We start from the raw sequence: 288,358 nt of genomic DNA, 5'->3' as shown, positions 1-288,358 counted from the left end.
TGGTTTTTTTTATCTTCTTAAAAATTAATGATGCTGCAAATATTTCATCATTAATTTGAATAAATAGAACTTTTCTAATGAATATAAAGTGACGTATAATATTATGACACCACAATTAATTTAAATTGTATTGATAACTGTAGTGATTTTAAGTAGCTTGTTGTTAAAACATCTCTAAAACTAATTAAAAATACAGGAAAATTCCCTTTTTGTGATTTTATGAGTACTCTGAAAGACTGAAAGTAATTTCTAGAAGAGTACTTGTATTAACTGTATGACTTCCAAGAATATATAAAGTACAATAATATTTGGCTAACATTACATTAATTAACAGTAAACAAAATTATGAAATTCTGGAAATAAAATACTACTGGGAATGACAATGAGGGATCTGCAAGGAATTATGAACAAAGACACAGAAAATGCTGAGGATGTATTTTTCTCTCTCAAATCCACTGTGTGGGAGGAGGAAAGCAGAGAGGGACTTTCTAAACTGTGGAATTTATATGGGGGAGTTTGTTTTAAGTTCTCTTTAACCTCAGATTTTTGCAGGAGATACTTCCTAAAGCCATTCAGAAACATATTTTTAATGAGCTGTAGGCAGTGTTAATGAACATGGTTTTATGAGGAAAAAAAAATTCAAAACACACAAGCTATGTAGAGCAAGGCAAATGGCCTTCATATTCTAACTTACAATATAACTATAAATACCTCAAATTTCTCAAGGCTTGAAAAGTTCTGTGGAGAATTTTTTTACCTGCATGTAAATGATCAGCACAATTATTTCCTTAAATATAGTTCAAGCCTCTGGTTACAATCTGTGTGCTGAAAAAGTAGGAAGGTAAACTATGATCAGATTTTTAAATATGCTGATAAAGAAAGGATGAAAATTCATCTTTAAAGGGAGTTAACTGAAAAGACCAGCCAACTTTCATCTGTGAAGTGAATCATGGCACAAGGAATAAATGTCTGTTGGATCAAAATAGTACAAAACTTAATGGTAACAGTAGTATAAGAGTAAAAGAAAATAGGACTTCCATATCGCAATTGAATGGCCAGAAATAAAAGGCAAACTAGCCATTTCTGAAACAGCCTGGCCTGCATTCTTGTGCACGGATTATAACAAATAGTGTAATATTCTGACAGTGTTTGTACTCTCACTCTCCATGGGCAGGAAGCATTTGAGTAAGCAAACAAATTTCATCTGTTCTCCATCAGCTATTGACCCACAGATGATGTTTTCATTTTAAATATTTTTTAATATGTGTGTAATTTCTACTCCTGTTTTTTATCTAGGTTAATCTATTTTGCATTATGAGGAAACTTATCCTCTGCTCAGAATGCTGGAGAAAATCTAGATGCATGTTTGAATCAGTTGAACAGTTGGCACTAAAGCTTATGACACAAGCAGTTCATTAAAAAATATTGTGACGTCTGCCTTGGGGCCAGTTACCTTCGGAAGGTCTGCAGTGAATAACATAGCACCCAAGGTTTGAAAAAGTTCCATGGAGGGACTCATGTGTCTTGCAAGAGAAATTAGATTTTCCAAGTATAACAACAGCTCTGTCATAAAAACTACTTTCCTAGATAATTTTAGTTATTTCCCGTGAATATATTAGAAACTATGGTGAAAGAGAGAAGATTCTAAAATAGATAGCTAAAATGTTAATGAAAATGCTGTGGTTTTTGTAACAAGTTCATAACAAGGCAACAAAAGTCGTGTTTCCCATTTACACCATGATGTGAAAACAAAATGTTACCATATTATTTTTCTCTGCTACTTCAGATTACGTGTATATGATGTAACAGATTAGGTCTTTATTGCTAAGAAAACCAGCCCTTATTTAGTAATATGCTCGAGACTCCAGTTTAATTTTCTGTCTGGCTCCCCAGGAATTGGTGTGATGAAAGATAAGTATGGAAAGAAAATCTGAAAGACTGCTTTTGATGGAAAGAAAATATTTAACCTACATGCCATAAAATCAAGTTCTACTTTATTCAAAGCTGGAATATGTTTGCATACTTGATCAGCTTCATCTCTCTTTATATAGTTTTTCATATACTAGAAACAACCCACATATTAACATGTCTAATTTCATCTATTTTAAGAAAATAAGAAACAACAAAAGAACAGAACATAACATTAAGGACGTTTGTCAAGAAATACAGACATTATCAGTTAAAACTACATTATTAATACAAAAGAAGACACAGAAGACAAGAATACACCATGTAAGAACCCCAATAACTAACAAATTGCTTTAATCTCTTAAGTATAGCTTTCTCAGGCTTTATAGTATGTACAGATATTTCTCAAATCTGGGCCTTTCAAACTCTTAAACACATGCGAAATGAGTAACCTTAAATGTCTGCAGATGCCAGCTGGCTTTGTTTTGCAGATCTAGTTGTGACAGCAATGGATATTTTCTTAGTGATTTTGCTCTTCATGCGCTTAAGGTAACAATTGTTTGGGTACAGAACTTCAGCTGTAAATTATCGTTGTTTCCATTTAAGGCAGTAGAGCTAAGACAATTTAATTTATCTGAGAATTCCCAAAAGGCCATAAGGAGCTGTTACAGCAAATCTGGAGACTGAATTAAATCCCTACAGTGTGTAATGAATAGATTTAATCAACTCAAAATATAAATCTCAAGGCATATCAGTTACAAACAGTTTCATATTGACAAAGAAAAAATGAATAGTCAAGCACTGTAGGAACAAAATGAACACAACATACTCCAATAGACAGTAAAATGTAGAATTATTCATTGCTGTCTTGTCAAATATCCAATTGGCTTTGTAAAATGTCTAATTAGCAGTGGCTCTGGAAGGGAGAGGATTTTTCCTTTGGTTTTCAGTATCAAATGTCAGCTATTTCATTCTAAATTTTCTCATTTCACTTTTCAAATGTGAAAAATTTCTATCAGAATTAATATATAGGTCACAATTATGAAGCTGTTAAATCAGTCACCTGGAATACATCAGTCAGATGGAGCACTTAGAAAAAGATTAAACTTTTATTTTTTATATTCTCTCTAGGATATATTTTAGAAGAAATTCTGTGTGTTGGTAAAACCACTCCATCCAAGGGAAATATTGAAGCTATGTTTCTCTCAGAGTGTAGTTTTGATCTCTGGAAATTGATTCTTTTAAATAAAGCATAATTGAGACCATGTCAATCTTCAAAAATAGAGGGAAAGGTAAGTGGTCAATTTTTTCTTCACAGTGAAGGCAAATATTAAATTTGCCTGAGCCTAGGACAGCATCATTCTGCACCTACTTAAAAAATATGTATTTACTATTTTATAAAAATATCACCTGAAAAAAGATATTTTTAGTTTGGCATTAAGACCAGAAGTATCACTGCCATATTCTAAGTGAGGTTTCAGGACCCCAGATGTTTTATTTATCCATCAATAAACACTGATTAGGCTACAGATTCAAAAATGGGAAATGCGCATGTGGTTGACCTGTGACATAAATCACCTACCATATTGCCTTGTCAGCAATGGCAATTACTTGTCATTCTAGTGAGAAATCTAGTGAGAAATCTTCTCTGTAGTACAGACTACAGAGAAGGGAGGTGAATGACAGAGAATTAGACCAAGCACAGTGCCAATTATTAGACGAAGCACAGTGCCCTGCAAAATGGAGTAAGCAGTCCACACTGGAATATCCATTTCAATCAGCAAACTCACGGATTGTTTCCACCATACTTATTCCCACAGGAGATAAAGTCTTCCTTGTCATGACTTGCTTCTTTTCTTCCCAAGTTTAAAAATTTCCAGTTTTTGTGGAACAAATACTTGTATTTTCTGAAACCAAGTGCATTTTTAACTGTATGTCCACAAAACCTTATGGTAACTTTCTAATAACTATATAAATAGTTCTGGGCATAGGGAGTGATGCTGACAGAAACAAAGCTCTAGAAGTCATGATCACACACTTATATGTTCAGATGCAAAGTTCCCTTTTCAAGAGATTTGAACAGTCAAGTAGCTTTTTTGTATTCTTGGGTTTCTGTTTGTTTGGCTTTTTTTCAGTAGAAGGCAAATTACTTGGAATGTTATTGACAGATATATAATAGATGTTTAAACACGTCTAGGAATTGACTCTGTTTTATGAAGCTGTGTACTAAGTTGTGAATAGCAAGATGGAAGAGAAGAGTGCAAGGAGTCCTCCTCTGAGGAAGAAGGAGTGGCAGAGGCAATGTGTGATGAATTGACCACAACCCACATTCCCTCCCCCCTATGCTGGATGGAGAGGAGGTAGAGAAAATGGGGAGCAAAGTTAACCCAGGAAGAAGGGAGGGGTGGGGAAAGGTGTTTTTTAAATTTTGACTTTATTTCTCATTATTCTACTCTGATTTGATTGGTAGTAAATTAAATTAATTTTCCCCAAGTTGAGTCTGTTTTGCCTGTGACAGTAATTGTTGGGTGATCCCCTGTCCTTATGTCAACCCAAAAGCCTTTCAATATATTTTCTCTCACCTGCCTGGTTGAAAGAGTTAAGCGTTAGAGTGGTTTTGGTGAACAACTGGCTTCCAGCCAGGGTCAAGCCACCACAGTTAATTACATATTTAATTGGTGGACTTAACCCAATTTCTACTTTTTAATGCAAAAATAAATTCACTGGGAAGGCACCGTGGAAAAGACATTCTAAGGTGGCAGACTGTGTTGTGGGGAGCTCCAGTGATAAAACAAATCACCACTGCAGCCCCCACTGATGATGATTTCTTCAGAAAATGGCCATTAGTCTCAAAAAGTGCCATGTTGATGAGAAAGAGGACCAAAAACCCACCTCTTGGAAATCTTGTGTCTTTTGTATTTTAGGTATATTCCTAACCCACAAATAAATTTCTTAATTCTGATAGTACAGCCATGTTTTCCTGCTGCTAACGCTTATGCATCCCACAGAACATATGTAACATCTTTTCCTCTTTTTTGCATGTTCCACTTAATTTAGATTAAATACAAACAAATTGGTTGCAATCCCATAGTTTCTGTTTGTTTGTTGGCTGGTTGTTCTGTTTTGTTTTTGAAGAACATCCAGGATTCTAGCAATCCCATTCTGGGCAAGAACTATGGAACTATATTGCCCTCAGCTGAGTGTGCCGGTTTAAGTTCATGAGATCAGACTTGGGGTAACTCAGCCATGCCTACCTCAGTCACCCTTCAAACTGACTCATCGTTCAATCATCTAGAGCTATTTTGGTAAACAAATTACCACTACTAAACATAGATTGTTAAACTTAGTTGATTTGAATGACAAGCTCCAATCCTTATTTCTAGAGTACTTCTGAGCACTTGCTGAAGAAATTTTAAGTCTCCCCTCTTTAGAGGAGGATATCAGAGGTTCACTTCTATAGATTTTATATTTCTGTTCTTTGTGTCTTCCCTTTTGCTCTGACTGCAGAAGCAATTAAAAAGTTAGATTGTGCATTTCTTCCTGAATAAGAAGAACCATGCAGCTATATCAGCCATGAGAGGCATTTGTTCTTTTTCTGTTGTTTATTGCAACCATAGAAAACATGTATGTTAACTTCAGTTATATAGCCACTTTGCTGTTCATGGAATAGTTCTGGTTGATTGTTTTGTTGCAGTTTTCCAGAGCAGCCAGTATGGTTGCAGGCTTAGAGTGTGTTTGGCCTGACATAGAAGCAATAGCAATCAGGAGCACTCAGGTAACAGGAGCATGTTTACCAGATAAAACACTCTGAATCTTAGTGCATTCCAAATAACACTGTGATATTTGACTTGAGGTATCTGAAGATGTATTAGAGAGGATATCCTTTTCTTTCAAACAAGAACAACTTCAAAGTTCCACTCAGAAAAAAATGAAACAACAAAAACCCCAAAACAAGCACACAAACAAACAAACAAACACAAAAACAAAAACAAAACAAAACAAAAAAAAAACAAAAACAAACAAACAAAAAAAAACAAAACAAAAAAAAAAAAAAAAAAACACAAAAACAAACCAGGGAACTTAACTTTCCTGTCTTATACTGCAGTACCTTACTCATTAACACAAACAGGCTAAAGACAAATTAGCTAGTTGGATTAACTAAATGTCAATAAACAAGAAACTCAAAGAAAGCATGATTTTTGGCTATGAAAGAGATCACATACATGCATTGACCTTTTGGTACCCTGAAGACATCAACCTTGTCTATGACTTGAGAGTTAAAAAAAGCACAGACAATTGATGTGGTGACATATAATGGACTTCTCAACCATAAAACCTGAGTCTGACCACATTAAGATCTAATATATTAATCCACAGCAGTCAGTTATCAGTCACAAATCCACTGTAATTGTTCAGACAATATGAAAGAGATTTATACGTCCATAGTCTTAAGGCCTAGATTGTACTCAGTTGCGACAGACAATTCATTAAAAAAAGCATTTCATATTCCTATCAATCTGTCATTTTTTTCAGGTTATTGCAGTAAGAAGAGGATAACCCAAATGAATAAAAGCTCATGTAAGGAGATTTTTCTTATTCGTAGAGTTCATCAACCTGATGAATTTGTGCTTCAGAGAGTCATTAAGATGGAGCATTAAGAGAGGGAGTATAAAAACATTTTTGTGGCTTCATCTTATAATAAGACCTAATCTGACCCCACCTTTGCAGCCATAGAGACACCACTGGTTTTTCACATAAATTTCAACCAAAATTAGGATGATGGTCATTCTGTTGGAGTCTGGAACCTGTTGCACTATTCTACAGTCTCAAACCTCAAACTGCCTAAAAAAGCTAAGTGTTAACTTCTGTTTAACACCATATCTCCAGCAAGGTCATTGATTCTTCATGGTTCTAACATCAAAGCAAACAGTGAAAAGCTTGTGTTTTCTTTATGAATGGTAAGGTCATGAAAACTTAATAAAAACTTCTGAGGAGGAATTCTTTCCGAGCATCGCATTTTAGCCTTTTTGAAATAGTGTCTCTTTATACAAAGCAATGTTCTTTTTTTCTTATTACAGGAAACCAAAAGCTGTAACTACTAAGCTGTGGTCCAATGACAACATCTCATCTATTATTTTCAGAAATGTACGTTAAAAGACAAGTAATAAATAGAAAGAATTGAGAACATTGAGTGTTCTGAGCTTTGAAAGGATTCAGTGACTCTTTCTCTGGCAGTAATACAGGATGCTTGTTTTTTCTTGTAGTCTTTGAAGCTTTCAGGTTTTAAACAGGCTAAAATTAAGTTAGAAGACACCCTGAATCTTGTCTAAAATACTTAATCTTTCACTCACATTTTACCAGCCAGAATAATATCACCAGGTTAAAAAGATCTTTAGTCACAGATAGTAATGAAAACCAAGTCTATTTCACTTTCCAAGGCCAGTATGATTTTTCTTAAATTCATTTTTCCCTTTTCCTAATGTTTTAATATATGTTGAAATTTATAAATGTTTTATATTACTACAAATACATCCACAAATATTACTTGTATACCTCCTCCTTTACTAAGCAGGGAGTCAAGTATTTTTGGGGAGGTTTTAAATTTGTTTTGAGATTTTGAGGTTTTCACGGGAAATCTGTGATATACATGATCATCAGAACATGCTAAAGATTCCTCATCAGCATTTTACTGTCACAGAAAATTTTCAGGTGAAAATAAAAGAAGGAAATAACGAGGAAGTGGCAATCACTGTAGATCATACAGATATCATTTGCAACAGAAGTCTAGGGCAAGGAACTGGGAAGCAGGAAAATGTGATGTTTCACTGGTGAAATCAATTTATGTGATCTAAGCAGAAAGGACCAAACAAGAAAGACAGAAAGTCAGTTGAAAATAAATCATTTCATTGCATGCCCAGCCAGTGCTCAAACTGGTAAGGAGTTAAGAAGAAGCTTAGACGATAGGAACATAAAAAGATAAGAACTGCCTAGTGAAGAAACTTAAGGATATCTTCTAGCCTTCCTTCTGACCTTTCTCCTGTGATAGTTCATTGTGTAGGTTACAGTTTGAAAACAAGATGTTCCCTCTCCTGGCAACAGGAGCAAGCATAGTGTTTGACTTTAATTATTACTGTCATCTGAAACTGGTTTCTGGCTAAATGATGCAATGCACTGCACTTTTCTCAGTAGTATTGCAGAAGGCAGAACTGGAAGAAAGTGGGGAAAGCAAAAGTAGGAAAAGAATAATGAAGAGAGGTGTAGAAAGGAGAAAAATGTAGTTCTGCTGCTTCGAGAGATGAAACTGGAGAAAAACATTAGAAGAGAAGGAAAAGACTTTCCTAAAATATGCAATGCACATTTCCATATAATGAGAATATTCACTTGCTTAGGACATCATGGCTTACTACTGAAAAGTGATTCAAAAAGCATAAATTCTTATATAGTTTATTACCTTACAAAAGCTTCCAGTGAGCAATAATCATAAGGCTAGAGTGAAAACTGCAATAATACTTTCGTCAACAGAGGGAACATCAATGTAAGAGAAAGACAAGCCTAAGCGATGTATCACTAGCGGTAATATCTGGAGAGAAAAGTAATCTGCAAGAAAAAAATGTCAGGAAAGAAATAAAAATTATTGCCATAATGTGAAAGAAAGAGGTAAACACAAGTCATTGTCTGTCTGTCTGGAGTATGAGTGATAGAAATAGAAAAGACCCAGTGTATTTGGCCCAAGTGTCATGGCCCTATCATATATATTAGATATTTTAGTTCTTTTCCTTTAGTTTTTCAACAACAATTTTAGGAAGTATCTTTAGAGGCAAACAGACTTACTAGTATTAGGTAAGAAGATTTCCTTTATATGGAAATTCTTTATATATCTATATATATATAAACTATATATATCTATAAACTATATATATATACTTATAGGATATTTTCTGACTCTTTATTTTCCTTCATTATGTTTACTTAGTCCCTCTTTCTACCAGTCAGCCTCATTGTGATCCATCAGTATTACTAGTAAAATTATTTAGGTATCTTCATACATAAGCCCCTTCTTACCTTGATTCTTCAGCTGCAGGCAAAGTCAGCACAAGGAAGGTTATTAGATGTCTGGTATGAACTATTCCCATCTTATCTCAGATTTTCTGAACAGGTGTGGGCCTGACAGGTCTAGAAAGGGCATCTCAGATTTCATTATGCTATGGGCTGTCTTGGTGCCATTTTGGGAAGTAGAGCAGTCACAGGAAGTCTTCAGGACACTATTTTTCTCAAGGGTTTTCTTGCAAAGTAGTGAATTGTGAGGGTCTGCCTCACAATCTGTGTCTCTGGTACTTAAATTTCTCAGTGTTAGGTAAGAAGAAGGATACCCAATCGTGCGGCATGCATTTTCAGGCTCGATCCTATAAATACAGGACCCAAATAAAAATAAAGGTGTCATCCTACCTGTGATGTCTGCTCTCCCATTTTCAACCTGAGGCAGCTGAAAAGCTGTCATTATGTAGCACCATGCTCACCATAAATTTAAAAAAAGAGTGATGGGTGCTGCAGGTAATATATCAATAAGAGTACAGATCTCACTGTGCTTCTAAACCTCACTAAAAAACTAGGTAAAGGATCTGACACCAAATCTTCACAGAACCTCAAGCCATCCCAGCAAGCTGACATGGCTCTACTTTATCACAGCCTATCCTATGTGTTGTAAGGTGCTGCTCCCCACATAATTCCTGCTTCATCTGTGTACTTCTCTTGCTCCAGTCAAGCACAAGACAGTTACAGGTTGTGAGAAATTCATGTCTCAGAAGTGGAAAATTTAGATGACTCTCAAGTACACTCAGATATCAAAAGCAGACATTAAAGGACATGATCAGAAAAATTAGTGAATTTGCACTGGGCCATGGAAACTTATAATCACATTTAATATAGGGGATCTATGTTATGACAGCATATCAGCTTTGTCCACATCTCTTTTTTTCTTTTCCTAAGCTAGATGTTAGAAGGAGACAAAGCACAAAGAAACAGATACTACTGTAGAAACACCAAAAAAATGGTATTTATGTCTGAAATACAGACAGTTTTTCGTCAAATCTCTGTTTTCATGCTCTTTGCATTCATCAGCTTTCTTTACCTTTAGTGTCCTGAAAGCATAATTTTCTAAAGGATTTGTTTCTCTTTAAAGGTCAGACAAGTGGGTGGCCATCAGACAAAGAACATTTGCAGAATAAGCTTTCACATTAATACACTCAAACAACCTGTACATGTGCAGTCAGTTCATTTTCACATGCGAGGTCAAAGTAAAACAAGACTTCATGAGAAGAGAGAAAGATTTTATATAATTTACATTTAAATATTGCCATTAAAAGCAAAAATTGAGAACAAGATGGTTTTGAATGACCACTCTCGAATCTGTCAGTAAATTTAGAAAGTGTAAGAAAGAGGGCCAGGGGACTACATATGCCATGATTGATTTCACACAATACTAGCAGAGATGAGCATTAGAGGGGACAGAGCTAGCAACAGACTGATCTGCAGGAGAAGTGGCAGTTACCAAGTTGTGGAGTTACCAAGTTATAAACAAGAAACAAGCTAGTCAGCTAGGAACATAGGGCTGCAAGCCTTGAGAGAAAACTTTTGACTAAAGGAAGAACTAAGGAGAGAGAAAGATGATACATGTGAGTGTAAAGTTTTATATCTGAACATATGAACTGTTCATACACACTTTTACTTAGTAGCTTTTTGTCTTAATCAAAATGGTCCTTAAAAGACTGGACCAAGAGGTTTAGAAAAACATATAAAAACAGTAGTAGCAACAAGAATAACAGAACTTCCACTATCTCTTGGAAATATGTGCATAGGGATTTCTCTTGCACCTCTCTAATAAACTAGTCTAGAAAAACAAAGCAGTAAGCTTTTTTACATGAAGATGATTACTAGCTTTGAAAACAAACAGAAATAAAGCTGATAGCAAACTACTGTGCATTCTTAAGAGGATGCATAATAAAAAGGAGAAAGACATGAAAAAAAATTATTAAAAAAATGTGAGTTTTGCTCTGCTTCAGGGAAATTTTTTCCTATATCACAATAACAACCTCATTCACGGAAAGAACATTGCTTCCAATACGCTTTATTAGAGCATATTCTCATTTCATGCAAAATGAATAATGTGAAATAAAAACAGGAGTATTCCCATTGGTTGTTGAACCCAATTACATTTTTTTTTTTTACCTTTTGAAAACATCAAGACCGTTAGTCTGCAAAACTGCACCTCCTCCCAAAACTTGGGGGGGTCCTATACCCATAGTGCGGAGTTCTGTGTAAATTAAATCCTTTCTGGCACCATCAAAAATATTTTATGCTTTGTACATTTCCAGTCCTGCTGAAAAACAGTAAGTCTGGACTTCGAGCCAAATCTGAACTTTTTTTTTTTTTACAGCTGGATACCCTTGTAACTAACCACTCAGGAGTGATACTACTGTGATCAGTGCCAGACTCATACAACATGAAGATAGATGCGGTTTTTATTTCCTTCACTTTTTGCTAATCTGACGTGCATTCCACTCTCCTGATGGAGGCCCTTTCAAATGGTAATTTCTTTAAAGGCAAAGAAAAATCAATTCAAATTAAGGCAGGAGCGTGAGATCAAAATTTCTCATCATTTATTGCAAGCAGTAAGTCATTAAGAAGTTAATAACCCCAAATGTCATGGTATTTTGGTGATCACCACTGTAGCATTAAATTTAAAAATGTGATTATATAATCTGTGCTCATAAATTAAATATTCATGTTCTGTCTCCTCCTACTCAGCCTAACTCTGAAATCAGCTGAGATGGCTCCAGCACCAGCTGCCTGCCTCTGTGTCTTCCTGGGCATTGGAACAGACCTTATTGATGAGGTAGGTTTAATCCAGAGCTACAGAAAATCTTCAAACTTCCTTTATACCCAGATTACCAATTGCACAGATACAGGACACAAAGTCTGTCACGTAAGCCAACTGTCCTATTATTTCATGAGCATTTCAACTATGCTAAAACAGATAAAGTGAGGGGAGAAATGGATACCAAGTGGCAACATCAAATGAAACACAGTGCTAAATGTAAATTTTAAATTAATCCCCACAGAAATTAAATTTAGAGGACATGAAGTCCACAGATTTTAAATAACCATTCTGTGATATACAAGTAAATGTTGTGTTCACTGGCCAGAGGTCAGGAAGGGTCTGCAAGGGCAGCTGTCAACCATAAACACCAAGTGCCTCTAAACTAGCATAGAAAGGAAATAGCAAAAGGCCGGCAAGGACTGGCCCTCTAATCTTTCTGGGTTTTCTGGTGGTTTTTTGAGGTAGAAGAAGTAGCATTAGCCAAGGTGAAAAAGGCAAGCCATACAACATATAAGCAGTTTCAACAACGTGATGTTTCTGTTAAAAGTCCCATGTGGCCTGCACCTGGTGATTTCTCCAAAACAAATCAAGCAGTATATTTATGTAGGTTTCTTTTCCATATAGTAAAAAAAAAAACCAAAACATCTTTTGCTTTAGAAAAAATTCTGGAGAAAGAATTAATGTACAGTGGTGTTCAGTAAAGAAAGAAAGGCTTCTCCACTTATCAAAGGTATAAATATGATGATAAAGAGCAAGCTCAGCTATTGTGGTGGGTTGAGAATGGATGGACACCAAGTGCCCACCAAAGCCACCTTCTTCAACTGGCCAGTGGAAAGAAAATATCAGGAAAAGCTTCTGGGTTGAGATAAGGACTGGCCAATTACCATCTCAGGAAAACCAGACTCAACTTGTGGAAATTAGTTCCATTTATTACCAATCAAACCAGATTAGGATAATGAGAAATAAAACCAAAGCTTAAAACACCTTCGTCTGCCTTGTTTTCTCTACCTCCTCCCATCCATGGGCAGGGGGATAGGGAATTGGAATTGTGGTCAGTTCATCATACATTGCCTCTGCCACTCCTTCTTCCTCAGATGAGGACTCCTCACACTCTTTTGCTCCAGTGTGGGTTCCTTTCACAGGAGACAGCCCTCCAAAAAGTTCTCAACCTAAGTCCTTCCCACAGGTTGCAGTTCTACTGAACTGCTCCTGTGTGGGTCCCTTTCATGGAATGCAGCCCTTCAGGAACAGACTGCTCCATCATGCATCTCTGCAGAGTCACAAGGCCTGCCAGCAAACCTGTTCCAGTGAGGGCTCCTCTTTACAAGGGGCGTAGGTCCTGCCAGGAGCCTGCTCCAGCACAGACTTCCCATGGGATCACAGCCTCCTTCAGGCAACCCCCTGCTCCAGTGTGGGGTCCTCCCTGGGCTGCAGGTGGATGTCCACTCCAGCATGGGCCTCCATGGGCTGCAGAGGCACAGCCTGCCTCATCAAGGTCTGCACCACAGACTGCAGGGGAATCTCTGCTCTGGAGCCTGGAGCACCTTCTTGCCTCGTTTGGCATTGACCTGGGTGTGTGCAGGGCTGTTTCTCTCACATCTTCTCACCCTTCTCTCTGGCTGAAGTAGTTACACAGGCTTTTTTTATCCCCTTCTTCAGAGGCATTACGACCATCATTGATGGACTTGGCCTTGGTCAGCTGCTGGTCTGTCTTGGAGCCGGCTGGTGTTGGCCCTGTTAGATGTGGGAGAAGCTTCTGGCAGCTCCTCACAGAAACCACCCCTGTAACACCCCCGTTACAAAAACCTTGCCACACAAACCCCATATATCTTTATACATAAAATACTAACTATAATGTACTCTGGTCACTTCATTTCATTTATATAAACCTATATAAGAAAGAAGCCGTACCCCAAAAAACTTAGTTGCATAATTCACAAATAAAATAATTTTCGATAATTTTGTTGTTATTACTACTAATAATGATGTAGGGTTTTTTTATTAATGGATAGATGTAGCACAGGAGAATGATTCATCCATTAGAAGTCTTCACATCATGCCTTCACAGGTCAAGCTCCAGTATTTAAACCTCCGTAATTGTTGTGCTTTAACTCCAGATGATAACTCAGCATCATGCAGCTACTCTATCACTCTCCTCCTTCTCCCCCTCCCAGGGGAGGGAGGAGAATTGGAAGAATGTAAACACCACAGGTTGAGATAAGAACAGCTTCATAGCTAAAATGTAATGCTGCTACTACTACTGCTACTAATGGAAATAAAATGGAGAGATATATAAATTGAAAACAAAATAAAACCCCAAAAACCACAACAATAAACACAAGTGATGCCCAATGCAATTACTCACCACCCACTGACCAATACCGAGCCTGACCCAAGCAGCAGTCAGTCCCTTCTGGGTGACTCCCCCCAGTTTATATACTGAGCATGACATGCTGTGGTACGGAATATCCGTTTGGTTAGTTTGGGTCAGATGTCTGTCTAGTCTCTGCTTCCTCCCCTCTTCCTGTGCCTCTCCTCACTGGCAGAGCATGAGAAACTGAAATGTTCTTTATCAGGGTAAGTGCCACTTAGCAACAACTAAAACATTGGTGCGTTATCAGCTTTATTCTCAGACTAAAGCCAAAACGCATCCCTTTCTCTTCCTTTTCCCTTTCTCCTTGCCCTTCCCCTTCCCTTTCCTTATCCTTTTCCCTTTCCCATTTCTGTTAACTGTTCTATTTGCCTCCCTCTCTCCTCACAGACCCATAACAACGGAATATTCTTAATGCCATACAAGGACTGTATTTCATGTTTTCTGTCATTCCTTTGGTAGAGCTCGTTTCAGTTTCTCATCAATAACTGAGCAAAGAACCATCAAAAATCCCTAATTTTAGGTAATGTCCAGGTTGACTATATACACACATTCTATTCAAACCATTTTACTTCTCCCATATGCTGCTGCAGCTTTTCTCTAAAGGAGAGTTAACACTCTGAAAATCAATCTTCCCATTTTATGCTGTGGTCAACCTCAGAAAGAGCAGTTATTCTAAATATTTAATTCACAAACATTCTCTATAACCAGCAATAACAATATTCAACTGAGGTTTGGAGCCTGCATATATCTGTGTGTGCTCACACACATATATATACCCATACTATACACCTCACTTCCGCAGGTGATAGCCACATGATACACTTCAAGAAAAATACTTCTGATAACCCCTTCTCTATAGTATGATTCCATGCTCTGAACTTTCACATGAGTCTATAATGTTGGAAGCCACCAATATTTAAAAAATAGTTTCGTATTTTGTCCTAAAATCACTACATATAAATAGAACAAGGCAAGTACGTTTTTTTAGTAAAATGCTTCATGGCTTGTTTTGTTTTTTTTTTTTTTCCCTCAGAAATACAGAATCACTATTAATTTGTAGTGTTACTAAGAATGATTAATATATTATCAAACTTATTGGCATGCTGTTTCATATTTTTGAAGGTAGAAAAAAAATAAATATTTTCAGAAAATTTGATAGGGACATGGATCCACTAAGCATCTCATAATACGCAACCCTCAAGCATGTAGAATTGGTGGGACATAGGCAGAGTTCATTGGCTGGTCTGAAGGGAAGTTATTCATTAAAGTATAGCTTTCTAGGTAGTTCAGAAGCTTTCAAGGCTGTGTTTGCTACCGGCTATTGATTTAAAATCTCTGAAGCTTTAAGGTAAGATTTATTCTGTTGAGAAATTAAGAAATTTCTAATGTGAAGAAAGATAATACATTTCATAGTCTCTTCAAAATGACTGTAGGTATTTGGAGTCACTCAAAATTTTGCACATTAGGATAATATTTTGGGGGAAGATTAGTAAATATCATGCAAGAGAAACGCTCAAGGCATGCATGGGCTGCAGATCAAGCAATTGTGCTGATTATCACCTGGATGTAAAAAATAGGCATAAGTAATGGGATATCACAGTCATGCAACTATGTAGTAATTGAGAGATATTCAAGAAACTGGGAAGGCTAGTTTATTTTACTATAGAAACATTTCCCTAAAGAGACATATGGTCCAAACACTGCATCTTGGCTTCCTTTAACCCATATGCATTTACACTAACTGAAGATCTGATTCATCAAATTTTATTTCCTGTGGATTCTGGATTTTGGTTTTAATTTAATTGTTCAACCATTGCAATAAAATAAATGATTTATAGGAAGCCTGTAGACTGTGTAGTTTAAATTTTATTTCCTCTAAATAGCGGAAATCTCATATAATGAATTCTCGCTTACCTTCGATAACAGCTAAAATCCATTCACTTCATTGAAACTAGTCATGTGCAGGACATTAAGCATGTGTATATGATTTTTGCAGAATGGATCTAATTTTATTCTCATTAAGCTATAGGAGTAGGGTTTAGGGGTTGTTTTTTTTTTTGGAGAAAAGTAGGGGAAATTGGGGTAAATTTTTAAAACATACTTGTGTATTTTATTTCATCCTAGTAAGCCAGAACAAGCAAGACCTAAGAATGATGACTTTTCCTTTCAAGATTATACAGTTATCTCTCTAGAAGTAGAAAATACAGTAAAAAATTATGAAATGTGTTCTATTACTCAATATATTATACTAAGGATAGTATTTTTAAAATATTCCAGGATGCATATATACTTTGCAGTACAGAATCTTCCACCTTGTTTGGGGTGCGCATTTTCTTGCTTTTTTATGCTGAAATAGTAAGACACATTTTTGAATTACCTGACAGCCTTAAAACGCGAAAATAATAAAAGTGAAATAATGAAATAAATACTCTTTTTCTTTAGGTTGGGTTTTTTTTTTGTTTTTGTTTTTGTTTTTTTTTTTGTTTTTTTTTTTCTACCATGGAGTTCAGACCTAACTCCATATCACAAACCCTGAAGTGCTCCAGGCATGCTCATAAACAAGGGGTTTGGCTGGGCAGATACAGCGAGAAGCCGAGTATTTTGCTATTGAATATATTGGAGCTGGCTTCCATTATCTGTGCCTGGGAGATTTAATTTTCCATATTATTTCACTTATTTGCTTTCCGTATTTCCAAAAACCTAGCAGGGTGTACATAGGGCAGCTCATTTAACGGCGTTCATTAAACATTGTTGAGATTTTGAGCAATATTGCACATGAATGTGCTGTTGCACATGAAACTATTCAAAATGCGGCAGCCAAGAAGTGCTCTCTGTGGAGTCGTAAGCTAGGTGATGAAGTGAAGATATGAGATTCAGCTAGCCTGGAAGGAGCCTCGGCTGGGAAAGTGAAAAGTTTTTAAAACAAGGGGCATTGGGTTGGAAAAAAAAAAAAAAAAAGAAAAAAAGAAAAAAATTAAGAAAAAATCAGTTTTCAAGTTACCAGAAGAAATAACACATAATTGCTAACATCTTCATATGTATCAACGCTAAATAAGGAAACATCTTATTCTGTTCAAAGTACTCAAAATGAAACTTATTGCTCAGTGTGGTGCCTAAGGAAGGATGAGGCTCTCTCTGACTCCTCCCCATACTGTAGAGCAGCTGGGAAGCACCTTCATTGCCTTGGTGTACATGTCCTAAAAATTATTTCAGCAAGGTAGCTCTACGCTGTTTAATTTAAACTGATCAGGGCCCACACTTCAAGACCGCAGCTAGAGTAAGAGTTGATGTTGCAGACAAAGGTTCTTCCTACCACTCATGGGAAAACACAGGGATGCACTAAATTCCCTGCTTATGTTGATTCAAGCTTTTACTTGTCCTGATGCTAGAAGAGAGGCATCTCAAGAAAGTTCTCAAGCTGTAATGTTCCACAGAAACAACTGAAAGATTCATTGAGTCGATGGAAAAGAAGGTAGAAGCATGTGCAGACTAATGCACGTAGCTATCCAACTTATAAAGCAGTTGTATTTTTTAATTTCGAAGTATTTGAACAGTGCTGGTAGCTAGGATTAGGACTCAGGGCTACCTTAAATGGCTTGTATCAACCATTGCACTGTGAAGCCTGTTAACACTGCTCAAGACCAAAGGACCTGCACTATTTTAACATATAGTGTGTTAATATTTTAATACATACCATGTTATAGTATGTCTTGCACTCAGTAAACAGGATAGGTGCCCATGGGTGCCTCAACCAGAAGTCCTCTTGAAATAACAAAAAGGAAACCACAAAATATATCTAAATTAGATGTGAATTTTCAGATGCACTGCTGAGCTGTAGCAGGAGTGCTGGTGTGGGCAAAAAGCAGAAACAAGAAAAAAAAAGAAGAAAGAATATTCTGTGACTTGGTCCAGATTTTTTGCAGTGTTTTAGGTGTGAATATTGCTTAGAAAAGACTTAATCTGTCTTGGAAATTACAAACTTTTCAAGTATTTTCTTGACTCTTCACCCATTGAAACAAAATGTATTCCAGAACCAGCTTTAAAGTACAGAAATGCTACATTTGCTGCAACAAAAATATACAGTAGCACAGAAAAGAGGAGAGAGGATTTTTTCCCGTTACTGATTTGTGCATCACACAAAGATACAAATAGATTTAAATTCTGTGTAAAATACCTGTAAAATGTATGTATTTTACAGTTCACATTTGCTATTAAATGGAGGTAGTTAAAATGTCCTTTTATCTGAAATGATATCAGATTGCGTACGAAAATCCAGTCTAGAGGTCAGATAATGCTGAATGATGATCAGTCTTCCCCTTCAACCTCAGTACCAAAAGGTAGCTAGCTTTGATCTTCCATTATTTACTCAAACTGACAAGGCTTTTTTAGCTCCTTGAAGACAGAGCAGATTTCAGTTAAATTCATGTCAGGGGCCAAAGCTGAGCCTTAATCCCAGCTGGGGATTGAACTCCCAACCTTCCAGTGCAAGGATACATTTGACTCCAGGTCACTTGCTCGAGCACTGTGTCATGTGCATGCTGTTATTCCAGCAGACTAGATTTACCTGCTCATCTAGTTTAACTATGCTTCTGATTCAATCCCATAGGCTATAAGGTCCAAACCACTCGCAGCTGTCTTCACTTTTACAAGACCTTGCTCAACAGTATATTGATGTTCTATTTTTTTAGAAAGTGTTTTTTCATAAAAGTTGCCTTTTATTTGACAATGCCCATCATCAGCTGCTCTTCATAAAAGTACCACACTCCATTTGGTTTTAATAATTTAAAAAACAGAGTCCATTTAATTCCCCATTCTTCTTCTGAACTTGTTTCCTCTATAGACTACCTTAAAATTTAGTTATACCAACTCCCACCTTGCTCAAGTCTCGATTCTCCTTGTACAATTCACAGTCCAGTTGCCATTTCTAATACCAGGTCTTTCTGCATCCCAAATATCTCATACTATGCTGGTTTTGCCTCCTCTTCCCCTAACAGCATAGCTCTTGGACTATACAGACTTGCAGTTGTGCCTGGGCACGGAGAGCTAAACTTTGGACTTTGAGAGGTCAGAACACAGGTTTGAGCACTTAAAACAGCTTAGACCCTGGTTAGTCCCTCATGAATTCACAAAAACCATTTGGCACACCCTGATACTGCTCTGAGTATTTTTTGACCTAGTGCCAGTTATTCATGTTTGTTTTACCCTTTTATTTTCTTACTATTTGCATCTAAGGTATGACAAGTGAGACAATTTGCTCAGGACATCCTCTTCTGAAAGAACCAGAGAGTCCTTCATTTCACTACACTGCAGCATCTATTAACATACATATACTTACAGTTTCTGCTTCCCCATTTTATCCCCAAAGCCCCTAACATAGAATCATAGAATATCTCAAGTTGGAAAGGACCCATAAGGATCATCTATTTTAAGTCCCTGCTTAAACAGGGTTTAAATTAAACAGAATTTAAATGCAAATCCAATCATAATTTGCAGAGCTGATAGAAGTTATCCTCATGATTCTCAGTTTAAGTCAGATTCAGAAGAAATAGTTCCAGAAAGACATTGTTTCTTTCTTTACCCCTTGCTCCACTTAGGTATTATCTCCAGTTCTATCCTCCTCCTTTACTGAAATTTGACCCCTTTTGGCCTTATTCCTCAATATTCATGTTTCAAGGAAACTTCTTGAAATCCTGCTGTGTTGCTAAACAATGCCAAGGTCAGTGAATGAAATCTCAGATTTACCAGAATGCACAAGAAGAAAATTTGGCCCATCAGGATACTGCAACAAGATCAGCAGGAGTTCACCCTGTCTCAGGAAGGGATATGGAACTCAGTCCATCAGCCATGTGCATAGCTGAAAAACACACACACAAAAAAAGAGAGAGGGTGTGTATAATTTAAACCATTAGGATTTGGATTTATAAATCATATCTGTATGTTGCATTTCACAGATCAACTTCAAATGGTTATCACTTAGTGATTAATATTTTTCTATAGAAAACTGTTGAAAAGCTTTAATTTAGATGCTTATAACTTGCAGGCTACATTTTGCTATCTAACTACTTATTTAATTCCTGTAATGTAAATTAAGGTTTTACATGATGACGGGACACACTAAAACTTTAACTTTTTCTTCAACAAGTTATGTTTGTGAGAAAGAATAAATAGGATAAATCCTTTGATCAGTGTTCTTATGCTCTGAAACTGCATTAAGTTACAGCGTGAGCTCTTGTTTTCATGTGGGAGATATCAATATGAAAAAAAAATTGCGCTGATCTTTTTTATTAAAGGAAACTATTCATCCAAGCACTGTGTTGCACAGTGTCTGAGGGCTGCAAAGAGCAACATTCTTCCCCGTTCAGCTGCAACTCATAAGCAATGAGAAAAACCTCCAAAGATACACAAAAGCTGTTGGTCAGACTGAGTAGGATCATTATACCAGCTCTTACTTGGTTCAACTGGCAAAACAGAATACTGGCCAAGTCCCACAGATGCCAAGAACTGAGAAAGAAGGCTTTTGATGCACAGTCTACTCTTATGATTTTAATTTGTATTTATTTAGGAAACGTATTACAGACAGCTATGTAGAACACTTTCACAATACTGTATTTCATTAGAGCTATGTTCTGAAGCTGATGCAATCTGGGCATGAGCTAAAAAGAGCATGAAAAAAATAATTTAATCAGTAGAGCAAAAGGCAAAATGTGCTTATTCAGTGGTTACTTAAAAGTACAAACAAACCATATTTTGTTTGGAAGCAGTGTGCAAATTTCACTTATTAAAAGATTTTTTTTTTTTTGGTCTTTTTAATCTTTTTTAAAAAAGTGGAATGGAATACACTTATAGTTTCATCCATATAGAAACATACAAATTCATATTTACAAAAGGTGATTCACAGCATGTTGCAGGAAACACATTGCATATTTTCCCACACTTGGAATAGATATTTTCAAATTTTAGTATCAAAATAGGTGAGCGCTATTTAAGATATTTAAATGTAGCTGTCTCCACAAAAATGAGACAGCAAGATTTTGTTTGCACATTTTGTGGGAATGGCACAAAGTACTCATTGGCACATGATGGAAAGCTTACTCTGCATTTCAAACTCCAAATGGTAGCTATATGTAACTCTCTACCAGTACCATTTTTTCTGCATCATTCTGAAGCACTCTGGGGCATCCTATAGTGCTTTGAGAAAATAACAAACCCATCACAGAAAGGCAGAACTCTATACTTCAGAATTTCAGGCAAAAATAAATGGTATCTGATAAACATCCCAATGGAAAGTTATGTGAATATGCTGTTTTCCCCTGAAAGGACAGTGCTGATGATACTCATTGAACCACCTGAGCTAGTCCTTTCAGGACTTCTTTGCAATGGATGGAGAGCAAAAAACAAGTTTCAGGACCATGACCCTCTAAAATAACTAACAAAAACCCTCAAAGCTTCAAGAAAACACTTGAGGTCAGTTGAGACCTTGTCCCTGCTGAAGGTTTCTTCAATGACTCATTCAAATTAGACTTAGCTTTAGGTGATATAAATGCCACGTTATGTGGTCCAAAACATCAGGTGCAAGGTCAGTGATTAAGAATTATGGTTTTCAAATGTGCTTATTCTTCTGCAGAAATTTTCTGAGAAGGATAAAACAAACTTTCACAGAATCAGAATTGATCACAAAGATGTAGATTATCTGGGTCTTCAGTCACTGTGAAAAACTGGCCTTTACAATAACATCTCACTCTGAGTTTCTGAGAGTCTAAAGTAACTTTTTCTTTGAGGCCTATTTTTATTCCAATTATTCTTAGTCCGGGATATTTTCAGATAGTTTTCAACTTTCCCACTCATCTGAAACTCTCACTGGCAGTTTTTGAAGCAGTGCTGTGAACAGAGAGCATGAAGCTGTTACAAATTTTTATTTGCTATTTTGATCACAAGTAAGAAAATCACACACAGAGGTATTTGTATTATCTGATGATTCAGCAATTATGTCTTCCTGCTGGAAGGACAGCAGTGGCAGAAATATTTCTTGGTGATCTCTCCTAAAGTGAGCAACTGCAACTGCATTGCCCATGAGATCTTCACCCCTTTTCCTAAAAAGATAAATTAAGCAATAGTTTCTTTGTATGCTGGCTATGCAAAACTGTAAGGGAGCTTTCTTCCTTCTTGGAAGGCTGGAGAGATGGAGACATTAGTGGTTATGGTTACCTCATTAAATTTCACAGGCAGGGACATATTAAAATGCCTAAGTAGCAAAAGACCTACTTGTACAGAAGAATCTGAAGACCACAACCTTGGTCAGAGTCCAAGTTCACTTAAAATACTGTCCTTGAAAAACAATATAAGTCATAGTCCAGTCAGGGCAGATGTCTTAAGGGAAGTGGTTTACCATAACAGCTTGATAGCAGTGTCACATCAATGTCACATTAGAAAATGTCATTGTGAGATGTCACAAATTGGTTTGTCTAAGGGTGATTCAAACATCACAGTTAGAACAAGAAAGATGTTAATAAGACTGCTGTCCCATATGGGAATGCTTTTACCCGTATCCTAAGCTTGATTCAAAGTCCATTGGAATCAGACACAATATCAGTTATCACAGATGTATCCCTTAGGATTAGAGACCAGGACCCATAGATCAGTGTATATGGGAAAAGTCCCCCCTCTCAATTACCTGTATATCAGACCTTGAAGGGCCAGCTGCCATGGCCAGAATCACTGAGCCCACCTCATCCGGAGTCTTCACGTGAAAGATGCTCCACTACCACTACCGTGGGAACCTTCCTCTGGATCGCATAATTTCTGTTGATCAAAAACCCTCTCTTGAGGAAATTCAATCTTTCCTTTTCCTAGGATTTAAGAAGCAAATTGGAAAAATCCTTTCAAAAGTTGTCTGCATTTCTGAGAGTTCTGCTCCATTCAATTAGGTTACTCAAAATCAAGACTGTAGGTATAAACAGAACATTTAAATCCCTCACTAAAACATGCAAAAATATTTAAACTATAATTTTTAACTTATAAACGAGCAGAAACTTCAAAACTACATCCATCATATTCCAGGCACAAAGCTACATCAGAAAATGGCTGCAAATGCCAATGTGCATTCCCTCAAAACATCTCAAGACGCTACGCCATTTCATTGGCACTTCTGACAGTTAACTCTACCCCCAAAGCTTTTTCATTCAGTTCTTAATCTTCTGAGAATTTTTACCACTTAGCTATAAATACCTGGTAATTGAGCTAACTGTGAAAATGCTAATACAACATCAACATTGGGATGCAGTTAAAATGAGAAAGACCCTGGATGGTGCAGTGCCACTTGTGTGCATGAATTCTGCCCCTGAGGAACTATATGGCAGCACATAACTGTGGATGATATTAAAGGACCCAGAATAGAAATCTCACTTGAGAAAAATGGAAAGTTCATGTAACAATAAAAATAGGTAAATAAAGTGAACAGTGACTATTATTAGTAGAGAGAAATTCCTTCTTCTCACTGAAAGTAATTTTTCAACTATTAGAGTTAGGAGGAAACAATAGCAAAACTATGTTGTTTGCTATCAAAATTCAAAGAATTCTCAGGGTTTGGTATATATTGATCCATCTAACAATCTTTTTTTCAGGGGCATACATATGCATGCAATAATGATTTTGCAGGGTAAAGACTAGTACTGATTTATCACCAGAGGTCAGAGAGCAGTGGCGTTAATGGAAACTTTTACAAGAATGAGGGTCACAAGCTTTGGTGTTGTGCCAAGAGCAGGAGTCTCTTCTCTTCCTCAACAGACTTGCAGCTTTTTATGATAACATTGCATTGAACCCAGCAGGCCAGATTGTTACCTGTTGTGTGCCTTTGATCTTCCTTCCAGACAAGTTAGCAGATACATGTTGGAAGGCAGCTAGAGCACCAGGTTCTGTCCCTCATGTAACCACTGAACATAGAAATAATACAGGATTTATGAACAGCCTCATCTCTCTTGGCTGTGCTGTGGCTCTCTTTGTTAGCTGTGTGGAGGGTGAGCTTCAGTCCTTAGCATCACCTAAATTTACCCTGTAAAGTTCACACTACCTGACCTTGAGACTGAGCCAGTACCATCTTCTTAGAGAGTTTCCTTGCCTGGAAAATTAATGATCCAGTGAGAAATGTGGGAAATTGAGAAGTTTAGGCTTAAGCAAGGATCTATAAAGCTCTGGGACAACATGGCCATGAATTGCTTTTGCAATTTGAAGGCAAAAGATCAGATGGGAGAATCTACGTTAATCTTCTCTTCAACTCTTATAACTGGTAATAAACACAGAAGACTGTCTTCAGGCACCAGCAAAGGTCTCAGTGGTTTTTCAAATTACTTTCTCAGAGACAGTAAATTCTGCAGCTTATCCAAGTTTCCTTGCTTCCCGGAAGTGACTAGTAAGATCAGACAGCTCAGTTTCTGGTAATCAACTTCAGAAATTTCAGCTAGACCTAGAAATTCTGTGTAGTAAGCATTGAGTACAAGAATAATATCTTTAGTCATCATTATAAGACAACCTGTGAAAAAAGGAATCAGTAAGAGAATTAAGATTATCTCTATTCTAGCACAACTAATATTACAGTATTTTCAGAAACTGTTACTATTACAAATATTACAAGCACTCTGTGCTCCCTGGTGGAGGTCCTCCTGCAGCAGGTGGCTGAGCTGCGGGATGCTGTTAATAGGCTGCAAGATGTCAGAGAGGCTGAGAGTAAGCAGGACTGCCTCCTCCAGGCCCAAACTGTGAAGGGGCCTCAAGCATCCCCTGAAGCTCATGGAGGAGTGGAGGAGGCTGTCAACCCAGGAAGCTGGGAAATAGTAACAACAAAAAACAACAAAAAAAAGAGGAAGAGGACAATTAAAAACAAGGGGCTTCCTCCTAAAGCTGTTGTCCCCACCCAGAACTGCTTTGCTGTCCTCCAGGAGGCTAAGAAGGAAGGGCACTTGCACCAGAAACAACCGTCTGGTGCACCGGTAAAGAAGATCACTACTGGTGCTGCCAGGAAAAAGAGACGGGTCATAGTGGTAGGGGACTCAACTTTGCAAGGGACAGAAGCACTCAGCTGTCGGCCTGACGCGGTCTCGAGGGAGGTGTGTTGCCTACCTGGGGCACGGATCAGGGATGTTGCAGAGAGGCTGCCTGCTCTAGTGAGTCCCACGGACTATTATCCACTTCTGGTGATCCATGTGGGTGCTAGTGATGTTGATAGCAGTAGGCTGGAGAACATAAAGAAGGACTACAGAGCCCTGGGAAAGGTGGTTAGGGGCTCTGGAGCTCAGATTGTCTTTTCATCAATTCTCCAGGATACAGGGGAGGACCTTAAAAGAACTAGGAGGATTGGCCAGGTTAATAAATGGTTAAAAGGGTGGTGTCATAGTCAGGTGTTTGGGTGTCTTGAACACGGGACCCAAGTGACAGTGGGGTTGAGTGCACCCTCAGCAAGTTTCCTGATGACACCAAGCTGTGTGGTTTGGTTGATACGCCGGAGGGAAGGGATGCCATCCAGAGGGACCTTGACACGCTTGTGAGGTGGGCTGATGCCAACCTCATGAAGTTTAACCATGCCAAGTGCAAGGTCCTACACCTGGGTGGGAGCAATCCCAGGCACAGCTACAGGCTGGGCAGAGAAGAGATTCAGAGCAGCCCTGCAGAGAAGGACTTGGGGGTATTGGTCGATGAGAAAATGAACATGAGCCGGCTTCAGTGTGTGCTCGCAGCCCAGAAAGCCAACCGTATCCTGGGCTGCATCAAGAGCAGTGTGACCAGCAGGTCGAAGGAGGTGATCCTGCCTCTCTACTCTGCTCTTGTGAGACCTCACTTTGAGCATTGTGTGCAGTTCTGGTGTCTTCAACATAAAAAGGACATGGAACTGTTGGAACAAGTCCAGAGGAGGGCCACGAGGATGATCAGGGGACTGGAGCACCTCCCGCATGAAGATGGGCTGAGAAAGTTGGGGCTGTTCAGCCTGGAGAAGAGAAGGCTGCGTGGAGACCTCATAGCAGCCTTCCAGTATCTGAAGGGGGCCTGCAAGATGCTGAGAATGGACTCTTCATCAGGGACTGTAGTGACAGAACAAGGGGTAACGGGTTCAAACTTAAGCAGGGGAAGTTTAGATTGGATCTAAGGAAGAAATTCTTTACTGAGAGGGTGGTGAGGCACTGAAAATGCCCAGGGAGGTTGTGAATGCTGAATCCTTTGTGGTGTTCAAGGCCAGGTTGGATGAGGCCTTGGGTGACATGATTTAGTGTGAGATGTCCCTGCCCATGGCAGGGGGGTTGGAACTAGATGATCTTAAGGTCCTTTCCAACCCTAACTATTCTATGATTTTAAATTAAATTTTATAATAAAAAGTATCTAGATAATGACAAATACTTGGTTCTGGTGTTTACAGCACTTGAAATAAAAGTACACAAAAATAAGTCTGCAGTTTAGAGGGGCAAATTAGAAGACGCAATAAAAATTAGAAAAATATGGTACTGTGGTCACTATGTATAATGGCATACTGATTTGATACACTCTTTTTTTTTAAATGGCATCTTACTTGCACTCTTTATTTAAAATACAGTGCCTTATTATTTTCTGCTCCTATCTCAAGTCCTTGACATGTATATGTCATAGAGTTTCCCTTCATTTGAGGGGAGCTTTTCTTGCAGAAAAATGTGGAGCAGTTCAACATTATATTTTAAAGAAATACCTTATATATAAATTGAATTAAATTTCTCAGTGTTTGATTATCCTCAGGAGAAAAATATGGCCTTTTTTTTTCTGCTTTGAAATGATCACAGGACCCTTACATGTTTGCAATAGGTTAATTTGTGTAACACCCACAGAAGCTATCATTGATATTTTTTCTGTTCGAAGTGATGGTGCCCATGAAGCTACCTTACATTAGAGCTCTTGTCTGAAAGAAAAAAATTAAAATCCATTAAATTCTTCTTAGGATTTACTTAATATAAATAGACACCTGAAAAAAAAGCACATATTATAAGTTATCAAATTGCTCCATTAATTTTATGACCCACACCATCAAAGTCAGGGGATAATTTCTTGCTGGCATAGAGTAGCCCAGACTTTTAACCATGATTCTTCTACTTCTTCATAACACTGAGTTTTGTAAGAGCATATTTATTGGACATCCAAATATGATGTTCTAACAGGTGAAAAGAACAAGGCACATCCTTTCATTAAAAACCATATTTTTGGGATTGCATGTAATGAAGAAGTTATCCTGTTAGTTGCAACATATTAAAAACCATGTTGTGCTCTTCAAAGCAGTACACCAATGTAAACCCACTCTCATCAGTAAATTTTAATTAAATTAAACATTTAATAATGTTCAAATTAAGTGTTATATGACACATGCTCTTCAGACATTGAAGTTCTGAAAAACTCCTTTAGATAAGTCTAAAGAAAATTACTATGCCATCATATTTGTCAAAAGAGAATAAGTCACAGCTGAAAAGATGGCAAGCAGAGAGTGTCAAAGCATTAAAAAATAATAAAAATTCAGAGTGAAGGAACAGAAAGAAAATAATATCTTCTATTTTTACAAAGTTAATTTGAAATGTGAACACATCTGAAATATGCACAAAATATTATTCACATTTTCTGAGGTTGCAAAAATATTTGTTTAACATTTTTTCTCTGTTTGCTTTTACTTTTCCCTAAGAATGTTTGTTGAAAAAAATAATACCATCAGAGATATTTGTGTGAATATGTATTTAGGCACACTGTTTGAATAGATAACTCCTTAAAATCACAAAAATAAAGCCAAACAAGTTTCTGAAATTATCAGCTCTCTTTCTCTTCTCCAGGTTAGAACAATATGAATGCACATCATTCATCTTGCGGCAATCACACTGCTGACAACCTGGGAGTCACTTTATGATTTCAGAATTCACATAATCACACACTGACCAGTGTGTCACTGACACTGTCACAAAGACTCTCCAAGGCCATCCTCATTAAAGACACCTCACTTCACTAACATTCAAGAATAAGCTTCAAGAAAGGCTGAGAATATAAAATATTGACACTAATTTTTGTAGTGAAGAGTTTTCAAATAGCCCATGGGTTAAAAGGCATTTGCAAAAAACATTTGGATTAATGCATTTGTAATTATTTAAGTCTGTTCTCAGTGTGAGAAAATACAGCTCAGTAAATGCATTGCTCTTGTATTCATAGTTCACTATAAGGCTGGCAAGATTCATGCTTTCATCTTTCTAAAAAATATGCAAGTCTTAGATCTCATTTTCATGAAAAGGAAGCTGGCTGTTGCCTCAAATCTGGTTTTGTTAGATATATTTTCTTAATGGAATTGTATGATATAAAAATTTTGTATTCATAAAGAATCAGAGAGTTTTATCTCTTCAGGATGTCTTGATGAAAAAAAAGCTAAGACACAGAAATAACATTCAAAAACGGACAAATGCAGGTCATTTTTTTAAAGATGAATGACAGAAAAAGGTAAGTATATCTTCCTCCTATATGTTAAAGCAACACTATACTAAACCACAAAATACCACAGTATTCACACTATTAATAGCATTATCACATATTGGGAAATATGTACCATCCCTATCCCAATGACCTTAAAAATCAATAGCAGCTTCCAAATGTGCTATGAAACTGTCATTATATATTATCTCAAAATCAGTTAAAAAAAGAGTTTCCTGGGGGAAAAAAAAAACAAAACACACCAACCAACCAAACAAAACCCAACAAAAAACTCCCCAAAAAACAACAACCCAAAGCAAACCCAAAACATGTTCAAGATAAAAGAACCAGCGGCAATTAACAAGTAATTGCGTATCACACCTATCATGACAAAACTTTGGTTAAATTTTGGCACTTGCTTCTTTTGCAAGCTTTAGGCTCTAGCTGCATCTTGTTAAATTGGTGTGTTTTAATAAGAATTATAATCCTCAGATTCATCAACAGAAATAACGATGACAAGTGTTTCAACTGATGTCCTGATGTTACTTTAATGTTGAAAAAAATATTTTGTTTAGGTTCAAATCTAATTTTCTGTTGTTGAAAAAAATAATAGAAATTGAAGTTAAACTACTCATAGATTTCTTCATTAAAATGTACTGAAATGAGGCTATTATCATGGAATTTAAATACATGGAAAGACAACCATGGAAATTTGTCCTAAAATATATGCTTCTACATTGCAGTTGAAATCTGGATGCAAATTTTTACTGGATGGTTACTAAACATAAATGACATCAATAAAAAAGTAGATATGAAGTTTAACAAGTTCCAATTCAGAAAAACCTCCGAAAAATATGAAGTTTTGTAGTAAAATTAGAAATGATGGACACAAAAATATAATTTCTTTGGGAATCATGAACACAGTCTTTCTCATGCACTTATGACAGTTCTACTTCAAAAATATACTGTCATTCTTCAATGAGGTCAACATTTGATAAGAAAAACTCAGTTTATATAGCCTACTTGGGTGTCCAAAAGTCATATTTTCAGGTTGTTATTAAAGGTCATTATGTAAACTGAGCTTTTAATAAATGAGCATCAAATTTATGCACTGATTCATAGAAGGTGACAGTGGAGTTCTTTATGCATCTTTTCAGGGATACCCGCTATTCTGCTTTGAGTAAATAGGAAGTATAAGTGTGCCAGAAAGTGTCCGAGAAAAAGCTTGGCCATAACCATAATAAAGAACGAGCACATAAGCACGGAGTACATATAGCAATACATACCTTCTCTGAATAGGTTAGTATACACATAACACATCTTTTTTATCTTTTCACTAAAAGATAAAAAAAGATGGGCTTTTAAACTGCCATTGTTTTTCACATTTATCTTGGAACTCGTGCAAATAAACCAAGATTACACAACACATACCTGAAGGAATGAATTTATAGAGATCTTCTTTAAGATTCACAGTTACTGTGCTGCTGATGGACTGGGCATTGACGCTAACAATTCCCTCTAACATGGTGCAATTGTGTTCAAAGTTTTATTGTTACCTTCCGTGTGCTTTTTTACTTTTTTTTTTGCATCACACTTCACATTTAAGTGACCTATTGATTTCATTTGTATCCTTGTCACTGAATATTCCTGTCTGTTCTACGAAGGTTCAATTTATTTATTTTTTTTTCAGCATGTCTTTGACTGAAAAATAACCCAAATGGCAGATTAAGAAGTACTTTTATTGTAGACACACGTGCCAAAACACTCTAATTGACTTCAATGTGCATTGCTTCCTCAATTTCCTGACAACCTGGAAGTCCTGGCAGTGCTGTAGGTGCAAAATGAGAATAGCAGAGCTAATAAAAAGAGCAATTATAATTTTTGTAGCTGGCCACTATTAAGGTCACAGTTCCAAGGACATCAGCAGTGGAGAACTATCTATAGATTCATCTGCAGTCTTCATTTCTCAGTTTTACTTAAGCTTCATAAGAAAATACAATACAAATAAGGCTTAACAAGTAATACCAGTAATCCAAATGGGTCTGGAAAAATAGTAAGTGCAAGCAACATAATAATCTTACAGAAGAGAAAAAAAAGAGTTTTTGTGAAGTTGAACCACTTGCCCTGACAGTTTGGTTTGATGATAAATATTCTTTAGTATTACTGCTTGATTGGACTTTTGGACCTTGTTTGGTTTGGTTTTTTTTTCCCTGCCTCAACATATAATCTAAAATAAAGATTTAAATTTACAGACCTCTTGGAGTTGTCATGGTTGCCTACAGATATGGTTTATATACTGGCACCAACTGACTTTTTGTTTAGATTTCTGTGCTGAATTTCTTCCTTCTATTCAGTATTTTAGTATACGTAGAAAAAGATAACTTTCCAAGACAAAAAAAAAAATGTGATACTGCAGAGGAAATTATTTGGAAACTTTGCAATTATTTTCTTGGTTATTCTTGTCCTATTATTTTAGGTCTTTTAACCACTGCAGTTAAACTGTATAAGCTTCTAAGCAGCTTTTTGTTTATTTTGAGAAAATAATATGCCTAGGTTCTCAGACAGACCCCAATACTAGTAGCCATCTCACAGTTGACTTCCAAGTCCAGAAATTCCACATGAGATTGCCTTTCCTTTGGGATACCTTGGACAGAAATTATTTCTTACAAATCTGCTGGACTACAATGTCCTGTAAATTTCTTGACTCCAAACTTATTTTACTCTTTATTTGTTCTGCCAAATTGGATACCATGCTATTATTCTGGGAAGTGGCTTGCCAAGTGATCTTGTCTTCAGTGGGACGAAATCAGTGTTCTGTCTGCATTTGATGCTCCCTGGCATTCCTATCCAGAGCATTCATAGGTTATGTTTCTGCCACTCATCTTGAAATGTGTTACACTAGTGCCTGTGATATTGATCTTGCCTCCTGCCTTCAGCAGAAGCAGAGCACTGAACTGGCAGCACTGCTGCCAGTAGAAGTTATGCTGCAGCACCTGAAGGAATTAATCACCTGAATCCTCAGTCAAGTCAATTAGATACTTATCCAGCAAGTTAATCATATTAAACAAAAATTAATATAAGATTCATCATATGTTTAAATTTTGATCCTTAACTGAGGTAAATGTCTTACCTGTAATTGGGCTTTAAAACCTATTTTATGTGTCACTCAGCATTTTTAAATACTTACATTTTTAAATACTGACATTCTCGAGAATTAAATCAGCATTTACCTAAACTGAGTAAAAATGAGACAGAATTATGCAATTCTGATACACTTTTATCTTCTCAAATTACCCTACCAGGTGGTTACTATAGCAAAGTGAAGATATTCTCCAACTAGTTCATCTGAAATTTCAAATTAGGGAGCAGTCAACTGGTGCTCAAACTTAAGTGAAAAATCCACTTCATCAGGATGATTTTTTCTTCTCTGAGCAATGTTCTGCTATGAAAGCTGCAGCTCAGAATCAAGGAGACACAGTGGCATCTGCATGCCTCTTTAACCCCAGGCCTTCCCGCAAGCCTCCAAGATTCAAGAAGTGCCAAGATGATGTGAGAAACAAAGAGACCCAAGACAGTCAGATTCTTCTCAATTATGTAGCATGCAGGTTTCCTGCCCTGTTCCTGATACTGCAGTATGTGTTTTTTCACATATCTGGAATGAGACAAAGTGAACTGTTGCACATATACTCCAGAGGAGTGTGGAGAAATTTTGTGCTTGAGGGTTTTGCATTTGAAATCTTGCTGCAACTCTTGCTGTGCCTGGTCGTTGCTCTTTCCGTATAGGCAGGCTATGAACTTTGAATGCTAGCTGCACAGCAGAGGGTTCCCCCATCCCACAGCTTAGCAAAACCCTACAGGGATGTGAATTGCACACACTGTGACAATTTTCTTCCATTCCCAGTTTTCCGGTAGCTTGTACTCTGCCTTTTCCAGTCTTTGCATGTGAGATGGATGAGAATTGCCTTGCTGGCCTAATAAAATGCCCTCACACTCCCCCTGCACTGTACTGGGCTGCTACCTGAGCACAGTACAGTACCTAGGGGCACAGTAGGATGGCTAGAGCACTATAGACATTTGATGTGATACCTCCTCTTGAAGCAGTTGCTCTGGACAGGAAGAACTTCTGCTCTGGCCTTTTGACACACCTTCCCAACTAGATCCCTGCCTGTTGTTGGGACATTTACTGAGCAACATACCCAGCAGTTCCTAAAGTGAGCATCTGCTGCACTTTTTCAAAGCTTGTTTCTCTCATGCTCCCTCAATCTGCAATTCAAACATTTATGGTTTTTTCTGTCTTGTCTTTGATCCTGCAGTAGCAAATGTTTATTTCCTTCTAACACGCATGGTTGAATTAGGTGTCAAGAAGAGAGGGAAAAAAAAGATGCATAGGAGTTTTCATTTCCCTTGCAAATCACACCAAGAGAAATCTCTATATTAAAGTTTTGGGGGATTTTGTGACACAATTTGAGAGATGATCTGGAACTGCAAAGTATTCTATGTGCTTTTGAACTTAAAAAGTTAATCTGACTTGGGTTTTTTGCTTCAACATTAGATGAGTTTCTCCCATAGTAATGCTTCTAGGAAGTAAATTTGAAGTTCCCCTAATAGCTTCTGAAGATTTGTAATGTTGTACTGGCTTCAAGCATTTGCACAAATATGCCACAGATTGCATCAAATGAGTTGCTAATCACTGTACCCAAAACACCTTTTCAGTGCACTTCCTCCAAGAGAATTTTAGACTCCAAAAGGAGATCTGACTTAAATATTTCATAAACACAGCTGTAAATGAACACATTTTTACCTTGTGTGAGTGTGCCAAAGAATACCAACATTAAACTTTGCATTTAAGTGATAAATATAATGGAATAGAACCTATGTTAATTATGCCCCAGCTAAAATGTTAATTATGCCTCAGCTTGGCATAGGATAGAATAGTTTTAGAAATACTATAATGCTCTCTTCTATCTTTCTTGACATTTCAAGGAGGTCCTTGAGAAGTTTGTGCAAGACATTGCAATATATAGCAAGAATGCTGATATAATGTCTTCTATCATTTTTGAGGTCAAGACCATCTCTTATTATATGCTTGCATATTGCTTCATACAAACAAGCCCTGATTTGAATTATGGTTGCTAGGCACTACTCTAATTACTCATAATGGAATCAGGTAAAACCTATGCTTTATGGAGTTTCTGTAGGTTTAGTTAATGGTATATGTTAAATATTTATATAGCTCCTTTCCATATCCACATAGGTAACAGGACCATAAATGAATACCATATGACTCACCAAGTCTTTTCAGTAATTACTGTAATATAATACTGCAAATGCTGTCTGTGTTTCCAGGTGAATCTTTGTGCTGAAATACATATGTCACTTGTAAAAACGTAGTATTTGAAGGCTTGGGTGTCTCTGATGGGGAACAGCAATCCTTTCTACTGAACTGATTGCATATATATTTAATAGCTTTTAATAGGAACAGGGATCTTCAGTCTTTAGCCCCCAAAAGTATTTAAGGACTTAGTGGAAATTAATCAAAAGTATTTTAGCTCCTAGCCACATGTGAGAATTGTTTCACATATGGGTGAATTGCGAGTATTCAAGTTATTCCTGAGGATAGACATTTAAAACATTCTAAAAAACAAATGAACAAACATGCTATTATTGTCTCCTTCACATAAAACGCAGCTTTGGAGAAACATTTATAGAACCATAGAACCATAGAATAGTTAGAGTTGGAAAGGACCTTAAGATCATCTAGTTCCAACCCCCTTACCTGGGCAGAGACACCTCACCCTAGACCATGTCACTCAAGGTTCTGTCCAACCTTGCATGAACACTGCCAGGGATGGAGCATTCACAACTTCTTTGGGCAACCTGTTCCAGTGCCTTGCCACCCTCACAGTAAAGAACTTCTTCCTTATATCTAACCAGATATATAAAATTTGGGTTTAGGTCCTGTTTCAACCTACGGATATTCAGATCTCCCACCTCACAGTTCTCTGCATTTTTTTCTGAATTAGACATTGTATTAATCAAAACCAACTAACCAACTGAACAACACCACACTGAAAAAAAAGACAACAACAAACCCTTCCCAAACTTGACAGCAGGAACTGGACTCAAGAACTCTTGTACATGAGCTGAACACTATTTGAGAGAAAAATTTGTCCAATGAGGATGATAAAATACTAGCAGAGTTGCCCATAGAGGTGGTAGATGCACCATTCCTGGAGACATTCAAGGCTGGGCTTGAAGTGGTTCTGAGCAACCTGATTTAGTTGAAGATGTACCTGTTCATTACAGGGATTAGATGACCTTTGAAGATCCTTTCCAAACCAAACTATTCTATGATTCTGTGATTCTATACAAAGTCATTGATGCTAGATGCCCCAAATCTGTTAAGAGTGCTGTAATTGGTTGGGGCGTCATATCTCTTCTTGCATGCTGATCCTCTAATGGCAGCTCATTAGCTTTGTTAAAGTGTTAATATTAGTTATGCAATAACATATATTCCCCTCTATTTTGTAATTTGCCAAGAAGAATTCTTACTTCTGTGAGCATTCAGTTGCAGGGCATAATGTCACAGATACTGATGATGTTTTTTCAAGTAGCCAGACTGACTTTAAGTTGCAGGTTTCATTTTAAGTCTAGCAAGATTTAGGTGAATGCCAGGATGAATGGGTTTGGGGCCAGGCAGCTCTGTTAACGTGCATAGAGTTGAGTTGCAGATTCAGAGGCAATTCAGTTTGACAATTCAGCTTGGCAATTCAGGCAGAAGGCTTCCCTCATCAGGGACTTACTTACTCAGAAAGTTTCTTTAGATAATGCTTTTTAATAAAAACACCTAACACTGTTTTGAATTTGATCATAAGTCTCTAAGATATTATTACCAGAGTTATTGTATCAGACTCAGAGGTGCTTTCTGAGTGAAAAAAGAAAATTCTTTTATTTCTCCTCTGGAATGCACATATGATTGCCTCTGTTCAGTCTGCAGTCTTCATGCTAGCACAGCATTTTTTTCTTTCCCATTTACTCCCATATGTTTTGTTAATTAACTTTTTTTCAGAACTTATGAAAAATGTTTTCCGTATTTGCTGAGTCTTTTACTAGCAATGTTCTCTCTTCCTTTGCCAAAGTATACATATCTTAACAGGTCTGAAATAACCAATTCTTCATGTTAGCATGTGGTGACATATCTGATATGGTTAGTACATAATGCAAAAAGCAATAAAAAGTCATAGTTCGAAAGCTGACAGAGATAAATAGATTGTTTCACTAGAAGTCTTCAGCCTTGAGATAAACCATAATCTACTTAAGACACCAAGACTTCAAAAGTTAACTTTGTATCTCATTTACATGAACATTTGTATTTCATACTTTGGTGGAGTTTTTGTGTATGACATTGCTAGAAAGTATCTTTAAAGTCAGATGTAACATAAATATGGTTAAAAGTCTCATTAAAGAGGTACTAAGCCACTTGATCTTTCAGTGTGAACAACTTTGATGTTCTGGATTTTGAAGCCGGTCGGACTTTTAGATGCATAATTTGAATGGAAGCATATACTAATCTACATGTGTTTAGCACTGACACTTTACATGCAAGGTTGATAAAGTATTATGCCACTTTTGGTCATCTGATGTAAACAGTCCTATACAGAGAGCATTCTGACATATCACTGAACACCTCTTTTCACAAAAGTCATCTATTTTTTGCAATGAATCTACTGCCATCAAAGAACCACGAACAGAAACAGTCCCTACTTTCTTTTTTTTTTCTACTGCGGCTTTGTACTTCTTTCATATGTCTTTTTGTCATTTATACCTGCGTGAAATAAATACCAAATGACACTGAATACAAGTGGAAACCTTTCACATTTATTCTGAAGTGGCTACAAAAGGTACAGACTGAGATTAAGCTTCTGTTTATCTTGCTTTATAAATTAAAATGAGGTATAACTTTTTGAATTGAGAGAGAAAAGGACATTAAAATAGACTTCAAAAGAAGGAAGACGTGAAGAAAAGTTATCTCTCAATTGGAATTTCCGCTATTGCAATAGAGCTTTCTTTTAATGAATCACATCGTTAGCATATGTTGCTCAGAATAACCCTGCTGATAGCAATGGAGCTGTAATATTTACACCAGTTTAGGATGTTACCCAGTATTTAAGTGTAGTATCTGCTTGCAATTAGCCATGAATTACTTTATATAAACAAAAGCAAAGACATACCATTTTAGTTTCCTCCATAAAGCTCTTTCTGCTTGCCTATTAACAGATGCCACATATTTCCTCTGCCAAAATTGATGTTATCTTACCAACAAAGCAGTGAATCACACATTTAAATTTTCTTGTAAAAACACTACTTTAATTAACTCCTGGCCACTCCCAGAGACAAAATACTGCACAAGACGGATCTCAAGCCCTACATTTCTAAATATTCTAAATACATCTATTTATTTTTCATAATTCACATGCTTACTGAGGACTGTTGGCAATTAATTTTTTGTGCAGCACAAAACTACCACTTCTCCAATATAGCTACTATTCAGCTAAAAGTCTTTTTACTCTCTTCTAGCTTTCAATGGACACCAGAATAAAACTTAAAGAACACAGTTCCATGGAAAGAGATCAAACATTCAATACATGCAAGAGGGGAATAAAAAAGAATATACATAGTTCTATTCACTTCCAAGATCAAGTAACAAACACCTGGTTATGACAGGGAAGAAGAATGTCTCCTATGATTTCTTCCTTCACAGCAGAAAAATGCTGAGGCCTGTCTCAGGCTCACTGACACCAGCCAATCTGGCTATTAGCACAACTGTTAAAGTGAAATCATAAGTCTCTTGTGTTTCCTTCTTTTCCAACCATAAAAAGGTGAGGCTTGGCTCAAACTTATATCAAACATTACATTTAAATATTGTAGTTTACTTTCTCTTCAGGGAAATCACCCACCAGGGTCACCAGGCTAATCATAGTTCACTTTAAATCATTGGAAACAGGGAGAAATTAGGAGTGAGAGAGGAAAAACAGGCCGATATATTGTTACTGACATTTCCCAGCTTTATAACTTATTTTCCTCTGAGAGCTCTGTGTGCTTCTTAGAAGCTTGGGAAAGATGATTAGCTGTACCCTGAGCTCTCATCTCCAAATAACTCTGAGCCAGAGACTTTCTGAAGATGTTTCACAAATTCTTTTTTCCTTTTTCCCTGTAGATCATTTATTCTGCCTTCCTTTTCTTTCATTTATTCCAATATGTCTAAGTCATAAAAGCCTCCCTTCCTACCTTTTAGAAGTGGGAGCATAACAACTGAGGGAAACCTTACCAATTACCACTCTGGCTACTAGAGAGATCTTGCTTCTTTCTTACCAGCTGGCAGTAGTAGGAATATACCCAAAGAAATTACATCTGACTTGCACTTTGAATGAGATACTGCAAGATACAAAACTAAGCTAAATGAAATTAAAGCATTGATAACTGAGACATCATTCCCTTCCAGCATCAGCTATTTGTTCTGAATTGCTAAGTGGCCTGGATAAGAATAAGCTTTCTAAATACACACTTGGTATTTCCATCATAACCATTGCAATTGCAGTTTTGACTTGTAGAAATGCAAATGTCTCTTAAGTTCAAACTTTTACAGTCCTGCACAGAATTATCTACTGAATGCTATACCATAGTCCTTGTTCCAGGTCTCACTCATTCAATATCATTCTGCTGCTGGGAGAACTAACCAACAGCTACTTCTCCTTAGTAAGGTACAACTACACAGCCTGTCTTGAGGCTATGAATCAACATCTCATTGTCAAAAAAGACACAAGAGCAGTCCACAAACCAAAGCAGAAGATTATGCTGTTATTTTGAATCATGAGCTTCCCAATAACTGCAGTTAGATCTAAATACACAATTCATTAAACACACATTCTTTAGACTAAAGTGCCCTTTGATGTTTAACTGCAAGGGATTTTTATGAATGAGTTGCGACATAAAGCATAAGGATAAGCTACAAAAATGAAAAATGGCATAAATTTAACAAAGAAAAGAATGTAGGAAATCTGAACCCACTGCAAATCTGGATTCACTTTTTCTGTCACTATGCCTTGTTTGCAGGATCAAGCTAAGATAAAAACAAAGTCAAAGGAACAAATCATGTAAAGTGAGAGCTTTTTCCGAAGAGAGAATCTCTACAGAATCAATCTGTACACAAGTTTAAATTCTTGAAGTCAGACAGCAACAAACTTCATACAATCAGCTTACTCTAGCAGAATTCTAAGATGCTACCTACTATCCTGCCTTAGGGTTAGCTTTCCGTTACATTTCTAGCCTTCTGGCAACTAACCACTTTCCAGACAATGTCTGTGCATTCAGGGTTTGTTCTGGATAGGTAACTCAAATGTTTCAAGTTTTGTGAGAGATTTTAGGTTGCTGGAGAGGGACTCTTTATCAGGGACTATAGTGACAGGACAAGGGGTAAAGGGTTTAAACTTCAACGGGGAAGTTTAAGTTAGATATAAGGAAGAAATTCTTTATTGCAAGAGTGGTGAGGCATTGGAACAGGTTGCCCAAAGAAGTGGTAAATGTTCCATCCCTGGCAGTGTTCAAGGCCAGGTTGGACAGAGCTTTGGGTGATGTAGTCTAGTGTGAGATGTCCCTAGCTGTGGTAGGAAAGTTGGAAATAGATATCTTGAGGTCCTTTCCAAACCTAACCGTTCTATGATTTTATGATTCTACGTACACACACATGCACACACATGCAAAATCTCAGTATATAATATCCCTTATATAAATCTTTCATACCCAGCTTTTTGTCAAGCCTCAACCTTTCAGTAGTGCTTATGATCTTTTCAAAAGTTAGCATTTTATTCAGAGTTACAGCTAAATCTCATTAGAGTGATTATGTCTGCTGAAAGCAAAATACACAGTCAGGAATAAGAGAACCAGTATAAAGCATATCTTTCCATATTGCATCCTTTACCATGATAGTTTTAGGTAAGATTTACATATACTATCAGTTCTTTTGTTTTGTTTTGTTTTGTTGCAATTTACCCTTATGCTTTCTGTATGAACTTTGACATATACGAGATCAAATAATATTGATCTTTAGCCTGTATCATCGAAAAAAAACCCAACTTTCTTCTAATACTGTTCTAAGCAAAATGTTAGCAGCACTTGGTTACTGAAGAATAACTTGCCAATCATGTACATTTGGGTTTAGCATCATACATCATATTTATCCATAAGGTAATCTTTGAAAACACTTATTATTATTTATTATTTTCCTATACTATTATCTTCATTTCTTTGAACCCAGATGGCAAAAAACTTTGTACAATCAGCTTACTCTATAAGAATTCTACCACACTATATTTTACACTGTGTTCAGATTAACTGGTTACTAATTAACAGTTATCTGTATAAATAAAAAAAAAATAAAATAGTAAAGCTTTTTTTCTTTTTTTTTTTTTTGAAAGTTTAGCTTAGCATGATTCACAGTCATGGTTTTTTCTTTTTAAATGTTATTTTGCATTTCTCAGCCTTCTGTATAGGGCTGTCCTTATACTAATACTTGTTGCCTAGCTGATCTGTGCAAATCATGAACATACGCATTCTGGAAAACTTTTGAAGATGTTTTAGTCAGCTATTGTGGCTTGCTGCTGGAATGTCTTTATTGCCTTCAGCGTTGTGAAGTTCCTGATCCATGCAGAGATACATTTTGTGCACATAATACTACTTTGTTTCCTGACCACCTTAACAACTCTGTAACTGTCATTTGGTAAGTTAGTGAAAACCAAATAATGTCCTTCTATAGATAATGCTAAGACTGCTGTAAGCATAAGGGACAAATGCAAAGGTAATATTTGCAGCATTTCTTTTAGATAGGCTACATTAACCTGAAAACACATTCATTTTTTTTTTTTTTTTATCAGTGAAGTCTCTTCTGCATAAAGTTTTTTCAAAATCATTTCCTCTTTAACAGTACTCTACAAATGCAAACTGTGTTTTTTGTGATGAACTGAGCAAAGACAACTTTGTTGAAATGAATGAAAAGACATTTCAGTGGCTCAATATTCATTCCAGATTTTTGTTTAATTCTGTCCAGGTTTTCCGAGAAAACCTCTATTCCTATTTGTCAACAAAAGTGTATCACATAGCTTCAAATGAGAAAGTAGTATTTAGCTTTTATAGGAATCCTTATCTTTTTCCCAGTTATGTAGCAGAGTCTCTGAAACCATCTTGCTAGATCTTTCTCAGTGGCTTGTAATTCACAAGCAAGGCCCGACCTAATGACCTCTTCAGAGCTGGACTTCTGACCTGAATATAGGTTGATGATCCTCCACCAAAAATCCATCAAAAGCTTTCAGAGATAGCTATGTGGTAAATAGTTTGAGCATGTTACTGTGTTACTTTTTAGCCAAGAATCAGAAAATTGACTGCATCTTTCAGAATCGGAAGACAAATCACAATATAAATTATTGTTCATAGTGCTTCTACTAGCATAATTCAGTTTCTCACTGGAAATAATCATAGAATTATAGAATCTAGAACAGTTTGGGTTTGGAGGGGCATTTAAAGGTAATTTCTCCACACACACACCCCTGCAGTGAGTAGCGACATCTTTGAATATACTAGGTTTCTCAGAGCATTGCCCAACCTGACATTGAAAGTTTCCAGGCATAGGGCATCTACCACCTCTCTGAGGAACCCGTTCCAATGTCTCACCACACTCATAAAAAATTTCATCCTTATATATAGTCTGAATGGTTTCTTGGAACCTTTCATAGTGTTCTATCTCAATACTGATAAATATAAAGCAGTTCTCTTCAGTCTTTGAGTTCTGCTGAGAAATGAGTAGGCAAAGAAAATGTACATAGATCCTTTCAGTGACCAAAAATCTGATTTCTTTTGGTATCTTTGCAAACTCTATGAACCAGGGGTGTCAGCCCCTTCTTGATAAGAAACACATCTTTTTAAGAATAGTTCCAGCAGCTCATCCAGCAACTGCAAACTGATTAATAGGTGTCCAGGTCATTTGGCTTATTAATAATGACATCTTAGAGTACTGCTGAGACAATATGTCACTTCAGCTCCAGAGAATACTTGGAATGTTATTTTCCTCATGTGAATTTCCCCATATCTTTCCCTAGCTCTGTCGTATACAGTCCCAACAATTACTTCCAATTGGTCGACCTCAGAAAGCGAGACCATTTCAGAGGAATGTCGTGCACAATTTACTGCTCTATTTCGTCTTTGCACTCATTTTTCCACACATCTGTGGTTGTTTCCCAAGTTGTCGAGGGCCAGCTGGATATACACTTGGTAAATTATATTCCTCATTCTATAAGTATTAACAATGACCAAGATCCCAAGACAAAGAAGTATTTCTTCTGCATTGGCCAAGTTCAGTTTAAAAAGGCAAGGACCCAAACTGTAAGGAATGAGATGAGCAGGTAGCAATTACAGAAACCTTTTCTTTTGAGTCCTGATTTCAGAATTATAGAGTGCAACAATAGGTGAACATCGGCAAAACAGAAAACAAGGCACAATCAAACAAACACACATACACATATCCTATGCCTAAATCCAAGACACATTACCCAGTGGGTGTCCAAGTGCAAGTCACAAAGGTAAGTGTGCACTTGTTTAGAATGCCTTTCCTTTGTGGAAAGGGATATTTGCATCACCAACCTTTAGGAAACTGATTGATGGTCTAGATCAGGAGGTCAGTCTTGTCAGTATCCGTACACAGACACTGAAAAAAGGTATACTATTCCAAATATGTTCCTCCCCTGAACCATCGTATCTGGAGGAAAGCAAGGGAAAGCCAAAGTTAAGTATGTAAAATTAAGCTGGGGGGATTCCTCACAGCAATCAAAAGGAATTTAGACTCAATATGCAAAACAAATGTTGAAATTTCTGTTTTTAGAAAAATGAGATTGGGTGAAACTGAAAAAAAAAAAAAAAAAAAAAACATAATCTTGAATAACTTTATGGTTAAATATAAGCCTCCGCTCTTCTGAAAATTTGCTGCTGTACCAGACTTCTGGTAAGAAACATAACATCAAAACCTTCAGGCCCTCAATCTGTCATGCTTACGTTTTCTGTAAATTTTGCCATTTGAAAGTAGACTAACAAGTGATAATACAAAACACAGAAAAAGGCAGAGGAGGGTTAATTAGCCACAGAAGAACAGAATTCCTAATAACTGTTTCTTAAATGTTCCCCTAGCTCTCCTTTGAGCCTCCTTAGTGAAATAACAAATGTATTTTCATAGGTGTGCAACAGCACAAATTGTAGAAATTTAAATATTGGCTAAAATGCCATGTCTTGTGCATGAGGAGACCCTTGATGAAGAAAATCTGTGGATTATGGGAAGAGAAGGGTTGAGAGTCAATAGGTGTTACCTGGAATTTTTCTGTACACTTCCCCTTTTAGATTCCTGTTTGCAGGGGGAAAGATATCAACATTTAATTTGTCTTTACACGTGTGTTAATTCCTCTGTCTGGTGCTAGCATTTTTAGAGCAGTTTTGGAAACACTGTTGTATCTAGGATACTTCACCAGCATAAAGCATAGAATCATAGAATCATAGAATCATGCATGGAGACAGCCAAAGCTCTCTGATGTAATGGATAGTAGTAAGAAAGTAAAAAGTTAAATGATTCATTATTATTCCTTGCAATAAAAGAAAAATACATCTCTAAATGAAATAACAGGTTTCAAATGGAACATAATTCAGTTATTGAATTCACTTACCCAGGATACTATGTGGCCTATATTATAAATGCTTTCAAAAAGTAAAATCCAAATATAAGCTTCATCACTGGCATCCAGATGGAGTGAGCAGAATGTCACTTCTGCTCCCAAAGTTTTTAAACTTCTGAATAGTCAGAAGCTTGGTTGTATGTTTCATTGTGCAGAATCAGCAATTTGGGGTACTGAATTAATGGAGCTTCAGTCTGAATCAGGTAGACACACTTTATCTTCTTACCTTTCATGCTGTAAAGTAAGCAAGTAGTATATTCATCACTTAGCAGAGTCACTGGGCTGAGTACTGATCTCTGGTTAACCAGGTCTGCTTTTATCCCCCAAAATGCTTAATGCCAGTATCAAGGAATGTGCAGTGCAGAAGTGCAGCTTGTCGCTGGCACTGATTACTCATACCAGTATAGTGCTATCAGCCAGCTCACAGTTCTGGACTGCCTTCAGTCTCTCCTGTTGGCAAGCTGTGAATACTTTTTACTTTGCACAGCCATTAGAAGCCTACAGATTTTTCTGTAGGCTTCTGCATTTATTTAAAGCAATTTAGATTTCCTCTGTTTTGGGGTTGTTTTTAATTTTTTTGTGATTTTGTTTCGGTTTCTGTTTTGTTTTGTTTTGTTTTTGAAACCTCACCTTGTTTCCACATTTATTGCAAAATATCTTTTCTGTAGCTGATTTAAGTTGCTGAATCCTCTTCTTTATCTCCCAGTTGTATCTTCACTGATTTCTAGGAAGTTTTTCATGCTCTGCACTGTTACACATCAGTAGGTAAGCGTATGTTGTTCTGAGTAGGACATAAAATGCTTCTGCAATATGATCTCTCCTGTCAATCCACAGCTATAGTAAAAACAATCTCTTATTTTCTAATCTAAAAATCAAGGATCACTTTCTTTGTCCACAATATAGCAAGATAGAAAAGACAGGAGAAAAAATAAATAAAAAAAGAGGAATATATTTCAAGCATTTCACTGAATAGGCCATTACCCTGAATAAGGCTTTTGTAATGCCAATGCACTGTGACTCATGTAATTCAGATGTGAAGCTAATATGCTGGTTGAAAATGTACCTGCTGCTGAGATGATTCCTAAACAAGGAGGCGAAGAACTGATTATTAGATGGGACAAGACATGAGCTGAACTACTGAAATGCACAGTAACAGACCTCAGCTTTTACAATTTGCCTTTCAAAAATGAAGCTTTTAATCAATTTAATCAGTGCAACAATATATTACCTCAGCAGCCTGCAATCTCAGCATGTAATTTTAACTATAAAGAGCATTCTACAAACATTATAAAGCCCCAAAGTGCTCTTTAAAAAAGTCTCTAAAACATAAACAAGGTTTTAATAGTCTGTGTCAGCAGGACTAGAACAAATCTGAAGAATGTAATGAAGAAGCTTTTTCTTTCTTGCTAGATAATCTGACTACATTCCTCATTCTTCTGTGGAGGCAAAGATTTACCTCGATTTGTCATCTTCTCTCCAAAATCTCACTATTTTTCATGACTCGTGGAACTACTCATGCTAACCTTCAGTAGTTCTCTCTGAGTGCTGAAATCCTCCATTCCTAATTTCAACAATGTCGTGACATATACACTAAACCACAAAGGAATATCATAAAACAGTGTTAACAGCATTAAAAGATTTCACTTTCAAACTGCACTGTTAGAATAAATTTTTCACAATATTACTGTGTATTATCAATAAGTTGAAAGAAAGTAAAATCATCATTTATATTATTTTGTTGCTTTAAAACATTTAAATGAAGGCATTAATGTATCTTTGCCTCATGCTATTTGTTTTACAGTTACTCGTGAAAATTGCATCCCTGAACCTCCCACTTGCACACAAGTCACCAGCTATTTGAAAATGAAAAAAACTAAAGGATCAGGCACATATACAAGAGGGTTTGACACAAAAAATGGCATATTTAAACACATTTTTCTGTGTTTATATATGAATGCATGCAGCAGTATTTTAATGCAATATGTTCTGCAAAATGAACTTCAGGTTCCCATCATAAATACACAATTCTCTATGTGCAGGTGACTATGTAAACTATTTTCTGTTCTTCCACCCTTCAATGCACCTGGCCTACCCCCACAGTTATCGGAAAGGATGGTTGTGGCTTTGACCTGTGGTGTCTTCCTTCTTTAGGAAGTTAAGTTAGGGAGCAGCGACTGAACACTGCACAGGGCTGAAAAAGTGTTCTGTGAATTGCCTTTCCATTCAGCTGAGTGTGCTGAAAAGCCTGATGCAAACTAGCCCCCAAAGAATACTATTTGCATCTTTGTTCTGTAAAAGGCAAAAAATATTTTTTGGTCCTCTAGGAAGGAGACAGTATGTGCAAAAGGCCAACAGCTGCACTATCACATCTGAATCTTAAAATTCTATTCAACTGGAGAAACAGATGTGAATTTGGAATAAATTTAACGACATTTCTCCCTCTGTGCACCAGTAAGAGGGACACAGGAGGCAACAGATTAAATCCCGGGATTGCCATTTATGCCTAGGTGAAGCATATATGTAAACTACCACATCCAAGAAAAGACACTTTACATCCCTGTGAACCAGCCTAATCAGTAACGGGTTTCCCCCAAAATCAGTAGTCTGAAGCTTTAATAGATATAACCCCTGTCATAGTCAGGGGTTTGGGTGTCTTGAATACGGGACCTAAATTAGTAGGCCAGGTCTACTGGAGGCTGGTGGAGCTGATCTGGCAAAGAAGAAGAAGAGAGGTTTTGGTAGGAGGCTTGCCAGACTGGTCACGGTTTCTTTAAACTAGATGTGTTGGGGAAGGGGGGCATTGTTTCATCCCATCACACCCAGTCAGTTGCCAACACCTATAATAAATGCTCGGAGTGATGCAGAGATATTCCAGCCGCTCCAGCCAATGAGCCAGCTTCATTTGGAGCTCGGCTCAGATGCCTCTATACAAACGCCTGTAGCATGGGGAACAAACAAGAGGAATGAGAGATGTGTGCACGACTACGAGAGTATGGTATAGAAGTCATCACAGAAACATGGTGGGATGGCTCCTACGACTGAAGTGTTGGAATGGAAGGTTACAGACTCTTTAGAAAAGACAGGCTTGGCAGACGGGGAGGGGGAGTTGCAATTTATGTTAGGGATAGGCTGGAAAGTATGGAACTCTGGGGACAGGTGAACAGTCGACAGAGAGTTTGTGGGTCAGGGTTAAAGGGAGAGCAGCGATGGGGGACATTATTGTGGGGATCTGTTACAGCCTGTCTGATCAAGAGGAATTGTGGATGAAGAACTCTATAGACAGATAGGAACAGACTTTCACTTGCAGGCCTTTGTTCTCATGGGAGACTTCAATCACCCCGATATCTGGTGGAGGGATGGTACGGCCCGGCACAAGCAATCCAGGAGGTTCCTCGATTGTGTGGAAGACAACTTTCTTCTGCAAGTAATAGAGGAGCCGACAAGGAGAGGTGCCATGCTTGACCTCGTGCTCACCAACAGGGAAGGGCTTGTTGGAAATATGACGCTCCAGGGCAGCCTTGGTTGCAGCGACCACGAGATGGTTGAATTCAAGATCCTCAGGACAGTGAGAAGAGCGTGCAGCAAGCTCACTGCCCTGGACTTCAAAACAACAGACTTTGGCCTCTTCAGGAACCTGCTTAGTAAGGTTCCGTGGGATACAGCCCTAGAGGGCAGGGGGGCCCAAGACTGTTGGTTGTTAGTCAAGGATCACCTGCTCCAAGCTCAGGAGTGTTGCATCCCAACTAGAAGGAAGTGCAGCAGGAGGGCCAGGAGACCTCCTTGGATGGATAAGGAGCTGCTCAGGAAAATTCAAAGGAAAAAAGAGGCTTATAGAAGGTGGAAGCAGGGACAGGCGGCCTGGGAAGAATACAGGGATGTTGTCCGGGAAGCTAGGGACCAGGTGAGGAAAGCTAAGGCCCAGTTAGAATTAAACTTGGCTAGGGATGTTAAGGATAACAGGAAGGGATTCTATAGTTACATTGCGAATAAAAGACAGACTAGGAACAACGTGGGCCCCCTCCAGAAGCTATCAGGAGAACTGGCTACCCTGTATTTGGAGAAGGCTGAGGTTCTTAATGACCTCTTTGCCTCTGTCTTCACTGGCAAAGACTCTGACTGCACCACCCAAGTCTTGGAAGGCGGACACAGAGACTGTAAGAATGAAGACCCTAGGCCCACTGTAGGAGAGGATCTGGTTCAAGACCATCTTAAGAACCTGAATATGCACAAGTCCATGGGATCTGACGAAATCCATCCATGGGTCCTGAAGGAGCTGGCGAATGAAGTTGCTAAGCCACTGTCCATTATATTCGAAAAATCATGGCAGTCAGGGGAAGTTCCCGATGACTGGAAAAAGGGAAATATAACCCCCATTTTCAAGAAGGAAAATGGATGACCCGCGGAACTACAGACCAGTCAGTCTCACCTCTGTGCCTGGCAAAATCTTGGAGCAGATTCTCTTGGAAGGCATGCTAAGGCACATGAAAAACAAGGAGGTGGTTGGTGACAGCCAGCATGGCTTCACTAAGGAGAAATCCTGCCTGACCAATTTGGTGGCCTTCTATGATGGGGCTATGAAACTGATGGATGGGGGCAGAGCACTTGACGTCATCTACCTGGATTTGTGTAAAGCCTTTGACACTGTCCCACATGACATCCTTGTCTCTAAATTGGAGAGACATCAATTTGATGGGTGGACCACTCAGTGGATAAAGAACTGGCTGGATGGCCGCACGCAAAGAGTTGTTGTCAATGGCTCGATGTTCGGCTGGAGATCGGTAACGAGTGGTGTCCCTCAGGGATCGGTGTTGGGACCGGTCTTGTTCAACATCTTTGTCGGTGACATGGACAGTGGGATTGAGTGCACCCTCAGCAAGTTTCCTGATGACACCAAGCTGTGTGGTTTGGTTGATCAGCTGGAGGGAAGGAATGCCATCCAGAGGGAAACTCAACACGCTTGTGAGGTGGGCTGATGCCAACGTTATGAAGTTTAACCATGCCAAGTGCAAGGTCCTACACCTGGGTCGGAGCAATCCCAGGCACAGCTCCAGGTTGGGCAGAGAAGAGATTCAGAGCAGCCCTGCAGAGAGGGACTTGGGGGTGTTGGTCGATGTGAAAATGAACATGAGCTGGCAGTGTGCGCTCGCAGCCCACAAAGCCAACCGTATCCTGGGCTGCATCAAAAGGAGCGTGACCAGCAGGTCGAAGGAGGTGATCCTGCCCCTCTACTCTGCTCTTGTGAGACCTCACTTGGAGTATTGTGTGCAGTTCTGGTGTCCTCAACATAAAAAGGACATGGAACAAGTCCAGAGGAGGGCCACGAGGATGATCAGGGGACTGGAGCACCTCCCGCATGAAGATGGGCTGAGAAAGTTGGGGCTGTTCAGCCTGGAGAAGAGAAGGCTACGTAGAGACCTCATAGCAGCCTTCCAGTATCTGAAAGGGGCCTGCAAGATGCTGAGAATGGACTCTTCATCAGGGACTGTAGTGACAGAACAAGGGGTAACGGGTTCAAACTTAAACAGGAGAAGTTTAGATTGGATCTAAGGAAGAAATTCTTTACTGTGAGGGTGGTGAGGCACTGGAATGGGTTGCCCAGGGAGGTTGTGAACGCTCCATCCTTGGCGGTGTTTAAGGTCAGGTTGGATGAGGCCTTGGGTGACATGGTTTAGTGTGGGGTGTCCCTGCCCATGGCAGGGGGATTGGAACTAGATGATCTCAAGGTCCTTTCCAATCCTAACTATTCTATGATTCTATATGCTCAAAAAACATGTTCATTGAGATAAAGCACATATGATCATGTAGCATATTTAATGCTTGGGCCACTTTGAAAAAGTGGTCTGTGTATGTACATGTAGCAACTGCTCTACCTGTAAACCTCATTGGGAACCTGGCACGTTTATTACTACATATTTGTTGTGCAAGTTGATAAGTTGCTCAGGAGAAATCTCTGATCTTGTGATACATTTTACAAAATTGGATTTTCTGGGGTTCAGTGAATCCCTGCAGTTTGCTGCTCATTTGCAGTCAGCTATTAAGGAGTAATCTGGGTTTCATTTTTTAGTTCTTTCTTATGGAGCTTTTATCATATGAGTACGTGTGAGAGCGTTTGTCAACATTGTTGAAAACACCCAGAGTCAATTTACTTCCATGGTACTTATAAACCTTTTTTAAATTTTATGTAACTAACAATGTAAATACAGACATGGATATATGTGTATAAAAGAGTGTGCATGTGTTGCCAACATTATTTTTGAGAACATCAGTGGAACAACTGTATTTATAGCACAGTAACTGCACCAAGTGTTGTAGCTTCACTGGCAACAGTCATCTTGCACTCATTTTGATTTCTCTTTTCATCCCAGACGTTTTAGTTATTGTCCTGGGTTCAGTAGTAGCAGTCATTTTTCTCTTTCTTAGTAGCTGGTGCAGTGCTGTGGTTTTGACTTTCAGCCTCGGAACAGCGCTGATAACACCGATGGTTTTAGTTGCTGCTCAGTAATGTTTACTCTGACCAAAGACTTTCTGAGTCTCATGCTCCTCCTTCCCGGAGGAGGGGAAGCCAGGAGGAAGCAGAGACAGGACACCTGACCCAAACTAGCCAAGGGGTATTTCATACCACAGCATGTCATGCCCAGTATGTAAATTGGGGGCAGTTACTCAGAAGGGCTAGATCACTGCTCGGTCGAGCTGGGTATCAGTCGGCTGGTGGTGAGTGGTGGTATTTTCTTCCCTTGTTATTTCCCTTATCATTATTATTATTGGTGATAGCAGCAGTGGTTTTGTGTTATACCTTAGTTACTGGACTGTTGTTACCTCAGCCCTTGGGAGTTACATTCTTTCGATTCTCCTCCCCATCCCTCCAGGAGTGGGGGCGAGAGAAGAAACGGGAGAGTGAGCAAGCGGCTGTGTGGTTCTGGGTTGCCAGCTGGGCTTAAACCATGACAGGTATCCAGTGGAGGAGTAATAATAATTACAAAGTATTCTTTTCTTTTCTGTTGAATATAGTTCACTGTTTCTGTTGGAAATTGTTACTGCATGTTTTAAAGTATATTCATAGCTAAAAGAGCCAATCTTATCATGAACAAATTTATAATTGCATGTGGATATTTCATAAATTTTAACGAGGTTAAACATACTGAATGAATCATTCACTTCAAGGAGTCTGCATGGTCTACTCTTGTTTTAGAGCTTTGCATTGTAAAGTAATAAATACACAAATAAAGTTCTGCTAATAGCCATTGTTATACAACTGAAATTGGTAATCAAACCCCACAAGATTTTTCCTATTTACATGTTGTATTAATTTGATTAACCATAAACGATGTGTTAGTCCAGTCAAAATAGACCTCATAGCATCAAAACCACATCTGGTGGGGAATTCTAATATTCTAGGGACTATAACTCTTGTAAAATAATCCTTCCACATCTATCAACAGCTAATTATTTTAAATAGCTAATCAATTCAATTACCAGCCAAATATTTCAAATCCTTGTCTTGGTAAATCTTCATTTACTGTAAAAAAGGTGCAGTTACACAATATATTCTCTCTGTTGGAGAAGTTAGCTAAAGATGTCTATTCCCCCCTCCCTATTTCAATGTTCATTCTTAACGCTAATGCTTCATGTCATTCTTAAAGCAATTGCTTATGAAGCCACACTGTAAACCAGGTCACTTAGATTGTTTTAATTTCAAAAACAAACACCAAAGAAGCATTTCTGTATTCCTGCTTATAGTGCAGAACAAGTGAGAATACAGAAGATTGTGATGGAAGACAGAAAAGTGTTCAGAAAAAACCCACATCTAGATCCTAAACTGCAAGCAGTCTAGGAATATTGAAATACACAGGGCTTATTTCCGAGGAGAATGCATACAAATAACTGTAAGGAGCCAGATGTCAACATGGTTGACATCATCAAAGGACACAGGGCCAACAGGACTGGGAGAAAATGGCTGGCACTGGCAGATCAGTTGTCTGGTAGGACTCTGTGTCTTAAATTCACACACAATTTTCCACTTTTTTATTCCAGCCACAAAATATAAACAAAAACAAACTTGGCAACAGAGAGCTGAAAACACAAGCCTCCTTGTTTAACCCAGTGTCTAATCATGAAAGTGAAAGAGTTGGGTTTGCATTTGTTTGCTCTTTTCTTTCTTCTAGTGCTTCAGAAGTGGCCAAAACAGCAAACACACCTTTGGATTAATGTTCCCTATCAGCAGTAATGGCTCCCTACTCATTAGAGGCTTTTTATACACTATCTGTCTGAGAACTAAATTCTCTTTTCTTTATATGTGGTGATAATGTACTTTTCAGGAGTAAATTTCTTTAAGTTACTTTGCTAGGGTCAGGTGTGTAGCTTTTAGATTATTTCTTGTTCAAACTTTAAGGTTTCTTCTTGGATATTTCTCAAAGTTCATGCTGTTTTTTGAAAAGCTCAAGTGGAATGAGTTCTAGAAATCAACAGTATGTCAGATTGACAGGCCTGCAATTCCCTGGATCGTCCTTCTGGACATTCTTGTAAACGGGCATCACATTTGTTAACCTACAGTCAACTAGGACCTCCCCAGTTAGCCAGGACTGGTGATAAATGATGGATAGTGGCTTGGTGAGCACTTCCGTCAGCTCCCTCAGTACATTGGGTAGATCCCATCTGGCCCCATAGACCTGTGTGTGTCTAAATATACTTCTTTACTCCTCTTTAGCAACTGTGGAGAGATTATAGACAACAAGCTTAATTGTAGAGGTAGACTACATTTTTACCTGGTCAGATGAAACCTACTGTAATACACATAGCTCCTATGCCTTTGTACATTCCTTGTTTTCTTAGTATTTCCCACTACTTTTAAACAAGTTAGAATATTTTAATTCATGACTATTAATTTTGTAAAATTTATTTGATACAAGCAAATAGAAGAAAGACAACAAAACTATTTTCATTTTCCACTTGACTGTATTCTGCATTCTGATCTCCTAGTAAACTTAAATACACCCTATGAGGGCAATTTTAGATCATTATCATATGTATCTCTAATGAACTATATGTCTCTATAGACAAATTAGATATGTATTTATATACATAAATCCTTAAAATATTAAGTTTTGAAATGCAAAAGAAAAATCCTACATATAAAAAATTGTGGTTTTTAAGAACATTCAAAATACACTACAGAATTACATTTAGCGGAAAATGAATCTGCATTAGGCTGATTTCTTGGCTTGCTTTCAAACAAAACCCAATATCTCATATAGTTGCAGGGAAGATTGTTAATCAATATTCTTTAGTCATTCAGCACATCAACATTTATATATTCTAAATCTCTTTCTAGCTTTTTTCCTGTGAGTATTCATGGGAAAACTAGTACAAAAGAATTACAAACTAAATAGAAACCTGGTAATTAATTTGCAAATGCTAGACTGAATGGACTTTAATTCTCTAGAAATGACAGCTACAGACAAATATGATGTGACTCACGTGTCAGGGGCATCGTGATACAGACAAAGACAAATCTTCAAATTAAGTTTCCTGGCAGTAATATTCTAAAAGCCTGAGACCATTAGTTTTTCCTAGGTACTTATTAATCCCTTTAAAATAGAACTAGAGGCTTTGGTTTCAATCCCCCATATACACAGCAATCAGATTTTTAGTTTTATAAATGGAAAGATAAAATTAAGAAGAAAAAAAAAACTCCTTTTCTCTTAAAACCTGGTAATTAGCATGTCTTCTGTAGCCCTGCCATTATATGCTGTCCCTCTGACTTCTTAACATTTCATGACAAAACCCACTTATTCCATCTACCATTCTGTTGTGGCGTTTGAGCAAACAGATTGCTCCTCCTTAGAGCAGAGAGATTGCCGTAAGACAGTGCTGAATACCTCAAAGTTTTTTTTAAGTGAAAGTTTTTTTTAAGTGAAACATGCACACCTCTAAAACCAAGGCCAGGCAGCAGCTGATCATGGAATTTCAGTCTGTGTGATAAGAATAATGCTCACAGTAAAAGTTTACTACCTAACCCTTACTTTTAATTCTCCTACTAATGATCTGAGTCTGTGTCAAAATGTTAAGCATTTGTTCAAAATCTCCAAAGTTTCCTAAAGCTCACCACTTTGAAAATAACTTGAAGGATTAAATTAATGGTTTTGATGCAGTGACTAAACAAGCAGCTTGTACAGTGAAGAATTCAGGTGTTCAAAGTAATCTTTTAATCATAGTAAACTCAAAATAAAATGCCTAAAAGACCATCACAACTCCTTTATATATTCTTGTAGCACATCTATTCCAGTTCAGTTTTAGCTAAAATGCCTCTATATCCTTGGTACCCGCCTATACAATATATGACACAATATTGCATCAATAATGATGGCTTTGCTATACATAGTAAATCTTAAAAATAAAGAATATCTTTTCTTTCTGACACATATTGTCAAAATTATATAGCTTTAAATTAAAAGAGTAATATAGATATTACTGAACTTTGAAATCACGCACACTAAAGAGCTTTGTTGAATAATTAGCTTGTACTTGTGAGAACAAATAGTGCATTATCCTTTAGAGTCAGTGGCATTTTTATATGAGAAAAATAATAAAACACCCTTTTTTTATCTTGTTTCTGTATCTCTCACACATGACTGAATTCTTTAATCTTGAGGCAATGATAAAGGGTATATTTGTCCATCCATATTCTTGAATTTTTAAGTTTCTCTTTCTAACACCCCTAATATTATGGCTTCTTATGTCAATTATATCAGCCTAACACATAGATTTTGTATGTACAAATAAATCTTTCTATAGACATACACATGTACACATATGCATGCACACTGATAGGTGGACTATATCTGTCTCTAAATATAAATATATATGTATACACACATGTATAAACAAAAGTATGCACACACTGGTGGATGGAATATTTTGTTTCAAGCTTCTTGATGGTCAACTGCTTGGAATTCCACCTGAGGAAGCTAAACAGCTGAAGATCAAATGTGTTTTTAAGAAAATAAAACCAACAGGTCAAATAGGCACACTTCAGCACAAAGAATGTTAAGGACAAAAACATGGATGAAGAATTGCTTGTGTTCAGTTATATGTCTGTTCATGTTAAAACTCCAAAGCTTACCAATCACTGCAGAGTGTGGATATTGGAAATTATATTTTTATATGTAGATATCGTTCTATCTACCTATTACGTACAGATAGCATATACAGATATAAGTTTCATTAGAGGGAAGTAAGACAGAACACTCTAGAAGAGGAAATTACATTCTAAACATATTCACTGAACATATTGCAGCAATTTTTAGTATTAAAGCATCAGTTATAAAATCAAAACACATTCCATCATGCTGGAGAAAGAAATGCTATTTTAACAAAATGGTCATGAAGTTTTAAGGGTTTATATATGATCTGACTGTACAGCACTTAGGTATGAAAATTTTCCTTTTATATAGGCCTTTATTTTTATACAGGTTCCTTTAACAGAGACTCTGGATCAGTTCTAGATTTGTCCTATGGACAAAAGTGAAACATGGAACTGAATATAATTCTATGGAAAAGCTGAAGTAAAGAGCCCTTGAGCCCTACTCTTTATAATGATCCACAGGTATACAGATTTTATACTTTAGAGAGAAAATATAGTAGTTGAATATGGATCTTGCATAGGATAGACCACAAAACCTAGCTTTTAATTTCTTCATTGCACCATTAAAGTTTAGCTATGCTACACTTTCTAGAAAGGAAAAAATGAGTGTCCCTGCAGTAGATACAAATTTGTTATGAAAATGGCAGAGGCATATATTAAACTTTTGAGAACTTCAAAAAGTTGAAAATGCCAAATGATTTCAAGACACATATTAATACGATTTTCATAATGTATGCTTTGCTGGGGAAAAAAAAAGAAGTTTCCAGTAATAACTAGATGATGTTTAAACATTGACCATTTCTGGATAGTTTGGGAATTTGGGAGCCTTTCCAAATTCATCATGTTACAAACTCTGCATGAACTAAATAAAAATATATGAAATAAATATTGAATAGCATGCATTTTGATTGTGTGCAACAGCAGTGTATTTTGGAGCACCTACACTCCAAAGAGAACTAGACTGATGTTATGTTTCACCAAATTAAAAACAACATGAAATACATTACCAGAAGACAGTTGCTCATATTATAACATAAATATTAAACTATTTATGACAATCACTGCATCTCTATGCTGACTTTTAGAATCAAAGAAAAAAGCTTTCTAGGTCTTGTGTGTATGTTTTCACTTGGATAAGAGGATGATTATAAAGAATGGCAAGACACAGTTAAATAATTCTAGTTTTGCCATAATAAAAATCAAACCCTGAATAAGCTTCAGAGCTGTATTAAGGCAATTTTGCTGGTTGCAACTGTGGAAATTGGCTTGACATGCTGGAAATCCAGGAAACATTTTTAGACTTTTTTTTTTCTCCACAAAATCTGGTTTGAGCACAAAATTTCTTCTACCTAAATTAAACTGTTTAAGAGGTAATTCTGTAACCCAGCCCACTTTGGACTATTCAGATAGGTGTTTACTGTAGAGCATTGAAATCACCTACTAATGGAGCCTGAAAGGCAAATTAGTGGAAGAAGAAATCTTAAAATCTATCTTTCAGATAGACGGAATTGAGATGAGTTGAAATAGGAGCTCCAGTTCAAGTCTGTCTCCCATAAAACTGATATTGAAAGCACTAGTTGGAAACACAAAATTTCCATCAGTTAATTTCAGGAACAGGTCATTGAAAAGCTACAGATTGTAATGACTTTTAACCACCTCTTCATTTAGTTGAGATCTGAACGACTAGTCCCCTATGAAATGAAAATTGCAATATATGTTAATCACTTATTTATCACAATGACTTCTCTGATTTTAAAACTAGGCTACAGCTAAAAGTGGTGTATTTCCCACTAAGCAAAAATATGTTGCATCAGTCTGGCCAATTTCTGAAAAAGAAAAATTCATGTCTGGTTGATTGCCCAACTCTCAGCTACTAATGTTTGGCAATATTCAAATAGCTACATTTAATAGAAATATTTTGATAAGTACTAAGAGGCAGTCCATGAAATTTCTCCCAAGTTCCTTATCTGGTGCACACATGTGATCATGAAGAGAGCACTGTATGGCGATAGTTCTGTAGACTTTATACATCTACATGTAATAGTGTCTGACAGAGGTATAGGTAAAGTTGTGCAGTCACTAAAAACACAGCCCAATTGCAGCAACTGTCTCTGTGAAACCTGTCCCTGTGAAAAAATCTGATCAAAGTACAGGGGTAAGTCAGCAGCAGCTGAGAAGGAGGAGCCTGAAAGAGCAAATATTTGCTTGCAGCCCAGAAAGCCAATCATATCCTGGCCTTATGAAGTGTGGTCAGCAGATTAAGAGAGGTGATTCTGCTTCTCTACTCCATTCTTGTGACACCCCACCTGAAGTGCTGCATCCAGCTCTAGAGTCCTCAGCATGGGAAAGACATGGACCTGTTAACAGAGAGTCCAGAGGAGTGACCCACTCCAAAAACGATCAGAAGGCTGGAGCACCTCTCATCTGAGGAAAGGCTGAAGGAGTTGGGATAGTTCAGCCTGGAGAACAGAAGGATCCAGAGAGACCTTACTGCAGCCTTTCAGTACTTAAAGGGGGCTTATATACACCTATCAGTAGATGCGGCACCCTATATTGGTTACATCCTACAACCTCTTATTTCTTATAGAATTATAGGTCCTGTCCATATTATTAAATTAAATGGATCTATGAAACAGCAACTTAAGTTATTTCGCTCTCAAACCATTCCCAGGATTAGGTAAGAGCTGACATGGGCTAGAAGCCATTCACAACAAGGTCTGGGGGCTACCTCCTAGTTCTGCAGGACAAGATTGTTTAATTTTCCGAATGTGGTCTGCTCCACATCAGCTCTCTTCAGCACTATGGAACAGTCCCCAACACATTTAATGTACAAGATACAGACAAATTTTTGCAACAGATACATCTTGCAGTGGGAAGATTATGAAAGATTATGATTATAAAAGGAAAACTTCTTTTTATCATGACAATGCTCAAACATCTGCACAGGTTACTCAGAGAAGCTTTGGGGGTCTTCCTCTCGGAGATCATCAAGATGTGATGCAGCTTTGAACAACCTCATGTGTATCAAGAGGGGGTAGGATTAAATGACACCCAGAAGTCCCCTCCAACATAAATTATTCTGTGATTTTGGGATTCACAAATCCACACAAGGCTATGCATACAGATAAGGATAATTTCATCCCTCAAAGCCTGTTATTTCTTAAATTGGCACCATGGATCAGATGGAAATGTTTTACATTTATTTTATGAGACTAATTTACATAATTTGAATCCCAAAGAAGACCATTACAGAAAGATGACATAAGCATCATGTTCTGTAAGGTAAACAATAAAACTTTGTGTATTCACTTAACAGACACATCCAATTAATATAAGAATCACATCTTCCGAAAGTGTGAGAAAAGACATGAGAAAAACTCAACCAAACTCATTTATTTCAGTAAACAACACTTCTGAATGCTGAAGAGGATCTGAACAGCCCTCCATAATGGCCAATTCACAACATCTTTACCACTAGAAAATAGGTCTGCATAGCCGGGATTTGGGTCATGCATAAAATTAGGTATGTACATTTAATTACTCTTTTGAATTGTGACTTAAATTAGATTAGTGTGGTGTTGTCCTCATTTTACTGAGTAGAGTTTTCAAAAGTCCTCAGTTAAATATGACCCATTTCAAAAAGCAGCTAACTCGTTTAAGAAGTATTTCCCACTAGAAGTCAAAATGGCCAATATTTTATACATTATATGTAACACAACTGTATGTGCGTGTCTCTGTATTTTCCCCTTACCAGATTCATCACAACAAATTTGTACAAAAAGATTTAATATAAATTCCCTTTGATGGTAATGATAATGATTTAGATTGTAAAGATATAAAACCAAACAGCCTTTTCAAATTCTTGCAAGATTTCAAGAAATATCATGAAAAGAAGGACAGATACTTAATATTTCCTATATTGTATGTCTTGAAATGAGTTTTACTTCATGCAGATTTTATTATTTTTTTATGGCATGACATTAATAGAACCACAGAAACATTTAACTGAAATATTTATATTTCTTATATTAAATTTATTACCACCATTTTCTAGATTCTGATAAAAAATACATCATAAATTGTCTTTAAAATGGAAAATTACAATGTAAATGGATCATTTAAAAAGTGTACAAAAGTTATTAAGGATCATATCACTTTGTGCCTACAAAAAACTTACTCACATGGATCAGCAGCAAAATAAACTACTTCAGGAACCATGTCAATGTGTATATGAACTCCTTAATCTGCAACTCTGCAAGTGAACCAAGCCTGCAAACTGAAAGCAAGCATGATGTTTTTCAGTACTGGAACTGTCAATGGCCAAGCAAAACAGTTAATTAATATTGTGGAGAATTTACCTCAGTGGTTTCCCCTCTAATATAAGGACATTTGAATGTCTTTCTATTTCACACATAGGCAATTCAAAAGCTGAATGGCTGAAGAATGATTTCCTTCCCAATTTGATCTAGGAGTGAACGATCAGATAAGGCAGAGACTTAAAGTCTGTAGTCTGGTAGGGGCTGCTCCGCTGTGCTGAGGCATTTCAGTCCAGTTCTCCCTGATGTCTCTTCTAAGACTACCTTCAGTTTTGCTTCACTCAAGCAGTCCCTTTCTGACCTATTTCATTCACCTACCACTTTCTTCATTAATTTGTATACCTTTCTTCTCCTTTCACCTTAAAGACTTAACTAATAATGTCCTACAATTTCCCTTCCTGAAATTATATATATACGTATACGTTGTCTGTCACAATACTAATCTGTCAGTCTGTTTTCTTCTGTTCTTTTGATCTTTCTTTTCTTGTTTGTTTGGACTGCAGTAAAGTTAGGGAAGGCATTATATAACACCTAATGCATTGTGTCCTGATTCCTGATTGATCACAAGCCATCGGGAATTAATAAGAAAATCTGTGGCACTCAATAAAAATTTACCAAAAGTATTGTTTTTAAGACTGAGAAATAAAATTCTCCTTTTGAAAGTTCTAGCTTTGTAATATATGCCTACAATCAACTTGCCATAGCTAGCACTAGAAAACACAGCCCTTCAGAAAAACACAGGAAAGGTTGTTTTGTCAGGAGGAAAATGCTGGTAAAAGGTGTTTTGTGGACAAATAAAAAACCACAGAAAAAAAAAAAATTACTGAATCACCAAATGAAAGTCTTCAATAAATAGTGTATTTTCTTATATATAAGACTATGTGCAAAAAAATGCATCTGCTAAATTATGTATGAAACACGTAGAGGTCCAAGTTCAAGTCTATATGTTAAACCTGTTCATTTTCTTCCCCATCCTTTGATTATATGGCTTTAGGAAAGTATTATGCTGCCAAAGAGGATTAATATGGATTTGAGACCCATGACAGTCCTATTATTTCAAGCATTTAGGAGCAGCCTTTTGTTTTTGTTCAGTTTTAGGCAAACTGACAACCTTCAACTTATCCTTCCTGCTGCAGTACACTGTGTAATGTCTATAGTCTACTTACCTGGGGCTGATGTTTGCTTTCAAAGTTACAAAGACTATGAAAGCTTATGTAAAAAATAGCTTAGTCTATCTAGCAATGTTAATCTTGGCCCCAATCCAGCAAAGCCCCTAATATTTCTTAATATTCCCACTACATTCAAGAGAAGAATTGAAAATCGAACATATACCTAAGCATGGAGTCATCTCAAGTCTTTCAACATTACCTGTTTTATAACAGTGAAAACAATAAGACCACAGAAAAACAACATTGTAAATCAAGGAGGGCATAAGAAACATTTCTGAGATTAGGTTAAAATCAAAACAACACATAAATTTCATTTTTATTCTAATTAATGTAGTTCACTAGACCCAGACTCTCAAACAAGAGCTAGTTATATATTACTGATACTGATCCCTGCTGAAAATGTTTTTCTTTCATCTGAAGAGTCAGGTGGCTCACAGTGGATAAAGCCAGGCTAAAGATCTCTCTGGATACTCTGTACTGTATTACAAAAGGGCCAGAGACTGAGATCAGTACTGGACTATAGCATCCTTACTGCCTAATTGTTAACAGCACTTCCTGGCTCTTTTTTTGGAATACTGCAGCTTGCTCTCTCTAAGACAAATTTCTTACAGAGGTGGTTAGCCCTAAACACTGTGGACCACAGCCAGCTGGCAGCACTCTGCCTTTCAGCAAAAGACCAGTCCCTGGACTCTTATTTAGCAATATAGATGGAACTTCAGCTTCCATGGTTGGGAAATAGCTCAGAAAATTAGGATCCCCTTGCAAGGTGCCTTGCTAAAGATTACATGCCCCCTTCCCTTACTTTTTCTCTTCATGATCTCTCTTCTATTGAAAAGGTTGTGAAACATTTTCAACTCTATATATGGATTTCTCAGCCTTTCTGTCTTTCTACAGCTAAGAAAGGCTATCATTCCTCTTTCTCTGGTTTGAAAAAGCTCATGCAAAACTTGCAGGAAAAAGAACTGGAAAGGACCATTTCAGGTTTTAACTAGTCCTTTTTCTATTAAAGGAGGTTATGTAACCAAAACCTGAAATCAGAAGTTTAATAGTGTCAAGTTCAGCTGTTGTTTTTATTCTTCCTGTTTTTTTTCTTGACTGTCTCCCAAAGTCCTAAATCAGGTCATGGCACCAGTTCTTTGAATGGTCTGTGTGTTTAACTTTATAGTCCCAGATTAGCCCATTATCCCATTATTATTATTCCCATTATTATCCGTTATTATCCCATTAGCAAATGGATAATGACCAACTGAAAGTCGAAATAAGTGTTCATATTCTCATAGTGATTTGAAATACTTAAAATATAAGTAAACAGTGAGAAGAAAAATAATTCCAAAATAAGTAGATCAACGTCCTCTGAATTTCCAAATGATATGCAACATAATTTCCTTCTAGGTATTTCCAATAATCATATATTAGCAATCTCAGTCTGTTAGAAATCCTCAGATATCTTCTTTTTTTTGTGCCTGACACTGAAAATAAAGCCACTGTCTCTATTTGTACTCTAAACTGTGCAGTTATGAAATTTGCAAATAGATTTTGTTGTAGTTTTGAATTGTAATCATTTTTGGCTGTGCACAAATAGAAGATATCCTCTTGGTCTGATTATAATTGGAAAGGTAGTTTAAAGATTGATTGAAAAGCTGTGAGTATACCAAGGAATACTGATATTCCAAAGAAACAAACAAACAAAACCCAACCAACCAACCAAAACCACAACAACAAAGAAAGAAAGAAACAAACAAAAAAAACACAACAAAAAAAAAAAAAAACACAAAAAAAAAACCATAAGAAAAAAACAAGCAAACAAAACCTAAACACCACTCCTCCTTAGCAAAAAAAAAAAAAAAAAAAAAAAAAACAAAACAAAGACAAAACAAACAAACAAAAAAACAAAAAAAAAAAAAACCTTGAGCTACTGCTCTCAGAAAAGCAAAAAGACAGACATGAGAGTAAGGACTTCTAGTGCATGCACTAAAAAATATAAATCACCCTGCTAGCAAAAGACTTGAACTGCAAGATGCTGTCTTAGAAAATCTGAAAATATCTCAGTAAATGGAGAAGTCAGCTAGAACCTCATTTAAACTGATTGGTTTTTAGGCAGGATAACACGTTTATGATACTTTGAAGAAGACTGAGGTAAATTCCTGCCATTCAAAATGACATAATGGCAACAGTGTCTATGAAAAATAGCGAGAGATTATTCTTGAGCAGTTGCTGGAGAGAGATACATGTAATTATGGCAGATCAAATAACACAGATTTCTCTAACACAAGGAGTGTGGGTTTATGGCTATGATACGTACGTGATGACATTAATTTTCCTTAATTCGTTGACTTGTATAAAATATAGATTATAGAATAGTTAGGGTTGGAAAGGACCTTAAGATCATCTAGTTCCAATCCCTCTGCCATGGGCAGGGACATCTCACACTAAATCATGCCACCCAAGGCCTCATCCAACCTGGCCTTGAACACCACAAAGGATTCAGCATTCACAACTTCCCTGGGCAACCCATTCCAGTGCCTCACCACCCTCACAGTAAAGAATTTCTTCCTTAGATCCAATCTAAACTTCCCCTGTTTAAGTTTGAACCCGTTACCCCTTGTTCTGTCACTACAGTCCCTGATAAAGAGTCCCTCCCCAGCATCCTTGTAGGCCCCCTTCAGATACTGGAAGGCTGCTATGAGGTCTCCACGCAGCCTTCTCTTCTCCAGGCTGAACAGCCCCAACTTTCTCAGCCTATCTTCATGCGGGAGGTGCTCCAGTCCCCTGATCATCCTCGTGGCCCTCCTCTGGACTTGTTCCAACAGTTCCATGTCCTTTTTATGTTGAGGACACCAGAACTGCACACAATACTCCAAGTGAGGTCTCAAAACTTCATAAGGCTGGAATCAGCCCACCTCACAAGCGTGTCGAGGTCCCTCTGGATGGCATTCCTTCCCTCCAGCGTATCAACCGAACCACACAGCTTGGTGTCATTGGGAAACTTGCTGAAGGCGCACTCAATCCCACTGTCCATGTCACCGACAAAGATGTTGAACAAGACTGCTCCCAACACCAGCCAGACAAGCCAGACTTTGAGCCATTGACCACAACTCTTTGTGTGCGGCCATCCAGCCAGTTCTTTATCCACCGAGTGGTCCACCCATCAAATTGATGTCTCTCCAATTTAGAGACAAGGATGTCATGTGGGACAGTGTCAAAGGCTTTGCACAAATCCAGGTAGATGACGTCAAGTGCTCTGCCCCCATCCATCAGTTTCATAGCCCCATCATAGAAGGCCACCAAATTGGTCAGGCTGGATTTCCCCTTAGTGAAGCCATGCTGGCTGTCACCAACCACCTCCTTGTTTTTCATGTGCCTTAGCATGCCTTCCAGGAGAATCTGCTCCGAGATTTTGCCAGGCACAGAGGTGAGACTGACTGGTCTGTAGTTCCGCGGGTCATCCATTTTCCCCTTCTTGAAAGTGGGGGTTGTATTACCCTGCTTCCAGTCATCGGGAACTTCCCCTGACTGCCATGATTTTTCGAATATAATGGACAGTGGCTTAGCAACTTCATTCGCCAGCTCCTTCAGGACTTCCGGCTGGATTTCATCAGGTCCCATGGACTTGTGCATATTCAGGTTCTTAAGATGGTCTTGAACCAGATCCTCTCCTACAGTGGGCCTAGGGTCTTCATTCTTACAGTCCCTGCGTCCGCCTTCCAAGACTTGGGTGGTGCAGTCAGAGTCTTTGCCAGTGAAGACAGAGGCAAAGAGGTCATTAAGAACCTCAGCCTTCTCCAAATACAGAGTAGCCAGTTCTCCTGATAGCTTCTGGAGGGGGCCCACGTTGTCCCTAGTCTGTCTTTTATTCACAATGTAACTATAGAATCCCTTCCTGTTATCCTTAACATCCCTAGCCAAGTTTAATTCTAACTGGGCCTTAGCTTTCCTCACCTGGTCCCTAGCTTCCCGGACAACATCCCTGTATTCTTCCCAGGCCGCCTGTCCCTGCTTCCACCCTATAAATAACTCGTACATTGACAGAAATATACCAGTCATAAAACATATAATATTGACTTTAAATATATCTATCTAAAATTGTTAAAGACACAATTATTTAATTCAGCTAATAGTAATGGTCTTGATAGTGAAGTGTTACCAAAATTTTGCAGCTAAAAGAATAAGAATTAAATATTCTCATTGCTGTGGATTTTGTATGCTAGGAATCTAATAAAAATAGCATTGTGTATATATACTTCAGAAATTGTTCATACCGTATCCAAATGAAAGTTTATATCTAACCAAAGCATTAATCATATCACTGAATGTGTGTTTTTCTTGCCTAAAATATGGACAAGCTACAGCACTGATTTCAGTTTCTGAGAATATCTGGCATTCGGCAAAACTTGGTAGGCTGCTAATGATCCTAGAATATTCTATGCAATGCTATGAACAGTAACCTTATCAGAAATGTTTTATTTTTTCCAAGGCACTAAATCAAAAAGACATAAACATGTCTTATCCACCCTACTGTCTCAAATTGCAAAGGCACAGCAATTTGCTTCAGTCCAGCTGATCAGATGGAAACTATAATTCCTCCTAGAAGGAAGATGATCAGAAAAGTTTAAGGTCAGATATAGTGAGAAAGCCAAACGTTCAAAAGAAAACAAAAGTTCCCAAGAAATGTAAAGAGATAAAGATGAATCAAGCTGTCTAAATTCAGCACACAAAAAGTAATCATGCATATGTTACCTCAAAGTAACAGATACTGAAATGTCTGGTATTTGGTCAAGATCAAACCAGAAAACATATGTAGTTATTACTAGTCTTGGAACTGTACCAAAGCTGCAAAGGTAAAAGTTAAACAAGGTCAAAATATTCCTTAGGTGAATGTTTCTATTCTCTATCAAGACAGATTATCGACTCCATTTCAGCTCAGCAAGACAAACTTAACCTTACAGAAAGAACACCTAGGTTTGTTCAGGAGTATCTCTCTTTAGCCAAATACAGTGTCATTGGTTTTTAAAAACAATCAAGATGACAACGATTCTGGTGATAGCAGGAAGTGAGGCTGCAGCTCAGCGAGTGGTTAGTCTCAGTCCTTCTGTAGTATTCTCTAACAGTCAAAACCACACATACGCACATGGCGTCAGGCCAGTGACATACAGCTTCTATGAATAAGAAAATGTGGCATGTCCAGAAATCCAGAGCTCTCATTGCTAGAACTTTCTCAGTTTGGAAATTTTTATTTTACTTGTGGATTTTTAAGAAATCTTTTAAAGCCATAGTGGCACCCAATCACTTTAATAAAAGTAAGATGAACAAGTTTTTCTTTTCCCCTTATATATCATAATGATTCCTGTTGGGGGCGGGGGTGAGGAAGTGGAGGAGATCAGAGCTCCCCTATCCATCTCTCTTAGCTGTCTTTTGCTTTGCTGGTTAAATGGTCAGGCCACCACAAACCACGAAAAAGCAGAGAGTGAGGGCAGAATAAGAATAGAGCACGGGAAAATGTATTACTTTTTGAAGAAAATGTTACTAACCTAGGAAAACAGGTTATGATTTCCTGAGCTCATTTTAGCAAAGCAGGTATAACATATAACTGTACTGATGCATCTAAATGGTAATGCATTTGTCATACGTATGGATTTTCAGTTACTGCATTTTCATATATTATTCTTGAAATTACTCTTGACCAGAAATACCAAAATCAGTATATGCAGCTCCCACAGACTGGAACTTCCTGTGGCTGTAAGCATTGAAGAAAAACTTTTTTTATCCCATTTCTAGAAAGTCTTTTTTTCTTTTGTACATTTGACTTCTAACCTAAAGCTTGCTGCAGAAAGACCCCATCACACCCTTTTATGAAACAAACACAAGAAAGATTTCCTTCTTAAGGTTCTGTTATACCTCATTCATCTTATCATTATTTTCAGTCTGCAAAGATACGTTAAGCTTTTTCCAAGCCCCCAAGGCAGCACAACAGCATTACAATAACATTTGCTGAAAGCTCTCAAAAAGACCTCCTACACTGCAATTCCTAGTTGACTGGCACACCCATGTGTCAGTTCATTTAAATCATGTATCTCAGCAGGTTTTACACACATACTCATTCATAATGTATAAGCTTGTTGGGTTTGGGGGCTCACTTTCTTTTGTCACAGGTTGACATATTGTTCAAATTAATCATAGGTTACTTTCCCTAATGACTGCTGCTGGGAAGTTGGGCATGTTGGAAATCCCATTGTGATTTGGGATAAAATATTAACGTCAATAACAGCTGCTTTGTGTTATAATGTTATGTGGAGTTAAATAGCAAGGTAGTTAGTTATGCGAGAAGGCTATAATGGCAACTTGCCATACTATTTGTTATATTATGGTAACTGATGAGCCTTAACTGTTATTTTATTTATATTCAAATGCAGATCTTATTTCCATATAAAGGACTACTTCTGGGTTTTTTTTCAATAAGGAACTATCTATGTGTCAATGTTTCTTACAGTGCCAATGTCCATCCATATCACCTTTACAGAACTTTACTACAGTAAATCAGACCCAGGCTGTTCTGAACTGCATTCAGATCAAGAATGTTTACACTTCATGCTAGATCACTGGACTACTCTGTGAACTAAACTAACAGTTTCCAGTGCATCAAACCTGAATTCTGTCCTTTAGCTGCAGAAACCCAACAACTTAGAGGTTCAAGCTGAAGTCACCTGGTGGTGATTGTGTTCCTTTATTTTAGTCCAGGTGACTCGTTTAGTTGGTGCTAAAGGCTATCCAATTTTAAAAGAACTTTAGAAGAGGTGATTGGAAGAAAATATAAAATTGTTGTGTCTTCAGGATATTGTTCTCATCAATAGCCTCTCTATGCTATCATTGATTTAATGGAAAATAGATCATACTGTGAATGAATTACAGAATAATTTGTTGCCTGGAAGCTAGGCTAGGAATGGTGATCAGGCATATATATAGTAACTGATTAATATTAAGAACTGTAAGGGACCAAGCTAAGGAGAAGAGAGTAAGAATTAGTACACAGACAAATGAGCTATTAAAGCCAGAGATACGATCAATCAATCAGCCAGCACACTTATTGAGTAATGCAATGGCATATTTCCAGTTGGAGAAACTGGAGAGAGTCCAAAAAAAGTCCCCCAGAATACTTAATCTACATGCATACTCATGATGAAATATCATTTGTCCAGGAAAGTGGAAAGGCTGTTTTGGGAGAAGACATAGATCAGACATGAGATAGCTGTGAACAGCTGTCTGTTACTTTGTGGAAAGCAAGCAAGAAACAGTGAGTACAGTGTCATTTCCTGGTCAGATGTTCTCCTGAAGAAGGCTAAACTGTTGTGTACTTTCTTCTGTAGAGTGGCACAGATGCTGTTTCATGCAAGCATTTTTAATATGTGACTTCTAAACAGACTTCGCCTCAGTGTGTAGATGATAATGCAAAGGATAGTGGCAAAAATATACCGATCTTTTGGGGCCCAAACTATTTTTCATCAGTTTTTTACTGTTCTGTAAAAACACTTTTATGCTGCCCCTGTTACAGTTATTGTAATTTTGTATTTTTGTCACATAAAATGTGGGAAAAATAAGTAAAACTTCAGCCTGTGGTCCCTCCTTCATAATTGTTTCACGATTTTGCCTTAAAAATTTAGCTGACTGGCTCTGGTAACCCAATCATCACCTTCTACTTCAGAAAATGAGCAGCTGATCTCAGCTGCTAACAGCTGCTATCAGGTTGTGCCACATAGCTGACCCCTGAGTCCTTCAGGTGTCTGTGGCATCTTTTTTCTAAGTTATTATTGAAGTTTTCTTTTGAACCACAGCCTTATGCCCAGCATCTACCAACCGTTCCTGCTGTTATCAAATCTGACTTCTTCCCATGTAAAAGTATTTCCATTCTTTCTTTAAATCCAGTGAGAAGGCAAACATGTACTGTTATTAAGCTGGCAATATGAATCACTTCCCATTTGGGTACTTCTCATGACTCCTCCCACTCTTTGCAGCCTGAAGAGTAAATTCTGGGTCTAGCTGTATGAGAAGATATCTCCACCAAAACTATTCGTTCTTTTGGCTGAGAGTGAATTCTGCACCAACACGTAAGTAACTTCGTGTAGGCTGGAAATCTATTGTCTATGATAGCATGATGGAGATCGTCATTTTGTTTCAGGTTATACTGTACAGCTTCACAAGAAGCAGTATGTCTGAGCAGCACAGCTTAGATTAGCTTTGCATGTGCAGTTAGCCAAATGTCACCCAGTAAATGAGACTTTTTTATGATATTTTAGAGCTAGAAATAACAGAGGCTACCACGGTATATGGGTATTCCTTGGCCATTAATCCAAACTATGCCAGTAAAAAGTATTAGAAATTACACATTGATCATAGCATTAGTTCTAGTGATGGTCCAGGATCTGCTTACCTAGAGAACTTCCGAAGGCAAGATATGGGGATCTTTTGTGTTCTGCAACCCAGACACAAGAGACTACCTCCTTCTCTCCCACTGTTTGCCGGAGATGTTATGTTGCTGAAAACCTGAATCTGATGAGTTATAATGAATGACATGTGCATAGGAACTTCATTGGCAAGCAGAGAAAGATGGAAATGACATCAGTCTGTGGCTGCTTTGGCAAAGGTAGCTGGCTGTGACAAATGAAGAGCCTTTGACACTGACCTCCTAAGTTAGTCAGGACTTGGACATTAATAAAGACTGGGAAGAGAGGTGGAGCTGCAGGTGGAAAGAATTGTACACAGATGTTTGGTGAATGTTCTGCTAGGTAAAATTTTGTTTCATTGTGGAAACTTATCCATATAGACACTTCTTATGTCTGTCTATTTTATTCTTGACCTTAACTTCCAATTTAGCAAAAAAAATAAAATAAATATAGGAAATCTATGTGGCAGACATCTGAGACATAAGCTTTTCTTGTAGACTGTGTCACTGAATAACAGAGATGAGAATGTCGGAATTTTGTATGCAGTTTTAGAGCTGAGGGATCTGCCTGATGAGGGTCTCTAACCCTGACTCTACCCCATCATGGGTAGTTCCATTCACTGGCCAGATACACTTCTCTTGCTACTAGTGGAGTCTGGTACTCACAGTTTAGCATGTCTAAGTTCCTGCTGACTAGCAGTAGACTGTGGCAAAGAATGAATAATCTGTTTGTTCAAATGCAATGTCTGGGAAGGTGACAGTAGTTTGTTACATGCCATGGCCTTGACCAGAAAATCTAAGCTGTGGCTAGACTTCTATCAGCACCTAACAGGTGCTGATAGACTCTCTAGTCTCCCTTGCTCAGAGATGACATTATTTCAGGGTGCCAGGAAAAGAAGTAAAAACAGCAGGCATACATCCAAAGTTTTTTTGTTAAAGAACTGATAACAAGTATGATGAACAAATGAGGCACAGAGTGAGGAACTGTATTGGCATAACACAGGTTCATCCTGCAGGCCTGAGGATGCCCAGATATCAAGAGAACTTTAAAAAGTCACTACTTATTCAAGATCACTGCCAGAATTAAAGGAGAGATTGTTGACTGGCTGTCCTGGGCATCTTCCATAATACATTAGGAGGAAGTTCACACAAATGGGGCTCTCCACATATCGAAATTAATCTTTGGGATGGGATGATCTATATCCACCTTGCTGTTATTTGCAACATTGAGGAAGAACACTTAGATTTTCACAGATCTCAGGCAATTTATAGAGAAGCAGTTGTGCCCTGAGAAAGAAAACTGAAAAGTATCAATCACACTGTCATTCTCAGAACAGCTGAGGACCTGACTCAGCAGAATATGTAACTAAAATCACTTATGCTGTATTTTCTGGAAGAGATTATTGTTTGGATTTTTTTCTGTGCTCATTGAAAATATCTTTTTTGTTAAAAATAATACCTTTTCTTTTTTACTTTTCATTTATTTAGCAGGGGGAAAAAAACAAAGCTCTACTTCAACACCAAATCTTATCCAGGGGGAAATCTTTCATCCTGTTTAGGAATGCAGATTACTCAAAGACACCTGCAGAAGGTGTGACTGAAACAATACAATAACACTGGGAATATTTTTTATTGTTTCATTGTACAACTGCATTTTCTTCAAAAATAGGAAGAAATAGCATAGTATTAATGTAATGTACTAAACCCCCTGAATGATACTTCTGTATATTAGATAATTAGAAAACCAGAAAGTTTCTTGATGCTTGAAATGCTGTGCAGCCCAATTCAAATTAAAATAGCTGAGACGTAAAAAAACTTTAAAACTTTCAGATTCATACTGTCAGTGGTGACAGATTTATATTAGGATTTCTGTATGTGTGTCCTAAAATGAGACTCAAATAATTGAGCAGTCTGAGCAAAACACAGAAGATGGGCAACAGAAAAGATGTTCTTTAAGACAGATTGTATATGGGGCACAGTAAAACATAAAATGAACATAAGCATCATAATAGCTATAATAAGTAGAGTCTAGCAAGCTTACTAAAAAAATCATGTTTGCAAATGTGTCCCACATGTCTAATTTTGAAATTGTGAACACGATTTTACTGCTTTGCCTTTTAACAGGATGAGTTAATACCCTAGTTTTTAATGCAACCAATGCAAATCTGTTCTAAGTGTGAATTAGCTGTCTCACCTTAGTGGCAGAACACTCAGTTGTGTCTCTGTTTTGTCCTGTTTGTCCATTCTTACTGTTTTCAAATTGTAAACCTAAAAAAATGTGATTTCCTTCTCTGCTCAGATTCAATACGAGACCGATATGTAACAGCAGATTCAGGGAAACAGGTGGCTGTTATTGCTTTGATAAAACAGACTTTAAACAGAAAATACTGATTTGTCAAAACTGAAACTTGGTACATTCACCACTGTTAACACAGTGGAGAGAGACATTCACCAGAGGAAGAGTTGAGGTGTGGCCAAAACCACTATGACACATGGTCTTTGAAATTACTCAGATCTATAAAGCATCTTGTTTTAAAACCTAACTCAAATTAGGATGATGGTGAAAAGCATGGGTGACAATCATTTCAGGCAGAAAAGGTAATAGAATTACGTTTCCCAAATCCTGGATGAGTGCTACAAACATAGATGCAGTAAAAAACCCAAACTCTTCTTTTCTATTCTTGTCAGAAATTTTTAAAACTGCTTTTTGAAAATCACCCAATATTGGTTAATTTTTGAAAGCTGTCTCAGTCTGGAGAAGGTTCATTGCTAGAAATTCAAAGCAGAAGTTACAGAAAGACATAGAGTTAAAAACCACCCAGTACTGAAGGTTTGCTATTAGATTAGTTTACGTGGCTTCTCACTCAGCATGTCAGTTCAGAATCCAGTTTTGCACTAATAGCCCTCGTATTTTATTTAGAGACAATATTTGTGCAGGATTTTATCCTCCATCAGAGCCTTTGTAGATAACGTAGAGCAGTGTAAGGGTCCTTGTTGCCTTAAAGTAATTATGACTATAAATTTGACTATAGAAGTCTTGATAACTTTCAACAGTGCATTGTATGATATAACACATAAATGTTTTATCAAAAAAACCTGAATGAAACACTATTCAGTGTTGTTTCTCTGTCAAGGCTTAGGGATTTGAAGTAAGTAATAACTTCTGTGATCAGGATTCAGTTGAAGTGAATTGAAGTGAATATTAAGTGTTCTGAAAAACATCATTCAAATTATATGATGTTTGTTCAAAAAATCTTTTGGTTTTGTGCAAGATTTTCCAGCCTGTGACACAGGCTCTATTCATCTCCAGTTGAAAATAGTTATCTCATAACCAGTACTTAAAATAAATATTTGCATGTGACCATGTAGATTAACTATTCAAAAAAAAAAAAAAAAAAACAAAAAAAACCCCAAAACCTGAAAATAGATGAAAATGCTACATCTCTGAAATTAACAGGAAAATTCTTATGCGGTTAAAAGTTTAGAAATATGTCTAATTATTAAGTTACATGTCCCGTATCACATCTGTGCTCTCTTAAACCATGAAAAATATGAATGTTAGGGAACTACACATAGCTGTTTGTGATAGACACAGATTTTTCATAATTAAATATTATATTTAGTTTCCCTCCATATATATTTTATACCTTTATATTGTACATGGTTTACACAACAGTATATAGTGTATAAGGCATACGTAATGCAACTGCATAATAAACTTCTTGTTGTATCATAACCTGTATCATTATTTCACACAAAATTTTCATGAAGAACACCGAACAATACATGAACACAGGACTGAATGTTCATGTTTCCTACATGGTAGTAGAAATTAATCTATAAGAGCTCATTCTGGTGAAAAAGTGGTATGAAAACCTTGTCCCCAGAGATTCAAGTAAGTGATGCTATTCTGTATTTGGCCTAATTTTTTTATGAACTTTCAGCAATTATTAGTGTTACAGCCCCAACAGTCATTGCTGAAAGCAGTTACCATGGCCACATGTCAGTAGATGTTAAGAAACACAAAGACATATCCATCTCCTTCCACAAGTATGTAATTTATAACTGACTAATGTAACATGGACTGACAAAAACTTTGTATTTGCTGGAGGTTATTTCTAGCAGGTTTTTATGCTGTAAACCTACAGTGGTCTTTTCAACGAGGAAGAGTCTCTAATAAGTGTGCTCCACGTTATACAATTTCCTGCATCTAGAAGAATTTATCTTTGCTCTTTCAATTTGGGAAATAACAAAGCTAAAATACAGGTGGCCAGGAAACACTGGACTAACCTTTTCCAATTATGAACTAGCTGGGTCATCGGGAATGCTTGATGGCATATATTATATTATGTGGGGCAACTGTTTGCTGGGAATACAACACTACCCATAGTCAATTTTTAAATACATATGGATTTGTACAAATCCCTGTGTATGACAAACCCATTCACATTGTACCAGAACTGTGTACTATTGAATCATGAATCCTTCAGGTATCTCTGGTCTTATACTGATCGTCTGGAGTCCCTGCATATTCTCAACAGGAACTAAAGAGTAGCATTTTATGTTTCTTCCAACAGCCGCCATGTGTTTTCAATAAGAGCAGCAGTCTGCAGGTGCAGTTATCTTTTGCAGTGCATAAATTTTAAGGAGACTGAATTCTTTTTCTCCCCTAACAAAGACCTCTGAGACTTGCCATGCAGTTGAGACCTTGCCATTGAGGTGTAACCTCTGACCTCCAGTGCAACATGCAGCAGAAGAAAGCAGACTCCCTGGTCTGTACAGAACACCTGCCCCAAACATCTGCAAGCAGCAGAGTTGGCAATTTAATAAACTGGCCAGCTCACAGCCCTGCGATTACAATAGCTCTACAAAGATTCTTAAGGAGGCCAAGACTAAAAGTGCTCAGGATACCATAATTTATAATACTAAAATACTGACGTTTTACAGACTTAGTAAGACCAAGCCTCATACTTCAGATATAACCTGTTAAAAATACCATCCTGCTTGCCTGTTGCATGCTAATGCTTTATGTGTTAGTGGTTTTATTCTCCTTTTTTGGACTTGCACCCACTTGGAATACACAGTGGAGGGAAACCCCACTGTAAAAGCTTGTAAACAAAACCTCTGTTTTCCTATTTCTCTATTTGTAACAGTAATAATTATATCTGCTTATACAATGATTTCAGATCCTTGAATAAAACCATTTTTATCTTAGAGTTTGCACAATCCAGGCCACTATAAGGATGTCATATATAAGGGAGGAGGGCTGTTCCTGAAGGGAAAACAGTATCTAATTCCACCCTTTTTGGTTGTTTCAGAAGCATAGTCTGAATGGGAAAGTTTTTCTGCTGTGGGAGCACACAAAGCTCCTTTGAAACCCTTGCGGATCACTTCTCCCTACCTGCCAGGGTCTCTTGGTGTGCATGTAATGAAATTAATTGTGCTTGTTCTCATAGCTGTACACCACCTGGGTATGCTTTGTGACAATCTAGTCAGATATGAGCCCTTCTTAATTGTATATTAAGTAAGCTTAATAAGTATGGCAATCATGCCATATTCTGAGCAGTACACCTATTGCAGTTAACAGTTGCCATTTTCTAAGGACCTGAAGTCACACTGAAATTGCGGAAATATACTGGTAAGCAAAAAAGACTACCCAGGATAAGGGCCAACATGCCCTTGTTGCAAACACAGTATAATTCTTCTTCCAGTGCAAAACTTGTAAAACAATTTTCTGCTGAGCCTTTGCCAAATACATATCTTTGTTATCTAGAGCATCCTAATTGAGTCATTAGCTCTTTCTACTCATCTTTGCTAAGCGTATCTTTCCTAATTGGTCACAACTTTTTCTTTGCTTCTTTCTACTGCAAAAAGTGCACAGCATAGTCCATCACTTTCACTGCAATAAGACTGATAAACTTCTACGGTCCCTAGATTTCTAATGAGGAGATCTTGCCTTTCCTTAACCTGGGTGTTTGGAAGTTGGGCTCCTAGATGTATTTATGTACTGCAAATTACAACAGAGCATCAGTTGAGCGCCCAGCCTTATTTCCTCAGATAAATTATTTTGTTAAATCTGTTAAACACTGTGATTTATCCGGTAGTTCTCTATAGCAACACCTGTAATGTTGATACCCTGGCCATTCCAGGCAAGAAGATCTGCTGAATATACTGAAGTTCCCTCTTTCTTTAGCTCCTAAATCTCATTCTAATTAATCTAATGCACAAGGGTGGATAGCACAGGTAGGAGACTCAAGAGACAGTTTCGTTTGAACATGTTGCACAGCCATGGTGTGAGAAAAGATCACTAGGTCTATGAATTACTTACAGGTGCTCAAGATACCCAGCTCAACATAATTTGAAAGTTAAATAAGTTTGTTCCGAGAATTGAACAACTCTTTAATAACATAGAAGGAGGACAATATGTTAAAGATAATTTTCTTTAGTTATTGAATCTTCTACAAAAGTTGCTTTCCAGCTCAGTTTTAAATGTCACTATTTTTTTCTTCCTATTGTTCTGCTGTAAGTACAATTCTAACCTAATTAGGAAACTAAGTAGTACTTAATGACAGGACAAGGGCACAAACATGAATTTATATCTGAATATCAAGAAACACTTTTCTGCTGTGAGGGTGACTCAGCACTGGAACATGTTTTTGTGGAGTCTCTATCCTTGGAGATATTCAAAACCTGACTGGACATTGCCCTAAGCAATGCTGTAGTTGATCCTGCTTGAACAGGGAAGGTGGACTAGGCAATCCCAAAAGACCAGACAAGATAACCTCATCTGTTCTGTGTAATTCTGAGTAATCCAACCTTTTTATGTTAGAATTGGATGTCAGTTCTGGGATCCATCTTACAGGTTACATGAGACAGATGGCCAAGATGGCTCAGTATTGAAAGCATCGACTCAGCAGTATTAATAGTGTAGTTTCTGTCTGTGCATAAACTATCTGGCTATATGAAGCATAGCAGGTCAGACGGAGTCATCTTCCGTGACAAGTTGCCACTTTATCCACTCTGCTTCAGGGTGGACTCTGGGGAAATGGGAAAACCAGAATCTATCATTTAGTTAGTCAAGGGCTTGTATAGGACCCAGAAAAAGTTCTTAGTTATTTAGCCTAATAATTTCAAAAATTGGATAAATGTAGGCTACCTTCTAGGACTGTAAGATCACAAGAGACATAGAACTTTCTGAGTAAACAGTGACATGATAACATAGCAAAGCTCTTCTTCCTCTCCAAGCAGTTGGGAGGCTAATTGTCTCCCTGAACATAAAACAAGGTGGAATAATTACGTTGGATGTCCAAGATAGTTCTTGCAGTACATGTAAGTTTCATATCAGCTACTTGATCCTCAGTCATCAAAAAAGTAACCCTTCTCGCATGACAACTGCTTCCTTTTGACTTTATTTTAAAAAGAGAAGTTTTTTTTAAAACTTGAACATATGTTTTTTTGTCTCCTTTAGAAAATATACAGGTTTAAAAAGTCACTTTCTGGTGAAAAAAAACTATTTTTCATTAACAATTACTGGTGTGATAAAACAAAGTTAAACCCTTTCATAGACTGAATTTCACCAATTTTACCATTCTCAGCTTGAAGTTCTTCAGTTCTTTTAAAATTATAACACATCAAGCAGACAGAAATAGTCATTGAAAACTAAAATGATAGGATTTTACTGTAAAAAAAATGAAAGACCATACTGTGAAAAGTATATGAAGTAATTAGCACGTTGAGCTGTTCTGAAAGCTGCTGGCACTGTCTGGAGATTAAGTCAGCCTTTGGCACTGCTGTTCATTATTATTTCAGTGTTGTACTTTCAAACAGGGATTTTAATAAAAGGCTATTGGATTGGTAGTATGGGGAAAAAAGGTTTACATTATGAAGCAGATTTATAATGAAAGTCCATGTTGGTGGAAAGGGCAACAAAAGGAATATACCTCTGGTAATGCAAATTGCTAGATATGCTTTATGCTGAGCTTTTACTTGAAAGTACAACTTTGAAAAACAGCTATTTCACCTGTAATATTGGGAAACAACTGAATCTTTTCATTTGCAAAAGAAAGAACAAACCTAAAATGGGTTTAAAAGGTACCTTTGAGAAATCTGGCAATTTTCTCTTAAAAGGGAGTTTCAAAAGAGTGTGTTGATTCATGGAGTTGTGTCTCAACAGGTTTCTCAGTTTTTCTCAGATTTTCTCTTTGTAGTTTGAATGAACTGTTGACTTCCTCCTCTCCTCGTTGAAAACAGAATTTTTAATTTTGTCACTTGTTAGCTTATATATATACAAAATATTTGGTAATCAGCAAGTTTCTCAAAGCATAAGGTCTGAGTTACCAGGTTTGGGTTTTATCAGAGCAATAACCATTAATATTTATGAAAAAGTTTGTGAGGACAATGTAAGTAAATCACACTCAAACCCAGCCACTTTTTGCTTCTGTTTTCTAGGAGGTTTTCTTGGTTAACATTTTATGCAGCTGTCTAAGCACAAATAAATATTGAAAAAAATAGGTATTGAAATTGCATTCAGCTTGCATAAAGCAATTTCTGACTTTAGATGGAATGCACTAATTTACAGGAGATATATTGTTGTATATTCACTTCAGATCTAGGGAGTACTAGGGAATCCCTACATTAAGGAAAATAAGCAATACTAGATCATGAGAAACTAGGGACTAAGCATTAGAAAAGTTTTAGAAATGTTTATCATTTCCTCATTCCATCTGGTCAGATTGAAGCAAAAGGTTTTTGAGTATTCATATTTTCTTCTACAAGAAGTCATACAACTTCTCATAAGCACAAATGCTGACACAACTTAGATTTCCAAAAATGCATTTCTATTTGGACATAGTTAAATGCTGTTCAGCTTCTGCTGTGATCTTCACTTTCATTGACCTATACAGGATTTAAGCAGATTTGAACATAGTGACCTGAATGAAAATGATCTCCAGAGCTTCACTTGCAGAGAAGCTTGTAAGCTCAATTTAAGACAAGGTGATACTCTTATTTCAGAATCCACAAATGAAAGCCTCCCAAGACTAAAAGCCATTCAAAATATTTTCAATAACTTCTCTGCTTTTCTTTTTATGCAGGACAGAATGCTTTGGAACACTTTTAGCAATATTTTCCTTTGAAAATATTTACTGTTATTTGAATATTGTTATCAGAGATACTACTACAAGGGAATAGGATGAGAAGAAGATAAGATAGTTCAACAAGGCAGAAATATGTGTTTTTTCTTTTATGAGCATTTAGAGAGATATTAAAATTATATGAATTATATTGTTTACATCTTTTTAGAAACCTGTTCTGCTCAAACACAAAGTCATGCTGCTCAAAGAAATATTTCTTCAGTTTATTCTTCAGATTCCAATAGAGACCATTATAATTATCAGAAATAATGATAGATCTCAATCTCATCTGATCAGATATTACAAAGGCAATGAAAACCATTTTCCTCTGGGACAAGAAGGTATCTTACAAACAAATTATTTCCAGGATACAAAATGAAAGATGAAAACAAGGGCTATGTTTTTTCTCAATTTGTTATGTTGCCCTAGGCAGTCTTGGGAATCTTGATAATTTTGTAATATTTCTAAATTACTTTGTTCTTATTCCTTTTATAAGCTGGTGGAAAGTGAAGTAATTTTGGGTAATCAGACATCTTTTATTATCTACTTTATACCATCAGCTCACAATTAAATCAAAAAAATTAACATTCCTTAGAGAATTTTACTTTTTACTAGGATGAAACCAAGTCTGAAATTTATCATTTTACCAAAAAATCCTGTTTTGTGTTAGAATTAATCCTGTCTTTTATTTGTGAACATTATATGATAGTCATTTTTAAATGCAAATAAATTTAAAGAAACACTACATACATATTTAAGCCATAAACAAAATTATTCTATTCATGATAGTATATTAACTTTTCATTAATACATTAATGTCTTATTAAGTATACATGTCGTACTTTGAAAAGAGTAAAGATCGAATAAAATTAAACGACTCTGTCAAAACCTCAATCTTTTATAGATATTTTCCAGGTGACTAGGATGCCTGACTCTTAAACAAAGCAAATATGGACCATTTGGAACTACTTGGAAATCCTTTCATCATTTGCTTAAAAGAAATGTGTCCCAAATAATTCAGCACATCATTCTCTGGAAACCATTTAACTAATTTATGAAAACAAGACCACTGTTGAGAGTGTGGCCTGCATCTACCAGACATAATGATGCTGCCTGATGTTTTGTTCATTCTGGAAACAATCTGTCACACACGTGCCAGGAATAATAGTTATTACATGTTCAGAAAGTACCAAAACACCAGAGACATATGTATCTCATTGACTAAGTGGGAGTATAAATCTAGACCAACAAGCATCATATTCTGATATCCATAAGATATTTTATTTCAGCTGCTGACTGTTTCAGATCACTTTTATATCTAATGCATCATAGCTCAAAAATACCATGAAGATTGTGACTGAGAAAAAGAGAAGCCTTTGGCAACCTGGAAAGCGAAAGCTGCAGAAAAAAGACACACAGAAGACAATTGAATAGTTTTCTGTGACAAATTTTCAGAGCAGTTGTAGATATCAAGCAAACATCAGTAACAAACATGACATTTCTACAAATGTATGTACGTACAATGTAGTATGCAGTTATTACAAAATAAAATTCACACAGCTCAATAATATCTGTTAGAAATTAAAACCAGGATGTGTGAGAAGCACAATCTACTTTCCTGGGACCACTCACAGGATTAAATATTCTACAGTTTCAGGAAACTCAACAGAATCAATTCTATAACAATTATTTTCATAAATAAGTATTGTTGGCAGAAACTTGCTTCCCTAAAACTCCCTAAACATAATTTCAGAAAACCAGCCACCTATTCCACATTCTTCTAAAGCTTTTCTATCCCATTGGTATACCTTGCTCTATACAAACAAAAAAAGAATACCAAAAGCTGTAATTGTATCTCATTAGAAAGATTTCATTAATACCTTGCAATAGTTTATATGTTGCTGTGACTACAAAGTGCCTTTTGCTCTTGAATTCATTCAGCCTATGAAGAATCTCAGCCCTTGTTGAAACTGGAAGATACTTTGCCTTCATGGGTGATGGACAGCCAAAACACACTAACATTTTTGACAATAGGCTCTTGTCTCTCATCTAGTTCACAAAGTATTTATGGGGATATATCCTCTAGTGATGGGACTGGCAGCACAGTCTTTCCTTTATCACTTTGATGGGAGAAAGGATGCCCCTTTAGTTACATAATTTACTTTAATGTATGTTATGAATAACTACCTATGGGCCAGTAGGTTAAAACAGATGTAAATCAGTATGTATGAGTCAGTTTTAATAGGTGAACTAACCAGTAAAATGTACTTTTATACTGAGGCAATAGACAGAAACCACAGCTGACCTACAATGGGCAACTGACCTGCGATGATCTACTACTGTATAGAAGCCCATGGGTTGCCCTAGCATAAAATCACTGAGGGTTCAGATTTGATCTCACAGGATGAAAGGATTAGTGCATCTGAGAAATGTCAAAGAAGACAAGATTACAAAGCATGTGATGCATAAAGAACTGAGGGTTAGCTATGCACAGGGTCTCTGCTGGGTCAGTTTGCTGGATCTGCCCCTTTTCTCTGAAGGCAAAGTAACTCACTAACAAATCTTCACTGAGAATACACTATTAACTCTGCCTGCATTATGGTTCATCTTCAAAGCATTATACATTTCATATTGAGAACTGCATCTTTAAAGTGTGATTCACACAGAAATAAATGTAGGTAAGCTAATGGAGGACCTGAATGCTGTGATAAGCAATACGGTGTCACATAGCCTGTTGAGATCAGTTGAGACGATCCTACTACCTGTTTCTGGAACCAGAAGGCACCACCAGACCCCAGGCCTCCCTTCACCCTGCCCAGTGTCCAGGATCTCCTGTCAGCTCCCCAGGGTGACTGGCTCACGACCACACTGTTGAGGGACTATCACTTCTCCCTGCTTCCTGCATCATCATTATTACCATGTGGTTTTTGCACAAAACTGGAATGAAGATTGTGCTGTAGTCCTGAGTGGTTTTACTGCATAATGAAACTGGGGAATAAGTGACATTGGCTGAGCTGATGCACGAAGGGGTACTAGGGTGATCAGGCAGGGGGAACCTAAACAGTGTGATTTAACAGACTACCCTGGTTCTATCCTTTCCACACTGCCTCTGGAGAATAGTAGCAAGAGAAACTTATCCAAACTCTGGGCTTTGTCCTGGGCCTCACTAGCTAGAATGGTCCTATCTATCTAAAACAGGAAACAAACAACAATTAAGCAATCTGGCTGGTTAGGCATCTGGTACTGGATCTCATGGATGCAACACATGTGCCTTAATTACACAAACCAACTAGGCATATCCCAATGCTTTACCTGTCATATCATCACGAGATGGCTGAGGTTGGAAGGGACCTCTGGAAGTCATCTGGTGCAAACTCACTTCTCAAGTAGAGCTATCTAGACCTGATTGCCCAGACCATGTCCAGACAGTTTTTAAATATCTCCCAAGGATGGAGACTTTACAATCTCCCTAGGCAACCTGTGCCAGTGTTTAGTCAATCTAACAGTAAAAAAGTGTTTCCTGATATTCAGAGGGAACTTCCTGTGTTTTAGTTTGTGCTCATTACATCTGGTCCCGTTACTGAGCATCACTGAAAAGAGCCTGTCTCTGTCTTCTTTATGCCCATCGTTCAGGTATTTAAATATGTTTATACCTACTGTGGCTTTTGGCTTAGGAAAGGAGAAGCAGAGGCAGTGATCTCCTCTGTGATAATTAATTCAAGACATAGCGTGGGGTTAAGGACAAAAACACTGACTTCTTGTAACTCCAGGAGTAACTTAAACTCTGCTGTTTCCTCATTTTCAAGCACTCAACTTTTCAACTTAAATATCATTTAATAAGTTTGGAAGATGTAATGGAATACACGTTTCTATAGCACAGCATAAAGTTTAAAAAGTATCTCAGTTTCTGCACTCACCTAATTTAGGTACATCAGTCCCTAAGTCACATGTTTGACTAATTAATCATTACCATTACATTAAAGAGGACTTATTTTAATATATATTATCATTTTAAAACCTTGTGTCAGCTAAATCCCCTTTTCAAAAGCACTTGTGATAACATAAGTAGCAATAACTTTGATCTAGTCTCATCTGGAAAATCACACTTTGGTATCATGTTTAAGCTACAAACTGAAAAGTAATACAGTCTTCACTCTGAAATTTACATAGTTCCTATTTTACTTCAAAAGGAAAACAGAAGTTAAAAATCAGTGGCACAAATATTTTTATTTCTATTATTTAGTTATTATTCTGCATATGTATACCCACCCTTATGATATGCATACGTACACAGAGCTATATACACAAATGCTGTTTCTAGATACAGTGAGCTCTTGTTGATAACTAAAAGTTATCAGGGAGAATCTCTGACCTGGGTCAAGCTGACGAGGCAAAACTGATAGGTCATGCAGGTCAAGACCTCTTTTGATTAACCCCACACCATGTGAATGGCATTAGGTAATTACTGTTTTAGATGTGCCAAGGAGGATTAATTGTGTGTCTATTAGCATTTAGACACTGAAGTAGTTATGAGAGAAACTTACAGTATACCTCTACAGTCTATTATCTGTAAGTTGGTAAATACTGATACTTAAAAATAATTTTAATTTCAGTTTCTAAGCAATAAATTAGCATGATGGACAATATACTATCATTAGGCAGACAAACTTCCCTTCAATCTTCAGAATGTGGGGTAAACACGCTACCATTTCATTAAAGGAGTAGCGATCGATTCTTACGTAAAAAGTGTTGAAGTCAATGAATTACAAGAATGGTAGCTGATGAGAAAGATATGGGTCATTTCAAAATCATTAACAGACAATAAATTTTAAAAAAATGCATATCGCTGATATCTGGATTATAAATTTTTTCCGTCTGGTACCATAACCACTTTTTATGGATCATCTGTCTAACTTTCCACCGTTTGTCATCATCTTGATTTTACTTAAAAGAGTGTATGTATGTTCATAATTCCAACATTTTAAAATATTTCTGAGCAATCAGACCACAAGGTGGTTTTCACTGAATTAAGGCTCAGAAGATTTGTTTTATTCCTTTCTCTACTAGTACCCATTGGCTAGGAAAAAAATCATATCTGTCCTATGTAAAAATTGGAAAACAAACAAGAGACATTAGAACTGGAAAGGTGGGAATGTTTGGAAATATGTGCTGTTTCTCAATTATCATGTTCTACTTAGGGTGACAGTCTTAGACTGTTAAATTGGCTTTTAATATGGTAAAGTATTTTCACACTTCAGGCAAAATGCAGCTGGGCACACATAGAAGTGCAGCTGCCAAGCATTCAAGGCCACAACTTTCATTTCTGACCTAGCTTGATCAGAAAATTTCACCTCTGTTAGCACCTGCAATTTAGGCCACAAGGATATTTGTGTTATCCTAGCTTCAATATTAAGTTATGAAATCCCAAAGCTACATAATCACTGCTACAAAACTCACCAGTCTATATGTTTAAATGAACAGATTGCTACAAGCAATTCACCTTTGTACTCTGCTTTCTCACTGCGTCAAGATGTTATGATCCTTGAACAGCAGTCTCTAATTTCTACAGCTGCCCTTGCTTCTGCTCAGGATCAAGGCAATCTGATCTCAGTGAGTGAGTTCCTGATGTAGGACCTGGCTGCTGGAAGCAAGACCAGCTGTGGTGTTATACATCAGTAAGAAACATGCTTCCTTCTTTGACCAAAGAAAATCCATGAAGAGCCCTGGTTATAAGCAAAAGTACTCTACTGATGGTTGTGTGCTTCAGTAACAGTGAATGACTTACAGCCTAAGGCCAGGAAAATTGCAAGTGAGAAGAGAAAGTTCAGAGCAGGTGAAAAGTTCATGTGCAAGAGAAGAATAGTGGCTGTGCGGCACCTGGAAGAAATCTGAAATCCAAAGCTCTGTAAAGCTTTGGATCAGTTCTGTCCCTTTAAGTAGCATAGGCCACCAGCCACACTAAAGGTTCACAAGATAAAATACTGCTTCTTTGAAAAAAAGAATCTAGTTCTTTATCAGTTTAGTAAAGTGACAGATGTTACATCCATGACATTAACATCACTTAACAGTTGTGTCCACAGGAAAGAGTATAGCGATGTTCGCAAGAGGGACAGACTATACTTCAACTGAATCAGGCTTTGGGCCTTGAATTTTTATAATACCACAAAATAGATTGATTCATTTTTTTCATAGCACAACAAAAATTTTGTGCTTGGCTTAGCTCTCGTTCAGTTTCTCATCTATATGCAAACATCTAGCACACAAACAAAACTAAAGCAGAACCATGAAAATCCTGACAAACACCTCCATATCCACCCCATTCTTGATTTTTCTTTTTCTTTCTTCTGTATGTCAGCAAGCCACTCTCCACGGAAATTTAGGGAGCTTATTTTAACTAAAAAGGGCACATTTCCCAGCACTTCTTCACCTGAATATACCAGTTAATCTAAACTAAATTCTTTGCATTAAAAGCTTTGAATTTGTATGAATATAGAATGAAAATGTTTATCAAAATCAGAATACAATTCTTAGTAAGAGGAGGAGCAACACAAAGGACTATTTCATAGAGCAAACTTGCACGTGGGTCTCCATCATTGCAGGGAGATATTTGAACAATAAAATTTTACTCTTTATGGGCTGAATGTCTGATTTTCCTTGGCCAGGTTTATTCCCATGCAGAATAAAATATGGAGGTTCTCTGAACAATCCTATATTTTTTTAGACGGAGGATTTGATAAAGAAAGAGACAGGCTTTATGTTCCCTGAATATCTTCAGTTCGCGCTGCACTTTACTAGCTACACTGAGGTAAAAAATAATCTCCTTCCCAAAGCATCAGGAGAGAGACAAAGTGGCTTGTAACAGTGCTTGCCAATGTTTTATTGCAAAGACTAATGCAGCAGGATTATTGACCTCTTTTGACCTTCTGACCTTGGTTAACTACATCTTTAAAATATACCATTTGCTCCATGCTTTTTTCCCCATGACGGGAGTAATTTTTTAACCTTGTGGTATTTGTTAGGCATAATTCGGTCAGAAGTAGAAAGAAAATAAATGTTCTAAACATAGCTGGTGGCAGTATGAATTCTGAGATTTATCATTATAAAAGATGTTTACAGACAGCAATTTCTTTATTTTTTTAACTTTGCTTTTTTTTAACCTTATGTTTTTTAACTTTGCCGTGTTATGAGAAAAAATATAATGTTATTTCTCTCTTGAAATCCTCATGAGTTACACACAAATTGGAATGGGAAGTATCATTAAAGTATGTGAACAGCTGCCTATATTTTTTTGTTAATCATTTAAAGTGAAAACAGTACATATGTCATCATAGGTTGTAGATCTTTAGCAACATAATCTCTTTTTTCATTTGATGTCCCAGCTTCTTCTTTAGGTGCTGGTTTCTGTGATGGAAAGAACAAACTTGATGACAGAATGAAAGGCTGAAAGCATTTAATTTTTTTATTTAAAAAGAGTCATATTTCTCTTTGCACATAATGTATGTGCTTACATTTTAATTGAGACAGAATCAGCACTTCCATGTACTTCTAAACATCAGAACTGCTTTGGGAAGACATAGCAATCTCAGTTCAAAGCTTCTCTTTTTTCTGCGAGGAGAAGAAAAAGGAAAAGCTGTCACAAGGAAATATTTCTCCCTTTTCAGTTCTTTGTACAAACACTGACTTTATCAGCATTCAATCACAGCTATTTTTGCCCCTTTTTTAAAGCCAGAGAAACAGTACTGTACTCCTTCAGTTGTGCTAGTCCTTAAAAGAATTTTTTTGTATATCATCACGGTATAATATCCCATTCATCTTGATCTTAATTTTTTGTATGTAAATGTGCTGCTTTTAGAGTCTCAGAGCTAGAATTTTACAAAAGCCAGAAGTGATAGAATATGGGCTGAGTTAGTAGAAACATCTCCATTCCAGTCCCACTGATTCACCGAGTCCTGACTTAGTGAATTATAAGGGATAGTAAGTCTGCCAGCTACTAAGTTAATTGCAAAAGATATTAAGGACATAGTCACAAAGATGTTTTGTTCTAAGAGTAGTATTGACACAAGCCTCAGCTGCAATTGTGAATTTCAAAAAATGTCAGAAACCACATATTTTCTACTTTTGTTACAGTGCTGATAAGATCAGGGGTACCAGAGTCTGTGAAGTGCAATATAGTTAGTAGTTAAAGCATTCTCATCTGTAGCAAATGATACGCATGGCACTAATGAAGCTTACTGTTCTACGAATGTGTAATAAAAATTCATCACATATTTTAGTGTGAAATAGGCAGTCTCAGGTTTTTCTGAGATTTTATGTCAATCTACTCACTTTTGGATGAAAAGTAAATGCTAGTTACTCCCAAATGGCACTTGTGAGATAAACATCTATTTAACTGGGAGAAAGAAGTGAAGCAAGGATGATAATGCCAACTTTTCAAGTTTTCCAGGCCAGAAAAAAAAAAAATAGAAAAAACCTCTTTCATATGTAAAGTAAGATAGAAGATACTGTATATTGTAGCACTGTAACAACTGATGGACCAAAACATTCTTCAAATCAAATATGCATCTATCTGATAAGAAGCAGACAATTTTGGAAAAGTACTCAGCTCTTCTTTAGACCAAGCTGTTTGTGGTATCTTGAATTAATATTAATTAAATCACTCAATATCTCTTTAATCTTGATTGCCTTTCCAAAAAAGGAAATAAATCACTGTTTTCCATCAACTATAATGTAATATAATTTGGCTAATGTTAATGAATTGTTCTATATTATGATCGATCCATTTTCTTCCAGAAGCATTCCAAAGCACTGTGTGTCCAATCCTTGGATTAATAAATAAATATGTAGGAAAAAAAGAGGTTTCACTGAAACACCAACAACCAAGGGATGCAACCTTAGTAATTACAAATTACAACGCACTAATTACTCTATGCTGATTAATGCTGATGTATTAGTGTGCTGCTGTTTGAATCCAGAGGTCATGACTTCCAGTGAAGTCCAGTGGATCTCTTTATTACCAATGCCTTTCTTTTGATAGAAATACATAGAAATAAAATTTACAGGATATTTTTTGAAGTTGTATTGTCACATGAACTTTGATGTTGAGTGTATTACATAGATTTCAAAACAAGAGATGATAACTTTGGGGGGTTTATTACTATGGATTTTTTTTTTTTTTTTTATATCCATTTTATAACCCATTGCCTTATTTTATTACTCTAAAGTTGGATACTTCCTTTTGCTACTATGAAAAACAACAGACACACTCCTCAAAAGAACACTGAAGCATCAGCAATACCCCTGTTTATTTGTTTCGAGATTAAGTGATCCTGGAGTTAAAAGACCCCTGGAGCCTTTTCAAATATCCTTATTATTCTATATCTGATGGAACCATATTTAGCAATGTGGTTCTTGTAGTGCACAGGGGACTTCATGAATGCCAGAAAGGTTTAGTTTTCACTTCAGGTATGAATTCAAATCTCCATAAAAATCTTCTACTAAACCCCTCTTCTATAAATTGTGTCTTTGTGCTCTTCATATTTGGTCATCCACCTTTAGTGTGATAAAATTTTCATTGGTCTTAGTCATAAATTTAAGATGTTTTCACTAGGTATTTAAGCAAAGAACAGGAAGAATTAAGCTAAGCCTTAACCTTTAGAATAAAATAATTTATCTTATCACTTATCTTTTTAATTTATTTTTCTAAGTAAACATGCACAAACTAGTGCAGAAATATCAACATTTTATTAGAATTCGCAAGCTCCTTCAGCACCACTCAGAGCATTAAATCCTAACCTTTGTATGGCCCTAGTTTACCACTTTGTGAATTGGAACTAAAAAACTTCATTAGGCTCTCAGCTGAAAATACAAAACCTGAGTGTCCTCAGGTGAGCGAGCCAGTCCTCCCAGTGAAAAGGACTCTTTATGAGTAACCTGGGAAACATTCAGGGAGAAAATGTGCCTTGCTCCCAGATCTTTCAAAAAAATTTCCCTTGCATGATAAAATCCCTGGATTCCACCTCAGGCTGATGCATTTTAGAGGCTGTTTCAAGGAATCAGGGGTGAACAATGATTGATCAGTGCTTTCTTGTTTTGTTTTCTTTTGTGACTCTCTTGGGTTATGGAAAACAAGTTATAACAGAAACTGGATTAAATATTCTGGAAATTATCCAGCTCATGAAGCATAATAGCTCTGAAGTATCATAATACTATTAGTGTCCAGAAATAGTTATGTTACATATTTCTTCTGACCTAGTAGTAGCAATTTTCATAAATGCTTCATTATATGAGTGTTATATTGATCCATTATGGAGTGAAAGTCACTACTCATCTTTAAGTAGTATCCTGTATAGAGGTTATAAAGTATAGTAATGTCGTGGTTTAAGCCCCGGCTGTAAATTAGAACCACGCAGTCTACTTCCCCCCCACCCCCCAGAGGGATGGGGAGGAGAATCAAAAGAATGTAACTCCCACGGGTTGAGATAAGAACAGTCCAGTAACTAAGGTATAACACAAATCACTACTGCTACCACCAATAATAATAGTGATAAGAGAAATAACAAGGGAAGAGAATATGATACCGCCCGCTGGAAAAGAGAGCCCAACAGAAAAGAGGATGTGCCCTTCCGGGTAGCTCCCAGTTACATCCCCTGGCATGACGTGCTGTGGTATGGAATACCTCCTTGGCTAGTTTGGGTCAGGTGTCCTGTCCCCGCTTCCTCCTGGCCCCTCCTCCTTCCTGGCAGAGCATGAGACTCACAAAGTCCTTGGTCAGTCTAAACATCGGTGTTATCAGCCTTGTTCCCAGGCCAAAAGTCAAAAACACAGTGCTGCAACAGCTACCAAGAAGGAGAAAAACTGACTGCTACTGTTGAACCCAGGACAGTATCCACCCCTTATTCCATACCATTCACGTCATGCTCAGATCCCACATTTTCCATATACCCTCACTCTCATCTCAGTGCACTGTTATCTTAGTGCACGGACCAATTCCTATAAAGCTACTGAGTCCATTCGGTTCATGATGTTGGGCTCCATCTCTTGTAACAGTCTTTCAGGGCAGGAGAGGCTGTGTGCAGTGTTGGATCGTTGCCTGCTGATGCTGATCATTCCTTTACTGTAGAACTCGTCCGGTTCTATCAAAGTTCATTCTCTGTTGGGATGATGGTCGGAGGGAAGTCAGGGCCAGTCGCTGGTGCCTTGCAGACTTCTAGTTGATGGCTATAGCAGGCAACAGCGTACAATTGAGTTCATTGTCTGTTTTCCCCTAAAATCAAATCCCCTTGAGGTACGCATTGGACTTCCCCATCTTCCCGCGTTACCCACCAAGTATATCCAGGTTCCTGAGCAAAAGCAATCCCACGAGTGGGTTTGCCTTTACCTGAAGCAGGAATAACCCAGACTCTCTTCCCCAGCAAATTCTTCATGTGCACCACAGGAACTTTGTCCCCCTCTACAATATGTAAAAGTTCTGACTGGGCTGGGCCAGCCCTGTTGGCAGATCCTCTGGTGTTGACCAACCAGGTGGCCTTTGGTAAGTGTGTATCCCAATGCTTGAAAGTTCCCCCACCCATTGCTCTCAGTGTAGTTTTTAACAGCCCGTTATACCGTTCGATTTTCCCAGAGGCTGGTGCATGGTAGGGGATGTGATATATCCACTCAATACCATGCTCTTTGGCCCAAGTGTCTATAAGGTTATTCCGGAAATGAATCCCATTGTCTGATTCAATTCTTTCTGGGGTGCCATGTCACCACAAATTCTGGTTCCCAAGGCCCAGGATAGTGTTCCGGGCAGTGGCATGGGGCACAGCGTATGTTTTCAGCCATCCGGTGGTTGCTTCCACCATGGTAAGCACATGGCGCTTGCCTTGGCAGGTTGGTGGGAGTGTGATATAATCAATTTGCCAGGCTTCCCCATATTTATACTTCAGCCATCGTCCTCCATACCAAAGAGGCTTTAACTGTTTGGCTTGTTTAATTGCAGCACGTTTCACACTCATGAATAACCTGGGCAATAGTGTCCATTGTTATGTCCACCCCTCGATCACGGGCCCATCTATATGTTGCATCTCTGCCCTGATGACCTGAAGTGTCATGGGCCCACCGGGCCAAAAATAATTCACCTTTATGTTGCAAATCTAAGTCCATCTGAGCCACTTCAATCTTAGCAGCTTTATCCACTTGTTGGTTGTTCTGGTGTTCCTCAGTGGCCCGACTCTTGGGTACATGGGCGTCTACATGGCGTACCTTCACCACCAGGTTCTGCACCCGGGCAGCGATATCTTGCCACAGTGCAGCAGCCCAGATGGGTTTACCTCTGCGCTGCCAGTTGCTCTGCTTTCATTGCTGCAACCACCCCCACAGGGCATTTGTCACCATCCATGAGTCAGTATAGAGATAAAGTACTGGCCACTTTTCTCGTTCAGCAATATCCAGGGCCAGCTGGATGGCTTTCACCTCGGCAAACTGACTCGATTCACCCTCTCCTTCAGCAGTTTCTGGAACTTGTCGTTGAGGACTCCATACGGCTGCCTTCCATCTCCGATGCTTTCCCACAATACGGCAGGACCCATCAGTAAACAAGGCATACTGCTTTTCACTTTCTGACAGTTTATTATATGGTGGGGCCTCTTCAGCACGCATCACCTCCTCCTCTGGTGACATTCCAAAATCTTTGCCCTCTGGCCAGTCCATGATGACTCCTAGAATGCCTGGACGACTGGGATTTCCTATTCGAGCTCGTTGTGTAATTAGTGCAGCCCATTTACTCCATGTCGCATCGGTTCCATGATGTGTAGAGGAGACCCTGCCTTTGAACATCCAGCCCAGCACGGGCAACCTGGGTGCCAGGAGGAGCTGTGCTTCAGTGCCAATCACCTCCGAAGCAGCTCGAACCCCTTCATAGGCTGCCAGTATCTCTTTCTCAGTTGGGGTATAGCTGGCCTCAGATCCTTTGTATCCCCGACTCCAAAAGCCAAGGGGTCGACCTCGAGTCTCCCCTGGAGCTTTCTGCCAGAGGCTCCAGGTAGGACCATTCTCCCCAGCTGCGGTGTACAGTACATTTTTTACATCTGGCCCAGTTCGGACTGGTCCAAGGGCTACTGCATGAACTATCTCACGTTTAATTTGCTCAAAGGCTTGTTGTTGCTCAGGGCCCCATTTAAAATCGTTCTTCTTCCGGGTCACATGATAGAGAGGGCTTACAATCGAACTGTAATTTGGGATGTGCATTCTCCAGAACCCCACAGCACCCAAGAAAGCTTGTGTTTCTTTCTTATTAGTTGATGGAGACATTGCTGTTATTTTGTTGATCACATCTGTAGGGATCTGGCGACGTCCATCTTGCCATTTTATTCCCAAAAATCGAATCTCCTGTGCAGGTCCCTTGACCTTACTCCGTTTTATGGCAAAACCAGCTTTCAGCAGGATTTGGATTATTTTCCTCCCTTTCTCAAAGACTTCTTCCGCTGTATCACCCCACACAATAATGTCATCAATGTACTGCAGGTGTTCTGGAGCTTGCCCCTGTTCCAGTGCATTCTGGATCAGTCCATGGCAAATGGTAGGGCTGTGTTTCCACCCCTGGGGCAGTAGGTTCCAAGTGTACTGGACGCCCCTCCAAGTAAAAGCAAACTGTGGCCTGCACTCTGCTGCCAAAGGAATTGAGAAGAATGCATTGGCAATATCAGTCGTGGCATACCACTTGGCTGCCTTTGACTCCAGTTCATACTGAAGTTCTAGCATGTCCAGTACGGCAGCACTCAATGGTGGTGTGACTTCATTCAGGCCACGATAGTCTACTGTTAGTCTCCACTCTCCGTTAGACTTTTGCACTGGCCATATGGGGCTATTAAAGGGTGAGCGGGTCCTGCTGATCACTCCCTGACTCTCCAGGCTACGGATCAGTTTATGGATGGGAATCAGAGAGTCTCGGTTGGTGCGATACTGCTGCCGGTGCACTGTTGTGGTTGCGATTGGCACTTGTTGTTCTTCGACCTTCAGCAACCCCACAACAGAAGGATCCTCTGAGAGACCAGACAAGGTGGACAGCTGCTCATTTTCCTCAGTCTCCAAAGCAGCAATACCAAAAGCCCATCGGTACCCTTTTGGGTCTTTGAAGTACCCTCTCCTGAGGTAATCTATGCCGAGGATGCATGGAGCCTCTGGACCAGTCACAATGGGGTGCTTTTGCCATTTCCTTCCAGTCAGGCTGATCTCAGCCTCCAGTACAGTCAACTCTTCGGATCCTCCTGTCACTCCAGAGATATAGATGGGTTCCACCCCTCGACAGCTTGACAGCATCAGGGTACACTGTGCACCGGTATCTATGAGAGCTTTATATTTCTGTGGGACTGATGTGCCAGGCCATCTGACCCACACAGTCCAGTAAATCCGATTGTCTCCTACCTCCACCTGGCTGGAGGCAGGGCCCCTCTAACAGTCATCACAACTTTGGGATTATTCTTCGTTATCACAGGAGCTGGAGTAAAATCAGCTCTTCCGCTCCATCTGGGAACCTGCTCACCAGAGACTGAAGCTGCAGCTCTCATGAGATGATTAGTCTTGACCCTTGTTCCTATTTTCAATTCATGCACCCGTTCCTCCAAAGCTGAAGTAGGTTTTCCATCCCACTTCGTCATGTCTTCTCCATGATCCCGCAGGTAAAACCATAGGGTGGCCCGTGGTGTTTGCCTTCTATATCTTCTGTCTCGAACATTGAGACTGTGAGATCAAAACCAACAACTTTGAGAGCAAACAAATCAGCATTGTGACGAGTGACTATTAATCCAAAACACTGAATGCTTATCACAAATACGATTAGATGCACTCCGGTCAGATCTGTCGTTATCTCAACCCTTTGTGCCCCACGTTGGGCGCCAAATTGAACTGTCGTGGTTTAAGCCCCGGCTGTAAATTAGAACCACGCAGTCTACTTCCCCCCCCACCCCCCAGAGGGATGGGGAGGAGAATCGAAAGAATGTAACTCCCACGGGTTGAGATAAAAACAGTCCAGTAACTAAGGTATAACACAAATCACTACTGCTGCCACCAATAATAATAGTGATAAGAGAAATAACAAGGGAAGAGAATACGATACCGCCCGCTGGAAAAGAGAGCCCGACAGAAAAGAGGATGTGCCCTTCCGGGTAGCTCCCAGTTACATCCTGGGCATGACGGGTGCTGTGGTATGGAATACCTCCTTGGCTAGTTTGGGTCAGGTGTCCTGTCCCTGCTTCCTCCTGGCCCCTCCTCCTTCCTGGCAGAGCATGAGACTCACAAAGTCCTTGGTCAGTCTAAACATCGGTGTTATCAGCCTTGTTCCCAGGCCAAAAGTCAAAAACACAGTGCTGCAACAGCTACTAAGAAGGAGAAAAACTGACTGCTACTGCTGAACCCAGGACAAGTAATAACATTTAGACATGCTTAATTAATTATTATATAGGAACATACTGAAATGCTACTACACCTAATACTATGTTTGTCATTCTAGAATGATTTTTTGCTGTTACAATACTGTTTTGTGAGCAGTGGTAGTGACATTGCTCAAAGACAGCATCTGCAGTTCTGCTAACATCTGTGTGAATTTTTGCAACCATCTGAATACAATTTTCATAATAGCAAGACTGACTTCCAGCCTCCATAGTATGACCTAGTCAGTGAGCATTCCTTTGGCATTTAGCACACACCTTTTGCTTAGCTTTTGTTCAATGTACACTTAACAATACAATTTTAACAAGAAAGGGCTGTTTCTCACTTCTACAGTTAATTTCTGTCCTGAAGGCAAGTTTCCTATTAGTTGTGAGAAACACAGCATTTATATTTAGTGACGTGTATTTTAAGTAAATTCAGTCATTATTTAGTCCACCAAAATCATTCAGTATGCATGCTTAGAATGCTTTAAGGGGGAGAGGGGTAGTTTCATGTGCCTGGAAGCTTCAGGAGTACTTCAAGGCATTTACACCAAAGCCCCATTATTTATTTTTTTTTCATTGAAGACTGTGGAGGTGAGTTTGTCAGACACAAAGCCTTGCATTCAAAGCCAGAGGCAAATGTATGTATCTCTAGGCTTGTTCTGTTTGTGTTTTCATTAATTGCAAAGAATGCACTGCTTTAGGCTTACTTTATACAGTAGATAACAGAATCACTCCATCAGCTGGAATAATTCCTTAAATCACCCACAGAATTAGATACAGACATTGAGGAACTGTGAATACTTCAAATTTCACTTTATCTATCTTTTACAAGAAGAGTCATGCCCTCACAAGTAGAAGAAAGTTTACTCTCATGCTTGGCAATACTAATGATACTAATTCTCCAAATTATTCTGAGATGGGTGAAAGAGTTATGGGAAATGGAAGGAGAATGGAATGGTGATCAAAAAATTATTTTTTTTATTTTTTTTAATTTATCACAGAAGCATGGTGGGATGGCTCCTACGACTGGAGTGTTGGAATGGAAGGTTACAGACTCTTTAGAAAAGACAGGCTTGGCAGACGGGGAGGGGGAGTTGCTATTTATGTTAGGGATAGGCTGGAGAGTATGGAACTCTGTCTGGGAACAGGTGATCAGCCAATAGAGAGTTTGTGGGTCAGGGTTAAAAGGAGAACAGTGATAAAAGACGTTACTGTGGGGATCTGTTACAGCCTGTCTGATCAAGAGGAATTGTGGATGAAGAACTCTATAGACAGATAGGAACAGACTTTCACTTGCAGGCCCTTGTTCTCATGGGAGACTTCAACCACCCTGATATCTGGTGGAGGGATGGTATGGCCCGGCACAAGCAATCCAGGAGGTTCCTCGATTGTGTGGAAGACAACTTTCTTCTGCAAGTAATAGAGGAGCCGACAAGGAGAGGTGCCATGCTTGACCTCGTGCTCACCAACAGGGAAGGGCTTGTTGGAAATGTGATGCTCCAGGGCAGCCTTGGTTGCAGCGACCACGAGATGGTCGAATTCAAGATCCTCAGGACAGTGAGAAGAGCGTGCAGCAAGCTCACTGCCCTGGACTTCAAAACAACAGACTTTGGCCTCTTCAGGAACCTGCTTAGTAAGGTTCCGTGGGATACAGCCCTAGAGGGCAGGGGGGCCCAAGACTGTTGGTTATTATTCAAGGATCACCTGCTCCAAGCTCAGGAGTGTTGCATCCCAACTAGAAGGAAGTGCAGCAGGAGGGCCAGGAGACCTCCTTGGATGGATAAGGAGCTGCTCAGGAAAGTTCAAAGGAAAAAAGAGGCTTATAGAAGGTGGAAGCAGGGACAGGCGGCCTGGGAAGAATACAGGGTTGTTGTCCGGGAAGCTAGGGACCAGGTGAGGAAAGCTAAGGCCCAGTTAGAATTGAACTTGGCTAGGGATGTTAAGGATAATAGGAAGGGATTCTATAGTTACATTGCGAATAAAAGACAGACTAGGGACAACGTGGGCCCCCTCCAGAAGCTATCAGGAGAACTGGCTACCCTGTATTTAGAGAAGGCTGAGGTTCTTGATGACTTCTTTGCTTCAGTCTCTTCACTGGCAAAGGCTCTGACCACACCATCCAAGACTTGAAAGGCAGACTCAGGGACTGTGAGAATGAAGACCTTGGGTCCACTGTAGGAGAGGATCTGGTTCAAGACCGTCTTAAGAACCTGAACATGCACAAGTCCATGGGACCTGATGAAATCCATCCACGGGTCCTGAAGGAGCTGGCGAATGAAGTTGCTAAGCCACTGTCCATCATATTTGAAAAATCATGGCAGTCAGGTGAAGCTCCCAATGACTGGAAAAAGGGAAATATAACCCCCATTTTCAAGAAGGGGAAAATGGATGACCCGCGGAACTACAGACCAGTCAGTCTCACCTCTGTGCCTGGCAAAATCTCGGAGCAGATTCTCCTGGAAGGCATGCTAAGGCACATGAAAAACAAGGAGGTGGTTGGTGACAGCCAGCATGGCTTCACTAAGGGGAAATCCTGCCTGACCAATTTGGTGGCCTTCTATGATGGGGCTATGGAACTGATGGACAGGGGCAAAGCAGTTGACATCATCTACCTGGATTTGTTCATAGCATTTGACACTGTCCCACATGACATCCTTGTCTCTAAATTGGAGAGACATCAATTTGATGGGTGGACCACTCGGTGGATAAAGAACTGGCTGGATGGCCGTGTGCAAAGAGTTGTGGTCAATGGCTCAATGTTCGGCTGGAGACCAGTAACGAGTGGTGTCCCTCAGGGATCGGTGTTGGGACCGGTCTTGTTCAACATCTTTGTCGGTGATATAGATAGTGGGATTGAGTGCGCCCTCAGCAAGTTTCCCGATGACACCAAGCTGTTCGGTTCGGTTGATACGCCGGAGGGAAGGGATGCCATCCAGAAGGACCTTGACACGCTTGTGAGGTGGGAGGATGCCAGCCTCATGAAGTTTAACCATGCCAAGTGCAAGGTCCTACACCTGGGTGGGAGCAATCCCAGGCACAGCTCCAGGTTGGGCAGAGAAGAGATTCAGAGCAGCCCTGCAGAGAAGGACTTGGGGGTGTTGGTCTATGAGAAAATGAACATGAGCAAGCAGTGTGCACTCACAACCCAGAAAGCCAACCGTATCCTGGGCTGCATCAAAAGGAGCGTGACCAGCAGGTCGAAGGAGGTGATCCTGCCCCTCTACTCTGCTCTCGTGAGACCTCACTTGGAGTATTGTGTGCCGTTCTGGTGTCCTCAACATAAAAAGGACATGGAACTGTTGGAACAAGTCCAGAGGAGGGCCACGAGGATGATCAGGGGACTGGAGCACCTCCCGCATGAAGATAGGCTGAGAAAGTTGGGGCTGTTCAGCCTGGAGAAGAGAAGGCTGCGTGGAGACCTCATAGCAGCATTCCAGTATCTGAAGGGGGCCTACAAGGATGCTGGGGAGGGATTATTCATTAGGGACTGTAGTGATAGGACAAGGGATAATGGGTTAAATCTTAAACAGGGGAAGTTTAGATTGGATCTAAGGAAGAAATTCTTTACTGTGAGGGTGGTGAGGCACTGGAATGGGTTGCCCAGGGAAGTTGTGAATCCTCCATCCTTGGCGGTGTTCAAGGACAGGCTGGACAGAGCCTTGGATGACATGGTTTGGTGTGAGGTGTCCCTGCCCATGGCAGAGGGGGGTTGGAACTAGATGATCTTAAGGTCCTTTCCAACCCTAACTATCCTATGATTCTATGATTTTTGAACATGACATACCTGCAGCGATCCCTGTTGCCCCCATTAATAGTAGCAATCAGTGTCTCTATTGGCTCCTCAGCTATGTGTGAGAAAGGACCACAGGAAGAAGGACATTTTTGTTGACGGAGTTTGTTGTCTGTACTAGTGACGAATACAAAATAGCTAAGGAAGTAATCCAGAAAAACAATAAAAAATAAACTGTTTGTAAACTGCTAGTAGAACCTGCAGGGTAAAAAATAATATTAATACCTTTAGAAGACAAAAATAATAATGGATTTAGACCAACTTATTTTCATATGCTTCTTATACACCATTCCCAGTCACAGGTAGTAAACATCCTAAACATACGCAACTGTGGTTCTGGTGAGGAGGTAGCACTTACAAACCAAGATGTAAGGAATAAGGCAACACTTGTCAAGGTCATCTTGAGTAAGAAGACCTTTGTGTTTGGGGTCCCAGAAGATTTGGGGTTCAGCTATGGAGAGTCAAGTAGCATGAAACCAACCTTCCAGAAGAAATTCTTTTAGAGCTCTAGTAGACAATGGGAAGCTCCTTATCCAACATGTAAGCAGAGTTTATGTGCAATATTTGGGGTAGCAATCCCTCCGGCTGGAATAAGATTAATATGCAGTCACCTTGACATGCCTGGAATACTAATGTGTTAATTAATATTTATATAAATACTGATGCTACAATTTGCAATTGAAGTCTGAGGCACACTGAGTCATCTGTGGTTGCAGAAGTTTTGTTCACTCAATTTTCACAGATTGGTGTGTCTGTAACAAAACAATCAATTTAAACATCCTAATAAGTTATATCCCTACTAAAGGTAGACACTCAGATACTTTCCCTTCAACTGGAATGGAAAGATCAGAGCAGAGCCAGATTATTTGGTCTTTTCTTAAGCATTGAATTATCACTGGAGTTTCTGAAACTCCAAGACCCTGTTTCACCTTAGTAAAGATTGCACTATTTCACACATAGAAGTAAAGAACTTTCAAAGGATGAAAGCTCTGCCTGTGCTTGGGGCAAAAAGGAGATTTTTTTAATTTTGTAATGAGTAAAAGCTTAGGCCTGAGTTTTTAAGCACAAAGGACCAAGCTCTCGGTATCATCGTCAACACAGAAGGTTACAAGAGGAAAGAAGATGCAACTCAGTAGGATAATGTAAACACATGCTGGGGAAGTAAGGATTCCATTTAAGAAATCAAGGAAGTTTATGTTTTGGATTAATGATAATTTTTCTGGAAATTCTTGGGAGGTCTAACTTCTCTGGGAGATTTTTCATTTCTCAGAATTGTAAAACTTCTGAATTCTGCTTCACACACACACCCAGAAAAACCTGCCAGTGCTATGCACCATGTAGTTGTGCTAGGAAGTGAAACCCTTTGTAGGAGCAGCTCATCATTTTCTCTGCGTTCCAGTGAAGCCAGTGTTGAAACACCACTAAAGTCCTGGCATCTGCTTTTTCAGTCTGTGGTTGGATAGAAAAAAAAACAAAATTTGAGAAGTTCTATCCAAAAGACAGCAGTAGAAACACAGGGATTATGACTGTCAAAATTGTGCATTTGCTTCACCCATGCGCGTATGCATACTAACAGTTTAATTTGATTATGTTTTAAGAAGGTGTGATCTTTGCTTTTCTCATTTAATAATCAAGGATTTGAAAAGCAGAGGTTTTGTACAGTAGGGATTAAATTATCTGCCTTTATGACTGTATTTCTTTCTGTGCTCTTCCATCTCAATATGTTATTTACTCCCTGCTGTTTGAAGCCCCCACCTCCTCAGCTCTGCTTTTGGTGCTGTTTTTGCTCCCATCTTTCACCATCTTTTGTTTGTAACAAATAAGACGTGTTCATAGCTACATATCTGTTGTTCTCATTTCATGATAACATCAGAATACTACTTTCCTTGCAATGTGAGACTGACGGCAGTCAGAGCTTTTTCTTGGATTTTTCTTTTTTTTTTTTTTTTTTTTGCACATCTTTTTGAATATTTGGCATTAAGTGAAAAGCAATCTTTTCCTTTCACATTACTGCTATTTTGAACAAGCAAGGTTTCAATTTCTTTCAAGATAAGGGAACAAAAAAATCTATTCTTTGGACACATCTTTGCTATTTTGCTCTATAATGACAATATTGACTCTTTTCTTCATGCTATTAGATCATCTACCCTGAGACCAGGGCAATAAATATGCTTAATTTGTCTGTCACCTAACCTTGACTTCCATTTTAAAATTACATACATTGTGTATTATGGGAGAAGACAGTCTCATATATAAAGCATATGCACCATAACCATCTCCATTTCAGATTATCTAAAACAAATGGTTTTGCTCATGCTACCTATACCCTCTCTTTTCAGAAAGTTAATCCAGAGTTGCTTCCTCTAGTTAATTCCTAACCACTGGAAGTTCACGGTTTTTGCTTTTAGTTTTGTTTGCTCAGCATTACCTTGATTTGTGTCTTGAATACGCCCCATCATCATCCCCATCAAACTGTTTGCACTGTTAACAGTGCCAGTCTGTATTTATTGCCCTTTTGCAGCCCTTTTTTCAAACTGCTGCCAAGCGTTTGCTGTTGCCATCTGCTTGCTGCATATTTACATCTCACTTTAAAACCTATGGTCATGCAGGTGGCAGATGGAGATCTCTTTTTTGGTGTGTTCATAAGTTAATTTACTATCAAAGAAAAAGGAAAAATTATGTGAAATGATTAGTTCCTCACAGCCTTCATTTTGCAGGGTGAGCAATGTAAATTAGTTTTATGTAGAAATGTAGAATCAAGTACTCTGTTGGTGTTAAACAATGTTTGAATATATATTTAGTAACTGACACGGAAATATATTTAGGAGCAACAGCTATAAAAGATTTTCAGATTCTCTTGCTTTGCTTTGAATTAGGCTTTCATGTTATCAGCTGCAGTATCAGCAACAAAAATTAATCTGTTGCAGCTTTGAGGTAAATGTATAATGCTAAGATTATATGGAATGCTATTACTATTTGCATACCCCTCAAATCAATTAAATAAATGAAGCCAATAAAACTACAAGCCAATTAAAGCATTATCATCACAGCAGATTTTATTTATTATTATGTACATAGAACTCTGAAATAACACTGTTTAGACTCTGATTTCATCTAATTGCCTTTGAATTTACTCAAAAACTCAAGGTGGAAATTCATTAATTCTCTTTGGAAAGAGACTTCTTGACAAATATGAGTGTTGTTTATAATATTTTATGAATGGAAATAATTTTTACTGTGTAGTTGTAGATGTCTCAGAATATTAGATGTCTTAGAATATGTTATATCTTCAACAGCACATATTAGAATTATTAGATTATTAAATTTTGTGAAGTCTCCAACACTGAAAGTATTTTCTGTTATTACTGATATCTTGTAATGTTACATGCATACAACTTTAATATGAAAAATTTGAACTCTATATGATCACATTTTCACAATATGTATGGTATAAATTAATATACATCTTCAAGTCCAATATTGGGAGTTTTTCCTTAATTTGACCTTTCCTGAAAAGTTGGTTTGGGTTTTTTTGGCTTTTTTAAGATGAAAATTCAAGTGTTATCTGTTTGGGTTCTACCAAGAGAACCCAGAGAACAGTCAGGTTTTGCCAAGAATCTGTAATGTGGAAATAATTCAGACATCTGCAAAAAAATATATACAAAAAGTTAATTCTTCTGCAACATGTATTCATTGACTATAAGGAAAAGCATGGAAATTCTGAATTATTATTTTTATTCTAATCATTTGTCACCAATTTCCACTTTTTTCTTTTCCTTTGACTTACCATGATGTCTGTATGCTCTAATGAAACTGATCTGCCCTGGGACACTGAGAAAACTGAATTGAAAGAACATGAGGTAGTCAAAGGTTCTTGTTTAATGAACCTTTATTAACTTCCTTCTCATTATGTTGATTTCAGTCTTAGAAAAGATTTAAAAAATATATTCAGAGAAACTGCCTTCTGTGGAAAAGTTCGGTTTGTGAGGAATGTGGTGGTATGCCAGTCCCTTCAGCATGGAAAGAGAAAAACTAAGAATGCTCATCAATTAAGGCAATGTGATTCAGCAAGCCAAAGCCAACTGCAAAATAGACCTGCTAGGACTGAAATGGTATTACTGCAGCATAACAGTGCAGTCTTAGTAAGGATTTGAAAGAATCAGCTCCTATCAGACAAGCTTACAATAGAACTAATTTGCAGCTGAAGACCTTCACCAGGGAAAGCGACACCTGGAAGAAAAGAACTGCCTCACTGTTTATGGTGTGACTAGATAGCATAAACCAGTAGAGACTAAATAAACCATTATTAAAGTCACCATTGAGCAAGGAGAAAATGGTGTATTGCAAAAAAGACACTTTAATTGGTAGTACCTGAAAGTCAAAATAGCTATGTTGAGTAGCTGAGAATTTAGCCTTCTATCTTCAAAGAACTCTTCACGGAGCTTTGTATTATATAGGACTGAAGTAATATTATTTCCTTCAAGACAGTTTCTCAGTATGGGAATGAAGCTACAGGGTGAATTTATTGATTGCATCTTTGATGCTACTGACCAAAAGGAAAGTGCACTGTACTTACTCAGATTGCAAGCTCAAGTATTTCAACTTCAGTGCTCCTGCCCTGTGGAATAAAAGAGAAACTTGTTAATTTGCTCTTGACCTCAAGAGATAACTGTCATGAAAGACATTGTTCCCCTTAAGAAGATTAATACTTCTCTCACCTTTCTTATTTCTAACAAGAGCACAAACTCTTTCCTAACCAGGTCTTGAGAAGAAGGATGTGCCCCTTTCTATCTTTAGCAGTCAGTCTAGCTATAGTTTTAGATATTTAGCCCAGGTATACTTGCATTCATCTTTGGTTGAACAGAAACAACTCAGTTTCATGCAAATCCGATATAAAATACAATCCTATTTTGCTAACATTAGCATTACTGTAGATGAAAGTGGATATTGAGCATTATAAAAAGAAGGACTTAGTCTACACAGACTCTGAGGCACTGCAGTGGCTGTGAGGAGATTAACAAAACTGACAGCATCCCAGACTTTGGAATTCAACATGGAGCAGCAGAACAGAGTTGCAAATATCTGTGACATTATGCAAAACTTAGATCAGGTCTCAGATCAACATTTTGCAGAGTAGCCAAATGTCTATTAAAGATCTGAATAAAATATTGCCCTCATTTTTACTTTCTTATTATGTTACATAAAAAGCTAGTCAATTCACCATCATCAAACATGCCATGTTCGCTCTGCATTGATTTTCTAGCTGTTACCTTTACAGCTCTTCAGCATCTTAGAAATTATACTTTCACTTCATATATTTAAAATTTTCCTACTTCTTTCTCCTCCTGAAGGTATGTAACTAGATAGGAGCATCTGCGGGAGGACACCAGCTGTACCGTATCCATAACAGCAGTATTGGTGAAGGGAAGTTGTAAGTGGAGGAAGCAAGCAGAAGAGAGAGAAAGGAAGACCAGAACGGAATAATTTGTCTTGCTTGTCCTAGCAGAAAGTGTTAGTTGCCTTAATCAAGTAACTAAATTTGTTGTTTTGTTTTAGTTTGGGGTTTTTTTATTTTAAATAGCCAACAAAATCAGGAATTCTGCAGTAGAGTATTTTACTTTTGAAATTCTCTGTCTTTACTTATTTTCTACCAAAGAAACACCTAGAAGAAGTTTGAAGATGTATTTATCTATGCATTATACGATGTTAGGTAAAAAATCTCTATTCAGAAGAATTTATTACCTAAGTAGATAACCAAGAAATTGCTGTTAGCTATATTTCACTTGGGCAAAAATCAGGAAACAGAAAAATTCTGTGATTTGCCAAAGGCTACACAGCGAACTGTGATGCTTTGAATTCAGCCTAATTCTTCTTTCTACTAGTCCTGAGAGTCTGGCTTTTCCTGTTGACAGGATGGGTGTCTGGCACCTTTTCTATTGAGACCTCTGCAATAAGGTTGTATTGGACTATGTCAGGACTCAGGCTCCTTTGACTGTAACCTCTTCCATCATTGTACCCTAAAAGACAACGAAACACACAGCCACTTGGTCATTCCTTTTTCCACACATAGTAAACAGCATTAAGGCAAATGTCATATGCAGAGCTGACAGAAATAAATTGCACAGAAGTGATGAAGCATGGAGAATTATTTATTAACAGCGGAAATTTCTAGTCAATACTGACCTTTACATTCAAGTGGCAATATTTCTAGGTGATGAATAATTGCAGACATACACACAGTGCATATATACATTTCTGAATCTTTGACTTTCTGGGTTTTTTTGTCTATCTAGCCAATATTTATTCTTCCTCTACCGTATTTGTCTATTAAAAGATATCAAAATGAAAGCAATCTTTTTTTTCCCCAAGATTTATTTATTTTATTAGCAATTTCAAGACTTTTTTTGTCTAAAGCAAATGTTAATTTACGACCTTCTGCAATGGCAGTTTTGCACCCTGAGGTGACAAACAGATTTTAATATCCACCTGGTACCCTTTATCTCTCAGTCATAAGTGTGCTTCAAAACCAGTGAGAATATACTATGACAAGCTTTGATAACATTCCCGGAAAAGTATGGTATAACTCAGAGTTGACTAAGGGCAGAAGCACCGAACTGTCATTTAACCATTTTCTAATTACACAAAAATTTATTGACAATTTTGGCCACAAGTCCAAGTAAATCACATTACATGTTTGAACCAGCTGCGTGTGTTTAATACTGCAGTTTTTATCTCACGAACTAAAAATATTCCCCAAAGGACTGTTGAACTCACGCAGAACTCTGTTGGAGTAAGATGTCTAATTGTGTTAAATTAACAGAGAATGCACTGTGTTTACAATCTATGTTTTCATTTGAATTGAACATTTTCTATAGAAATAGCTAGTTATTTTTCTTGCATTCTACAACTGAAATTATCTAGAAAAGCAGTATTTGTTGTCTTACTCTACGAGGTTGTGCATGAGTGGAAAACAGTGCTTGTGCTGAGGCTGTAGGAGGGGCTACATCCTTGTTTTCTTGGTCCTGCCCTCCAGAGTAGAGTCTGGGAACATTTTAACAGCTCTCTGCAGTTCCCCTCTGCTCTGCAGGTCCAGGCTGTCTTCTGTAACCCAAGGCTGTACAGGCAGGAGGAACGACCACAGGTATCTTTAGACTCCAGCCTAAAGGAGAAGACAAAAAAATCCATCAATTTAGACATAAACAAGATGTAATTAGTAATATGACTGAAATAATACTAAATCAATCTATTTTTTTTTGTTTCATTTTCCTTCGCCTTCCACAGTACAGATATATAGCCTGGAGCAAGAAATCCTATATAGCTAAAATATAAGAAAAATACATTTTTTTTTCACTTTCAGATGATAATTAATGCATCTCTTTTCAACAAGATATAATTGATTTAACCCCTGAAAGAAGAGCAAATTCTGCAGTTATATTGCTCCAGTTTAGAAATATATATGAGTTGTATTTTTTCTAGTGCCAATTCCAAAGCATTTGATATTCATCTTAAAAATGGCAATTTTGAGAAATTTTCTTACACTGTGGTCCAGTTCTGCCCACGTTAAATTCACTATAAAGTTATCAAGTTATCACTGTTTTACATTAAATGATAGTTATTACACCAAATTTGAAAAATTGTACATTCCATCCTGACATTTCCCTATCAGGTCATTTGGGAGCCAATGAGAATAACTTCCCAGTTTCTTGAAGGAAGCACTGTAACTTTGCAGAAAATATATACAAGCATTGATGAGAAGAACTGGGAATCTCCTTTCAATGCAGGGTGTTAAGCTGTGTTCACTTTCTCTTCTAGGTGAAGTAGACATGGTGATTAAACAAAGTAACTTGATAAATTTAAAAGGTCACAGAAAAATAAAAAACTACAAAAATCTAATAAACATCTGAAAAAATCTAGAAATGTTTATTTTTTTATTTTTTTTTTTTTAAGTTTTGTGCATGATAACATTAACAGGGCGTTATACATAAGATGGGAGACTGTCCACATCCCTGATCCTTGCATGAATTCTGCCATCACCACTTCAGCAACTAGGTGGGAGGAAGAGAGCTTTCTATGGAATCTTGTTCTTTTACCAGGACAACCAGTGGCAACAAGCACACTTGAGCTCAAGGTACCTTGTGGCACTGCTTGGGTATTTTCTCACTGTCCACTCCACTTGTGCTGCACCTACTCAAATATCCAACTTGCCTAAACACAAGTCTTTCTTGTTCAGGATTGAAGTAAGAGCCTGGTTCTCACACATTCAAAGCTGGCTGACACCTTTAAACATCTATGTACCTGAAAACAAAATGAACTGTGCTTAGGACAGAAATTTATTTCAATGGCATTTAAGCCCTGGAAACCACCTAAAATTTCTTCAGACAACGTTGTCACTAATACAAAGTATTTTCCAGATATTTACATTTGAATCCATTCATCAGATAGTCTTCATCCTGATTCTCACAGTAGCACATTTCTACTTAGTTGGAAGTAACATTTCTTTGCTCTTTCTATTCTCTATATTACCATATTCTAGAAGTCCTTTATTCTTTTACCATGAACCATGTTTTCTGAACTCTGATTATTCTCTTTGCTCTGTAATTTTTTTACAATCTTTGTTAAAGTGAGCTTCGTTCTCAGAATAATACTCCCACAGAAGCTGCAGTAATGCCAAGTAGAATGATATTTAATTTATTTATTTTTTTAATTTCCAGTGTCACATTTCTGTTTAAATAATTCAGTATAGTTTGCTTTATTTTCTTTTGCAACAGTACAATATTGCTGGCTTATGGACAAGTTTTCTTTAACCCATGAATTCTTGTCTATAAGATGACTACTCAGCTAACTGTTACCCAACCTGCAGTGTCCAGCAGATTATTCTAGCTCCAGCAAAATACTTTTTGCTTACCCCTTATAGATAGTGTTTTAAAATAGAGCATATCATGAATTTCAGGTGTCTTTAAATTCTAATCTTTCTTTGAGATGTACTTCCTTTATCAAGTCTGTAAATTTAATGAGAACTCCCTATTTCATCCTCCAAAATATCGATGAAGACAGTACATAATCCTGGACAGAGCAAGAGTTCCCACAGTACACTGCATTCTTCAAAATTGACATGTGCCATTAGTAATTACTCTTTAAGCATTTTTTGACACAAAATTTTCATATACTGTAACACTTTCATCTGAATAACATTTTTCAAATTTGATCCTAAGAGTAGAAGACAAAGCCAAAAGCTCTGCTAAAATAAGATACGCAGAAATGCTCTTCTCCTCTACCTTGAAGGCTTGTTGTTATGTTATAAGAAGAAATCTTGCTACTGATACAGTTTGATCTGTACAAATACATATTGGTGATTATTTCGTTGCTTATATATTCTTTTCAGTTTTCACAGGTTGGGCCTTGTTATTTATTAATTATTTTTAATCATTTGCTAGGTGAACTTCCTTTATACTTCTGCTTATGTATTTTTTCCCATTTGCATCTTTATTGAACTGCCAACAGGCAGTATGCTTTCTGATATATGGCATCAATACCTTGCAAGTTAGTTATGTTGCAAATACAGCTTGGTATTGCTTCCCTTACAGTTTCTCTGTAACATCCAGCTTCTTTATGACATCTCTCTCTGCGGGATTTTGCCTTCTGGGTCTATTAGGTGTTAACACTACCATGTTCCAGAAATGTGTTGGACTGCCTGGAAGGGATTTCTATCATCCTACTTTATGTGTCATCTGAATAGACATCCACATCTTAGGTATTCTTTGCAAGTTCTTTTCAAAAGTATAAAAATATAAAGAAGTTTTTAATGCAGAGTTACTCAGATCTCAGCACCTTTTAAGTGCCAGTATTGACTAGAGAGTAACCTGCACAGATACAGATTCCTGCAGAAGATACAGGAACCAGTACAGAGTCCTCTCTCTAGAACTCTGCCCTTAGTCAGATGAGTTTCTACCTCCATGTCTTGCTGCATTCCTTCCATAGATTATGTTTGAGTAGTGACCAGTGGCTACCAAGTAATTACAATATTGCTACCAAGTCTTATGCTTGAACTATTCTGATTCCCATCTTCAGGACCATCACCATGATAATGTCCACTTTCTTTCTCCTTTAATTCTAAGCAGTATGAAGAGGGCTCTGAACACTTCCAGGAAATGTATACTTCTTGTAATCTGGATCTCAAAGCAGGTGAAAGCACCTTTCACATTTAAGAATATTTTCTTGCCTTCTTCATTAGTCTCCTGATTGCCTTTTCTGAGCAAGCTATATGCTTCAATATAAATGCTGTGACGCATGCTGCATCGGGGGAAGTTTAATTAGGAAAAATTTCTTCACTGAAAGGGTGTTGGAAGAGGCTTCCCAGGGAAGTGGTAGAATCACCTTCCCTGGAAGTGTTCAAAAAACATGTAGATGAGGCCCTTAGTGATATGGTTTAGTGGTGGACTTGGTAGTCCTGGGATAAAGTTTGGACTAGATGATCTTGAAGGTCTTTTCCAACCTATCTTGCTCTATGATTCTATGTCATGAATCATCTGACAAGTTTTTAACAAACCAAATGTCATTTACAGCAGAATGTTGGCCATGTAATAAAGCATCCAGTTCCTCCTACTTAATACCAACACTATCTAATATGTTTGGTGGACGAACCCACCATTCTTCTTTTTGTCTCTCCTTTAATTTTACGGCAAATATTTCTTTTCTTGATAATATTTAGAGTTTTGCTAAGGGCAGAATAGTTTGCACTGATCTGGTGGGTTTTGTGAACCTGTCTCAATACATCAGTAAATTGATGTGGGAGAGGTGTAGTTCTTCCTTGTGCCATAAGGTTTATGGAACATAGTTCCATGGTCAAGGCAGCTGACGTTCTGCTGGCAGCACCATCTGCTCACTCACATATTTATCTCCATGTCACATCTGTCCCTAAGCTTTGACCTTTGATCAGCAGAATTGACAAAAAAGCCACCTGAGCTCCTGACCCTTTCACCTTCCCATACCCAGAGCCTTACAGTAGCCTTTAATCTGTGTAAATTTATTCCCAGTAGCGTTAGTAACACCCATGTGGAACATAAGCATGAGGTGGTGTTCAGAGGGTTGGAAGAGCCTCACCAATGTTTCAGTAACACCAAGGATTTAGGTTCCTCAGCTGCAGCATGCCTCCCAGAATGTCAACAGATGGGTACCACTGTCACTCCCATCATCACTATCACTGACAAATCTTATAATCTTGTCAAAAAAGTGGGGTTACTTGGTTTTTCATTCAACCTAATCCTTTAAATTCTTCAGGAGAATTTCACATCCTTCTTTTCCGACCTCTTCTCTTCCATTACTGTTACTCTTGTAAAATTACAACTTTCCTATTTACAGGGAAAAGCTCAAAAATATAAGTCCTGACTGACAAGAAAACAGAATCTAAATTAAAACAAAACCAAGCCACATATTTTTTCTGTTTAGAGAAGCCTATGTTTTTTTTAGCATATATGAGTTTTGCAACTCTGGGGGTTATTTTGTTATTTTGCCAGCCACAATTAAAAGCACAATAGAATAAAAGAATAGAAAATCATCTGTCCTTAGGGGTAAATGGTTGAAGAGAAGATTAATGTCTTTAGTAATAAGCTCTCGCCTTAGCTAAATGTCTGACTGCATTCTTGAAATACTTCCTGAAATATACTTTTGTAAATGGTGCAAGTTTACAGTGGAATGAATCTATACTTAGAGAGTGCAGCGCCGTGGACAGTCATACTTCTGAAACATTTTAAGGGTTACTTAATATAATACAAAATAAATTTTTTGGTGACATAATTATTAGTTGTTGCGAGGATACAGCCTTCCTTTTCTTTAAATTTATAACAAGGAAGGAGGCAAGGAAGGATAGGAGAATTTCAGGGAAAATCTCTGAAATGAAGCCAAAAGAAAAAACATTCTATGGTGCAAATGGAGCAGGGTGGGGAAAATTATTATCACTATAAACATTTACTTTTTTTCCCTCATTTTAGATCCTTTATGGTAGAAATAGACTCATCTTGCAAAAGACTAATACAAAAGCCGAGCAGCTGCAACCTAGCTTTTTAAAAGATTTTTCACCTATTGAATCACCTGAAAGTACAAGGCACAAAATATTGGGAAAAGGAGACTTCACACAAAGCTGTGAAGCACAAGTTTCTCATAATGAATGCAATGAGAAATGCAACAGTATTGCTAGATGACCTCTATAAAAAGTAATGGTGATGATGTTCTTTAAAAAAGTAAGCAACCTAAAATGTATATTTTGTCCCTGCCCATGGCAGGGGGGTTGGAACTAGATGATCTTAAGGTCCTTTCCAATCCTAACTATTCTATGGTTCTATGATTCTATTGTACTCAGACAGGCAAGTCTTTTGCCACAAAATAGTGATTAGAATAAGATAAAAACTTTGTGAAGTTGACATATAAAAAATTAAGTTTCTGTTTTGAAACTGAAGAATACATTACAGAGTGTTTAGTAATTGGAATTTAAAATAATAAAACCCCCATTTTGCAGTTAATAGTTGAATAATAATTACAGTTAATAATTTCCTCTTAAATCAGTGATGGAGAAGCATCACAGTCCAACTCAGGCAAAATTCAAGATATCAAATGAAAAAGTAGGGGGCTGGTGGTCAAGAAAAAGCAAAGGCAAATTCCTTAGAGAAACAAGGAATTCCATAAAAATGCTTTTTAGAAGGTCCTGTGGCAGCATTATGGCTGTTAGAAACAATGGAGAAGACAACAAAAAGCAGAGAGGCTCAAACAACAGAACTATATCCAAGATGTGCAAAGGAAGAGTCAGAAAGATTGTCTGTTAAAAAGAAAGAACTAGAAAAATTACCTGATGAAGTAAGTGCTTCATGTAATCTAGGATCTGTTTTCAAAGTCAACCATGATGAGCAGGTTAGGTTTGTTAATCTCAAATCCAGCAGTACTACTCTTAAATTTGAAATGGATTTAAGGGCAGAGGTGACTGATTTGTAAAGTGACTTTACAAGAGATGATGCCTGGAACCAGATGGAGCAGTTGCAGATAGTGCTCAATAGCCCTGAGGACATATAGGTTGCCTTGTTTAGGGCAAGGTCTACCTTAGCAACACAGAGAAGGCATGTGCATTAGGCAAACTCGGTATTAATGGGATTCTAAACGCTAAAATGCTTAACTAAATCACAGTAATTGAGAAGATTAAAAGCAATTGGAAAAAGCTTGGCGTAAATTTGCCAATAATGGCCTAAAATCAGTGCAGAGTTTACTGAAACAAAAGACCTTATTTCATGCCTTTTGTTTATGCATTTTTGCCATTCTTGTTGCTCATACAGCTAAAGAACATGGCAAAAACCAAAGTAGCAGTCAGTCATTAATAAACTGACAGTGTGGTGTGTCTTTATAGAGCTGAATCTAGTCATTACTTAGCTAAGACATACATATTTTTTTCTAATGTCATTAACATATTTTAAGAGTAATGGATGTTAATAACTAAATACAGCATTCCAAGATGTCCAGCCTCACTGAAATGTTGCAGCTAAAGGCTTCCCAACATTGGCTTTTTTTTTATTTCTATAACAGATTAGAAGCACATTACACATATTGATGCTGTAGAATTTACAGAAATGCTCTCTTCAGCAGTTTCTGATTTAGTAACTTCATTTTTTATATTGTTCTATTTCTAAGAAAAATATTTAAAAGAAAAACAAGGATTTTGAATCATATTTATTAACTTTTTTTTACTCTTCATCTGATTAAAATCTCTTTTTTTTTTTTTTTTTTTTTTAATGTTTTTTTTTTTTTGCCACAGCATCTTATCAAATTTTTTTTTTTTTTCAAGTCATGGATCTTTTCATTTAAGGGAAAGCAAAGTATTTTCCTACCATGGGAAAGTTTTCTAGGATAATGATAGTAGCGTGCCAGAGACCAGAAGAATTTTCTGTTGCTCTTTACAGCGCGCTGGCTCCACAGCTATTGAATTTGCTGGCAGACTCACTATACCTGAAACTGCTGAGCAGCCAAGATGTACAGCAAAGAGATATTCAGGGAGATCAGTACTCATATCTGGCCTCCTTTTATTTTGCCACCAAACCTCTGGTGGGCTATACTTGAGATCTTCATTCTCTCCTTCACAAGTTCCTAAGAAATTCCATACGTTTTATTTTCTTATCGGTGCTTGTGGGTTCATTTAAGGGTGACCTTTTTACCAAGTCATTATGAACTATCTGAAGAGGAAGAGAAACATTTACTTCATGTATAAGTACTTATTTGATCTATAAGTATTTCAATATTTCTACATTCAAAATTATTTTAACACATGCTTCACAATTCCTGGGAATGCCTTTCTTTCAGTTGTAATGCAGTAAGTCATGCATTTCAATTTTTGGATATAAAGAAAACCTATTGATTTCAGAAGTCTAAACTTCCAAATATTTCACAGTCACTGTCGCTAAAGCCAGAGCAGTACCCCTTTCCTTCATCAGAAACTAAACGGTTCAATAGGCAAAACTGGAAATTGATGATTATGCAGAAATGCCTTGCCTGTGTCACAGTTTCCACAGTTAGGACAGTTCAGGAACTAGCATGTCTCTAGGTCTCTTCATTGCCTGTGCTCTCCTGAATGCAAATTGTCTCTTGTTTTTAATGTTTGACTATCACTGTTCTGTCTATTGCAGAACTTATACAAAGAGAGAAGAACTTTTGCTTGGCAGACCTTGCCAGAAGGACAGAGCATGTAAGGCTCTGGATTTCAACTGTGTGAGGAGCCTCCCAGTGAGCTCAAACCCTGCCTTTAGGAGGAAAGTTCTTTCCTTTTGACTAACACCCAGGGCAGCTCCTTCTTTTGGCAGCTCAGGACCTCATTACTGTAGGTGCTTTTCTGCTGAAAGTGACTTTTTTCAAGGTCATGTAGTGATAGGATGGGGGGTAATGGCTTTAAACTGAAAAAGGGGATTTAGATTAGATATAATGAAAAAAATCTTCATTGTGAAGGTGCTAAGACACTGGAACAGACTGCCCAGAGAAGTTGTGGCTGCCCCATCCCTGGCAGCGCTCAAGGCCAGGTTGGATGAGGCTTTGAGCAACCTGGTCTAGTGGAAGGTGTCCCTGCTAAACTGAACATAATTTGTTTTAGTAGCATTTATCAAGCTGCAAATATGAGAGATATCTATCAGTTTAATAAGCTTCTGTGTGCTTGCTACGATTTCCTGTGGCTAGCATGGCTGTTGTATAAAAAGACAGTAAGATTTCCTATTCTCCAAAACTATATTACATACATAATAATTCAAATCAGATACAGCTGTAGATATACTTTATATCTAAACCCTAATATTACTTTGTTGAAAAGAAGCCCTTTAATGAAATCACCTCTAAACACACAAATATCTATATATTATCTTAATGGCTTTATTTTTTATTAGAAAGGTATCTTAAAACTAAATCTTTATAGTAATGAGCAGCGAAGAGAAACATGCTTTGAGTGTATCATGTATGACTAAGATTGACAAACAAGATGAGTTCTCACAGTGAACACACAAAAAAGCAATGAACAGTGATCCTTTATAAAACAAACAACACTGAAGTTCAGGTAAGAAGAGGACACAAATTAATACAATCTTCAGATAAATCAAAAACTACAGGGTTCATTCACTAATGCATCATTACAGTGTTAAGCCACTGTACACCAGCCGTGCATGAAGTTCCTTTGGCCAATTAAAGGGATTCTTTGTGATAAGAAGTATTTCACTCAAAGCAAGAAAATTGCATATGAATCTTCTCTGTCTTCAGTATGATTCAATAAACACCAAGCAAAAAGAACAGTTGTCCTTAAGTCCTCTGAGAAACCTACCAGCATCCACCAGCTTATTTTTTTCTTGTACATTCTTTTTAATGAGTTAGTCTAATTGATTTTGGCTTGGAGGTAGGTTCACTGAGTCTGAAATATTTCTTTTTCAATTAAGTATTGCAGCATGTATCAGAAAAATAATTTTAAAATAGTATTTTGAATGTTTTCAGAGAACTCCTAATACTGGAAATTGGGTGTGTCCAAAGAAATAAATACATCATGATTACCTTCTTTTTATACCACCTATGCCCTTCCGTCCCCAATCTGCCCCTCTATCTTTCACCTACATCAAAATGACAGTGTGGAAATTACAGCCTATCACTGTGCATCTACTAATAACAACGCAGTCTAAGCCATTTAAATCAGGCAACATTTTCTAAATAAAATTATAAAAATATGAAAAACTTCTTGGCTAATCAGTACGAATCAGCAAATCCAGAGTTATTTTTAAATATTGGCAATTTTGAACCTAATGCACATACATATTACTGGGCAGCTTGTGAAAAAAAGACAAGCAAGCTCTGTTTGGTGTGCAAGTATATTTACACAAGAATATAAAGGGATATTTGTGTGTAGCATATTTGCCTAGCTGAAAAATGACAACCCACTATTTCCAAAGTTGATCTTCCACTGAGAAGTAACAGACCTCTGGAATGTAGTTTGTTATTAAGTAACAAGAGTAATCCACCACCACAAGTAAGGAACTGGGTACAGAAAGCATTCATAATTGTTTAGTTTCTGTGCCACATGGCACTGTCAGTAAATGCTTATAACAAGGCACGTATTAAATATGAATCTATGCTCCTGCCAGCACTTTGAGTAGAAGCAGGAAGGCTATCAAGCATAATCCAAAGGGGACACAGGAATTTGCTTCTGCTGAACTGCATCCCCTTCAAATCAGCAGGAGTCTTACATATTGGCTCTATTTCAAAGATTACATTCTCAGTGCTCTCCCTGGTGATTTCTTTACCCTCACAGGTGTTGCATTGCCACTGACAGGACAAAAGTCAGTGTTTTGGCTCAAGGCCTTCTTCAAGGAGGTTGACATATATCCATACAAGGACAATGCAACACCTGTAATAAGAAAACATCAGTATAGAAATGTGTTTTTTTTGTACTGTAGAAAGCTGCTTTCATTGCATTTATTGTACTAATTTTTTTTGAGATGCACAAAAGCCAAGTTGTACAGAAGCACAAACCATAAAATGGAAAACCAAAATTATCAATACTGTTCAATATTTAGCAAATTTGCTTTATTTAATATAATTCTCATCATCCAGGCAATGTCTCTTTTAATTCAGTGTTGAATAAATATTTACTTGAAGTCATGGAGAAAAAGAAGAACGGTTATTTTGAATTAAAGTGTGTAGAACACTTGAACTATTTATTTATTATGACAACTTATCTGTCTACAGTGACACATTATTCTTGTCTAGGCTTACTGAATCAAAATGACAAATATAATTAAATAGACAAACTCTCACAGAAATTTAACTATATGGGTTTTTCTAAATATTATCTATCTATGTCAAGGGAAAATCAAACCCAAAAATTCAAGCAGTTATTCTAATGAGAAAGCAATATCAGGAAATTGTGAAGTTTATGTTCAAGTTAACAAAATCTAAATGCGTATTAGGTACGTCAAGAGTAAGTCAAAGGTGTATCCCCAAACTAAAGATATTGCATCTGAGAATGACAGCACATATCTGACAATTTGAAACAGTTAAATGTTTGTACTAAGACAGATATATATATTCATTAAAAAATACAGAATTTCAATCACGGGAAACTGCACTTTAAAATAGAAAATACTCCAAATCTGGCGTATACATAGATTTCACCATGAGTTTCAATCATGAAAATCTTGAAATTGCAGGATCAGGCCACTGACCTAGACCCAGCAATATCTGAATTATTTTAAGTTAGTATTACAAAGGGTGAACATATCTTGACAGTGAACTGTTCTATTAAAACAGAATGGGATGGAAAGTTCTTTAGTCTGATTCTCTACTTCAAGGATTGCCTGAAGTAAAACATTCTAAATGATATCAAAATTTATTTTCAGACTATTCTGATCTCTTTGTAAAGAAAACAAAATTCTGTGGTAAATGGAGGATGGTATGACTTCATAAGCAATGAAATACAGATGTAGCAAAGATACTTGGTGTGACGTTGATTTTCCTTAGATGATTCTATGCCTTGAATTTAAGAAAAACAAAACTATAAATTCTGTATGAAGGAGATAATGTAGCAAGATTTCGATGTAGGATAGTTTATTACCTAAAGAAGTATGTACAAATTCTAAACATGAAAAAGTAAGTAAAAGAAATCAGACTCTATTTACATTTTTTTTTTTTACAAATTGTTTTTACAAGTGTATTTTTTTTTTCTAAATAACAAGACAAACACGTAAGACCAATCTTTCTGTATTACATACATAAATAAATACTGACTTTAAAGGAGTGCTACAGGATCATAATTTCTACAGCCAATTTGGGTAACAGAGAAGCAGTTCTGTTATCATCTCTACTACAATATAATTAAGTCAGAAGGAAAAATTTTACATATAGAGCTCTGTTAATTACTTTGTAAATTGTACCTTACTAATATATTCAGTAGAGGTAATACAGTCATTACATTTCATGCCCACAACTGAACAATTAGTTTTGGCATGCAAAACCATATATAATCATGAACATCTGCAGGTATTCATTTACATTTTTTAAATAAAGGGTTTTCTTAATTATTTTAAACTACATGCAACATCTTATTAGCATCATATTCCTGGTTACAATGCACAAGTTTGCATAACATTATTTTTAGTAATTGATGTTCACAGGTGCTGCTCAAAAGGGTAGGAATATACTTGGCACACAATATGAGAAAACGAATTAATAAATAAGTCAATATCACGACATTTACATATACACAAGACAAAAGTAAAATGTTTCATGGTGTTGTACACAGAATTTAGAACTGTCTGGGTCTCACACTTTGTTCTGTAAGGCCCTGATTTAAGACAGTATTCAAGCAAATTTTGACATTTGTGCTTTATTCAAGGCATTGCTAAAGCTCATTCTTAACTGCACAGGTATACTTTGATCCCACTGACTTCTTCTATATATATGAAAGTTTCCTCTTCTGCACACCTTCCTAAATCAGGGCCTGCTTATCTGAAATTCCCTGGCTCCAGTTGGGAGCATGGAGATGAAAGAACTGCGGAATAAACTGACTTAGTATTAAAGATTCTATGCAGTTCTGCTAATCTGAATGGTAAAATTCTCATTCAGATTAGCAATGAGCATTTCTTTATCTGTCTGTGTGACCATGTCAAACATTAATGTCAATGTTAACATTGCCACATAATGTCCTCAGCTCTTTCTGAAGTCATTAAGTCAAGGATGTTCAGCATTCCAGAAGTCAGACCTCTTGTTTATTGTCTATGTGCTATATTCTTAATGAATATTCAAGATTACACACATAGAAATACATACAGAACAAGCTCTGTCTTATTTGAATTTCTCTTGCTCTATAAACAACTCAAAACTGGTGAAAAAACAAAGAACAAACCATTCTCTTCTTAAAAAAAAATCACAGATGACAAAAAAAAAAAAAAAAACCACTTCAAAAAGCAGGTAGCAAAAATAGCATACTCTTATAATTCTCCTTTAAGAAATAAAGATAAAATGCATCCTGAAGTCAACAGACATATTAATCAGAATCATACATAGCAAAGAATACATCAGTGTAAAGGTGCAGAGTACCTAGAACCGTCCCAATATCTATATTAACTCTGTATTACACAACATCATTAGAGAAAATAAATCTTCAGCTAGTGAATCAAATAGCAATTACAACTCTATTGAAGAATTAAATGTTTAATGACTTAGGCTAGTAAATTAGGACAATACCCCGTAAAATTCAGCAAACAAGACTTTATGAATTAGGCACTAACAGTTTCAAATCTGTACCCCTAAATTGAAAGAATAATCAGGAAATCACTGACAGTTGGAAATTTAACATCCAGGCATGAGTTTGTTGACTTTGTATTTTTCATTTTTGATGGGGAGGGTGACTTGAGAGCTGAGTTTATATGCTAGTTTGCAAAAGGAAAAGAATAATCTACATCTTAGTGGACTCTCTATATAAATACACTGGTTCAATGCAACTCTATCAACATTTTTTCAAATTTCCAGATTCTACTTTAAAAGGGAAAACCACACTATGCTCTTCAGAAATATATTGTTACTTTTAGAAGTTGAATGCTTCAAAGAGACTGGCTTCAGCAAACAGTAACTCTTCTGATTCATTTCAGAAGCATGAGTCTTCCCCTTAGCAACCAAGACTAAGGGTATGATCACTCAGGGCTGCTAACTTCTAGTTTATCTCCAAGACAGATCTGGTATCATTGTAATAAAGATGGACATCCATGTTCTATGCTTTACAATATCACTATGAATGAAACATGATTTCATTAACATTAATCAAGTCACTGCAGATTTGCTCCAGCATAACTAGAACAGACTGTGATTGAAAGCTTTGGACAGAATTTTTCAGAGAAGCCTGAGGTAATTATTTTCCCTGATCCCACTGACTCCTGTTCTCAGCAAACATCATGGTGATCACTTCTAGCCTTACCTATGCCCTGTGCAATTTAAATGCCGAAGTTCTGCACACCAGTCCCATTCAAATTGTGTTTTCTTGGTAAAAATTTGTACACACGAAACATTTCCATCCTGACAAAAAACTCTGAGAATGTGGCTTTCTGCCAAAATTTAAAATAAACCTTTATACAACAGATTTTATGAAGAAGAGTTCACCCTTTTATTTCCTAATGTATTTTGGAAAAGGGGAGATGACAGAATTATAGAGGAAGGAAGTATAAGTACCATAGCCTTTAACATTTTTAAAACTACTGTTAAAAGCCAAAACCATGTAGCAATAGAAAAACGTCTGGAAAAGTTCTTGGTCACTGAGTGTATATCAAAAAAGACAACAACCGAAGCAGAAACAGAATGGATGGGGAAAAGAAGTCTTTTATAATCAAAGGTAGAAATGTAGGAAAACTGGAGTAAGCAAAAATTAACTCAGCTTCCTTCACCCCCTGTTTTATTAACCCACATGAAACTAAACGCTACAAACTGTAGTATAGACAAACTGTATTTGAATATTTTGTGAACACTCTACTATGATAAACATAACTCTGGTCCTCACTTTCAGGTATGTATTTCTTTTTTTTCATATCTGCTTTCTACAAAACACTACCAAAAGAAGGAAAATATATTTACCACTAAAGGTTGAGCTCCTCACACTGAATATCTCAGGCAAATATGAAGTATAGATGAGTCTGTAGCACCTGCTGGTAGAAAACACGGCTAGTTTGAATCCTGCGTGTTTTAAGTATTTTATCCTCATATAATGATACAAGGAGCAATGGAAATGGTGCCAAAGAATGCAGGAGCACGTTGAACATCTTGAACATTAGAAGCTGATTATAAGTATTTGTATGAACGTTTATTGGCAGATACTTTCTATCCTCTCGATAATAAATCTAAGAAGTTTCTGTTTACCATTGAGGTATGCCTCTCTGTGTGGCAAATTATCTTAAGACAGTTTATATTGCACAATAAGGCAATATGAACTCCCTTATGGTTAAAAAGGGCACCCTTCTGTCTAAATTTGAAAAATGCATTCAAATAAACTATAAACTAATGTTTTCCAGATGCCAGAATATTGTCACATAATTCTTTCTGTAAGCAGAACAGCAGAATAGATCCAATACATCCATCCTTCTGTTCAAAAGATCCATGGGGAAAAGAAATACGCATATCAAAAGCCAAAGCCAAAAAGTAGCTCTGCAGCTACTTGAATAATAAATGTGCCTCAGAATTTCAGTTTCTAAAATGTTAACTATTCATCTTGAAACATTATATAAAAAAAAAATTATAAATGGGATTTCAAAAGTAGGACCTATCAATTAATTGCATTAATCGCTATTAATTTTCGACAATTCTATCAATTCTCATTTGTTTCTTTACAATGGTACATCTACCATGTATATATTTTACCTATTAACTACGTTAATGGAAGATCTACACATTAGAACATTACTATTTCAGAATAGATAGGTGATACAAATATATCATCATCCTCCTCTGTGGTGATACTGCAGTTACCAAATACTATTTTAGGGCTTCTACTACTGGTATTTATTTTACTTTTGTCCTTTTTTCAGACTCATGGAGATCTTCTTTAATAGCAAAATACACTAGGACTTAAATTGGTGACAGGCAAAGCTTTAAGTAAAATAGATCATTTAAATATGCTGATGAGAACATGGCCTCCAGTGTTCAAAAGTATGTATACATCACAGGACAACCTTGCAAATGTTAATGTTGAAGTCACTAAGAGAAAAAGCTGTATATGCTGCACCATTTCAATCTACTTTAAACACAGAAATGCAAAATAACGTTCATTATAATGAACAAACTTCTGATTTTTTCACAGGTGTTGAGTTGTATGCAATCTTCAGTTTGTGGAATAGTGGTGGTAATTAAATGATACTTGCTGTATGCTTTATCCTGGTCTTGGAGCAAATACAATTCTTCATGGCTAAACTACAGAGAAGTAGATACAGATCGTACAGGATGGTAACTTCCACTGGAAAACTGGTTTCATTGCTTCTACAGATGTGCCTTTTCCCAGCCTTCATTTGGGAGCTCAGTTTTTTTCTCTTATTCATATAATCATCTGAAACAGTCTAATATTTCTCTGGGGGTGGCTTGTAGTGATGTGGATGATGTTGCTTCAGATGAGGTCCTAAACAAAAGAATAGGAAAATATTCATGCATCAAACCCTGAATATGTAATACCAACATTTAGCAGTACTAAATAGACTTTGTGAGGCCTTCAGCTGGCAGTCCTTTATAAGTGAACAGCCTGTGTTGACAACTATGTGCATGTTCAGTGCAGACAACTTTAGTGAGACTGTGAAAAGACAAAAAGATTCAAGAATCTTGGACTAGTTCATTATATTTTTTACTTTTCTTTATCACACTGGGCTGTACTTTTCAGAAATATACGAAATGCTGAAAATGGCCATTAAGATGTTTGAACTGCTTTATAAATACAATCAGGCTTTAGCCATGCTGGACTGAACGCACCCAGCAAAATTTAATCTTGAAAGCTGGGGAATCCTAGGCCTAGCTAGCACTTGGAGGACAGACCAACTTTGAACCCCAAATGCCACAGGCATATGCCAAAGAGCTGTGGAGGAATGAATGGCAAACATCAGACCACAGAAACTGAGTGAAAGACTGCGTGTGCTTCCATCGTTGCTTGGGATGGTGGGGGGAACCCCATAGTTTCACACATCTTCAGTTCATGGAATGCTGCTGACATCAATAAAGACTCTGAGGCTCAAGCAAAATATTTACATGTGGAGGACTGAAGTTTTGTAACATACAACCACATGTCAAAACGGTGTAGAACTTACTGTGGGGTGAAAACAGAGGAAGGTGGGGTGTTCGAAATGATTTTATTGTAGCTGGCCCCTCCCCACGAGTTGTCAGCACTTGAACTTCCAGGCGGTACAGCATCGATGGCCTCAGATTGGGCACAGTAAGTACATAATGATCCTAAAATAAATAAATTGCATTAACCCTCAAAGCATCTAAAAATACAATACGGTTGCTCTACTCACATAAATCAGTTGTTTAAACAGGTTCTGTCACTCTCAGTACTGACAAATCATTTTCTTAGAAATAACATTAAAAGGATTTAATGTATACATCACTTCATTGAGAGGATTTGTTCTGAATTTTTTGCCTGACATTCCCTTTGAGCAGACTTTTTTTACCGTAATATTATGGTTGCATGTGTATGAGGTCCAAATTGTTCCTTAGTGTTCTGGAAAGCAGATGCTCCTCAGGAAAAAAAAAAAGTAACTTCCTAATCATTCTTTTTAACAAACATGTTCATTATATAAATCTGTTTTTATGTTGGATCTGCTTGGGAGTTCTACTAATTGGTAAATTAATTAATGGAAGGCCTAGGGCCCTTGCTGCAGCTAGCGAAAGTAAGTGTGATTTCAGGTTTGTACTAACTACACCATAAGAATTTGCCTTCTGTTCTTAATCCCATTTCTGGCATGATGGACTCACTTTTCAGTGCTCCATACCTTTTGTGGTCACATTTGTGCAAAATAAGCACTTTTCAGCTGAAAGAGGGAAGATTCAGGTTAGATATTAGGATGAGATTCTCTCCTATGAAGATGGTGAGGTACTGGCACAGGTTGCCCAGAGAAGCTGTGGCTGCCCCATCCCTGGCAGTGTTCAATACCAGGCTGGAAGGGGCTTTGAGCAACCTGGTCTAGTGGCAGGGGGTTTGGGACTGGATGAGCTTTAGGGTCTCTTCCAATGCAAAACATTGTATGATTTTATGAAAATAATTTCAGAGTAAATTTAAAGAAACCCCACTCCTAAATGGGAATACATCTAGCTACAGACTAACAGGTATGAAGGAATTAAAAGTTCTGATTCATCTTATTCCAAGCTGGAAAGGCCCAGTCCCAGGAAGCAGACAACAGTGCAGTGATGCTGGACGGTGTGAGCAAGGTGTGCTTTTGCAACCATCCAGGCTGGGCTGGCCAGCAAATTGAAAGGCACGCTCTTCTGGTTGGCTACGCGGGGGAATCTAAGTGAGCTGTGAGAATAACTGGTAACTGTTGCTGAATGAGTGGGAAGGGAGAGAAAGAAGAGCTCATACATTACATTCATACACTCTGCTCATTCAGGTGCTTCTCTGGCAATTGGGACGTGTGTTTCAGTCCTGGTTGTGCAAATATTAAACTTTTATCAATCAGAGGCTATCAAAGAGAATGAGTGAATGATCCTCACCATAAAATACCCTATGTCCTGGTGGTTTCTGAGAGGTAGGAGACTGTTTCAACCCAAGTCAGTTTTCTGTAAGTTAACCAGCTGCCATAGACAAAGATAGATGGATAGATAGATAGATAGATGATAGACAGATGATAGATAGATAATTAAATAAAATTAATCTCCAGGCTCTACACTAGTGAAACCAAAGGACAAGAAAGATAAAAAATTAAGGCAAAACACAATGCAAAGGAGTGTTTTAAATAAAATTTTATACATATTTCAGACATAACTGGACCAAAAGCTTAAAAAAAGAAATAGAAATGCTGAACAAAACATATGCCTGCTCCTAAGGAAAAAGATGAAAACCAATGTGTAAATCAACATCTCATGGTCTTTAACTTTGCTTATTATTGTGTTAAGTGGCTGCAGTGTGCCCCATAATTCTAAGGAATCCATGGTCAAATTTGTTGTTCTCCTGAAGAGCAAGAGGCTTTGAAACATGGGTGCCCTATAGTCCTAGGTCAGCCTGCTAGGAATTAAGACAGAATGATGAGAACCTTGCCCTGGATTTGTTAAAAATGCATTGAATGTAATACGCATCCAACGAAACATTCTGCGCATTTTTTGAGGAGACAAATGTGAAAAGATTTTCAGCAAGTTCTGCTCTAGAAACAATTGCCTTGATCCACTTCCCTAAAGTGAATGGAAAGACTCCCAATGTTATTAGCAGACCTTGGATCAAGGCCAGCTGCTTAAGCTCTTTTATTGACTGGTGGATCTGGCAGCAGAGTCTGAATGAAGTGCCCTTCACCTGCCTCTGCCAGAGAAGGAACTGAAATAGCAAAGGCCATCTTAAAGCAAATAGGAGGAAGAATTAAAATTATTAATTCTTGCACTTTCAATAAACAGTGACACCTAGTTCTCCTTTAAATTATTTGTCCATTGGACAATGACGCATATTGGCAGAAGGCAAAGTGATTTTTATTTTTCTTAACAGCAATGATACAAAAGAAGAGAAAATTCTTTTCTATCCATTGACTTGGACACCAAATAATTAGTAAAATTGTAGTAACTGCCAAGTTGAACAGCCTGATCATCAAAAGAAAATAAAAAACATCTACTGCCACACAGATGATCTTTTCCTCCCTTCAGGCATTTCTCAGACAATTGTTGCTAATTTGACAATTGTGCACATTAAAATGTTTGATGTGTCATTAAGATGAGTAACTGTGCTTTCTAGCTCCAACAAGTAGGAAAAATTAAGCACTTCCTGCTCTAACTTGCCTGCAGAGCCAGAAAATGCTATGTGTGACATCTGCATCACCACTAACATTAAAAATACGCACACACTTATGAAGCTGCCAGCGAAGGAAGTAACAAACAACTTACTGCTGGCAGTATCTGAGACTGTGAAATGATGCTGTTGGGTAAGCTGTTCTGCCGACTTTCCGTGGTTACTTCTGCCCAAGTGACTTGGAACCCTGTCATGGGCTGGTGAAGGTCTGCCTTGGATATCTTCCAGGAAAAATGGCCAGTGATGTTACCTTCCTGAACAACGAAAGACGCAGATAGATTCTCGGGTTTGGCCAACACTTTGGGTAGAACTGGCACTATAAATTTGGAAAGCAAAAAACATAAGCGAAACTTTGAGAAAAAAATGTTCAATAACATTCATTTAATTCCACAAATCAAGGACAGACAGAGCTCTCTTTCTGGTGTTACCCAGGATCCTGCCAGCTTTCTGGCATCAGACTTTCAGTGTTAACCAAAGTCTACCTTTGATATAATCCATTGGCATTTTGGGCCAAATTCAAACTTCAGATCAAATGCTGTCAGCTGCAGGCAACAGAAAGAAAAGCCTATGGCATGTAAAGATATAAATGCCTCATTTACAGGCAGCCATCCTTCTGCTCCTCTGTATTTCAGAATACCTGAGCTCAGATTTTCAGTTTTGGGACCACAAGAAAATCCACAGGATAGCACAGAACTCCACGATGCAGGCAAAAAACAAAAGTCATGCTCTAAAACTGAACAGAAGCTAATAGGGGCACTCTGATTAGGGGAAACATAAGCCTTAGCTGCAGTTGCCCAGGAAGGCTGTAGTGCTGGAAACTGTCAAGAGGGGTGGTGAGGAAATGGCACTGGTGGCCAGCAGGGCTCTGAGGTGACCCACAGAGCATGGGATACCCTTGGGGATACTAGGGACTCAAAATGAGAAGGTCACCCTCTAAATGAAGAGAGAGGTTTCCAGACTTGGCTGTGCAAAGCCACGGCTGACTTGATCAAGTGCTGGCAATAGTCCTGCTTTAAGTGGGTAGATGGATTTAGCTGACCCTAGAGGTCCTTGCCAACCATTATCTCCATAATTCTGTGATTCCCATAGCCTTCCAGATGTACCCACCATTGTGGCATCACTGTGAAAGATATGTGTCTCTATTTGTTATTTGAGAGCAGAATTAACCTAAATAAAATCAAACTGTTTTGAAAAAGCAGCTTGCCTCAGTAGCAAAACATGCAAAAGACAGGTCATGCCAGTATAATTATGTTTACAGTTATCATTCGTCATTATAATAAATGTTCCTCCTTACAAAAATAAAAACTGTCTAATAACAAATGTCATCATGTTTTTAAACAGTCCACTAAAATTATCACCTAAATGACAAGACAGTAATATACTAGCCAAAATCTATACTGCTCTGCATTTTAGTAGATTTTTCACTTAGGCACCAGTCATATTTTTATTTGTTCTGAAACTTTAATTTCCAATTTTAGAATAGCTTTAAAGACTTTTTTTTTTTATTTCATGATTTGAAACTATTTGGCTAGTTCTCCAGATCATGCCTTACCTCCTTCAGCAGGACAATTAATATGCTTGTGGGTTTTTTCTTTAAATGCTGAGCAAGATGGGGTAACAAAGAAAATACTCTCAGCCTTAAAACGACCTTTAGATGTTGCAGGCAAAACAGTTACTTTATATTTGCATGAAAATGACAGGTCCTTCAGAATCATGTAGTTTTCCTACAACAAAAAAACCAAAAAGATCACATGGTGCAAACAGACCTCTAGGAAAAAAAAAACCCAACCAAAAAACCAAAAAAAACCCCAACACTGGCAGAAGATGAAACATCTTCTCCACTAATTCCTGCTATGCTTAACACATGCCAACATGGCTTTTAGTCAAAGAACAAAGCAAACATTGCCTACATTATGATTATTTTCAGTAGTATAATATATTAGCATGGTATTTGGATATGTCCTTCAATTCTACACAGTTCCTTTGCCATGTTGCATCAAAGCAACTGGCTTCTAACATTTAAAACAACCTTTCTGACATGATAGAGTGGGAGTAGCAAAGTGAGGATGTAAATGCTAGTCGAATTAAATAAATGTAAGAAAGCTGAGTTAAGCTGCTGTAAATGACAGGCTTCACCTACATTCAATTTTTTAAAAGCACATTCAAAGTCCAGCACAGCATTAAGGATTCATTTTTTTTCTGCTTTACTACATTAACTACTTCTATCTTGTCAGGAAGAAAAGCTTCACAGCTGAACTACAAAGCACAAGACTCCATTTAAAGACAATAACCAGAGAAGAAAACTTTACACAAAGCATAAGTGTCCTGCTAAATACTTCTTGTTGTCTAAAGTACTTTTGAAAATCAAAGCCTGAAAGCTTTAGGAGAAATCATATATGAGGGAAAAATGTGGGGTTTGGATTTTTTTTGTTTCATTTTGGTTTTTTTTCTGGGAAGATGTCCAATAATACCTTACTATCTAAGGTCAAGTCTTTCACTGCCTTTTAAGTCTTTACTTCTCTTCAGAATCACTATTTTCCAGTGTTCTTCTACATAGCCACTTTTTTCTAATGCCAAATTTGATTAGTCTAATGTTCACTTGGAAGGTCATTTTCATTGAGACATAGAGATAGGACTGACAATGAACTTGACTCCCCTCCCATTCGCCAGAAGAGTGCTCTAACAGGCTTGACACCTCCTTTGGACTATTTTAATTTATTGTGACAGGGCCTAAATGCTCAACTCTGGATATGTAAGGCCTTTATTCACCTTGACCTATCATATTCAGTACCAAAGATTTTGTAGCATCCACCTTTTTCTGTTTGCTTGTAGCTAGATTCTTCTCCTTAAGAAACAGTTCCCCAAAGTAGATTAGACCAATTACCATAAAATGATTGTGAGGAAATAGAATCGTAGATTCATAAAATTATTAGGGCTGGAAAGAACCTTAAGATCATCTAGCTCCAACCCCTCTGCTATGGGCAGGGACACCTCACCCTAGACCATATTATCTAAGCCTCTGTCCAATCTGGCCTTGGACACTGCCAGGGATGGAGCATTTACCACTTCTTTGGGCAGCAATAATGAACTAATCTCATAATGCATGTGGACAAATGTACAAAGAGTATTTTCTGAACTAGTGGAAATAAACTCCTTAAATGTCTCCTATCTTCAATGTGCATAACTTGAAATATTGTGAGTGATCATAACATTATGTCACAATCATTTTTTTAATCCACCTCTAATAATTTGCTTTGCTGACCCCATGAAGCAGTAAATCTCACAACCTAACAGTCTCCTGCATGACAAATGATGTCTTTTGACTTACTGTACTTTTACATACCATTAACTTCACTGAATTGATCTCTTAGTATATGTCAGGGTAAGAAGGAAAGGTGAATTGTGATTTCTTCCATTCTCCACAACCCACTAAATCAATTGTGATGCACCAACCACATTACAATGTTGTTCAAATAATGCTTTACAGAGACAGATGACACTAGATTGCCGACAAATTGAGTACGAAGAACAGTCAATGCAATATATATTCGGGGTGACATGTACTTATATAGAGCTTTTCTCCTTATCTGATACCTGTCTGACTTTCAGATTTAATGTCTAGCATTTTTCACCTATAGTCCTTTTTTCTTATTATATTACTGCCCTCAAGGTTTTGAACCCGACCTGCATGTCTAAAAGAAAACCTAGTTTATTAATTACTATTATTACTGTTCAGTATAGGCACTCTGATAGAGCCCTACAGTACTAATTATAGATAAAGCTCCATGTTCTGTATGTTCTAGAAACGTAGATGTACTTAGAAGTTTGTTTGCCACTTTAATTTCCTAACTAACACTGACAAAAACAAAAACAACAAAAAATTACCCTAGTATGGATTAAAAAAACCTGAAAACCACCCCCCCCACCTCCCCCAAACAGTCCAGATGCATTGTTTTTATCTTTTGCCAAAGAGGAACATAAAGAAGAAACATCCTTATTTATCTGTGAAGCATGGCATAAATCATACTGTTTAGAAGCTATTCAGAGCCAAGCAGAAGGCTGAACGGACACTTACATAAGTCAGCTCTGTTATTTTCCCACTTCCTTTGGTGTCATTGTGCACACAGGACTCCAGTAACCAGTGGACTTGGAACTGATTCATGCTGATATCTGAATGATATAAAAAGAGAGGAAAAAACATATATTATAACTATGCTTTCACCATTGCAACTTTTCTGGCTTCTCTGGATAAAAATAGGAGTTTTAAGTATTGCAGAGATGGTAGTTCCTCACTAGAATGGAGAAAATATTACATACTTACATAATTTAAAGCTTATGTCAGCTAATGGAGATAATTAAATAATTAAACAATAATCTAAAAACAGTGAATTGGCATTTTCTGATATGTAAACATATACTGCTTAAATTTTTTTCTTAAATCAAGCATCTATATTGAGCATTTAAAAAAATAACCTCAATGCTGCTACTTCTAAACATCCTGAAAATTATGGGAATGACTTTGTGTCAACTGCCTGTGACTGTTTATATTGTCAGAGCATAATAACCCTGCTGCTTGGCACAGCCTGAGAAACCTATACCTGATGATATATGAAAATGTCTGTAAATCCCTGAACTTTCTTCTTTCAGAATACATCATAAGAACTATTCAGCTTCCATCCAAATAAAATTCTAGTCTCAACTCAGGAATAAATACCAAAGGCTTGAGTTTGCCCACGTTTAAATCAATGACAAAACTTGCTGCAGTATCAATTGTATAAGCCTTCAACCAATTTCCAGCTCTTTTAGCTTCTTGTCTAATACTGATTGCATAACGAAGCAAAACAAAGGGCAATAAAGAATTAAACAAAAGAAGAAAATCTCATCAGGTAATGCAAATACATCCTGTCATTTTTCTGGATTTAGTTCTCTTCTATCTTTATACAGTGGATACAAAATTGTGTCTCATCATTAATTAGCTTGGTATGACACAGCCACTAATGCCAAGTCCCTAACTGTGGGTTTCGGGAAGGAAAACAAATATCTTTGATGCCTTAAGGGCTGATCTGACATTAGACTGCTATGAGCAATTTGGATGCAGAAGGGAAGGATTGTAAATGAAATAGAAAATAAGTAGTGCCTGAAACTAGCTCAAATGGCATTGTGGTAAAAACACTGATTAGAAGCTCCTTGAAATAGATTTTTGCAGCAGCTATCATCATAACAACATATGCACTAATTGTGTAAATTCTCTGGAAACTCAATTTTACTTTTTTTTTTTCCCCAAAAGAAATCTATAAAGAAATAACTGTCCTGTGATTGTTCTCTCTCATTTAAAAATAAAATTGATGTGCTTTCACTTGCCTCTTAGATGCTGAACTTTCCCACCTGATGCGCCTATTGGATGAAGACACAAACTCACAGTGCATTTATAAGTAGGTTTCATCTGATTTAATCTCTTTCAGTTCATTTAATTACTGTCTGTCATCTGCTTGTGTTCCTCTCCTGGGACAAGAAACCAGAATACCTAGCTTCTTGGGACCTGAAAACTTTGTGCTGCTATATTAATCATGCTATATTAACGACGTACACTCTATGCCAGTTAAGCACAGTGAATGTGTTATTGATTGTGTATTATCTGATAATCACAATTTATAACTTTCAACTATCTGCACGTAATGTGGGCTGCTCTCACTTATAATAACTTTCACTTGTAATCCATACAACAATCACTCTCTCTTTGGTAGACATTATCCAAGCAAATTAAGCCTTGCCATAATCCAGCCATTAAGAACTGGATAAGACACATATCTCAGGTAGGTCACTAAATACCTCTTGCTGGGCAAACATTTTAAAAGAAGTCTCAAACATCAAGAGGTTACAATAGTTCAGCATCCAGATACACCTGGGTAGAGATTTACTAAGCCTCTGCCAGAAATGAAATTAAACAGATTGTAACCCAAGATATTTGGTATTTCCAGCTCCTGGCACAGCAGAATTTTGTTGGATTACAATGCAGCTCCACCTCCATTGCTTCTGTGAGTGTCTTCTCTTGGTCATTCCCTTTTTTCCTACTTCTCCTCTCTTGCATTAGCAAACCCTTTGTAACCCATTCATAAAAAGCTGTGGTTTCTGATACCTTCTCTATTCGAACTAGAAAATTATCAAGAAGTTATTATTGTTATTAATTTCACTTTCTATCAACTTGGACTGTAAATGTAGGATGAAGATTTTCATTTTATAATTTTGTATTTAAGCAAAATTAACAAATGAATCTTATATTTGATAGTGCTCACATCTGGTATCCTGATAACCTATTTTCAGTGTGCATGTAATTAAGTTATTTCAGAAAGGTTTTTGCATACATATATACAAACACATCAACTGCTATAAACTGTAATGCATCGTGACAGCACCAGCTAAGTCTAACCAAAACTTTCCACTGGAGCAGGCCTTTTTTGACTTCCCTAAATTTTTTTTTTCAAGACTAAAAATTCTTCCATTCTAATCTCCGTCTTCATGACTGCTGTTATCTGAAAGATTTGAACATAAGCATGCTAATCGCTTCTTGTTAAAAAGAAGAATGCAAAAACACTTGACAACAATAAAAACAATTTTCTCCTTTTAAAAATTCTACACTGTCAGGGATAAAATCTGCGGAATTTGGGTTGCAAAACTGAAACATGATAAGGAAGTAGCTCTTACTTAGATAGAAACTTTAAAAAAAAATAGGAAAGGTGGGACATTCTAGTTAGAAGCATGAAAAGCTCAGTGTATATGCATGCATGAAGTATGCGTATTAAGAAACAAGATTGGTTTAGAAATTATCTTTAAATTTTTTGAGAGCAAAAAGAGACAAGATGTATCGGATGATTTAAAAAGCCACATAGGAGACTTAAAAAAAAAAAAAAGGATGAAAATATGCATTCGTTTCATAAAGTTGCTCATAAAGCTCATGGCTCTACAGAATCACTTCAAGCAAAAGAAAAGCTTCTCCCAGCCTCTTGTTCAGTAACAGACACTATCCTAGTGAGATCACTACCATAATTTCATTTAGATTTCTGTTTTCAGCTGACCATTACAAACTCAGTGGTAGATCCTGGACAAGCTGTCCAAGCTGCAGTCTAGCTGAATGCCAGCCACTACCACCAAAGCTAATGGTTCTGAACAAAGCCCAGCTAAGTTTAATACAGTGCAACCCACAGCCACATCTTTTTCTGAAAAGTCATTTCAGTAGTTAATATTAACAAAATATCCTGTATATAATGGGGCTGACTTTGGCCAATTTATTGGAAAGCATAACACTGAAAAGAAATTGCCTTCAGTTTCCTTCAGTCTGGTTCCCTGATATTCCAGCTATCACAGTATAAAGCCTTTTTGTACATAATCAAACTCCTTCTTAATAGTTCAGAGATTTCTTGAATCTGTACTTCCAATTAGGAGTCTTTATAAAGCTTTATAACTTAATTGTTCTCATGGCTAGAAAGTATATTCTTTGACACTAAAAAGACTGGTGCTTGCACAAAGAGCAAGCATTTGTATTTCCCAGAACTCAAAATATTTGTATAGAAACACTAAACTTGAAGTACATATTAAGTGCTAGCACTCATTTGAGCACTTTTAAGCTTGTGAAATTAGTCAACAGAATAGTCACTTAAGTCAGAAATCTTTAAAGGACTGTTATGGCAGACAACTTATTCAAACAATTAAGGAAAAAAAAAAAAAAAAAGGCAAACCAGGAAAATTACTTTAAAAATTTCTTAAAAGTTACTGACAGGGAAATGATCTCCTGCCCAAGCCAAAGATTTTTAGATCTTTCAGACAGTTGCACAATGCTTAACTTTTCAAGTAAACTAATAGCAAGTATTAATTATTTTGGCTATGATTTTTAAAGTAAATTTTCTGAAGTATCAAATGAGTTCCTAGACTTAAGAAAACATTCCTATACAAACATCACAAGAACATGTTCTTAAAATTCCATATATGCTTAGCTCTTTTGCTGAACAAGGCTATGCAGTTAACTTTGTTGGACAGAAATCTTAAATCTCCAATTAGAAATCTGTTGATGAGGCGATGCTCTAAAGTGTGTTGAAAAGATATCTGTTTTGATTTCCTCCCTCATGTTTCACCCAAACCCACCCTTAATTTCACATTAATATCTCCACAAAGATATCACTCTATTGATTACATTTAGGAAAATGTTCTCCACCAGATATTTCTGCTTCCCCTACCCCCCTGACCCTAAACGTTTTAGTTTCATTTTAATAAAATTATATAGATATATTTAAGATTTTTCTAGGGGTGAAATGCACATTTATTCTGCAGCTTCAAGCTGTAAAAGCAGCTCAAATTCCTATTAATGACAATGACAAATACATTTTTTACCACTTTGAGAAGTTCAGGTTCATACGCACAATTTAAGCATCTTAGATTGAAAAGTTTTGCTTAAAGTACCACAACATCTCCTAAGCCACAGCTGCATGATGATCAATACAAATGCCACAGGCCTACATTCTACGCTTGTTAAATCTCATAATCTCCCAACAGGGTTGAAGCTCTGAGACCCATTCAGAAAAATCACCCAACATAATGTCAGGTAACTCTACAGCTTTTCCTAGCTGGAATTTCTGGTTTCAGTGGTTCTACAGTTTATGGAAATAAAACTAAATAAAAAAGTGATCTTTTTCCTTATCTTTGTCACATTTCTGTTATGAAGTACATTTCCGTTACTGTCAACCATGTGAATAATCTCATCTAATGTGGTTTCTTTTTTTTCTACCATGTTACTGCAGACAGCTCCTTTCTTTGCCTCAAATATTTTTTTTCAGGTTTATTTTACATTTATTGGTGCAGAAAGGTGCCAATGTGACAATGCTGAGGAACTGGAGTCTTCTTTTTAACTAGAAAACTGGCATCCCATATGCAAGAACAGAAGTGAAATTTGTTCATACAATCCAATGCCATCAATATGACAATAACCTACTGTCACTCCAGCAGACCATGTAAACAGGTTTGAGAGGTACTCCTGTGATCCATAGCAAGAAATTGTAGCAGATTGTTTTGGGAACAGGGGCTAGTTCCTGCGCTGGTTTGCTGGAAGTCTTTAGGCAAGCACTTCATGGCACTTTATCTCTGTTCCAACCCTGTTGAGTGGTGATAATGACAACAGTTTCTGACGTAAAAGTATTTCAGCTCTAGATTGGCATGTTATTCTGATGATGGGTCTCTACAATTTGGCATGAAAATGGCAATTAATGCCAACTGTGACACCCTTATTATGCAGGCAACCAAATTACAAAAACTTATCAGAAGAAAAAATCAAATGGGATTTGCTAGAAAGCAAGATTTCAGAGCAGACATGTTCAACAACAACAGCTCAAATTAAGGTTTATTACAATAAAAATGTCTAGCATCAATAAACACAATAACTGATTTCTGTATTGTAACAGGATCTGAAGTAATTAACAACCTGTGTCTGATAGATTTTCCCATTAGGTTAAAATATGGTAAAAAAAAAAAGATTACAAAATAAGACATACTTATATGAAAACCTTTACCTGGCAGCACAAAAATATTAATATAAATAACAAGCACATGTCAAATGAGTATTTCAGTATGAAAGGAAAAGGTGTTCTATATTTTTTGTCAAGTTACTCAGCAAACTGACTCCCTCCAAAGTATATACATATAATTAATATGCTAACTGTATGTCAGAAGGAGCTATCAAAGTTTGGAAGATAATTAGCTGTATGTAAGTCTGCTGTCTTCATTGATACCTAACGTTTCTTCAAACAGAATGCCATAAGGGGACAGAAATTTCTGTGAAGCTATTTCGTAAGGAAATTACCGAAAGAATTTGTTCTGCATGTAGCTAAACTTTTGGATTTATTATCTATTGTTAAATCTGATATTTCATACAGCAAACTGCAATGATTATTTCTGACTGGCCACATGTTTTTTGTTTTTCTTCTTGTACTGGGGGGGTTGATCTTACAAGCTTCTGAGCACTCTGGCCCTGATTCAACAAAGCACTTAAGGATATGAACAGTCGTGTTGACTTCAGTATTTAAGAGTTGCTAATGGATCGGGCCAGAAAGTTTAGTACGCACCACTTACATGATCAAGACACTAATGACCATAAAAACTATAGTTAAAAGATAGCCTTGAACATGTCTTCAATTGTTTTAGACTAACAGAAAGAAGGAAATAGAGCAAAATAAAGTAATTTCCTTTCTGGATCATGTTTCTTGACATTACTGCTCAAAAAATAGGCTATAACAAGGGGTAAAGATTTTATACTTTATATCACAGAACAGGGCAGAATCTGCTCAGGACATCTGAAGTGCATGTTTCAGTATCTACAAGCTTGATTAATTGTTTCTGTGGCAAAATTATAGCAAGATTTTGTGGAGCACTGTATAAATCCTGTGTCAAACAACACACCACCCAGGACAAAAATTATTTACCTCATTGTATAGAATGGTGAAGCTGTTCTACAGCGAATATAAAAGTAACAATGGTAAGTGGTGAAATGTATGATGTTCTGTATAAAGAAGAATATTTTATAATCTCTGAAGCATCCAAATATGTGTACAAAGGCTTCCTGACGAAATGTTCCTGCTTTACCTTCTCCCAGTATGCAATCCCTGATATACCTTTACAAATGCATATCTAACACAACACAGCACTGCTTCCAACCTACCATTCTGGCTGGAGGATGAGCAGCAGCATCTGCTCTGCAGGGTAACCTGCCTGTATTTCCACACCAAGAACTATTATGTACATAGTTGAAATAGAATACAATGAAGTGTTTTTTGCTCTCAGACTTGCATTCATCTGTTTACCAGGCCACTATTCTTCCTCATACCAACACAGTTCTACAGTGTGCAAGTTTCCATAAACACTTTTTCTGCTAAAACTCAGATGCTCGAGAGGTCCTGAAAAATATACAGGGACAGCTTAAATACAAGCAAACCCCAAGTGAATTAATGAAGCAGTGCCATTTACTAATAGTTGCTTCAGTTTTGAGTGATCCACACTGTATTTATTGGACTGTAGTAACAGCATAATTGAAGAACAGTTAGGGAAGGAATACTCCAGCTTACTGCAGAGAAGCAAAACATGATCTCAGTCAGTACTTGATCATAACATATATTGGTTCATGAGCCACTCTATGCTTCTCTGAATCATGGTGGTTCTTGCCAACATTTGCAAGCTGAAGCTAATGATAGGGCAAGAAATAATGATAGAATAACAACTGTTATTTTACTTATGGCAGTTTAGCAAAATGCAAAGTGAGTTATCAGTCTTAGGATATATAGGTAAACACAATTTACCTTCAAGTAATGACGAAATGCTACACTGATGTGCTAACGCATTATGAGCTGCTCTGCACTCTTCCCTGTAAAAACTGTGCTGTTGATGTGTACTTTCTCAGGCATTTTAGGTAAAAAAAAAAAGCAGCTTAGGCTTTTTAACTGCTTGTGCATTGATTCATCCAGAAGGATAGAAAGAATTAAAAAAAATCCAGTGTAAAATGTTTGGTTATTAAATTTCTGGTATTCGTGACACCTCTGAGAAAAAGAACTTTTTAATAATCACCTATTCAAGCAGTATGATTAAAATAAACACCAAACCCCTCAGTTGACATTTAAACTTCATTCCATAAACACTTCCTAACAAGGCAAACAATACTGTTTCCTCCTCTTACGTGGAATATAAGCAGTATTGATTAACTCATAAAGATTTTGTTTCTCATTATGCTATTTAAAATAAACTTTCTTCCTACAGAACACATTCTTTGTATAATACAGTGTTAAGCCTTTCAAAAAATGGTATTAAGAATTAGTGTGTAACTTGAAGACAGGCCTGAGCCACAATATTTGTGCCCACATCTAGACCTAGGAATCCTCAAGGTTTAAAGATGTTTATATTGAGGGATAAATTTGGTATCATTCCTAAACTGGATTACCTCCACCCTCACTCCTTTCCCTCCACACAACATCCTATAAAAAGTGAGTTCAACAATATCTCATTCTGGTTTTCTGTTACAAGGAAATTTGCCTCTTGTAAACTCTAAGCCTCACAATAGCTGCTTGCAGCCTGAACAGAAGCTTCCCACATTACTCCTTTACAGCCAGATTTTCAAAGGTAGCTAAGCATCCAAACCCTGAATTTAATGAAAAAGAAAAAATCCCAAACAAACAAGTCCAAGGCTCACTACGGTCATACATCTGTTGAAAATGTCACTAGGTACTTTTATCATTAACTCTAGCTTTCTGTGTGACTTTGACAAATCTGGATGTTAATTTAGTTGGGGAGGCTATATTGAGAGTAGGTAATCTGCGAGTCCTTCCCAGTTCCAAAGTCGAGATACAGACCCATCTTACTCTACTCCCTTTTCTCCCTTACTCTATGCAAAAGCTGTATGGGTGGGTTTGCATGCATGTACAATGCTCCACGAAGTCCCAAAACTGGACTTGCAGCATGGTAAGCATCATGGCATGTCATATCAGGATGTCGTTTTGCTGAAATGTTATTCATAACATTAATTGCATTAATATGCAGTTTCTAAATCTGCAGTTTAAGATTATGGCTCTACGAGAAAGAATAGAGCAAAACCAAGTTAAATATCTAATAAAATCATGCGTGTACAGATAGGGTGAACAGAGTATGACTGTTTTCTGTGTCTCCAATACAATAATTAGTATTCAAATAAAGCTAGAAGTGGCTTCAAAACAAATAAAAAAAAATATGGTTCTTCCTAAAAGAATCTTAAACTCTTAAAACTCTGGAACTGCATAACTCAGAATGTTTCAAATGCCCCAAACTTATGTGACCCTGACAGGACACTAGATACTATCATGAAAGCAAAATGCACCACAAGTGAATAAAAAAAAAAAAAAAAAAAGAATTCACATTTGGCTCAGGAAATCCCATAAACTAGAAGTTGTCTGAAGGTGGGACAATAATGTGCAGAAGTATCATTACACGTTTGCCCTATTCTTGTCCTGCTTTTGATTTGCTTTTGGCCACTGACAAGAACAGAATACCTGTTGGGATGGATCTTTGGTCTAGACTACTACATATATTTTTATATTCAGCTTATTGCCCCAGGAGTAAAAGCAACTGGTGTTTAAGAACTCATTCATCAGCTGCATACATGTGACATCTTTAAATTTAGATTATAATTTCAGTGTCAGATACCCTTTTTTGGTGTCTTTCCCTCCACCTCCTGCTACTCATTCAAAGAGATCAGGTTCCTTCCCTGTCTGTAGTGTTTGTGGCCACCTTATAAACTAGGCTAATTAAACAATACAAGCTAAAAAGAAGCACGTGGAGGGAAAATGACCCAATTTACAAGAGGACACTGATTAGTTTAAACCACCATCACCACGAGCATGATGACTCCCTGCTGATAATTGAACTTCCCCTGGATCATAAGCTAACCATTTTACTTCAGAACTTAGGCATGCTAAGAGAACACTCATGAGCAGTTATTACCCCACACTTGATGAAAGGTATCTTCCTAAACTGTAGCACCTCAGTGTGTTGTTACTCACAGTAGGACTGGTAGGATTGTTCCAGGTATGACAGCATAAGCATATAAGACAAAACTTTGAATATGACCTAGTGATACAGTTTGGGAAAAGGAGGGGATGAATTTGATGGTAAAAAGCTTGTCTTTCTCAGTTATTCAGACTGCCTACCAACAGACATTGCCATTGACAATCTTACTGACTGTATATGTATGTATATATATAAAGTTCTGTATTTTTTGTTAAAATAATTGATTTTATGAGTTGTGGTAGTACTCAAGAAGTAATAAGAAATGTTGAAAATTTTGTACTGGGTAGACAGGTATTTTTGAAGGTACATAAAGATACTGGCATTGAAAACATTATTTTTTCCTGAAGAATTACAAATCAGATAAGATTTTATTTATTAGTTGGACAGTTAATTTTTTTCAGTGCCTTGAAGTGAGTTAAGTCTTGATAAATGAATTTGCAATGCAATATTGAATGTGTCTTTGCAGTTGGACCACAGGTACTCATCGCACATAAGGATGGTCTATCTTTGAATTGCACTCATGGACCAGGTAATTTGCATTTACACTTCTATTTGATCTTTTAATGCAAGTTCAAAAAAAATGAAGCTTAAATTTGTAGTCAGTTATTAAGCTTAAAAAGAATACTACTTTTAAATGCATATATTAAGTCATATTAAATACACTTTCACAATTACAAAAGGTATTCTGGAGTATGATTCGTATCATACTGAGGGCTTGTGAACAGCACACTCTATGTAAATTTTAAAATGAAGCAGTAAGTGGATCAACTATACAAAGTGTTAGAACCAGTCTGATCACTGTGCTGGACCAAACCAGCCCAGTACAGCCACAATCTACTTTCAGCAGACATCAGTGGGCACGTGTTAAGCAAAATCATTCTTCTGTGCTGTCTGAGCTCTGGGATCACAGTAGGTAGTTCTGATTTGGCTTGTGATACTTGATTTCCCAGCACACTTTGAATCCGTTTCAATTACATTCCTGGGACTAATTGCTGGACAGCCTTGCTTCTAAGCCTCTCATACCAAGAGCTTTAATCATCTACCCTGAAAGGTATGGAGGTTTAGAGCAAGTGAAAGGAAGCCAGTAACAGTTTTCTGTTGTGCCTGTGAAAACATGAAGAAACACAGTAAACTGCGTCCTTGAAAAGACTACCCAGTATTGTCCCATTTGCAGGGGAGTTGCCACTGAGATTGCCTCTACTGTAAATGTGATTTTAAAACTTAATTATTTGTCCCACTAATCAATTGCATACCATTTGAGAAGTTGCATACTACCTGCTCTGCCAAATTGTATTAATTGTTGTTGATGTGTTTATGTCAGCCACCAGAAACATTTTAAGCATTGTTAGCACTTCACATTTGGACATGAAGCAAATGCAAACCAAATAGTCCAAGTCCCCTAATCAGTTTATAAAATATAACAAATATAACTGGAGATGTTCCCCTTTTCATTTTCTCCAGGCAGGAAAAAGGCAAAGACATTTTTCTTGGCACTACGTTAGGCCTATATGAGACAAAGTTAGGGAAGAGTAGGAATCACACAGGGATACTTCTGACAGGATATTCTTTTAACTCTGGAATAATTTCCCATGACAGTTAAAGCTGACAGCATTACCTAACCCATGCAGGATGCTGGAGAACCCTACAGGATACAGGCATCTGAGTCAGCTGTAGCACACATGGAAAAGCAAATTATGCAATGTCTACTGGTGAAATTCTAAAGAGGTGATCTAGTCAGATTCCTGTGCTGGGGGCCAGCTTTACTAATTAAATCTCTAAATACATGTGCACATTATGCATACCCACACAATCAATCCCTGCTGAGCCAATGTCTCTGTATTCACGTGGAAGTATGAGGGCAATACATTGGTGTAGAGTTTGTTGTAATTACCAGTGAGGTCTTCTTGTTGAAAGAACCATCTGGACCAAAGTGATACCTTCAAGTACAAATATTTTCCTAGTTACATATCTACAATTAGAAAATGGCCAGCTGCTCAAACACTGAACTTCCTAGTACAACAGTTAGTATCAAACTAAGTATTATATTAGCTTTAAGCAACTACTGCTGAATTCTTTACAATAACAGCTAGAAACTCAAACTAGTATTGAAGGGTTTCATTAGCTTCAATGGCCCTAGTTCCATGAGAAAGAACTATTGGATAACATGGCGAAAGCTTTCAATTTTAAAACCTGTCATATGCAATACCTTATTGCAAACAAAGAGTCACCACAGTCACTTCATTTATCTCCATGAACTAAGTGTAAGTTAATTTTGTTTTCCTAAGATCTGGTTTTAAAAGCATTCATGGCAGCTTTCTGTTTGCTTTGCCTTGGCTTGCATTTTATTCTTCCCTGTAATTTAATTCATTATTCTTGTTTGGTTGATTTATCAGACAATGGAGGATTCTTTGCCTCTCCCTGCCCTAAGTATTCTTTTTTTTTTTCTGCTTTAGCATTTACCAGAAACACAAAGAAAGAAGTCTGAAGCCAACTCTTAATGCATTTTAAATATTTGTCCTTTTAAGCAAAACCAAGGGGCATATATATTGATTTTAAATATCCAGAAGTACTTTAAATGTTTAATTTAAACAGGGGGATGTAAATGCACACAGACTTCATTCAAAGAAAAGGAAACTAAAGCTTTACTTAAGCAATAACAGACATGAAGAAAATGGCAGTGGAGGCAGAGTAATGGGTCAGAAAATATCACTGTAACTTGTTGTTTTGGAAAGAAATCATTACATCAAATTACATTCTATTATTTTAATGTATTATAATTATTGCAGCAAGTGATGAGAATAGATGAAGTGAGTTCATAAAGATTTTTTTTTCTCCTTCTATCTATAGGAAATACTTTATTTTCATACACAAATTTGCAGCAACTTGAAAGCTTTTCAGCTGAAGTCTGAAACCTCAGCTCTCTACTTCCCAAACCACTGAGGCACAGAAGAAACAGAATAATCTTTTTATTTTCACACTTTCAGTCTTGATTATTGCACAAGATACTGAGGATCTTAATTATCCTAAGTAGCTAATCTTTTTAAGCAGAGGGTTCAGAGTGCATCCATTCTTGGTAATGGATGGTACTCTGTGACTCCAGCACCAAGGAGTTAAAAGTGATTTAAGCTGATTCCACTATAAGACACAAATAGCACATAATTTCTAATTTCATATGGTCGCGATGGCCAAAATATCTGGCCACGAGCAAGTTCTTCTTTTCATTTACAGAAGTGGGATTCATGCTGTTTTAAGGAATGTACCGTGTTTCTCTAATCCCAGGCCTAAGTCAGAGGCAGCAAGTGAAAGACATTTTCTTCTTTCAGAAAAAAGCTATTGTATTCATATAATTGTGATATGCTTTTGCAATGACTGTCTAGCAAAATTATGTGCATTTGCTAAGCACCTTGTACTGCCTGAAGTGTGGAGTTATTTTTGCTAGCATACATCCTGAAGTAAAGTTATTATTGCCGTCACACTCAAGCATTCAAACTGAAAGATTGTTTCAAAAAGAAATTTATTTTAATGTAAAGTCCAGATCCTACATTCCATTTATGCTTCACGCTTACTGAAACTAATGGGACTTAAGAAAGAACACCTGAGGAACAGGCCTAGGTAAGTCTTTTCTGCTACCAAACTGTGGCACATTATGATGCATATATATGGAAATAGGATCTTCCATCTACTTACTCAGACTTTAACTCAAACACTGTTTTCAGTTTCTGATTTCTAGTTAGCAATCACTTCTTTAATGTATAATAAAGCCAGTTCAGTAATAGCTTGCAACACCCCCTCTGTTGCAGTTCTTGCACACAACAGAGGTCTGATGAATTCTATTCAGAGGAATAATATAAACAAAGCAGCTTCAGCTCTGATGTTATCACTGTATTCTTTCACTGGCTTCCTAGAGGCACATTTCCAAATGACAATGGGAACACATCTTCTCAAAGTAATGGCAGAACTATCTTTGAATGTTAAGAGATATGACTGTGCTTTCTCGAAATACTAAAGTACATTGCAATCTATTTAGGTGGCCTCTGCAGACTAGTATTCATAAAGAACAAATGCCCTGTCATTCAGAGAACAGTTAACAACATCTGTGATAAGGCCTTACAGATAGGACTGAACAACTTGGTTTAACTTCAGAGTTAGCTCTGCTTTGAGCAGATGGTTGGAACAGCTGACCTCCAGAAGTCCCTTCCAACCCATTTAAATTATTCTGTGATCCTGATCTATTTTGTCCTTTTTAGACTGAGTAAAATGGTTCAAATTCAATTTCTCAGCTAACAAAGGGACCAATGAAAATAAAGAAATAACCTAAAACAACCTTAGAAGCATGTTTATGTTTTTTTAAGTGGTATAAAAAATCCACACAGGTCCTTCCTTCTGTTTGTTTCTGTAATCTGTGGTGTGCTGTGATGCTACAATGTTGGGAGGCAGTACAAAACTATTCTATAAGGCCATCTTGGTTTGGGATAAAATAAAATAATTAAAATAAAAATTCTCTGGCCTTCAAAGAATGGTATGAGCACTGAATTGAGGAGTACAACAGAAATTCTGAGCAGCTATTATTATAGCAAATAAATAAAACTATTCTAACTAAATGAAAGACTGCTATTTAAGTAGCTGTTAAAGTTTTCATTTCAGCGAAAGAAACTCCCTATCAACATAACATACTGGCTTAAATGTCTTCATCTTAAAAAAAATTTAAAATGTATATAACGTATGTATTTCAGTACCACTGCAACCATATCTTGTTAGGACCATGAAGTCTATCACAGAAAGTAAAAAAAAAATCTTGAAAATCAAACCAAACAAAGCAAAGATTGCTACAACCAATTGAAATTTTGCTCAATTTACAAATGTCCAACATGTTCAAGCTTGCAAATTTTATTTCTTCAATTATTTGTTTACGTTACCTCTTACCATTATCAACATACTTATTTCACATGGTTTCACAACAGTTCTTTAATCTTTATTTGTTTTAAATCACACACCCTGATTTAGGACTATAGAATATCTGTGTTCCACAACCAAACAAGTGCTGGTTTTAATGGCAAGAAAACATAATAGCAGCAATCAACAGGGACTCCTGGTTTCACCCACCATGTAGGAGACAAAGAGGACAATTCTCTGTCAGGAAGGATGTGAACTCTGACTGCCCATCTGCAATGAAAATAGCTTAGACATCAGGCAATTGATGAAGGTAAATTTTCTCTCATTATTTTCTATTGCAGTTTCTGCACTCTTAGACTTCTTATTAACTCCCTAAACATGACAAGACAGTGCAGTTCATAAAGCAGAAAGATGTGTGGGTACATCTCCCAACACAGCTGGCTCCAGTAACTGCTGTCTTTCATAAAGACAGGACACAGCCAATATGCTTCTCCTGCTGTGTTCCTTGCACGGTAAAACAGACTTGCTCTGCAGTAAATTGTCACTAGTAAATTTACAGTCAGCATCTCATCTATGTACTGCATAACCTCCAAACTCCTTTAAGATGCTGCTAGCTTCTCAGGAGCAGGTAACTGGCTATATTTCAGTTCCACATGAGGTAATGGTTCCTGCTGAGTTACTCGGAACATATGCTGTCACTCAGAACTCTATTTCCTTTTAAGAAAAGAAAGGAAAAATGCCTGAAAACCTGCTATATTCTGCCCCTCTTCACAAACCCTTGCCATCGCTGTTCATTTTGTGAGAAAAATGAAGGTGTCTTCTGTGTGTCTGGGGCATATACCTAAACACCACAGTGCATGTGACAGAGCTTGCTCCCAGCACATGATGAAGATGGACCTCTGGGTGTCTCCCTTATATAGCTGGATGTACAGAGATTCACAAAAGATGAGTCAGCTGTACAGTCAGTTACTCAAGAACAAAACTAATCCAACCTTGGCACAAGGTGACAGCATGTAAATCCATGCAATTTCTAACAGGTCTGTGCCGTATCTGTCTTTGAAGATCTCCAATTGTGGAGATTATACCACTTCCAAACACTTTTATTTCCAAACTATGAGCCACTATGAGAATGCTGATTACTTTACTTCTTTTTATTGGCATCTATAGCCTTTAATACAAATATTACCTCCAGGTATGTAACACAGGGTAGTATTCAGCTCCAGATTTTTATGTCAATATTTAGGTATCTATGACACAATGTCTCCTTATAAGCTCAATATCTAAGCTATCATTATAATTGGTTGACATCTAGCTCCAGGCATCTTCTCTGGAACAGGAATATTGCTGTACTGGTTGTGATTCTTTTTTCCATTAATTTTGGAAAACTATTAATAAGGTGCATTTCACTAGGGGTGCTGGCATTTTGGTCATAGGACGCGCAATCTTTCTTCTGCAAACAGGCTGGAAAGGAAAGAGCTGCAGCTGGATCAATTGTTGTACTGGGCTGAATTTTGCTTGCAGAGTGTGAGTTGTACAACCTTATGCAGTGGGAGTGATCACAGTCTCCTCATCTTTGAATCCTGCTCCTCATTTTTTTAAGTTCAGTCTGCTGCGAATTGAACCTGAGTTCACAGAGAGATGCCAGGTGTCTCTAAGCCTTCCACAAATGAGTTGTCTAGGCTCCCTTCTGCACTCAGTAAGGAAGAGAGGCATCTCCAGGGAATGATTCTGCTGCTGAGTGAGACGAATTGCTTCTGAAGTCACCTGCTTTTCTTTTCTGATATAAAAGGAGCTTGGACAATGAGTTGTATCTCACTTGCAGAAAGCTAAAGCTTAAGGTGATTAGTTCAAAGCTCAGAATATGTAAATCTCACTTTGGATAATCAAAGCTGTATTTTTTAAGTAAGCTTAGTATTCATAATAAAAAATGCCTCAACTTTTATTTAAACCTTAAATTATTCCAGCTTTTCATGAAGTCAGGCAAATATGAGATATAGTGAGGAAAGCTAGAAAAAATGAAAACTAGCACAGCCAAGATGGTGACAAACATTTAAAATGTGTAAGTAGTCAGGCTGAGCTGAAGCTTGCAGATTTTACGGAGGAATAAGAATTTTATGATTCTATGAGTATCCATCTTATAGGCCTTTATTTCAAAGACAAAAATTAAGTGGGTTTTATACATGTGCTACTGCTACACACGTAGATTGGTCCAAGTTAAAACACTAACAGTGTCAGCACATTTTCAAATAACATTGTATGAATCTGTCATGGCTAATCTGGAGCAATGTGTAACAACCTATATGCTCCTAAAAGGCATGAAAGGAAAATCCCTTTTTTCATTTCTTATTCTGATTAGACACTTAGAATTCATTGCATTTTCCTTTAGACTGGAAAACTTAAACATAAAATTGTTGTTAGATTTTCCTGAAAAACAAGAGGGTGAATGCAGCCTAGCAAAAAAACAACTTACAGATTTTTCCAGTGGTTGTGGCCCATTATTCATCCTTTTGTAATTCAAGATGACTGATAAAGTTTAGCATAAAGCCTATCATGGCCCTAATATAAGCCACTATAGCTTGAAATTTTGTGGTTTGAACTCCAGTTTAGTGACTCAAGTGACACTGTAGTGTCATTAGATGAAATTTTGCCTGAGAACTGTACGTGCTTGAGACCCTCCGACCACACTTCCAGGGAGACTATACTCATAGCCACAAAAGCTCCTTGGAACATTAGACCAAGTTTGGCTTCCTATTGAAAATTTTACTGAAGCAATTTCTACTGAAATAAAAATTATCTCAGTTGTGACAAGATTCAGTGTCCCAATGTGACTGACTGTAATTTTAGAATAGCTAATTCATGTAATTTCCTTCTGCGAGACATTTACACAGGCAACACAAAGGGAGATCAATGTTTCATTCTAACATGAAGGTGAAAGGATGGAAGTATTGGTGTAGGATTTAACTTTGAATTATTGTATGAGGCTCATCATATTATGGTAATGTTCTACAACTCTGATGCTGTTGATGAAAGTTCCTCAGAAAAAACAGTAAAACAAAAATTTGACAAACCTGTCTTCTTCCAGTATACTTTGACCTGAAGTTGATTGTCCTGATAGAAAGGACTTCCAATTTTAAGAAAACGAGTGAGTTTTCTTCTTTGAAAGGTTGGGTAAGGATCTACCAGTCCTTTCTGGGGTTTCCCAGCAGAAGATGTTCGTTCCTCTGCAATACACAGAACAATCAGGAAATTATTTATGTGCTGTATAATGACTATGTGAACAGTGCTGCAATTCAGAAAATTATACTATCTTTAATCCAAATGATCTTATTTCAGTATCTTACCCAAATGAAATTAACACAAATAACAAGTTGTCCATAATGGTTGAAAAGCATATAATTTGTTTGAAATTCAGTCAGAAAATATTTTAGACAGAGAGAGAAAAAGAGAAATATAATTTAGTATGCAAATGCTCTGTAAATTTTCAAAGGAATCATAGGGAAAGGGAGTGTATTTATATCCCCAAGAACTAGAAATGTTAACACACTGACTCTTTAAATAGGCGTAGTATCTGGATAATCATTCACGGCCTTTATATTTGTGCAGTGTTTGAATATACACAAAACCCAAGGACAGCATTGTGTGTAACCCACAGAGTGCCACATGTGGTTATTACATCAAAGTAAACACAGTCCTTTGGTATGCTACATAGAACACTGTGGTCAGATTAAAGATCTTTCTTGCCCGCTTTCCTGTTTCCAACAGTGAACACTGAATGCTTAGGAAAACACTGTAAGAGCAAAATTAACTTGGAGCAATCCCCTTGGGTGTTATGTGTCTAGCTTCCAACAACCAACGGTAATGGGATGTCCTTCATCAAGAATTTCATTTAGCAACAGTTTAGCAACAGTTAGCAGGGTTGACAATATTTATAGATCTTTCCAGTTGAAAAGGCAGCAATGCTCACTCAAACTGCATTTTCATTGCACACATGCAAAAACATCCATTCCAAATCAGAGAACAGTATTTGCATCAGATTTTAAAAAGCTGTATTTAATTCAATATTATACATAAATGAAAAATAAAGATTTCAATAATAAGGAAGTGGAAAATTATTAATTACATACTTGAGAGAAAGATGGTAAGATTCAAGTTTCAGTAATTATCATGAGTAACATGTAAACTTGAATATTTTGCCCTACATATAGCTTCAGCTGAAACCCACTTGCTTTTTGGTCAAATCTTACTTTCTTAATCCTTTTCTTAAACTGATACAATTTTACATTTTCTTTGCTAGTTTTAAATTAAAGCAAAACTACCAAACTTAAGAAAATGATTAAATTATTTTTCAAGGTAACCATAACGTTTATACTACCTGAAAGGAAATAAAAAAAAGTGATAGAGAGAAGTAGACTTAAATCTACTTGGTATACCTCAATTGAAAGGATTTTAATTTTACTAAGTGTCTGCTTTTATGTTCTCTGTCTGCTCCACTTCCAGAAAAACCAGGACACAGATTTAGAGTATCTCTATGTAAAGATCAAGAAAGTCAGTCTTGCTACATTTCCCAGAAGCAAAGCTTACAAATACAGTGAGGCAATGCATTTCTGAGTGTGGGGAAATGAAATGCCAGAGGGCCAGGGTCAAAGCCCACAGAGGTCTGTAGGACTAAATTACTTCAGTGGGTTATGGACTATTTTTTATTCTGACAATAGGAAAAGGCACCGAAAAAACCCAGAGCTTAATTCCACAGAGAGCAGAAAACTGACAGAGGGACTTCAACAAAATTAGCATGTTGCTTCTGGAGCTACTTCCCAAAGGCCACGGAAGTCCCCAGATAAAGACAGGCCATGAATGTCATGTCCTAGATAATATTCAGGCAACATTTTCCTTTTTCTTTTTCACATTTCTCCATCTGCTTCTGAGCACTCTCAAAAGTACCTCAAGCAGAACTGGCTCTGTTCCTAACTAACTTCAGTGAGATTCAGAAGCTGAATTTGCATCTCCTACAGGAGCAGGTTTTTTTCTTTTCTATGTAAGCTATAATTTAGCCATTTTAAAAAAAATTGTCCAAAGAGGTCTAAATACACTTCTCAACAGAGTGCTCTATCCACTAAAATGTGTGATATTAGTGCTCAGGCACTAAGAAAATACTGCTCATTAACTGAATGTATGTTCACAACTTGAACATTACAGTCAAATACTTTTGAGTATATGAGAAAATAAAAATATTACTCTTAGTACAGTATTACGTTAGTTTAAAAAACAATACAACAATTAATAAACCTTTTGGTCCAAGAAGGTCACCACAGCAAAATGAAATAAAGCACAAGGCATTGGAAAGTCCATAATGAAGAAACCCCAAAGGCACATATGAGGTACAGGGTAAATGAACTCCATTTGGACATTAGGAGATAGCAGACTTTCACAGTAACTGCTGATGGACTGTTTTCTGAAGTAAAACAACCAAGAAGAGGGCAAATTATTCAAGCAAAATCATGAAAGGAATTTAAATCTAGCTGTGACAATGACAGGAAATAGGTGCCACTGGAGTAGACCTAAGATGATGAAACCACCAAAAGCATGTATGAGCTACAGGGTAAATGAACTCCATTTGGTAGAGGATACAACCTTTAGTAGAGGGAAAAGTGAAACAAAAATCTCTCCCAATACAAACCAACTGGTGATACAGACTATGAGAGACAGAACATTAGTGAGGCCATGGAGAGAGCTGATACTACCAGCAAAAGGGTTTCTCACAGTAAGTGCAGAATGGTATAGAAAAATGACAGTCCAATATCAGTTACCTTCAGTTTAGAGGGTTTTTGTTATATGGAAAGTCTTTATTTACTCTCATGTTTAAATACTATGATGAAGAAACCTAATGTCAGGACTATCAATAAAGCCTGACAAACATCAGTTGATTAATTATCCCTGCTGCCAAGAGGGGAAAGTTTATAAAACTATTCTCACAGTAAAATGAGAGAAGAAGTTCAACAGCTTGCCCAATGTCACTTTGGCTAGGTGTGTATAATGGCACCCAGAACTTCCTCCAAGTCACCAGGACACAGCCCAGCCTCAGACCCAGGTAAAATCCAGGCACCAGCCTTCTTCTGTGGTTGGATGTAAACTCAACTCAGTTGCATGTCCTTTCTCAGAGCTGTAATGTGATATGGTGAAATGCCATTCAAGATGACTGGACTGAAAACTAAACACCCTGAAGTTTAGCACTGAGATCCAGAACTTCACAGAAACTTCTAATCAGAAGAGAAAACAAAACAAAACAAAATAGGAGAAGGAAGGATGGTAAAAAAAAAACAAAGAAAAAAAATTTTTCTTTTTTTTTTATTTGAGAAATCATTATATAAAACATTCAAATTCCAGAAAAAGAATAGATAAAGCATTCAGGTGTTTGAATACAATTACTCACTATTATTCCTGGTATCCTGAGTTGTACTAAAATGGAGAGAAACCTTAGCACTTTTTAGGCGTATCTGGCCCCAGCGTGTTACTGCCTGCAGTTCTACATTGTAGTTGCTGTTGGGTTGAAGTCCCTCCAGGACCACATAATTTTGGGCCTATAATGGAATACAAATACAAAGCAGTTATAGTATTACTGAAACAGGCACTTAATAAAAGCAGGCCTGTTATGTTAGGCACGCTACTTTTTTGAAATTAGAAAATAAACTCATGTATGAATTTCAACAGAGCAAAATTTCCCTTCTTTAAAACGCATTTTATTAGGCTCTGATTTTCTGTGTAATTTTTAAAATACTACCCTTCCTGATGTTTACATAATTTTGGTAATTCCTTGGCAAATACAGACACCTATTGTATATGAAAAAAATAAAGGTTTTTTTTCTACATAACATTATTGTTTTTCTTCTGCTAAAATTATTTTAGCCAAAGAAATTTAAAATGTTTATTCCCCAGTTTCTGTGTTAGCAAACAAATTCGAAACTGTTTGTAGACAGCCAATCTGCAGACAGCTAATATCCAACATTCACTACATTTTTCAACATATTCTATTTATTTCAACCATTCAACTTCATGCTCCAGAAAAAAAATTACAGTGAGACAGGAGTAATACGAAATATATTCTAAGAGCCTATCTTTTCTCTAAAATATGCTCTGGATCTTCTAGATTTCCCTATAGTCAAGGTCAGAACTTGGTTCCAATTACCGTAATGTTGTATATTGGATCTATTGTAACATATTTATAGGTAGGGTGTACCCTATGCAAAATGCCAACACAAAATTAAAGACCCAGCTCAATCTTAAAATTCTTTGGGTTTTGTTATTTAAGGACCAGCTTGTGAAGAAAAAGCTCCCGTACACCTTTAGGCTGTAGCCTCCGTCGTGAAGATCTCCAGCCAATGGCAGCTTTTCAAAGAAACACAAACTTTTCTACATAGCACAGGCCAACTCTACTCCTGTCTTGCCGAAGTGGTATTTTAAGAGTACAACAAAGAACTAACTTTCTTTTCTATGCGTATTTACTCACACAAGTTCAGCACACAGCTTTCATTACCTTTATTTCTCGGAGGGTTTGGTGACTGAGGGATAGAGGGAACTACAACCTTTCAGCTGCCATTCATCACATTGAAGGTGGGCAGCCATAGCCAAAACACAGAGTTAACATAGACCTGGGACCAAATTCTCATAATACACTTATTAAAAACATTGAGAATTAAGTTCAGGCCTGTAATCTGCAAATTATTTAACTTTTTTTTACTTTAAAACAATATGCAATATGCCTAGGGATATCACAACAAATAATTTTCCAGTAAAGCAGTATTTGATACATCATTCAAAAAACTCATAGGAGCTGGCTGCTATGGAAATATGTCATATCTGTGGTACAGAAGCTTATCTGAAGAGTTTTCAGTTGTTTGGTTTTTTTCCCTTGGACCTATACTGACTATTTAATGGTTACTCTGTATCACAGTGTCACAAGTCTTACATACATAGTGAAAAGACAATGTGACAGATGATGTTAGCTTTTTAAATAAAACAAAGCACTGTATCTTTAAGAGACACTAAAAAATAAGCCTGAATTTAGAGGACAAATAGCATTTAACTTTCTATTCTTTCCTGCAAAATCTAATAGCAGTTGCCTGCATTTTAAGGCGGAAGTCTACTCCTCTCCCTGAGTTCAGTGAAAGACAGGGACTGGGAGATCAAAACTGTGTATGGGGTTGGTGATATTAAAAATTAAGACCACTAGCTTACCAGCTGCTGAAATCATTGTGATTTCTCACATATTTTATACTTACACTCTATTTTGTGCCAAAAATAAGCCATACTTCTGTCTCATTTACTATTTTTTTTCTTACCCCATCAGTAATCTTCCTTCTCTTTTTTTTGGCTGAGATTACATATTTGCTGTATGTCCAGCTCCAGAAGACTTTGTAGTGGTGCACTGGGATATCAGGCTCTTCTGGAAGATCCCAAGTAATCATTACATTTACACTCCCATCATTGTTTGCACTGATATTGGCAATTCTGATATTAGATGGAGGTGGTGGAGCAGAGGGATCTAGAATTTAAAGCAAATGAAAATATTCTAAAGTAAAGATCATCTTCAGTAAGGTAAAGATCGTCTTCATTTTATGTATTTACCAGGCATACATGAGCTGGATTAAACATTCTCAATACACTGAAGAAAACCGAGGCAAAAATTTCCAATAAGTGGTATGGCTTCTTGTAAATTCTAGAAATTCAAACTTTACTGAAATAAAAATTATGGGTTAGCATCTGGTTTTGTCATTATTCTGTATAGTTGGTAGTTCACAAACATTATAAAGCTTTACCAAAATGTACTAGACTGTCAGTTTTACTTCAGTGATACACTACTTTAAATACATAGTGAGTATTAAACACTCCTCTCCTGAAAGTGCCTTTGTACAGTTGTCACAGAATTGTATGGTGGAAACACTGAATATTTTTTGGTGTTGCCAGACAATTCTCAGATGAAAAAAAAATTTCCACTTGTTGAGTCTTTCTTCAAAATTCTAGTATTGATATCTGTGGGACATAAACACTTTCTTAGAATAAATATAATTAAGATGTAATAATACATTATGCTTTCATACAAGTCAAACATTGGTGACAAAATATAAGGTAACTGCAAAAACAAAATTAAAAAAGAAAACAGAATAAAGGAAATTCATAATAATTAAGCTGTGTTATGAACCCGTAGCCAAGAGAAAAAACAATCTGATAAAAAAAAAACAAAACAAAACCCAAAAACATTTTCATATAACTTTTTAGTCAACTGAGGTGGCACTTATTTGCCAGAAATAAAACTGGAGGTGTGCAGAAGGGACACCAAGCATTAATTTACATCATGATTCACCTGCATCTTTTTATAATGGTAAATGTGCTGCTAAATACACTTTCCAGGCATACTATGTTCATCAGATAATCCCTATCACAAACTGTCTCACTGAAAAATTCCATCATTTAGTTCATGCAAACAGACACATTCAGAATTAATAAAGACAGCATTTCCCTTTTAAAGATCAGCAGATGTGAAATAATTGGTCGTTCCTGTTATTTAACAAGACTCTTGGTTAAATAACAATGGATGCTATGCTCCTGTTTCCTGACACATGCCATTTTAGTGAAATAGTAATGGATGTCCTGTTTCCTCACATACATAATTCAACCTAACTTTTGGCCATAAAAGATACAAAGCATACTTGAGTTTAAAAAGTCCTGAAATTTAAATTAATTTTCAAAAGAATGAGAATTCCTTTTTTTTTTTTTTTTTTTATATCAGCTTGCAAGCCAGATCCCTTTACAGGAGCCTTTTCTATAAGTATAAAAGCTATTCATATTGGAAAGGATAAATTTAAGAATTAGTTTAGTTAAATGGTTTTTATTGTTCTCTAACACAATTTTCATTTACTTCTACTGGTTGGTAAGTAGATATAAAATGAAATTTAGGTATAATAAATATGAGCAAAATAATGATTCACAAATCCAAAACATTTATTAAGTATTCATCTTCACTAATTTAAAATGATAGGTGTTTTTTATGTTATATGACAATGTATTACGGCAATAAAAGATTCATAACCTGAAGTACAACATGATCATATTACTGTAGGTGAATTATTCAGGTTATCTCCCAGAAGTACTACGCATCATGTATTATTTATAGACAACATATGGGATAGAATTAAAGTGTTTCAGAGAATATGTCTTCACAAATGGTCAGATGTAAGAAAAAAAAATTAAACAAAATATATTTGTCTTCATTCTGCATCTATGAAAGACTGTGAGTCATTAAAAAAACATAAATCTAAAAGTTGAATGAAATAGCTCTTCCAGTCAAAATTATTAAAAATATTATGAAATTCTATTCACCTGTTTTTCATAGTCTGACAGCAAATGACCAAATTAATATTCTGCCTTTTCAAATGTTTCTGTCCCCTTAAGAAAACAAGACAGTGTGCAAATTTTCCTTGTAAAAAGTTAACAATTGACCAGAATGGAGCTTTTATATGTCTCAGAATCACAGGAATTTGTTTGTTTGCTTCTTTTAAGGTAACTTCAAACATCCCTGTTTCTCCCAGTGACATAAGAAGAAAGAGAAATCTGTAAGGAAGAACTACATGCATAACAAAACCAACAGATCATTTCTTCTGCCTTCTAGAGCACCAGAATTTCACCCTGTACTCTTTATAATTCCTCAGTTTATAGCAAACATTTCTTTATCAACAGCACTTCACCTGTGTTTGCTAGAAACAGTCCAGTCAGCAGACAAAGCACTGATCCATGTTTAAAAGAAAACCCAGTAGTGTTCCTCCTTTGCTACAGGAGAATGTAAACGTTGTATTAAAAAGGCATTGGGTAATTGCAGTTAAGAAAAGAAAGAACATCTTTTTAAAAGGTATATAGATGTGAAATAAAACAGCAATAGCAGAAACATTTTCCTAAATGCCCTCTTTCTTCAAAGTCTCTCTTTTGCAAGCCTCGCAAATGTCATCCTCAAAAATGACTTTGAACAGAAGGAAGAATGGTGCTAGCAGTAGAAGACAGAAAGGAAGGAGATCTGCAGCTGACAGAAATGAAAAGGTGAGACATTTGAAAGTGCCACATTTTATAAAAGAGCTTTTTTAAAGCTAGTAGACTAATCTGGAGAAAAAAAAATTTAGAAATAAGTAGGATGTCAAAGATGAACAAAACTTAATTTATTACAGTTTTGCATTTAATCATCTGAATAACACCACAACCAAACTGTAGAGACACAACACTAAAATCTTTCTTGGATTTGGAGTGTATTACCTGAAATACGAAGCCACTTAGTGAGCTTTTTATTCAGCTAAGGATCCATTCCTTAGCTGGAATTTCAATACCGCTATATAATTTATTCATCTATTTCTATATATTTCTGTGACCCTCATCACTATTACAACTGACAGAACTATCATTTTTTGAGCCAAAACCCCAAAAATATTAATCTTTAATTTGAAAGGAATTGAGTTTCACCAGCAAAACAAACAGGTAAGAAGCAATAGCAACAAGACAAAATATTCTGATCTGTTATTAACAGGAGAAAAATCCAAATGACCTAGATCACATCCTCAAAAAAACAAAAAAACCCACAAAATCAAATAAAAAACCCCACACCACCACAAAAAACCACACACAAAAAAAACCCCAAACCCCCAAAAAACCCAAACCCAGACCTTTGCAAAGGCCTCCTCAAAAAACACCCCTCCATAAAAATCCAAGTTCCAAAAACCTGTTAAGTATAACAGCATGCTTCTCCATAATGTATGCCTGCCATTTACCAGGTAACAGATTTGTTGTTTTCTTCTGCATTACCGAATGGAAAAGTCGTGCTTCTACAAGGTGCTCTGCTACGCTTATGTCTATGCAGCCTAAAAGTAGTATACAACTCATGCTGAAATACTTCAAAGTCTAGTAACTGGTACTGGATGATAAAGCTTATATACATAAGGTGTTTGATAACCTGACTATGAAGCTGAACTGGCATTCTGCTGACTATAAGGCTAACAGCCATCCTACTGTTAGTCTTCATATATCTGTGATCACTTTGACTGACTGCCCACATGTATAATTCAGATACATAAACATTAAATTACTGGAATGGAAACTACTGCCAGTTTTTCAAACGTGAAACTCTGAAATTTTATATACACGAATTTATCTGAGTGTTAAATTACATCCTTCGGTTTGCAGAAATAGTGATGCTAGTTGCAGCTTTTCCTTCGCAGTTTATACTACAACTCAAATAAAATAAAAGTAGTTTTATATATACCAGAATTTGGCACAGACAGCTGTCCTCAAATATGAAAAAAAAAAAAATCAATCTGGTCTCAGCAGCCTGACAAGTAAATCACTTCTCACTGCTAGAAATGATAGCTTCATTAGGTCAAGGCTGAAGCTGCTGTTCCAGCACATGGAGTAAGTACTGCATTTGTCTGGATTGTATCTGGCTTGAGTATACTCAAAGGGCTTAAATTCTTGTCTTGCTGGCTACTCAGCCATCACAAGCAAAATTCTGTCTCCAGTCCCCAAAAGGGAGAATTCCTTGCTGTAAATAAAAGAAAAAAAGAAAACGCTCACATCACCACCATTTCAAAATGCACATCTTCCCACACTTATATTTGTAAATACAGTGATAGACAATTTATATTTTACTTTTTTTTTTTTTTTTCAATCAGTAGGATCTGGAAGCAATTTTACAACCTTAACAAAAGAGTATGGGCAAGTTGTGTACAAGAATCACATCACCGTACACTGCTGCAATGCATCCACTTTGGCTTTAAATGTGGCAACTGGGGTGAAAACAGTAAATGATTTGGAATATTGTCAGAGAAGGAAAGAATTACATTGGAACCAGAATTCTCATTCTGAGTTGTAAAAATGATAGCAAGTTTGACTCTAATTTAAAGCCTTTTTTAAAGAACTTTTTTTCCTGACTTAAAATGGATTTAATGTTGCTGTCTTTTAAACACTAGACCTTCCAACTCTAAAAATCTGCTGAAGCTGCTCTACAGACCGTAATGGTTTCCAACCATTAAACAGTTGCAAGACATAAGCAGGAAGACTGGCTTTGCCCAATGGAAATGGCACACATAAACCAGCTGTGCAACAGCATAAAAAAATCATTGGTCCCAAAGGAGCGACAGAAAGAATTTTACTGCCGGGAGTGGGTGTCTGTTCTAGTTTTTCTAACACTCAGTAATGTATGCGTGAAATCACATTCAGCATGGTACTTATGTGCTGTGAAAACAATGCTGTCTGCTTCCTTTTGCTTGACAATTTATCCTGTGTATGCTAGCAACTGCCTTCACGTTGAAGATAAAAACCTTCAGGAGACATAGAAGGATCAGATGGTTTGGGCTCACTGTGTTGATCTTAAAGCCTCATTCTGTCACAGAAAATGCACCGTACCTAACTACAGACCAGCAAGATAATATGGAAATGCCTTACACTTATCGCTTTAGGTAACTGCAGTCTCTAAGAGTTCATTCTTATCATAAATTGTAAGAAGCTAGAAAAAAGTATCCTAAAAATTCTTGCACCAAATTAATATTTGTATTACTAGTGCTGAGCAGCTTCTCACCAGTTCAGTTAGTCTATCCAGTGCCTGCTTAATGGGAGAAAAGCAGAGGTAGCTTTTCATCCAAGGAGACTTGTATGTGGATTATAGGGACACTTCTGCTTCACAGAAAATGAAACAGTTGGACAGTGCCAGTCAAAATATTGAAAGAAATATATGTGTAACTTCGGGAACCAAAAAAGTTCTCCCAGGCATTCCATTATCTTTATTTATTGTTGTTATTGGAAAGTATTGACATTCAGTTGAAGATGAAAAAGAAAGCACACACCATTTAAAAATCTTTATAATAGAACTGCAAACCACTGTCAAAATAGCAGAAAGTTTTGATCAATTTTAGCTGACAGTATCAATCTGAAAATCTATGTGCAGAGTCCTACTTCTAGGAAAGAAGCCACTCTCCTAGGTGCAGTATTCACTTCATCTTCTAGCAGCTCTGCTCCACAGATAGGCCTAGTCTAACGTGTGTTTCTTGCAATTTTGAAATTGCATTTTGGCAAAATGAAGCATCACTTCATTCCTGTGAAGGTCATGGCAGACAAGCACATACAAATCCTTCATTTCCTTTATTAAAAAGAAATAAACAACATTAAAAAAAACACTGCTGAAGCTCTGTTTCATAAATTATCTCAGATATGTCACATATTGTTTACAGATTAATGCCATGAACACGAGGCAGTGCAGAACAGTTCATAAACCTTCACCTCCAATGTTTATAGTATAAGAGCATCAAAAGTTGCAATAGATAAAACCTCAAAACACAACTAGATGCAGAGTGGTAAGCTGAAATGCTTGATGAAACATTCTTGGTTTTCTGGTTTTACCTATTTCATGACTGGGAAATTAAATGAATTTGGCTAATAAGAAGCTTTATTTAGTGATAGAAAAGTTAATGGAAATTACATACCTCAGTAGACTTCACATTAATTTTATATACCAAATATACCAAAACCTTTCTTTGCTGAGTCTACCCAGAAATTGTATTTTGTGCATTTAAAAAAAAAAACCAAAAAACAAAAAACATAAATTAGTATAAAACAGTTTAGTGTAACAGAAAAAAAGTCTCTCTCCAAGTAATTACAGGACCAGTGTTTTTGAATATTCCTTTTAACTGCTTAAAATATTTAGCGACAGAGACATTGTGGTGCCATACTCCTCCCTAGATTCAGATTATATATCATGTTTGTCCTACTTTGAAGGAAAAAATAAACCCAGATAATTTGCTATTTATTATAACTTATGAGCAACTGGTAAAAGTTCAGCATCTTGCATGAGAAACCTTCTTAGGAATTGCTGTCATGTTTCCTGATCAAAGGATTTCTTTTTGAAGAAAACTTCTGTTAAGTCTGACACAGATAATAATCTTCTCTTGGTCTTGGCACAACAGGATGAAGTGAAACAGTACAAGAACTGATGCGAATTTCTGTCCACACTTCATACAAATGTAGCACAGACAGTCAGCAACCTTCCAAAGGTAACCTGCCAAAGTCCACTTTCCTTTTCCAGACTGGAGGTTAAATGTGCCTGTAGGAGCTCAGCAGGGGCCAGTAGATGCTGGCACTTAAAAAACTAGGCACATCTAAGCAGCAGTTTCTTGCCTCTCTGCCAGGCAGGGGCCGCCACTTCCCATTGAGCTCCAAAGTAGTAATTAAATGTCTATTTGATACTATAACTGTTACCGCTATTAGCACCTACTTGGGGACACGAAGGCTAAGAAATATCAATTGAAGCATCCCAGTATCATTCCCAACGGTCACCACCTAGCAGCATTTTCATGTGAGTCACCTAGAGCATCCACACATTTATCTGGTGAACATGTTATCTTTATAATAAGCACTGACAATAACAAAGACTCTAGAAGAATCAAATGAGCTGCCATAGTAGGATGATTTCGGCTGCAAAGCTGACAGCTAACTGAACTCCTTGCTGCTCTTCTGGCAATTCACAATTCTCTGCCAAGAGCTGGAGTTTAGATTTGAAAATTGTTATTTTGAGTTACAGAAGCCTTTTGAATAATGCTGGCTACACACTTCCTGCAATTATCAAGATCACATTATTTTGTTTTATTAGGTAAAGAGCATGCAGAGGTAGTACTGGCTCTTATTGTTCTTTGCATGAATTCCTAGAAGTGCTCTCCACCAGACAGCCATGAGCAGTACTCAAAAGAGCAAGTGGTTCAGGGGTAGCTGCAGAGACCACAATAAAAAAGGACTCTGGTATCTAACACAGTCATGTCAAAACCACAAGCTACCACAAGCTCCTGAAACACAAATCACTGCCAGCTGGGAGACTATTCTGACGACGTACCCCTATGTGCTTATCCTGCTCTTACAACTGTTCTCCAGAAACCTACTTTTGGATGGGGTCAGATACTGAGCTAAAGAGAGCTTCCGTATGACTTACCATGGAGACATTCATTACCAGTGTAGGTATTTTGAACAATATACTCCTATGGCTAGCACAATCAGTAGTGGATGAATTTTTGGGGAAGTAATACAAATCCTGCCAGAAAATGTCATGCTCAAGTCAAAAGCTCAGAGTTATCATGATATACCTTTACGTAATTGCAATTATAGTTGTTCCAAGCAGAGCAGCTGGAAAATCTTTACAAACTCAATAAAACAACTGACAATTATCTAAGTCTAAAAGAAAGTTGGTGCCAGATTCAGTAGCAAAGTGCTGTATCTGCTGAAGTGCTGCTCATGAAGAAAAGCACAAATAAAAGCTACTGCTGCAGCTAAGTCCTTGCAGTAAGCTCAACACAGCTTGAAGAAGTTTTATTTCTTATTTGACTGAAATGGTATGCTACTTAAGTATAATAAATTCTTAAAATAATACTTCTGTTATACTTCAAAAGGTCTGTGGTCAAAGCAGTAATGGGATGTCTATGCCAGCCAAACTTCCTACTACAAATGTGATTATAGCACCAAAAAAATCATTAAGTCTAATGTATAATTATTCCATAAGTAATTAAAAACTCCATACCAGCAAAAGCATTTGCATGCCTCTACAATTGCATCTACAGTAAGATTTTTTTCTAGGACTATGTCCTAACAGCAGGCGAAAAGCTAGCGCAGGAACCCACAGATGGCCACTGCCTGTATTGCAAGATAATTCTGTCTGCAGAACGAGGAGGAAATGCATTCCTCAAAGTATGCGTTATACAAGTATAAAGATTCTGTCACTACTAAAACAAAGACAAGTCTTCTATTAGAAACTTCTTCTATGAGTTGAGTAAAGAATGCCAAATCTCATTCTTTGGCACTAAAGTCAACTAGCATGGTCTGGCAATGACAAAAACATTATTAATTGCCTTTAAGAGAGGGTGACCACATCCATACCATCTGTTCACTGGAAATAGTTTCTGGCCTGTGCTAACTCTGATACTAAGCCCAAGAGTTATCCAGGAAAATGTTGTTTTCTGCAGGTCATAGGCACACAAGGAACAAAGCTAGCAACTTAATATGATGAGAGATCTGTTTCCATCTTCCCCATCCCTCAAGTACCATTTACTGGTACACAAATAATTTTTAAAGTTATCTTATTACCCAAACCTTTGCAAAACCAGAAATGGCAACAAAAAATCCTATAATACTTTGTGGGTTGTCCAGCATGCCTTTCTAATGAACAGAAACATGCTACTTAGCATTTATATTCTTTATTCTTAAGCCCTTACAGTTAGTGCTAGCAAGGGGAAGGTTATATTAAGAGAGTCCACAATTCCATCAAAACAATGCTGCTACAATTATTTAGATACAGGCAACAAAAAAAATCAGTACTCTCTTACAACATATGGCAGCAACACATTTCTCATAAGTAAAAGGAAAAACAAGGAACCTCTCAGAATAACACACTGAAACCCCAGTTCCTTCATGTTTCATGGTCAGGGTCATGTTTTTTGAGACCAATCATGCAGAAAATGTTTAAAAGAAGGTTTATACATTGAGACCCCTTACTGATGAAAGAATAATGACATCTTAAAGCTTTAATTCCTTTGCTGACTTCAGAAAAATCTCAAACCATTTCTAAAGCCAGTGGCAAAACTACCTGAAAACCCACCTGTTAAAACCTTTGCCACAAAAGCAGGCAGATCAGGTTGCACTCCATGTGAGTGAGCAGAAGGCGAGCACCAGACACAGTGGACAAAACTAACCTTTTGAGGATCGGAAGTGCTTGCTGGGTGCTGTGAAGCCTCTCGTCCCATGCACATTCACAGCTGCCACGCGAAACTGGTACCACCTGCTTGCTCGGATGTCCGGCAGCCGAATGCGCTCGTCTGTAGTCTGGTGGGGAAAATCAAGCTTACATCATTGTTCTGACACGTCTAGTTGTCCTGTCCTCTCCCATGCAATACCTCTTAGTCGGACTGAAGATGCACCGTTGCCAGCAGGCTGTATGCAACCACCTCACCTGACTCCAAGCATCATTCTGCACTGCAAAGCATTTACAGCTGTGAAAAAAATCATATAACCACCTCATTTTACAGTGCATTGGAGGTCTCTTCTAGAAAAAGTAACCTTCATAAAACTTGTGAAGTGTTAAATTCACAAAATTGGTTTTCCAGTTATCACAACCTTTACCAGTGTATAGGGCCTAGCTGTTCAGGTGTTGACATTTCATGGAACTCTTGCCCCAGGTCACAGAACTGATTTCTCCAATTCTCAGAGAATTGGGGGTCCAAAACAGTATCATGAAACCCATGAGTAGCTGCCTTTTCTGGTTCATAGGAAACACAAAACCCTCAGGTAATGAACAGAAGCCTTCTTCAGATCTTTGGCACTTATTTCAAAAAGACACTCACAGACTTAACTCTTCCCTGCAGACTTTTCTCAGGTCATAGGAGATGACCTTTTTCTCCAACAACACCCACTGAGACTGCTAGTGTCATGAGTTCAATTTCCAACTTCTGTGCAGAGTGCCTTAACTGCTGAAACATGGCATGAGCACAGATGCTTTCGGAACCCTTTCAGCAGCAGGTGCTTTATGTGCCCTTATTCTGAGCCCTGCTTTCCTTTATTTTTTTTTTTTTTCCCTTTTCAACTTTTAAAAAGCTATATTCTGCACTGTTTCTTATTTATCCAAAGGTACAAACACCAGAACTGAATACAGCCTCCTGGTAACCACTGAATTACTGCCAAGTACAGAAGACATGGCATTTCTGTAGAAGTCATCCACTTGTTGTGGATTTTACTTTTGCAATTACCTCTCTGTCCAGTGTTCAACTTATTTTAGAATGTCATGTTTATTGCATTTCAATTTAATTCTTTAATCAAAATAACACATGAACCTAAGCCAAATGTCCTGTACATGTCTAAGTATACAGGAACTATACAATGGTTCCTGGTGATCATTACTGACCAAATACGTGACCTCATTAAAAATGAAATGACATCAATTTATTTTTACAAGCCCTGTTGTCTATAACTTCAAAATCCCACCTTCTCTGTATAAGATTTAATGTTACTTGCAATGATGCCAAGTAGTTCCCAGAAAAGGCATGGCATAATTTCTTCTTTTTGCTCCCTTTCCAATCTGTATAAGAAAGTACCAGCTGCTCACCTAACTCAGATAGCCAGAAACTAGGAAGTTGCTTCAGCTCTCCAGTAATGGTATTTTTAGAGCCCTAAAAAAACTAGAATTTGTAGGTGTAATCCTGCACTTAGTCTCTTCATTTGGTGACAAGCAAAATTTAGGGAAACAGATTCCTCATTTGTGTGTGCATGTAAAGGAAAGAGAGTCTTTCTAAACTGCACTATTAATTGCTCTCAGACTGGTAAGTGCTGCAGACTTTGAATTCCTCACATACTGCTGCTACTCAGAGTCCTTCTCCATTCAGACTGCTGAATTTGTCTTTTTCGTGTAAGCATGGGTAACAGTCCAGACATTTTCATTGTCTGCCTCTTTTTTCTTGTTTTCAGCTTTTATGTTACCTGTAGAGTGAAGTATTTTCTCCAGTCAAGGGGCTCCCCTAGGGAAGGAAAAGCCCACCTGAACCAACTTTTTCTACTATTTTCATTTTATGGAGCACTCAAATGTGCTAGTTTTTTCCAGCATACCGAGGCACACATTCTCAAAAATTTATAGATAAGACACAACAGTGAACTAGAGTAATATAAACTATCATTATAACAACAGAAAAAAAATCAGGGATATATTCAGACTATTGCAACTGAAATCAGTATCAGGACCAGTACCTAATTCTAATTAACTAGTTGGGTTTTTAAATACATATTTGCTAAATTTAGTTACAAGGCAAGTATGATCTGAATAGACTTGACCCCAAATTCCTCAGCTAAGGAATCTTCTTTGTCATTAGCATCAGCTCAGCTATTCTGCTAGAACTAATTAAAAGAAAGGATTTCAGTTGTGTCAGTTTTCCATGGCAACCATGAAATACTGTAAAATCAAATAATCTGTCAATACATATCACCAAAATTATTTTAATTTATGAACATGCCTTGGGCCTATTACTTTCATCATTCATTTTGTTGGCAAAGCTCCTGTTAAACTCAATGGCATGCAAGAGGTGTATCTGTAATTCCTGCATTATGCACTACTTTGACAACACCTCTAAGCAACTTTAACATAGATCTGATAAATTTCAAGATAGAGCTAAATACTACTGAGATAGCTTATATTACCTTAATTGTAAATTGAACTTTTTATTTTAATTGCTTTAGATTAGTTCTCACTATTTAAGCATGTTTTGAACTGAGATCATAATATTTGGAGTCCTTTCACTATTTGTCTTATATAAATGTAAGGCCATACTAAATGGTTTGTTAAGTGGTGTTAAATAACTAATGTTTGAATTTCATCACACACCTAAAATTCTGCCTAAACATGAGAGAAATTATTTTACTGATTTCTTAGACTGCTAGTATATATATATATTTAAGAACCATAAATAAACCCCAAAATTATCATTATGGGACCATAATTAGTATTTATGTTGGCTATGCATTACTTATTTAATGAGAAAAGGAATGTTTTGAATCTAAGCTACAATCATAATAGGTGTTTCATTTGGAATAAACAAATGAGTCCTCAGATAAAAATCATTGGCCACCATGTCCACCTTTAGCACCATCCAAACTTCAATGAAGACAAGGGAAAGTTCCCATTAATTACATCAGGATGCAGTTATACACATGCTCTTATGTATATAATTACAGCAGCATACAATTATACATGCTGCTCGTTATATAAGAGCAGCATGTAATTGCAATGACATAACCTGGAGAATACGGAGAACAGCTTTACTCTTCTTCCCAAGAGTGCATTTACCGTCCAAGGACAACAGGCCACCTCCAGTGGCCAGAAAGAAAAAACTGGTTGTGCTTTCCACTGAGAATTTGGCTAAGATTTGCCCAGAGCTAACCCATTTTGGAAGCACTGACAATTCTACTCATCTTCCACAGCAGCCCCTACCTGTTCAAGCCTGAGACCTTCTGAAAGTAGAACCCTCACTCAGTCTTTCAAAAGGGGATTACCTGCTACTCTCTTCAAAATGCCTACAGAAATCTTCCCCGGCTGCTCATACAACCAAATAATTAAAGTGCTTACCCAGAATGTGGATAACCTATGTTCAATCCCTTCCTTTGGCTGAAAGGATGGGAGAAAATATTCTGTAGCATCTTGGATGTTGCATGCTTTTTTGAATTAGACCATGTTCTACATTCATGGGCAAAACTGTTCCTCAGAGGAAGGAAGGCTGAAAGTCACAATTTCTCCTCAGGAACAGGGATGGGGTGGAAGAAGAAAGAGAATATAGTATCCAGCATATGATCCAGCAGCATAGGAGTTAGGCCAGACAGATAGGAATCTTGTGTCACCACTCCAAGGGACTTTTTTTTTTCTGTCATTCATATATATATATATATATATATATATATATGTAAAATTTGGTGCAAGGTCTCTAGCAAAGACTGGTGCAGAGAAGTCCCCTATCCAAGGATTACAGTATTAAATGGACTTTTTCACTGTGTTCATTCCTTTACTTTCACACTGTCAATTCTGACTCCTTTCTGTAATACAAAGGTTTAACGGAAGAGGAGAAGACAGACTTACCCTGCTGAGTTACCAGCTCTACACTTGCATTTGAAACAACACACAGTGATAAAAGAACTTGCAGCTCAGAGATTAAAGGGGTACCAAACAGGGTATCAGAACAGCTGAGTTTGTTTCCTCTGATACAGAAGAAAACTGACAGTGCTGCATCTACTACTCTATCAAAGGACAGCAGACCTCCCATCTCATGTGAGTGCAATCCCGCACAAGGTGGGCATGCTCTAGGAATGCTTACCAAAGCACGCTGCTCCTGGAAGATGGAGAAAGAAACCTTTAGTGTACAGGACTGGTGGTTAACTCCAGCAGGGATTTCTCACTGCCGAGGACTGAGAAACTTTTTGTGATGCTTAGAACCAGAATTTTAGGTGTCTCAGAAACTTTAAGTTTTAAAAAATATTAGTTATCCACAATGCTTAGACAATTCCAAAGAGAAGCATTAAAGTCTGTCACAATCAAGCTAGCAGTAAATACAGGCATTGTTTTGTTTTGTTTCTTTGTTTTATTTTTAATAAACAAATAAATTAATGGGTAAAACTCATTATTGTCTGCCCATATGTATACATACATATATATGCACATATATATGCACACACCTTCTTCACATCCATTCACACAACACACACATATTCTGTCTGAAAATAACTGACCTGGCATATTTGAATTAACTTCATTAATTAACTTAATACAATTATTTATCTACATTTCAAATGTAAACAGTAATACTATTATTTTAGGAAAGCATTAGCACCAAACAGAACTGTAAGTTTGTTAATAAGATATACAGTAGAATCACAGAATCAGCTACGTTGGAAAAGACCTTTAAGATCATGAAGTCCAACCATTACCCCAGGACTGCCAAGACCACCATTAAACCGTGTCACTAAGGGCCTCATCTACACCGTTTCTGAATACTACCAGGGATAGTGACTCCGCCACTTCCCTGGGCAGCCTATTTCAATGCTTGACCACCCTTCCAGTGAAGAAATTTTTCCTAATATCCAATCTAGACCTCTCCTGGTGCAGATTGAGGCCATTTTGTCTTGTCCTATTGCTTGTTACTTGGGAGACGAGACCGACCCCCACCTTACTACAACCTCCCTTCAGGAAGTTGTAGAGAGTGAAAAGATCCTCCCTGACCCTTCTCTTCTCCAGACTAAACACCCCCAGTTTCCTCAGCCCTTCCTCACAAGACTTGTTTTCCAGACCCTTCACCAGCTTCATTGCCCTCACTACAAGAGAGACCTCAATGTCTCTCTTGTAGTGAGGAGCCCAGAACTGAACACGGTATTTAAGATGCATCCTAACCAGTGTCAAGTAGAGGGGATGATCACTGTCCTGGCCCTGCTGGCCACATGACTGCTGATACAGGCCAGGATGCTGTTGGCCTTTTTGGCCACCTGGGCAGAAGCTGACTCATGTTCAGGCTGCCAGCAATCAGCACTCCCAGGTCCTTTTCCACCAAACACCTTTCCAGCCACTCTTCCCCAAGCCCATAGCTTTGCATGGGACCGGTCACCAAGTAGATGTGTTGCCATTTACCACCACTCTTTGGGTTCTGCCATCCAGCCAGTTTCCAAACCAGTGAAGAACAGACCTATCCAGGCCATGAGCAGACAATTTCTCCAAGAGAACACTGACAGAGACAGTGTCAAATGCTTTACTAAAGTCCAAATAGACAATGTCTACAGCCTTTCCCACATCAATCAGGTGGGTCACCTTATCGCAGAAGCTGCTTTATGAGCAGCATGTGCAGCACTTAGGATCAACTGCTCCATGACCTTCCCCAGCATTGAGGTCAGACCGACAGGCCTGTAGTTTCCAGGTTCTTCCTGCTTGCCCTTTTTATAGAGAGGCATCACACTGGCCGACTTCCAATGCTTGGGTACCTGCCCACTAGACCAGGACTGCTGATAAATAATGCAAATAAATAAATAAATAATAGAAAGCTCTTCTGCCAGCTCCTTCAGCAGGTATTCTCATGGGATAGAGTAGGTGCTGCTCAGCTGGTTAAACCTTGAAAATCAGCAGTGTAGGAAGCTTGCATAATCAACTCGGACACTATACATCACAGCTAAGTAGTATCTTAATTTCCACAGTTTTTATGTTAACCAATGGAAATTAGTCAAATAATAAATTATGTCAAGTTTTCCCAAAAATATGCAGTAAAAACCTAAAGTTAACAAAATCCCTTTTTCCTGAAGGGAAAAATAACTGAAATAGTTTTGAATGTGTTTGCTTGCTTTATAGATTTGGAGACTTAAATAAATAATATAGTAATAGATCGAGCCTTCCTCTTTACGATCTGATGATACTATAAAATACGAACGAAACAAACTTGTTCAAAATTATTTTTTCAATACTGAATGGCTGAGCTTTTCACAGCCTTTGCCTGTAATTAAGGTCTCACACCCCAATGTTTAGGAATCATACAAGGAAAAATCCTCTCTGGACAAGAAAACCCCAGAGGCTGTGCACACAGTCAAATTAGTCAAACTGGATATCCATCTTTCTTGCTTGATATTGCAAAATAAATTCTGTTGCATTCTTTGCACACAAATGTGACTGCCTGGTGGGATGTCTAAAACTACAAACACCATGGGGGTACATTACTCTAAAGAGACAGAAATCCTGATTACTAGCACGCCTCAAGGGTGCCCAGCCTGTATGTCCCACAAGGTGTACAAAGTTTGCAAAGCCAGTCAGGCATCCTGAAGACTGCTCTGAACTGACATCCCCAGTGGGGTCCATCACACAATCAAAAACACGTCTCATGATGCATAAGGGACAGCAAAGTTGTCAGAAAGATGTCAGCTGGAGGGAGCTTCTCCTGCCAGAGTGATTAAGTCAGCCACTTCTGCCACCCCGTAACAGGCCTGCAGCAAAGGCAGCTGCCAGGGTTCCTGTCACTCTTACACAGGAAGACGTTTCTGAAACATTTTCTCCTGTACATCCACTGCAAGGCAGAGGTCTGTAGTGGAGTAGTGGAGCACATATAGTGCATGCTTCCAGAAATGTACATGAGGTCTGTTTCACGGAAGCGCTCTTCCTCCAGACCTTTGCAGTCTGGATCCAACAGCCAAAAGAGTTGGGCTTCAACAGTCTAGCACATATACATGGCATGATAACAGTGAAGATTAAATCATATCTGGCTCATTTTTGCTACATGGTATTTTCCTGATAGCAAAGACAGGAGGTTGTTAGCTGAGTATGGACAATGCAAATTGTCCTGCACCTCAGCTGAGAGATAATAAATAAGTGACTGAGACTTTATCAGGTTTGGAGATGTGCAAGTTCCCTAAGGCTTGCGCAAGCAGGGTTTCATGCCAGGCTCTGCTGCAGGTGACTTTTTCTGAGCAAGATGCTAGCATAGTGACAGCCCCCTGTAGCACCACACTGAAGCTAAGAACTTCACTTCTGAGTGCTCAGTTTTGCAAGTTTGACATTATTTTAAGATAGCTTTTTCCTACACAATCTGAACTGGGAATGAACACAGACTGTCTCAGAATTTAAACTCTATTTTGTAGATAGATCTATTTATTGTTTCTTTCCCTTTTTTCACAGCTATAAGGATGTTTTCCAGCTCTTTTCAAAATCAGCATTTTACTTTTCTTGTCATCAGGAATGACGGTGAAGCAGTTAAGACAAACGATTGGAACTCTGCCATCCAGGTGGACTGTCAGCATGTTAAATAACAGACTGAAACTGGGAAGGAACTAAGTGAAAATTTATGCTCTGTTGGCTGCTTCTCATCAAGAAACATTTGCTCATGAATCTTATATTTTCAGACTGGATTGCACTGAGTGATAAGAGCATGACAACATAGGCTTTTCCAAACTGGGAGGGTCATATCTGAAAAAAAACCAACTTTACAGGGAATAAAGATTTTATTATTGTTTTCTGCTTTATTTTTTAAAAAAGTCTTTTCACCAATTATATTTCTTATCTTTTTTATAAGACATAAGCCATGCTTTCAACACTATGTACCGAGTCCCATGAACCTCAGAAGGACTATTTCTCTTATATGCTTCCTTCAACGGATTTTGGTATTGAATTCTACATTTTTCAAGAGATTAATGACTTTTAGAGACTTTGGAATTCTCATCTGAATAGATCATAAAGGACGCGATTACAAGAAAGTGCTACTCACTGGCGTTATGCAAACCAAGCCTCCAGCTAGTTTTATACATTTTTATCTATAGTGAGCAAACCTACAAAATGAACTAATTTTGAAAACCTAAACCTCTGAGCGTTTTTTTCTTTTGGGGACAAGGAAACCATTAATTATTTCTTTACTGATATATTCATATATTTTTTATAAAGTCATTTTTAATACCATAAGCATTTGATGTTTCTATAACTGAAAAACTGGAAGTGAAAAAACAGAAGTATTGAGTCAGTCTACAAACCAATGAACCAGTCCAGTCTGGTTCATTCAGCAGTTTAGTAAGACCTTGGAGATCTGGATTATGTGTGCAGCACTGTTGTGACCTGAAGAGAGATTCTATAAAGGGATCCTTCTGCATGAGCCTTCCCAACTGTAAGTAATCTAACTCTTCTCTAATCTGCAGAAGACCTCCCAGGATCTGGGAGGTAGGGACCTGTACCACTTTATAAAGAACTGACCTGTGCCACAGTTTGCCAGTTGGTAGCATCATCCTCACTTGGATGGATTCCTTGATTCCACCTCCTCTGAACAACATAGATCACAGGCTCAATGGAAATATTGAATTTTGAAGACCACTTCACCTCTAGGTCTCCAGACTGAAGTTCTATGAATTTTAATTCTTTCCGAGGTTTCAGTGGAACACCTGCAATAGGAACATGCAGACAAAAATATGTGAACAATTTAAAGATGTGATTAAACCATATATAGATTAAGCTGCACAAAAAATAACTAAGGAAAAAAGAAGATTGTTGGTTAGACAGAAGGAAAAAAGGGGGGAATGCAGCATGGGAGTTTCAGAAGGGCTCATAGCTGACCTATCTCTTCTAACAGTAAAATTTATTTTTACATAAGTTTTCAAAATTATTTATTTCATTTAAAAACTAAAGGATCTGAAAGTTGTAAGCTAAAATTGATCTCACAGAAAATACTTTCCAAATATGCTTTGGTAATCTGGAGAAAGATCCCTTCGGTATCAAGCAGAATCAGCTATTCCAGTTGTTCATTTTTTAACCTAATTTGTCCTTAAACACATTTAATGACAGAATTTTCATAGTATGACATAGTAATCTATTCCATTACTTCTATCCTTATCATTAAAAACCTTTCACACTACCATGTTTCATCTCCTACACTTAAACTTGATAGTTGTCCATGATGTTCATGGATTGTGGAGAACACATTCTTTCTTTCGTCTATGGAGGAGTCTTTTATGTACCTCAAGACTGTTATTATGCCCCTGAAATTTTTGTTTTTCAGTCTACTAGCCTCAGTGCACTCCATTTTCTTTTAAATCAGTGTTTCTAGACCTCTGATCATTCTTGCTGCTCTCTTTGGAAACTCTCCCATTGGCACACAGCCCTGCTTCAGAATCAGGCCTAAAACTGGACACAGACTGTGCCTAAACTCTTACCATTCCACACATCTTATGATATGCTTAAGAAAGCTGTTTGCCTTCTTCATGGCAGCAAGATCTTACTGACTCATATGCAGCTGTATTATATGATGTGTCACTATCCACTCTTCCCTAAATATATAGGAAAGGTAATTCCAAGGCATCTTGGAATAGATAGCTCTTATACATAATGTCCAATTATTACATTTTGAAGACAAAAATGTGCTTCTAAAATTTTACAGTAAGTTCTCATTACACAGTGACACTGAAGGATGGTTCCATTGTTTATACTGCTGGTAACATCATGTTTTTAAAAACATCCACAGCAGCTTGAAGGAAAAAAACCTCTTCAAATTTGGCATCTTTTGATTAAATCAACAAATGAAGTGTTGGATACATTTCTCTAGAAAGAATTTAGGAACTCATATATTTCACTGCACAGCATTTTGTCACTTCAGAATTTGTCACAAATAAGATTTCTATGCTGACATATAAACCTTCTTAGCAAGTTATCCTGCTGCGGCAGGGGGATTGGACTAGATGATCTTTTGAGGTCCCTTCCAATTCCTGATGTTCTGTGATTCTGTGATTATCCACTTCAGTTATTTTGTCATTTCACTGGGTGTCCACAGAAGTACAGCTGTATGTGCTGGTTTGATAAATTGTTTCCCACTCAGTCTGCTACAGAAGACTGAGTACCAAAATTTCCTTAGATGAACAAATCACTTTTGTATTTTAAGAGTTCCTCTCCTATATCTGATTATACAATTAGCTACAAGTAAATAAAAACTGATCCTGTGGCCCTTGAACAAACCTAAAATCAACCTGAGTACTTAAATCTGGTTATCACAGCAGTTTAAAGCCTGGATATCCTCCAACAGCCTGCAGTCTTAGTCTAATATAATGAAAATAGCACAACATGTCAGCTCGGATTTCCACATTTGAAAATCCTTCTTTAATTATGATGTACAATAATCCTACTCCTACAATTTGCATGTAAAGAAAACTTCCATCTGCTTTGCATTAGAGGCAGTTGGATTCACTTGATTGCAAGTATATCAGCCTCTCTGGTGTTACGTAATTGCGCCCAGATGGGGCGTAGCAGCACAAACAACTAGAGCACTGCACAAGTGCATTTTAAAATACTTTTGTATAGCCAGCACCATCAATATAATATCCAGATGTGTAGACCAAATTACTCTTCAGTGTGCTTTTTATTATGTAAATGGTCAGCCCTTTCATCGTGCTGGAACAAATTAGTCCTCTGAAGTCCACAGCTCTTAACTGAAGAATTCAAATCTGATTGCTGTATGTGTGCAATACCAAAACCCAGGAAAAATGTTTCTAAAGGTGTCTTTCAAACAGTGCGTGCATTTCTATGCCATGAAAACATAAATGCACATTGGTCCATCATAACAATCTGTATCTTTATTGTAATCTACAGGAATTCATATGTTTCCATGGAAGGGTTTTGGACTGTAAAGGGTTTATTCCTGGACATCCGTACCATTGTAACACAGTCACTCAAAGACTCAGAGATGTGCACTTTTAAAACTGTACACTATTTTTTAATACGAAACTATTTTTCTTTAAGCATGAAAAGATCCTTTAAACTACGGGTGACCATCTGGCTCTAGCTACCCTATTGTGATGTTGTTATACCATCACACCCTTTAAATGTCGTATCTTCTCATCACAATTTACCTTGCCCAGAACTGCAGTTCAGTCTGCTAGACAGATTGCTCCCTTACACATTTCAGACAAAACTAGTTAGCCTGCTTTAGACAGCATAAACCCTAAAATCTCTGTTAAAAAGAGGTCCTGGAAAGTTCACACAAGTAGGTGTATCATCACATCTGAGAGACCACTAACTTCTGAACAGAAAGAAGATGATGGGTAATGTTTTCAGCTGACACCAGCTGTGTGTAGAAAAAGATAGATGTCCTTGTCCCCTTACTTGGGGAATGCATATGTGCACGTTAGACAGAGTGAATGCAATCACACATTTTCCATCCTTTTCTCTTGATTCCTTTTTTTTCTGCGTTTTTGAGCTGTTGTATTTCTGACCAGAGATACTGCTCCCATTTCTATTTCTAATCTACTAATTTCTAAATCTACTTCAGGCACTCATTGTTCTTTATAACATCATGTCCACATAGAAATAAAAACAGGTAGGCCATGGAGAAGGGACACTTTCTAAAGTCCTTCACTAGTTGAGGTGATATAAAGAAGGAGGATGAGGAAGATAATAGAAAAGTAGGACAGCATATTTGATATCTCCAGTAAAGGGAAATAAAAATGTGAAAACTATGTAACTGATTAGGAATATTCCCAACAAAGATGAAAAAATACAATGACCACGGACAGTTTAAAAATTATAGTGAATGCAAGCCAATAAACAGTTAAGGTAACAAGTAACCAAACTTGTTACGTTAATCTAACAACTTTTGCAATATATGACTTTGGTGGCAGTGTACCTACATTAATATTCTTTCAGAACTGGCATTTAGCACTCAGTACTAGAGGGAAAATCCAGTTTGTAAATCCAGATGTGTATTTTAAATCTGCTGCTGTTACTACTATGAGCTTGATCAACAGTAAAACTATAGGAACTCCTGTAGACTCTTAGATTCAATCTGTATTCATTTTCCAGCTGTGAGTGTTGTCAAAATTATAACAGTAAATACCAAACCTATTCACTAGACCTTAGACAGACATGCTTGCCGAGTATGCTCTTCCTTAGTGACGGGAAGGTCATTTACCCCTGGAGAAAATTAATAGCAAGCCAGCTCTGCTTCTATTTTTCCTGTGTTGCAGAAAGACAGGTTGAAGAGGCTAATTAGTTGAATTCATCAGCTGAGAAGGCGGCAAGGTATTGGGCTCGCCCTTCCTCTGCAAGACATCTATGTATGCTCTTACAAGCAAGCACCTCCTGCAGATAGGTGATAAGATGTTAGAGATTAGTTCTGTTCCTATATAATCAGGCTGAACAGGAGTAGACTTTTCAGTGTGCAGTTGCACAACATATATCCTGTCATACCCTATGTCCTCTGCAAAACCATGCAGTCCCATTTCATTTGGTTGGTTGGTTGGTTTTACCTTTTTTCAGTTATTACATTTACCGCAATGCTTTGTAGTTTTGGTATGAAGCCTGATCATGTAAATCATTACATATACAATACAAATGCCAGTTTATCACTCTTCTCATTTGTCTCAAGAAGATGAAAGAAATAACTAAGTGATCAATTTTAATAATTTTCATTTTGAAAGTTGCTGTCTACAAGAGTGTTAATTCCTTACAGTTGCAAAGGGGCTGCTCTGAAGTATCTTGGAAGCAAGAGAATTTCCCTTCTTCACTGGAAATCTAGATCACAGTATTGCCTGCAGTTCAAAATACTCTGAGTACAATCTTCATCAGATTTATACTTACTCAACCTCTATGACTTCTAGATAAAACTTCCTCCATTCATGTAAGTAAATAAGATAGTGCTTCATGATAGCCCATTCTGTACACTCACTGATGGGATTCAAAAGTGAAAGCACATTATTTCTGGCACACATTCTCATCACTAGGGACATCCAAAAAGATGCATCACCATTTCAATTAAAACAATGAACTTAAAATCACCATCTCCCTCATATATTTTACTATTTTTCCATCCACAGAAATAAATCCTGGAGCCTGGATGTTAGTTCAGAGTTCCGCTGATTAGGCTCTCCACAGAGAGCCCATACTATCAGAAGAATAACTGATTAATATTTGGTTTTTATCACTGAAGGAGAATGGATTTCTAATAAAACATTCCAACTTTGTAGAACAAGAAAATGCCTTTCATAAATCTTAATTGTTCTGCATTAGAAGCACATTTTCAGAACATTTCCATGTATAAAGCTTTTTAGAATTGCAACAAATTAAAATCTGGAGTTTATCTAAGCAAACAATTTCTTCATATAAAAGTTCTTGCCCACACGTCAAGGAAAACCTTTTTATACAGAATCTCAGAACTCAGATTAAAAATTTTTGAATAATACTGCCTTAGATTTAAATAATAAATCTATATACATAGATAGATAGATAGATATAATCTTTCACTTTTTTTTTAAGTCATTAATAACACCAATGCCAAATATACCACATTAATTTGTTCTTTTACTAGTTTATCTCACACATCCTATTTGGTAGTCCTACCTGCTTGGCTTATAAACAAACATATTGTTTGATTAATAGGACTTGGACAATTTACTGGTAAATATTTTCCTGCCGCATTCTCTCTCATCTGCATCAAATTAAGTGAGACTTCACCTAAACTGGCAAGTTTGTTCTGCTTAAGATGATTCATAACAGCCACATGTTTACATTCCACAGATTTCCGGACATGGGCTTCACAAGGAAAAAAAAAAAAAAAAAATCAGAAAGCTGAGCAACATTTTTCTCTGGCTTTCCACTCTTTCAGTGTCCTGCCACACCTCTACAGACACCTCTCCTTTTTTTTCCCATCTGTACAAACTCATCTGAAATGAAAGACCTGGTTTCTGAGGAGACTTTATTATGGAATGAAGTTATTAGCCCAGTATGAATACATATTAATAATATCTACCTTTGTACAGATTTTTTGGAACTTGGCATGTATGCCCACATCCATTGGAACAGCATTTCTTCACTCCCGAACATTCACTATCAGCTTCACAACTTTCAACACAGGCAGCTGCAAAACCACTGGCCTTCTCAGGTGCTGGGCAGTCCCCTTGCTTTACAGACAGGATGTACTTAAGGAATTCACAGCTAGTTAGGCATTCATAATTCTTCTTGGGGAAAAGAGGCTAAAGGGAAAACAAAAGAACGGATAAAGTTTTCAACTGGACAAAACCAAATAATTAATTAAAAAAGTGGTACTTTTTCCAAGACCTCCTAAAGAAAAATTCAGATTCCCAGCTTTTGCAAGACCATCCCTGAAGATTTATATATTCAAGCCACTTCTAAAAAATCATTCCAAGTACAGAATGAGGAACTCCCTCTAGTAAGACCACCATCTTTAATAGAATAAAGTTGTTTTTGTCTGCCAACTTTCCCTTGTTTTGCTCACCCTGGCTGGCTACAAAGTTGCTCAATGCCAGATCAAAAACATGTCCAAAACAAAAGGAAAGCAATGGTCAGACAGTCTTTTTTTTTTTTTTTTTAGACTACCCAAATTCCTCCATTTGTACTTCATAACACTTCACCCACAATATCTGATGCAATACCACTCTAGATAAATAAGTGTAATTTTGTTTCATTATACTGTTTGAACTGAGTTGGCTATGAGAAGATTTTGCAGCATTCTTATGTCCTTGCCAACATATTAGTAATTGTGTAATTCTTCATGGAACTGGAACTAAATTTCTGATAAAAATATTAACAGAAAATACAGATTAAAATAAGCATTAAATATATTGATTAAAGATCAAAGTAAATGCTACTGTTCTAAGAAATCAAGTCCTAGATACACGAGCAGTTACTTCAGTGCATAGACATTTTATAGCATGTGTATTACTCAGTGGTTTTCAAGGTTCACTTAAAACTGCATTAAGAAAGGATATATCACCCTGGTGAGAACGTTGTGTGCTACATGGGGATTTCATATCCTTTTTTATCTGGTGATTTAGTTAGTTTGGTGCAAAACCAGCTAAAGTGATTCCCTCAAAATGATTCGTACAACTGTAGATGGGCAACCCATGCAACTGGGGTTATCTACAGCCTGCCTTTATATCTCAGAGTAAACAAAAACCTCCCACTCTGACAGATCTGATTTACAGATTCCTAAGCCTACACAGGAATTATAACCCACTCTCCATCCAACTATTCATATAACTTCTGCAACTTCCTTCCATCTTTAAATGTTTTACTTTCTTATTTTCATTGTTCTCATATTTCTGGCAAAATAAGAAAGACTTCAGTATTATGGAGGCCCAGGTGTTTCGCAGATTGTGTGTCAGTTTATTCTCAAAAGTGACTTTTTGGTCCAAGAACAATGCCATTACATTACCTCTCCCATCTTGTCCTACAGAGCAGTCCAGAATTTTTGAATCAGGCTTTTAAGGATGTTATGGCTTAACCAGCTTAAAGGATACCAAAATGAGAAGTCCTTATATCTCCTACTGACCCCATGATCTTTGCACATGGGCTCATGCTGTTCCTGCCATTGGGATGCACCTGATCCCATGCTTAGCCAGTTAAGAAGTTACCAGCAGGAAACTGAATTTATAGGGAGAAAAAGAGGAGTTAAGTAAACTGTCTTCTTTTCTTCCTCACACATAAGGTAGCTTTAATATTAGTGCACTCATTCAGTAGATAAGTAATAACATATCAAGCAGGGACCTTGAGAAACATAATGCTAAATTGTTGCTTCCAGATTTTTTGCAGAATACAAAATGATTGAAAACACTCTCAAAGCAAAACAGCCTTGTTTAATTCAATCAAACAATGTCTATGGATCATAGATGAGTCTGACAGAAAGGAAAGTGGCCCTGTACTTTTGCGTGTATGAAACTAATTTCAAATCCTAAAACATCACAAATTTGCAACTACTTAATTAAAATCTTTATAGCTCCCTGAGGCATAATATGTCCTCAAGGCTTCTCCTCCTCACCCTATTTCACAGCTCATTTTTCAGTTAGCTGCTAAATGTGCTGCTCTTCATTAAGGGCCTTTGAAGTTCTAAATTTAGCTTCAGCCACAAAACACTAATCAAGGAGGGATGGTCACTGGTCTTAAATACAATAGAACAGTGTTCTACAAATGTTTTCCTTTTAAACCAATTTTATACATATTTTCACCCAAATCTGGAAACATGCAGCCTGAGTGAGAAGTGATGTACGAGATCGACATAAATTACATCCACTAAAAATGCTTTATTACACAACCCTAGAGTTTTGTGTATGAGGAAGCAGCAATTAATCTGTGCTAAAAAGCTCATACAAGGATTGGTTTTCATGAAAAATTTTTACTTTGTCTTGTAAATACATAGATCAGTAATCCCTATTTACACATAAGTTGGGGGTTTTTTAGTTGAAATTACAGCTTTTTCCCAACCATCTTCATGATGCTTAAAGTCATTTAGACATAAAACATGCTCTTGTACTGGAAAAAGAGTGCCCAGAGTGGTGAGGGAGGAGTTACATCAGTATTAGCAGCTAGATCATTATTTTGATTAAGGTCACTTCTACTTTTTTGTAGAAGAAGCTTTGTAAACATACACTTTCATAGACTTGAATAAACTTTTATCTTTATATTGATTTAGTTATAATAAAGCAAAATTCTACTGAGATTATATTTCCATTTTGTACCTAAAACCACCTCAGAAGTGTAACTTTTGAGTGTGGATTTTCACCAATTCAGCAGAGCCATGTTTCAAATTCAGCAAAACCATTTATTTTTTCTTTTCTAGAAATCAGATTGACATACAGGAAAGCATCTGTTCTAGCTACCTTGCACAAGGATTTTCACACAATGCCATTTTATCTTTTAAACAAAGATGCTCTTTTCTTTCTATGGCCAGAAAAGATAGAACAGCATGTGGCAGAAATAGCATCTTACTGGAAGGATTTAACAGCACCTTCTGAGAGAAGCTATGTAAGTGTGTCTGGATCAAGTCTTACAACTTCAAGCTGAGATAAATCATTCGTTCAGGAAAAAAAAAAAAGGAAGAAAAAAAATTCCTTTTTTTTTTTTAACCTCAATATAGCTAAATTGTTATATGTGTACCTATTCAAATGCAGGCAAATGCTGTGAAAATCCCGTGTTTGTTAGTTGTCTCCTTGAAGGTAATAATTTAAATGAAAGAGACAGGTAGAGCAAAGTGAGAAAGCATGCCCTTGGGCTGACTTACATCACAGAAGCTTTGGCAATGGTTTTTCTTCAGGTCCCAGGACTCTTTGCAGGGCTCCAGGCACTAGGAAGAATCAGGAGGAAGAGAAGTGTCAGGAAGAGAAAGAAATAAACAACCACAAATGACCCCATTTCTTCTCCAGTTGTTTGTTTGGCCCATACATAGGAAGTTAATAATAGGCTTTAAAAATCTACTTCTCCTAAGGATAAGATTGTCATTGAGTCATGGTGTCAGAGCAAGGTCATGCCACGCCATGGTTAGATTACAAGAAATATTTTCAGTTATTCTTACTGTACAAAGCAATTGCCTCGCTTGATTATATGCCATCCTATTTTCCACATTATTGAATTTAGGTCCTAATACCATTTAACACTGTGTCACTAGATCACAGAGACAATGTCAAAAGCACTACTCTCAACTACAGAAAGTTAGATCTTCCCCTCGCTGACCAGCCTAAAGATTTGATGGGCGCATTGCCTTCCCAAGTGAGAAACTATTTCATCAAGCTATGGAGTAAACTTCATAGCAGAGGTTTAACCACTATTCCTGCATAAACAGACAATGTTCACTGGTCTGTTAGCAAAACCACTTTATTTCAAGTACCACATTATCATTTCTTCACCTTCAACCTTTACTGCAATGTTTACACAGAGAGTTAAGATTCAAACTCTGCAAACCAAAGTCAAGCTTCACAGTTTAGAAAAATCAAACTATTAACATCATTTTCTGCAGCTGAAACATAAATTCACACTCTTATCCAGAAACCTTTCCTCTTCCTTTGTTAAGACATACGATCTTGGAAAATGATGTAATTGTTAGGAATTAGTATCACCTACTCCTTCTGGTAATAATGCATACTATTGAACCAAAAGATACTTACTGCACTAAAAAGAAAGGTTTTTGACATGCAATTCAGCATTTATATAATTTGTTTCTTTTATACATAGTATTAGATTGGATCCATGTACATTTATACTATTCAAAACCAAGCATAAATACATATAGGCTGCCACCTATATCATATATATACTAAAAAAATTAGCTTTTTAAAAGTTCAGCATTTCTCTTATTAGCAATAAAGCCTGAAAAATATAATAAAACCATTAGTCACAGAGATATGTATTTCAGCAATGACAAATACCACTTAAACATTTCCTATGTATATATATTTTGGTATTCTAGACTCGACTTTCTAGCTTTTCAAAATTCACAATACATATGCTTTATACAAAGTAATTGGAAGGATGCATAATAAAATGTAACTGAAATCTGTAAGTTTAGTTAATTCCAGAGTGTTGGTTCCTCCTATGGCATAGTTCCTGCATGTTTAAGCTCAATTCCACTGGCATGCCAATTTTACAGTTCTCCTGTCTGATGGATTTAGCCCCAAATTATAGAGGTATAAAATACTGTAAAGTCAAAACAGGCAACATTCAGATGTCAATGATCCCCAAAGCTCTCAGGATTTTCATGCCCTTGCTTCACTGCTGCACAGCACAGAGAGCTTATTTATACCAACATAAAAATCTTGAGATGACAACTAGGACCAAGTTTAAGCTGACTAGACCACCTTACTTGCAGGCTCTAGAGCAAACCAGTTCATATTTCTGAAAGGAAAGATCAAGATGCTGTATGCTTCACAGGGTTTGTTCAAGGCATTTGTACCAGGATATCTCTACCTGCTATATAAGTAGCCTCCAACATTTGATGCCTTGTTTGGTTGCCACTCTGTCTCAATAATCACTCAGGACAGCCCAGACTACTTTCAGCTGAGCCCCAGCATCCCCTGCCATTAGGGTAGGCAGAGATGATGGCCATCTCAATTCAGACACTTCAAAGGAAGATGGACAAAATGAACCAGGGCTGAGCAGTATCCTGCAATACAATTGCTCTCAGAATACTCCAAGAAAAACAGATGATGTAGCAAGCCATAAGGCCTCCATCATAAGCTTTACAGGCTTCGATTAGTGTACATGCTCTTACCTATACATGAACAAAAAAAATCTTCCTACCCCTGCTGTATCAGGTGTCCTCAGAGCATTGGAAGTAGCCTAGCACCACGGGCTGCTGCAGAAGCCGATTGCCTAACTTTAGTGGAGCTGCAGCATTCAGTAGGTTGGAGAAAAAATGCTAGGAGACAGAAATGTTGCCAGTAACTGCACCAGAACAGTTTGGATTGTCCTTCTAGAAAGGCAGTATTAAGCTTGTAATAACAAAGATAAGAGCACCTCAAAACCAGTGCGGTTTGTGCATTTATCCCCTAAGCTACTCTGTTATGTGGTTCCCCTAAAGCGGGATGCTGGAAAAGCTGGAAGCTTGAATCCAGGTCTCACCTTTGAGTCCTTGACTTAAACCATAAGTCAGCTGAGATCCCACAAACTTTGAGCTTTGTCCTCTGAAAGGCAATCACAGGTAGAGAGAGATATCTTTTTTTCTCCATTTCCTGGTGTTTTTTACATGGAGAGGGAAATGTGTTCCAGATCCAATGTGCTATATACATGCTAGCTCTGAAGAAGAGCTATTGTGTAAATAGATTTGTCCTTTTCCAGACAACTCAGCTTTCCAGCAGACTCTCTGTCCTCATAAACTTTAGCCTGCCTGGTTCTGTTAAACTTTTTCACCCCATTTACATTTGGAACTCTGATTTTTATCTTTCCTCTGCAAAGGATTGTGGGGTTTTCTCATCTTTGGCATGCTTTGCTATGAACATGCATCAAGATGAGTCTATTGAAGAACATTTTCCAACATTTTCACAATAAAAGTAAAGCATTTCTCCCTCCATTATGGATCTCTCCCATTATATCAACAGCAAGTGAAGATTTTCTGACAGGTATCATTCCATGTATAATAAAAATCATAATCAACAAAATGTGAGTCAGACCCAGTTGGCAATAACACCTGTTTTCTTAAATCCAAGTCTTCAGAGAATACAAAAAAAAAAAAAAAAAAAAAAAAAAAAAAAGCATACATCTTACATTTAAAATTTCAGTAATACATTTCTAATAATTTCAAAGCAAATCAGTAGAGGCCTGACCCAAAGTTCCTCCACACCAACAGGAGTTATTTCACTGGTCTTTAGATTAGCCTTGACATCTGAAAGGAAAGCACACAGCATTTCTCACCAATAAGAAGAGTGTCAAGGAAATACCTAAATCACCCATGAGAAAACTATTCTCACCCAGCAGGTAAACACATCCGGGTTTTCTGGATTAGTGTAAATGTGTGTGCCTGTTAAAAGGATACTGAAATTCTCTATCCAGAATAAGGAGAAATCTAGGCCAAGCAGCAGCTGGCAGCTGGTTCTGGCTCTACTTTATGTAATAAAATATACCATGCAGACATTACCACCTGCACTCAGAAGCTAAGCTACATCTAAGCTGTAGATGTATGCCATGTAGGTGGCAGACTACCAGCAGGCGGAAAGGCAGTAGCATGGGAAGCATCCCGGCAGTCCATTCAGCAGATGTCCCTGCTCCCTTGGAGCCACTACTGACTGCTGCCCTGGCACCACCGTGAAGGCTGCCCTGCTGCTGAGGTGGCAAGAGAGATGAATCACAGTGTTGAACCCATCATTAGTGGCCAATGTCACTCTTCAGATGATGAGTGTTAATCACACTGGCCTTGGTAAATCGAATCCTCCTAAAACACGTCTTTTATCATCTGCTGTGGTTAAATCTGGAAGCTGTAGGCTTGCTTTCTTTACCCAGACTGCTGCAGAATCGTTTTTCAGTACTAAGCAATTGCATCAAAAGCCAAAAGGAGTGCTAATAGAAAGTACCACAGCATTTGACACCCTTCAAAAGGGCGGGGGGGGGGGGGGGGAGGTGGGGTGGGAAGAGAGTTTTCATAAATACACAGAAGTATAAAAGTATATATCAGATAGTACTATAGATCTGTTAAAAGTCAGACTGTATAAAATTAGGAACAATAGCAAAGTACTGCTTCATTGAGGGAAGAAGTTGTTTTAAAATATTTTATATTTAATTAAAAAAAATATGCAACTAAGGGCTCTGTTAGAGACTGGGTTTTGTCCTGATTTTTAAATTCTAAATAAAGCAACTATGAGATTATTACATGATGGATGCCATTTACATTTGTTAATAAAGGGATTTTCAAAATAGTCTACCAAAACTTGTGCTTAGGATATGTTGCCTTTGACATGAATGGGATAGAGTTGCATCAACATAGCAATTTTGAAAGTCTAAAGAATTGTAAAGCATCATTTAAGTAATGAAATATTTATTTAAATACTGAATATTTATTCAAATATTATGTTAAAGTTAAATAGTTGAATGTTATAACTATTTAAACAGCAAAAAATTATTTATTTCAGACTAGAGAAGTTTATCCACAATATTTTTGTCTGATAAGGCTTCTTCCTTCACCAAAGTGGAACTAAGTCACATGCAAACTCTTGCCAAAAGAATGGACACTAAATGTTACAGCTGGAATATAATTATTCTTTTCGTTATCATTCAACATTCCAGTTGTTCACAACAGCGAGGTCAGAAATTAAAGACTGATGTTTACAACATACATTTAAGTGTTGTGCTCTCCTAAGGTGTTTAATTAAATGGAACTTAGATGCTTAAAATAGCCACCTTTCAGTATACAGTCTCCTAAGAATCTGCCACATCCTGAAGACATGGTACCTGAAAAATGCAGATACTCACTATCGGGCACAGAGCAGTGAAAATTATTGGGTCAGGAGTTTAACCAAAGGAAAATATAGTGTTCATCACTCTTAGAGAAAATAATTTTGTGATGGCTACACTTAAATATATGGCTATGCTGAAAGGAATTGTGAGAAGAGCAATTTTGAATCTGCAAATCTCAGCACAGTGGCAGCAAACACAATGCAAAATGCAAACAGACCGCAAGACAGAAACAACGGATTTTGAGACTTCTTTTTTTTTTTTTTATCTACTCCTGCTATCAATAGGAATAGGAATTGTTACCCTCTGTGTTTCTTAGTGGACTGTGAGTTATTTAAAGAACACAACTTTTTTGCTTTCAGAACAGTAAATGCACAGCTGAGTATTTAACCAGTCCAAATTACTTAACAGCTTGGTAGAACAATATCAGATATTAGCAATATCACATCATACAAAATCTTTTGAACAGTCTGACAACTACTTTTCTGCAGGATGTGTTTACTTTAACTATTTCTCATTATAAAACTGAGGCAATGCATCAGAAAGATTAAAAATTTAAAAATGCTGCCACACCAATTAAAAAAAAAAAATTCCTATTAGTTCTGGATTATATTTTCCCAAAAGATCCTTACACACACAAAACAAGCCTCAAACATTCTCTATCTAGAAGAAACAACTCATTTATTAATGCCCAAAAGAAATATCACTATTTATTTTACTGTTTGAATCAAAGACAAAATTAGATTCTCCAAGTTGACACGAGTCTGATTGGGTACTTCTGCACTTAGGAGGACATGGTGTAATTCTACAAGCTATACCTGTAAGTAAATAATTTAGCAGAATAGAATAATATTAATTACACATAAAAGTAGGTAAGAATCATCACTGGAGCACTAGTCATCAACTTTCTAGATACTCAGTGTGACATCTTAGCTCCTAAAATTCAGTTACATTTGATGTAGACTGGGAGAAGTTTAAATACCTTCAAAGCTTTGAAAGTCTAATAGGAACAACCAATTGTGACATGTATTCTTTTATGCAAAATAGCACCTTCATGTGGCTACCTGGAGTTACTCCTCTGTTCACATTAATAGATTCTCATGAGAATTACACTAGTAATATATTTCCCTTGTAAATGAATAAACAAGTGGGTTAAATGACAGAGAAAGGTTTCCTGTCTGTGTTGCTTGGTTTTTTCTCCTGTAGGTCAGTGAGCATCATGATTTGGTGAAAAGGAGTGATTTTGTATTTGAGGATCAAGTCTTAATTAAATTAGTTACAGCTGGGGTTATTCTGTGACATTATCATGTACACTGGGAACCCAGCTGATACTGTCTGAAAGTATTGCTAATTGTAGAGCTGGTTTTGAATGAAAGCCACGTCTTAGATTTTAAATGGTCACTAAAGAATGTGCTACTTGGTTAGAGTGATCTGGGTCTTTAAAATCCTTTTAGGGAGCGCTTCTTGGTTTTCCTTGAAATATACTTTTTACTGTTTTATACTGACGACACCCCGACTTATACTGTGATGGGGTAGATGACACGGAACAGATTGCTTATGTGGAATTTGTTATCATCTGCAAGTACTAATTTATTTTTATTAATAAATACTAATTAATATTTATTAATAAATTAATAAATAAATATTAATAAGTAAATATTCTTATTAATAAAATTCTTCATTTGTAAATTGTCATTGAGATGGTGTACCCTTAAGTTTTAAGACAGACAACACACTTGTATTTTTCAGAAGTTAAATGCTCAGAAAAGAGTGACAACAAAATACCTGCGGCTAGCACTGAAACTAAGGGAATGGTGTCTCTTTCAGAGATGTAGTTACAGCTACCGTATGTATTCTGAGTCCTCTTCAATTGTAAGGTAAACCAGTACAGCACAAAGCTCCAGGGTCCCAAAGCACCAAGCAGTGACAGACAGGAACAAGGAACAGCAACCACATGCCCACCATCACGTTACATTATATCCCATCACATATAGGTATACCTGCAGTGATTGGGATTAATCTTGAGGCTAACACCATAGCAGACTTCTCTGGTTAATTCACATCACCTCATCCAGAGCAATTTAGCATTAAAGTACTAAGGGTCAAAGTTATGAGAAGACAGCATTTTATGTTGAGTTCTAACATCAGAAAGTAAGAGGGAATATAAGGCGTCCAGCAGTGGTCTTATTTCCTGGAAGCATTTGGGATATCTCTTATGAAAAGACTAACAAAAGCTGTATACAGAGATCCAAAACATATCATTACATATAAAACTGAGATTTATTTTTAGCAACTCTTATCTAAGTAACATGATGGTATTTCAACCTGCAGGTGAAATACGGAACTTGGGACACATCACTTGCTTTAGAAAGTTTTCCACGAATTGGATTCTTCCTATTTTTCTCACTATTTTTATATTTTAAGAAAAAGATGGTAAATTACATCTTCCAAAAGTATGCTAAATATTATCCTACAAATTGAGACCTTCCCTATTTTGCACCTTGAACTGAAGCCTTGAAAAATATGAGCAATCCTTATTCACCTCAAAATGGTGTTAAAACTAATATACTTTTTAAAATTATATTTGAAAACCATCAGTGAAGGATTTTACTTCTGGTTTCACATCCAATCAGTGTACTCTCACTAAATGTAAATTGTTTCTGCAGATGGGACTGTCAGTGCCTCATAACAGACCACTAGAAACTTTACTTCACCAAACCCTGCAGAACATAGCTACAAGATCTTCCAATTACATATTCTGAAGGACACAGGAAAAAACAAAATATTACTATGCAAAATAATATCCAGATAAGTAAGAGAAGGCCACGCTGACCTGTTTCTTTGAAGTTCTATTTTGCAACTTGAGCAGAGAGGTGGACAAACCCTTGGTTTCAGCTCTGTTTACTCAGCCTCTTACAAGGCTTAGATATACAGCTCCTGAAGCAAAATACAGATGTTTCAGGTGCAGTGGACTTTTATCTGTTACCAGCTGTTTGGAGAGTCCTTTGGTCATTTGAATGGTTATTTCAGAGCAGAATGGAACATTTCTGAGAAACTTTACCGGCTGCAAAGTCATAGAGTCATAGTTTAAACTGCTACAACAAATAGCTGCATTCAATATGTATTTTTCACTTGGGTGTGGAGAGACTAAAAGCACACAGGAACAGGTATTACTGCTCTTCACAGTTATGCAAACTCACTAATATCAGGACTTACGGTAAAGAAAATTTTCAGAAGTGCAATTGTTGGATGTCTAACAAAAATATGAGCTTGAAAAAGTCAGAATCATAGAATCATAGAATAGTTAGGGTTGGAAAGGATCTAGTTCCAACCCCCGTCATTTCCTTTTCTTGTCTGGTTTGTTTCAGCAGACAACATCGGGGTGCTAGTGCAACTGATAGTGTTAGCAATTTGAGTTACAGAATGCCTTCAATACCTGAAGCAAATAAAGGAAGCCCCTTATGACTTAGCCTCAGTATCAGTATTTCCTGGAATAGAGATAGGTAAAGGGCACACCACAGCGTAACAGCTAAGTCTGTCCAGGTCTTTGTATATACAGAGCAGCATTACAAGCTTTGTTCCCAAAATAGAGGCTCTATTTCAAAAATTTGGATGAAAAAAAAAAAAAAGACTGTTCTGACTGCATTGAGCTCTGAAAATTCACCATTTCAAATCTCCATATGCTCCAACACTCTGCACCAGAACACCAGAAAGATGAAAACCCTTGCCAAGAGCTTCAGGTCAAATTTCCTCTAAGTCCACATAGCCTTTGCTCTAAATTCCCAGAATTAAACACAAAGTGAAAGCTACCAGAACAGTTGGAGATGTACTGAAGGTGAGAATCTCTGAAGGTGCTGAAAATGAACTGTTTTGGCATGAAATATTTGGAAAGTAAATTACTATTAAAAAAAAAAGGAAGAAAAAAAAAAGAGGAGAAACCATATCGTCACACTGTAGCGTAACTGCAGTAGTTTCAACTTTAATCCTTTTAGAGTGAACATAACTTTCAATGCTGAAAGCTTGATAACTATCTGTATGGCTCTGTTGTCTGGCATGTCAAACTTTGCCAGCAGAACTGTTTGTTTGAAAGGATAGAACAATTATAGGAAGCTTTTCATGTTACCATTCTTTCTTAACAAATCAAAATCATGGCCATCTATGTCAACAGAAAATTGGCTCTCAAACACCTAGTTCACTTCTGAATAGTTCTTTTCAAAGTTTGTTTACACGGTTTTGTACCAGCATAGGAAAGTGGGACACATACGTTCTTCCTGCCTCACAGCCTAAAGCTTAACGCAGTCAGCAAAAACTTTACAGTTCTTGTTTTTGCCCGATTTTGCAACACACAATTGAACTTAAACCTCCTACATTCAAGATGAATCCTCTAAACAAAGTATTTGATGGAACTTTCTCTTTCCTGATGAATCTGGTTCATCTTGTATAAGCAATGAGTTCTTCTACAGAGGAGAGCCTTAAATGTGAACCTCTCACCTTGCAGGGGCATGCCCTCGCAGTACTTTCTGATCCTCCTGAAGTTCTTTTGAAAGGCTTACAATAGGTACAAATATTTTGGTTATGTCTCAGCACAGTAGCTATTCCACCACCACTTCTTTGCCACAGAGACAATATTCTATTTCATGGTCTCCTTTTTTCACATATTTGTTTCCTCTACCAACCTACTGTGGCCTTAAAATTGTTGTTCCAAGTACCCCTATTCAAACTGTTGCCTCAAAGATCATTTTCCTGTTCTTCTATTGCCTGCTTTTTATGTGCTGCATCAAGTGCCAATTAGTTCTCTTTTTCAGAACTCTTCCTGGGTCTTATTCTAAATCTCCACATTCTGAAGTTTCACCTGTCAAGATATAAGGCGTAGCATTGACGAAACACTATAAGGCAGCCACTCAAGCCTGGAGCGCTAGTGTGCACACAAGATATATACTGTGTCAAAATGCATAAATTATTCTAAATCAAATGAAAAGTGATACAGTCTAAAAAGGTTAAGCAGCCCTTCTGTAACAGACTTCTTTCTGATAGTGTTAATAGCTTTAACTGCTTAGCGCCTTCTTGTTTCTTTCTGTGCTATTGCCTACCATTAGATTCTTTCATAGTGTAGCTATCATATTGATGAATAATGACATGAACTACCTGAATTAAAAACAGTAGCAGTTTTGCTCTATCTGAACTTTCTTCCTCCAGGCTGCAGTCCTGCAGTGTAGTTTATCAATCAACTGATTTGTCATGTTTGCATCTGTTCCACCAGTCTATCATGGATCAGTCATGCCAACTCCTTCTTTCTGCTATTAAAGCTTCTCCAAGATTGCATCTATATCCTAAAGAGTAAGCAACATGGCAGAAACTTTCTACTTGTGTGTGCCTACTGTTTATAGATGACTGCTCCCTGCCACCCTTTCCTTGCGGATAGGGTTCAAAGAAGGTAATCTAGTAAAAGTAACAGTAATATTTGCTGCTGACAACATGGGTGTGCAAAATCTAACAGCTTTTCCCTTTCAGATATTAGAGCTGTAGGTGAGCTTTCACAATTTGTTTCCAGCAGTAGAATAGTGATCAACTGATGAATAACTTTATGGTTGGACTCAGGGGTCTTTTCCAACCTATCAGATTATAGGAATCTATGAAAAGAAGCACATCTCATGTTCTAAAATATCTCTCTCCCAAATCGTCTTTTCATTTCCTAATAGTTGACTTGTTTGCTTTAGTAATTGCATAAAACTTTTAAAGTAAAAGTGAGCATAAATATTTTGACATTTTATATATGAACAGAATTTTCATTGAGAAAACATGATTCTTTTAATCTCAAACAGACAAGGAAAAGCCTCTTCAAGCTGGCACTTTCCCCTTCCAATCTGTTACAAAGTAGCTTCAGATAACCACATAGTCTTGTTATAAACATCATCTTGCTATGCAACTTTAAGTGTCTGTCAGAGGAGGGCTGCTCTCTCCAAGCAAATTCAAGCTTTTTGTTGCTGTTTATAAATGAGTTAAACTCGTGAGCTCCTCTGATAACAGATGATTCTCTTTATACATCACCCTGCGAATTCACACATACATTTCTGACTGAAAGAGCTGCAACTAAATATTCTTTTTTGCTTGTATCCACCACAGTACTATGGTTTTACAGACCACCTAACAATCAGAGACGATATAAAACAGGGGGGGCCTCTTTGTCTAAATCGCTACTTTGTTTCTCTTCTTTGGCTTTCTATTTCCCTCCCAGCACTACCACCACCATCAGAAACGACATATTCCGCATTACTAAACAGCAAGAGCCATAGGGCTTTTCACTTCTAATTTCACGCCGTAATAAAATGCAGTGGTTGTTTCACTGGGGGACCTGAAAAGCTTTCCTTTGTGAGGCTTGTTTGACGGTCAGGTTAAGTATCACACTGTGGCAGCAGGCATCTGTGCATGTCTCTTCATGCAGTTACGGCAAAAGGGAAGGAAAAAGAACAGAAAAATGAAAAGGAGGTTGTCTTGAAAAAAATATCCTCTACTCTGAAGCAAGCAATTCACATTTTATTGCTTGGCCTAAGTATTTTTAAATATAACTGTTGTCCACTTCATTGATAGACCAATCAATCTAATAATAGCAAGTCTAGAAAGTTTTCACTGTATTCAGAGATATACTTGATGCTTTACTGGAGAATCTACTGACTTAGTAGACTGATGATACAAATCTGTAAAGGAACAACAACAACAACAACAAAAAACAACAACAGATCTAATGAAAATAAATTTTCATTTTAACTAATTTCAGATGAAACAAATTCACAAAAAAGAAAAAAAAAACAACAGTGAAGATGATTGGCAATAACAAACAAGAAATACGGTGTTCCTAAAAAGTATCAGGATCATATGTAATAGAAATATTTCTTCATTCTATAGAAACAGAAGCGAAAATTTCATTAATACCAAGTACAAGAACCAAAAGCCAACATGTAGCAGGAAACTCTGATGTGTTCTACACTTACCTTAGCTTTTTCCAAATATACTCCCACTACACAAAGAATGTTTTTCTATCCCATGTTTAGAAACCCTATTGTATCAATTGAATCTTTTGTAAAAAGAAATAATGTGATTCCTTTTCACAATAATCTGTTCATGTATCTTAACATAGTCTACTGAAACACCAAAATGAGTAAAATTCTACCAGTTTACATGATAATTCATAGAATAAACACTCCTGGGTAACACTTTTAACAGGTTAGACAGTTTCACATATTAATGTGAAAAAATAGATATATTTTGATTTAAATAATTAAGTGCCTGGATACCTTAGAAAATCCAAATAAAATAACCTAAAAAAGCTACCTTGTTTTTTTCAAAGGTTATTAAATAAACACCCTCCCTCCTATTATTTTTCAATGCATGCTACATATGAGCAAGAAAGACCACACTTACAAGCTAGATTTCCAAAAAAGTGTCTGTATTTGTTACAGTTTTTAGATTATAGTTACATGATGTGTATAAGCAAATCTAAATCTATAATGCCACCAAAAGAGGGGCAGTCCTGCACTGGCACTAGCACTCCTTTGGATGTAAATGTGCTGAAATAGGCACACTTGAAAAATTGACCAGTTTTTAGCTAAGTAAACTTCCCCATTCAGCAAGCTCAGCAGCCTCATAAAAACTAGGTATCTGGGTCGGGGACATACACAAAAATGGAAGGAGAGAGGAGTCTGTAAACACCTCTTTAACTGAGAGCCTGCGTTTACAACAGCTTAAGGCAACCACAGAACCACAGTCTAAAAAACAACTAATATCCTATTTTCCCTTCAAGGCTGGGCAATAAAGGTTAACATTATGGCACGGAGAAGTAAGTGGGACAAACTAGTAGCTGAGTTAACAAATAAACAGTTCTGATTAAACTGGCATAGAACATAATAAACTGTTAAATCAAACCTCAGCCTTATGCTAGATACATTTTCCCTGGTGATAATCTGGGCCATTTCTGCTTCCAGAACAGCAGGGAAGGCAATTGGACTGTCCAGCCTGTACCCCAGGAACACATCCTGCTTTCAGCATTCGTGAACGTGGTAGTTCAGCTCTGCAGCTCAGACAGGCATCACTGCATTACTTCACTATATAAATTTAGATTGTTAATTGGGAAAGCAAAATTCTTCTTAAATATGAAATTTAGTGGGCAGATATAATTCTTAAAAGAACTCTAGGATTGTGGCTGAATATGTTGCTGCTGGTTTGTTCGGTTGGTTTTTTTTTTTTTTAAAGTTGAGTATTTTGATTTAATTATCCACTGATTTATAACATTATTAAAAAATACTGATCCTTCCAGTCACAGACTACAATGCATAAAGGAGAAGACTGACAGTAATATACTTCTAGTCATCCTAAAGCAACCCATCAGAGTGTGCAGATGTTAAGATGATGAAATGATCTTTAACAGTTGGACTCAATGATCTTAAGGGTCATTTCCAATCTAAATGATTCTATGAAATGGAATAGAATTGTGATAAGGTGATGCTGTAACACCACAAAAAATGTAAAGTGGAAATATGGGATATGTAATGCTTCATCTAGTTTTCTGACATTCATCTTAATGGGACTCTTGAGCAAGCTCTCAGAGGAATCGGAGAGTAAGACTATGGCAGCATGTTGGCACTAAACCCCCAGAGAACAACTGTTTGAAAGGCAGCTCTTTGCATAGCACTCTGTATGCTGACAGATTAAATGGATAGCTTGCCTTTTTATGCAAATGCATGCAAGGAAATGCACACTAGTTAATGAAGTACAGCCAAAGGGTCACAACCAGAAGTCATAATTCTAGATTAAATCAGCAGATTGCAGATTGCATATGCCACCAACCTCAGGAACTGACTTCCTATGATTACATCCTAATTCTCATGGTAATGCACGTCCGGGTAAGAGTATCAGAATGCTCAATTCTGTATAGACAGAATGTACCTGTGAGCTGCTCTGTAGATACCATCATTGTGAACTGCAAAACTTGACAATCCTGAAAAATCTTCACTGAGGGCTCTGGAGTTGCAGCAGCTCTAATTGGATGTCATTTTTTTACCACTCATCTCAACAAACAGGGTTAAATTGGGTAATAGTGGTAAAATGGCACTTTGGATGACTGTGCCAAAAGAAGGATGAAAACAATGGCACTGGATGAGGGAAACAGAAAATGGGGCTATGGGGAAAAACTAGTCCTGCTAGTGTGAAGTCATCAGTAAGGACTGAAGTACATCCTTGAGGGTATATTAATGTCTAATCAAATACTGCAGCTTTTCATTCAGTCAGGATATTTCCACGTTTTCTGTTTTCTATATAGCTACTTCTTTCAATTAAATGTTTTAGGGGTTTTCTTTTAAGAGTTACACTACCTTTTTGAAACTAAATGTCAGGAAAGAAAGTACGTAAGACAGTTGCCCATTCACAGCTACCTGTATCCAGCACAATGCACAGTATGGCAAGTAGCATCCAGCTGCCTCTCCTGAAATGCAAGCACCTTTTCCTTAGACATGAGAGCCCCACATGGAAGCATTCAGAACTCTACAGAAGCTCAAATGGAACTAGGTGCTTATGAGTAAATGAATAATATAGCCTTTCTGTGGGATTCAGCCTCAGTCATCTAAGCTGCATGTCTACATGTGGAGACAGGGACTCAACTTCCCATTAGCTGTCAGTGATCTAGTCAATACAATCAACAGCAAATGGAGAACCACTCAGTTAACCAAATACAGATGTTCCTACACGGTAAGACAAAGTAGCACTCTGAAGGTTACTGACTGGACTAACTTGATCCCTACTAACAATAGAGGGAGTCTGGATACCTCCATCACATAAATTGCATAGAATCCAAAATTCAGGTGTTGGAATCTCAAGTTAAGTCCACCACTGGTCTAAGTATTGTTAATTTGATTAGCGTGGAGGGATTACCATATTGAGTAACCATTTTCTACCCAACAACTGTAATATTCCCAAATATTCCTAGAAATAGAGTAATTCTGCAACAAGTATTCTAAGCCAACATCTATAATCTTATGGCTATATTCTATTTTTTAAATATGTAATAATTGTATTCAGTCATAAAAGTAGATAGACTAGTACTCCAGTAGAGAATTCTGAACAAAACATAAGATATAACTTGGTTTGTTTCACTACCAGTCACATTTTTTACATGATTTTATTCATCTTTATTCCCTCAATCCAATATAGATATTTTCAATGTAGATAATTTTCAATTGCCGTAACATTTTAAATATGTTTAGGTATGCATGAAAATGCCAAGGCACTGGTTTTTTTTGCTTATTCAAACAGTTATTTTATCCTTTTTATTGTATTTCTTTGTTCAAGTGGCTAGAGATTAATAAATAAGCACCTCAGGGTAACCGTCCTGTATTTGTCTGAACATAAACTAACATAAACCCGACATACAGTCTTTATTGTAAATGACAATTGTTACAAATCAAATCACAACTACACTTTTTTTGGGAGCAGTGCAAAATTTTTGAATAGTGTTTTTGATACACAACAGAATGAAGAATATTTCAGGATTTCATTATTATAGATATCTTAGTAATGTCTGACTGTGAAGAAATATAATACCTCTCTCCTGCATTTTACAATTGACTATTTGGAACAGCTGTAAAAGCCTGCATGCATCTGACAAACGTATTCTTCTATTATCCTAAAATTTGCTTATGCATTCATACAGAAATGACCTGTTTTATGGTTTAACCTCAGTGAGTCAGTATCACAGGGCCTATTTTGTGCTTGAATTAACATATGCAATGTTCATTAAAATCAATACGAGCCACCCAGGCAACCAATGAGACAGAGTTTGGCCCAAAGTATCTTAAGAATAATTTATGTATTTGGCACAAATTCTGGAAGAACATTTAGGCCAAGCCACTTATATAATCTTTCATATTCTTAAAGAAGGCAACAGCATCACCAGCTGTCACAGCTCATTGCCCAAATACGTTTCTCTTTCTAATTTTAATCTTAGTCTAATGTCTACTTGTATTCTTAAGAAAGTAATTTCAATTAATGTCTTTATTTAGTTCTTCTGTGAATAGAATTTTCCTTCAGACATTAAAAAGTAGCTTAAAATTTATATTCTCATTAATTGTGGCCATTGCAGCTGATTTACTTACCTCTTCCTCAGACCTTTCTTGCATTTTCTTGTTCAGTAACAACTGAAATACTTTCCAGGCCTGAAGATGACCAACAGAGATGATTATATCAAAATATTTTAGATATCAGAGCCTTTCCAGAAAAGGGTTATCACTGTAGGCAAAGGTGGATGTTCATCCATGTTAGAAAATCTACACTTCTTGAGTGTATCTCAGGCTTTACTTTGGTTACTAAGACTCATGATATGTACAAAAATCATTCTAATTTAGGTGAATTTTACAGTATCGTATTAATGTGCTCTTAAAGACTCAGCCTATCACTGTTAAATTGAAATATTCTCAGCCTGTAAAAGTCCTTTTATGACATTATAACTGCATCCCTATAAGTATTCTGATAGAGGAAGGACTATCAAAAAGTTCTACTACTCAAATCTATCCTGCCAAACTTACTGCTTATACATTTTTATATTTCTCTTCTCTCCTGGATCTGACAACAGCATAATAAAGGTATGGTGTTGAGACAATTAAAGTATTTCTTAAAATAGAAGAGTATCTCTAGCCAAAAATCATTATAACCTAGTTCTTGAAAAAATGTCACCATATCTCTCTAGGCACAAATCCAATCCAAGAACTCAAAGAGAAACATGCCAGTCCCATCTGTAAAGCATTTTAAACTAATTTATTGCCACTAACTGTTCTCAAGTAACTGGCTTGCCCTGCAAATACTGTAAGCTAAAGCTTTCATTTAAGAGCTTTATTTTATTTGTTTCATGTATCACTTTGGCACATCTTGCCATTTCCCACTGCAAAGTAGAACTAAATTTCATGCACTCTGCAAACCTCCATGTAGTATCTCAGACAAAGAAAAGAATACTCTGCTATTTGCCATATTAATAATCCAAACTGCTCCAGTTACCCCCAAGAAGGACAATCAATCACAACATTTTCTATATGAGTCTCCAGAAGTTATTTCCTCTATCAAAGCATTTTACTGATTTTTCTAAATTACATACCATCTAATAGATTTGCTTTTAAAAAGAAATACAAATGAAGCTTTAAAAGGATCACTTTTGCTACTATAACACAATATACAGTATAGAAGATAGGGACATTTGATATTTCAAACAGTGACTTCAAAACATAAGAAAGCAGAAGCAGACGAAACAGTGACATTTATTTTCCAAGTTTCCACAAGGAACATTTCATTGGTCTAACACACCATCCTCCTACTACACATAAATAATAATATAAATACTAGTGGGCTTTATAGAATCATAGAATAGTTAGGGTTGGAAAGGACCTTAAGATCATCTAGTTCCAACTGCCCTCTGCCATGGGCAGGGACACCTCACACTAAACCATGTCACCCAAGGCTCTGTCCAACCCGGCCCTGAACACTGCCAAGGATGGAGCATTCACAACCTCCCTGGGCAACCCATTCCAGTGCCTCAACACCCTTAAATAATTTCTTCCTTCTACCCAATCTAAACTTCCCCTGTTTAAGTTTGAACCCATTACCCCTTGTCCTGTCACTACAGTCCCTAATGAACAGTCCATCCCCAGCATCCGTATAGGCCCCCTTCAGACACTGGAAGGCTGCTATGAGGTCTCCAGGCAGCCTTCTCTTCTCCAGGCTCAACAGCCCCAACTTTATCAGCCTGTCTCCATATGGGAGGTGCTCCAGTCCCCTGATCATCCTCGTGGCCCTCCTTTGGACTTGTTCCAACAGTTCCATGTCCTTTTTATGTTGAGGACAACAGAACTGCACACAATACTCCAAGTGAGGTCTCACGAGAGCAGAGTAGAGGGGCAGGATCACCTCCTTCGACCTGCTGGTCATGCTCCTTTTGATGCAGCCCAGGATACGGTTGGCTTTCTGGGCTGCGAGCGCACACTGCCAGCTCATGTTCATTTTTCATCGACCAACACCCCCAAGTCCTTCTCTGCAGGGCTGCTCTGAATCTCTTCTCTGCCCAACCTGGAGCTGTGCCTGGGATTGCTCCCACCCAGGTGTAGGACCTTGCACTTGGCATGGTTAAACTACGTCATGGTTAAACATGGTTATCTTTCAGTGCACTGCTTCTTGGAGAGCCATTCAAATCCAGCACAAATCAAGTGATATGAAAATAGAACAATAGTGTTTTCCAACTCATTGCATCCAGTTTGGATATTAGAGATGATGTCTTTACAAAGCAATAAGTGAAGGTTAAGTGAGAGCCACACACAAAAGTATTAGTCAAGATGTAGTGAAGAAATGGCATCCCCTCCCACAGCTATTCAAGTTCAGGAATACAAGTGAGAGGATACTCAAGTCCCACTGCCTTTACAAGAATGTGCAAGCACTCTGCAGAGATGAGCAAAGGTGAAGATCCATGAGCAGAGTAAGTCAAATCAGCTATGGGCAGATGTCCTGGCTCTGCCCTCCACTCTGTCTGGGCTGCCCATCGTATCTGCTCTTCTGCACCTAAACTGAAAAAGTGAACATGCTTTTAGGTTGGCAATGCTGAAAATTCTTCCTTTGCTCATCTCCTCCACCCTGAGAAGTTTTCAGCCAGACATGTGAGCTGACTGACCTTTGTCAATGGAAAGTTAACATAAGGTACTGGGGCAGAACTAGTAGCTGGGGAAAGGGAAGACTGCTTCTTGGCATGTCAACCAAATATAAAACAGCCTTGTGGCCAGCCCACCCAAAAATGTATTCTGTTTTGAAAATTTCCTTTTTTCTCATCCTTTTACAAAACAGAAGAATCTTCGGAATTTTAAAGCAACCACAAAAAAAAAAAAACAAAAACAAAAACACACCCCCCCAAAAAAAACCCAAAAACAGAACAAAAAAACCACACCAACAACAAAACAGAAAAAAAAAGGGAAAAAAAATAAGTTTTAATGTTTATTTGTTTCACTTCTGTATTTAGATGTGAACTGTTGCCATGATCCTCAAAGAAAGGACTATTGCATTCTACAATAATAATGCTTTATTTGCCCTGTTTCTGTTCAAGGTCTCATACACAGAGATACAAATTTGAGCAACTTGAGCATTAGAAAGCATACTCCCAAAAAAGACAGTTATGTTAGCATACTGCTCTATAACTGGTTCAGTGACAAACTCTTACACTAAAATTTAAATTTGGTCATAAAGTTATCTTTGATAATTTGCTACTAATTCAGGCAAAAAACTTATTTGCAATCTCATAATCTGATCTTAGAATCATAGAATCATAGAATAGTTAGGGTTGGAAAGGACCTTAAGATCACCCAGTTCCAACTCCCCTCTGCCATGGGCAGGGACACCCCACTCTAAACCATGTCACCCAAGGCTCTGTCCAACCCGGCCCTGAACACTGCCAAGGATGGAGCATTCACAGCCTCCCTGGGCAACCCATTCCAGTGCCTCACCACCCTCTCAGTAAAGAATTTCTTCCTTAGATCCAATCTAAACTTCTCCTGTTTAAGTTTGAACCCGTTACCCCTTGTCCTGTCACTACAGTCCCTAACGGACAGTCCATCTCCAGCATCCTTATAGGCCCCCTTCAGATACTGGAAGGCTGCTATGAGGTCTTCACGCAGCCTTCTCTTCTCCAGGCTGAACAGCCCCAACTTTCTCAGACTGCCTTCATACAGGAGGTGCTCCAGTCCCCTGATCATCCTCGTGGCCCTCCTCTGGACTTGTTCCAACAGTTCCATGTCCTTTTTATGTTGAGGACACCACAACTGCACACAATACTCCAAGTGAGGTCTCACGAGACCCAAGTAGACGGGCAGGATCACCTCCTTCGACCTGCTGGTCACGCTCCTTTTGATGCAGCCCAGGATACGGTTGGCTTTCTGGGCTGCGAGCGCACACTGAAGCCGGCTCATGTTCATTTTTTCATCGACCAACACCCCCAAGTCCCTCTCTGCAGGGCTGCTCTGAATCTCTTCTCTGCCCAACCTGTAGCTGTGCCTGGGATTGCTCCAACCCAGGTGTAGGACCTTGCACTTGGCATGGTTAAACTTCATGAGGCTGGCATCAGCCCACCTCACAAGCGTGTCGAGTCCCCCTGGATGGCATCCCTTCCCTCCGGTGTATCAACCGAACCACACAGCTTGGTGTCATTGGCAAACTTGCTGAGGGTGCACTCAATCCTACTGTCCATGTCACCAACAAAGATGTTGAACAAGACCAGCCCCAACACCCATCTCTGAGGGACACCACTCGTTACCAGTCTCCAGCAGGACATCGAGCCATTGACCACAACTCTTTGTGTGCGGCCATCCAGCCAGTTCTTTATCCACCGAGTGGTCCACCCATCAAATTGATGTCTCTCCAATCTAGAGACAAGGATGTTGTGTGGGACAGTGTTGAACGCTTTGCACAAGTCCGAGTAGATGACGCCAAGTGCTCTGCCCCTGTCCATCAGTTCCGTTGCCCCATCATAGAAGGCCACCAAATTGGTCAGGCAGGATTTCCCCTTAGTGAAGCCATGCTGGCTGTCACCAAGCACCTCCTTGTTTTTCATGTGCCTTAGCATGCCTTCCAGGAGAATCTGCTCCAAGATTTTGCCAGGCACAGGGGTGAAACTGACTCGTCTGTAGTTCCCTGGGTCATCCATTTTCCCCTTCTTGAAAATGGGGGTTATATTTCCCTTTTTCCAGTCATCAGGAACTTCACCTAACTGCCATGATTTTTCAAATATGATGGACAAAAGAAACCTTTCGGAGCGGTGCTCACCCATCACTTAGGACTGACCCATGTTCAACTGCTGTTCACATGGAACCCTGCTCCACTTTGGCCTTCAAAGCTCTCGTTTGAATATTTGCTACTACCACCAAGATCTGCACCTGCGGCAGTTCCACCCAGGCCCATGCCCCAGGCTTCGAGGCTCACCGCAGCGGCCCTCCTACTCGTCGCAGCCCAGCCCCACAGCCCCCACGCTCTCAGTGCGTGGCCTCGCACTGCCAGTGATGGCCGGGTATGGGCCCGATGCTCCAGCGCCATCCATTTTCAGGGCTAGTTGATTCAGCAGGTGAGCTGTTACACACTCCTTAGCGGATTCCGACTTCCATGGCTGCCGTCCTGCTGTCTAGATCAACCAACACCTTTTTTGGGCTCTGATGAGCGTCGGCATCAGGCGCCTTCACCCGGTGTTCGGTTCATCCCGCGGCGCCAGTTCTGCTTACCAAAAGTGGCCCACTGAACACTCGCATTCCACGGCGCGGCTCCATGCCAGCGAGCCGGCCCACTTACCCATTGAAAGTTTGAGAACAGGTTGAGATCGTTTCAGCCCCAAGACCTCATTCGCTTTACCGGGTAAAACTGCCCCACAGCCGAGTGCCAGCTATCCTGAGGGAAACTTCAGAGGGAACCAGCTACTAGATGGTTCGATTAATCTTTCACCCCTAGACCCGGGTTGGACGACCAATTTGTATGTCAGGACCGCTACGGACCTTCACCAGAGTTTCCCCTAGCTTTGCCCTGCCCAGGCATAGCTCACCATCTTCTTTCTTCACTGTCAGACTGGCATAGCTGCTAAGGAGCAGAGTAAAGAGAGTAAAGCTTTTTCTGCTCCCCTCCCTCCCTAATCTCACATGTGCCTCCTGAAAGCAACAGAATATGGGGGTTGAAGAATCTACCAGGTTTCAGTTCTGGGCTCCCTGCTGCCTGCCACAAGTATTCCCAAATCTTAGCAGAGTTTTGAACTGCCCTTGTGCTTTCCCACTCTAGAATGCCCCAGCTTCTACAGCAACTACACATTCTTTGCTCTGGATCTTCACAAGAGTCTTGGGTGCATGCAACTTATTAGAGTGCCTATTCTGAAGAAATTATCCTTAAAAAAGCTCAAGGACTTCTCAAGCGCTTCTCAGCAACATGAAGAATCCAGGCTGGAGAGAGAGAGAAATATTTCTTGCCTTTCCTGAAACTGATAGTGTGATAGATAGTAAAAATATAAATGAGCAGACCTTTATTAAACCTTTATTAGAACCTTAAAATGGAAGAAATGAAGATGTGATACTGGCCAAATGAATAATAGTTAAAAATAACCAGAGGAAAGGCAAGGAATTGCACTCTGAAAAGTCTACCATTACAAATAAGATTTTTAAAACTGAAAATAATAATCACAAGTAGCCAATAAGGCTTTAAATCAAAGTCAGCTTAAATCAATGACACCTTTGCATTTCCATCAGCAGGTTTCCCGTAGGAATTGGAATTTCTATTGCTTTTCAATTCAATTGCTTTAATTGAGTCTTCAAAAATAACCCGTGATCATATCATGTACATTACAGTAACAGTTGAAACCTGAGAATGTTAATCACAAAAGGCCTTTTTTCCACCATTTGTTTACCATCTCTGTAGTTTGATTGAGCACATTTTTTTTGTAAATATTCAAGGTTGCATTTTTTTCACCATTAACTTCCAAACTAAAAGTTTCACAGTGTTCAAACATCTTTGTGTTCTGTTTATTCAAGGTGTGAAACACCTTACATTTCGAAGAAGAGCTGCAATTTTGTCCTAGAATTTCCTTCCAGATGAACTAATTTTTCATTTTATCAATGAAAAATTAGCAGACTGTTGTTCCCACAGTTGAGCATATTTTGAATACAATATCAAAACATGAAACATTTAAACCTCTGTTTACTGAACTTCAGCAATTTTTTAGAAATAAACATCACATGCAAATGTGTGCATTGTATTTAGAAATGTCTTATAAAGTGGTGATTTCATTAACCTGTCATAATAGTTCTCATCTATCACTTTGAAAAACAGCCAAATTATTGCACCAGACTTTCCAGCAAAACTTGTATCTTGAAGCTGTTCTACAAAACAGAAGACACTAATTTCTAGACAACCTTGCAACTTTACCAGTTTGAGAACTGTTTAGCAGTTTCAAAAATATTGTGTAATTACTAACCTTCTCTATTAAACTTGATAGTAACCTTCATTAGCATAGCTCATAGGTGTTGCATTCACACATTTATAATAAAGAATTGTTCAAATATGTGTCCAGCTCAAGATACAGTTCTTAATTGCTAAAGCAGATCCAAATTAGCATTCACAGCCTTGAATTTCCCTAACAACAGCCTTTCAAGCTCAAAATAATTTGTAATTCAAAAAGGATTTTGGTCAATAGCTTCTGAGCATGCAAAACATATTTGGCACTTAAAAATTCCAAGACCTGCTGAAAACTTATGAGTTTAGATTTTCTTGTTTCCTGTTATTTTTCAGTGAAACATTATAGAATGGGTGTATTATTTGATAAAAACTGGAATTATTCCCAGACATTCAATTTAGACTAGGTTTATTGCTAATATCTGATGAAATCTTCAACTATATTTACAACAGTTCCTTACTTTGACTCCAAATGATGTAACATCCTTATGGTTTAATAAACAGGAAAACATGTTGAGAAAAATAATCTCTTTTGTAAATTTGAAACACACCAGCCTCCTTTTCCAAATGTTTGTCTGACATACGTACGGATTATAAGTATAGCTGCTTCAGTATGTTTACTCCAATAACAGATGCAGGAAAAAAATGATTCATTGATTAATTATGTAGTTAAACTGTGTGAAACATCTAATACTCAATGTGCATAAATTACATGCAATTACATTTTTATGAATATTTATGGTACATAACAAGTAATGAGATTCAAAAAACTGAGCAATACTTTCCTATTACAAAAATAGAAAAGCATACAACAGTTTATAATATTTTCCCATATTTGCTTGTCTTTGGAAGTCTGAAATATGTAGACATGATATGAGGGAAGTAATACGCAGTATTAGTATTTCTGCACTACTCTGCACTTTTATAAGACTGTTGAAGAAACTTCTGAAACAGTTCTCAAAAGATTTAAAATGTGATTTCCCCTATGAGGTCTGCTCATGATTTGGGCAATACATGTCTTCCCTCTATTTACACTGAAGAGGAGGAACAGAGAAGAACAAAAGAAAAGACCCGTCAAGTCTACTATGACATAAGAGATGTTCACTATTTTGGCCTTCACCTTAAGTCCCCTCTCTCATTCTCTTTTCCCTCAAGCTTACTCATCTAGCTTGATGCCCCCAGCTGACACACCTGCATACCTATCACCTTCTGCAACTATATATGGCCAGTTGGAAGAGCTTGCCAATGAGATTTATGGGGTGCATGGAATCTTACATTTTAAAGCAACAGATCCATGCTGCAACAAGGAAAATGTACGCATAGTTACAGACACGTTTATGTGTGTCTACAAGGAGACTATATTGTTAGAGAAGAAAACCAATTCCACATTGCAAACAAGACGCCAGAAGACTGGAAGAAGATTGCCTTCTGTACAGTTCCCAGCTCAAGTATTTTGCCCTGAAGAGTAGAAGTGTTCCAAATAAGTTCCTGATCATGTTGAAACAGATTCAAGTACTGTCTCAGCCATGAGAACCAATTAATGTAACATCCTTGTCTCCCAGGGATTTAGAGCACAGCAAGAACTTCTCCCTTGAACCTTAAAGCTGTAACTAGACTTCATCCCAGCTATAATATTTTTGTGCATCAGGGGGCACACAGGATTCATCTATATTTTTATTTCATGTTTGTCATCTTGCATATTTGTGTTAGGTAGGCCAATGATGTTGATACAATTCAGCTGTTGACTGAAAAACCATGGGAAATAATATAAAGGAATTTTTAAGTCAATTTTAGTAAAAATTCTCTGAGATTGAAAGAACAATATTTATACCAAATTCATCTTTTCCGATTCATTATGTTTTGCATATTCTGTCATGATTTTAGGAGACATGCCACTGAGGAAAAAGTAAGATCCACAGATCAAAGACTTGGCAGACAACCTTGTAGATTATTTGTTTATGTAATCAGCCTTCTACACTAACCCCTAAAATGAAATTCTGACTACAGATGGCTTCTGATATTAATTCTTTCCTCACTGCAATTGTAAAACAGATTAGAATGATTGACAGCTTAAAGAATGTCCAGCCAGACCTGTATGTCTTTCAAATAAAATTGGAAGTATGATTGTTATGGGTTTATCCAAATGCTTCCTCCAACCTCACATATACAAAAAAGTTAGTTGCGATTGTTTCCCACACTCAGCTGACATGCTAGATGCTTTGGTATGAAATTATTCAATCAGAACACAAAATTAAATTTGTCTCAGACTCACGCTGTCACTCTTTTGTCTCTTACTTATTACTGGCTTTCATTGTCTTATTTAAATGAGACAATGAATGCCAGGTTTTTGCTGAAGCTGAAAAAAAAGAATACAGAATAGCAAAATAAAACAGTATAAGCTTTAGTTTCACAGAATAAGAGAAGATAAAGCATGTGATTTCTTATGAACTAGATTATTATCTTTTATCTTCTGAGTCACAATATAGACACAAATATTACACTTTCATCACATTTCACATCTCTGTCATCAAACTTCAAACACCATCACTAAAAAGACTCAGATGATTCACAGAGCAGTGTGTGACAGCTTTAGCCAAAGAAGGGGAGAGAGATCAAGGGGGTAGAGGAGGGGATAAGACATGACTTTTTAGTTTTTATTCTACATATAAACATGAAGAAATACTGGCATGATGGATAAACACATTAGCTTGCTTGTTTGTTTCTGAAGCTTTTTGAGAGGTTCGTTTTGTGGCTATGCTGCTTTGACAGTCATATCATGACTGGTGTTGCTTTTGCAGTAGCAAACTGAGAGCTGGTAAGGGATTTGGTTACTCCCTCATCCTACCTGAGCTACCTGCTTCTCAGAAAAGACTCCAGAAAAGGACGCAGGTTAAATCCTCATCTTTTTTACTTGAAAATCCCCCACCTTAGTATTTACCAGCATTAAAGTTTATGAATTCTGTTGATTCAGACAGGAAACCAGAATTAATCTCTTCCCTTCTTTCTTCCTGTCTTTGGGACAAATGTTGAGATGCTGCACTCTAACCCACCTGGGCTATGCTAACACTAGCTCTGAAAACTCATCAGCATGAAACTGGTTATATTAAATTACTAAAGTATAATGGTCACATGCAAATTTAATTTGCAAACGTATGTAACAAGAAATATATATAAAAATTAAAGTGTATAATAAAATAAGGATTTCTGATCAGGGACTGAGAGTAGATTTAATTTCAGTCTTGAAATTCTTCTTAGCCTTGCAAATACCTTTTACTACATTTTATATTAGCTCTCCATATAAGAAGTAGGGCCACTTATCTACTCATCATTTTCCTGGTCCATCAGGCTAGCTGTTATCACAAGATATTACAAGAGTACACTGCTAAGAGCTTATTCTCTGTTGCTAGCCACTTAGGAGTTTACCCCAATCAACACAGTAAATATTCATGTCAGATCAGTATATCTTAAGAAAGTTAAAGTATTCTATCAACAATTATCATCTTTAAAGGACATGAATTTAAAACAATGTATTACAGAAGTTTCTGATGTGTAAGAAGACTCAAGCTTTTTATCTATTTATCTATGGAAACAGAGAGCCAACATATGGCAGAATTATTTCACATCTATCAGTTTATCATGGTGTCAGTTATCATCCAAAAGAAATGAAGATCAGAACTAATCCGGAATGTAAGTCTAGCCAAAGGGAACGTATATTACACTATGACACATTAATTATTCCCTAAATATCCCAGTAAAGCTTCCACTTTGGCAAAGCAATTTATACTAATACAGTATAATCCTTTTCCTACTTAGCATAAAGAAGTGTAATCAACACATAGTTGTAAGTACAAGAATCTGTGAAAAGGGTTTGTGATTTCCCTAGTAGAGAATATAATGAGTATTTTCATCGAGTTATTCACTACTCTCTATTGTACTAAGATCAGATGTCATGAAAAATTATTATAGAATTCAGTGGTAATATTCAAGCAGACACTAGTGACCAGGCACCCTACACACCTGCATGTGTATCCTAAAAATAACTTGCCTATCTTGTTCTTAGTTGAAAAAACAGAAAAAGCAATATAAAAATAGGACTGACATTTCACAAGAAAGCAATCCTCCCCTCCACCAGAGTTGCCCCTGGGTGCTATTATGTTAATACATCATGTACTCATATTTCTTTCTTCCCCACCTCTCATCATTGGTTTACATGAAATTATAACAGATTTGAGTTGGTTTAGACTCTCAGCAAAGACATGGGACAGCAAATGTTTCCTATATTCACTAAAATACTTCATTCTACAAAGACAGCTGTGAGAGACAAGTAATATTTTAATTTCAAACACTATTATAGCTTTCTTCTCAAGAAAAATTCCAGTTCTTAGATAAAGCCATGCATGTAATGCCAAATTTATGGAACAGAATTATTTTTCAGTTCAACAGCAGACTTGCTCAGCAGTGACACCTATGTACTTTATTGACCATGAAAAAAAACTATTTCCAATAAAGTTTCTGAGAGGTAAATACCATCTCATTTTACAGATGGGGAAGTTAGAGAAGAGAAAGGGCACAGACATCCCCACGTATACTTAAAGCATATCAGCAATAAGAACATGTGTGTCTCAATTCCAGCTAATCAAAAGAATCTTTCTCCTACCTCAGTTACAGTTAGCTAAAGGCAATTCACCATTTCAAATAATTTTCTATCCCTTGATGACAGTATAGATATCCGCAAGCTTTAACTACTATGGCTCAGATTTTTCTGTGACTACCCCCATATCCCACATCTGCCTTCCGTTGTGCTCACTTCGCAGCAGGAAATACTGCACCCTAAGATTTCCTCAGGCAGGTGGAACTTTTGACTTTTTCCAGTCAAAATGAGGCTGGCGAGAAAAAAAATGTAACTTTGTCCAGTTTAACTTGCTTTGGCTGAAACAGATTAGGATGTGCTCACTGCAGTAGCAGAGTGGAGAATCAGTAATCACAGGGGATACCGTGGAGAGGGAAGAAGTGTTAAACTGCTGGGAACAATAACCTCTTCAGTGGTTACTATAAAAATGAAAAAAAGGTGTAGCACGAAAACCATAATCTGCAGCCCAGCCTGAAGGAAATGTATGTATTATGCTAGGCAGAGAATCTACCTAGTTAGCACCACACTAACCTGAACTATGAATGAACATTAAATGAATGTTCACAGTGATAAAGCCCAACTAACTGAACTTGAGGAACAGTAAGAGCAGAGGTTGAAGGTAAATCACAAGCTCCAAAGGGGAGGAAAAAAAGGGGACGATTTAATTCTCATCCACTGACTTACAGGAGTCTGATTTCCTCCTCTCACCAGCAATAAAACTGACTGCAAATAAAAAATAAATAAAAAAAAAAAAATAGGAAGCTATTTAGCCAGTTAGCTAGTGTCCCAAATTAAACACTAGCATAACTATTTAACTATTATCAGAAAGCAGAGTAATTTTTTTTCTGTATTCCTCTAATAATTGTGAATTATACAAGTACGAGCAGCATCCTTCCCCCTTGTGAATAAAGTCTCTGCAATTATAAAGTGACCAAGTAACCATCAGTCCTAGCTGCAATACTCAGTGATACAGGTTCCTAAAAATTAGCTTTCTTGTAGATCAAGACAGCCTATGCAAATCTAAAATTAACACGTATCCCTCCTCCAAGGTATTTTATCTGTTCCTTTAAAAAAAATTCACATCAACCTGAATATGACTTAAATGCTGCTTCTCTCCTTTTTCCTCTTTTGAGCAAAATCTGCATTTCAAAGGAAATAGACAATTTTATGTTGGATAATGAAGATAATGAAGAAGACAAGTATCTGCCAATTCTTCCTTTTGTGTTTCGTATCTCCCCTTTTCAACTTTGCATCTTACAACACCTGGATTGGCTTGCAAGGAATGCACTGTGCAAAGCAGCACGTATCACAAACAATAAGAGGGCCTAATTTTTTCCTGTATATTACTTCATGGTGATACCTATGTCTATACCACAGAATAGCTGAAGTTGGAAATGACCTCTGGAGATTATCTAGTCCAACTCCCTCTGCTCAAAGCAGAGTCCACAGAAACAAGTTGCACAACACCTATACAGAGAGAACAGCGTGCTTTTATTACATATTTTTTTATACTTCAGCAGCAGGCCCATGCTCTGGTTACATTAGGATCCTATATAACTATTTGCACAAAAGCTCTGTAAAAAAATATTTAGTGGCCTGACAAGTTTCCTATACAAACAAAAATTATTCAACAAACAACTACACCACAAATAAAAGAATAAAAGTAACTGCAATTACCTATATGCTCAGCCTTCACGGAATACCAATTTCACCATAACCTTCTGAACAGAAGCAACACTAGCAATAAACTGAATTATACTGCCATAACAACCTACATAATGGCTACATTTAAGGGTTGGCAAAGCAGCTAAGATTTAGCATGGATATGCTTGGGCACAGACACTGCTTGAGGATGCACTTTCAGACATGAACTAGCTATTGGACAAAGAGATAACTAAAGAAATAGTAGGTGGTTAGTGATTTTTTTCTTGTAATTTCAGCCCAACTAGATATATCAGTCACTAGCAGATATAATCTATTTTATAAAGTGACATGAATTTCAGTATCAGCCAAGCATTTTAGGCAGACATTATCCTTCAGTAAGATACAGTTTATAGTAGATGCATAGACATTTTATCTGGACATTCTTGTAAAGAGCACTCTGTGGATTCTAGAAGCCCAGGCTCTAATCCTCTGTAAAGGTTTCTGCACCACCAAGGAAAAGCAAATCCTGAAGTTGTATGAACTGTCATATGTAGAGCACCACTGTTTTGTTTCAGAATTACACTGTCTGCAATGATGTTACTCCAAGTTCAATGAACTCCAGTACTGTTCCTTACCACAATGACACTTTCAGAGAAAATTACACTGACTTCCTTGGGAACTGGATTTTACCTGAAAAACATAACAGAAAGTATGTACAAGTGTCTATAAATAAGGACCAAAGCGGAGAACTTTATGATGGACAATCACAAATCTCCTTTAACAATTTCTAGCTTTCCACTGAAGCATCTCGCTGCACACTCTTTTTTTAAATGAAAAAAAAAAAAAAGTCTCTCAAAGCATGGCCATTTCGAACATAAGCTTGACTGGCCATACTTTATAAAAATATATACTCTAAATCAAAAATGAAAACCAGGATGGTGCTCTCAAACTGGATTTCAAGCACAAAATGAGAGTTTTAATATATTGTATAATATTAAAGAAACAGCAGACAAACAGCTCACAGGAACTAAAGTATTCACCAAGATGAACGACTTCATCTGATGATCTTCACCATTTCAGTTGTGCAAAGAGAGGCAGCAGTCCCAAACACATTTCAGCATCTGCGTCAAGCCAGTTTTCTGTGTAGCACAGCCTATGTTCTCTGCTGCTGTAAAAGTAACACTTTGTGGAGCAGCAAAACCAAAATCAGATGGAGTTTTAAAATTTTAAATCTGCACGTAGATCCAGCTAAAACTTGGAGTTTTCAAACAAAAATTCTTCCCCAGTTCTTCCTTACAGAGGGAAGGATGCATCCACTTATCTGAATGGACTACTGGATCCAAGGAAAGGCATGTTTCTCCAGGGAAATGATGTTTCACAGGATGGAAGCTGAAAGATGAGGTGAGATGATGCATAGGACATTTGGAAGCAGAAGATGCAAAATGTTTGTGCTTCTTTTCTGCCTTTTCATGGCAACTCTCTAACAATCAAAGGTACATCTTTGTAAATGCTAGCAAAAGTCATAACAAATGTTAAGCTTAATCCACATATTTGAGGAATCAATAGGCTCTACAAGCCCATAGCACTTTAAAAAATAAAGCTTAAGCAAGTGGAATTTAAAAACCAAGAGAAATAAGCATATTTGAGAACTGTGCATTTGTGCATAGGTAGATGCTACTTCATATAGATAATGCAGCAGAAATAACAACTAAAAATGTTATATCTCTCCCAGGCAACAGTTTCTACTTTATGCTATTTTTTTAAAAGCCCAGATATGTGAAAAGGCAACTAGACTTGAAATGTGAATTCTACATAAAAACTGACATTTCTTTACCCAAGGTGCTTGAGTAAAAACCTCCATCATTAACCAGTCACAAAAAATGAATGTGTGTTTTCACAGCTGTCTCCTGCAACTTCCAAATGCAAAAATAACTGCAAGTTTTGAGCGCAGCTGCAAAATCTTCAACCTGAAGGGAATTACTGCTGGAAAAAGAAGACTTTGTATCATCGCAGTCTTGATTTTCAGTGAAATTTTGCGTGGGTATAAAGTAAGGGAAGACCAGGAAACCGCTATGCCGGATTTATCCTGTGGGAAGTCTGACCAAGTAAAGATCTCTGGATTCAAGCCACAAAAAAAGCCTCCAGTGATAGGTAATTGAATGCCATTGCTAACATAATTTCATCTGCATTAGAAAGAGTAAAAAAAATTTATTTTCAAATATATATATAGATACATACTGTATTACCAATCAACAAGAATTATTTTCTCAGAGGTTAAATGATCGGGTTCAGAGCATAGAAACAGTTTAAAACCAAGGAATAGTTTCAGTGCTTTCAGTAAAACTTGAAAACTATAGTATCAAAACAGATTCAGATAATTAACATCTTGAAAGTATACCACAGTAACTTATAATATCCAGTTGAAAATTCTGATATCCCAAATAAAGGCTGATTAAGGGGGTCAGGTTGGACTGAATCTCCCATTAAGTTCTATGATTTTCTGTCATAAATATACAATATATTTTTCTATTTTTATCTCTATATAAATCAAGTATCACTGATACACTTGTCATATTCTACCTGCAGAATATATAACTGCAATAATCACAGAATCACGAGGGTTGGAAGGGACCTCAAAAGATATCTAGTCCAACCCCCCTGCAAGAGCAGAGTAACCTAGAGTACAAGCAATTTTTTTTGAGAGATCCAACTGCATGTCAGTGTTTTGTACTACAGGGCCCAGAAAAAAGGAAAGAACCTGTTAAGTTTCTCATGCCTTAAAAGAAATTAAAAGAACAGCAAAAGAAGAAAACACAATATTGCCTCTTTGTGTGTTTTTCCTTAAATTAGTGTTAGGGAATGTTGGGGGGGGGGGGGGTGTTCTCTCCCCCCACACCCTTGCACTTCTTTCCCCTTTGGAAGAATGCTATTGTCCAATGAAAATGTCTTTTCAGTAATTTGTCATCTGTGTTGAAATAATTCCTTTCAAAATAACCTTTTTGTTAAAATCAGGCAGAAGAACAGATCTCTTTCTGCAGAAAGGCGCAAATTAACTTTCTTTCTTGTACACACTGGGTGGACGAGTTCTACTGTCAAATTGCATTATATAAGCATTAACACGTATAATTGGAATATGAAGATATTTGACAAACTTAGATTATACCTTGTATTGTTAAAATTTGAAGTAGTGCACATTTTCACTTTCATATTCTAAAGCTTAAATTTAGTATCTAAAAATTCTCCTTAAATTTAGTACCTCAAGATTCTCTAAGAAAAGGTTCTCCAATTATTTGAAAAATGTTAAACTTCATAGTTTAACAAAATGATTATTTTGTATACCTATATAAACTAAAGGGGAGAAAGCAAAACATGCATTTTTATATGCATACGTTAACACGGAACCTAAAATCTTGTTGTCTTTTCACCCATCCCAATGTCAACTGTAAAGTGGCAGTACTACCATAACCCTTATTTCTGAACAATTTCATATTATTGGAAGTCCTGCCTAAATACAGACTGCAAGGTTGGACTTCTATGACTGCCCTACATATTTCAGGAGGTTTGAAGGAAGTTTACAGACCTACTTCTTTACAGAAAAATGTCGCTCTGCTTTTAGTGGTCAGATATTTAAACTACTTCTCGTGTCCTGAAGTGCAGGGACCATGCTGCTAATGCCTACATTTGTGCATATAAATCTCTAATCTGTCAATCCAGTTCCCCATGAATAGTCTATTTAGGTTTGGTTTAAAGCAGTGGGAAGTCGACCTACACGAGAGAGTTCTCTTGTAAAATGACCGGAGGTCAGTGTTATTATCTCTGTAGGCTACCAGTGGTGCATTTGTTCCACCCTATGTATGAGTCATTCATTTATAATAAGCTCCACTGCACTTTGAAAGCACTGGGAGGGATGGGTACAGAAGCTTATCTTCTGTCAATTGGCTGAAGAATAAGACAACTCAAAAAAGAGATGTCCTCAGTATTTAACTGTTCAACTAGAAGATTATTAACTTTGTTATAAATGAATTAGAGACCTTACACCCAAATTCCAGTAAAAGTATGCTATAATCACACTTTCTATTCAGATTGCCGCTTTGTTATATACTTACTTCACTTCTGAAGTTCTCAATTGTTTATAAATACCTACTGAAGATGTGTAGCGTTGATAGTAACTTCCCATTAAAAGCAAAAGTACTTTAAAAAGCCAGTTTAAGCAATTTGGTTGAAGTACAACCACATTACCAAGATGTGCTTTTATACTCCAGTGTTTCTCTTTCACACATAAAATTTAAACAGTCCAAAAAAACCAAACTCAATATTCAAATGAAAGTAAGGTTATGAACAGATTTAGGCTCAGATTTTCTAGACAGCCTACAGGAGTCAGATGCAAAGCCCCCATATGGTTTGAACAGAGCGGAACATTTCTCTTTTACAGGTTTCTTGAGGGAGTACATGGGGAAGATGAGAGGAAAACACATTAAGCCAAGATGATTTAAAAAAAATTCCTGCAACCACTAACATTTGTAAAGGGCTATGGAATTCATGCAAAAGCAGTACTGTCCTACTCACACATCTGTACAAAACGTATTTACACACCAGCCTAATTCATAATTATTTATAAATCATAACACAGAAGCAATATTTAAATGTTTCATACACTCTTTTATGATGCACTCTTGTCAATCTTGGAATCCCTTAGACAATTTAGCTGCTATTTTCTCCTAACTTATTCCATCTCCCTGAGGCCTCTTCTTAAAAGCCTTTCCACCTGTTCTCTTTATAAGATGTGGCATTTTTAGATGGTAGACCACAGAACTAAAGAGAAGTTAGCTAAGGCTTTCTTAATACAAGAGGCAAAGGTGTCACGACAGATAAATTTCTGTGGCTCTGTCTTGAAAAGATACAGAGCAATATGACTTGTCAGCTTGACAATTCTTCCAAGCTTTGTTTATCGTTCTTGCAACATTCACAGTAAATGAGATACCAATCAGACAAGGTCAGAGTATCATGCTATCCAAATACTGGATAAAATATAGCACAGAGCATGCAAAGTAAATGCCATACATCATTACAGAGGAACTCAGATTACTGCAGACATACAGTACCATGCATCAGCAGTACTTGGAGTTGATGTAACATTCACTATTTTGACAGACACCCCCACCCCAACCCCCCATCAAAAAAAAAAACCTAACTAAAAAAAAACCATATATAATTTATTTAAACAAGAAAATAATTTTACTTCCTTTAAAAATATTCTGGAGCCATGAACAGAAAGTGCAATCATATTTTTGAGTGCAATTGTAGCCATTACAAAAACTAGGTTTTTTTCCACTGCACAGAAAAATATTTCTGAAACCTATTCATATCCTTTCCAGGTTATATGATGTCTACTTTCAATTCAAGTACCAAATGTGGAGTCATTTGCAAAGCTGAAACAGAATACAAACAAGGGGCAAAAAGGTCAAAATAGGCCTGACATCTTCACAGGCCTGCCTTCCCACTGACAGATTTCCCAAAACACACTGTGCTTCTTGTTAAGCAAGTGTCACAAGTTTCTTTATTGTCTTCTTCCAAGGTGTTAAACAGATCCATACCATTTGATAACCTGTCATGACCCAACAAATATTAGTAATAATGAAAAAACACACTAGCTTTCCCTGACACCACTATCAAACATACTCAAGAGCTTTTCCCCAAATTCACTATTTGATAAAACTACAATAAAAAGTACAATTGTATTGAGGTATGTCAGCCTTTCCCCAGAAAAACAAGCAAAACCCAAACTGTAAGGCACTTAAAATGTTACTCTGAACTAACAGCACAATAAAATGAGTTACTATGCAAACACATAACATACTTGCCAGCCATGCATCTGTTTGAATTGTACTGATCTACACAGAAAAATGTTACAACTCGCGGGGAGTGGGGAGAGGGAACCCTTCAAATTATTATGATAAAAGGTCTTCTTTCTCTTTTTAATTCCATGGTGAACAACTTTTTTTTTTTTTTTTTTTTTGATAAAAGGTAAGTTAAAGAAGTAAAACCGCAGCTCATTTTTAACAAGGGGACAATTTTGTAGGCAGATAGCAGAGATGCAACAAGCCTACACTGGAAGGATCCTGCCGGTAGCACAGGAACTATCCCTGTCATTTATTAGCAAAGATATTGGTATGAGGTCTGCCCACATTACTACACTACAGTGAACTGCCTGTTTACTGCCCCTTCACAACCCCATGTTCTTCTTACGATTTCTTTTACAGAATACCACCAATGCCTTTAACATTTTTAAATGATCTGCTAAAAGTATAAGTTTAAACAGCCATTAAGTGCACCATACACTTCACAAACACTTTTAAATCAGTATTACATCTGACAGTTTTTCTATCACTGAACCAGTAAAAGTGGGGAAGAAGAGCTGAATTTCTAATTAAGTCACTCTTCCTGTATTAGTGATTAAAAACATTCATGTATATTAATAGCTTTTGCAAATCTATTTTGCTGTTGTTGTTTGTATTAAAAAAAAACCAACAAATAAGTAAAAGGATGTCTTTAAAAAACTGCCTACAGATACACCCACTTCCTTACAAAAACTATTTTTAAGTATATTAAAAAATGAATTTGCGTAATGTTGGACCCAGGAATAATGAGGACAAGTTAGCCTTTCCCTGAAGATGATCATGACCTACTTATTTGCCATTTAAGGAATTAAATTTTTCTTTCTGCAATACTTTCAAACCCTTTTTAAGCTTAAGAAACATGAAAATCACATGATTTCCCTTACAGACAAATATTACTTTGAACATAGCACACATTGTGATTTTATGCATATTATATTATCCTTTAATAAAAACATGTATTTCCACATAATAAAGCTACATTATTTTAGTTCTCCTAGGTTCAGTTTATTTAATGGTAGATGTAGAAATTAAAAGGAAAAAACAAGGCAACAAAGCTAGCAACCAAATAGGTTGGGATTTTTAAACACTAATTTGTTATTCAAATGCATTACATAACTATAGATTAATCTTAAAATATTCAGCTATGAAACCAAAAGATTTAATTCCTCTTCTGAAGAAAACAAGCAATTAAAAGATGATTATTTACTGCATCATGACCCCACCAGAAGATGAAGGTTACAATTATCATAGGAGTTGTGCATGATGATGCAAAGTGAAAGATTACTTTGGATGAGGAAATTGTACAGCAGGAACAGCTGAGCTCTAACAAAACACAATACTTCCATCACAGTGATACCTTCAGTGATAAAGAATTGTAGGAAAATAGAATCTCAAATAATATATGGGCAGATCTCCAGTAGAAAGTTGTTAGAGGTTTTCTCTGAGACAGCAGCAGTTCTTTAAAAGAAATATTTGCTGAGTTGATGATCTTCCAAGGTAGCAAAGACAGCTTTGGTAATGTTTTCATTGATTTAAACTCGTCAGCTCTCATTGTCTCCATGCTTCTTTAGAGCTACAATTCCCAGCCTCCCAAAAATCTCACCCAGAAACTCCAACTTCTTCCCTTGCTCATAGCCCTTTAGGAGCTTTATACCTGCCACCCAGTGAGTGAATTACGATACCCTCAGATATCACTCAACAATATGGTCCAGATCCAAACAAAAGTTAACTGCAGCCAGACTGATCTCTGCCTGCTGGGTCTGACCATGCCTCCCATGAGCACCCCTACCACACAGAATCAAGCACAGTTAGTTCTCCTAACAACAGCTGCACAGACCAGGCCGTATCACATTCTCAGGCCAAACTGTAAGAATTCCAGACATTAAGAGCAGCAACACATCAGAATCTACATGATGCTAAAGCCTGATTCAGGTGAACGTAAATCGAATAAAATGATAAAGCAGCAACCACTATTTAACCAATATCATCATTATTTACCACCACTAACGGTGCTCATACATGCGTAAAAGAAAAATAAAACTATTTTCCTTCTGAAGGAGTTTAAAATACACTTTTTTCCCCACTTATTTCACATAATCATAAAACTGGAGCTGATTCATTCCTAATATGAAACTGCTTTAAAGACTGATTCTGCATTTCTAACTTTGGAAAATTTCTACTATCTTCAGAGGGTGAAGTTCAAATCCCAAGTGCTGTAACTCGATTTTCTTTCTCTTCTCATGCCCTGATTTATTGTGGACATTGAAATTTGATATATGTTTGGATATAATAATATCAACTCTGTAAGAAAAAAAAAAAAAAAAAACAGGCATCTGTTTTCTTTATCCAAAGTCAGAGGCTGCAAACTCTTGACAGTTGTTGGAGTCCACAGGTTTTACATCTTGAACAAAGCACAATATTAGATATTCTGGGGAAAAGATCCTTGTTCCTAACACAGTCTCCTGGTTCACACTCTAAAAGAAAAATCCCTTTCCAGAATTAATTATGACAATCTGTTCATTCCTAAATGCCTAAGCTGAAAACACCTTCCTGATAAAGGGAATCCCTTTTATGCATATATGCACCAGCATCAAAAAGTTGAATAGTTATCCTTTGTCTACTTTCATTTCAAAGTAGTGCATCCTGCTGGTATTCCTGGATGGGGAACTCCTTAGGTTGAACATCAACCCAAACTGCCTCTTCACATTTCCCATTGACATTAAATTTGTATGTCAACGTTCAAGAAATATGGCCATGATTTTCCCCTTCACTTTACACCCGAAGTAACTGTTCACTTATATAAAATGAGGATGAAAACAAGTTTTAAATTAGTCTGCAGGAAGTAGCCAGGCCTGAGTATTTTCCTGTCACTACGTCAGTTTGGGGAATTGAATCTATATCGTTCTATGCTGTCCCTGTGCATTAAAACTCTTCAGGCCATTGAAAAAACAAAAAACATTCGATTTAACTAAAATCTCAATGAATGTTTGTAATCCCTGTGGTAGGTGTGATTATTATGCAAGAACTGTCAAAAGCAGCTACTTTTTTTGACTTGTTAACCTGAGACTATACCCCAAACTGACTTTAAGCAGAACCTTCTGAGGAAATTCAATGAGGAGATCTGCTTAAAATCCAAGGCACAAAATTAGCTTCTTAACACTGCGTTCCCTTAGAAATATTTTTTCATCTGTTGTGCCTATTCCAATATGCAGACAGTGCTAAAAGGCAATTAATTCTTTAATACCCAATTAAATACCACACCTAGTGTTACAGAACAAAACCTGTGATTTCTGTTTTAAGAGAGACCATGCTTCTGTGCTCTGATAGCTTCCCAGTTCTTTGCAGGCACTTGGAGAAAAGAGCCATAGCTCCCACTTCCAGCTCAGTGCTTTCCTTACAGCTCAATGAATGTGTGAAGAAAAGGGTGTTTACACCCTTATCCGTGTGCCTCAAAGGCAGTTGCCTTCCTCTCAGCACAGTAACCTCATCTACCTAAGCACATTTTTGTATCTCCTTCAATATTATGGTAATGCAGAAACTCCAAGGTAGGTCACTTGAAAAAGCACAATCTTGCCTTATGGATAGATATAAAGCTTGTTTAAAGTCAGTATTCCTTACTTCAGTGGGTTTTGAATAATGCCCTGGGTCTAGTCAAGCAAAACTCCTTTTAAAGTCAAGGCTAAGATATAGGCATGCATGGTTTTCAGGCTCTGTCCCTTTACAGTGGCTTGAATATATTTCATTACTACATTAAAGGTCAATGCAAGTACATTTTGTCTTCGTCACTTAACTAGAGCTATATTTGATCTAACTCTGCAGTTGTCTCCCACAAGAGAAAAGGGCCATACATTTAAACAGACTATCACAGCCTGGTTTGCACGAATAATTAATTAGGTTAATGAAATGTAATTTAATAAGATAAAATTAAGATTCAGATCTCAACTGCAATTATAAGTTTTGTACAGATTCTCTGATTTACGTGAGCTATTAAAATTTCTGAATAGTAATTCATGCAGCTTAGGGAACTAAGATTGTATTTGTGAAATCAAAATCTCAAATACACTTCCACGTTACTTATTTCCTTCTGTATATAGTGCAAAGTTATTGAAAAATGAGAAAAAAATTATGTACAAGGTTTGAGCAAACTGAATGGTGAGAGACCTGGGAAAACTCTAAATTTAGACGGATAAATCTGTTGCTTGTTTTCAAGCAGATTTACTGCTAATTTTCATTAGTCTTAGTAGTACTGTGTGTCTTTAGTCTCTGACCAGTGTTGCTCCAGTAATGATTTGCCTTCTGCTAGATGTTACTTAATCAACCGCTTTCTAGATGACAAAAATTTACAGTTGATTAGGCTGCATAGCTCCGTTGCTATTTCAAAAGTTTCTAGGAAGGGATTATTTTTGTGCTCAAATACCTCTAAATAAAGGATTCTGCAGTCTGAATATCCCTGGATTCTGAACAGTGTTCACTGAAGCAGACAAAGCTAAGTTAAAGAATCATTTAGTGCTTCAGCATGCCAGCTCCAATAAATATCTGTCGGGTATGTATATGTGTGTGCGCACCCATGCACACATTTCTCCCTTTAGCTCTGGTGTATGTCTGTATATAGTGTAGAGTATGCAGACTTAAGGTCTAAAGCCAGCATTTGCATTTCTGAGATTGGAGTTGAGGCTGCTATGCTATTATCCTCAAAGCCACTGTTGGCACAATTCAGTCATTAATGATGATTTTGTGTTCTTTGTGAAAGACAGCTACTTAATCTTTAGCTGGTTATGCTCAGCATTGGCTCAGTTTGCTCAGTATTCAAATTTCAAACAGCATAGTGATCAGACTTGCTTACCTCAATAAACAAGTGGACTAGATAAAACTGGCCAGAAAAGCTCCAGAAGAGCCAACCTTTTCTATAAACCCACAATGAAGAACAATGAAAAACTCAGCAGAATTCCGCATCAACAAAAACATGGTGTACAGGGACAGGCAACAAAATTGTCTTTTCCTCCTTACCCCTCGTTAGGGCTCTACCAGTGGTGATAATCTTTTACCAGAAGAAAAATGAAAGTAATTTCATTTTAACCATTCATCCTAGAGATAGAAAGTTATCAGCAGAACCATTCAGAGTGAAGGCCAAGCAAAACACCTTCCATCAATCCCCAAGGTCTGTTCTTCAAGTCAAAAACATTTAAGTTGAACAAAACAATAAACAGGGCTGAGAAACAAAAACTGATGTCTTGAAAAGGACATACCCTCTATGTTTCACAATACCACACAAAAATAAGTAATAGGGCTTAAGTAAGTTTATTCTAGCAGCAGGGTATTCCAGACCTGCTGGTTTACTTAGTGATGGATAATCTAGCTGGTAACACAGTATTAGACTGGATGACTGATATGGTCCAACATGGCAACTGTGAAGAATATGAACTTTCTTCGTTTCCACTTATTACAGTGTCCCATGTTCTAATACAACTGGGTTTTTTTGATACCTGAAAAATAAAACTTGGTATTTTCAAATATAGAGCAATACATCAGAGAATTACAAAGTACTGTAAACATTGTTTGGATTTCAACTCTATTTAGTTGTCAGGTCTCAAGGCCCTGAAAGAATAAAGGGATTCCTGTCATCACAACACATTTATAAACTAATGCTTTTGTATATATGTAAACACTGAATCACAAAGCTCTTTCTTCTATTTCCCCAAACACAAATATCCAGAATCCTCAGTTAACCTATTTCTTAGCTAGTTTAGCTCTAGTCATCTAACCACTATGGTTTTCTCAGCCCCTTCTACCTCCTTAGAAGTGAATATTAAAAAAAAAAAAAAAATAAAAAAAAATCCATAACAATATAAGCAATTAGTATTACATCTGCTTTCTTATTTCTTATATGCCCAGGATTATTTTTCTATTTAGCATACCCATTATCTGACCAACCTGACAACTCTGATTCTACTAAATACCTTTACCTCATCTTTTACTAGATGAAAGAAAAACACTCTGCCTAGCAGATCAAGAAATAAATTTATATTCATTCTAAAAACAAACTAAAAAAAACCCCATCCATTATCTCACCCTCTTATGGGTGGTACTTAAATCACAATAAATTGACAATATCAAGAACCACTATTTCTCTTAAATTTCACAAAGCTACCCCTATCCTGCTGTAGCTTTCTTGTGTAAATAACAGTGGCTCAACACACTTTCCAGCAGAGATGTGAGTTTCCAGGCTAAGAAACCTGGAATGTTCCAGTTACTTCAGGCTAATGATCTTTCAAATGCACACTAATATGTTTGATAAAAGTCTCCCAGCATGTGTGCACAGAACGCTTACCATAAGAATGACAGTACTGTGGGCAGGGCAAATCGCTGACACCATTTCAGACTGAGTTAGACGCTGGAGGCACAAATTAAAACTGTGAGCTTTCATTTCAGTGGGCTTTGACAGATGGAAGAGTGCATCAAATCTCCAATTGTTTAAACCATTAACTCATCTTTCCACCTGCATTATCTTTGGGAAGAGCTCAGCTGGAAGCCTGAAACAATTGCTCACAGACTGAATTCAGGAGCGTGTATTACTCTACAAAGAAATCAGAGTCGTCTTTTTTAAATGGTTTATTTGGCTGCAGCATTTGTAAAGTTATTTATCTTTATTTCCACATTTTCCTCTCAGTTTTGAAAACTCAAAAAAAGCCTTTCAGCCTTCCTGCAGAATCAATCAATCAGGGACCACTGCCTTGGCTGCTGGGAACAAGAAAGCTGTATTGCAATTCATCACAGTGCATTATGCATCACAGTGCACTATGATGATCCCCATTTATCTCCAGTCCTTGTAAATGCCACTGCACATGCAGCTCTAAATTATGCCTGCTGGTGTATTGACTTTCAGTTGCTTACAAAAAGAAAAACTTGTGTAAGAATATGTAAAAAAAAAAAATTATATATATATATACCTCTACTTCACAAACTCTCTCGAAATGTCTTTCTTAAGTAATTTTGCCCTCTCTTCCCCTTAGGGGTAAAATACATTTTTCACTAAACCAGCATGAATGTAAGGTACTTTGTCATTTCATGTTACTCTCACTAGCATTCAGCTCTTACTGTTGTTTTTATACGAAACCACCTGTTATGTGCTCAGTACTTCCAAGTACTTGAGAAGAATGGTCTCAATACTACTGAGCTCACAACGTAAAAGTAAATTGGCAAAATGAAGCGGGAATACAAAATGCTATGCATTTACTTACAGTTTAGCAAGACTTACTGTTAATATGATGACAGAAGGCAGTGGGATTGAAAGGGCAGGACAGGAGTTTTGTGAATGATAGCAGGCAGGAATCATTTGGGGTTAGAAAGCATAAGTAGAAAACAAGAAAACATAGGGCCATGAATACTATTAAGGGACTGGAGCACCTGCTGTATACAGAGAATGTCACAGAGGTGAGACTTTTCAGCCTCAAGAGCAGGCAGCTCAGGGGGATCTTACCCGTGTTTATAAAAGACTGATGGCAAGGTATGCAAAGACTAGTAAGAAGGGTTTCTATAGCTATGTCAGCCAGAAAAGGAAGGTCAAAGAAAGCATATCTCCCCGATGAACAGGACTGGAAAACCGGTAACAATGGATGAGGAGAACATTGAGGTACTCAACAACTTATTTTACCTCAGTCTTCACTAGCAGCCTCTCTTCCTACACCTCTTGAATCGATGGACTGCAAGGCAGGGACTTGAAGAACAAAGTCTTTCCCACTGTAAGAGAAGATCAGGTTCATGACCATGTGGGGAACCTGAACATACATAAGCCTGTACGACCTGAGAAGATGCATCCCAGAGTCCTAAAGGAACTGGCTGATGTAGTTGCCAAGCCACTCTCTATCATATTTCAGAAGTCATGGCAGTCAGGTGAAGTCCCTCCTGATCAGAAAAAGGGAAAAGTAGAAAGCAGGATCCTGGCAATTACTGACTTGTCAGCCTCACATCTATGCCTAGAAGAACCTGGAACAGATCCTCTTAAGACACATGGATGGCAGGGAGGTGATTCAAGACAGTCAACACAACTTCCCCAAAGGCAAGTCCTGCCTGACCAACCCAGCCTTTTATCATGGAGTTAACACATCAGTGAATGTGGTAAGAGCTACAGATGTCGTTTACCTGGACTTCTGTAAGACTTTTGAAAGTCTCCAACAACATCCTGGAAAAGTACAGATTTGATGGGTGGACTATTCAGTTGATGAGGAATTGGCTAGGTGTTCAAATCCAGAGGGTAGTGGTCAATGGCTCAATATCCAGATGGAGATCAGTGACAAATGGTGTCCCTCAGGGTCCGTACTGGGACCAGTACTGTTTAATACCTTCATCAATGACATTGACAGTGGTATCGAGTGCAACCCTGAGGAAGACACTCTGCAGATGATACCAAGCCGAGTGGCACAGCTCACATGGCTGAGGGATGGGATGCTATCAAGAGGGACCTGGAAGTGAGCCCATGTGAATCTCACAAGGTTCAACAAGGCCAAGTGCAAGGTCCTGCACCTGGGATGGGACAACCCCCAGTATCAGTACAGGCTGGGGGATGAAGGGATTGAGAGCAACCCTGCAGAAAAGGACTTGGGGACACTGGCAGATGAAAAGCTGGACATGAGCGGTCAGTGGACACTCACATCCCAGAAAGCCAAACCGTTCTTTTGGGCTGCATCAAAAGAAGTGATGCCAACAGGTTGAGAGAGGTGATTCTGCCCCTTTGCTCTGCTCTTGTGAGACCCCACCTGGAATACTGCATTCAGCTCTGGAGTCCTCAGTACAGGAAAGATATGTACCTGTCAAAGTGGGTCCAGAGGAAGGCCATCAAAAAGACCAGAGGGATGGAACAGCTCTCCTCTGAAGAAAGGATGAGAGAATTGGGGTTATTCATCCTGCAGAAGAAGAGACGCCAGGAAAGCCTCACTGAAGCCTTCCAAGACCTAAAGGGGAGAGAAGGGGTTACAAGAAAGATAGGGACAAACATTTTAGAAGGGCCAGTTGTGACAGGACGTGGGGTAATGTTTTTAAACTAAAAGAGGGCAGATTTAGACTAGATACAAGCAAGAAATTTTTTACAGTAAGTATGGTGCCCAATCCCTGGAAACTTACAAGGTTACATTGGACAGGGCTCTGAGCAACCTCATCTAGTTGAAGATGTCCCTCCTCATAACGGGGATAGGGGGGTTGAAGTGGATGACCTTTAAGCATCACTTTCAACCCAAACTATTTTACAATTCTATGTTGATTGCATAAAGGAAAAGTTACTGGTCAGTGTAAACAACAGACATTTGAAACATACCCTCCATGTGCAGTCAGTCTATGTATATAGTTAGTAGGTTAACATGCATTAGAAAAAAATAAACAGTTATAAAAATGGGTGGATGTTTTCTATTTTTCTCCTGAACCTAAGTAAATTGTATTTCATTTTAAGAAGCAATATAATGAAACTGCCAGATAACAACATCTGTACATAGGACAAAAACAAGAATACAATTTTATACCCTTGTGAACATTGGGAATTGCTACTAAAGATGTATAAGATCAGTCCTGGAAAACACAATCTGACAACCCTATCTGGGCAAAATTCTTCTCTCAACACTGAACACACATCTCTCTACTCAGAATTTCTCACTAATGTCAATGAGAATCACGTTTGCAGAAAGAACCCAAATCCCTACAGATTTCATTATGTAACTTTTATTTATAAAATCTCTTAGAAAAGGAAGAGAGACCTATCGCTTTAACAAATTATAAACAATTCTCTAAAAAAAAAAAAAAAAGTGTCATTATTATTACTCAATAGCAGCATTAGACATTCTGTTTTAGACACTACAAATTTCAACCAGTGGTATTTTAAACAGTGATCTAGCCTACTCTTCCCTCCTTGGTAGCCGTCACTACATCAAAAAATTAAAAAGACAAAGGGTTTTTTTCTGCATGTTTCCATTTAGAGGGAACTTAACCATTACTACAAATAAAACATGTTGAGTTACAAATGTGTATCAAAACTGATTGACTACCTGTGCTGGAAACAAGTTGAATTCTTTAAACTGAAATAACAGATTATTATATGTTAGATGAGACCAATATATTACAGACACTACTTCATCATGTATATAAGTACCTCATAGCACTTTAAAATAATTACTTCTGTAACTCAAGAGTATGAGATATCATAGAAAATATGATGAATCAGAGAGGAAAAGGAGGAATAAGGTGATTTCATTTGCATACCTACACATGTAACCCATGTCAAAATATTATTTATCTTTTGTTTTTAAAGACAGCCTACAGAGGATAGGCATGAAAATATTTTTAACTGCAACATGAAAGCCAAACATTTTGCTATGCTGCAAGACTTAAATCCAACTTGCATTAATATACTGGCTCTTCCCCCAACCAGACAATACAATCTGCAGAGCTTCTAATCTAAAGAAGTCCAGCTGTTGGCAACAGGAGCTGGGGTTTTATGTAGTCACGTATGTGGAAGAAAAGTAGCAAGTGTCTACTTGTCTGATTTTCTCCACAAACAAGCTTTTGGCCCATGTGTATGATGTGTATGACGAAATGAGTAGAGATTACTGAGACCCAGATACTCATCCAATGAATGTGTGTGTCAAGAAATACTGAGCATAACCCAGCCCAGCAGAGTCTGGTTTTTCCCCAGTGTCTCTACTTTCTCATGATGTGGTTTATGAGCCCACCTTTGCCTTACTCAGCAAGTCTGACAGACTGCCGGTAATCTACTGGTAAAGAAAAGATAAATTTTAACTTTCCTTGTCTAGACCAAGTCTAAACAGGAACTTGAGAGATACAGCAAGTTCTATACCATGTAGCATCAATCCTAATGAGGGTGGCAATGCCAGAGGGAACATTTTTGCTGCTCCTGGGAGCATGGAGAGCGCAAGAGAATATCTGAAATGCCTGTACACGAACGCATAGAGTATCAGAAACAAACAGGATGTACTGAAAGAGCTGGTTAGCTCCTGAAACTATAATATAATTGGTATTAGCGAGAGTTGGTGGAATGATTAACAATGACTGTAGTACTGGGGTGGAGAACAGTAGTTCAGAAGAGATAGGCAGGAAAGGTTTGACTGTACAACCCTCAGTTAGTGACAACGTGGTTGAGAGCCTCTGTGTGAGGATTAGGGAGATGTAAAACAAAGGAGATGGTGTAATGGGTGTCTGCTACCAACTAGCCAGAATGTTAGTACTGGTGAGTTATTCTATAGGCAATTAGGAGAAATTTCTGCATCAATAGCCCTTGTCCTTATGAGAGATTTCAACTTCCCAGACAACAACTGGGAATATCATACTCCTGTGATGAGCAGGTCTTGGGAATTCTTGAAGTTTGTAGGAGATAACTTCTTGTCATAAGTACGCAGTGAGTCCAACAAGGAAAGATGCCCTCCTAGACTTGCTGCTTGTGAATAAAGAAGGACTTGTGGAAGATGTGATGGTAGGTGGCTGTCCTGGCTACAGTGGTTATGAAATGGTTGAGTTTAAAATTTTCAGTGTATTAGAAAAAAAAGGACAGCAGAGTTGCTGCTCTGGGCTTCAGGAGAGCAAACTTCAAGCTATTCAGGGTGCTACATAGCAGAGGACCCTGGGAATCTGCATTTGAGGCCTTAGGAGTCCAGGAGTGTTGGTCACTTTTTAAGAACTACCCTTTAGAAGCACAAGAGCAGGCAACTCCACTGTCTTGTAAATCAAACAAGTAGGGCACAAGACCAACTTGGCTGAACAGGAAACTCCTTGTGGAGCTCAAGTGGAAAAATAAATTGTATGATCTCTGGAAGCAAGGTCAGGCTTCGCAGGGAGATTACAGAGCTGTGGTTTGTAGATGCAGGGAAAGGACACAAAAGGCCAAGTTCAGAGTTGAAACTGGCCAGTGCTGGGCAGAATAACAAGAAGGACTTCTTAAAGCATGTTAATAGCAAGAGGAGGTCTAAAGTAAACATTGAAACAATACTTGTTGAAGATGGTCATTTGACTAATAGCAATGAAGAAAAAGCAGAGGCATTCAACACAGACTTTGCCTCAGTCTTTAATAGTACTGCTAGACCTTGGGCTGCCTCGTCTCCTGAGTTGGAGGGCTCATAACTGTGGGAACAATTTCTGTTTGTGGACACTGAAATTGTAAGGGACCAGCTGTACCAGCTGAATGTTCACAAATCCATGGGGCCTAATAGGTTTCATCCCAGAGTACTGAAGAAGCTAGTGGATGCTACTGCAAGACCACTCTCAACTACCTACCAAAGGTCTTGGGAGCCTGGGGAGGTCCCCACTGACTGGAAGCTAACCAGTGTTATTCCAGTTTGCAAAAAGGATGCGAGGGAAGACCAAGGGAATTACAGACCTGTCAGTCTAACCTCTGTTCTTGGTGAAATCATGGAGAAGATTTAATCGGGTACTATCAAAAGGCATTTAAAGAATAATGCAATCATCATTGCACAGTCAACATTGGTTCACAAAGGGAAAGTCATGTTTATCTTATTTGATATCCTTCTGTGGTAAGGTCACCTGCCCAGTGAATGAAGGGAAGGTGGTAGATGTAGTTTTCCAGATTTTAATAAGGCTTTTGATACCATCCCTCACAGCTTCCTTCTGGACAAGTTGTACAACTGCGGGATGAGTGGGTTCATGGTGCACTTGGTGAAGAACTGGCTGAAGGGCAGAGCTCAGACAGTTCTAGGAATGGGGCCAGTAACCAATAGTGTTCCTCAGGACTCAATTCTAGGGCCAGCTCTGTTCAATGATCTGAATGCAGGAGTTGAACGCACCATTAGCAAGTTTGATGATGATACTAAGATGGAATGTGCTGCTGATTCTCTTGAGGGACAAGAGGCCTTGCAGAGGGGTCTGGATAGATTGGAGCACTGGGCTATGATTAATGGGATAAAATTTAACAAGTTAACATACTGAATTCTGCGTCTGGGACAAAGTAATGCTGGATACAAGTATAAACTGGGAGAGGAGTGGCTGGAAAGCAGCCCTGCAGGAATGAGTCTGGCACTGCTGGTGGACAGCAAGGTCAATAGGAGCGTGCCAGCAGTGTGTCAGCAGAGTGCGCCCTGGAAGCCAAGAGGGCAAACCTCTTTGCTCTCTGTAGCTTCCTGAGGAAGGGAAGTGGAGAGGAAGATGCTGAGCTCTTCTCCCTCAGATCCAGTGATAGGACACATGAGAATGACTCAAAGCTGCTTCAGGGCAGGTTTATACTGGACACAAGGAAGCATTTCTTTACCAAGATGGTAGCATACGAACAGTAGAACAAGCTTCCTAGAGAGCTAATCAATGCCTCAAGCCTGTCAATGTTTCAAAGGCATTTGGACACTGCCTTTAATAACATGCTTTAACTTTTGGTCAGGCTGTTGGAGTAGATGATCATTGTAGGTCCCTTCCCTCTGCAATATTCTGTTCTGGTCTCTGAGGAGCAGCTGAGAGAAGTGGGGTTGTTTAGTCTCAAGAGAAGCAGGCTCAGGAGAGGCCCTATTGCTCTCTACAAGTACCAAACCAAAACGGGCAATATATTTAATGATCCAATAGTTGTTCTAAATATAAGAGTATGTTTAAGATATTGAAATTACCCACTGTGTCAAAACAGGGCTAGCGTTCATGAGCTTTTGTGTTTTATCTTGTAAAGCAGACCTCTGGAGAGATCTTATTAAATTACATATAAAATAATGGGGCATATTTTGCTGCTCACAGTCTTGCTTTTGTGCCTTGCTCCATTAAAATAACAAAAATAAATAGCTGTTTGGGATGTAGGTGACAATCTACAACTGTTCCTGTGAGAGCTAAAACCTTTTTAGTTCATTAGATTTGTACCTCTTTGAAAACGTAGAAGTTCTCAAAGGTATTAATCTTCAAACTAATATTTGTTGTCTTAGCTTGTATTAAAGGGCAATGGTATAACAGATGGAATTAATTGTACTTCACTGACCGAACTTGAACAATACCTTATCAACAGCTATCTTTAACTACAGAAGTATTCTTAAAGACCACAGGCTTCCATGAGGAAAACAGTAATTTTCTTTGTATGCTAATATGAAGATATTTTCCCTGGTTCTTCTATGTACAAAATTGTGATCACAAAATTTCCACAGAATTTTATGCCAGACTGACCTTACTCTCAGAGAATAATGGAGAGATACTTCAGAACAGCTTTTGAGCAATTTAGATCTAGGTAAAGTGAAGCCAAAACAGACATCAAACTTGCAATGAGGAGAACACATGCAAAAGCCCTGTATCAGATGCTTCATGATGACTTTTTTCTTCTCCATAACTCCATCTCCAATCCAGGATTTCTACTTTTACAGGCTACTGTCTGTTCTTGGAATGAAAAAAATGCTTCTAAAATTAGAATTTTTTAGAAGTAAGAAGATGAACTACATTGTACCTTTTCCATCTTATAAATTGTTCTATGAAAGAGTAAATAGAAAAGTTATTGAATTAACTACATCATTTTTATTGCTGTATCAGCTCCTGTCTGATACATTGATGTAACATTCAAATAAATTTTCTCCCCTGTGTATCAGATGCAAGTATTTGTGCAAACAAAAGGTGCTTCTATGCTCTAAAGTCCCCCCCACTAACGAAGTAGCTGGATGTTTACTGTCATCTGCGCTTTACCTCAAATCACCTCAAAAAGCTGTGTCACTAAACACCACAACCACAAAAGCAGATTCTGAGAGAACCCTTTAGAAAAAATGTTATTAGAAATATTTAGCAGAATCACACACATAAAAACCTTCTCCGCTGAGGTGCTGAGAAGCAGTGAAAGGATTTGCATTTTTAAAAGGTTAACTCAAATCTCCTACATTGCTTTGAAAGTTTCAGTTAGGTAATGCAATTGTTTGACTTTGCATTGAAAATACAGAAAAACAAAGCTTGCCTGAAACAAGAACATTCTCTAATGTTCAGCTCTGCTAACAATTTGATCAAGCTTTTCTTTCTTTTTCTAATTATGACAAAGTTGGTCTTTTTAAAGAAAATGTATTACCTTCCTAAGAAGGAATGAAAACATAAGGTAACAACTGTAAAGTACATGTCCAGTAATTTAAAATTTAAACTGTTGTTGCATTTTGTATTATAATATTATTTTATAGAATCTTACACTGATTTTAAGAAATTAATAGAAGCCTAAGGTAAGCCTTAAATTCACAATACCTTATATATACCTTATGTGGATTCTATGAACTTGGAAGTGACTTGGAAAGACAATCCTGTAACATCTGCCCTGATTTAAAAGCTGGACAACTTGTCTAGTATGATACCTTCTTTGTTGAGCAGACACAAAGCACTTGAAAACCTTCAGATTCAGACATACCACGGTAATCTCCATAACAGAGTAAAAAAAAAAAAAAAAAAAAAATTACATCAGGATCACTGTGGCACAAGAACCCCATGCTTTCCTTAAAAGTCAGTTCAGTTACGACAAAACACATTCTTTGCACGTCTGGGTGTTTTTAAGAATCATGAGATTTCATTGCAACCCTCAGCAGCATGGTACAGCTAATAGAAAATGTTCCAGTCTCTTCTTATACTGACCTTGTAATACCCTGGTTTTAATACTGACAAAAGCAATCAAATTAATTTTATTTTCCTGAGATAAACAGTCAATACCAAATTGGTCCATTTCCCAATCCCATTTATTTCAATAGAAACTAGATTAGTGAAACAGTAATTTCACTCTTTAAATGTAGAGAATAAATTGTTATGTGTTAAAATCAAAGATTCGCATTTTTATAGATTACATTATTGAAAAAATACAGAACAATGCTACTTGGATTTAATCCCATTTGCAGTAAAAACTTCATAGAATAAGGAATAAATATTGAAGTTTAAAAGTCTAAGTTAGTGTAAAAACACATCTTCAGGGAGATTAGACAAAAATACAGGGATCGGTGTTAGGACTGGTCTTGTTCAACATCTTTGTCAGTGACATGGACAGTGGGATTGAGTGCGCCCTCAGCAAGTTTGCCGATGACACCAAGCTGTGTGGTTCGGTTGATAAGCTGGAGGGAAGGGATGCCATCCAGAGGGACCTCGACACACCTTATGATGCCAACATTATGAAGTTTAACCATGCCAAGTGCAAGGTCCTACACCTGGGTCGGAGCAATCCCAGGCACAGCTCCAGGTTGGGCAGAGAAGAGATTCAGAGCAGCCCTGCAGAGAAGGACTTGGGGGTGTTGGTCGATGAAAAAATGAACATGAGTTGCCAGTGTGCGCTCGCAGCCCAGAAAGCCAACTGGGCTGCATCAAAAGGAGCATGACCAGCAGGTCGAAGGAGGTGATCCTGCCCCTCTACTCTGCTCTCGTGAGACCTCACTTGGAGTATTGTGTACAGTTCTGTTGTCCTCAACATAAAAAGGACATGGAACTGTTGGAACAAGTCCAGAGGAGGGCCACAAGGATGATCAGTGGACTGGAACACCTCCCGTATGGAGACAGGCTGAGAAAGTTGGGGCTGTTCAGCCTGGAGAAGAGAAGGCTGCGTGGAGACCTCATAGCAGCCTTCCAGTATCTGAAGGGGGCCTACAAGGATGCTGGGGAGGGACTCTTCATCAGGGACTGTAGTGACAGAACAAGGGGTAACAGGTTAAAACTTAAACAGGGGAAGTTTAGACTGGATATAAGGAAGAAATTCTTTACTGTGAGGGTGGCGAGGCACTGGAATGGGTTGCCCAGGGAGGCTGTGAATGCTCCATCCTTGGCAGTGTTCAGGGCTGGGTTGGACAGAGCCTTGGGTGACATGGTTTAGTGTGGGGTATCCCTGCCCATGGCAGGGGGGTTGGAACTAGATGATCTCAAGGTCCTTTCCAACCCTAACTATTCTATGATTCTATACTACCTTCAGCATTTTCATGTAAATTTTCAATGGATGCATCTTCCATGACATTTATGAACAGCCAGCACCAGTGTGTCATTCCACTTTGATCTGCCAAGACTCCCAAACTATTGTCATTTCTATTCAGGCATCATAGAAAGACTCTTGCATTACAGAATTAGTTGACAGTCAGCTCACCTACCCTCTAGACCTCCAGGCTTAAAGTGCAAAGACAGGGCAGGGTACCAGTAGTGCCACTAGGATTTGTATCAAGAATATTTTTAAAGAAAATCTGTCAGGTTAAAAATCAAATACCAAAACAACATGTTAGAAGCTGATACAGCTCTATGCTGCTGAAGGAAGATTTTTAAGTGATTGACAGTTTCACTGTCTTAGGACCAAAAATACTGAAAGAATATAAATGATACACCAGATTTTAACCAGGATAAAGTTTGCTGATAACCACAGAATTATGCTGGTTTAGCTAAGCTTCATACGTATCCTCAAACATGACTCCTCTCTCCTGAAAGAGTAAATCGTTTGGTTTTAATTTTGAGTATTTTATTATAGGTTGAGGTTTCCAAATAAAAATATAAACAAGTGCTTCTAAGAACAGGTTAAGATGAAAAGCGCTTAATTTACAGACAAGAGATTGAAAGCAGCTAGGTAACTTAAATGAGAGGGGGCCAGGGGAAAAGGACATACCTTTGAACACTGTTTATGATTCTGGCACCAAGCAAGTGACCCATTGTTCTGAAAGACAAAGAAGATTACATTAATATTAATATTTTTTGAAGACTTTTACACATGATCACACTAACAGGCTTAAACAGAATATACCATCCAGTTTTGCTTTAAGAATGATGTGTCAAGACACTGGTACCAATCATCCCTCCCTTTTCTTAAGGGTAGTGTAAGGTGACCAGATAATTTAGGAAAGCATGTCATCAGGCAAGGCTGGTGGAAAACTGACTGAAGTCACCTTTTGCTCCATGTTTGTAAACTCTTACTATCTAGGATTGTTAGGAAGTAAACAAAAGGTAACACTTGTATTTAAGAAATTGATATGGATTGGTAGTGACTCCTGAGTGGAAAGCCCATTAGTCACATTTCAATATTGCACAATACTTAAATTATCAAGGAAAGATAAAAAGCAGCATTGATGTAAATGGAAAATTTAATTAAATGCAATACGAGCTTACCAGAAGTCAACTGCGTCAGTTTTATTTTACATTTTTGATAACAAATTGCATTTCCCAGATGGGTACGCTATATCTTTCATTTATCTTGACTGCAGTAAAACAACCACTACAGTATCACATGCAAAATAATAATTTAAGCTAAAGGAAAAGAGAACATGATGAGAACAGAATGATAAATATGAAACTGGCACAGGGACAAACAGCAACCTGCTATTCTACTAGAGGAGCTTCTAAAGGGTATACTTTGGAAACAATGTTTTCTGATAAAAAAACCCCACAGCTCTGGAAAAAGCAGCATATGTTTCTGGGGTTAAGAGATGAGCCAAAATACAGATTCACTTTCTGTATAGTGGAAGATCAAAACAACATCAGGAAGACTTGAGTGACTCTGTGGTCTGAATATGACAAATGGCATACAAACTCTGCAATACAGAGTGTATGTTCATGTACTCAGGAAATATGTAAGTATTTCTTCCATAATTTATAAGCTCATACTCTGGAAACAGAACAGATGAAAACTCTCCTAAATTTGTTGTTTAAAATTTGACTACAATGATGAGTCTATATAGGAGTAATAGGACATCCTTTCATATGAATTACTGAAGATATTTCCACAGGGAGGAATTAATGTGATTGCACTACACCTTCTCCTTTGACATTGACTATAGATTTGGAAATCAATCTCCAAAGAAGAACTGAGGTATGCCGAATTTGAAGGACTAGTAGGACTATACTTTTTTCTTGCTTACTTGTTTTGTTTTAATAAGGGGAGATGTATCTATTATTCCATTATTTACATATGCTGGTTTTGACTGGGATAGGGCTCATTTTTTTCATAGTAGTTACTATGGGACTATGTTTTGGATTTGTGCTGAAAACAGTGTTGATAACACAGGGATGTTTTAATTTTCACTAAGCAGTGCTTACCCAGAGTAAACATCTTTTCTGCTCCTCACACCATTCCTGGAGGTGGCAGAACACCTGCCAGTTGATTGGAAGCAGTGAAAACTTTCTCTGTTTTGCTTGGGTTATGTGCACGGTTTTGCTTTACCTATTAAACTGTTTATCTCAACTCACAAGTTTTCTCACTTTTACTCTTTTGATTCTCTTCCCCATCCCACCAGCTGGGGCTTAGCCGCAAGCTGGGGTTAAAAGCACAACAATCCTTAACTTTAATGTATAAAAAAAAAAAAAATCAACAGATAAAGCAAAAATTATTCTCTGGACACACAACTACTACAAGTCAGAAGCAGAAACAGATACATTAGCACACACTGTAACCAAGCCAACTAGATCAGTTTCTCAAAACAGCAGTACTATGTTCTGATCTTAGCAAAGCTCATAAGCCTTAATACAGTGACTTCCTACCACAATTATGAAATCTATCCTTTGAAGCTGGATCTCTCTTAGCAAACATTTGAAGAGATCATGTTTGTGTATATCTTCATACCAGTGTGTAGTCATACCTCCACAAAAGCTCCCAAGATGTGGCCAGCAGGTCAAAGGAAGTGATTGGCCCCTTCTACTCTGCTCTCATGTTTTCTACACCAGCTCTGGGGTCCCCAGCACAAAAAAATCATGGACCTGTTGGAGTTAGTCCAGAGGGAGGCCGCAAAAACTGTTAGAAAGCTAGAGAACCTCTCCCCTGAAGAAAGGCTGAGAGTTGGAGTTTTTCCAGCCTGCAGAAGAAAAGGCTCCAAGGAGACCTTACTGCAACCTTTCAGTATGTAAAGATAGGGAGAGACATTTTTCCAAGGCCTGAAGTGACAGAACAAGCAGCAATAATTTTAAGCTTAAAGAGAGTAGATAAAGATTGAACATAAGGAAGAAACTGTTTACAGTAAGAGTGGTGAGAGACATTGGAAGAGGTTGCCCAGAGAAATGGTAGATGCCCCACCACTGAAGTGTTGAAAAGTCAGGTTGTACAAGGACTTTGAGCAACATGATCTCATGAAAGAAGTCCCTTCCAGAGGAAGGGGTAGAGCAGAGAGCAGAATGGTTCTGTGATTCTATGACAATGAAGGTTTTTCAAGTCATCCACTCACAGAACGTTGAGGTTGGAAGGGACCTCTGGGGGCCATGTGGTCCAAGCCCCTGCTCAAGCAGGGTCACCTAGAACCAGTTGCCCAGGACCATGTCCACAAAGCTTTTGAGTATCTTCAAGGACGGAAATTTCACAACATCTCAGGGAAAAACTGTATCAGTGCTCAGCCACCCTCACAGTTAAAAAAGTGTTTTTTCATGTTCAGAGATAACCTCCCAAGTTTCAGTTTGGTACACTGAATTAATTTTAAAGTAATTGGTCTACAAACTTGTGTGTTTCAGCAACACAAGATACCTCACTACCTTCTTCATTCTGAGCAATACACATCTTCTGAATTTGATACAATGCAAAGAGAAGTCAGTAACACAAATTTGGATGAGACGCTTTGGGGAAACTCAAGAACTCAAACAAAAGCACTGAACTTGAATGCTACTCTTGTACCTTAAGTCCAAAACTAATGCAAATAATTCTTAGACTTTCACCTAAACTTTCAATCTGAACTTCAGAAACTTTTATATATGCCATTTTTTTTCATATGAGCTTTAATGCTAAACATTTCTATTACTGTATTACCTAAGGAGCTCTGGGGATGATAAATGTAAAGATACATCAAATCCCTTCCACTTCAAGGCTTATTTAGAAGCAATTTAAAAAAAATAGTTCATGCAATTTAATTTCAATATTTTATGAAAATTTATTTTGTCTTACCCTCCCAGCAGACTACAATGTAATCATTATTTGATTTTATAAAACCATTATACCCACTGTTACTGTAGAATCTAGCTAAAACTGAGATTCACTAACATAAGAAGAGCTAACCATGAGCACCATGTCAGGTCCAACCTCTTCAAAAACAGAAATATATAAATAGAAGAAATACAAGTTTAGAACAGCCGTAAATAACATATGCTAGTGGGAATACTTTAGTATTACACTCAATGCTGTATAACGATTTACTATTTCCATTTACAGGTCTAGTCAGCAGTAACATTAAAACAGTATTTTATGTGCTTTCATCCCCCCTTTCTTCTTCATATAAAATGTGACAGAGGTAGCTGATTGCAATAATAGATTAGTAGCAGCTCGCCACTTTGTTTCAGTTATGGCGCTGCTTTCCACTGAACTAGAAAAAGCACTCCTGCTTTTGAATTACATCTGTTACTTGAGACAATAACGCCATAAATATCCACATGTGTGGCTCTCCTACCTCATAATTTCAATGTCTACAACTGTTTTCATTTTTCTACTGAAAACTACTGCCACTTGAATTAAAAAGTAAGTTTAAAAAAACATTTAAAAGTATTGCTTAGGAACTAACTTTATACAAACTAATGATGTAAGTGATCCTTCATTGTACAAGGTGAAAGAGCAAATTCTACAGGCTTCCTTTGAACAACAAAGAAGGAAAGCTAAATGAATGCTCTCCTCCACTCTGCATCTTAGGAAATGGCTAATTTAAGTTACGAAAGTGTTCAGCTGTGGGTTTGGGTTTTTTTTTGCTTTTAATCTAGTTTACCTGGCTGAAACTCTAATTTCAGATTATCAGAAATCTGTATTTTATTTGTAGCATTTTACATGCTCTCATGCAACATCCTCAGTTCCCTCACATCTGTTTTTCTTCAAATCCAGTCCTGACCTGACTTATACCAATGAGAGTTTTGACATGGTCTTCAGTGATGCCTTGACTCTGCTGAGCAGAAATGGCCACAACAAAGAGTTACATGCCACTGTTTCTGTGCGTAGGTGACACTGAAAGATTCTCCAACATCACATAGTAGATGAAGACAACAAGAACTCAGGCCACCACCTGAGGCCGAGATACTTTCAGTCTGCCAGGAAGCAAACCACAGATAAACAGAATGAGACCTTCAAAAACCAGGCCTGTTTGGCATGTATAAGGCAAAAGTTCAGAAAAGCCTAGTCTTACTAGACTTCATTTCAGCAAGTGTATGCACACACTTGCTTTCCTCTGGTAAATGACAAATGTCCTTGGGCCTAAACAATTAAGATAGAAACATCTGTGTTCTGTGCCCTCTTATGCCTTAAAGAAAAGTTTGCAGCATCTCTTGTAGGAAAAAAAAAAAAAAATGCATCCAGAGAGGCAATGAAGAATCAACCTTCATCTATCTACAATGTGCCCGGGGGGGGGGGGAGGGGGGGGAACAAACAACCCCTTCACAAGCAAGTAAATTATCAGTCATAGAAGTCTTTCTCCCCTGCCCAATCTTCAATTCACATTTGAGTGAATCTGCCATCTCTCAGAAGTGGCCTCTCCCAACGACTCCACTGATTCTTTAAAAATGACAAAAAAAGACTAGAAATAAGCCCCTCAAACAACAGTGCCCATCAACATGAAAGAGGTCATTGGAGTAGACAAATCAATAGCTGCTGCAATGATGAATTTAAAGAGACAAGTTACCAACGCTTTCCTTAACCTTTCAAAAATCTCAAGAGCCTGAAATTATATGTAATAGTAAAATGCAGTTTGTACTGTGCCTGACATACATTTCCTCACTCCATGTGAGTTAAGACACAAACTGATATAGGGACTTATCTATGGCAGAAATGCGTGTCCCCAGGCCCAACTCTAAAGGGCAGAATTAAGGTGCAGAATGGAATCAACACGCTCAAGCGAGGCTTTCAAGTTCCCAAATACTTAAGTATGCACATAGGAATGAATTTCAGAAAAGCCTATACACTTAGCAGGCAAAGATATCAAATAGACAGAAAACACTAAAGAAATTTTATTTCTCAAAGCCTTTCTCTTGAAATTGAACATGAACTTACAATAGATGTATGGACAAAGGAACCACAGTCTGACTTCTCCTGGGCTCTGTTTAGTTACCCTTTTGCATATAAATAACCAGAACACAGTTTTCTTTGAAAATATGACAGAAAAATTAAGATAGGATATCCTTTTGTACAACAACTTGAACACTTGCCCCAGAAATCTTTCACCAAGCTAGAGCAAATGTAAACCCTTATGCACTTTGAAATTACTCTTAGCAACAGGCTAGAGTGAAGACTGAAACCTAGCCAGCAAAACCAAACCACTCTGTAGAAATTAGCAGGAGATACACGAAATTATAGACTGTGAGCGTTGGAGATACTCAAGGCCCGGCTGGACAAGCTCCTGTGTGATGTACTCTAGGTTACCCTGCTCTTGCAGGGGGGTTGGACTAGATGATCTTTTGAGGTCCCTTCCAACCCTTGGGATTCTGTGATTCTGTGAACAAGCAAGGTCTTAAAGCCCAATGATGAGGCCCACCTCCGGGAACAAGACTGCTCCTTCAAGGACAATTTATACAAATCTATTTTTAGCATCTTCACTTCTTTGTGCTTGTGCAATGTACGACAAGTTCGAAGACCATCCACTGAAGAAGCCATAGATAGAAGAGGATCAGTATGACATTAAACTACCCATAAAATACAACAGAATCCCAGAAATATTCTGGTTCCTTGGCTTCCATTCAGTGAAGACAGGAAGGATATAGAAAACAGCTTAAATGTGTATATTTTGTTCCTTATATAAAGTTTTTTATTTCATTGTAGATTATGTCTTAAGGAAATAATTAATTCCTTGCTGAGGGATTTCTGTTGCCTTGTAATGGTTCTAAGAAGGAGTGAAATTGAATAAAGCAAGCAGCAACAATTCATAAATTGAGTGTTACTGAGCAAGACCATTTCTGATACTTAGAAACGCATGTATAGCAGCAGTTTCTATTGTAAACATTTGATTGGGATATTTCACAATAGAAATGATAAAACCTTGGTTACCTCCACTTTCACCACCTCTAAGCTATGTTAAACCATATGACAACCCTAATTACTACTAGGAAGTAGACAACCTACTGTCCTCTCACCCCTGGAGGCACACACTCATACTCAGCTCCCAGGCCACCTCACCTACCCATGAGCTGGCCTGGCTGGCTCTTCACTAGTGCTCACACACTCACCCACACTCAGTCCAGCCACTGCCACCACAGATGCACAGAACCCTGTGACCCACAGTCTCATGCCAGGGGCTGGCACTTGCTTTCATTCACTCCAGTCCTTCTGGCCACAGCACACAAGCCCTCGGGCACCTGGACATTTACTCACTCCAGCCACTGGCGTGAACACAGGGGCCTCTGCTCCAGAGTCTGTCACTCTGTTACTGACTGATGGCCCTCAAGCCAAGGGAGGCCACACCTCCAGCCCTGTCTCCTTCTGAAGTAGAACACAACAGAATAGACTAGACTATTTCAGTGGGAAAGGACCTACAATGATCATCTAGTCCAACAGCCTGACCAATTCCGGCCAAAAGTTAAAGCATGTTATTAAGGGCATTGTTCAAATGCCTTTTAAACACTGACAGGCTTGAGGCATCGTTTACCTCTCTAGGAAGACTGTTCCACTGTTCAATTACCACCATTTTGGTTAAGAAATGCTTCCTTATGTCCAGTATAAACCTGCCCTGAAGCAGCTTTGAATCATTCCCGAATGTCCTATCACTGGATCCCAGGGAGAAGAGTTCAGCACCTCCCTTTCCACTTCTCCTCAGGGACTGTAGAGAGCAATGAGGTTACCTCTCAGCCACCTCTCCTCTCCAGCCAAGTCCTCAGTCCGAAGTCCTCAACCACCCCTCACAGGACATTCCTTCCAGCCTTTACAGCAGTTTTGTTTCCCTTCTGTGGATGCATTCAAGGACCTTCACAATCTTCTTATATAGTGAGGCTCAGAACTGCACACAGTATCCAAGCCCACACCAATGCGGAATACAGGGGGATAATCACCTCTTTTGAGCAGCTGGCTATGCTATGTTTGATGCACCCCAGAGCACAATTTTCTGTCTTGGCTTCCAGGACAACATTCCTGACTCCTATTTAACCCGCTGCCTACCAGCACCTCCAAATCCATTTCTGCAGGGCTGCTCTCCAGCCACTCCTCTCCCAGTTCATATTTGTGCCTGTCTTTATACCATCCCAGAAACAGAATCCAGCACGTTAACTTGTTAAATTTTATCCCATTAATCATAGCCCACTGCTCCAATCTATCCAGGCCCTTTTGCAAGGCCTCCTGTCCCTCAAGAGAATCAACAGCACATCCCAGCTTCGTCCCATCTTCAAACTTGCTAATGGCACATTCAACTCCTGCATCTAGATAATTCATAAATATATTGAACAGAACTGGCTCTAGAATTGAGTCCTGAGGAACATCATTGTTAACCAGGCACCAGCTAGATGCAGCCCCACTCACTGCAACCCTCTGAGCTTTGCCCTTCAGCCAGTTCTTCAATCAGTTCACCATGAACCCACTCATCCCACAGTTGCTCCTGGCTGACCCTGGCTCATCACTTGCTGAGCCTGCGGCTGGTGTTGACCCTGTTACTAGTGCTCAGTTCTGCCCATCCTGCACAGGCCCCTTGGGGATGCTCCCCTTGCAGAGGCCATAGCCTGCGATGGGGTAACCCTCAGCCCCTAGCTACCCATCCCCTGGGAGCAGCCAGCCCTCACTGAGCCTGACAGTAGGAGACTGTGCTTTGCGGTCTATAACAACATATTCATTTATTTCTGATTTATAAAAAATATCCTTAGGCTTTGCTCTAGTTAACAAAAGCAGAAAAGCAGAGCAAAATTTCAACAACAAAACGAAGCAAAGATTACCCAAACCAGACAAAACAACACAACATATAAAACCTACCAAAAGGGAAAAAAAATAAAAGCACTGCACAGGATTCTAACATGCGAAAAAGTAAAAAAAAAAAAAAAAACAAACAAAACCAACCAACCAAACAAACAAACAGTACTTAGTGGGTATTAGTCATGTTCCTTAAATGTATTACCATCAGACACTTCAATAACTTTATGATGAATGGGTTTTATAAATACTTATGTAGAAATACAGCATTAAACTAAACATACATTCTGAACAGGAAGCCAAAAGCAAGAATACATTTAGAACATACACATGAAGTTGTTCTGTTACTGCAACTAGCCACTGTGATCCCTGATACCAAAATCAAATGTACATCCTCCTCAGTGGAAGCCATTTCTATACCACAGATGTTTAAACTATAGCAAAGTAAATGTTGGTTACTGGTTAATTCAAATAGATTAAGTTAAAGAGGTGACTGAATGCAAGAAACAGTTATAAAACCAATCAGCCTGATAATTCATTCTGGTGACATAAATACAGCTTGTAAATATAAACCAAAATTAAATTATCATGGGTACCAGCACTGCAGTCTAATTTTAAACATCTGGATTTAACATCAGAAAATACAGGTATCACAAATAATTTTTAAAAGTCTTAGTCAGGTTTTCTTTTGTATTTACACTAATGCTGCCATCATCTGTAATGTGCTACTCCTATCACAACGATATGGTGGATCCTCCTGTAGACAAATGGATACAAGTAGAAGTCTACTTGACCTAAACCTGTCATTGATATTTCCTAAACAATTCATGTAATAGCATCGTCAACCTTCATTTCTATACAGACTTTTTCATAATAGTTTACACTGAAATATTTAAATGGACAAGTTTACATGCACCAAAATGAAAATAGAAAAAATGTAAGATCAGAATAACTACAAAAGGCATTAAGCAACCATCACTTAAACCATGAGACATAACAGTATTCATTCTCTAGTTGCCATCAAAAGTCATTACCAGTGAAAAAGCAAGAGGTCAGTAGTTTTGAAGATGCAGACTACTTATTGCTTGGATTAAATTTCTATCTCAAGTATGGAACACATTGTTTATAGCAGCATCTTCTCAAATGCATAGAAAAACTACTAGATAAACACAAGCTGTAAAAACAGATGAGCCACAGGAATCCTTTTGTCTCCACCACACTTGTGAGTTATGACTGCCTTCTTGTGGTTTCACAGACTTCACTCTTACCACTTCTAAGACTGATCTCAGAGGAGGTCTTATTCTAATTAGCGGATGTTTATATTAATCTGTAAAAGAATCCAGATGAAATAAACTTCACTAAGCAGTAGAAGAAATTAAATACACTGACACTAACTTGAAGATATTAAATATGGAATCTCAACACTAAAGCATATACTTTGGGCCAAATTCTGCACACATTTATTGAGCTTAAATAATCCATAGCTTGTCAACTATTTGTCTGTAGGCTCTATTTCAAAACCTCCACCCTTCCAAAATGCTAATGTGCCTTTTTTGTCAAGTCATAAAGCAGATCTGCTATATGAATGAAAAAATAAGACAATAAAAGTATTTGCTGGCTCAAAGATGTGACATAAATGTAGCCCACTGGGAAATTAACACCAAAAAGAGCAATCCCTATTCTAAAAACGTGATGTTTACTTATCCAAAATATAATATAAATGTACACATACATGACTTACTTTAACAGAGTTTAAAAAAAGACAGTAATAATCCAGGTTTCAGAAACATGTGCATGCTGCTTTTAATGCTGACTTGACTTTATAACTGAAAATTATAGTCCGTATTATTATTCTGTATAATTATAAGATTATCAGTCAGCTGGATGACTCCCAACTTACCACAGGCTGTGCTCGCCTACATTGCCTACCAGCTGATCATTTCAGAATCAACTACAAACACCCCAGGGTATCTTCAGACTAGGAAGCTGTGTGAACCACAGGAATATATCTGTTGACTAAAACAACTGGTGTTGATGGATTTGATGTCTGCACTGCACATATGCCAACTTCACCTTTACCATCAACTAGTTCTAACGTGGTCACTAATGGATGTTAGGTCCCCCAGGATCATCGCTTCCAGTTACGTTCACTCAGAAGAAATTCAATGCATGAACTCTCAGAATGGTCCATGATGTGGAACAGAAGATGACCATGACGGTCAGAAGACTCACTCCAAAACCAAACTCTGATCCACATCTATGTGTAGATGCACCCACAACACTTCTAATCTCCCACAAACACATAAGAATAGTATTTCAGTGCTTTCTACTAGACAAGATTTTCGTCAGAAGCCACACTCAGGGCCATCCAGAACATCATTCCCTTCTGGACTTGCAAAATGCTTAGGGTTCCAGTGTCTCATGTCCTTAAAAAACTAATCACCATGTGTTTTTAGATCACCTAAAGTTCCCATTACAAATAGTCTAAATATAAACTGTATGAACACAGGATACTCCATGCTGGTTGAATCGTCATGGAGTAATTTCTGATTATAAAACTGCTGAATGCATTGTACTACATATGGGCCATGTGATGTTTTACTGTGTTTTCTCCTACTCTGTTCCAGTATGTATGGGAGGGACATCATTATATACTACACCTTTATCTTTGGCAAGAGTATGTTTACATACCTGTCCTTAAAACTTAACAGCTCTTCAGTATCCATGTTATTATGACTTAGCATCAGGCACCATCTAATTTTATGCTCACACTTTTGTACTCAACATACTAATTACTTCCAATATAATTGCATGAAATTCACATGATAAATTTCAGGAACATATTTCCTTTCTCCTTGGCATGTGTTATTAGTTTACAAGATACTAAATATTTCAAGCAGTAGAAGCAGCCATTCCACCACAAGCTGATGGTTACATATACTTTCATTTCCCTTTAAAAGAAAAACAAATAAATTAACACCATGCAGCACTTTTCTCAACAGAAAATATTTGTGACAAATATCCCCCATCTTATTCCAATTGTCCTGATATAGTACCATAAAATTTCTCTCTTCTCTTTAATCTCTGAAAGGCAACAAGCTCAATAATCATCATTGCCAATATAAATACTTTCCTTCAGTATCCCAAGTTTTTTTAGCATTGTAAAAACATGTAGAAAACTGTCATCTCAACAGTAAAAAACAGCACAAATACAATCCTACAGATGACATATGCAGTCTAAAATTTGACTATAATTATACATTTATAGTTCCACAAATCCATTCATATTTAAAGACTTCTATGTGAAAAATCTATTTTAGAAGAATTATTGAAATGCATAGCAAAGCTCTCAAAAGTAACAAGTGTCAAAATTAGCACAGTCCTTGGAGCTTTGACAGTTGTTTAGAACAGTCTTTGGGGATTTTTTTTTTTTTCTTTTTCTGCAGAAGACCTGGCTCACCAAGTGAAGTGCACCTCACCAGACCTGGTATTTCCTAGAAAATGTTTGCAAAAAGGTTCTGTGGTCATTCACAAATTGAAGAACTGTCCAAATTCAAATGACCCTTGGGCTCATTAACAGAACAGCCTGTTTTCAATATGGACAAAGCACTAACACAATATTGTCAAGCACTAACACATACACCCAGTAAGCGTTAATTCAAAAAAAAACACATCAGCCACATGAAAAAGGTTTTCACCACAACAGTTAAAGCAGATTTCAAGAAGTCTTATTTCCCAGACTTACTTTAATTGTTAGTCTTTCCATACATTTGCCTTCATTATAGACACTACAGACAAGATGTAACAGATGCAGTTTAATTAGCCCACAACATCATTGTCTCATCTCTAAAGCACAACCCAACAACAAATCACACCATGCAAGTTAACACTCTTCTCCTCCACTGGTCCCATGGGTTTGGCACTTGACCTGTCCCTTCCCAACCCAGCTCTCACTTCTGCAGAAAGCAAATACACAGGACTGCCACACTGAGCCAATAGTAAAAGACTAGTGGATGCCAGTTGCATACTGGTCAGATATCTCACATCATGCATCTAATTAATGTCCTCCTCCTATTTGTATCACGTAACGAAGAGGAAGTCATGACCCACTTCTGACCAGATCAGTGCTGCTCTCTTTCTCCAGCTCCCAGACCTGTACACCCTACAGACCACATTTTTATTCCTATCCTATTTTAAGGAACAGCAACAGCTCCCAGAACAACAAAGCCTGTAATGACATTGTGTTGACAGTGGATGAAAAACAGGCATCAAGTGAAGGAGCAACACAGAAAGGTGGGTGGGTTTTTCCCTTTCCACTTGAAACTTAACATGCCTGCTAACCCAATCCTAGCTGGGATCCTTTGGCCTTGCAACACCAATACTATATTTCTGAGAGCAAGACATATCCTTTTAATACAGGTTACAATAGATACAATCAATTTCTTCTAGTTTTCTTAGGAGCTTTTCCCAGTTTGTTAAGAACTATAGGCCACAAGAAAGATATATTACACAGGACGATTGCTGCAGCCCAGTCTTCCAGACCATCCTGCACCCTAAGACTGTGAAAGGACAGATGATAGCAAGAAGAAATCAGCATGAAATTCTATTATTTGAGAAAGATAAAAAATATCTATCTTTCTCAACTATTATACAGTTTGAGCTACAGTGATATTAACTGCATCTTTCTACAGTAACAATCTTCAGTGGAAGATTTATGTTACCTCATCATATTGTCATAAAACTGTCCACAAGCATAAAAGCTTTTCATGTGCTGGCTTTCTAGAATACAGTCTGATAACAAGCTAATGAAGATATAAAAAGAAAATAAATCTCTCCACAAGGCAGGACTAAAGCGTTTGTCATTAACACCTTTGGTTAACAAAGATAAAGCTGTTATGCAGAGCAATCATTTCCTGACAGATCCATCACGTTTCAGACCTTTCTGGCATTAGGTGAAGGAGTTAAACATTAAGACAGGTTAATTTGCATTGAAGTTATTAAAAGGTTTGTAACATGAAAGATGCCAAAGATCAGCCTAAACCCCTACACAAACCACAGTATTTTAAAGCCTCCAGTAACGTAAACAATTGGATATGGAATTTTTCATAGAATCATAGGATTCCACTGCAAGGATGACACTGATTCTGAAGCCTAGCATTTTCTTTTATATATTTGATCTATATTAACACCTACAAAAGAAAAATATTTCAATATATATCCTTAAGCTCATAAAATGTGGACAAATGAGGTTAATAACAGTTGTCAACATCTTGTATTATTAGTAGGCTTTTTATATTACCATTTTGTTTCTCTTTCTTAAATCACCTATTTTTGCAGAACTGACAGTATTTTAGTTGTTTTAGCTTTGAAAAGTCTCAGACACTGGTGGCATGCTCCAGGAATTCTACTCCAATTATAATGATTCCTTCCATTTTACCAGCCTTGTCACCTGTGTAAAGCAATTAAGAAAGGCAGTGAAGTGGTTTGTGGTACTACAAATATGTTGATAATATTCAAGTTTCTTTATTATTGGACTAAGGAGCTATGCTTGATTTGGTTTCTCAGTGGGAAAGTCATGGATGAGAACTACTTGATTGAGGCTCGATCTATACCAGATGGATCTACTAGGTATGAGTAAGCATCTCAGGGGCATGAAAAACTGACGTCTGCTCCTATTATTAAGAGGATAAGCCATGCCTATTGAAGAAACTTCGAAGGATGCATTGCAATCCCTAAGGGTGCCTGGATACGTACACTAACAATTAGTAACTGGACAATATCTAATTTTTTTACACAATTATTTATTCACTGTCTTTAGTGGTACTCAACCCTGGTTACATAGAAGTTGCTTCTACCTTCCCTTACCATCTGCAAGAACCCCCTCTAAACCTTAATTTGAAGTCAAGGTGCTTTACATCTGACAAATTACTCACAATTCAGTTTTACTTTGTCCTAATGGCATAGTATCATTTACTGCCACTTTGATTTGTAAAGGATGATGTAAAGATGCAGGAAGATGGTATTTAACAAGCTCAAGTTAATTTTCTTTAAACAGCATACTCAGAATTTTCTTGGGTTTATCTATAAATTCTGAACAGACATTTCTAGCACATTTGCACTGACCTAAGCTTATTTCCATTAAAACCACTGGATACATTATGATCAACTGTAGGAATAGAACCAGGCCAGCTCCAGAAAAATCCTGTATTAAACTATCAATCATATAAATGGAAGAACTGATAAGTATCAGAAGTCTGAAAGATCTCCAGCTAAAGAAAACAACAGAAGATTATACTACATTAATGTGTAAAGTTTTTTGGCTTTAAAACTACCTGTCAGTCATGCTTTCTATCCCAAAACCAAAGACAAGCGGTATATTCTTTAGCAAACCTTCATTCTTTTCTACAATTTGGAAAACGGATGAGTTACATTTAACTTTCAAGGGTAGTCCACATTGCTGCTCTTTTTTCCTGCTTAAGAAAAGGAAGATTTTGGACACAGGAAGGAGGCTTGAAATAATTATTATTTGCTGTTGCACATTTACTGAAACCATAATTACAGCTTTGATGCTGTCCAGTGCTCAAATGTGTATGTGTGCAGTTCCATGATTAAAGTAAATCTTTTATAAGATTAGCTAATGTGCTGCACGTGCAGTGTCAAATTTCCTTCACTGCTTGGTCAATGAAGATCCATTGAACAGAAAATGTATGAAATTTGCCAAAAGACTACTGACTTTCACACTATTTATTCAATTCTTTAACTCAAAGAAAAAAAAAAACAACAATAAACTGCTAGCTGCAAAAATCTACATCATCTTTCCTTATTTATTCTGACAAATAAGTCCCGTAGCTGCTACTAAGTACTATATGAAGAGTGGCATTTACCTCATTAATGGAATTATTTTTACCTCTTTGTGTCAGTTTGTCTAACCCCAAATACTCCTTCCACCTACTGCAGATCCAGACTTACCAACGCTTGGCTAATTCATGATCTCTCCATTCATAGTTTCATGGAAAGAAACCTCAAAACAGAAGAAATACTCAAGCTCTCCTAGTTCCAGTTCCCTTCCCAGAATTGCTAGATGCAAATCAAACATCAATACATTATGCGTTTTTTGTGAGTAGGAAAAATGGTGGTAGGTAACGATGCAATTCATTATTGTTTAGCTGTAGTTACACAGTAATGCAATTTCATTGCTTTCAAAGAAAGCATCTTGAATTACTTTCTATATAGAAACACAAATTCTGGGGAAAAAAAAAGAAAACCAAAAAACAAAAAAACAGGCAGTCATTGTATTAGGACACATTATTATTATTTACTAATACTATTATCAGTCCTTCCTCAGCATTCAACTATTTGCTGCCTTATGTATCTGCTCACACATGTACTAAACTCCAACAAAACCCAAAGTCTTCCACCAAATGAGGTTAAGAAATTAATTTATACTGTCTAGGTCCAAAAATGCCCTGAGGCCTGACTGGAATGCTCCAGTAGTATCAAGAAATCATTAACAGTTAAAAAGCATTATCAGTTAACTACAAATGATGTATAGCCCTAGATCAGCGGCCTAAATCAGAGATGAGAAACCATGACCAGGTATGTGAACTTTGATTACTCGTGATTTTTTTGTTCCTTTTTTTTTTAATTTAGTGCACACATAACTCCCCTAAAAAGTAATTCATAAAAAAGAAAAACAGAATGTCATGGTTTAAGCCCAGCCGGCAACCCAGAACCACGCAGCCGCTTGCTCACTCCCCCCCCTCCTCCCCTCACTCCCAGAAAGATGGGGAGGAGAACTGAAAGAATGTAACTCCCATGGGCTGAGAAAACAACAGTCCAGTAATGAAGGTATAACACAAAACCACTACCACCAATAATAAGGGAAATAACAAGGGAAGAGAATATAACCCCTCACCACCTGCCAACCGATACCCAGCCCAACCCAAGCAGTTATCTAGCCCTTCCCGGTAACTGCCCCCAGTTTATATAGGGGGCATGATGTGCTGCGGTATGGAATACCTCTTTGGCTAATTTGGGTCAGGTGTCCTGTCCCTGCTACCTCCCAGCTTCCCCTCCTCCCTGGCAGAGCATGAGACTCAGAAAGTCCTGGGTCAGCGTAAACATTACTGAGTAGCAACTAAAAACATCCGTGTTGTCAGCGCTGTTCCCAGACTGAAAGTCAAAACCACAGCGCTGCACCAGCTACTAAGAAGGACAAAAATGACTGCTACTGCTGAACCCAGGATAAATATCTATGGCAGCTGGATTGCAACCCACACAGGCAATAAAAACCAAAGTCTTCACTATCTTACCTAAGTTTGCAGTTTGAGTTGTGACCACTTAAGAAATTATAGTGGCAGCAGTTTATCAAACTTCTGACTTGAAAGACATCCTAGACAAGTGCCCAACATACTGCCAGGAGAAGCCACTTCACTTTCTCTACTGTATGGGAATAAAACATGTGCAGTTCCTCTCCCATCACACGACCAAACTTTACTATATATGTGCAATACAGTAAATCCAGCACTTCTGAAAATGCAAAGAATGCATACATAAGATTCAAAGCTTTTCCTGAAGAACTGGGATTACTATTTAGTTCAGAATACATGTAAGTAAATCACAGTATTGACTCACAAGAGCAGGCTGCCATCACTAGAACATATTTCTTGTTCAAAACTCCCCAGAAAGTAAATCTGTAATGTTCAGAGAGCAGGAATTGTTCAGAAATCCAAAGTAGCCCATTCCTTTGCCCCTCTTTTCTCACAATCTATTGGTGGGGTTAAAGTCTTCCAGAAAGACAGAAATGAGGAGCAGGTTGCCACCACTAGGACACATTCAGCCCATAAATTGCCTTCAGACTCCCAAGTTACTTTTAGTAAAGAAATGAATGAAAACAAGCTGAGAAGAAGCCAGCCATAGATCAGCAGCATTACCTGGACAGGCTGCATACTTGAGCATCCCTGGTCTAGAACAAACTTAATGTTTATTTGCTTGTCTTGGTATACATGGACCACAAATTAGCTAGAACTTTGTGGTGAATTTCCTTGGAGGTTTTACCTGTAACTGGGCTTCCCAATGAAGACAGAAGGATTTTCAAACCACATTTTTACTAGCCTACAAAAAAGAAAAATTAACCTTTTTAAATCAAGTAAAACTCTGAGATGTGTCTATTCTCTCTTAACAGCCTTAGTTTCAATTTATTGTGTAACAGTAAAATCTACAGTCCCCTCTAATCCTAGACAATTTCTCTTCCCAGTATTGTGTGCCTGCCGGAGGACCCCTAGCTAAAGCTTTCTCCCTTCTAAGACTCTCTCTCTCTCTTCTTTTGACTCTCCTGCAAGTTCTGGAGCCATGCCTTTCTCAGGAATCTCAGCGGCTTACCAGGAGAGTCACGCCCTTTGCAAGCTTGAGTCAAATCACTTCTGTTTTAAAGGAACATAATGTAACACACAGACCAAGGGAAGAAAAACATGCAGCGCCCATAAAGGTATAATAAGCCTTGTGAAAGCTGCATGTATTTTCCTGTATTACATTTTCACACAACTTTGATGTCATACCTTTCTGAAAGTCTACAGACACTTTGGTGAAAACATGGTTCACAAAAGTGAATGGAAATTTGGTTAAAACTTTGGGCTGGAATTGTTCCCCAAATCAAAATATCTGATACTCTCTTCACAGGATGGATATGATTGTGTGATTCTTTATAAACAGAGATGAAAGGAGCAGTACTCTACATTCCAGTTTAAAGTGTTCATTTACCTTTCAACACCCCCAGTTCTCCAATTTTGTGTCCTGTGATCTCTTGGACATTAAAAGACTAAAAAAAGGGATACAACTAGAGTTGGAATACAAAGTTCACAGCACTCTTTGTTGACAAAGGCTGCATGGACCTAGTGTTAATACATGGACCTGATCCAGCTGAAATCAACAGAAGGCTTTTCATGGACTTCAAAGGTTTTTGAAATATAAGGCCTTATAAGGCTCAGCTGTGGGAAAGGTCAAAAAATTAAGACCCTTGGTGTAAACTCCTAGGCAAGTACCTTTATGGAGCAACACTTACATTTGCTAGGTGCTGAATACTAAATATTAATATGAATGTGTCTTTCTTCTGTGTCATAATCCTGATATTCAGTCATTAATCATCTTTTCAACCTTTGAAAATATGGATGCCAAATAACAACACTTCCTTTTTTGGTTTACAAAATTTGGATACATACTCAAAAGCAGAGAAAGCAAAAATTCACACAGAATAGCCAATGGAGATGCAGACCAGCTTATGAATAATAATCCCCATTTGTAGATGCACACAAATTCAGCAGTCAGTCTCAAGAAGCTTTGCCCTTCCAAAATGACAAATGTTCAGCATGTAGATCAGTCTGGTTTTCAAGCTGTCTCAGAAATGTGCTGAGGTTTTTTTTCTTATAGGACAATTACTAAACCAAACATTTAAATTCAGTTCAGAGGACAACCCATATGCAGACAATGAATAATGTTGTAATAATAATTTTAATACGAACACTACCTAGTATATAACCTTTCACTCTGTAGTAAGAGGATATATATGTTTGAATGAAAAAAGGGTTTATGTTTTACAACTCCCAGTGTTTTTCTTTCAGTTTTCTATGCTCTTCAAAAGCAACATCTCCTTCCCTCCCTGACACACACCTGTGACATTAAAACTATGCTTTGCCAATATTTTCTATACATAAATATCTGCCTCCAAACATTATTAGTAACATTCTTATTGGGTTTACTGTATCTGGTATCAGGAACATTTACCAACTTAACAGCAATTTTATGAACAAGATAGCATGAGGAATTTTCTAAATTGTAAGCATCCACAAGTAAAATGCAAGAAAAGTATCTTGGCAACTCTTCCTGTTCAACACAATTGCTCACCATTTGCTTAGATTTTCATACACTACATTTGATTTGTTTTTAAAACTTACAGCTGTGGCACAGCCAACATTCTAATTTGGGAAAGCAATGATCAAGGTTAAGTTCCCATATCTGAATAATTGAAACTGCTAGAAAACAAAGACCAGGCTCTGTAACTCCTTCACTCATATTAACTGTGCAAGCCTTCACTTGTGTGGAAGAGATTTGAGTTTGGTTATAAGAAAGCAAACATAACTCCCACTGAAATCAGGGTGGTTCATACCATACCAGAATACATCTGCAAAGACGGTGGCTCAATTCCACTACATGGTGAATAATGCAAGTGTTTTCACTAGATGCGACTATCATCATTCAAAACAAACCTTTTATCTTCAAAGTTTTTACATACCAGATCTTTGCACGTCTTGTCCATGACAGCAGATCTCAATAATAAGAGCATACCAAATGCCAGGATAATTCAGATCATACACCATATGAACAATAAAGACATGACTGGGAATTTTAACAAGTTTTGAGAAAAATCAAAGTAATGACAAATGTTTAAATTTGCCTGTGGAAAGAAATTAACAGCAGTGTGATTTTTCAAGACATATGAAAGTCAGAATTATTTAACGCAAAGACTATGTTTGGAAAGGAGAGGAGTACTGAAATGGCAACACAAGCAGATGGTACACAGTTCCTAAGTAGTAACGTGTAGAAAAGATTGTGAACATATCCCAAAAGATCTAAGCAAAGTCAGCTCCTGGGCAGCTTATCCATTGGAACTGAAACATTCTGGGAATAACACACCACATATCTACTACATCTCACTACAGAAGTATTACATATCTTTCCCAAAGATTTCATGAAAGGTAATTTACTGTTTCAGAATTACTCAAGACAGTTACAATAAATGGTTTCTTCATGATCTCCACCTCCTCTAATGCGGAGCACAGAGAGGCACACGCACCCTAGACTTAGAGCCTGGCCTACCACTTTCCAAGCTGGAATCAATTGCAGATTTTTGCAGGTGCAGTCACTTTGGAGTTATAAGCAGTTTGAAGGCAGATGTGCTGGCATCCAGACAACTATAGCTGCCTGACTTGTAAGTAAAGTCTGGTATTGTGTATTTAGAGGTAACCACTTGAACACTATTTACTTGCAGACCTAAAAATCTGAGAACTTTTTACTATTTATTTAAAAGCACTGCCTGTTTTTCCTCAAAAACTTCAGTTGCCCTGGCAGGCAACAATCCACCTAAAAGAGTGAAAGCAACCTCCTACCACCATAAAGTTATCAATCATCTGATAAAACAAGCTTTTTAAAGCCAGCTACTAAACATGCAACATATAGATCTATTAGCTGAAAACAGTATTTTCACTTCTTTTTGAAAAAGAAATTGAGTTAGCCTACTTCATCTAGCTCAGTACTAATTCCTAAGCACTAATTTTTACTACATTACAGTAGCATTTATACTAAACCACACTTACAAGGGGAAATCTCTCAGTAATTTCCCTTCATATAACATGAAACTGGCTTACCACTTGAGCTATGTCTACAATGTACCAAAAGTTTTGACTGTAACTCATGCAACTATTCAAATAAGTTATCTTAGGTATGAAAATACAGAACCCCGAGGTGACCAAGGTCATCCACACACTTGCTGGTATGTTTTTAAACAGTACACATCTTAACGAATTTAAACAATCTCTCAGGAGCCTACTCAAGCATGAACCACAGCTCTGGATCGCACTGTATGTCCCAATGCACCTGGACTTCCCTCTTTAAGAATAAAGAAACAGATTTGCTAAAATTCAATTTACTACTGAAACAAAGCAAACAAACAAAAAGTTAAAACTGCAGTGAGATGTACCAATACCTAAAAATGGGGGGGGCAGAAATCTGAGTTAGCTTAGCATCAGCATTTTGTTTTTAAGGCACTGACAATCATAAATGGTCATATATAAACAAATGTAAAAAGAAAACACAAATAGCAAAAATTAATTTAGAAGGAAGTGCCAATATTTAGCAGGCATTATATATTTAAAATGTAGCTACTCCTCTGTTCCAGTCACTCCTCCATGTCTGGAGCACTAGGTCCAGTGCTAGGCTCCCCATTACACAGAGAGAAATAGACTTAGTGGAGCATGTCCCCAAAGGGATTGCAGCACCTCTCACATGAGAAGAGGCTGAGAGAACTGGGACTGTTTAGCATGGAATAGAAAAGGCTCAGGCAGTTCTCATCAATGTTTGTAAATACCTGATGGGAGGGAGTAAAGAAGATGGAGCCAGACTCTTCTCAGCAGTGCCCCGAAACAGGACAAGAGGCAATGGACAATAACTAAAACACAGGAAATTCCATCGGGAAATAAGAAAACACTTTTTTATTTTCCTCACTGTGAGGGTGGTCTAACAGCAGAACAGGTTGCCAAGAGGTGCTGTCCAGCCTCAACTACTCTGACACTCTTTGAGCATGTGGCTGTGGCCTCTCTCTGTTCCTGTGACTTCATACCACAAAACGCAGCCTGTCAATTTGGCTGGCAACTACCCCCAAATTCTTTCTGCACCATTTTTCCATGCATTCTTCATTCCTGCAGCATGCTCTACCACCCTCTCAGTTTTTGACCCAGTAAATAAGATTGACATCTCCTTTACCCTAGTCAAGTTTCACATACTAAGCAGGAAGACACTTTAGAGGTTCCTATTTATATCCATACCATTTTCAGCAATACAAAAACTTGTGCAATAACTGTGACATCATCATGAGGGTTTTTCATAGGTACTATAAAACTAGATTCACAAATAATCTTTGGATACATCAGATTAGAACTCCTAACTTTCTCCTGTAAATCAGCTAAAACACTGAGAACTGCCTTAGTAGAAAAGTGTTGAGGGGAAGAACGTATTTAATTACATCACTCTTCTTTACAATCTCGGGCCCTAAAACAGTATGCCTTTTTCCACACAGGATTCAGAGTCTTGATGTTTTTTGAGCCAGTCACCTTAGCCCTTCCTTTCACTCCAAACTAGAGGAGGAATCCCCTTCCCATCTTATAAGGGCACCTTATTAACACAGTCATGCTCTGTTAGACAACAGCCAAATGAATACAACACTGATTGTGATACAGGACCATCACATCCACATCTACATCTTCTCCACTGTAGGCAGGTCACTTGGTTTGGCTTTTGGTTGCTGGAAGAACACTCTCACCACCACCATCTGTTTCGGTGATTTACAAAGAATTTTGCCAAAGACAAAGTACAGCAGGAGGAACTCTACTCTGCTCGTCAATGCAGGAGCATGGACGGGTTCCAGGGAATGCTCAGATTACTCACTTATGCATGTTACACAACAGTCTTTGTAAAACCCCATTCTCAACACCCAAACCAGCTGAAAGTGAGTACCCTAAACATTAGGCCAGATTTCATGTTCTCTTTACCTTACTTTTCAGGTCACAGCTCTATAAACACTTCATTCAGTGCTGTCCAGTAGCACTGGACAAATTACATGTTAGGATAAAAATGCTTTCACCGGCCAAAGTCCAAAGCAAGATAAAGTGCAACGCTGCTACTCCAGGAAGGCAGAAGAGATTTGTAGTCCTTTCACTCATAGATTAAATATCATTCTCTCCTGTGAATTAGTGTAATTCATATGTTGTTATATAAAATAAAAAAACACTATGACCCATTCCTTACGGTTTTCTTGTTTTTTCATGAAAGGACTTTCTGCCAGCATGTTCTGTGTGAAACTTCCCAGCCTGCAGATAGCTCATAAAGAGAAATAAACCGTATATATTTCATCAGGCTATAAGACCTATGTGGTACAATAACTCTCATATTGATCCCAAATTTCATTTGGTGTGACCACTGCCTAGATTCTTCAACAATCCCAAAACTGGAAAACTTCCTTGGTCATGGGAATTTCATTGCAAAAAGCAAGCCTCTTTAACAGGTATTCTGAAGATCACAGACTTTAGATTCAGGTAATTAATTCTCACCCACACCAATAGCCTACATAGGAAGGAAGGGGAAAGTGACCTATGCATTGGTTAAAACAATTTCCTACAGAGAATCCACCTTTAAAATAGGCTTGAAATTGCAACCCAAATGCAAGTGGGGTTTGGAGGGGATTTTTTGTTGTTTGTTGCTTTTTTTTAATAAACACTTCTCTTGGCCCTTTCACAAATAACGATGTTAAAGAAAAAAATGCATGAAAACTCCCTGTGGGGGAGAAGAAATTAAAATATCTTGTTAGCATTTTGGAAGTTTGAAAAATATCAATTGGCTTTCAAACAACAGAGCCAGCAGGTACAGAATTAATCCTGATTTCCTGTTCATACTACTCATGTCCTCTAAAAGGTTACTAGTGGTGCAGTTTTAGTACCATGAACTACACGAAATGAGGTCTCTCTGAAGGGTGAGGAAGGCCACCTCCCATGAAGCCCCCAGCTGCTGTCTCCATGACCCCCACCACTGAGGCTGTATCTCAAGCAGGCCTGGGAAATGATGGGGTCAGGCTTCTTTCAATTCTTGTTCTAACCGGGTGACACTGGAGTTCCTTCGTGCTCTAGTTGGGACGAGCTAGTGTTTAGTTCGCTTCAAAGGTTGAATCAGATTACAAGATAAGTGGGCATCTCCGAAATGAAAAGAGCTCCAGAAACTGCTACCGAGTTGAAATGAGAATGGGGAGGGGAAGGGGGGAAGTTCAGAAACAGGGAGAAGAGAAGGTGGATGAAAGGAACATCGTATCCTTTAGCCCTCATGGGATAGCACAGCCCAGACCTACATGTCCTATAGTCTACTGCGTATTGTCAGCCTCTGGTGGGAACACTGGATGTCGGCGGTACTCTAAAACTCTCTTCCTCTCCCTCATTAAAAGACAATGGGAAGCTTAACTTTTATAAAGAACACTTTATCTTCCAAACATTACAGTCTTTCCATGTCTAGCAGTTTAATCCCTGGTAATTTAGATAAATTACCGTGTGCTTCAGCAGGTTGAGGTTAAAACTCTGAGATTTTCAACTGATTACTATAAAACAGCCCGTTATCAAGTCCTTACTGAGTAATTTGCAGCTTATTTCACCCTGGCTAATTAAAATGTAATCACTATTGTTTGGCAATGTGCATTCTGTCAGCAGTTTTACGTAGGAAAAGAAATCTTGCCAAGAAAACACAAAAAGCGCCTTTCACCAGGAATTGGCTTGATCTAAACTGCCTCTTTAGCCACTGAAACTGTAAAACAAGTAAGTTACAACCGCTTGACAACGTAATAAAAAATACTAATCCATTTCCAAGATAATGATTTTAAATTTAATTTTAATGGGTACCCTCCTTCAAGCCATCCAGTGAAAAGGAGTCCACGTTGACAGAGAAAACTCCGCAGCTCCCGGCCCCAGAGGGCAGAGCAGCCCCTTCCCCACCCGTCTGAGGGTGCACCCTGTGTCCTTTTAGCTCAAACCCAGTTAGAGGCACAGAACTCCTCCTGCTGCCGTTGAAACGAACCTGTTAAACTTCATTTTCACACCGACTTCTTGTTTTTAAACCGGGTTATCCGCAAATATCTCTCGAACCTGCTCTTCGTGCCAACACTGAACACTGCTTTATCCGAAACGTTTGCCCGAGTGGTTCCTGTTTCCAGCCGTCAGGAAAGCACACGCAGCGCGCTCTCCACTTGGTCGCCTGCACGCTGCCGAAAGGTGGGGTCATCCCGTTCCCACCGGGCTGGCCAGCCCTTCCTAAGAAGGGACTTAGTGCGGAGGGACGGAGAGGGATGACTGTATAGGAGAGGTTATACGGTTTGGATGGAGTCTGCCGAGTTTAATACTTGCACAATGTAGAACAGGTGGGGAAGGGAAACGAGCAAGGTGAGCGTAGAACTGGAAGTCGGGAAAGGACGGCCAGATACCCGCTGCTGCTACACCGCCTCCTGCACCTCTTCCACGGCGGTCGATTTAGGGCCTCCCTCCCCTTAACTTCATTTTATACACGGCAGGTCTACCGCCACTTCACTCCCATTTCCCCGCTCCCGATAGCCAGAGATGTGTCCCTCCGATTCAGAAAGCAAAGCGTTACTCCCACCCTCATCTCCTAGGAAGTCGGAACCAAGTATTACCCTTTCCCTACCATCGCTCTTGACAAATAAGGTCAAACTTCCCCGCCAGGCTGGTGAAACGAACCGCCCGCAGGCGGCTGAGTGCGACGACCTGCCCGGCCCGTCGGCAGGCGGAGCCCCACGGGATCGCCCAGCACCGCCCGGGAACAAACCGCACCCACGTCCCGGGAGTCCCGCTCTGCGGCCGCCCCGCTCCAGGCATCCCCGGAGGCAGCGGCCGGGGGCCGTTCCGCCGTGCCAGAAGCAGCGGCCGGGAGCGCCAAGCACCTGCAAGGAGCCGGGGCTCAGCGATGCCCGGGACTCAGCCCTCCCGCCTGGAGGGCAACTGACAGGAGTGTGGCGGGGTGCGGCGTGCCGGGAGCCCCTCGATCCGCCGCCCAGCCATGCATAGAGCCTGCCCGTCACCCTCACACACCGGCGGGTCCTGGAGCTGCCGCGGGGCCGTGCCCACCTGCCCGCCGCCGCCGCCTCCGGGTGCCTGCTCTAAGTTAGCCAAGCAGCGCCCTGGCCCTCACCGTCCTTTCTGTCCTGAGCCTGCGCCGGTGTCGACACCGGGGCACCCTCAGCCACCCGCCGTGCGGTCCGGGCGGCGGCGATGCGCCCCAGCGTGGCGCCATGCCCCTACCTGGAAATGCTTGAAGAAGGCGGAGATGCGGGTAATTTGGAGGCTCAGGCACCTGGAGGTGCATCTGGCGGTGGAGAAAGCCTCGTCCTGCCTGCGGGCGGCTGCGCCGGCTCCCGGCCCGTCGGGGCTGCCGCAGGCGGCCGTTACCCAGAGGAGCAGGGCGACGGTCGCGCCGGGCACCCTCCGCACCATCGCTCCGCGGGAGAAGCGGGCGCTGCAAAGGGCGGTAGGCACCGGGGTAAGCTCACTCTCGGCGGGCTGGTGCCGGGCTACGCTGGGGGCAGACAGCTCCGCGCCGCAGAAACTACACAAGAAAGTTCAATCATTCAACTCTCCTCACCCCCGCCCTCTCCCGCCCGCCCCGGCCCACAGCCCTCCCCCGCCCGGCGGCGGGCGGGCCGAGGCTGACAGCGCCCGCGCCATTGGCTGCGCCTAGCGCCAGGGCCGGGGCGGGCGGGACCTGTGGCCGCGGGCAGGTCGGCCCGGCGGGGTCGCCACTGGCCCACGGGGTCCTAGCCGCTGCCACCACCTGTGGGGCGTCAGGGCGGGCAGCGGCGGGAGGAGCCGCTCGGCTTGTCCTCACGCACACGCGGGTGCCACGGGGCGTCTCCGTAGCGCCGGACCGGCACCGCGGTGTGACGGGGTGGAGCCGAGTGCTGGCCCCTCCGTTGCCGTAGTGGAGCGGCCCGGCCCGGCCCGGCCCAACCCGACCGTGGCTTTGCGTATCGGGCGGCAGGAGAAGGGGCCGGCCCTTGAAGCCTTGTCTGCGGTAGTCACTTTTATTTCTTCTCTTAAGAAAAAGGACAGGAAGGCAAGAACGTACGAAAATTACTTTTTGAAACTCGGTGTTTCTGACGGAGGAACACCGCGGTGAGCATTTGTCCCAAGGTGAAAGCCATAAAGGCTCCTCCAAAGAGTTATTTAAAAATTCAAATCTACAAGTCATTAGTCGAAATACCTCTTGGTAATAGCTGCAAAATTAAATCAGTGCCTTGAGCTTTAAAATGGCTCCCATGTGGTGTACATCTTCAGCTCACGTCCTTTCAGTCAGTTGCCGGGCCGGGAGTGCGCGCTGCAGTGTGTAGCACAGAAGTTACGTGCCACATTCCTCTCCCTGCATACACATTCTATGGAATCCTCCCGTTGCAAGTATGTGTGCTACTAACAAGATCAAGTGGATCTTTTCTTACTGGAGTGTGTGGATTGAGCCTCCCAAACTTGAAAATCTCAAGATCATATGAGCTGAAATAAGTTGTCTTCATCGTTTCAGGAGTTAATGCTAGATTAGTTAATTACTATAAGTAGTAGTTTAATGTGGTTATCAAACCCTGTATTAAACAGAGTGCAGGAGCCTCCTTTACTGGAACAAATTTTGGAATAAATTAAGCGCTTGTTAGGAAAGTCACTTAAAATCTCATCAAAGGCCTTCAACTGGTCTGGCTTGTACTAATTTTACATGGGTATAAGGGGTCTCTCTTTATAGATACCCTTATGTACACAAATCTGAAATAAAGCATATTCCCCAATGTAATTAGCCTATATGCATACACCTTCAAGACACCAATATATATAAGAAAATCAAAGTATGAAATATCCAAACTACTGAAACAGTAATTAAATTCTAGCTTTAGATTCTAGCTATAGTTTTATTATCTTACCACAAAAGGCACAGAGTAAAAAGAGAGGCAGCATTAGTAATGTATAAATATAACAGGACGCAAGACAAATTATAGTTTAGATATTCCTCTGAAGCTTACAGTGTCTCTTCAGCTGGCCAGAAATCTTCACTTGAAAGGAGCCAATAGGCTAGAATCCCTCCTGCAAGTGTGAACAAATTGAGATGACAGTTTGCGCCCTTGGATGCTTGAGGGAGCACAGTTGCTAGAAGACGAGGTCACCTGCCACATCCTGGCACACAAGTTCCCTGCTGCTTGCACTGTGTAAGCATGTTCCTCCGGCTGTTTTGGAAGTACCCTGGCTAGGCAAGGAAGGCTGTTTCAGCTGTGCCTCCAGAAGTCTTCCTCATCTTTGGAGCTGGAGTGACTACCTGCTTCTTGCAGTGAGCATAGGGCATAAGTGGCTTAGAAATGCTATTCCCAATTCTGACTGATTTCTTGCTGCTAGAGAACCAGTTACTTCACCTAATCCCGCATCCCTATGTTTAAAAAGAAAACACCACAATATAGAGCAACACAGAAATAAGTGCATAGTCCTAGCAATATTGTGACAAATAATGATGAGCCCATTCAGTCCATTAAGTTCAGGGATTTCCAGTTTCTAGCTGACTAACTTTCAAATAGGTTTTCTTAAGCCTTGACTAAAAATTTCACTTTTTGCCTTGAGTCAGGAAGAGAAAATTGCTTTGCTGATTCAGGGTGTTTACAGGTGCACCAAATGCTTTCCACTTTTGCCATTTTTTAGCAGATAATAAGAACTGCTTGAAAAAATATGTAGCTATCTGTAAATCAGACGCAAATCTAGAGAGGGCAGATGGTTCTGTCGATACATCCCCTCCATGTTAGTACTAATGCAATTTATGTTGTATATTATAAACCCCAGCTTTAAGTAAAAGGTTACAAATCTTGTTTCTTTTGTTTTATAAAGTCTGGTAGCAAAGGGTACAGAGCCCTTAATAATTAAAATGTTTGTGAATACACAGTTTACTCAGTTTGCTTTTGTTTGAAACATCGTGGTTACAGAGATCATCAGCACAGCCTGTGAATTCCTTTTTAGTGAGAGCTGACTTGGTTTGCGCACAAAAGACTGGCTGTTCAGTTCCAGTAAAGCTGTATTCACACAGGTCCTGTTCCCTTACATGGAGATTAAGAAACAGGCTTAGTAGCTCAAGAATTTAATAGGTAATTAAAATTCACTATGGTCTTAATCCGATGGACAAGATACACAAGTTTGTAAATGTCCTTATTTTAAAGAGGTTAATAAATTAGTTGTAGGATATGGAATTTTGGAAATAAATAATATGTACGATCCAGTGAATTTTAAAGATAATCGTGTTCCATAACCACATAAATAGACATATAGATACATTCGTGTGTTTTGCTCGCTCTTTTTTTTGTCTTCACTAAATGACATTAAATAAATAATTAAATAATCTTTTAGCATTAGAAGGAGTAGAATTAGTACCAACAAATTCCTGCAAGATCAGAGTGTTGGTCTTATGATAAAAATACAGTGATTATTTTCCTGCCTGTGCTTCAGCTCAATCTGATAATGTAAAAACGAGCTTTTCTGAAGCCAAGCTTTGCGGAACTCCGGACTGTTTTTACAGGAGACAGCGCCACATGCTGGTTTTGTGAGGTGAGAGCTTCTGGGCTCTGTACTGATTTAGTTCTGTTTAATTACTTTGCTTTAATCGATTTTAAATTAAGATGACTGCATCTTAAGTAATTACTTATTATTCTAAAGGGAACTCCCAACATTAGGTTCTAATTTCAGATAAACAAATAAAGCCGATGTTTTTAATGTTAAAAGTATTTATTGTTTTCATCTAAACCACTGTATTCTAGCTCACTGATTTAGTTTATTATATTAAATCATCTTAATGTGACATTCTTTACTCAGTTCTCTTCAGCTTTAATTATTTTATGTCAAAAATTATTACAACTCTGGGCACAACATAATCCCCCAAACCCTTTCCAGCAACTCAATATGTTGGGATTCCTGCATACTAATGGGGAGTAGACATGATAAATCAGAGATCTGTGTGCAACTGCAGAGCTACAATCTTGTCAGGATCACGGAGACATGGTGGGATGGCTCGCATGACTGGAGTACTGTAACAGAAAAATATAGGCCCTATAAGAAGGACAAGAAAACAAGGAGGGAGAGTTGCATTTACATGAGAAAGCAGCTTGAGTGTATGAAACTATTCCTGAGGATGGATGAGGAGCCACATTAGCACCTAGGGGTTAGCAATAAAAATTGGACAGATAAAGGTGACGTTATAATGAGTGTCTGCTACAGGCCACCTGACCATGGATAAGTGGGTGAGGCTCTCTACAGACAGATGGGAGCAGCCTCATGTTCTAGGCCCTCATCTTTATGAGAGACTTCAACCACCCCAATATTAGATGGAGGGACAGCACAGCAGGACATAAGCAATCCAGGAGTTTCCTGGAGTTCATTGTTGATCCTGCTCAGGGAGGCTGTGAATTATCCATCCCTGGCGGTGTTCAAGGCCAGGTTGGACGAAGCCTTGGGTGGCATGGTTTAGTGTGAGGTGTCCCTGCCCATGGCAGGGGGGTTGGAACTAGACGATCTTAAGGTCCTTTCCAACCCTAACTATTCTATGATTCTATGATAACTTCCTCCTCTGAGTGACAGAGGAACCAGCAAGGAGAGGTAATCTGCTAGACTTCATACCAATATGCAGGGCTGTTTGGGATATGAAAGTCAAAGGCACCCTTGGAAGCAGAGAGCATGAGATGGTGGAGTTCAGAATCCTGAGGGCAGGAAACAGGCAGAACCCAGAATTTCAGGAGAACAGACTTTGCCTCCTTCAAAGATCTGTGTGGAAGAGTCTCGGAGGGAGAAGAAAGCTGGTTAATATTCAAAGGTCGCCTCTCTCAAGCTCAATAGCAGTCCATCCCAATGAACAGGAAGTCAGACGAAAACACCAGGAGGCCTGCATGGATGAACAAGGAGATCTTAGCAAACACAGAAACAAACCATACAGAGGGTGGAAGCAGGGACTGATAAACCAGGAGAAACACAGAAACATTGTCTGAGCATCCAGGGATGAAGCCAGAAAAAGCTAAAGCTCAAATGCAATTTAATTTTGCCAGGGACATCAAGGACAACAAGAAAGGCTTCTGTAAGTACATGAGAGACAAAAAGAATACTAGGGAAAATCTGGACCCATTGCTCAACAAGACAAGGGACTTTGTTAAACACAACATGGAAAAAGCTGAGCTACTGAATGCCTTCTTTACCACAGTCTTTATTAACATGACCAGCCTTCAGGAATGCCAGGTACCAGAGACCAGAGGGAAGGGTTGGACGAGGGAAGATGTACCTTTGATGGAAGATCATCAGGTCAGGGAGTACTTAAACTGAACATGAATAAATCCATGGGCCCTGATAGGATGTACCCATGAATGCTGAGTGAGCTTGCAGATGTCATTGTGAGACTATTTTTTAAACTTTGATCAGTGATAGCCATTAGGAGAAGTGTCCAAAGACTGGAGGAAAGCAAATGTGATCCCTATCTTCAGGAAGGGAAACAAAGGAGACCCAAAGAACTATGGGTCAGTCAGCCTCACCTTCATCCCTTGGAAGGTGATGGAGCAGCTAATCTAGAAACACATTTCCAGGCACATTGAGGACAAACAAATCACCAGGAGTAGTCATCATGGCTGTGCCAAGGGGAAGCCTGGTTTGACCAACTTGATAAACTTCACAGATGAAGTAACTGGCCTGACAGATGAGGGAAGAACAGTGGGTGTTGTCTCTCTGGACTACAGTAAGGCCTTTGACACTGTCTCCTATAAAATCCTTACAGACAAGGTGTTGATGTATGGGCTGCATGGGGAGATAGTGAGGTGGGTTGAAAACTGGCTGAATGGCTAGTCCAAGAGGGTGGTGACCATTGGCACAAAGTCTAGTTGGAGACTAGTGACAAGGGATGTATCCCAGAGGTCAGAACTGGGTCCAGTCCTTTTTAACATCTTCATTACTGACCTGGGTGATGGGGCAGAGTGTATCCTTACAAAGTTTGATGATGACACTAAACAGGGAGGAGTGGCTGGTATGCCAGTGGATCATGCTGCCATCCAGAAGGACCTCAACAGACTGGAGAAAGGGGTTGACAGGATCCTTATGCAGTTCAACAAGGGGAGGTACGAAGTTCTGTACCTGGGGAGGAGCAAACCCATGAATTAATATATATGTTCAGGGCTACCTATCTGGAACACATCTTGGCAGAAAAGGTCCCAGGAGAGCCTGGTGGACACCAAGTTGAACACAAGCCAGTAATGTTCCCCTGCAGATAAGAATGCTAATGTTATCCTGGTCTGCATTAGGCAAAGTATCACAAACAGAACAGAAGGGAGGTCATCCTTCCCTTCTCCTTAGCAATGAGGCCACAGCTGGAGTCCTGTGTCCAGTTCTAGGGCTACTCAGTACGAGAGAGACAAGGACATGCCGGAGAGAGTCCAGTGAAGGGTCATGAAAATGGCAAAAGGACTGGAAATTTACTTTCTACGAGGAGAGGCTGAGAGAACTGAGAACATTTAGCCTACAGAAGAGAAGGCTGAGGGGATCTCCTAACCTTATATATAAAAACCTGAAGGGAGGGTACAAAGAAGGTGGAGCCAGTCTCTTTTCTGTGGTGCTCAGTGACAGAACCAGAAGCATTGGTCACAAACTGAAACTCAGGAGATTCTCTATATATGAGATATACAATAATTTAGATATAATATTAGATATGTTTTAATCTATTTTAGCTGTATGTATAGACTTAATAAAGGTTTGGGAGATGACTGGCTTACCTGTGATTTCTTGATTGTGATTTCTTGCTAGAAGCTGTTCACCCAAGAAACTTCAATAACTAGAACTCTGCTAGATACTTGTCTTCTTTAATTTTCTGTCTGAGGTTTGAATCCAACCTATATCTGCTGTGGTTTGCTGCTGCTCAAGGCAAGCTGAAAGCATTTACCATGGCAAATGAAGTGATTTTGAAAGATACTTCCACAAAATCATTTCTTTCTGAAAGTAAAACAATGGAAGCCAGAACTGACATGAAAAGAAGAATGAATTTGTGCCAGAAATTATGCAGTTTGTGGACAAACCTCATGCCTGTGAATAGGATGATGAAATAGACTTTCTTGATGAAATAGACTTTCTTATGGCTTTGAATGTTCCTTCAAGGACCAAGCACAACTCTGTTACTGTGGTAAAGGCCCCATAGTACATTTTTTTTCTCCTGGGCTCTTATAGGCTCTTACAACGTTTTTTCCACCACTGTGAAGTTAATGAACTTCTCAAACTCCTCTTCAGAAATAGGGCTTTGCATAGTCCTAGCTCAAGCCTGTGAATAAAATCCAGAAATCTGTCTCTGTGTCTCACATAGCTGATATTACTAATTTTAAGATGTATAATTGCAGTCCCTATATATATGCTTTTTCCCAGGAGCAAATTGATAGGAATCTTTGAGTCACTCTTTTTATATGTACAAGAGAAATCAGTAGTAGGTAGTAGGAGTACTAGTAGCACAGTTAGCAGTCATAGTAGAAGGCAATATGAAATAAGGGTTCAAAAATACCATCATCTGTGTATAATCCAAGAGACAACAGATGCCTCTTCCAAATCCAAATATTGCTGGGGAAGTGCAGGAAACCAATTAGGTCATTTTGAACCACGTGGTAGGCCTCATTGCATGTGTACTGAACACAAGAACAGTGAGGTCTGAGGAGGGGTTTGAAGCAAAATGATGGCTTTAGAGGTATTCACTGGGCACTTTTCTCAAATATAAGAAGAAACATAACAGAAAGCACAAGGTGCTTATTTTAAAATGTAAGAAATGAAAAATAAATACTGACATCATTGGTTGACTATAAGAAGGAATGGATTTTTCACTGTTAAACTCATACTTAGTGCTTTGTGTCTTAATTCAGTGTGGAAGAGAAACAGATTCAGAAATACAAAGAGAAAAGGGATGACTAAACCAGAAGGCTGGGAGAGCACCTTTTGCTCTGTTGCCGAATGAAAATTTGCTATTATATCCAAAGCATAGAAGTCACGGTGTTTAAGTTGGAAAACAATAAGAGTTTAGCTGCATGAATGAATAGAAAAGATTGAATATTAGAGACATTATGCCAAAGAATGCAGATTTAAACAAACTTTGATTTTCAAGATGTGGACATCAACATCTTAGAATCAAAGATGGTGCCCAAAAGATTCTCCACAATGTGGTTTTGTCCACAACGCTAAAGAAAGGAGACAAGACAAATTAGGAGCATATTACACTTGAGACACCCATAAAGGAAGGTCAGAGGCAAAAATGCTGTTAGCTGAATTAATGTACTCATTTCTTCCCATGGACTCTCATCTTCTTCAAGGTCACATAGAGTAGGACAAAGCCAAGGCCTCAATTGCTCCAAATTTGTATCTTCAGCTAGTTAACAAAATAGGTTTTCCAGTAAAAATGTATCTTACTGGCATGTTCACAGCTGTCTCTTGTCATTCCAGTCATTTGGTCTGATTTCTTGTTTCAAACAGGCCATAATTTTGTCTTGTGTTTTGTTTCCCATACTAGAACTAGAGCATGTTTTCAAACAGGCACCCACTTGTTAAATTAGAAGAGAAAACAATGTAGAAATCAACACAGCTTTGGAGAAGGATTTTTTTTTTTGTGGTTGTTTTAATCTATAAATATGTACCTCAATTCTAACCTAACTGCAGTGTTTATCAATGTTTAGACATTGATCTTTTTTCCACCATTTCCATTGATGAAGACTGTCTTTCATGTTGAAATCCACCTGGAGATAGAATCATAGAATCATAGAATAGTTAGGGTTGGAAAGGACCTTAAGATCATCTAGTTCCAACCCCCCTGCCATGGGCAGGGACACCCCACTCTAAACCATGTCACCCAAGGCCTCATCCAACCTGGCCTTGAACACTGCCAAAGATGGAGCATTCACAACTTCCTTGGGCAACCCATTCCAGTCCCTCACCACTGTTTTAGTAAAAATCTTCTTCTTTATATCCAGTCTAAACTTCCCCTGTTTAAGTTTTAACCCATTCCCTCTTGTCCTATCACTACAGTCCCTAATGAAGAGTCCCTCTCCAGCATCCTTATAGACCCCCTTCAAACACTGGAAGGCTGCTATGAGGTTTCTGCGCAGCCTTCTCTTCTCCAGGCTGAACAGCCCCAACTTTCTCAGCCTATCTTCATATAGGAGGTGCTCCAGCTCCCTGATCATCCTTGTGGCCCTCCTCTGGACTTGTTCCAACAGTTCCATGTCCTTTTTATGTTGAGGACACCAGAACTGCACACAGTGCTCCAAGTGAGGTCTCATGAGAGCAGAGTAGAGAGGCAGGATCACCTCCTTCGACCTGCTGGTCACGCTCCTTTTGATGCAGCCCAGGATACGGTTGGCTTTCTGGGCTGTGAGTGCACACTGGCAACTCATGTTCATTTTCTTATCGACCAACACCCCCAAATCCTTTTCCTCAGGGCTGTTCTGAATCTCTTCTCTGCCCAACCTGGAGCTGTGCCTGGGATTGCTCCCACCCAGGTATAGGACCTTGCACTTGGCATGGTTAAACTTCATGAGGCTGGCATCCTCCCACCTCACAAGCGTGTCGAGGTCCCTCTGGATGACATCCCTTTCCCTCCGGTGTATCAACCGAACCACACAGCTTGGTGTCATTGGCAAACTTGCTGAGAGCACACTCAATCCCACCGTCCATGTCACTGACAAAGATGTTGAACCAGACCGTCCCCAACACCGATCCCTGAGGGACACCACTCGTTACCTGTCTCCCTCTGGACATTGAGCCATTGACCACAACTATTTGCATGCAGCCATCCAGCCAGTTCTTTATCCACCGAGTGGTCCACCCATCAAATTGATGTCTCTCCAATTTAGAGACAAGGATGTCGTGTGAGACAGTGTCAAACGCTTTGCACAAATCCAGGTAGATGACGTCAAGTGCTCTGCCCCTGTCCATCAGTTCCGTTGCCCCATCATAGAAGGCCAGCAAATTGGTCAGGCAGGATTTCCCCTTAGTGAAGCCATGCTGGTTGTCACCAAGCACCTCCTTGTTTTTCATGTGCCTTAGCATGCCTTCCAGGAGAATCTGCTCCAAGATTTTGCCAGGCACAGGGGTGAAACTGACTGTAATTCCCCGGGTCATACATTTTCCTCTTCTTGAAAATGGGGGTTATATTTCCCTTTTTCCAGTCGTCGGGAACTTCACCTGATTGCCATGATTTTTCAAATATGATGGACAAGCTAGAGGGATGGGTAGGCCAGAGGAGTCTTGACAACCTGGAGAGGTGGGCCCATGCAAACCTCATGAAGTTCAACAAGACGAAGTGAAAGGTCCTGCACGTGGGTTTGGGCAATCCCAAGCGTTATATAGGCCAGGCAGAGGATGGATTGAGAGCAGTCCTGAGGAGAACAACTTGAGGGTGTTGTTTGACAGCTCAACATGAGCCAGCAGTGGGGACTTGCAGCCCAGAAAGCCAGATGTGTCCTGAGCTGCGTCAAACGAGCGTGATCAGCAGGTCAAGGGAGGTGATCCTGCCCCTCTACTCTGCTCTCGTGACACCCCGCTTCAAGTACTGCATACAGTTCTCATGTCTCCAACATAAGAAGGACATGGAGCTGTTGGAGCAGGTCCAGAGGAGGCCATCAAGATGATCAGAGGGTTGGAGAACCTCTCCTGTGAAGAGAGACTGAGAGAGTTGGTGTTGTTCAGTCTGGAGAAGAGACGGGTCTGAGGAGACCTGATAGCAGCCTTCCAGTGCCTACAGGGGCCTACAAGAAAGGTGAAAAGGGACTTTTTACAAGAAGGACTTTTTTGCAGTGATAGGACAAGGGGCAATGGCTTTAAACTCAAAAGTGGGTAGATTGAGATCATATGTTAGGAAGAGGTTCTTTATTGTGAGGGTGGTGAGACACTGGAACAGGTTGCCCAATATCATGATTTAACTCCAGCTGGCATCTAAGTACCCCTCACTCCCCCCTCTCCCCATGGTGGGAGCCAGGACTGAAGGCAGAACACCCAGAGAAGTTGTGGCTGCCCCATCCCTGGGAGTGTTCAAGTCCGGGCTGGACAGGGCTTTGAACAACCAGGTCTAGTGGAAGGTCCATGGTAGGGGGTTTGGAACTAGATATCTTTAAGGTCCCTGTCGTGGCTTAAGCCCAGCCAGAAACCCAGAACCATAAAGCCACTTGCTCACTCTCTCCCCTCCCTCCTCTCCCCACTCCCGGAGGAATGGGGAGGAGAATCGAAAGAATGTAACTCCCACAGGTTGAGATAAGAACAGTCTGGTAACTAAGGTATAACACAAACCAGTACTGCTGCCACCAATAATAATAATGATAGATAAGGGAAATAGCAAGGGAAGAGAATACAACCACTCACCACCCGCTGACCGATACCCAGCCCGACCCCAGCGGTGATCTAGCTCTTCCGGGTAACTGCCCCCAGTTCTACATCCTGAGCATGACGTGCTGTGGTATGGAATACCTCTTTGACTAGTTTGGGCCAGGTGTCCTGTCTCTGCTTCCTCCTGGCTTCCTTCTCCTCCCTGACAGAGCCTGAGACTCAGAAAGTCCTGGGTCAGCATAAACATTACTGAGCAGCAACTAAAAACATCGGTGTTATCAGCGTTGTTCCCAGACTGAAAGTCAAAACCACAGCGCTGCACCAGCTACTAAGAAGGAGAAAAATTACTGCTACTGCTGAACCCAGGACAGTCCCTTTCAACCCAAACCATTCTATGAAGATAAATATGAGATATAACGGGCAGTTACTTGCAGACCACCATTAACTCCTTTTATATAGAAACCAGACTCAGGTTTCTTTGTAAAGTTTTGCTGCATTGAAGATTTTGTAAACCTGGTTTTTTTACAGAAACTTTTCAACCTTGGGGTGTATACCTTAGGATAGAAATGGTGTTTTAGTAATGTGTCAATAATACCATACAGATGTAATATGATACCTGCAGTCTGTCTTATTGGTCTTAACCTTATATAGTTAGTCATTCTATTACACTGGGAGCTCATGTTCAGTTGACTACTTTCATAGGCTTGCCTAGATACAGGCTTTCCAAGAAATGTTTCTGTGTCCTGCGAGTGTGACATACTTTCTGTGTTCCTACGTGTATGGTCTTGAATTCATTAAAATGTATGGCATTTAAAAATGAATTCAGATTACTGAGTGATTGAGAATTCTCTATATATTATTTATCACTTAAGTCAATAATCATGTCATATGGAAACTTTTTAAGAAGTGATTTTATTATATGTTTCTAGATTACCTATACACAAGCTAGATAACACTGAGTCAAGAACAGACATTACTGAACTCACAAATTTCTGTTATGATTTTCCATTTACAATTAGTTTTGGAGATGATATAGTTATCAAGGGTTTTGCTTTTTTTTCCAATCTGGATAATACAAGTATTTTGCATTGATTATTGCTGAAAGTAAAATTTTAGTTAGAAAGTCATATAGTAATAAGCCAAATTACATGGGTTTGACATAGTCTTTGCCAGTCAGATTTGGAACTGCCTCAAAAGACAATGTCACATTTGCTTTGTATATGTGTATGAAAAGTATTTTCATGCATTTATTAGTTTAATTTGCAGCCATACTTGCCATTGTTGCTTTTTCCAAGGAGAAGCAGACCTGTCAAGGTGAAGGCCCTCTTGGGCTAGGCTGTACAAAGAGTCAAACAATGTGTGTGGAATCTGAATGGAATATGTGACACAGTTGTAATTTTTTTTTTTTTAATTAGCCTCAATCTTAAGCAACTATCCAGTCTGTTACACAACACAGATCAGTCCTGCTCAATTTACATCACTGCATAATTTTAATATCATATATCCTTCAAGATTCATTTTATTTGTAAAATATTTAAGAAAACAGTGTTCAAGGTGACAGAACTGCAATTGATCCTTTATAAACAAATAACTATGAAGTCTTAATATTTCTGTTTGATGTCTACAATAACAACTTTGGTACAGAAAGTAGATAAGGGTAAGGCATGGTGTATAAAAATATTCTGTGTACCCTTGAATTAAGCTGAAACCATTTGATGTGCTTGAGAGGTTGTTGTTTGTGCACTGTGTCCTTCAATCTAAAATAATACCAAAAGTGATAGAATTGAAAATGACAACAATTAAGAAGAAGCTGAAGCTGCAAATTTGCTTTCATGGATTTTCCTGCTCTCTGTTGCAAATGTTAAGATTTAAAATATAGGTAATTCAGACTTCTGTTGTTTATAGTTCTCTCTTCAAGGTAATTAATCCTTGAACTAATAGAATGAAAATCTGTAATAAGATATTTGCTTTTATCTCCGATTTTTTATTAATTGTACTAAAAATGATTATATGTACCTGTGTTTTTGCATGTGCAGATAGACACATATGTGATGTCAGTACTAATACCCGCCTTCCTATATCTGTGTCAGTTCTTGAGACCTCAACACGCATTGGTACCTGTGATTCTTCCTTTTCAGTTGCAATTCTTGTTGTATTTCGTGAGGTACCTGTTGGCCCCTTCCTCCATCCGGCCTGGTTCCCTTTGGATGGCAGCCCTGCCCTCCAGCGTGTTTACTCTTCTCCCCAGTTTGAAGTCATCTGCAAACTTCATGACAATGCATTCCATTACCACCTCCAGATCACTGATAAAGATGTTAAATTTTAGTTAAAATTCTCTCAGGTAAAAAATGTTTTGAAAAGAAAAAGTGGAACAGTTTGATACTTCCACTAAAGTGTCTCCTGTCTGTGTTTGTGGTAAAGCCTTTTGATTAAGGAGAAAAGAGAAAAAGAGAAAAGGAAAAAAAAAAAAAAAGAAGAGCTGTGTTCCAAATGTGCCAAAATCAGTTCTTGGTATTGGTCTTAAGAATAATGAAATATTTCAGTGTTTTTTCTTACTGTCACAAGACAGTGGTAGTGCTATAGTGAATATGCTGATTATGATATGCCAGGAACTGATAACTATAAAAATGAAATAGTATAAATTATGCAAACCTACCAAATTAACAACAACAAAAAATATTCTTACAGTTTGGGTTGGGGAGTATTTTATTTTAGTTAAGCAAAAATCACCCCAAGTGATATGTTTTCAACATTTTTTTTAGGAGACATTTTGAAGTTTAGTTCCAAATCAGAATGAAACCCTTTTTTGAAGTACTGCATTTTCAATTGGAATTAGAACACCAAGAATTTAAAAGGTTTTTCCTCAGTCTTTTCAAAAGCTGTTTAATAGTTTTAATGTCTAGAAAAAGAGATGCATATCTCTTATCTTGGTGATCTGGAGCAAGAGATGAATCCTCTGAGAATTTTTGCTTTTTCTACTGCTTTTTAAACTTCGCTAATTTAATTGTGAGGTTGGACTGATATTAAACTGGTCTTGATGTTGAACTGGTTTTTTACACCTTTTCCAACTTGTATCAAGTCCATTTCTAGAATCACAGAATGGTTAGGGTCGGAAGTGATCTTAAAGTTCATCCAGTTCCAAACCCCCTGCCATGGGCAGGAACACCTTCCACTAGACCAGGTTGCTCAAAGCTGCATCCAGCCTGATCTTGAACTTCCAGGGATGGGCCAAAATATCCTCCCACTCCTGAAAAAAAACCAAATCACAGTTTTAATGTTTGTCACTGCAATGACAAATTCCTGTGTTGTTTTCTATCATCTTGATAGAAAATACCATTTCTCTGGACCTTCTCAAGTCCTTGTATAACGCTCAGCCTTTTTTAATAATGCCTGTCTGATCATCCCTGTTGCCATGAAGACTTTAAAAGAAGAAAGATAACATGCTTGTCAAATATTTTACCCTACCAAAATTCTATGGTTGTCATGGTAACTGGGATAAAAAAATTATAAAAGGAAGAAGAGAAAGCAGACTGTGATTTTCTTAAAAGATAGTATTTCATGGCTATTAGAAATAAGATAATGAGAAAACACTTCAGTTTCTCTGTTGCTCTGTAAGGCAGGATACAAAAAATGGTACTTAATTTTTACAAATAGAAAAATTAATGTCTTCTGTTTATTAGAAATAACATCAAGTCTTCTGTCTCACTTCAGTCCTCCTAGCTTGGGGCATTTCTGAGAAAATAACAAAACTGAATTCAACCTGTGTGTTTTAACAGCAGTAAATCACTTCATGAACATTCCAGTTTTTGAGAGCTGTTTAATTATGGAGTTTTCTAACCTTCTGTATTGTCTCATCATCATAAGGGTGAGATTGTTCACCCTCCTAAAATAAAATTCTATGACTTTGAGGAAGCAAAGTCATTTCCTAGTGACAAATGACATTGTGATAAAGTTCTTCATAATGGTTTAGAACACTTTAACCATTGTAAAAGTCCATTGATTTTACTAAAGATTCTTTTCTCAGAACTAAGCAAAATACCCCAAATAACCTAAGTCACCTAGTTTTTAGAAATAAACCAAATCAATGTGAAAGTGAGTAGCAGGATCAGACTATAAAATAAAAGGGTTGCTTCTTTTCTTCAATCTGAGGAAAGATTCTTCTTTTAAAGTAATCAAATTGGAGCCGTATTATTCTATATTGCCCAAGTCTTCCTGTCTTAAAAAAAATATTGGAAATGGACAGATGGAAAATCTATGCTAAACTGCTAAATAATTGCACTGGTTTGTCACCATTGAACAAAGTCTTCAAGAGTCACATTTAAAGTATTTGGAATATGCTTTCAATTTGTGATAGAAACTGTAGGGAGATTGTCCTAAATACATGGAAACTTGGGCTGTAGTGGTCTGTATGGCCTTTAGTTGCTGTAAGAAACATCTACCAGTGTAGCCCAAAACTGTGTGTGAGGCTAGAATTTTGAATGAGACACATGTCTACTTTGCTAAATATTGGAATTATGTTTTCATGCTAATTTTGCTCCACCAAACTGTAGGTATTTAGTTATAGTTTTCATGTTGCTTCCTGTTGAACCCACGAGGATTCAGTACTGGTGTGACAAAGGTATATGCTGCTATGACTAAGCGTGGGAAGTGAACTAGTCTCTTGTAAAACAGTGTTTCTGCCATTCTGGTCATACATTTGTGTAAAACTTGGGTGAAGGATTCATCTCTTCCAAAACTGGGGTATATATGTATTTCCAATAGAAGACATCTTCATCTTCGTGCTCTTTTTTTTTTTTTTTTTTTACCTGAGGGAGGAATACTGTGGAAAATATAAGTGAGATTTGATCACATAACTAAATACCTTAATGTGATATACATGTGAAATGGGCATGATTAACTGTCAGGGTAATTTAGATTTTTGCATTGTAATTCCTGTTTTGGAATGGAGCTTGTGATTTTAATACCATCAGTTTTAGATGCAGCTTTGTGGCATATAGTGTATTAATATCTAACATAACTTTGCTCAGTAGTTGTCCAATATCCTCAATAACTGTTTAATAGAAATTATAAGACATGGATGTAATATGAAATACGTGGCAACATGAGAGTCTCATTATAAAAGAGCCTTCTGCAGAACACCTTGAATCTAATGATCCTTAACTGATCCATTTTAAATGAAATAGTAGGATAAACAAACATATGTCTGTAAGTAAGGATTTTGATTTTGAAACGGCAAACTTTGAGAAATTATGAGAACCAATTAGAGACAATGACTGGATTGAGAGTTTAAAAACTAATATAGAAAAGTGTCCTGGGTTCAGCAGTAGCAGTCATTTTTCCTCCTTCTTAGTAGCTGTTGCAGCACTGTGTTTTTGACTTTCAGCCTGGGAACAGAGCTGATAACACTGATGTTTAGACTGACCAAGGACTTTGTGAGTCTCATGCTCTGCCAGGGAGGAGGAGAAGGTGGGAGGAAGCAGGGACAGGACACCTGACCCAAAATAGCCAAAGAGGTATTCCATGCCACAGCACGTCATGCCCAGGATGTAGAACTGAGAGTTCCCGGAAGGGCTAGATCACTGCAGGGTGGGGTTGAGGTACCGGTCGGTGAGCGGTTGTATTCTCTTCCTTGTTATTTCCTTTATCATTATTACTATTAGTGGTAGCAGTAGTGGTTTGTGTTATACCTTAGTTATTAAACTGTTCTTATTTCAGCCCATGGGAGTTGCATTCTTTTGATTCTCCTCCCGTCCCTCCAGAAGCGGAGGGAGAAGTGGACTTCGTGGCTCTGATTTACGGCCTGGGCTTAAACCACGACAAAAAGCCATGCACAGTAATTCAAAAGAAGCAAACTCTATCTGGAATCTGCAGGCTAAGCAAAGAAGAAAATGTTGCAAACAACATCCTAGGACTCAAGAGTAAAGCTACCTTGAAAACTGCAGGGGATATAAAAAAAGAAATCAGTAAGAAGAAAGATTATTTCATTTGGGGGTACAAAGAGGGAAAGAACAATAAGGTAAAATCTTGCAAAAGATACTGAAATATATTAAGCAATATATTTAAACAAAATTACAGAAAGAAAAGACAAATCTCATGATAGAAAGGTGGAGGTAGTAATGAAATGCAAGATTTTGTTAGTGTAGCTCTACAACAACATGCATGTTGTGCTTCAATTTTCAATACAGCTGGTGATTCAGAACACCAACCCGCAGATCAGCCGTGTGGCCTCTGCACAATTATATGCTTCAGGACCTTCTCTTGCCACATAGTCTGACATGTATAAAACATAATAGAGCAAAGAATTCCTGTGCAAAAAACTTACATTGAAAAATAAAATAATGTTATTATCTGCAAATTTTTTTAAATTTCTGTATCATAGGAAAAATCTGCAGAAATGAAGCAAAAATGTGAATTTAATCTGCTTTATTTGCTGATATCCTCAAATTTATTGATATATTTCTTTGAACCCATACTGATTTTACCATTTTGCATTTACCATAGTATCCATCAATCAGAAGTGGATTTAAGTATAGATATTTTAGAATTCCATCCTATCTTACTTCAGAAAAAAGCTTACAAATTAAATTGGTTGGATTTTAGCCCAGATAACTGAAAATGGGTCAGCTCAAGAAAGACCACTGTTCTATACATTTATTCGTAAATTATCACTTTGGTGGAGAATAATATTCTGCTGTAAATTTGGTCTACCATGCAGAAGACAGCAAGTTTCCTCTTCCATGGAGGACTTCTGCATGATGTTTACCAAAAGTATGCGGTTTTGCTTAGCACACTGAGAATACATAAAAGATACATGTATGTTGTATTAGGAGTACTAGGAGCTGTAATCGTTATGTAATGCATTTAAAGACCACATCACAGAGGTGCCTTCTGCACTTCTCTAAGGGCTTGTACCACCAGTCTGTGCTAGAGTCTAGATTTGTTCCCAGAGCTACTAACATGATGAAGCTTAATTCATTGCTGGTAATGGATGTGTTATTTCAACATATATCAATAAGAAAAAGTACTCTGTGCACTGTAGCCACTTCTTGTCACTGCCAGCATTATCCCTGATCTGGAGTTTCCTGTGCTGGATAGTTTAAAACAGGCTATGCCAATTCTAAATAGAATTTCTAAGAACCTTACAAGTAACATTTTCTAGGTTATTCAGGAACATTCAATAATCTTTCTAATTTGTACTTCTTCCTATCTTACAAGATCTTTTCACCTTGCTCGAAGTACGTAATAAACATTAGACCATCAAAATTACCAGGGGATTTACAGTTGATGCCCTTTAAAGTCTCTGTATATTGAGAAGTAGGGTATATTAGCCCATGTTAGATTTATTCTCAATATAAGAATAATGACTTTAATATAAGAGCTGGCTGTATGCAAACATGATTTTGGATATAATATCATGGGAACTGGAGAAGCTAGGGCTTTACTGTGTTTCACAAAGTACTTCTGTGTGTCATAGAGATTCTTCATTGCATGTTTTTTCTACACTGTGGAAAAGTTATTTTCTCTACTCTTTTATTTCTTTCCTCCATTCTCTTCCCAGCTCTTTATTTCAAGCACTAAATATACATTTCAGACATTAGGTTTTAAAGCTCCAATCCGCATATGAACCAAGAGGGAAATGTTTCTCTCATTCATACACTAAGGGGTTGTTATTCAGCTCAAATGAGACCAGGATTTTATCTGAAGTATTTACGGCAAAACTGAAGACATCAAGGCCTATTGAATTTAGTGAAAACTTACAATCTAAAATACTTTCTTACAGCTTATTCTTCTTTGGTACCTTCTCTGGTAGGAATGATACCACTTGCCACATAGCTGAAGATAAACATGATTTTCCCCATACAAATTTGCTTGGCAATTCTTCTTGAAAAAAATATTTAAAACACTAGGCATTTATCAGTTCTAGTATTCCATACTTCTGTTTCCCTTTTGCTAGGCATTCTGAAGAAAACAGTTTGATCCATCCTTAGATCCAACTAATGAAAACTCAGATACGTATATATATATCATGTAAGTATGAATACACACATAGTACTTGAATACAAGTGTGTGTATGTATGTATTTTAGCTCTGGAAAATAATTTATGCATTTTCAAATAAGAAAAAAGGATATTTTTTTACCATATGGATGCTTGCAAGGTCATGCTCATTCTGAAGATTAATATTTTTGCAAATTTGCCATCCTTGTACCATTTTCTCTTATGTATTTCTTGAATGCTTTGAGGCATCTGAATTAAAAGAGCAGAGCAGTTGCACACAGGGCAGTTTTTTTCAGGGTTTATTTATTTATTTATTTATTTAACAGTCTAGCTAAGGGAATTAATATTTATCTGGTGGGATAAAGTCAAGAGTCACACGAGTGACTGGCTTGTGACAATGACTGTCTTAGAAACACTGCTTAGTTAAAAAAATAAGTTCTTGCCATTAAAAAGAAAAAAAATAAAAAGAAAAGAAAATCCTCTGGAAGAGGCAGAGACATCACAAAATTAGATTCAGGCTTCTCTTTTGTTGAATTTTCTGGTGTAGCCTCAGCAAGTCTCATAACTGTCCTGTGCTTCATTTCCACATCTTCAAAAAGAAGCCAACAGCTCTTCCTATTCCACAGAAGCTGTGTGGGGAAAAGTATGTGAAAGACTATGTATATGATATGTAATATACTATATATATGATAATATAATGATAATGTGAAAATCTATCCAAGGAAGTGTGATATTCATTTACTTATCTGTTTAATACAGATGTCCAGTTTTCGACTGCTCACTTCTTGTTTTCTTCATAGTCACTGGAAATAAATAAGTACTTCCAGCACACAAATTATCTCATCTAAAAGGAGACACTGAAAATAAGTCAGATGAGCCCTGTGCTGAATGCCTATTCCTCTCCGCTGACCCCAAAGGAATTCTCACATGTAGATGTGCAAATGCCTATAACTGAAGATATTTGTTCAGATTACTCAAAGAATGCTGAGTTCTTTATAGCAACAGTACAGATGAAGCATGTGGGGCAGATAGTCAGACAAAGGTATACCATCTCCTCAGTGTCAGTTAAGTGCTCAATGCTAAAGAAGTAAGCTCTACAAAATTCATATCCTGTAGAGCATATAGAGGGCAGACGTTATGATGCTGTGGGAAGCAGTGTTGTTTTCCATGCACAGCTTTTTCAAAATTCAAATGTTATCTCTAGTCTTGAAAAAATCTAATCTCTAAAATATAATATGTGATTTTTTTGATCAGAAAAAAAGGTTATGGATGACATTTTCAGCCAGGAGCTCTATCTTTTTATGCATACCTACTTACTTCCAGAAAAACATTGACATCTCTGCAAATGTCTTTTTAAAGAGTACTTTCTTCTTTAAACACCCTTATTAAGTATGAGGGTACTTGTAGACTAAACCACTGCCTACCACAGAATCAGAGACAAAGAGGCTGAAAGAGACCTCAGGAGGTCATCTACTCTATGCTTCTGCCTGCAGGCAAAATCAACTGTACCTGTCACTTCAGATAGATGTTCACCTAACCTGTCCTTGGAGATTCCCAATGACTGAAACTCCGAAAGCTCTTCAGGCAATCTGTTCTAGTGTGTCATGATCCATGTCATTAGAAAATTTTACTTAATTTCTATCTTAAATTTTCCTGGCTGTAATTCAAGCCCATTAATTCCTTTTTCATCCTCTCTAGGCACTGAGAACTGATTATGTCTTTCTTCATTCCAGAAGCATTTTACATACTTACAGATTATAACAATGCCATCCTCTTTTTGGTTGGTTTTTTTTTTTTTCCAAAGCATTCCTAGTAATGCACCTTTTCAGTCCCTTCTTCCTGAGGTCTTTCTTTTCCTTTTTTTTTTTTTTTTTTTGAGGTCCAATTATTTTCATTGTTCTTTTCGGTTAGAGCAGATGATAATTCTACCTGGGAAAAAATAGATCTTTTCCAATTTCCTGAAGCTTTGAAGATGGCCCTGGTAAGGCCAAGATAAACTTGATTCATGTAGGGCATAAAATGAGAAAATCAAAATTTTTGACAAGCGTTAAAGAGGAAGGAGTGCATGGTCACAGTATTACAAGTGATGTCCATTACCTGGCATGCAGACTAGATGACAAACATGGAAGTCTGATAATTCCAGTTTGTCAGGGTCTATCTGGATGGCATCCTTTCCCTCAAGCACGTCAACTGCACCACTCAGCTTGGTGTCATTCACCACTTGATGGAAACAGATTTGCTATAGACTTGACTGAACCTGCTATAGTCCGGCTTTTGTTTCCATTAGACTACAGGTGCAGTCTGAGAGGTTCTGCATACTGAAGTGGAAGTTTAGGCTTGAAATGAGTGCATATAAGGATTTGGTGTTGGTTTCAAGGCCTTTTTTTCATTTGCTGCTTTATTATGTAACTTTTGGCTGCCTATCATGAGCATCAAAGAGCATGATATTAAAGTGTGCCAAAGGTTAAATTATACAACAAATAATAGTGAAATTCTTAATGAAAGTTTTATGGCAGGATTTTTATTTTTACCACAGATGAAAAAGCTCTGCTTCTTTGGAATCATTCCAAGCAATCAGAATGTTATCTTGGAGAATTCATTCTGCAACAAATTATGCCTTCATTCTATACTACTTCAACGAGCTGTTGTGCTTTCACAGTCTCCACTGAGACTCCACTAACTTCACTCTGTTTCAAGTCCATAAAGAAATTTAGACCAGATTCTATAAATTCAAGTGTTGTACAGATATAATGGTTATCCAATGGCTACTATGCCAATGCTCTCAGTACAGTGTAACTCAGGAATATGATTTCAGCCAACAGTTCTGTTTTTATGCATTTAGAGTCCCAGTGCTTGTACACTGTTCCCAGCTATGCTTCAGATTTACTGTGCATCCATAATCAGATCTGATGTTCTCTCTGTGCCTTGAATTGCTGTTTGCACAAGGACAATAATATTTCCTTATCCAGGAAAGTCCTTCTGGGAAATATATGAAAAAGCTATTAATCTGTTGATTACTTACCTTATTTATTACCTGGAGCATCAAAGATAGCATTGCCAATGCAGCCATTGAGTACATTAAGACTCCATGACTCTGAAATGGGCTTCTGCAGTATTTAAGAATGCCCATGGATTTTGCTTTCAGAAGGACTCATTATCTTTTAATGGAAGCAATATTATATGTTATAGCTATCGTAGCCACATCATGAGATTCAAACAAATGTAAAGCATTGGAATTAAAGTCTTGTTTTTTGTACTGTTTTTTGTACTCCAGGTTTTCTGGTCCAATTGTTCATACCCATCCGTGTTTTCTGCATGTCAAGTGAAATTTCCTGTCAAATGGAAAAGAAAAGGTTTTGATGGGGCATGGTCCTTTATTCTTTTATAATAGCCAACATCTAGCTTTCTAGCTTTATATACTTCAACATCAAATTATGACATAAGAGTTGCCTAACGTAGTTATGCTCTTGTTCTGTAAATCTTGTTGCAGGTACTATGATAATTAATTTCTTCATGTTTCTTTCTGAGTACTCCACCACATCCTATTTCCATCTATTTTGTGCCATAGTTTATATTCCTTTCCAGCCAGGTTAACAGATCTACTCATAATAATCTTCTAAATCTGCACATTGTGCCTGTATTCAGAACTTATATTTTTCCTTTCCTTTCCTCAAGCATACATTGTGTAAGGAAGCTACATACCATCGTTAAATTCTCAAGCACTCTTTTGAATCTGCCTTTTGAATACAATTATGTTTTTCACTTCCTTCCTCTAGTGTTATTTTCTTTTCTGCTTTTCCTGTTGCATACATAATTTCCTATTGTTATTGAAATACCCATTAGAAGTCAGAATTTGCAATGGCTTTTAAGATTCTGCAAAGTTTCCATATGCTGCAAATACAGAGTGATATTATTGCTTCTGCTGCAATGCTTTGGAATAAAGCCAGACTTTTGAATGGTGATCACTGGCATTTTATTTTACTGTTCAGACAACTGCGTTTCCTACAGTAGCACACTGGAGCCCAAAATTAACTTACAAATATGCATTGATGCTACCCACTATGTTTTTTTCTTCGTTACTTTTGATATTTAAGAGCTATGATGTGCACTCAATAGTTTCATGAAATGAGATGGTTTGGTTTGCTTTGCTAGGCACCTTTCATCTTCTGTTCTAGTAAGAAAGTACATTCAGATTCTCTAAGTTACTAAATCAAATTCATCCTGAGTGTACAGAGAAGGAGGATTTCTAATGCACATGCTGTGCAAGAAATCCTGCCTCTCTCGCAGTTAGTGAGCTTCAGGAAGATGCCAAAACAGGAACCTGAGTATCCAGAGGCAGACTTTCACACGCTTTGTACATACAACATGTGTAACTACAACCCTCAGTCTCTCCTTTTGAAGTCATGGATGTGTCTGGCCTTGGATGCTTATGGACCCTGCAGGAAGGCTTGGAAAGTATCTTATATGGTAAATCTACCTGGACATTTGGGACTGCTGTTGTTGGCACAGTGTTCTCTGGTAAGGCAGAAAAGATATATGAAAGATTACTGTTGTAATGTCCCCTGAAAATATTGTTTTGATTTTGACAGCCAGATACTTAAATGCTTCCAGCTATGACATTTGGTCTTCAACTTGAAATTCAGGCAGAGACGTAAGACCACAAGGAACAGAGGATAAGAGATGCCTTTTTTAAAAGATTTTCTTAATAGTTAAGAAGTTAGATAAAGCATGATTGCCATGCCTTTCATAGGATAAATGGAGCAAATTCTACAATGCCATAGGCAGTGCAGACTGTCAGAAATGAAGTGCCATTCCTACATTGCTGCAGACAATTTTTTATGGTTCAAGTGAAGGCAGAAAGGATACAGTAAGAGCTAGAAGTCTTGCATTTAGTGAATAAAAGAGATTCTGGACTAGGAAACTAGATTCCTAGTAATGAGTGAACCCATGGTATTTGAGGAAAAGTTGTGTCGTTCTACTCCGGTTAGTTGTTCTGAGTGATGAAAATATAATGTACTTCTAAGTGCTGATCAAGTATTATCCAAAGGTCAAGATGAATTATGAAAATAAAATGCTGAATCTATGTGGTATCAGATCATTTGTACAAAGGGTCTGTGACTATATATCATACATTTACTATTAAAATGTGGCCACAACACTAAATAAAGTAATGTTCAAAGTTAAGTCTGTAACTATTAAAAAAAAAAAAGAAAAGACACAGCAATAATGGAGGAAAGAATAATCCATTATATGTTCTTCAGTATAAAAGTCATATATTTGCTGTAAAGTGGCTAATGGGTTACTGTATTGTCTTCTGCATTTCATTAAGGTACTTTTATAGCAGTCTCTGAAATCCACCTAGAGCTGGTTCTGACAGGGAGTTCTGACCTTTTGATGGATATTGTTTTGCCTGTAAAGCAAGTTGATTGTTAACTTTATCCCTTGTGGACAAATGTCCATAATGTGAAGCCTAGCAGTGCTCAGGAAATCTGGGCAAATCCTCAACTGGTGCAAATCATCATAGGATCAGCCAGTCACTGTGCAACAGCTGAAATCTATCGTCAATAAAGTCAAGGATGAAGTTAATATTGGTGCCATTAGAGCTAGGGTTTTCCACTTCAGATTCAGCTAATAGGAAGCCTAGCTTATAACATTATTATAAAATACATTTTTAATTGTAGTATGACAGTTAGAGCATACTAGGTGCTTTGATTTGGAAGTCTCTCTAGCTCCACTGTATTATATTGGGGTTCTTGTGCAGAGGACTTTGCATTCTTCCATGCAGTGTATGCTGTCTAAGGTGTGGGCTCAGACCTTATATAAAAAGAGTTCTTGAGCCCTTCTCTCCTTATAACAGTTCATGAAGGGGAGGTGTGAGATTTTAGCATTGTGCTACTAACACACAAAACACATCTTTTGGTGACTGTACAACATCTCATCTCTCTGGTTCCTTGGCTGTGATGCATGGAGTTGAGAAAACAAAAAAAAACCATCTGTGCTGCACTTCTGGCTGCATTAGCAAAGTGCTGATGTCCTGGCAGGGGAATGAGAAGTGGGGCAAACTCTCTTCTCTTCTCTCAATGTCACTGATAACATCTATCCTGTGTTTTATGTCTTCTCATGTACTGAAGTAAATGTAGACTCTTCTCCAATATTTATTTCTAAATTGCACCTTATCTCTTTATCTGCTGCTGATCCACTTCTCCAAACTACATTATGAATTTGTATGTAAATACTTTAACATAAGAACCTTGAAAAGTGGCATGGTGTTGAAGTGCTTGACATTCAGTGCTTTCTTCTGTATTCCTGTTTATCTGTTTTGTTTTCAATAACAAACAGTTGCTTTTCACTTCAAATGTCATTCTGCCAAACATCTCGAGTTATGACCTTTTTGAGTTAAATAAACTGAGAAACCAGGAATACATACCCAGATGTATGTACTTACATACAGATGTATGTACTTACAAAGCATAACAGCCGTAGGCCACTTAGAATGAAGTTTATGACTTCTATATATTGACATAGTTCATATCAGATCATATTTGGCCTGTATTAGCAGTTTTCAATGCTATGATATCCACTGCTTAGAGAACTACACTCTTAGAAGTAATTGCTAATAAGATGGTCCTTTTCTGATTTTTTTCAGGAAGTTTCATTCTGCAAATGCACCTCATACCTGTTTAGGGATTTGCATTACCTTTAGGTAATAAAGAAGCAGGCATTTCTAAGACAACCATCTACCTAAGGGGAATATGAATATTAAAATACATTTTGCTGTAAGTATCTCATAGGTTTTCAAAATAAATAGGTTCTTCAATACAGGTTCTTCAAAAAGACCTCAACTGAAGAATGAATTTTCTTTCATAGGTCTCTAATTTGTAAAACACTGAAGGCTCACCAAAATTATATTCTTTGCAGCTCATATATGCAGCTACTGCATTACTCTACTTGTAAGTAAAGATGATATAAAATTCTGGACAGTTTTTCATAATAGCTTAAAGTAGTAATGCATAGACTAAAGTTTATTGTCATAAATATAATCGAAAAGATGTAAATTACATTTGGTGGCATATAATCCAAGAGAAAACAAATAGTTATAAATAAATTTAAAAAAATATTATAAATGCTTATCTTGCTAATACATTGAATAGAACAGATTGTGTAAAAAATAAGCAGTAAGAAAAAATTGCTAAGTAATTTAGTCTGTAAAGATTCTTTAATAACTCATTCTCTAGATGTGTGCTAAAATGGGTAGCTTAAGTTTGTGAAGCCATAAATTTCTGTCACTACTAAAGTTAAGTGACCTAGCACTTAGCAGACCGGGGCCCAGAAAGTATCAAAATGTCATTTCAGGGAAACAAAGGGTTTTCCTATTGTTTCCTTTTCCAAACTTTAAGTTTTACACAGTGATAAATTTTCCCTCTGTCTTGTATGAAAAGCTGCCATCAGCCTACTTCCACTGAAACTAAATTCAGGTTAATTCATATTTCTTCTCTGATTAGAGTAGTTCCATAGACCCAAGCTAATTCCAGGATGATTGTGACAACAGCTTTCAGCTAAACGTGCAACCTAGAAACTTTTGCATGGAGGTTTTGGGAAGAAAAATAATGAAACAAGTTAATAGAAAAATTAATTTATAAAAATGTTTAAATTCTCTTCAGTAGTTTCCCTCAAAGTTTTAAAATAGAACAGTTCCTTATCTTTTTTTAATCACTAAAGAATATTTTTGACTTGTATTAATTTTTTTTTCATTGCCGCTGTATTTAATTAAAAAAAAAAAAAATATCTCTGGGATTAGACATTTTTCTTGTTGAAAAAAAGATGAGGGTAACTTTGCTTTTTATAAAAGTTAGAATATTGAGGATATTTTACAATATTATGAAGCAGGAAAAAGGAGCAAAAACATGAAGATAAAAGAGCTGAGTAAAATTACATAGATATCAATGAACTTACAGTAATAAAAAGAAAGAAGGATGGCATAAATGCTGCAAGGTCAGATTATTTTTTGTCACAAAGAAATAAATCAAATTCTAGCTAAGAGCAAACAAAAATCAAGATACGTTTAAAAGACTAAAATGACAAATAATAATCAAACAAATTAAAAAAATCTTAATAAAGGTTTCCACGTGTAAATAATTTTCTTTCTTTCTGTTTTGTGGGGTTTTCTTCTAGCTATATCACAGGATAATAAAAACTGTTTCCCTCTGCACAAATTTTGACTCCAGTGAGATTAATGATACTTTTCTGTGAGAAAAAACAGAACCAACATTTTTTTTCAGGGAAAACATATTTTCATTAAAAAAATAAGAAGCTATTCTTCATCAAAATTATGAAAGGAAATAATATCTTTGAATAAAATATGAAATCAACTCATAAATAGTTACAATTAACAATTTAAAAATAATGGTAATAGGATTATTTCACAACATGGCAAACAAGTTACATGTACGCGCCTAGTACACATGGAACTGCTTATGTATGGAGTTCATGAAGTTTATGAGGTCTGTTCTTAGCAGTCAGTTTGTCAGATTTTCTTCTAAGATACTTCTTTTGGAAAGCAAGGATTCCACTTTCACAATATTTTATGCTCATCAACAACTTCAGCTTTCATCTTCTTGAGTATTGCTGGGAATATATCACACTTTTAACACTACTCTAAACAGGATTTTTATGGTTTAGTATATACTTCAGGCCTTTGTGCTCAAGAAGGGTAAATCCCATCTGATGATCATCACATCACAGTTAAGATCTGACTGATGTCCCAATATGTAATTTAATCTGTATGTATAGAGTAGCCGGGCCTGCAGTACATAACTGATAGATAGGACTTAGAAAGTTAGAATCACATATGCTTGAAATAAATGTCAGAAAAGAGAAAAAGTGCGATTTCATATTTTAATGGCAACACACAAAACCTTAAGAAGCATTTAGCAGTCTATCAGTAATTCATCCTACCACCCCTGACTTGGTTAGTCTAAAAGGTCATGACCATTCTCTCATTGATTCATACATATATGCCAGTCCCTCCTAATGTCTCATCAGAACATGGTGTTTTAAACATCATTGCCCATTTTACAACAAGAGTGGATTTTAAACACTTATATGTAAACTGTTTCATTCTCTGCTTTTAGAGATGCTTTTTAGGTTGTCACGTGTCACATCTGATTACATTTAGGATATTTCTGCAGGAATATATAGGTAGATAAATATGTCTATTACAGGCTATACCATATATACCATATATCATATATGCCATAGCAGAGGCTATATCATGGGCATTGTTCAAACTTGAGTACCCTTGCCATCTTCAGCTATATGTACGACCTAAAGGAGTCTCAGGTTAGATTCAGTTATGCAGCAGCCACTTTTCTCTCTCCAACATCAGATCCTAAAGACTTCTTGCCAGCTAAATTTGGAAAAATTTATGAAGGCATATAACTTTTTGAAAAGGTTCTGTCTTCTATAAAAACTAGATTAGAAACACCTGAGAATGAAGCACAAATCATAACACAAAATTATGAGACACTGAATCTGCTTAAGAGAGAAAAATTGATAACCAAGCTGGCTGGCTGTGAAAAAATAGACTTTCAAGGTAATTGCAGAATGAAGTAATCCACACCCTTTGTTCATAAATGTCTATGAGGAAAAATTTATTCTGAAGTGATCTTGAACTCAAGCATAGATATTATCCATCGAATAGAACCTGCCACATGAATTTCAACACTGAGGAATTCACTTATTATCAGAGGTTTTAGATTTACAGACATTGAAAATAATGAATGATATCAGCTTGTTGATAAACATAGACATTCCAAGGGTCTTTGGATTTCAAGATGTTGAACAACATCTCTCGTTGACATTTGTGGAAAAAGTTTGGCTTGTGTGATGGTATTTTCAGAGAATTTTAGTCTTTCTTAAACTTCCAGGAATCAAGAAGCCTTCTGTGGAATCAAAGAACCATGGAAACTGAAAAAAAATTATGTTCCCATACTCCTTTATGTAACACCTTGCAAGTGTCCCTAATTTTAGAAGCAGTTACTGCCAAGAATAATAGGGAGATATGAACTGAGTGTTGATATATCATCATATCTATTATCTCCTTCCCTAATTTAACTGTTTTGTGGAAAGAAAGGATTCCTCTCAGCCAGAGGAAAAATGGAATTTGTTAATACATAAGTTTCAATGACATTCTCAGCACCATTTCTTCTCACACATGAGAGAAAAGTCTTGCATTAATTCCCATGCACTCTAGATCCATTTTTTAAGTTATTTTATACTTCAGTTATTTCTACAGTCCCAAAATGCCTAATGATATTAAATCAGTTTTTGCCTTGAACTGCTGTAATATTCTATAGTGAAAATGACGAACTACCGTTAAAAGTTATCTACATGAACAGCATATAAATACCTCAGCAAAGGTAACAGGAATTAAAGCACTGGTTACAAGTGAAAAGGTTGCACTGGGTGAAATAACCTGTCAGGGCAAAATCTCGATAGCATATAAGAAAGATGGGACTGTTCAGTCTGGAGAAGAGAAGGCTGCATGGAGACCTCACAGCAGCCTTCCAATATCTGAAGGGGGCCTACAAAGATGCTGTAGAGAGACTCTTCATCAGGGACCGTAGTGACAGGACAATAGGTAATGGATTCAAACTAAGACAGAGGCAGTTCAGGTTGTATATAAAGAAGTTCTTTACTGTGAGGGTGGTGAGGCACTGGAATGGGTTGCCCAAAGAAGTGGCAAATGCTCCATCCCTGGCAGTACTCAAGGCCAGGTTGGACAGAGTCTTGGGTAACATGGTTTAGTGTGAGGTGTCCCTGCCCGTGGCAGGGATGTTGGAACTAGATGATTTTAAGGTCTTCTCCAACCCAAACCATTATATGATTCTATGAATAATGTACAAAAGCGTTAAACCCTAGCTTACTACTACTAATAGGAAAGGAAAAGCAAAATCAAAGTTCTGTAGATATTAATGGCAGCAGGAAATGTATCTCACTCTCTGTGAAGATTGTTGGCTTGCTGCAAGGTCTGCCTCAGAGCCTGTTGTAAGCAGTGGCACCTAATCTATACAGTCTTTGAGCTACTCAAACCAGTGATGAAAACTTACCAATTCCATTGTTAACTGCCTATCGCATGCAGAATTAAAGCACTTAATTCAGGAGTCCATGTCTGACCTATCTTTGGCTTTCTGAGCTGTTTCACTCCATATGTAGTATTTGACTTATCAAAGCACGTATTTTGTGGGTTTGTGATCTTCAATGTAGGAAAAAAAAAATTAAGCAAAGCTGTTAAAATATCTGCAGGATGCAGACCTTAAAATCTAGTTGATGTTTTCTCTGCATCATTTTATAGTAGAGCAGGCATGGTCTAAAGTTGATGATCACAATCAAGTTGATGGGGCATATTTGAATTTGAATTGAAGTGGGAACAGCTCCATGTTGTGCAAAGCTTTTATATACATTAATGAATTTTTAGCAGCTCTTTTCTGTAGCTGATTGGAGAGTAATAATACTCAATGACTAATAATAACTGATATCTACTAACTACATAATCTATAGCCTTAGCTCCACTCATTGATGTTTTTTTTTTTTCTGTTTTCTTGGGTTTTCACTTCAGTGTCCTTTGGCTCTGAAGTGTTGGCTCTGATATCCCAGACAAGCTGCAGGATAGGAATTAGTTCAGTATATCCTCTACTGTCACACTGGAGTTTCTCAGCTTGATCTTTTTTAAGAAACTATACTTAGTCCCCACTGTCTATTCCATATTTTGTTTATTGTAGATATTACCTACAAAAAGACAAAAGAACTTCAGAGTCATTGTGTACCCTAAATTTAATGTAAAACTAAACAGTTTGCAGTTTTCCACCAATCTGAAACTTCTAGGACATCAAGATTATGGGAAGGCAGCTGTTGTGTTTCTTTTCTCTTATGAAATTCAAATAAGATGGGAGAACAATCGTAGTAGGAGAAAATACTGAAAGTGGATTGCATTCTATAGAGTTATTTTCCTTCTGTTTTTTCTATCACAGGGCAGATTAAGAGAAGAGACATTCATATGATTCCTCAGAAGCAGCTCATTATAGCATGATGAATGAAAGAGTGAATGAAAGAGTGAATAGGAAAAAGCAACCTTAATGGAAGCATAATCCCAAAGGTGAAATGAAGTTTTATGAAGTTTTATGTTATGAAATTTTATGTTTCCACAGTTTTTCTGACTGAACATTTAAACTCCAAGACATCTTGTCTTTAAATCCGTCTGCTCTCAATTCGTATACCACTTTAGTTCTTAAAACTGCACCATGAGGAAAGCACCTGACTTGCAGCTTCCCTGTAGACAAAAATGGTACATAGCTGCATAGCAAAACTGGACTGAGACTAAGATGTTAAGAGTTGTTGTTTTCCTGACTGCTTAATTCATACATACTGTCTGGTATCTATATGAATATGTGCAGATGAACAGATGAAACTAATACTACTTTGCATATTTATCAACTACCGTTAGTATTAATGGCTTTACAAGTGTGAACAATGTTGTTTACCTGGGCATCTCAGAGCTTCACCGTACGAGCTGAGCATGAACTTTTTTGTAACAAGGGAGTGAAGTATAGAGTCATAGGGGCTTATCCTCCCTACTTTCTAAGGCTCTCCAGATGAAAACCTTGTATGATAGGATATGTGCATTTCTGTGTGATACCCCTGGTCAAGTAGATTTTAAATGTCTTAAATGATGAACTTTGTGGCTCTGATAGAACTGATGGACTGTAGGTTCAGCATGATACTGGCAGTTACTCTCTTTCAGGAGTTAAAGGAAAACTGATCGTGTTTAATTCAGCTTTATAGCACACTTATGTTGGATTATACCTTAACTGTAGAAGCTAAAAGCACCTGCACATTTTGGTTTTAACAGGAAAAAATGTAAATATGGAATGATACGGAGCACTTCTAATCATATCCTTAATCTGCATAACCAGGAGCAGAGATCATAGCACAAACCATGGCAAACACCTTGTATGATATGGATTTGCATCTCTGCTAATACAGTATTAGGGATTCAAAAGTACTGAGGGCTGAAGGATCACCTAGAAAAAACAATCAGCTGAGCAGAATGGGGAGAAAAAAGTAATGCAAGGGCATAATTGAAAACAGGGAAGGTGAGGTGGTCCTGATGGAGTGTCAGTACAAATGTTTGCTCACCTAATCATACGTGTTTATAGGCAGATTCAATTTATAAGAGTTTCATGATGCTTTCTCCTGCTTAATAATAACTGAAGTTTATAGTTTTTCTTCCAACACAGTTGACTCTATGATTCTGTGTGTAAGTTAGGGAGTCATCATTCTGAGAACAAGATAAAATGCAGGTAAAACACAGTCTATCTCCACACCTACTGGGCTTTTGCCATATACAAATCTGGTGGGGATTTTTAATGGTTGTTGTGGAGTTCTTTGGTTTTAGTGGAAGGAAAGACAGCTTCTAAATAAGATTATAGGAGAGAACAGAGCAGTATTTTATGTGATTCTGCTTTAGGAAACAGCAATGGTCAAGAGAAATAGATCAGGAGGAACTGGGAGTTGCAAGTATGGATCATGTATAAGTGAAGATCTCCTACACCATAAGGAATTACACTGTCTTATGTACTCTAAAACTGAAAAGCTACCATGTTGTTGTACCAAGTAAAACAAAACAAAAAAATGCCCTATACTTTTGCAATTAAGAAGAGGAAAGTGACGTTTTGTTGTAAAAGTTCTTTGGCTGTGTCTAGGTTTTTTAATTTAATCATAAATCAGAAGGAGGAGGATGCTTGTGATAGCATAGCTCCAACTGAAAGAAACAACAGGTATTTGGGGTAGGGGGGTTGTTTGTATTTTTTTACATAAAGATGAATTGCATTTTCACTCCTAAAGATTCAATCTAACTGTAGTGGAAAATTTCAAATACTGTATACTGCTGCTAAGTGGGGATGTGGGGGGGGGCGAGGATGATGTTGTACTGTAAAAACAAACGCCAGAGAAAATTAGTCTCTGCAGCTGTTAGCAGAACGAGAATGTAGTTGCATCAGAACTTCATACAATTCCTTGTGGGTAATGAATAGCAGATCCCAGAAATGGGGAGAATACATTTCTTTTCTGGGCGCTCAGCACTGTCCTCTATCAACATACACTTGATTCCTGTCACTACAACTGACTTAATTGTGACCTTGGGTCCCTCAGCTCATGTATGGGTTTTTTCCACTGACTTCAGCGTTAGCTCAGTCCTTTGAACAGTCTACGTTTTCTAAAAGCACTGATATGCATCATCATTCTCAACAGACAACATTATTTAAAAAAATTAAATTCCTGGATAAATGCAAGGTATTTTTAAATCTCATCTTCTCTTTGCTCTCTCTCGGGTTTTTATAAATAATTTGCAAGCAATTGGATCCTGTAGTCACTTACCCTTTTGGGAGCTGGCTTTGTTAAGCAGGAAAAGTGACATTGCTGCAATTTTTAGCCTGTGGGGAAAGATGACCTTACATAAACTTATAAATGTGAAATTCTGGAAAGAATAGAGACAGCCCTGTGGGATAGTTTGAGTCAAATATATATGTCATTTTAAAGATTCAGACTAAACCTGCCATCAAAAAAAGTACAGTCAAAAAGACAGGGTTTGTCTATTAATCATATTACTGGGTAAAGATAACACGGTGCTGTGTTTCAATGTCAGTTGGACATATTAGATCCAGGCTTTCACTTACTGAAAAGGACAAAGGCCTTCTTATTTCCTGGGTTCAAGCACCAGATCTGAAGAGAATTTGTAGATGTCTACTTAATAAAGATGCAACATAAAAGATAGCTATTGTG

At 37.8% G+C, this 288,358-nt stretch overlaps 1 protein-coding gene across 1 annotated transcript; it reads right to left on the bottom strand.

Moving 5' to 3' along the window:
- Positions 1-119,345: 119,345 nt before the first annotated feature.
- On the bottom strand, positions 119,346-254,636 carry ANOS1 (anosmin 1; the record flags this gene model as incomplete). Its single annotated transcript, XM_080614071.1, has 14 exons — positions 119,346-119,404; positions 120,081-120,222; positions 122,854-123,074; positions 124,311-124,482; positions 126,834-126,928; positions 144,286-144,438; positions 147,645-147,792; positions 149,551-149,753; positions 158,968-159,097; positions 167,508-167,692; positions 173,041-173,263; positions 176,308-176,370; positions 228,670-228,717; positions 254,445-254,636. The coding sequence occupies 14 exons, from the start codon at positions 254,634-254,636 to the stop codon at positions 119,346-119,348; spliced, it is 2,034 nt and encodes a 677-aa protein (XP_080470197.1).
- Positions 254,637-288,358: the final 33,722 nt, after the last annotated feature.

The sequence above is a fragment of the Psittacula echo genome (genome assembly GCF_963264785.1).
Source record: "Psittacula echo genome assembly, chromosome: 3".
NCBI classification, from domain to species: Eukaryota; Metazoa; Chordata; class Aves; order Psittaciformes; family Psittacidae; genus Psittacula; species Psittacula echo.
The sequence above is the reverse complement of the archived record's forward strand: the minus strand, read 5'-3'. Positions and strand labels throughout refer to the sequence as shown.